The following is a 253,473-nucleotide window of genomic DNA, read 5'->3' as shown; positions in this document are numbered from 1 at the left end:
TGCCTAATAAAAAGAAGGAATGATCTTTTGTTCTTGGTCACTTTTAATTTGTTTTCTACTTACAGATGGCAGAGTTATAAGGATGGCAATACTAAGGAAAGCTGAAAAACAGGAGGTCTTGAATAAGATGAACTTATTTTTAGGTATCGTAGCAGAAAAGGGTTTCTTAACTAATTAGCCGGCCTTTCAACCAAAGGCAGAAACAAAGGAAGAGTCAAGCTGCTGTAAGATAATCATTCCATTTATCTGTGCTGTACAAACACTGCTTGTAAAGTAACGATAAGCCCTTTGCACTTAGGTAACACAACTGATCCAGGCATCTCTCTGAGATGCTGTGCAGATCTCCTGAGATTCAGAAGAGGCTTCTCCCTAGATTCAGGTGGGAAATGGTTTTCCAGACGAATATTTTAGAAACGTCAACAATTTTCTTCTCCTACAGTCTAATGAAATGTATAACTTGTGAATACTGGGGTGAGCATCCCCATTCCTCAGGAAAGGGCAAGAGGAAGGCAGATTAAAACTCCTTGTTCTTTTTGCGTCACAGCAGGAATGCCAGCCGGGGTCTTCTTGACTCTGCCTATGGTCTGTCTGCAGGGGTGCAGGTAGTTCCCTCTCCCCTCAGCCTACCTTCATCTCATGGCTCACATCAGTGAGGGGGGTATTAAGGGGCCAATGCTCCGTTTCGCTCCTGCGCTTTGAGCGAGGATGGTTTAACCTCACTCTGAATTCCCACCGTTCAGCTTCTTGCTCTCTTTGGGGTTCTTCTCTGGTTTTAAGTGTGCCACATCCGAGGAGCATTCCTGACAGAAAGTGGTGTTGAAACATACATTTTTAAATTGGCGAATAGATATTTTCTGACACAGCCCCCCTCAGTCTTTCCTGTTGATCAATATCTTTTTGGCTGCCTCAAATTATGGGAGCTGGGGTTCTGCTCCATCTCAGCTTGCCTTACACAGGCTGGCGTTGAAATCGGAGGCACTTCGGGCAAGCAAGAATAATTTCCTGTAAGCTGCAAAATGACAGAAAACAAGAACAGGGCCTTGTTACTTGGAACACATATAGAGAGGCAGGCTGGTTATAAAGAAATTTGGTTTAGACAGAGTTTTGTTTCTTAGTAGTGAGAGGGTTACGAAGATGATCTTGTTTGTCATTTGCCAGTTACGCCCTGCTGTGAAACTATTGTTTTCTGAGGGCTTTTCTTTTCATCCAAAGGCACTCTTCCTAAAACAATGTTCCCATCCCTGTTTCACACCAAACTATTGGGGAAAGTTTGGCAAAGTCACACACCTATTTATGCCTAGCACTGTGTGAATGTTTCATCTTTCACAAGCCATGCCAAAGAGACTCACCATGAAAACAAGGATCTAAATAATTTTGGGATAAATGAGGGGTGTTTTTCTCTCTTCCAGTATTAAGTGTTTATAAACTTCAAAGGAATAATAACCTTGAAAAAAATTACAAAACCAAACATCGCTTTGAAAAATCAATGTTTTATTTCAGAAATGAAACATGTGGGATGGTTTGGATTTTTTTTTTTATTCTTTGAGGGTTTTTATTGGATTCCTCCCCCCTCAGCACAAGCAATCTGTAGATACTCACAAGACCCAGTGTCCTCACGATTAGCCTGGCATCTCTTCCATGAAAAAGAATGGAGTGTAAAGAGTTCTCAGCAGATCCTCATTTTAGGTGTGGTACTATGTGCCTCCACTGACAAAGAGGGCAGGCTGCGTATCTGAGCAAGTGTTTTTTTTTAATTTCTTTTCTCACGGCCAGTATTTGCTTTCCAAGTGGGTGGAAGAGTGCTGCTATTGATCATCCCGTGGGAGATGCCTGCCCAGAGACACTACTGCTGAGGAGCGTGCCTCAGGACGGGGCTATTGTCCCTGTGAAGCCTTGGTAGGTGGCCTGCAGTTCGTTACCCCCGGGCATTCCCCTGATTCAGGGCCCCTTGGACCAGGTACAGCCTGCCGCGGGAATCGGGGGGTCGTACATCGGGACAAACAGCTCTGCCTGGCATGGTCCCAAAGAAGAGAGGCCAGGGACCCATGGTGTAAATGCGCGAGAGAGAAGCCAAAGGGATGAGGGATGCGAGGCAGTGGCCTGTTCTGCAAGTCCTGTGTTCAGTGTGTGAGACTTGAGAGAACTCGTTATCTGAGGGCTAAGACAGCGGACGGTTATCACATTGGCCTTCAGGCAACAAAAGGGACGATTTCACCTTCTCTACTCTTTCTTCAGGGGTTGGCAGTAGTTTCAGAGCCCAAGCACGCGATGATATGTTTTGTAACATGGCAGGCTAATGCAGGGCAGCATCTGGGATGTCAAGGAAATGTTTTTCACTGGGTATCATGAAAATTCCTAGAGTGTCAACAAAACCCCGTGCTTTCTGCTGAGGGAATTTATGTGTTTCCATCTTCCTAATTTCTGTAGACACATAAATCCCCCAGACCAGCATTAGTTTTCAAAGCCGTTCTGAGAAAATACCTATTTTTCTCTGGTACTGGCAAAGTCTGCCAGTACAATCGGGTACCCTTCGTATCTATCATCTGCCTTGTGCGTGCACCCTTTGTGACCTTATCTCCGCGTAACAGAGAAATCCCTCTGTGTAACAGCTACGACACAGGAAACTAGTGCGAGTGTCAGACAGCTCCGGCCAAATGATTTCTGACTAGGGTCCCCAAAGAAAACTCTACACATCTGTAATATATTTATGGCTCTGCTTACTCATGATTTCTCCTCCCTGTGGTCCCTTTTAATGACGGGTATGAAAAACGAAACTCCTTCACAGACTCCAGCAAACTAAACAGACCTAACAAATGAACGGTATGTTCCTCAAATACCATGATACCAGTTACTGGTTGACAAATTTGCATCGATACATGGCATGGGGTCTGTTACGAGTTTCCTGCAACCCGTAAGACACTCAGGGCCAAGCGGTGCCAGAAGCAGGACTCACGTGAGTCCCATGCTGTGGCTGAGGGCACTTTTATGGCCCTTAAATGGGCAGCGCTGTTTGTGCAGCAGTAAGAATGGCTAAGTGAATTTACAGTGCATAACTCCGAAATTACATTTTTTAACTATGTAGCAGCAAAATAGCCCAGAGAGGGGATGTGAACCCAGATGCCCTTTACGGTGTATAAAGCAAGGAGAGGGGGAGGTTGGAACTGTTGTTCTCTATGATGTACCTTTAGAAAAGGTAAATCTCCTGTAAGCTGGAGGGAGACCGTTCAGTCATTTGAAGGGGCATATAACTATAATGCACTGTGCCATTTACATAAGACATATCTTTGGTTAAATTCTTTGAAAAGGATACCATCAATTTAAAGATTACATTTTCCTGGGTCATTAAAGTTAGGCGCATACTAATTTATTAAAAGGTAATGTATTATATCTAGGAAGAGATAATATCTGCCAGAAATTCCAGGGAGGCTTTAGAGGTCTTGCTGTGATGAGTCAAGCTGGTAACGGCATACAGTGAGACAGCTGCCTGTTCATCAAGGAAAAGGGGTGCAGTGTGGCGGCAATAATCGTTTGGGAAGGGAGCATGGAGAGACACAGCAGTGGATCCTGCTCAGAAAAAAGGAAACTCATCCAACCTTATTTACTGGGTAGCATTGCAACACATCACAGAAGCAGCTGCTAACTTCACTTAGCATGTGCCAAATACTGTCCAGCCATGTGCAAATAAAAAGCTCCTGTACCAAAGAGCTTTCACCATCACAATGTGCAAAAAGCCAGTGTGGACCCCTGTCAAGTAACTAGCCTGTTGGGAGACGTGAAGAAGGTTTGCAATGTAATTAACCCTTTCCTAAGTTATCTCTTGGTAGATCTTTACAGTTAAAATGACCCTGTGGGAATACGAAGGTGCCCACATCACAGTGGCTGAGATGGAGGGAGCATGGCCGTGTTCCCAGCCTGCGTGACATCAGCAAAGAAAACGTGTGAGTAGCAATTTTGGAAGTCAAACCTGAAGGCTACATAAATTCAGTCAGCGAGAAGATGAGCCACTGAGGCTAATAACTTGGCTGGGGAGTGAGATGCTTCAGTGTAACAAGCACTAGAGGAGCGACACACCAGAAAGCATCAGCAGAGGTGCAAGGTGACAGACGTGAGCCTCAGCCTCCGTCAGTGCACTGGGATCATCCCTGCAGATCCATGGCTTTGACCAAGAAACTAAGTAGAAAGAGGAGGGGAAAAAAAATCCCTGTTGGAATCAATGCTGAATTGCAGAGGTTGCCACAGCAATACGGGAAGGACCTGGCTAGAGACAACCATGGTGGAAAACCTGTGGCTAAGAGTGAGGAGGAAAGAATAAAGGCTGATGACATGAGACAGCAGTGTGAGAGGACCTGGAAGTTGGTCTTGGCTTGAACTTGGCCTCTGTGTCAGCAAGATTGTGTAAGTGGGGAAATTCCTGCCAGTGTCTCGCTTGGAGGCTGGGGCTGGGAGCTGGAGGCTGGCAGGGACGATATCGCTGCGACGGCTGAGTTTCTCTTACATCCAGGTTATCTGTACAATAATTTCCCTTATATGAATGCCAAATTAAGCTAGAGGGAGAGGGCTGGTATAAGGAATATGAAGAAAACATGCTTTATGCTGAAATTATTTTAATTATTGCAATTCTAAGCCAGTCCCAAGAATTTAAAAATAACACCCTCAAAGTTCAGCACTAAGTGCCCTACCTGATGTCCACTGTTTTGAGACCGCAAATCATTTCCAGATCTTTGGCTCCTAACAGGCACCATCAGCACAAACCTTTTTCCCCAAACATACGTTCTCTGTTTTTAACCCCTGAGAGGGTCTGGGAAACTCCGATGTTATCTGCTTTTCCCTACCTCTCAGGGAGCCACCACGGAGAACTCAGAGCTGGGATGCCATGGAGCCAGAAAAGCACGTCCCAGAGGCCAGAGCAAAGATATTTTTCTGCAAGACATAGTCTAGGCTCCATCATCCCATACCGTGAGTAACACGCAGCCGCCTCCTGCCCCGGCTGGGAGCGGGAGGAGCAGGGAGGCAGGATTTGGGCGGCTGGCCAGCAGCAACCCAGTGACAGACCCTGACTCAGAGTGTGAGCAACCTTGGCCTTCTTCTGGATGTTTCCTTGAAAGGAGTGATTTGGCCTTAGGCGTAGCAGCCAAAAAGGAAAGGAACGCCAAGAAATCATTTGTGTTCGGGAATTGCTTGCTTTCCTTTTGCACAAGTTTGTTGTGGTTTCTTTTTTTTTTTTTTAAGGATGAGCCTAGTTGTTCCACATGCTCATCTTCTGGTCATTAGCAACTTTTAATGTGAAAAAGACACATCGGAAAATTAATACTCATACTTTCTGAATTGTGAGATAGTTTTCAGAGGAACTGAATGTGTTTGTTTCAGTGTTATTGTCAAGAAATCTTTGGGGCTTTGAAACTAAAATATCTTTTCCTAATTTATTTTAAAAAAATGCCTTCATTGCAAAGTTTTGATCTGAGCACAGAATTTTTTGGGCTCCAACTTGAGATGGATTTGTGGCTTAAACAAGGAACTTCAGCTTCACCTCTTCCCTAGTTTTCCCATCTGTGAATTATTGTTTTTCTTCCAGCAGAGGTTTATAAACATCCAAGCAAAAAAGCCTTGGAGAAGTATACTGTTATACAACTGCTAATCATTACTATTCTTCTATTGTATTTGGTGACGTAAGAAAGTCCTAGCCAGATGCCTTAAAATCTGAGGAAATGTCTGCAAGGCATCTTTGTGGTAACACATGGGTGCAGATTCCATTCATCATTTCCTTGACAGTTTAACTAACTACTCCCAAGCCAAAAAAGATCACTGAAATCCCTTCCAGAAATATTAGCTGAAGGACAGGAGCAAGTCACTAAAAGCTCAGGCAGCCTGTATAATTGGAAATGCCAAGGCTCACAGACTATCAGGAAGGGGTCTGCAGAAGGTAATAAAAAAATGCTAGCTTGCTATGCACAGCCTTAAATTCTATACACAGGGATTTACACCTCCACTGGAAAGAAAAGAAAAGAAAAGAAAAGAAAAGAAAAGAAAAGAAAAGAAAAGAAAAGAAAAGAAAAGAAAAGAAAAGAAGAAAAGATGAAAAGAAAAGAGAAAAAAGAAAAGACAAAAGGGAAAAGAAAAGACAAGAGAAAAGACAAGAGAAAAAAGAAAAAAGAGAAGAGAAGAAAAGAGAAGAAAGGAGAAGAAAAGAGAAGAGAAGAGAAGAGAAGAGAAGAGAAGAGAAGAGAAGAGAAAGGAAAAAAGAAAAGAGAGTTTAGAACTCTGCACATTTGTACACAGTTGGAACCACTCATCCAGAAACTCCGGTTTGAACTTTCCGAAGTACCTGTGGGATTTAGAACAAATCCCGGTTAACTTCAGTAGAACTGGGGCCCTCACATCGCTTAAAAAATTAAAAGCCCGAGTTAGAATCGCCAGAAACATGTTTTTCAACCTTTTACAATTTGCAGCACCTTAAAACTTTTTTTTCCAGTGGAAGTGTCAGTTCCTGTAGAGTGATTTAATACTGCAGAAAATAGGTTTGCTTTTCTTAGTTACCCTCTGCAGAGCCCTTAAAACCACTCTTTGAACACATAGATTGCAGGTTAAAAACTGTAACTTTGACATATCTCAAAATATTTATTATTCTCTCTAGAGCCCCTTGTCCTGGCACCATTCGAGCACTACACAAAAGGCAGCGTCTAGTCCTTGTGTTCAGAAAAAGCTGAAAAAATCAACTGTAAAAGTTTAGCATTTAGGGGTTTTTATTTGAAAGCCAATTTCATGATTTTTGAGTGCTAGCTTACAATTTTTGAATGTTTGATGTTGGTAATGATGCATTCCTGACTTTTTTCCTGATATTGCATGCTTTATGTTGGTCCTCTACAAATTATAGGCCAAATATTAAAAAATCTTTTCATATTGAAATATGGGTGGGTGAGTGTTTCCTGCTTGTTTCCGGCTAAGTAAAAAACCCCTGAAAACCTGAGTAAGCAATCTGTCCAGGACCATCAAAATATAACATTATAAAATTATACAGCGACATATGCGAACTATAGATCCAGATCCATGCTTGCTTCTGGGACAAACTCTGTTCTAGCAAATTTGAACTCATGTCTGCTCCCTATTAAAGCCTGCAAGAACTACAACCCGAGGAGACCAAGAGCGAGCCAGGAAAAGGCCATCAAACACAGCTTTAAAGGTTGTATTGCTCTTGGTACCAGAAAGAACAATGGCCATAAGCGATTTGCTTTGTGTTTATAGCTTTTACCTTGGTATGTTGTTTGTCTTATAATAAACTTCTTGACTCACTAATCATCCATTCAGAGGAGCTTTCTCAGCTGTGACTGGGGAAAAGATGAATGCGTCCAGTTTTGAAATTATTCAGTGAAATGCTACTCTGCATATTATAGCTACAGAATGATATATTATCTAATAAAACACAACACGAAAAAGGCTTTGGACGGCGCACTGAGCAGTCAACGGGCTGCTGAGAAAAATGTGAAGGAAGGATTTGGTGTGCTATGTGATGAAGGGAGGCAGCCCAGGGCAAAGGCTTGAAGGTGTCAGCCTTGGTGAGGCCTGGCAGGTAACAGGAGTCGATGGCTGAGGGGCTTTGGAGTGAAAAATACATGTTCGATGTGGTCGTAAGAGAAATAGTCTTCGTAGGACCATAAAAAGCAGCGGATGAAAGTGATGATGATCTGTTTGATGCAAAGAGACAGAACACCACAAAAATCTCTTCAAAATTGCAATATATCCCAACTGGATACAACACGAACTGAACATCACAGGTCAAGAGTTGTCAATCCACCACGGACAGCTTGACCACACTGGGGCTACTGTCACCATCCCCGCACACTGCAGTAACGCCCGATACCAGAACAGTAACAGGATTTTAGGGACTTGGGAAAGCAGCAAGGCCCTCTCTGAAACAGAGTGGCACACAGGGCCTGGGAAACAAGTGAGGGCCACTGTTTAGGTGTTTAATTTAAACTACATCCAGCCTGGAGGGAGTGCTGAAAAGAACTTGAGGTTCTTCTGTGTATTGGGACAGCTTTCTCCCTCAGCCCCAAACGCACCAAGGACTGGTCATGCCTGACCTGAAGCGCCTGACCTGGCTGTTGGTCTAATGGCTTGGGTCGGTCTGCTTCTTTTGGTTTGGTACCTCTAAGTAAAGCCTTAACTGAGGACATTATTCATTGGAGTGGCTGCAGTGTTCCTTATCTGGTTTGGTGGGCAGAAAGACAAGCCTGCATATACGTTTTGGCATTGGAAAGAAGTTGTTAATCGTTGCAGTTTGGAAAAACAGACTTCTCCAAGGCTAAATATCTGAGGATGTTAATGACACAAAGCGTAGACTTTCAATTCTGAATCACAGATTAAAACCAACTCCAAATGAGGAAGAACGCAAAGTTGCTACTTCTTGGAAAATGCTTGGTAGCCTACATGAAGGTAGCTTAGCTTCCTCAGATGAGGTCTGCCCCTTGATTTGCACCAATTTGGTCAGTTTTTAAAGTGATTGAATTAATCTAGTCATCGTGCTGAGGCATTCACAGCTGAAATGTAGCAATGTAAGCAGGACTGCTGGAACGGGTCATATGAGCATTTGTTTCATCTGTTCATTTGTTTCAGTGGTTAGTCCCAACAGCCTTTAGTTCAAACAGCCTTTCATGGCCAGTAAATTAAGGGAAATCCTGGGAACTTGCAGCCAACATGGCAGTTTTGGGGTCACATTTGCTTTTAAACCTTTGCAGATTGGTTATATGGCAGTACGGCATAACAGCGTGACTGAGCACAAACATTAAACAAACCATTAAAACATCATTTCTACTCTGAAAAGACAATTTCTTAAGTGCCAGGAAAGGCCATAGCTACACGGTCACTGAAACCTTTATCTGGTCCTTTGTTCACAGCCACTCTGAACACATCTTTACTTCCATGACCTTGTACTTTTTTTCTGTAGAAAAGCAATGGCCTCATTAAATAAACCTGACCAAACTGGTCCCTATTGCACACCCATTCTCTGTGTACTAAGGGTCACGAGGACAGAAATAAAAAGCTATTACTCTACTGAACCTTGTGATATGCATAAAGAACATGAAGTAAGATTATATATATTGAGAACTGGAGCTTTCTGAATTTCAAGTACCTATTTTTACACTGGATTAGCATTTCCCCTGCCCTTCCAAGCCTTGTTAACAGAGCATCATGTGGCTGTCCACAGTGATCAGCAGCAGGAGGGGGACTCTCCTGCTCAAGCATTTCTGCTATTTGGGCTTATGGAATGCCAAGAATGACTAGGAACTTGCCACTGGAGAGGCATGACGCACTTTGGAGCTGGGTTTTGCAGGTATTTGCTGACAGCAGAAAACCAGTGGACTCATGATTTCCTCTCCAGGCTCCAGACAGGGATGTGCTTTAATGGGCACAGTCTTCTGCCTGACTCTGAAGCATGGTCTTTCCTGCCTCTCCTTTTCATTCTTGGGATGCTACTCAGCCAAGTGCTGCCTGTACATTCACCCTCTGTCTTGGGTGGGCTTTGCAAACTGTGCGGAGTTCCCGGGGCCACAGCTACAATTAGCAGTTAGATTTAAGGTACCTACCTTAAGGTATGCCTGCAGTAACAGCAGTGGAAATAGTGTGTGCAGTACGTACATACACCTACTCCTGTCTCTTCCCTGCTGCAGTTCTCCTCACTCAGCTAGCCATCTTTCTCCTCTGCACAGTCAGTGCAGACATAGCTCCCCTGCCCAGGGCAACGACGTTCATCCCTACTCACCCTTCCTCGACTTCTCAGCTGGTCTCAACAGCTTTTTTCTCCCCAACTCTCTTTGACAGCCAGACTCCGGTCCCACGTTCTGACCCTCACGTAGTGTCCAGCTCCCCTCTTGCTACCCCAGGCACCCAGTCCTCTATAAACCGCACGTCTCCGTCCTCTGCCTCGGGTATTGTCTCACAGTCTAATCTCCTTCTCTTGTTCCCCATCTTGCTTCTCACACCACTGTGCAGTTCTGGTAGATTCCTTCTTCATGGGGTATGTTCAGGAGGAAGGGAATCCTGGGAAAGCATGAGGGAAAGAGTGCCTGCTCTTTGTTTTGGTGCCCCAATCCATGGGCTAGAGGAGCGAGAACTGCAAATAAAGCAAAAGACCTGCTTGGCCCTAGGATGCCAGGTGTGTATTACAGATGAGTTTTAGCAAATCTTTAGAAAATCAAGCTGTGAAGCTTTATTGAGGCTCAACTTTACTAGCACAGGTGTGCTCACTGCCAGCAAGTGTGAGGTCTCCCTGCCTCCTCTTCCTGAGGGCCTGCTGCCACCATTTGTCTTTCATTGGCATTTGTATCCCTCGGACCTACGTCTGATCACTGGCAGAAAACTGATCCAGCCACTTTCTGTGGGATTAGTGAGCTGAATTGGGGGAGCCCACGGAGGGGACTGATGTGCGTGAGAAGTGACACGTGGAAGGGGCTGAGACAACCTGGCCAGGAGAAGGAGCAGGGCAGGGATTTCCCCTGGTGTTAGCCCAGAACCCCTCGGAAAGCTCAGCTGGTCAGAGAGATGTAGTCTCTGGTTCTGGGCAGCTGGTGCTGCCTGCAGTTTTTCAAAGCCTCGTAATGTGGTCAAATTGGGGCAGGCTTTCACAAAGGCAAATTTCACGTTCCTTTTTCAAAGGGCAAGGGCATTAAAGCCTCTCAGAGAAAGATTACCAGAATATTTTGATAAGGCAAAATATACCCTAGCCCTTGTCTTAGAGATAAGAACAACTTCTGACTAAAAGTTTTCCTGTGTAATTCAGGTTTAGGTAAATATTCAGCGTGGAATTTTTTTCTAAAATATCTAATGTTTGGTAAATGTGCTTAAGCAATCTCAACAATAGAGCTGCCAGCCCCACCTACAAGCGATTCGCACCCTTTTGGCAGAAAGATCTAAGATTGAATGGGTATAAGGCAAAGCTGGGGAAATTATGTTGTTCACTACTTCCCAATGAGTCATCAACAGGTTTTTTAAAACTTTGTAATAACGGCATTTTTTTTTTTTTTAGAACACATGAGATGTTTTTCTTCAAAAAGTAGCATTATAATGAGGGAGGAGTGGAAACGCATGTGCTTTTCATCTGCACAGAATACAAAGAGACTATGTAATGTAAAGCAGACCTTAAAAGAGACAAATAAGCATGTTAAAGAAAAATGCTGGTAGAATAAATCTGGAAAAAAGTGTTTCAAGTGCACATTGAAATCCTTTCATATCATCTGAAGTAGATGAGCTAGACAGAGAAAACTACGCCAAGAGTCACGGAAGGGCTGATAGATAGGCTCACACGCCCAGGACTGATAAACAAGTTTTATACAAATCTCTTTCATACTGTTTTGCTTTTCTTCTGATAAATATTTAAAAAGAGATTTGTCTTACCAGGATGACTTTAGTATGAGAAAGTGAAAAGAGCAGGGGCTTAATATTCATGGATTAGAAAGCTTTACAAACTTTTGCTTTGGTTTGGTTTATTTTATACGGCGTGCAACCAGCATCGCTTACACAGTCCCACATAGTCTTTGCCACCCTATGCTAGTGTGGTTATAAGCCAGTCACAAGCAGAAGTCTTAAGGTGGGTACTTTTATGGTCTTCCAGTTTCCCTATGTTTCTCCTCCTGCCTCTCCTTGCCTGCAGAGGCCTGGAAACAGGATAGCCCAGACCCCACCCTGCTGTTGGAAAGTTCATGGAAACCATCAATCAGAACTAGTTGCCTTTAGCAACCAACAACAAATCTGCCCGAGTTAGCCACAGGGATGGAGAGTACGTGGTTATTGCTGCATTGATGTTCAGCTGAGAATTCCTGGAATCAGGAAAACTTAACCTGTAGGAGCTTCCAGAAAGAAAGTAAGTATTAAGTAATGTCTGCAGGGTGTGATAGAAGGCTCCTCCAGCTTGGCTGCACCCCAGTCACTATCACTTAGAGCAGAAAGAGAGCCTAAGCCAGTTTGGAAACTAATAACCAGGGGGTTCCTCATTTGAGGTGCCTGTCTCAGTCGTGGGAGGGAAAGGCATGCTGAAAATGCCACCGGACAGCCTGTCTTGCAGTTCTCAGCCAGGTTTCTTCTGGCTGAAAATCCACAGGAGTGGAAATGTCACAGTCAGCCTTTCTAATAGCCTGAATTGTAGTATATTTTAACGTTATTATTGCTGATTTGTTATGTAAAACCTTAAACACCTTGACAGGGCAAGAGATATATATCTATTTATAGTAGATGTATAGGTGTGTGTGCTATATATCTATATATTTGTATTGAGAAACCATATCTGACTCTCAATACCTGTACCAGGTAGTCCATGGCATGTGTGCAGTACCATGTCCAGCCTCACCTAGGACCACCTTCTGCCCCTTCATACCGCAGTAAAATGAGGCAGCGTGAGCTGCAAGACCACGAAGCACAGGAAGGCACACAGAATTGCATTCATTCGTAAGCCTTATCTGCAGAGCAGTTGATGCCTCCCACAGAGAGGGTCTAAAAAAAGTGAGGCAGTCTCTGAGGCTGAGTGTCGGCAGAGGGATTATGGATTCTGACCCTCCCAGCCCAGAATGTTTTCCTAGGTCAAGGCGGTGTGCATTTCAGCAGCTGCCCCTGTGCTAACACCTATGCCCTTGGGAACAGGAGGTGGAGAGAAAAAGAAGCGACAACACGGACATACACTTCAAAATCAGCTCAGGTTTCAAGGAGGAAAAAGCTGAAGAGGATGATTTCTCTTCATTGCTTTCCTCCCCTGAGTGCCAGATGTGGGGAAGGAGCCTGCTGCGGTGTTGGAGGGAGGCAGAGCTGTTGTTGTGCAGGTCCCAGCATCTCTGTTCAGTACAGCTCATCCTTTGGGGATGTTCAGCAATTTCAACACCATCTTCTGGATTTTTCCAGAGGGTACAGTCTACCAGTTAGTCATTCAGCCTGTTCTCCTACTGCTCTTTTGAAAGAATCATGGCATTTTCAAAGAAGTCAAAGGTCATCACTGGTTTAGCCTGACATTTACACTTGTATTTTTTATCAGGAGATAGGGGAACGGATTTGGTACTGGTAAACCTGAAAACGGTGGAATGTTTTTTTTCCCCTGCGGAGTTTTAGAGCTCACTTTCTCTCACTTACTCACAATCTAAAAATAATTCTCTCCTTTCATCAATTCATTAGCAAAAACACATTGCAGTACACTGCACCTTGTTATTGACATTCTTAGCAATATAAACACTGCTGCAGAATAACTGCCTGACCACTTCTGCCAGACAAGAAAATGCCAGAGGATATATTCATTCCAGTGATAGAGCAATTAATTTTTAACTTCCCCCTCCCCCCCCTCCCTTTTTACACCTGTCCGAAAGATACAGGAATGCCTGAAGCCAGAGGAACTGTGTAGGTGCTGCTATCTGAGCATCTGGTCTATCATTTGGTAGGTCTAGGCATCAACATCCTTCCTGAACATAGCAGGTGCTGCAGAGCTGAAAGTAGAAGAACCTAAAATAAAATACACAGTTTTGCATTCTTTGGACTTCCTCGTGATAGAATGGAGAATTTTTATTGTTATTTCGATTCACTGTGAAGTATATACAGTACATCTTCCAGCAGAAAAAGGGACATATGTTAAACAATATTATTCTTAATTAACACTTAGGTGAACGTTTTGAGGTCTCCATCCAGCTCAGAATCTCACTCTTCTGGGCTAAGTGAGAAGACATTCCTTGCCTTGAAGAGTTTAAAATGTAAAGAGACCAGAGAGTCATCGAAGTCAGGGACAGCCCTCTTTCCACAAACAGAGAAATTAGAGCTGCGGAAGCCCTGTGTCCTTCTCCACAAGATTATTCCTTTTCCAAGAGATTCTTTGAATAATAAGATGACAAACTTTCCTTATTAGCATTATTGTACACACGATCTGTTCTTTGGCAAGTGCGTTCCTTAATGTGCCAATTAAAATAATTCCGTTACCTTTGGCCCGCTAAGTTTATTTAGAGACCTCGAAGTACATCAGCATACACACAGTAATAACTGATAAGGGAATAAAGTTATAAACAATCCTAATTTGTATTATGCTGGATACATCAAAAAGCTACTTTTCCATAATCCACTTATTGCCTTTGTAATCCTCACACAAGACCTCTGAAAATCTCCCTAGAGCATGAAGATAGAAAAGAATCAAAGAGGGAGGGGAAAAGGAAAGCACATTTAATAATTGAGGAAAATCTCATTTGAGCAAAGGCTAATTTATGAGCACACGAAGCTTCATATGGTTCCATGTAAAGGCTCCAAATATGGCTGGAATGGAGAAAAAACCATTGTGTCTAGCAGATCTAGACCATACACCTAGCATCTAGACCTGGACTCATCAGTATTGTGGACCTAAGGAAAACCCAAGCCTAGGATGGAGGGACTTTGTTGCAAAAGGTATACAAGGAAGCAGGCAGAGCTAAAACAGCTTTAACCCTCCTACCCGATTCAGAAAATACCAGTTTCACATTGGGTTGCCCTAGTACTGGGAGTCATCTGTTTCCAGCACAAGTAAACATGGCTTTACCTCACATGGGGGAACTTTGTCCCTAAAATATAACCTATCCGTGGGGATAGTCCTCTGGCCATGCCATGGCAACTAGGTAAATTCAGTTATTTCAGCTCTATTTTTACCATAATTCTGAGCCAAAAGTGAAGAAGGCCCCACAAATCTCTTTGAGTTGAAGCTGCCATGTTTTGGACAGCCCAGTTTCAGTGCTGGTTTCTCCTGTATTTCTGCATGCCATGCAGCCCTTGGGACAGAGACCAGTAGGTAGGTTCTGTTAGCCCTCTGAGTGCCAATGTGCTAGGCGAATACCCAATGTACAAAAAAATGCTAGACTTAAAGGGAAGTATAGATCCATGCCTGTGGCTTACATTCAGATAGGTTTAAATATTTTTTTTATTCTCCTTTATTTTGGGGGTCCCATATTATTTTCTGGTATTTTCTGAATAAGTATGCATTAATAATAATTTGTGCTGGGCTGCACACATGTGGAGGGTCCAGCATGTTGTAGAGATGCTGAAGGCACTGCACATCCATTGCACAGAGGGTTTGTGCATGCATGGTAATTCTGATGCAATCAAGACGCGTAGTACCCGCCGGGAGTATGTTACAGAGCGTATCTGTACGTGCATAGTGACCAACTATGCAGCATAGTCAAATGTTAGACTGTCTGGACAGAAACACTGTTGTCACTCAGTTCCTGGTAAAGAGATCCTAGGAATATGCCTGAACTCCCCTTTTAACCTGTGAGATAACATTTCTGTTTAGAAAATCTGGTCACATCCAGGAAATGCGGACATATGTGTGGTAGTCCTACCCAAATCATATCCCGAGTTCCCATGGTGGGAAACTGATGCAAATAAAAGAGGATTGGGCTGACATGCATCTGTGTGCACAGACACACACAATGCAATAAAATGCTGGGCTACATTCCTTGCTCAGTACTATTGCTACTAGTAGTAAATCCACACCCAGCAGGGATGGAAGAAGGAAAACCAGCTGCAAGAGACAGACAACGGGCACAGAAGTGACTGAAGCAAATCTAGGGAGAAGCAAGTTTTGGGAAGCGTAATACTCTCCGGCAGGCTCCGGGGGCCCTACAGACCCCACTGACCTGGCAGACCCTGTAGCAGGTCCCTGGGGGAAGTGTTGGTGTTGCTTTTGCTTCCCCCTCCTTGCAAAAGTTTGCTAGTAAAGGCTGTGCAATGAAGGCAGATTCTTTTTTTTTTTTTTTTTCCTGTGGTCTCCCTGAAAGCAGAACACAATTTCTTCAGCTTTGTAATTCAAAAGTATTTTAATTCTGTAGTGGCATTTATTCTTCAGGCTGTGAATTGACCATAAATAGTTCTCTGCAAGAATTTGCTATTGGGACTGTGGTATTTAATAGAGGTGACTCAGATGATAAAGCACCTTAGGCTAAACTGCAGCCCTTTTGGCCTGTTCATAACAGAAGGGAGGCTGGGAGGACCTGAGGGGATCTCCCCACCCGAAAGCACATCATAGGCTTTCCACAGTGCTTCCTCACCCCATCGACAGCATGGGAGGGCTGGGAGAAAGCGAGGGAATGACCTGGGCACACTACAGACCAGAAACCTCTACCCCAGAAAAGCTGATAGCAGCCGGGTGACTTGCCATAAATCAGAGCAGCTTCTTGTACTTACAGATGGATCTAGAGGAGCACCTCTACTCTGAAAAGTGGAAGAAGTGTCAATACTGCCCTCACGTTCTCCAATGCTGTTCCTCCTGTAGTCCCTGTGTTGAGGAGCATGGTGTGGGTGTGGAGTATTGCCCACCCTATTGTGTGCTCTCCTTTAGACAGCATCAAAATGTCCCAGCATAAAACTGCCAGGGGCAGCGCGGGTTGGTGGTGCTGCTGTGGTGTCACTGGGGCAGGGACTGATGGTCCCAGGTTTGGCTGAAATGTGGTGCTGGGCTGTGAGCAGGGTGATGGGAGCCCTGGGAAAGGCTGGGCAGGGGCAGTCATGGCTGGCAGTGCCCTCAGGGACCTGACAAAAATTGATTTGGGCAGGCCCTCATGTTTGCATTCATTGTATTTGCATTTATCTACCAACACAAATATTCTGTGGTGGATATTAATGGCTGAACCTCAGTGACTTAGGAGCACCTGCGCCAATGGAGCTCGGCATACCGCACAAACCCTGAATAAATGCATAAAGTAATCATGGTCACTGCTTCAAGTAGTCCTATTTACAGACATCTAAAATTAGCAGTGACTAAACCAAACTGTCCTGAGTTAACACAGTGTCCAGTTGTCCTGCATACACTGTGGTTAATACAGTTCTCAGCTCTTGGAATTCAGTGGTCAGACGCCTCTTTAGAACATTTTCAAGCTAATAATGTTCTTTATCCTCAAAACAGGCCTACTTAATTGTGAGTAGATTTTGCTGTAAAGTCATTCTGACACCTACATGTACTAACTCATCTTTGTGCAGTCCTGCCAGTGAGATCCATAGAGTGGGAACGCTCTTTGGTTACAGAAATGATTGCCTGAGCTTTGATGTGGTATAAGTGTCACCACCTTTCACATCAAGAAGGCACAAATCCCAATAACAATCAAGGTGGATATGCTGTCTCTGATTTGAGTTTCCCATGTACCTAGTTTCAGCTTTTACAGTGAACATAGCCTCACAGAAGAAGCCATGACACAGAGGGAGAAAAAACAGCTTAGCTGTTTGTCTCCATGGATCAAATCCCAAGCCACTTTGCAGGCAGGTATTGGTTCAAAGACTGATGCAGCGGTCTCCCTGTATAGGATAATTCTTCTGGAGGCAAAGCAGCCCAAGAGTCAACCCATCCACCAAAGAGGGTGTCATTTTTTGTTGCTTGGAGAAAATATCTAACAATGATTACCAGTGTGAGTGTTTACTACTTATTAAAAACAAATCCCATTCTGTCTTTCTGTCCCATTCAAGAACTTTCTAAAATTCTTGTACTACAAAAGGGTGACTGATGTGGGATGCAGTGTTCCTATTTTTTGCTTTATAGCTATACTTGCCAATCTTTGAAGTGCATTGATAGGAACCAGAAACAGCTGGATCTTCAGTCAGCAAAATGGGAAAGATAGGTGGCATGTAGTCATTGAATTAAGAAGCTTCATTGCTGCCCATAATCACTGATTGGATATTATCTAATGGCAGAAGAAGAGATATTGTTAACATCTGATGGTTTCAATTTCAAGTATTTTTAGGAGATGCATCAATTGAAGCAGTGATTAGACAGAAGTGGACCAAAACTGTCAGTTGATTGCTTTTAGACATTATAATCTCATTTTAAAATTAATAAAAACAAGTCTATAAATTTATTCAGCTGTAATTTCAGTCTGCTCGTATGTTATGGTCTTGCTCTGTTTTGCAAACATCAAAGGGAACTGATTTATGTCAAATGACCAACACTCTTTTCTCCACTACATGAATAATTCCTGTAGCTGATTTCTACCGGGAAACAGAAATACCTTTTATTTCTGTTATGTGCCTAGTCACAGTTTAGAGCAATTAGCTGCATTTAGGATACTTCAGATTATTTTCTATTTGTCTGACAGGTCAAGGAAAGTAGCCTGGCAAGATCTGTTTTGAAAGAGACATTATGAACATGTCCAAAGCAGTCTATACAGCTGGGTTCAAGTACTTCATTTCCAAGGTCTTTGTTTCGGTAGGAAATGATGATTGAGACTAATGCCTGTACAGATTTATCAAAATGGGTATTTTCTTGACTGCCTATTCAAACAACGCCTCTGACACCATTTCCGGTTAGCAACCCCAAGGCTTACAGCAGATGTTTGTTTGATAGGCTCTCATCTCCACTGTTATTTGGAAAGTCCATTTGGAAATAATAGCTCTATTACAAACCACAGAAATCAGAGGCAACATTATGAGAATCATTTACCCTGGGCAATCCAAATGAAATCCCTGGAGGGAAGAACATCTAACCACCATGTCCATTAAAACTATTTTGGGAAAGTGCTACGAAATGTGTTGTGTTCTGAAGATCCCTTTATCTCTCCTTCTGAATGCTGTAGTAGGTTTTCAGTTCTGCTGGGTATCCGAACATGCGAACACTGTATGCTCTTAATGTTGTGTAGTCGTAGCCGTTGCTGTGATATTTCATTCAGTAAGGTTACTTTTCTGTGTTGGAACAGGAAAGCAGTTTAAAACATGATTATGTTTATCCATTTTTACTGGTCCGTTAAGACAGCCCCAGGTTCCTCACTCCCTTCAGAGCCTTCACTGTGCCTGAAACTGAAGCTAGTAACAACTGCGTTTAAACAAGGATTTAATAAGCAGGGGTCTGGCATGGTTTCCTTGACCATCATGACATGAAAAAGAGCTTTTAGGTACCATCAACTCTGCATTTGATTTAATGTCTGAGTCACTGGCTAAACAAAATAGTGATTTAACCTTGACATAGCTCAGTTTAATCTTGTCTGTGTAAGTGGGAGCAAAATAGTTCAGTACGGGACTTTACTGTGCTTTCAACACAACTTGACCTTGTCTCCACCTGTGTGACCAACCTGACCTGTGAAAGTCAGGATGCTGTCAGCTGAACTACGACTTGAGCATAACCATACTATCAAGAGAGAGTTCATCTGTAACAATATTTGGCTCTTATATGCTGCCTTTCAGCCAAAGTGTTTTTCTGTGATGAGTAAGATTCAATAAGGCTAGTCAAAGATTTACTTTCTTATTGTCATTGTTTTTTCACAGAACTAAAATAAGGTTTTAGGGAAGAAAAGTAGTTTTCGTTTTTCCCTTGGACTTCATTGAAAAGCTTTGGATTTTCATTGCCAAAGAATGAGAAGAAAAAAAAAAAAAAAGCTGGCTTGTGTGATTTTTTTATTACAAACAGCCAAAACATTTATACAAAAATAGGAATCTTCTTGCAAACAGCATCTATTCTACCCAAGGCTTCTTTTTGGCTTCATAAGCTTTCAGGCAGCTCTATTTCTTATCTCTGTCATATCATTAAGGTACCTGAGGCTCAGACGAATGAAGCGATTTGCCCTGGGTGCCCCAGTAGGCTGGTGGCAGAGACCAGAAGACTCCTGTTCCCTGACATCCACTCTCATGCCTGAGCCTGTTCTCCATTCCCACCCCTCTGCAGGCAGAAAGACATTCATCAGTGCTCCCGAGACAGCTCCAATATTGGGAATAGTCTTTATTCTCGGAATAGAGAACTGGCCTGATAATAGTATATCTGCTGATAAATGCTGACGTTATTTGGATTTAAGCATCCTCTGGAAAGATTCTGCTGCAGACCGAGGCATTGCGACTGTGAGGAATATTATTTAGGGTCATATGTCTCTCTTCTGCTGCTGTGTACCGAACACTTCCTTTAAGAAGGGATACAAAGGAGACAGAAATGTAAATGATGTTACTGAAGCCTGCGTATCCCCCTGCCAGATAAATGGCACTTAGCAATCAGAGTCTTTGTTATGCTAACAGTTACTGGATATTTTAAACAGCGGTTGGGCTTAATTGGAATACATCATGCTTCAGTACCTGTGTAAACATTAGACCCTATCTGTCTATTGTATAAATTTCTGCTTTGGGGGCACCAGGAAGGGTCTATTTTCACACTATCTGCTGCTTCTTTACCTACTCCAGATTTTCCAGAAATGTGTATTTTATGCTTTGAGATGATTTATTACTGTGGCTTCCTCAGCCTTGTTTGAATCAGGATTGATTTAAATAATTGGATTTCCAATCTTTTCTTCCTATTTATACTGCTGTTATATGCGAGCAGCTTTTGTAGGACATGGGGCCTGTTACAGCTAGAAGAGAACATGTTTTGAATATGATACTGTCCAATTTAGCAAATAGTGTTAATTTACTATGATTGTAGTTCTTGGATTGTCACTGGTTAGTGAAGTGAATGCATTCGAGGAAAGGTGAGTGCCTCAATAAATTGAGACAGTAGTTCTTAACGTATATGTTTATGTTTTTAGCGTTACTTACCAGCAAACTGTGTCAGCTCCTTATTATATATAATACAATATGTACAAGGTAATATGTATTTTTAATGCTTTTGTCTCAGGAATGCTGACTAACGACTTTCCTTTCTCTTTGATTGGTAATCAGTATATATATTTTCTCCAGGTTACAACGCTTGTTATTTCCATCTCTTCATGATTTATTGAATAACTAAGCTTCAAGTGTCGGTACCATGTTCAAATGTCACAGATGAATTTCACTGAAAATTGCAAGGATAAGTTTAATTTGGCATTGTCATGGTTTAACCCCAGTTGGTAACTAGGCACCATGCAGACACTCACTCACCCCTCTCCCCCAAGGGGATGGGAATGGGAAAAAACCTTGTGGGTTGAGATAAAGACAGTTTAATAGCATAACAAAGGAAACTACTACTACTACTACTACTACTACTACTGCTGCTGCTGCTGCTGCTACTGCTGCTACTACTGCTACTACTGCTACTACTGATGTGATGCACAAATGCAATTGCTCACCACATGCAGAAAAAAACAACCCAATGCCCCATCTGTTTCCAAGCAGCAATCCCAGCTCCCGGCTCGCTTTCCCAGTTCTATCCAGAGCATGCCATTCTATGGCCAGGAACATCCCTTTGGCCAGCCTGGGTCAGCTGCCCTGGCTGTGCTCTCCCAGCTTCTTCTGCACCTGGCAGGGCATGGGAAGCTGAAAAGTCCTTGACTTAGTGTAAGCACTACAACTACCCAGCAACAACTAAAACTAGCAGTGTGTTATCAATGTTATTCTCATACTAAATCCAAAACACAGCACTATACTAGCTACTAGAAAGAAAATTAACTCTATCATCTCAGCTGAAACCAGGGCAGACATTGATCAGATCAGTGGGAGACTTGGTACCATAGCAGAGAATGTATTGCAGGGATTAGTATGAGTATATGGAAGTCAGAAACAGATGTTCTTCTTTACCCAGATCTGATGTCATTATTACCTGATGAGGTGGGACCTTAGAAGAAAAGTGAGGAACTAGGTTCCACTGTGTGTTGTTAGGAACTGGGCAAGTGGGTGGCTCCCAGCAAAGGAGGCACAGGTCAGAGGTGGGTTCAGGGTGCCCTGTTTGAGCATGAGCAGATAGGAGGCAGGTAAGGCAGAACTAGCACTGCTCCTGCAAGAAAAGACAGGAATGGTCCAAGCGAAGTTTCCTGGAGCAATTGTCTGGCTGCAACAGTCGCTTCCACTAGAAAATACCAAGCTGCTTTCAGTAACTTGTGCCTAAGTCTCTTAGCTCCTTCAAAAAATTGTCGCTATCATCTTCTTTCCAAGGATGGCTTCTTTAACTAGCTCTAACTTCCTATTTGGTGTAGACTCCAAAGTTTGTGTGCGTTCCCTTTTCTCTTAGGAAATCTCTTTGAAGGTATCCACAAACTTTATCATTCTTCTGTGCTTTCTCAGCCTATTTAAAGTGATTGGAGAAAGGAAAAAGAAAAGGTAGCAACCTAGTAATCCTGGAGGTATATTGAGAGACTGTCATCTGGACTGTAGTCATCCATCCTCCCTGTGCTCCCTGGCAACATGCTATTGAATTAACACACTTATGTACCCAGTGCATATAACAAATAATGAGGTCTCATGCTGAATTCATAAACAGAGAGAAGCCTCCAGGTTGTTCCCAGTACCAATATACATTATGCAGTGTACTGTAGTGTAATTGTACATCACAGACCTTCCCTGTAGACCATATTGCCTAGCTCTACTCGGTTTTCTTTAAAAATACATACTATAGATTTATGTTCTTGTAGCATAACAGGTACTCCTCCTTGGGCCTTGTAAATGCAAGAGCTGGAAATGAACACTGGTGTAAGAGACACACAACCTTCAACGATATTTTCCCTGTCCCCTTGGGTCTCCCTGTCACAATGGCTAGATCTTAGGTTCCTTTTGGACACCTTTGCAGAACTTTTCCCTGGGGGACCCATGAGCCTGCCATAAGGGAGCACCTGGATAGCACAGAAGATCAAGGAGCTTGTGCATCCTCTCAGACCCCAGGCTCAATTTTTGCAGCTGGTCCTGCAAGAAGAGGCTGGGCAAGAGCAAGGGATGTAGTCTGTGACCCTCGAGCAATGCCAGCTGTATTCTGAAGTTAAATGTGGTGGTGAATACACTTTGGTAATTACGCTGATGCATGGACATGGCATGAAAGCGAGGTTTGAGAAAAGTAAAGATACAAATGGATTTATACTATCTTTCTAATCAGCTAGCAAGTAGTAGAGCTTAAAAAGTGCCTTTAACTTGTACAAGGCCTAGCACAGTGACCATCTCTTTCAGGAGAGCATGGTGAGAATGTGATATGCTGGACTGGGTTGGGGTTTTTTGGGAGGCGTGTGTATGTGTGTGGGGGTTTCTTTTTAATGATGATAGATTATCTAGTCAATATGATCACCTCTTTTGGAAGGCATTTATAAAGATCAGTGTCAATATTTATGACAAAGCACTCTAAAATTTATTCATAGTCACTGAGACAATTTTTCACTCAGCATTAATGCACTGAGTGCAGAATACAGTCAGATATGTTAGCCGAGAATAAGCTCAGGCCCCAGTGTAGTGCTAAGGATGTTTAATGTATCTTGACAGTCATTAAGTAGTTGGTAAAGGACTGGCAATGAATTCATTATTCTCCTTATGAATCAATTCCTATTTATAGCAAACTATCAAAAATTCCACATTATAATATGAAGACTGAGATCACACATAATGGTTCTTTCACCAGAGGCAGCCATGAAAGGACCGGTGAGACTAGAACAAATTACAATTAATGATAGACTCTTTCTCAGAGAATTAAATACTTTAATTGGTCAATCAGGTTGGGCATTTGAGAAAGGAAGACTTGCAATTATGTGAGAGCCTGCCTACTGTACTTTGGCAGCTTTATGGGCCTCTGGCAATTTTTCATTGGGATTTAGATTTGTCATCATGTTTTAATGCTCATAGCTGCACCTAGCCAAGAATGAAAGCTGCTTCTTGACCTCTTGGGTTTTGGGGTTCCTTTGGAGGAATGAAGTTGTTAGATCAAGATCTTGGTACTGAGACAGTACAGCTGTCTCGGGTACAATTCATTCGTAACATCTATGTATCATCTAAAGTGTCTTTTGAAGGCTTAAGTGAGATGTGACACCCAGACCTTTCTGCTTAAGGGTGAATTTCACCCTCTTTGCATATACATGAGGCAGTGACATCAGTTCCTTGTGAGTGGCTCATGCTTGCTGTAGCGCTGAAGACAGGGACATCAGGGTAGCAACACTCAGTAAAAGTGCTTGAAGACATAGGTTTTGTTCCATGTACTTCTTTTTCAGGTGAGAGTAGGCTTGCATCTTGCATCTAATTCACAAAAGCTGCATCAGGGTACGTTAACTAAAGACCCGGGTCCGTGAAACAAAATTCATTATGTACGTTCCTGTGGAAAACTTTTATTCACTCTACCTCAGTTGTCCTCCAGTTAAACATCAAGATAACTCCATATAATGTCTGCCTTGTGTGTTTAGTTTGTCATTTGTTCAAAGAGTTTATCACTTAATGTGTGTTTTACCAGCCTGCTCACTACACTGCCCTGGTTTTCAGTAGAAGTTTTGAGGTGCTAATGTCGTGTTGCAACTGCTTTTAACAGTCTGTGTTACAGCATCTGTAACAAAGCACCATTGTGCAGGTTTCTGGGTGTCCCACATGAGTCAATGAGTTGGAGCAGCTGTTCTACACCAGAAAAAGCTCTGCCTTCTCTCCTCTGGAGAGTCTCATATTAGAAGTGAGGTAGGATTTTTTTTCAAAGTGAAACAAGACTCTACCTTGCAGCAGAGAGCTGTTCTTGCTTGACGATTGTGAGGAACATGGTGTGCTTTAGGTACGGCTAGTTACTGCTAGAAATGATTGCGTTATGTTAATTCATATTGCAAGCTTTGCACTGTGCTTATTCCATGAGCTTAATAAATGAGCTTTTGAATTGCTGGGGAAAGCTAGCCTTTCCCCACATAGGAAGGAAGAGCAAGAGCGGATCACTTCGGGGATACCACAAAAGTCTCTGAGCTGCATTAAGCAGTCTCTCATCCAGCATCAGGGTGACAGACCAGTCTGCAGTCTTGAATCAGGGGCACAGGACTGATTTGGGCCAAGCATGCGAAGGCTGCAGTAAGGTGATGCAATGGAAGATAAAACTTTACAGTTTGGATAGTTTAGATGTCAGGAGAGAAAGGGGAGCTAGATCTTATACCCCATCGGTCAGAGAGACTTGCTGTTGCAGGGCCAGGTCTGAGGTGCTATAAAAGCAACAGTTGATGGCTTGGTAGGTTAGCTTCGCTAGGTTATCCTCTAGGATTGACAAATGGTCACATATCCTCACTTCCCCAGGCAGATGAATCCTTTGTCCAGCACTCACCATTTAGAAGATGAGATGGTTGCCGGTCCTGACAAAAAGCAGTTACCTGTGCCAAGAGGCAAGAGAAGAGCGATTAGCAGCAACAACAAAACCCCAGAGGAAATCATGTACCAAACCAGGTTTGTTCCCCACCGCATTTTACAGAGGAAAAGCCACTTTTCCTAAAGAAAGTCACTTCTTTCCTCCCCTTAAGGAGAAGTCACTTCTCTTAGCTAAGCAGAGCAATGATGAGGGCAGGCCCTCCCTGAACCGTACCAGGCCCATGGCCCCACAAGGTGAGGGGGCAACCTGGGGTGCAGTGGTCTTGGCCGGGGTCTTCCATGGGGCAGGGGCAGATCCCGATCAGCGGGTGTTGGGCCAGGCAGGTGCCAGCCTGGGATGCGGCTGCAACATGGCTCCAGTCAGGCCCCGGGGGAATAGCCCCAGGTAAACAGCAGCTCTTAGGGAGCAAGGGGGGCTTTTTTTTTGTGAGGGCTAAATGGGCTCCCTACACATGAGAAAAATCCCAGCCCATTACTAGATAAAGCTGGGTTTTGTGCATACACAGAGCGGAGGAGCTCAGTGCTGGAGCTCTGGCAAGTGATGAAGAGGTGAGGCACCTGCAACTGCTCTCAGTGCAGGAGGAGGAAAACCTGTGGAGGCCGAGGGCCCAAAGGGCACCCTCCATGCCACTGGGTCTTGCCAGAAAAGAGCTTAAGCGGCAAAACATGCGCATTGTGATGCCTCAAAGAAGGTAAGAAATGAAGCTGGGTTTTCAGAAAAAGGCACACAGGTTTCTCGTGTCTGGGGTGTTCGCAGAAAGCGGCTAACAGGCAAGGTGCCATCAAGTGTGGGATATTCAGCCTCCTCTTGTGTCTGCTCTGCACCTCCCAGGTTTGATAAGAGCCTTGGGCATAAATTACTGCTCACTGTCGTGGGGGCGGTGGGTGGTCCCTTCCCCAGCTCTGGGTGAGGGAGGATCCTATGCACCCCATGGCACACAGAGACATTTTTCTGCAGCTGGTGCTCACAGGAGGCACAGCGCCTGTGTCAGGGCCTGGCTGGGGTGCAGGCACCATCTCCTCAGCGCCAAAACAGAAGAAGAAACATTGGCTAGCTAAAGAGCCCTGTTTCTGCCCTTGCCCCAAAGCCTACATGAGCCATGCTGCCATGACATCCGCTGCCCTTAAAAACCAGCTGGCTGGCTGGCTGCCACCGGAGCCTGGGCCTAATGCACTCCTCACCGATTGTATAGGCTCAATCTCATTTGCATGGCTATGCAAACAGCACCTACGCCAGTGTGAGGGCATTTGACCTTTAAAGAGATGTCCTCCTGCTTGGCTGCTCAGGTAGCAGTGAATTCTGCTGCCTGGGGAATGAGAGGCCATGGTCTGGGAGAGGGGCCAACAAAGCCACTGTGGGGTGTGGAGATAGGGAAGGATGCAGAGATAAGTCTCTGAAAGCTGGATTTGCTTTTCCTTCTCACCCTGGGAGCATGAGAGAGTGGCTGCTCCTCCTGAAGAAGGAATCTCCCTCCTTTGCCTCTTCCCAGACAGCAGTTACAGCTGCCCCATACATGTGGAGCTCTCTTTTGCTGTGGGCAGCAGCAGGCAGCTGCCTGGCATTGCAAGCAGTGGGCAGGAGGATCATGCCATTGCCCCCAGCAGTCTGCTGCCTCAGGTAAATGTGTGCTTTGCTTGGGCCTTTAACTCGATCAGCAGCCCCTTTGGGAGCTCAGGTTTGCTTAGGTATAAAAGAGTTTGTTGAAATTCACTGCAGCTTATTCACTAAATGCATTACAAATATTATTAAATTAAATGTAAATGCTTTTGAAATGCAAATACCATCCCGGGTTTTTCTCTCTTTTGCTTTGCTTAGGCTCACAGGATACGGGAGCTGACTCACGGTAGGGTTCTCAGGAGTCTCCAAGCTTTTAGTGTTCTGGCATTTACTACCCATAACTATACTTCTCATATTCAGATGACAAATTGGCCCTGCACCAGGGGAGCCCACATTTATTCAAAATATCCCAGCCTTGCTTATGATTGTGACAAATCCATACCCAAGGCTTGCTGCCAGCTTGGAAGTCTGGATCCTGATCAGCAAACTTTGATGAGAATCAATTCAATATAACTTGCTATATTAGCAGATGAAGTGGGAATGAGCCCCAGGGAGATGAAAAGCCAGCAGAGCTTCTGTTACCAGTTAGACAAAACTGCTGCCTTCATGTGTGCATTTGCATGAGCAATAGCTTTTGCATGCACTGGGCCTTCATCTTCTGTCCTTCCTCTATAGAGAAGTGTACGTGACCTAACAACTCTGACCTTTTGGCTTTGCCTATTAGGAAGATATATTACTACTGTACCTTAGGGTATGTTTGAGAAGCCCTTATTTTTCCCTGTAAAACATGAACACTTCTGTGGGCTTTAAAAACTATTATTTGAACTGTTCTATGTCTTCAGAAAGTACAGGGACACCCACAAAATCATGCTGGTCTCAACTTCATACTAAGAAAATGATGGGGTGTGCAGGTGAGTTGTTTTCAGAGGTCTCACGTGCTTTGAACTTGTCCTCCTCACTGTACTTGTCTCTTCTCATCCCTTTTTGCTGTTTGTTCACTGTTCTTCCTGCCCAGCTGGGAGCAGTTCCCCACAGATGTCCTGTGCCATGCAATGGGCCTGGTAAAGAAAATATTTATTGTCGTCTTCTTCCCCACTGTGGCAAGCAGGAAGTTTGGCAGGTGATGTTTCCTGTCAGGAAGTCGACACAGGGCATAGGAATCTCCGCTATCTCAAAAAACTCACTAAGCAATGTAATTTAACATGAAACTACTTTGGTGTGAGTGACTACAATTGTTATTCATAGCTTAGTCTCACATTTGCATTCTTATCTAGGAATGAAATTGTCACATCTCTGTCCCATGTAAGATTTGTGATTGCCTTGCAAGCTGGAAAGTCAATTTAAATTGAAGGTCCCAGTTAATAATGTACAAGATAATCAGTTTCACATGGCTGTTCTCAAAGATATTAAGGAAAGTATCAAAGAAATACAAATACCATGTGACATGATTAGCGTCATACAGAAGCATTTAGGATCAACATAGTGTCTTTGGTAGCTACCTGGTAATTATTACTATGTTTCCCTGGTTTAATTACATTTATACCTGTAAGATTACAAGATAATTATGCTTGAATTTATTACAGGAAACTAGAAATTGCATGGTTTGTTAACAACAGACAAGCAGAGTATAATTGGCAAACATGACATGGTTATTTGTGCAACATCTGAACGCATGTATTATTATTTCAAAGATCCAAGATTTTTGTGTGAGAAGCAAGTGTGAAGCCTAGCCAGTTTAGCACCTGGTAATGGGAAAAACAAAACACCAAGGAAAACACTGCATTGTCAAGCAACCTGGCAGGTCTCCAGGGCTGGAAGCAGAATCTTAAAAATTAGGTTTTAGCAATGTAGCAATTTACTACACCCTATTTCCCCTTCTATTTGTGACTTTTTGTCTTTTTTTGTGCTGGAATGCGAAGAAGCATTTTTACCTATTGCCTATATTGTAGGACCAGCTTGACTACAAAGTATCTTCTGTGATTGCAGCAGACTGGACTTTGATGACCTTAGCAGTTTCCATGTTAAACAGAGGGAGGTAAAGCTAAGTCACCTTGTTCTTTGGTTTGAGTTCCGCAAAGATAATGCATTCTGATGGATAGGGCCTAGGGCAGAAAGTGAGAGCACTTCCATATTATTCTTTGCCCTGGTCCTAAAGGTATTGCCCTTTAACTCCTAGAGATAGATGCTATCTCCCTACTGAGACCCTGCCTAGCACATTCTCTCTCCAAACTCAGTTAAGCCTTCTAGGCACTGGCAAAACCTATAAAAGTTAATAACGATACAGTGGAAATGGTCCCCAGTCAGTGATGGGGATGGTTTTCTCAATTAATTGGCAGTAGCAGTGAACTGTATACTTCACGGCTACATCCTGCAGGCATTGATGAGGCAGGTTTTGCTCTGGAGTCAAGGGGCATTTTGCCTGAGTGACACGTGGAGAATTCAGCTTAGCTCCTGTTGAGTCAACAGCACAGGTGTAGTACAAAGTGTTACTCATCCCAGACTCTGGCCATCATCTGAGCTGAGGCAACAGCAGTCTTGGCTTGGAGTTGCCTTGTAGCTATTGTGTGTTTCTAGGTAAATATTAAATTCTCTCAGCTGGGCTTTTTGTTCCTTGCATACTTATTAAAAAAAAATAAAAGAAAAAAATTAAAAAAAAGAAAAGAGCAAAACCCTCATGAAACTCATAAGCCTTCTCCTTGCCAATAAGCCATCAAGAGTTGCCTCCAGGTATCACTGTTTGCTCAATGTCCTGGGACTTCAAGAACATTGAGCAGGGTGTTGAAGTATCCAGTGTCAGCATAACCCCAGGCATTTCTACACATCCTCAACTCTCTGTAGACATCAGATATGAAAATACCCTGCTGTTTGTGTATAACAACAGCAATTTGACTGTGTGATGGCACTGCAGCAGGTATAAATAATTATTTTCACAATGGCACTGTTTCATTTCATCTAGAAACCTTGAAAGAATGTAAAATATATTTGAGCTTTGTGACAAGCCAGCTAATAGGTAAGCAGTGTTACTCCTACCAAGAGACAGTAAGAGGTACTAGGAAAACAAAGAATTTATTTTGGTGTGAATACAGTGTTATGAATAACAGAAATCAAGAATTCTGAATCCTTTGCTGTAACCTTTCGGGATGACCAGCCCTTCTGCTAAGTATTCTGCCTTAACATCACCAGTGAAAAACCTACTGCACAACTGTGTAACATCCTGGTCATACAATAAACAAGCAACAGCATGAAAACTCCTTGGCCAAGAAAAGGGCAAAGTAGTGAGCTGAACAGCATCAGGGAGCAGCCCAAGGGGCCTGCTCCGTGCAGGGAGGGCAAGCAGAGGGTGACCCCAGAACCACGCACTACCCATGCCACAGGGCATAGACCCACTGGATCTCAGCTTTATGAGCAGAGCAGGACCAGTGATAGCAACAGGTCTTGTCCACAGCCCAGTGAACCCCAGGGAAAAGCAAGGTCACAAGTCATGTCTGAGGCCGATCCAAACAGCAATTCAAGAACAAAGCTAGAAACAAGTTCTTCTACAGCATAGCTCAGTGGAAGAAAACTTACAAAGCAGAGATATTTTTTTCCAAACATGTTTGAAGAAACCAGATGCCTTCTGAGAAAAACATTTCCTTATTTGAAAACACTTTTTCCCCTTCAGAAAAAGAAGCATAATAGGGATTTAAGCAAGCCCTACCTAGTGAACTTTATTTGTCTCTGTAGTGCCTTCAGCATCTGAATCATTCCTTTGCTTAGATACTCTATATAGCAATGGACTACATTATATGACACAGTTGTCTTTTTGCAGTGTGTATTCAACCATGCCAGTGAAATTGGGAAGGATCTTGGGCCAGATTCTGTGGTCCTGGGGCTAATGTTTTACATAGCTGCTTTTTTTTTTTTTTTAAGTTTCCACTCATTAAAATTAAAAATAAACAAGCAGCAGGTTTTAATCTTCTCCAGTGACAATGTGTGACTTGTTTACACTCTGAATGTCTCTCTACTACTCACAGAAAGAAGAGCTTGAGTTTGGTAAGGGAAAACTCTTTAAGTTCTTGCTGAATCAGGGTTCAGTGTAATTACATTTCTTATCTACACAAAGTTTACACTGGTATCTACCTGAGGCTACCACCCTGCAGCAAGTAGTTTGCTTGCCAGAAGTTGAGCTAGGAAGTCAAAAGCCTCCTCCACAATCAGTCACTTTAGCAAAATTGGCCCCCAGCACAAGTTTAAAAGAGAGGAGGAAAGCAATGGCTGTTCAGAGTGAAGAAGCAGTGACTAACAACTAACAGGGTCCTAATGCAAATAACTATTTTCTTCTCAGCCAAGTGAGTGCTTCTAACAGACTTGTTAAGAAACAAAGAAGGAAGGATCTAAGTTTGTTTGCACCCACTTGGTTTCTCTTTGTCTCTTTGCATGGTGAAATGGGTGCATTTTAAAAGAACAACAAACCCTGCTGCTTTTCTGTCACATCTATTCTATAAAACGTCAAAACTAACCTACAGGCTAGCAAGACTTGTACTTGGGTATGCTGACCCCCTAAAGGTTGGCAGAAGGCTCTTCTGGAAAGCCTTGCTGAGTGAAATCCTGATTTCACCGAGATCAGTGGCACATACTGCAAAAGGCGCTAGGAGAAGCAGTGATGCAGGAAGGTGACCAGAGAACACGTTTGTCCTGATGAGTCTGCCCCCATGAGTAGCAGCCACCATGGCTGCTACTCATCAGACACAAATTGGGGTATCTGAGAAACAAAGCAACACTGACCACAGAAAATTTCAATGCCTTCTCTACCTCACCTGCCAATGCTAGTGATCTGTGCTTTCACAACAGTACTCACTGGAACTGAGTCACTGTAAAAAAAACCCAACCAACCAACCAACCAAACCCCCCAAAAAAACCCAACACAACATCAGTTTATTTCTCCTTATCCCACCAAACATTAGGCACAAGAAAGAGTTTTTCCAGCAACTGAAATTACAGGACCAGGTACTGCAACACCAGCTGGAAGTTCAAAGACAAAATTGTTTACAGGTGAGAAGAATAACCTTGCCCTTAAAACATGCATCTTCAGTGCCTCATAATTCTGGTGTTATTCCCACAGAGTTGACTTTCCTTCAAAAGCAGATTAGCACAGATTAATGCAATTGAACCAAATGGCCTCTAATGCAACTGAGCTGCAGCAATGGTGCAAGAAAGCATTTAAAAGGCCACACTTAAATACTAGGGTACAAGAAACTCCCCACAGTGCACAATTTTGCACTAGCTCTAGGTTTTCTCACCACTTTTGTCAGCTGGATCTCTGCATTACTGGGACTCAATAAGCTATCTTTGGTGCTGATTGGCCCAAATTAAGCCCTTGTGCCTCATTGCAGTATCAGCTGCTGATGCTTCCTGGTAGAGATTTTTTTTCCCTACCTTATATTTGGCCAGACAGTGTTATATTTTAGGTAGAGTGTGAAAGCTGAGATTCTGGGTTGGGTCTGCTTGTGATGTGAAGCTGGGGTTTTTTTGAGGTTTTCTCTGTGAGTATGTTAAGCTTTAGGTAACTCTTGTGATCTAAGATGCTGAATTATTTTGCCTGAATATGAAGTTGCTCTTACTTTTTACTTTATGCAGTTACCTGCAGAGGTGTATTTGTCTAGTGAATAGATGCTAGTCATTGCCTAGTCAATATGCCAACTCTGCTCCATTTCATTTCTTAATTGTGTTCATTGGTGACTTGTCACAGGTCCTCTACAAGAGGAATAAATATCCTTTGAGTAGACATGGCTCAAGACTTCTCAGCATCATATGTAGAATTCAGGTTTGCTTGGCGTGCAGCTGGCCTTACCGCAGGAAGGAGGGACGATTGTCAGGGCTGGAGGAGGTGTTACTCTATAGATCTGGGCTCTTTCCTCCAAGGGTGTTGCTTTTGCTGGCTCTCTGGAGTTCTCAAAGTACTAAGAAAGCCATGGCTCCATTGGTTGCTAGCTGCCCTAGGCAACCAGTCTGCCTCTGTGTGAATTTAAACAAGCTTTTTTACTCTGCAAATTGCTGTGTGAAAGGAAGAAATTGAAATCTCCATTCTGATGCTTTGATTTTCCTACCCTGCTAAGATGTGAATTTAAAGAGCTTCAGCGCTCTTTTCTTACCAGGAGCAGGTTAGTTTTGGCTATATCTCTATTAATAAACTGAGTGGCCCAATAGGAACTGACTTATAGCACAAAATAGCTGTTGCTTAGGACCTGGTATCTACAGTATATGTATTTTTGGCTACTCTTAACTTCATCCAGCAGACTGAATGTCCATTAGCAAATGGAGCTGATCATTCTGTTTAGTTTCACTTGAAAGAAGTCTGCTCTGTGGGCTCTCAGCCTCTTGGTGTTAACAACCAAAGCATAGTGAGTGAGGGTGATGGGAAGCCTGCTTTTCTGGAGCATATCTTCTGTTCTAACAACATCTAATATAGATTGACCTTTACAGCCAGCATGCAGTATTACTTCCTTGGAGCCCACCTGCTGATGATGGGGAAAATAATGCTGGATTTTGCAATGACTGAGCTTGTAAGAGTTGAAAATTCCTTTTTTAACTCATTGATTCAAAGTGTCTGCATGCCTCTGCATCTATAATGGGTTCAATTGCATTGGTTGCTAAGGGAAGAGCTGTTGTTGTATCTGAGGAGAATGATGAGAAAGCAAATTGTTTGAATAACCTGAAGTACAGGCAGGAAAAGCCCATATGTTATCATGGTGATTTCAGTCATTTAGTTTGGAAGGTGATGTGATGCTTAATTCATTAATGTTTGCTATAAGTGTTTTTAAAATTCAGTGAAGTTACTTGAGAGTTGTAGAGATTACTAATGGTTTTATGCTGTAAGCTTTCAGGGCTAGATTATTATTTAACTTGCTATAAACTGAGTGCTAGAGTTGTTTCATTAAAGGGTCTGTCAGCACTTAGATTATTAAAATGTGTTTTAATATTAAATCTTGTTCCTGGTGAGCATCATGGGAACACTTCCACCTGGACGGATGGCTTCCCACCCCACCAGGAGTGAGGGGTGTTTAAGCTCTTGTTAGTTCTGGAACTGCATCTATCAGTCTTGTAAATGAGCAGAACTTCTTCCCTGCTGAGATGATGATTTTTGGTTGTGGTCAGTTAACTTAATACAGCTGAGGTACAGGAGCTGGTGGGGGAGGAACAATGGAAGGGGATGGAGAAGAGAGTTGAGATTATTTGGGATTGGTTTTGTTTCCTTTTTGAAAGAAAATGTGCCCAAGAATGAAAACCTGAGGTCAAAGGGAAGTGAAAGAGAGGTCCTTGAAATGTCAGTAAGTCAAGCTGCAAATGCTATACCAAAAATAGTGTTCTTGAAACTGTTAGATGTGATCAGTATTGCCAGGTTCAGGTTTTCCAGGTTTCCCCCTGAATCCTCAGGGTTAATTTTTCTGTTTAGTCTGCTTTTGTTTTCTGATGAAACCACTAAAATAACAATTTGGCAACAGAAATCTTTCCTGTGCTTGAATCTAAAAAGAACAAGCAAAGCATGAATTAGCACTTGTATTAGAGAGCCACTTGAGAGAATGGCGTCAAAGTCACAAGACAAAAAGCCCTTTGTGTGTTTTGGTAGTCACCTGGCTGATCCATAATGATACTGAAAAGGAATGCTTCTATGTTTAGGTTTCAGGCTTTGTACTCTAGACACCTGAGTGAGTATTTCTCTCCATCTCTTTACCCTTATGCAAGCAGGAACAGCTTTAGAGCACAGCTGGGTGGGGAAAAGCCAATTGTGAGGCCACGAGGTCTCATTAGTAGGTGAATATCGGTGGCTTCTGCAAGAAATTAAGCTCATGGAAAGCCATGTAGGTTTGAATCCTTACATAAGGCTTTCATAAGCTGTTTTTAAACACCATTGACAATCTTCAGAACAGCTATTAAACTATGGCTCTGCTTTCCCCTTGTGCCTAGATGTTTAGCACAGACTGGCTTAGGCTGGGCACAGGTAGGTTGTGAATGCTTGTGTCCTGTATTTTCTGTCTCAAAGTGAGATACTCCCTGCCTTAGATGGTTGTTGGCTAAAATGATAAGGTGCTTGAATGCTCTGATAATGGTTGTCACTTAGGTTCCTTGTGTAGATGGAGAAGAGGCTGCTGGATTTGCGCAGCCTTTTAGAAAATGGGAAGAAAATGTGAGGGTATTTCTTAGGATTGTCTTGCCCCAGGGGAGGCTTTTTATTTTTAAAATAACTTCACTTGCCTTTTAAGCTTATTCTGGCACAGTCTGAACACTATTTCCTTTTATTTATTTTCATTTTTACAGCCATTCACTTTGAGAAGAGACTCTCTATGGGAACAGTGCAACAGTCATGCCAGTAACTGCTTAGGGGTTTGTTTTGTGTGTGATCACCCTATGCACTAGAACACTTAAAACTGCACAGTGTGAGATGAGAGCCTAACTTGTTGATTAGGGAACCTGTTGCTTTCTAGCATTGGCCAGAAAGGAATTCCTGTTCTGTGTGCACATTGCAAAGGAGCTAATGCACAGTAAGATGTCTTCAACCTTCCCTCAGGGGCATAGGTTATGTGCTAGTGCCAAAAGCAGGACTATTGACTTTAACTCAATGATTTGAATAGGAACAGCAAAAGTAATGATTAGTACCTGCTGGTTTTAATAGCTTGCACAAACACCAGTTGTATTAAAGGTACATAGAATAAGAAGCCAACAGAAGGCTACTGGAGTTATCCTTCTGACAAGAAACAAGATGAGTCTCCTCTATTCCTCAGTCTTGTCTTGTACCTAACTTTGAATAGCCTTGCATACCTTCTGGGAAACCACTGCTAGTCTGAATGCAGTACGCCTTCATTGTTCTTTCATATCTTCTATGGTAAAACTCAGTGCTCCTCAGTAACTGATTTGACTCCAGGTACATTCAGGAGTAGAAATAGCAACAAGAACATGACTTCAGCCTGTATGCAGAGTAAAAAAAGAAACACACATCTGAAAGAAAGAGCTGATTCTTAACGCTCTAGTGTTGCAAGCAGGTAGATAAAATGTGACTGATCTCTTGCAATGCACTGTGTATGGCTGTCTCTTTCCAGAGGAAAGAGGAACAGAGAAAAGTGTGGGGGTTTTGCGGTGCAATGTTTTTTTGTTTGTGTTCCCCTTGCCCTTCTCTTGTGTACCTGTGTCAAAGCTGACTATGGCACAGGTAGGTTTCCTGCATCACTAGTATAGGCATGTTACCATAAGATGTTCCACCTCTCTGAACTTTTTTCATCTCCTTATCTCTTGGCATTTCTATAATAAATGTGGAAGCAAAGCTTTTGTCCACAGAGTCTCTGTGTCATTCTGTGTAGAGGCAGAGGTTTAGTTATGAGCAAAGTCTGCTGCTTATGACCTGTTCAGGTGTTTTAGCCTTTCCCAGTGGAAGTATTCAGGGTAGTGAGGCTGGGGACTGCCTGTGGGATATCTCAAAGCCTGGATGGATAGGAAATGGTTTTGGTAGTGGAGATCAGCCCAAGTGAGTTAATGGCAGTTGGGGATTTGCTTTAGCTCAGCCAGAATCAGTTCCTGGGTTTATTTGTAAAGCTATCATCAACTATGGACTACTCGCTACTAGAAGGCTGTTGAGGAAAGTGGTTGCCACCACCCTTGAATGGCTGTCAACAGGGAGATGCTATGTGGTTGCCTTGTGACAGGATCACCTAGTGTGGGGCACTCCAAAGCCAAGGTGCTTACTCTGAGTAGAAAGGAGCAATGGGAAATGAAAGGTTCTCAGTGACAGAAACAAAATCACTTTAGAGGAACATATTTAGGGCCAGGCTGAGAGCTGGCTGCCTCTTCCATGAGGCTTAGGGCAGTGCTTGGATGACACGTGTGCTCGCAGGCATGAGGGAGTTACGAGCTTCCTGTCATCTCCTGTGGCTGGGGTGGAAGGACAGCTTGCCCGCTGGCTGGCAATTACAGCCCTTCCTTTTTCACTGCCTGCCCTGCCTCCTGCTGACCCCCATCACAGGAGGAGCAGCGTCATGCACTGGGACTGTTTCCTCTGTGGCAATTGTTAGCAGTGAGCCTGGTGGACCACAAGCAAAGCAAGTAGCAGGGCATGGCATGGCTATTTTGACCATCCATGCTATTCTGCTGTCCAAGGCAACTGTCTGCTTTCCCCCTGCCTTGGGGGGAGCAAAAACCCCTGGATGGCTGCCAGTAGGAAGTTTTGGCACCTGTACTAGGTTGACACAAAGTCCTGGCTGCTTTGCAGCTGGAGGTGGGGGGTGAGTAGGGCAGGGTGGGATTTGCTTATTTTCTGTCTTTTCATTAGTTGATTTTTCTTGGCTGTTCCTATGCATATGTAAACATTTCCTCCCTGTGTTCTCGTGTCTTTGTTGTTTCCCCTAGTGAACTGATGTTGTTGTTATTGAATGATGATGGGTTTTTTCCCTCTTCTTTTTATTTTCAAACATGAGGTGAGGTGAATTAATGTGTGTGTGGAAAAATGCCAAAGGCAAGAAGCGTTTCCTCTGGCACAAAGGGGAGCATCTCTGCTGATCTTCCTGAAGTCCTCTCCTAGCTGGACTGTTCTTGTACCAAGGAGAGATGGACACAGATCAAAGCTCATTAGGTTTTGTGCATGAGGGAGATGGTCAGAGCTGAAGCTCGATTTTTATGTATTTATTGCCCCTGTTGGCCCAACATTCTGTAATGGCAGTAACTGAGGATCTGGATGCTGGGAGGAGGTGTTCTGTATCCAAACCTCACAGATTTGGCTGCAGCATTAACTGAGGTCACTCTGAGAAGCTTGCTTGCTCTTCTGCCTCCTTTCCCCCACAGCAGCTCTTGATGCATTAAGCAGACTGCTGGAACCAGAGCAATGTGTATGATGTAACTGCCCAACACGTGTTAGAGAGCTCTGTGAATCTCATCAGTCAGGGAGTTTGAGCATGCACTCTCTACAATGCTGACTGCTATTTTTCCCTTGCCCCTTCCTTGCAGAGGTGGGATTAGCTTCTGACACTCTACACAGAGCACTGGGGCCGGCTGTCTGAATCTCTGCTAGTGCTTACTATCACTCCAGAAGAATATTTCTATCTGAAGCATAAACTATTACCTGCAGTTTAGCCCCAACTAAAGCTTTGAGGCAGCTAGAAAGAGCAATGATTCACTTGACTCAGCTACTCAATGTAATTCATAGCATATGTGTGTGTGTAATAATAGTGAAAAAATTGCTCTTCAGTGGAGTAGAATTTCAGTTCTTCAGCAACAATAAGTATTGCATAGGATTTTTAATGTAAAACAAATAGCTGGAGCTTGTTATTAAAAGAGAATTCTTGGAGTATTAATAGCTGGTACTGTTGCATAAACAAAGATGCTTTTTCATGAATGAAGGGTTATCTAAGAACTCCCAATATTTTTTCCCCATTTCTTTGTTTTTGAATTCAATCCCAAATCTCCTTTTTTGGTGGTCTTTTTTTTTTTCCCCTTATGTGTTATCACAATATATTGTGGAAAGAAGACCATGAGTTTGTCCTGTAATTTGCAGCTCTGCACCAAGATGATGGTGTGATATGCGAGATCATCTTCCATTATTTTTAAAAGTATCAAGTTAAGGCTAATGTGGCCTGGCATGTGTGTGGTGACTAACCATCCTTTGCTCTGAAAAGCAAGAGATATTGCAGAGGACAGGGCTATGGGGAAGCTGGCCGTGATGATAAAAGCATTTTTAAGGCATGTTTTCATTACTTGGGGTTAAAGCCTACTGCTTACTTTTATAGGTGATTAGCTGAAAGGTACGGTCTCAACAGTTTTACATTACTTTTAATGTATCTGTTTAGCTCTTGGGAAGCAGTAGGTTGCAACCAAAACATGTTTCTTCTGTTGACTTAAAGCATAGCAAATCCTACATTTGCTGCTAGATTATTTTTTTTCTCCTGCTATCTGCCCTTTTGCCCACAGCAGTTTGTAATTCAGTCTAACAAGGAGCATAGGCATATTATCGGTTACTCCCTTAAAACCAGGCTTAGCAATCAGATAATTGGTTTCTTTCAGCAGATACATGGCTACAGAACCTGAGTGGGGGTGGGTTTTCTGGTAATAAATGCTATATGGTTATGTTTGACCAGTGTTTTACAGCCTGTCTGTAAGACTGTCTCAATTCATCTCTCATCTCTTAAAATACTAGAGATCCCAGGAGATGAGAGTGGGGCTCATGTGGTCAGAAGCTCTTTCCATCCACCTAGAAGGAAACCTTCAGAAACTGAGTGATACAAACCCAGATTTAATGGCTAAAGTTCAGAAAACTTGAGAAGTCCATGAAGCAGGGGTGAAATTAATTCAAGAGTAGGCTGCAGCAGCCTACCATCAAAATTTGAGCCTCTAATGTATAACATATGTTCCTGCTTTCATTTGTCTACTTTACAAGAGCTAATACACAGTATTTTCAGGGTTCACAAGGGGGGCTTTTCTCCCTCTAGGCTATTAGCTACAGTAACGGCTTATTAAGAAAGTTAGACTTTCTCCCAGCTGGGGGAAAAAGTGGCCCTGAAGGAGAGGGGGAGGAAGAGGAGAAAACTGAACATTTTGTTTAAACAACTTAACAATACAATGCCAAAGGAAATGAATCAGAAGAGAGTGATTTCTGCAAGCATGTATGTTTTGCTTTATGAAAACAAAGAGGTTTAAATCCTGGCCTCCCAAGAGTCAATAGAACCCATGTTTAACTTAGAATGGTAATAAGGGGTCCTGGTTCAGTTGCTACGGGGGGGATGAAGGTATTTCCAGAAGAACAAAGGATAGTTAGGCTTCTATCTAGTATAACCTCCTAGGGGTACTTCCCAGGATTATTTTGTGGTGTTTTGGTTTTTTTTCCTCTAAAAAGTAACCACCTCCTTCCTTACCCCACCCTTGAAAAAACACAGCTTTCTTTTTAATGTCATCTTCTACAGAAAATTAGGTCATCCACACCTGATACAGTGTGGTCTTGTCTTGTTGTTGGCACTTGGCACAATTCCCTGGTTCCTTCCTGCTGTGGGGTCAGCTCAGCTCTGGGGACGTTTAATGCTGCTCTAAGCTGTACCACACCAAGGAGCCCTAAAGGACCATCTGACAGGCAGGGACTTTAGAAGACTGTAAATAAACCCTTACTTTTCTTGGACTTGCCCTTTGTGATGAGGTATAAGGAAGTTTCCTGCCCCTCCATTTCCTATGTTAGTGAGATCTTCAGTTCTTCATTTGGAGAAGACAGAATAGGAGGATATGCTTCCAGCCCCACACCCAGTGTGGCTTGGAGCAGGCTGTTTGTGTATGTATAGTCTGTAGATTATTAATATCCGTTTGTGGGTAGATTGTTCATGCGGTTTTGTCTGTATGTATTTCCAAACCATCTTGGCCCTTCTTAAGGGCTCTTTCCTGGAATAAGCCCTCTGTGGGCTTTGACTGATTTGTGACTGCTATCCCTAGACTAAGACTGCTGGGTGAGAGGGGTATGTAATCTTGGCCTTTCACAAAATGACTGACAGCTGTTTCACACCTCTGGTGGTTTTTCACAGCACCTTAAGTATGTGCTAATGCTGAACTGGAAATATTGCTGTTTACCCTCTCCATTAGTGCATAGGAGTAATTGACTATCTCAAGATACTTTGAGACATCAGCTTCTCTTTTTTGACTCCACTCTAAAAACCTTGCTGTTCCCTTAGTATCAGGTACGCTGGTACTTTCCAATAGGCTTTCTGTGTATCTCAGGTTGTCCACTTCATTTATTTGTAAGTAGTGATAGCACTCAGCATGCAAAATTCTGGTCTGAACTTCCATAGCCTGTGTCCTACCTGTCTCTCTGCATGCAGGATTTCCTGTTTCCTGACTGTAAGCCTTTAAAAGCAGCAGTTAAGTGTTTTGAAGCAAGTTTTTGATCTCTTCTCTTGCATGTTTGGAATGAGCAGTGTTTGCCCTCCTACAGCACTGACTAGCTGGAGCTGGGCAGGATGGGCTGTCCATACATAGCATGCAAGTAGATCAAGGGGAGAGATGTTTCTCTTTGGATTTTCTAAGTGATGTTGTTCAGATCAGTAAACAAATTCTTGTGTTTTTGTCTCTATGTAGTGGAGCAGCCTGATAGGGGCTACCCTACATGGGGGTGATGAGCTGTGACCAAGGGTGATGCCAGCACAGGTCACGCAAGACTCTTTTCCCCAGAGCCCAGGGTTGCAGTACCTGACAATGGCAAGCTCCAGTGACAGACCTAAACAAGGTGAGATGATGAGTCAGGTCTGGGATATGTCCAGAAGAGTTTAGTTGGGAACAAACTGTTTAGTTGGGACACCAGACTGGAGATGCAGCTACCAAGAGTACTGGTACAAGAATTATCCAGCATAAAGTGTAGAAACAAGACTGGAAATAAGGCTACCTACAGCACAGGTCTGGGGCTTTTTGGGAAGCCCAGTCAGCAAGCTAGGATGGGGCTAGGCACAGGCATGTGAGCACCATGGCTCCAGCAAGGACTGAAGCCCTAGGGCTGAGCTGCAATGGAGCCCATGGCAGGGGGTGAGTGTGTGGGGTCCTGGGGGAGGCTGGCTGGGGCTATTAAGGCCACAGGCGTCCTCAGGGCTATGAGAGCCAGAACCTTGTTAATACAGTGCAGAGTTGATGGGCTTTTTTATAAAAACAAAAAGCCCATCATGCTGTCAACATGCTGTTATAAAGTGTAGTTTGTATTTCCCTTTTCCAAGAGAAAGCATAATTACAATTTTCTTCCTAATCAACAGCCTCCTTTCTGAAAAATGGCACCAAAAATGTATTAGTCAAAACCCAGTGAAAATATGTCAATGAAGTGCATGTGTATGAGAAACAAAACAGAAGGATGAGTAATTGGCTGATTTTTTTATAGAAGGACTGAAAATACACTCCTGAAATTTTTTGTACGTCTTGTGGCCCAGTGAAACAAGCCAGCCATACTAACAGAAGTTCTGAATATGTCATGTTCTTCCAAAATATGTGAATTTGGGGAAGTCTGAGAAAGTCCAAGAAGGATGTTATATTATTCTAAGCCATGTGTTCCTTGTCCTATTCCTGTCATGTTCTCATGGATTTCTCTTCAATTTTCTATGCTAGCAGTTGATTAGTAAAGCATCAATTCTGCTATCAAATAAGTAATGCCTCTGAAAGTTAATAGGTGCATCTTCATTTGAAATGTTATTTCTCTTCAAAAGAACTTTAATAGGAAATCTAAGTGAGAGTATTTGACAAATAACAATGTTAAGTCTTCTGAAATGCTGCCCAAAAGAATCTGTGTATTCTTCTGGTGGAACTCTCACTGTTTTAAGGAGCAGCTCTCATTAGGGCTGTCTGCGTATGAAGGGGTGTGCTACTGCATAGAGCTGGGCCACAGTATGAAGTCTCAAGCCCAGGCTTACCAGGCCCCTTTTGGGATAGGGAGGAGGGGAAGAGGTGGCAAAGATCTAAGCCCTGGCTGTAACCTATACCACAACAGAGTACTAGAGATGTCTGGCCAAGATATAGGAAAAGGCTTTCATTAAAAATACCTGTTAAAAAGTGGGCTGGAATCCTCTTCGAAAAATCATACTGGATGTGACTCAAAGCTAAGGTTACTTCCTGCTCTCAGTTTTATTGTTTCAGCCATGATCAGAAATGCTGAAACACTATTAAAGAGATTGCTTGGCTATATTTCTAGTTCAACAAGAGTTAGGAAATACTGCGAATCTCCTTGGGTTTTCCTGAAACTTCTAACCCCAGACTGCATATACAAGAAGTCCATATGTGATGTGTTACTTTACAACTTGTAGTACATCAGTCTTGGAGGATCCATGGACTCCTTCTGAGAGGCCATAAAAGATAATTATCAACAGGCTTAAGTGCCCTAAACAGATTTGCACTTCTACTGGGAAAAAGTATAAGGATCCACAAATACAAAAAAGTCTGAAATGAGTGCTTTAAATTTTGGGGTTGTCTGTAAGGAATTCACTATGTCTCTCCAGTTTATCCTCAGTCATAACTTACATATGGGAGACAGCAACAGAACTTAGTCTTGTTTCTTGTCACGCACCCCTGAGCTGATTCTCTGGTGACTAATAATTGCAGCCTTTCCCTCAGTTAGGTGCTAATTTTGCTTTTTCCCCCTCTGTTTGGGCACTGAGCTTAATTTCTGCTGCTCTATAAATCCTGTTTGAAATTAGCCAGTAAGTTCAAAAGCTATTGGAGGTGAGGGGGGCTCTGTGTCTGTGCGTGCATACCCATCCACACATATGCATGTGTTAATAAGCTGCTTAAGCTTAATTTCCTTAGGAAACAAAGCTAACAACCCAAGCAAATCAGACTAAAACTGAATTTTTTGGGGAACAGCTGTAGAAATAGATATTGAATGATAAATTAAGCTGCCTACGATGCCCCCCACGCAGTTGCCATATATTAGCAGCCCACATGCCACAAATGCATAATGGTATATGACCTTTTCAGAGATGAATGAATCCTTGTGATTTGAAGGATTGTTTATTAGAGGATGGATGGATGGGAGGTAATAGATCAGAACCCTCTTCCACTAATAGCACTGAACCTGTTATTTGCCATGTCAGGTTATGATTTGTGTGCCTGCTCAAATCTTTCACACAGTTGTGTTTTGGTTGTTGGGGTTTTTTTTACTATCTATTATCTTAACTTAAATGCCTTGGTGCAGTGTGTGCACAAGTCTAAGAACCGTGATGACCATAATTACCCACTCTTATTACAGGCTCTGATTTTAATGTCCAAAGTTACCATCATGTGGAGTAATGTTATTTGGAAACACCTTATGTGTGTGTTTTGCCAACACATCTATAGAACTGGGATAACTTCAACAAACTCTTTTTTTCATGTATGAATGTGTATGTAGATGAAAACCATATTTGAACTCATGTATATAATTGTTAGTTTTTTTCCAAGAGGAAGATCACTACTTCTGGTTTTTAGTAATGTGTTACTGTTGGGATGATATATTCTGTAATGTTTTTTTTTTTCTACTAAAGATGTAAACCTTTACTGCTTTTATGAAACTTTCAATGGAAAGGTTCTTGAGTCCAGAGGACGTGCTGTGGCCTGATCTGCAAAAAACAACCAATCTGTTGATAAATGGCTATTTCACATAATTTGTCTCAAGCTCTTGTCTTGTTTCCAACATGAAACCATAATGGATATCAAAACCCCAAAAACTGTGGTCAATGGGATTCTTATACTCTGGCTAGCTCTACAAGCTGTGTATATTTGAGGTTATGCATATAACATCTGTTAATTATTGCTTTAGTGCATCTACTAGCTAGTTATAGATGTATCTTTAGTATAGAACATGGCCAAGGACCGAGTTTTACTTTTGTCCATTGTAGCTATGTGAAATTCACAGTGGACTGTCTAGTGCCAAATCTAGTTTGTACAAACAAGATCTGGTCCAATTTCTTTTCCCACTATAATCTGTTACTATTTGAATGACAACTTCAAAGATGTTGCAAGGTGAAATTAATCTGATCTGCTGTTGTGTATATTCAGGTGAGATGAACTGCATGCTACAGCACTTAATTCCCTCTCTTAACCATGAAGGGGGAGTCCAGGGTGCAGAGCTCTAGCATAGGTCAAATTAATTCCACCCTGGAGAGATAGTCTGCAAGGCTTACACTCCCAAGTTGGTTAGCTTTCTCAAATAAAATCCCCTTTGCTATTTGATTCAGGGGAAGCAGACGTGGCTCTCTTTGCAGGGGCTCTGATGTTGTGCGTCAGTGAGGAAATTTGAGGAGGTAGATGACCACAGTTCATCTACAACTCTTGTTTTACATAGTGTTTCTGATCAGTGGGTGTGCTTCTCCTGATGAGCTGCAAATGTGTACTTAATATTATATTAGCTATTAACTCCCAAAGTCAACAGTTTCCCTGGTAAGATCAGAACACTTCAAACATTACTCAGTATTTAAAAAAAAAAGTAATATTTTTTCAGTGTAAAAGAACCCTTATTAAAACACTTTCAAATACCTTTATGATGTTATATTGCTTTCCTAAAACACTGATCAACTGTGATGAATACGTCTGTATGTGTGTCATCATTCTCACCCCCCTCTAACCTCCAATTCTTTTTCAAAGAGGAGGAAGTGTTTCTACTTTTCTAGGATCCAGAGAAGGTCCAGGGTTTTAAGACTGTTATAAGCATGAACGGGAGCCTGAAGACCTAAAACAAGCATGGGAAAGCTGGTGGGGCACTGTCGTCCCTTTGCAGCAGGGTGAAGGGTATCTTGCTTTTGAATGTTCCCTCCCCTGTCTGTGGCACAGCCAGAGAAGAGATCCCTCGGTGCTTCCTGGAGCTGTCAGTTTGCTCAGCTGCTCAGGAGGAGAAAATGAAAACCTCTTTTTGCATGTGTCACTCTTCTCCTTGTCCCCTCTTTGAGAGTGTAAGAGATTTGCAATAGCAACTCTGCCAGGGCTGTTGACCATTCACTTTGTAATACCTGAATTCCTGTTTCTTTGCATTTATACTTTTATGGTTATGAAGTTCAGCAGGCTAGATGCAGTTTAACTCTCGAGCCTGGTGAATGACACTGGCGTCTCTCTGGTAGTAACAAGAGCTTGCTGTGGAAATGACAGTGCCCTTAGAGTAGGGAGCAAGGGGCCTGATTCAAAGGCTGCTTTAATTGACAGAAGCTTTTCTGTTGACCTTGCTGTAGGGTGAATTAGGCTCCCAAGTAAACAGCAGTTCCCCTCCAGCAGCAGTCAGCTGGTTTAATGCTGCAGGTGGGATTAGTTATAAGCAAATGGTGTTTCACCACGTTCCAGGCTAGCAGCAAATTCTTATATCCCTACAGGAACAGAGAGTGTGTGCTTAGCAAATGTGCGTCATGAGCAACTGCAGAGATGACAAGTTGTCAAATGGATGTTTCCTGCCTAAATAGGAGGAAAATGGTGAGCGTGCGAAAAATGGATGTGTACGTATGTGTCTTGGGAATGTGCAAGCATTCAGTGAGAAGTCACGGTGGTGTTTTGAGCATCCTAGAGCACTGCTGTGCACTGTTTGGCTTGATCTTGGTGTGTAACATAAGTTGTGGGTTCAGACCCCTCAGGCAGATGTTAGGTGGTCTGCCATAAACTTGTCAGGACCTCAGGTGCTTTAAAAGGGGGGCGGCGGGGGTGGGGCAGGAAGGAAAGGAGGGTGGCCCTGACAGGGCTGTTAAACCTAAGCTAGTATGTCCCAAATAGTAGGTTTCAACCTCTGCTGGGTTCTGCAATGATTCAAAGAGGTGCCAGGGTGTTTGGACACAGATACAGCACTAGCTGCAGTGTGCCTGTAGTGTTACTGGCCCTTTGTGGCATGTCACTGACCTATTGGGTTTTTTACAGTGCAACAGTTTGATACTATTCTGTGAAAGAGAGATCTGAGGAGTCTCAGGCTTCTTTTTGACGTGGGTTATTTGTCAGTTTTGGACGCAGTAAACAGTAAGTGTAGGGGTATAAATCAGTAGCTGGAACAGTATGTGTTTGTGGGGAGGGAGAAAAAGCACAAACTTCTTCAACCAGCTTTGTGCCCATGAATTATGTGGCTGCTCTTCCAGAGGTCTGCAGCAGTTAACTTTTCTCATGGTCAAGGGATGAGAACAAGCTTTAATTACTGGCTGCAAACATTTAAACCTGCCTGAGAATTGCTAATGTGTTTAATGGATGGTAGGAGCTGAACACCTATGGGGCTGGCAGAGAGGGTCAACTTTTGCATTTGGTGGTGTTTGCAAGTGATTCTTTTCTCTCATCCCAGCCAGAGCCAGGCTGCTGCTCAGGCAGGTCATGTGAAGGCTGCTGAGCCAGAGGTGGATTGTCATGTCTAAAAAGACTGAGAAATGATGGTCAATGCTACTTGTTCCTGCCTGCAATGTCAAATGAACAGACTCTTGGTTTTTTTGGAAATGGTCCTGATGAGAAACTAATAGTCCATAGAAAGATCATTTAGCTAGATAAAGTGGGAAATTATAAACCATATCAAGTAGTGTAAGAAGATAAGAATGCTTCCCAGGACACTTTTGCATTTGAGCAAAAGGAAATAACAGAATGATTAAATCTGTCTCGAGAGAAAAGGAGAATATTTCTAAGAACTTGGTAATGTGATGCAGTAATTACATCTGTAAAGTACAGGAATGCTGTGTGTTAAGGTCTTTAAATTAAAAGATTATTATGTGATTCAGATTTTTATAAGGATGTTACTGATAGGCTAGTTTACTGATCCATTAGACTTTACAAATACTCATTAATATTTTTAGAAATCAGTTGATTTGACTAAGACACTAGAAAGTGTATGTTATTTCTAAACATAATGTAAGTTGAAAGGAAAAATTATTCTACTCCTGTCTGCAATTACTTTACATTGGAGTTACTCTTCCTGATTACAAATAAAATTATTCTTGACTTGTTTATGTGAAGGGAGTCAGGCTGTAGATTTAGGTCTGTAGTATCTCTGTGGGTAGTATATTTATAGTAAAGAGTGCAGAGTGGCAAATGCTGTTGTGTAATGGGTGGCATGAAGGTGCAGCCCATAACTAACTCCTTACCAAAGTGAGAGGGAGAGCTATCGAAGCAGTAAGTGATGCTTTCTCTCTACGATAGCATTCTTGTCTGGCATACTTGTAATGTATTTTGAAAGCTACAGGCTGGCAGACTGAGACTTGTCTGTGATTGAATGGTAAATACCATGCAGCTGCTGAAGCCTGCATTGTGAACTTCCTTCCACTTATGTATTTTAATTCACCGCTGTGAAAGTCTCCCAAAATAGGTCTAAGTAAAAGAAGCAATGGGAGAAGGTGAATCCAAACAGGAACATGCTTGCACTGTTTGTGGGTGTGATTGTTTCTGCAATTTAAAACTGTACTGAGGCTGCTCTTCCTCGTGACAAGGATTTTTCAGATCAGTGTTCAGCCCACCCTAGAAATGCTATTGGTTGGGGATTCCCCTTAGAGTCCTTATTCACCTCGCTGCATGCTCCCAATTGCTGCACTCAGCTAGCATATTTGTGGGTTTAGTGTTCATGAAAGGTGGTCTGCTGACAGCTCTGAAGACGTGTTAAATCTACAGCCAGGCATGAGTACCGGTGGCCTCTCTGCTCTGGCTCGGTGCTGACCTGCAGGGTGGCCTCCTATGGGACCAGACTGCTGCCAATTCTTGTTTAATTCTTGGCTGTGCTGGGCCCACTAGCAAAACCACTAATGGGTACCACTTGTAAAGGCTTATTCTGAAATGTATCAACAAGTCTGACTACCAGCTTCTTCACAGCAGCTCCAGTGCAGCTGCTGGTGGAAAGGACTTGCTGTTGCTACTGAGCTGCATTTGTGCTTTGGTGTGGAAGCTGGGAGTGCAAATCAACTGAACATCCAGGATCCCCAGAGGTACAGGTGAGCCACAGCAACAGAACCAAATAACTAAACCAAAAAGGCAAGAAAACACTGAATTCTCTGCAGCTCTCTAAAGATACTTGCCCAGAGAAGAAGAGAAGCTCTGCTACTGCATATCTTCTGCTGAGATACCTTTGGGGCAGCCTTCAGACCATCTCTCTCAGGTCTCAAAAGAAAGATGCTCTGTGCTGGGGACAGCAGCACCAGAAAAGGGTTCGTAGGAGAGGTGTATACAAAGTGTCTCCGCTAGGTGTCTGAAGTAAAGAAAGCATTTGAAGTAGAAGAGGGGTAAAAGTGGGAGAGTAAGAAAATGTGAAACAAATTGAGGTTAAAGAAATCCACCCTTAAAACTGTGTTTTAAACAGCCTCGTGTGTCTCTGACTCAAGGAGTATGAAGTATCTTTGAGTCCAGCAGCAATAGTCTGGGATTTTCCCCAAATAGCTTCCCAGCTGGATCGACTTTTTCTGTTCTAATAGTGTTCCTGGCAGCAAGAAATAATGCACAGGGCTGTTTCCAAAGGTGATGCAGTTCCAGAAGCCCATAGCTTTCTGCATCCTGTGCCGGTGGCTATAAGCACACCAGATCTGTTTTAAATATAAAAATGTGGGGATTTGTTTTGTGTTTGGGGTGTGTTTTTTGCACAGGATGTAGTTTCTGTTTTAAGGCCTGCACTGTGCTCTGGTATTAAGGGAGTAAACTAGGTTTCCTGCAGTCTGGAGGGGAAGGTATGTCTGTCAGAAGCCCATGGGAGACAGAGGGAAAGGACAGAAATTTGGAATAAAAATACCTAACTGGAGCTTTGAATGGAGCAAGCTTAAAGGGTACAGGGGGAAGAAAATTAAACTTGCATTTGACTTCTACTTCCATAATATTATTTTACGGAGGACTTGCGAGCAAGATGAGAAGGCTTTAACAGTCAAGCAGTTCTCTTTGCCCTGTAGCCAAGACAGAGCTGAGTAATTATTTGTTAGAACTAGGAATCAACATATAAGCACTAAGGAAAGAAATCACATGTTTTCTTTGAGTCTCCCACCTGCTATACTTCCACTATCTCTTAGACAATAGAAAAGAAAAAGTAGCAAAGTTGTGTTCTTGTATTCCACTATCTAGGCACACGGCTGAAGGCTCGATTTTTGGCAGCATCTGACAACCTTTCCCTTTTGCTTCAACTTTGTACCTGCTAGTCACAAAATCTAAAAATGGAGCTGTTGCTTGTCTTTTATTACCTCCTGATCATTGTTAGTTTGCTTCTGTTGCATTTGTGATAAGGTACCTGCCACCAGCGGTCCAGGGGTGACTGAGGTAGCATGAGCTGCAATCTTTTGCTTTCTCTGCCAGAGCAAGTCAGCACATGTTCAGCAGGTTGTCTTGTTGGAAAATACTGGTTTGCTTGAAACAAATTCTTTGGGTTTAATAGTAGTTTTGTTAGAATTTCTGATCATGGAGAGATGGGGAGAGAAGGTACATGGACTATAAGTTTCTCCAAGGATGCTATAGAAATGCTTAATGATTCAGATGAAATGTCCAAACTCTCTCCTGATGTTGCCAAGTAGCAGATCCTTAGCAAAGGCTAAAGCAAGAGGGCATGCTAACCTTTTCCTTCAATACCTTTCTTTTTTCTGGCAAGCTGTTGCTTTGGGCCTTCCTGAGGCAGAAGTTCTTTCAGGTTTACTGTGTTCAAAACCCACTGATGGACTGATTCTTTCTCACTCTTTTTTTCAAAATTGGTTGCGGGGAATATTTTGTATATATTTTCTGTTTATGATGCTATAGAAATAATAGTCCTGGTTTGGAGAGATGTTGAAGTCCAATCTTACTTAGAGCTAAGGGATAATCCCAGCTGACTTTAACAAAATTATCTGTATGCTCAATATTTGGAAGATAATTAATTCACTTGCTGAGTCAGAAGCACTGTGTTTTTATCTGCCCTACTTGAGAAGAAAGAAGGATATGTTTATAGCGTGTTACCCCAAATACTACCAACAGGCGTCTCTTTGAGAAAAGCTCTTAATGCTGTGTCTTTACAGTTCTATATTCCCAAATATAGCACAAGAAGTAGTCTAGGTAAGACTCAGGTTCTTACTTGTTCTTAATATTTAAATCCAGTACCTGTATCAATGACTTGTAGTTCTGCTATCCAGAAGACAATGTATTTCAATGTGTTTCTTTACAAGTATTATTCAGGTGAGATTATGGTCTTTCTCTTAACTTTGTCCAATTATTCCTTCAGTGATGATAATGTATAAGGGGGAGAAAAAAAAGTCATTTATTCCTGCCTCTTTACTTATCAGCTATGTGGAGCTTTTGACTTCTCAGGGTCTGGTTTGCACTCCAATGGGTTTGTTATTGCAAATTAGTAATTCCACCCACCCACCCCCGTTACCCTCCCGCATCTCATTCTGATCCTGTGTTAGGCTTGCCCAAGTGTCAAGCTCGAAGGACTTATAATAGCATTTCTCTTGGCTAACACTAGTATAGGAGAAAAGAATTTGGCTCACGCTATCTTAAGTAAGGAGACTTGAGGAAATAAATACAACACTTCCATAACCAGCATCTCTCAGTTGTAATGTATAGGGTTTTCTGTAATTGGCTGGTGCAATAGTCTGCTGACCTTGGACCATGACCTCTGCAAGTGACCCCTACCAGGGCTGGATCTATGTGAGGATTTACCCCTTCCATACTTAACAGTATGTTTATTTTGCTTTAATGTTGTCTTCATGGCTGTTCATGTATCTTAATTGTCATCTGTAATGGTGGGCTCTATAGGTTAATTGTGCAATGGATTTTAAATATACTACCTTTTTTCAGTCTCAGCTGATGGCCTCTCATTCACTACTCAATGCTGTTTCCTTCAAAAAAACCAAAAAACTCAAAACCCCAACACAAAAGCAGACAGAGCTTTCAAATCATTGCTTTAAAATGAGATTTCCATTCTCCTACCATGTCAATATCTCACTTTGTGAAGTCAAAGGCTAAGATGCAATATTGGTATTACTTTCCAAGCATCTTGTGAGTCCCTGTTGTAAAGATCTAGGTACTAAGCTAGTCTCCAAGTATTTTAAGTGCATTAATAGAAAAAGAAAATTCATTAATGGATTATTGTGGTCTGGACAGTCACCATCAACTGGATTTACATCTTCTAAGTAGTGTATGTATGAGGTGATTTCCTGAAAATAGGGAGAGCTTGTAACATATCCTGTAGGTCATTAAACATTCTCAGAATTAAAATGAGAATCTGGAGGGGCAAAAAAAAGAGTGCTTGCTCTGGCTTGCTTCTTGGAAAGTGAACAAATCTCAGGCTTTTATGTTTATTGGAGAGATCTATGTTCCTATTCCTACAGGAAAGAAGAGATTCCTTAGTTATCCCAAACCCAGAACATTAAAATCTTTGCAAGTTGAAAGTAACCACCTCTGACTAAGCACCTTACAGTAAGGCTTCAGTAGTTTTTTTCAGAGCCCAGTCATATTGCCCTTTCTTCTACTTCTCTTTTACGTCATTCTCTCAACTTTTACTGCTTTTCTGTCTGAGCTCAGTTCATCATCCTGCTACAGTTTGTACCACTCCTTGCTGTAGGCAAAAGGTACAACAAGGCAGTAGGTACAACCTGTCACAGTAAAATACAGCTATTGCAAGGCGTGTGTTTGAGTAGCTGAGGTATTCTCCAGGATCTTCCCACTTTCTGTGGTGGCTCCCTGGGCCTTAAGCAGATTGGCGCTCTAAATATGTATGGAATACTTGTATGTAGTCAGTCAGTCATTGATGCTACGTCCAAGGAGTATTCTCATAACTTTACATATTTCATGTAGGAAAAAATGCCCTCGTTACTGTTTTGATCTGCAAACAGTAACATAGACAGGAACAGAGTGCCATCTCCTCACACTGAAGAGTTCTTGCCTTGAGTCTATACTAACAAGAACAGAGCCTTTTTTCTTTTTGAAAAACTGCTCCCCTGCCTATGCGCACGATAGTGTGTGTGGTTTGTGTGTTGGTTGATTTTTTTTGATTGTTTAGAGGACTTGTTTAGAATTCCTGGTCATAGTTTAAAAAAATCCAACACCTCTCCATTGTGTGGCCTCTAAATTTAGGTGTGCCTTGTCTCATGCCCTGGAGGTTGTCTGCATTGCATGACGCAAAACTAGGCAGATGTATTCAAGCTAGGGCCAAGTGACCCAGCTTGGACGCCAGAAGCAAGCAAGCTGTGTCACTGGACATTCTGGCTGTGCTGATTAAGCGTGTGGTGTGGTTCACCCCCTGCTATAACTACTTCCAGGATTCAAGTGAGATGTTCTGCCTGGTACCACTGTGGGCAGTAAGGTGAACCAGATCTCATGGAGTGGCTCAGGGCCCTCTGCCCGCTACCGCATGATGCGGTGTATGTGTGCCTGTAGGGAATCCATTTTCATGGAGAATGTTTTCTTATCTTCTATATCCTGGCAAAGGGTCAAAAATGCTGTATAAGAAGAACTATATGTATATTTGTGGACCTCCTAGAGCTGGGAAGAAAACAGAGATGCTTGTTGTGTGTGTATGAGAAAAGGTGCTTTGTTGGTTTTAAAAACAGGTATTTTATTTCTTTAATTCTAAGGGAAACTTGCTGTATTTCTGTCCCTGCACACCTTGCCCTGACATATACCCCATATGTGACAGTTTTGTTTAATTCCCTGCCTTTACTGTTTCCCTACTAGTCCTGGACTTAAGAAAACCCAAATGTAGAGCTTTATGTGAAACAGATCTAAAGTAAAGGATATAAAATAACTGTTAAGCAATTCAAATTGCTGTACCATAACTAGCACACTTACTGTCAACATGACTGATGCCAATAACATACAGCAAGAAGACAGACACAGAGCAGAGAGATGCTGGCTGTTAAAAGCTGTGCTCCTGATGAGGAACACATGAGCGGCAAGCTGGTTAACTGCTGGTGCCTGCTCTGTCTGAAGCCTTTCTCTGTTCCTGGCCCTTCCTTCAGAGCTTGTGAGTCACTTCCCTCTTCCCTGAAGAGAAGTTCTTTAGAAAATGGCATCCCAGGGTGCCGTGTTTATTGACTTTCAGGGGCTTTCAGAACAAAATTGTTCCACGTACCTGCAGAGATGTTTTTCCCCTAACTGCTGACTCCATAGATTCTCCCTGGGTGTTGAAAGTCAAACTGTTTTTCTTCTGTCTTAGGTCTTGTTGAGGATTCAAACCCTCAGGCCAAATTTCACTTCTGGAGATGGCTTGAATGCCTCTAGAGCATGGCTCCCCTCTCCGCTGTGGCGTATGCGGACTGCACAGCAGCAACATCTCCCCCCAACATACTTGTCGACAGGGCAAAGGGGGGTTTGCAGGCACCTCTTGCAACAGGGTGGAGTTTGACTTGACTGCTTGGAGGACAGCATCAGCCATGATGATGGGCAAGCAGATAGGGAAGGCAATGTCACTGCCTCCCTGCCTTTTCAGCTTGCTTGGCCCATGCCCAGTAAAACAGGGACTTACTCAGGAGGCAGTCCGTGGAGTTGAAAGGCTATATGCCAAGTATTCCCTGGGACTGAATACTCCTGACATCAGTTCAAGGCCTCTCAAAAATGTGACAAGTTATTTGAAGGGTCAGATGTGTTTGAGTTTCTCCCCCTCCCTTTTTAAATTTTTTTTCTTTCCGGGGGAAAAGAGGGTCCCTGGGGGCATGCTTCCTTCAGTTCATAAACCCTTAATAAGGATCTCTGTAGAGTGCTTTATGCTCGCTGCATACCATCAGTTGTGAAGTTGTATTGCTTCCATAGCAACTAGTGATGTTATCAACACAAGACTGACTTCACTTTAGGAACAATCAGATGTACAAACTGTTGTGTGATCTCTTTAACCCAAGACTGGGCCAGCAGTTCTGCCATCCCTCACCTGGTTCCTGTGCTGTAATGGGACTGAATTGAACCTTAGCAGTATGGTCTTGGCTAGCATGTAGCTTATCTGCAGACCTTGCTGATAGATAAACTAGCAGTCTGTTAGTTGTCAGTGGTTTATTTCCTTTATGCTTGCTTCAAATACTGACGATGCTCAGGAGCTTTTTGTGTAATAACCACCAAGAGAGTTCCCTCCATGTGGGGGGGGAAATAGAGAATTTGAAAGTGTGTTTTCCTGCGAAAAGATAATTTATATGTGCTCTCAAGTATTCTCTGTAGTTAAATAGCTTCTTGGTCTGATTCTCCAGTATATTAAAGCTGTTCTTTAGCACTCTAAAAGTACAAAATGGCTTCATAGTAGATCAAGTAATCACTGGAGAGTATCTGCTGGTGTTGGAGGGTCTTGCACCTAGTAAGGTTGCCATGGTAGCTCCCATGCCATTCACTTTTCTAGGCTGTCAGTGTCAGGAATGCGGCCAGCATCAGCTTACCTCCTTCTGGGGTTTTTCAACACCTTCAGGTTTGTTTTGGGCCTGTCAGTTGCCCTGAATTTTAGTAGGGACAGATATGGAGTTCAGCTAGACTCTATAATCAAAAACCTTGCTGGAAAAAAAAAAATAATAAATCATTCATCTCCTCTGGATTTGTGTCTTTTATGTTAAATGTTCCTTGACTGAATTGGAGAACTGGGCTAGGTTTCCCTTTTAAATTGCAATAACTAATCATTAAAAGTGTGCTATCACCCCACCTTTAAAACCAATTTATTTGTATGTATATTTTCACTTCTCAAAGTGTGTGTATATATTTTTATATATAGAAGTATAAATTTTCATAATGACTGTATTACATCTGAATGCAATTCTGGTGAGGAGGATTAAATTTGATTTGCAGGATTGAGCTCAGTCAGTACTGTATGGAAACAGAACCCAGGTGTTCCTCTTCATTTTGCTCTGTTCTAACAATATCGCTGCTTTTAACTATAAATTTTTAAACACGTGGTCTAGTTAATGTGAGTAACATTCCTCGTACACAATGAGCCTACATCATCCAAAGCAACTAAAGGTAACGTGTTACGGATTATGGCCTGGCTGAGACCATTATAATATTGGAAGACTAAAGAGTCTTAATGCTAATGGCACTGTGCATCTTGCATATAGTAAAAGATCCTCCTGCTCTGGGGGGATTTCTTTTTCTTTTAAGCAGCAGTATAAAACATTCCCATTCCTATAACTTAGCATTTTTCTTCCAGACTACACCCCCCCCACCACCCTCCAATAAATCCAGGAGACTATCACTTAGAATATTGTTTATTAGTTTCTAGAATCAGTCAGTAACAGCATTCTTTTTCTCATAAAGTTCAGCAAATGACTCCTTTTAGACAGTAAGGATCTTAAATTCTGACCAGGATGCATGACTGGAAAAGACTTTAGTAAATTAAAATCTGTGAGAAGCAGCAATGTTTTATTGTTAATGGAGAGAATACTGTTCTGCAGATGCTTTTCTTCATGCCTTAATTTTGAGCTTTGCAATACTTTATTGGATATGACATTGAAGAATAACCATACCTTTCACTTTCCCCGTGTTTTTAAATCAAATGATGAAGGTGGTGCGTAAGCACCACAGCCATTATGGCCAGCTTCTCCGGGAGACGTAATGGTGTATGGTCCTCTTGCCCAGGTGCACAGCCTGTTGCAACCTCTGCGGTGATTGCGTGGCACTGCTGGGACATGCAGCCAGGAATGGCTTCAACTAGCAGAATCAGCACAGCTGCGCGGGCCTCCAGTCAGGATGGTCATGTGCTACTGTAACCCCCAGGCCACTTACCTTCCATCAAACACACACAGCATTTGATTTGAAGTCTCTCTTTATGTTTGATTTTTCTTTTGTGCAAGATGTCAGACAAAGCCTCAATATTTTTTTCATTTTAATATTGTGTAGTTCTTATTTTATCTTACCCTGGTTGTCAATATAGTCCCTAGACCAGTAAAACTGCCAGCGAAAATCTCTCTAACCTTTAGAAAACAACATTCAAAGAACACACAGCTTTTTCACCTTCCAGGAAGAAGCTGGCCTTCCCAAACAACACCCAATGCGACTTCTCTCCACACTCCCAAAAGTAGATCCTGAGTAAATGCTGTTCTGACTGGATGTTAAATCCCTTACTAATATTTTAACTTGCTTAAAACTTCATTTATTGTTTTAATACAAGTCTAGATCTTTACTGGGGCCAACAGTTCCTTGGTATTTGGCATTTTTTTTAGTGTGCTTGCTACTCATACAAGGACTGGCTGTTTCTTGTCCTTTTGAAGGCCCCAATCTCAACTGTTCCTTTTCCACACATGGAGTGGAAGTGATAGTTGAGGGGACAAAAGATGGTGTTAAGCAGTCTTCTGTGGTCCCTGTACCTGGGGACAGCCAGGAGCTTCCATGGTTCATAGCATATTAAAGAGTAATTTCAAAGCTGACTGTTGTTCCACTTTCTATGTGCCTATGGGTTTTTGGAAGCAGATAAGTCATAGTGTAATATACTCAACCACAGTCCTCTGCTTGTCCCCTTGGTACCCCTTTTCACCATCCTCTCTATTTCCTGGTGGGTAGAGAGGAGAAAAGCATTGTGGTGGGACTATAGGAGAGCTGAGCATAGGGCCTAATGTTATTTATAACTCCAAAAGAGCAGCAGAGAGAAGCTGGTCGTAACTTGGTCCTGGATTTGTTTTTTCTGGAGCTGCTGAACTTATGGTCCTCAGACATTTAATGGTGCTCTGCAGCTCCAGCTGTGGCTCTAGCTCTGTGATCACATGTCTATTTTTTCCTTCCTGGTGAAGCAAACCCCAAGTTGTTAAAGTTCACTATGACAGTCTTGGTTGTCTGAAACTTCAGATTTGAGCACTGTTAAATCTGAAGAATTCAACATCTGAGGATTACTGCCACCTGTTTTTGTCAGCTGATGCTCTGATTTTTGAGGTCAAGTGGTTTTGTATGTAGACAAAACCAACATTTGTAATTGTCCAGATGATGTTAAAACTTACTCTACCATGTCTTGGGACAGTATCCAATTACAGTAAATAGCACAGGGACAAAACTGGCTGATACAACCAGGCCTTAAAATGAGCTAATGAGCTAGCGTTCACCTCGTCTGCCCCTTAGTGATGAAATTATTCCAAAAGCTAACCAAACTGGGGGATGAACTGTTGTAAAAGGAACTGAGGAAGGTTAGGGCACCTAGTGGCTTATCAAAGCATCTCTGTCACAAGAAAAAGCTCTTACCATGGAAAAAGTTTGATTGTGGGTCAGCTGGAACTGTTCAGACATTCTTTGAATGTGTTCTCTGATTTTACGTCTGTTTTAAGTAAGTGCCTCTATTTTTGGATGCCAACAGGGTGCATGTCACTAAGTCAGGAGTGGTTTGCACGTCCTGCTTGCTTCCAGGTGGGGTTTCAGGACTTTTCAACGTATTGGGCCCATGTCACCTCAGACTGGTTACCCAAGAACTGAGACACTCAGTGAGATGTTTGGGAGTACTTGCAGACGTACAAGGATTTGAAACTCGTGCCAGGGCAGAGGACCAGTGTAATATCTGTGTGTTTCTCAGCTGTATCAAACTCAGGTTTTCAAGGTTTGGGTGTTTCATAGGTCTGAAAGTAGCATAAGAAGCATGCTCAGACCTAAAGATTTCTGAGGTGTTAGTCTCTAACCAATTGGGAGGGATAGTTAAAGGCTGGCCTACCGGGTTCCCTTAATACACTGTTCTTAAGTCCAAAATTGACTTCATTCATCATCATTGCACAGTTTGAATAACAAATTAAAATTTAACTAGCAGCATGATAATAAGATGATGATTTACTTGTATACCTACATAAAAACAAAAGCTAGCAGGACTGTGTTGAGCTTTTTTTAATGCATTAAATGGTACATGGATTGAATATAATGGTTTTGGTTAGTCCTATAAAAAGTAATTTTCTAGTTATTTATGTATCTCCAACTTACAGTTGGGGGGAAAAAACCTTAAAACTAAAAATTACTGTCTAAAATATGGGTAGCAGGCAAACATCATTTTCCAATTAGGTACCCACTTACCTCCCAAGGATTTGCTTGGGACTGTTCCTCTGTCACCTGCCATTTGTGTTTTCAGTCTAACTCTGTATCCTTTCCCTGGATGGCTTTTGCACCTATGGAACAAATCCTTTAGCTGATAGGAAGCATATCTTTCTTGCTTTATTCTCACCTGCCATCTTTGCCTTTATTTCCTTTGATGTTGTCCTGTAATCTAGAGTAAGTCTAGGCAGTTGTGATTGCTCTTTGTATACAGAGAAAAATGATGGAACCAAATGGTAATTAATACCCAGTGTGCTGCTTTACTAATAGTACAGCTCACTAATCTGCCCAAATCTTGTGTTGATGAGAAAAACATATTGGAAGAAGAAGAAATGAAAGTGAAATAAATGTTACATGTGTAAAAGTTTCATGTATTATAAGGGAAACTAGTAGTAATACTGTTTAATTAGAAGCTCTATTAGGAGAATTAAATTGCTGAAAGTGTTTCTGATAAAATGCACTGCAGTGTTAAGGGAAATCTAAACAAATGTGTGCACATGTGTTATTCCTTAAATGATTTCCAGGCTTGTTTTTAATGAGACTTTTGTCTCCCACAGTCACTGCTAATATAGAGGAATTTGGAGCCACTTCTTCCCTCCCATTATGCTGTGTGTTTGAAATTTGCCAGCTGAGGTGTGGCTCGTCATATAATCAATGTTGGCATTTGATTTCCACCCTGATAATTATACAGCTTGCTTTGCTTGACAAGTCTCTCATGTATGTATGTTTGTTTATTTATTGCAGTTTCACAAGCTACAAATGAGATTACACGCTGACCAAGTCACGCTGGAACAAGTACAAGAGGGGAGAACCAGTGCTTGAATCAGCAAGTTGCTAGTCTGACAGCTGTGTTTATGGCACTGCAGAAAATGGTGAGATCAATATAAGAATAATAGAGGCTGTTTGAATGTTTGAGCCTTGGAAGCAGGTTAAACCACTATTTGATTTTTTATACAGTTGAGGTTTTGTATGGGCACGTTTTCTTCTGCGTGCTTCAGAACATAATTCATTGTGTGACTAACATCATAATGCTATTTGCTTGAATATATTATGAAAAGATAACCTAGTGTTCTCAGTCATACCTATTTTTGGCAAGTTTCCAAATGCAACATTGCCGTAACTGTCTTGCACTGCTGTACCTAGAATAATCCAGAGGGGAGATGGGAAACTACTGTGGGTTTGGTTTTGTTTCTTTTAAAAGGAGTTAAAGTCTGATACAGTTTCATTCTTTAAAGGAAGATTATTGAGCAGATATTTAAAATGAGGGAGGTGCTTTACCTTTTCATGTCTGGAGGCGGGGAAAGGCTTTTGTTGTAGGCAATAAAATATCCGCTGCTCTTTATGACTACTGCTTCAATAAACTGCATTCTGGTAGATTTCACACAGTAATAGTATAATACATTTGTTTGGTACAATATAAACCCATGCAGTGTGGCTAAATTCTCAGTAATTGCTTATGGATGCTTATAGTTTTTATACCTCTTGACATAAAAGTGAGCTACAAAATGTACAAGACCTGGTTGTGTTGCATTAAGCAGTAGTAGTTGTGTGTCCCTCCCCTCCAAAAAAGGACTGTTTTCGGTCAGATTAGTGCATGGGTAGGGTGTGTTGTGTATGGATTCCTTTCTCAATAGAATGGTCAATAGGGATGAAATACCGCCAGGTTTACACATGCTTCAATTTTTTGTAGCCCTGTGCTTGGGGAACCATTGTTAAATGCATGTGACCGATGGGCCTCAGCCCCAAGTGCTGGACCTGGGGTCAGGGTGCGTGGCGAGAGGCTGCAGGGCGAGCAGCTGCCCCCTGAGCCTTCTCTTCTCTGTGGCTGGCTATTCTGCATGTGCCCACCCCTTGGCATCCTCCTTGCTGGCCTCTGCTTCTGGAGGGATTTGTCTACTTTGATATCTGACCGAAGCCACAGCGCAGCTGTGTAGAGGACTGTACGGTGGAAGAGGATGCATCTCAGTGTGACTCAGAACTGAGGATCTTGTCTCCTGTGATCAGTAACACCATCTATCTCTACAGCGGGCTGACACTTTTTAAAAAATAGACCATGGGATAATTTGCTGCAAACTGCAGTTTGGTTGTCCTCAAACTGCTTGCAACTTTGCTCAATAGTATCAGCTGGAAAAAGAAATATAGCTCCAAGGCTAGGTTCATGTAACAGGGAGAGGAAAACAAGGAAGCAATGCCATTGGCCTGTCTTATCAGAGCACTGCGTGGTTGCAGCATTCATGCAGCATGTGTGGATGAAATTCCCTCAATCTTGGTGAGGGGGATTTGAACCTTGTCTCCCACCCCTGAGAGTTTTCTAACTGCCAAGCTGGTATCAGACATTTTGGGGTGAGCTATTCTATGCTTTTTGTTTAAAATGTAGGTGCCCAGATACTGGGTGAAAATGTGTAGCAAGAGGCTGTGGATTCTGTCTTGCTATGTCTCTGGAGACAGAGTACTGTATAGGCAGTTAGTGTTAAGTGTTTTTAATATTAAGTTTTCTGTGTAAAGTGGAAGAGCCAAAGGCTGTTCTTCATCTGTTCAGCAATCTGGACTCTTGATACTCCTGCAGCTTGTTTGGCTTGTGTCAAACATCCATGTAGACTCCAGAACAAATGGCTGTATTTTCAAGACTTTTGAAAAGCAGCACTTGCACATTGCAAAGGAAGATAGACATGCCCATGGGAAATCTGACTGTGTGTGATCAAGTGCAGCCCTTGGTTACACAGTGGCTCTCTTCCAAAGCACACCCCTGAACTAGGTACTGGAGTGCTGGGTCTTGCTCCTACTTCTCCCATCTCCACACTTTCTTATCTAAGGCATAGATTAATGCATAACCCCTGAAATGTGCGTAGACCAAGCATTGGCGGCAAGAGGGTCAACTTTGGTCATGTATGTAAGTGCCTGTATTAGAAAGCCAGGGCTGGCTTAATCTCTCCTAAATTTACTTGCCAGAAAGTTAAGAACCAAGTGGTTCTTAGGTGGGTGCCTATCCTCCCTCTGTAATCAATGCAGTGGGATTAATCTCACCTAATGTAAGACCTTTAGAGCTTTCTGTCCTCTCATTAGTCATTTGAAGGGTAGATATGGTGAATAATTTCCTGGATACCTGTCATAAAATAAGAGGAATTGTTCTCTGGAGGGGCTTCCCCTCTGACTGTAGAGGGTGCTTAAATGACCAGAGGGTTCAAGTTTGGTGAGGAGATGTTAATCTCCAGTCTCCTCAGCCCAGGACAGATAGCTTCTGGAGGAGCTGGCTAAGGATGTCATCCTCCTAATCTAGGCACATACCTTAGATGCTTAAAGTTAGGTTGTGCAAAAACTGCCTTTTGTTTAAAAGTGGGTTAAACCACTTTAATGAGTATAATTTAAAGGATACTTTGTATCTTGGTCTGGACAAGATCAAAGACATCTGAAATTACATTAGTATCTGTGGAACAAATGAAGTGTTGTTTATCTCTTTGGAAGCAATAATGCAACTGAAAAACAGTTTTTTGAGCCTATTAGACTGAAGTTTTTCTACCTTTGTTACCACTAACGTAATACTCAGGGTATTGAATCCCACGTGACTATTGCTGTGCTGCATGTACTGGATTTTTTGTACAGTAAGGTAGAAACAGGCTCATCTTCAAACACGTTTATTTTAAACCAAGATATGTCTGGCAACCTAGAAAACTGTGGTCATGTAAATGGCAAAAAGACTGCAACAATTTTCTCAGTCTTGGTACAAGCTTATTGCATCTGTGTTTGTTAAAGAATAAAAATCCTCCCTCATTAAAAATATCCAAAGTACTCCTAGCACCTGAAAATATGTTGTCAGTTTTTTATGTAAAAAAGACATTTTCAATATAAATAAGATGTTAGTAAAATCAGAGGCTTTTTGAATGTATCTGCTTACGAGCACAATCTTATAGCAGTGTCAGCTGCTGTGTTTCCAGGTTGCACTTGTAGTTCATTAAAAGTTGAACCCTGGATGCCCATCAAGTCTGTCACTATGCTTGTTGCATAGCTAGGAAATGAGACCCTTGATACTGTGCTTGGATTTTTACTGATAAAATACTTAAATGTTCCAGCTAGGGTAGACAAGAGTGCAGAAGAACAAGCTGAGCTGCCTCCATCCTGGGGACATTGCTGAGGCATGCACACCTGCTTCCTGAGTTTCTAGTAGTAACTGCAACAAAAGGCAGATACCTGGGCTGCTCTGCCTGGGCAGTGTAGTAGCTTTTGAAAAGATTGATTTGCTAATCAAAGGCTGATGCAGAGGCCCTTGGAAAAACATTAAGACAAAGTACTAATTTCCACTAGTTTTCTGTGTTGGGCCTTCAACTGAAGGAATGAGTATTAAAGGAACTGTGATGCCAGTAGCCTTTGCAAATGTGCGTACTTAGCATCTTTCAAAGATAGCCTTGCTCTTCCTTTGCTAGAGAATGAGAACCTTTTCTTCTCCTTCAGGCAGAGCAATACTTACTTTGTCTCAGGAGCTGGCTAGTGCTTGATGCAGAAGTGCAATCCTATGCTCACTGCATAGCAAAGCACTCCTTGCTTCTGTGAGCTGTCGGTCACTAGCCGCTGCCGCAGAACTGGGACCTGTGCAGGCAGCTTGAAGCAGGAAGGAGGGCTGCTCCCCAGCGCTGAAGCTGTCTCTGTTGCTTGTGCAGAAGTATGTGAACTCCCCTTCCAGCTTCAGGTGGCCAAAATGCAGCAGGCTGGCTACAGAACCTTCTTCCCTTTCTTGCCAGAGCCCCTGACAGTAGGTCTGTGATCTGTAAGCAGCTCTTCTGTGATGCTTTCGCTGCTGTGAAGCAAGTCTTTTGTGCGTATGAAGAACAGATGCAGAAACAGTTTCATGTGGAAGCATACTAAAATTTCCATTTCAAAGATCTCAAACTCAGACCCTTAAAAATACTTCCCCAGCAAACACTGTACCACTATCAGAAACATCCCTCAGACTGATGGCTTATGCTAAGAGAATGGCACCCCTGTTGTCGTCATCTCATTTGGAGGAGAGATTACAGGCAACCCCATCCTCGCCATGCAAATCTGCAAATCCCTGCTCCCTGGTGGATCCAGCAGCAAGGTGAGGAGGCAGGTACTGAGAAATCCATCTCAGCCTTGACCTGGACCCTGTGGAGTTGATGAGTTTTGAGTTAGGGAAATGAGGAGCACCTCCCTGGTGTATGTTTGCTAACACTGCGAGACAGGAGACTGTTGACAAACAGCTGCGAAAAGGACTCATTGGTGTGCGTGGAGAAGGGCTTCTGGTGCACTGACTCAGGTCACGTCTGTCTAGGGCAAAACAAATGAGTCTTGCAGGAAGCTTGATAAACTGCATTGACAAGTTTTCTGTGATTAGAGGGGTTTTAGCTAAGTGGAATTGTGAAGAGTAAGCTCACAAAAAGATGAAGGTGAGATTTGCCCAGGTATTCTCAAAAGTTAACTTTGAGTCTTCTGGCCGCATCTTAATATGTGTTTCAGTGGATAATTCTAACATCGTGGTTCAGATTCTCTTAAAATAATGTTTTCAACTCTGAAAAGTAATAGAGATGACTAAATTATTTCAATCTAAAATATATTTCAATTTGTTTTAATAAATGTATAATTGAATCAGGGAAAATAATTTTATGAAGCTGTCTGTAGAGCAGAACTGCCCAAACAATGCAGTAATACTTAAAATTCAAAGGGAAGTACATTTTAAGCCAACATATAAAAAGTTAGATTGTTTGAGATATAATAAAGACTATTCTCATGGATAAAGAACTGTGCTAGGTTAGGACACTGTACAGTGAGTGGTAAAACAAAAGGTGTTACTGTGCTCTGATGTCACAGTAAATGTGATGTCACAATATGCTAGATCACTTAGGTCAGTTTTCTGCTAAAAACTTGGTGTAGACATCGCAGAAGGTCACTTCTTGCATACACCTTGATATATGGCAAGAAAACTAATCAGCTCTCCAGAATGGGTTTATTCCGTCCTCGAGGTGGTGGTTCTTCTGGAGAAGTTGATGTGGTAAAAAGCAAATTTTATGCAATCCTGGCAAAAACATAAGGCTTTCTAGAGCACTATACAGTTTCTGTGGGTTAATTTAAGTATCAAAATAATAATTTGTGTGTTTGTAGCTAGGAAAAGATTTATTTATTTACCTGAGTTTCATCTTGTGACTTGAAGGAGGAGCATGAAGTCTCAGTAAAACTCCTGATAGGATTTTGATTTGCTGAAGTCCAGGAAATATATAAGCAATCTTTCTCAAGGTATCCTGTTAATCTAATCAGCCAGAACAGGAGTGGCCATTTCATGAGTAAAAGTGGGTTTTAAGACTTAAATCCCACATTGGTTTTGGAGCTTTTTTCCTATTGTAGCTGAGCTAGTTTGCCTTTACTAAATGCTAAGCTAATGTAGGTACTTCTAACACTTCTCTGAGTGTATTTGAGACATTTTAAGGTTTATTTGCACTTAAATTTGTATTTTGGAGTTTGAAGTTGAACAGTGGTTACAACTGTCATAAACTTTCCTTTGGGTATGGACACTTGGTAGACTTTCACTGCGCTCATCTAATGGGCCTGGTGTGTGTGCAAGAGATATGTGCCTCTCTGTATTTGCCAGCTAGGACCAAATCTGGGGCAGGGGAAACATATGGAGAGTCACAAATGTTTCAGACACTGACAGCTTCATGGATGTATGGAACTGATGTTTGATATGAACCTTCAGTAACCGTTCTGTGAATTATCTGTGTGTGCTGTCCTTCTACTATTCTTTTGTGGCATACGTTTCTGGGTGCCTATCTCTGCATCCTTTTGTAAAGCATGTGTGTGCTCTGTGTGGCAGTGGAGTTGCTCTAATGAGAGCAAAGGTGCTGGCAGTCTCTGGGAGGCTCTGCCAGAAATGCATTCAGCCCCCAAGTTTCCATTTCGGGCGAAAAGTCCTGTGCCAGGACAGGGGCGCAGGAGCAAGGCTTGGTCTGTGGCAGTGCCAGGGCTCACAGCAAAAGCAGTAGCACCCTTAAAGAAGCTCTTCTTCAAGAGTGCCTAAGGCTTTCCCAAGGGAGAGACCTCAATAGCAAACAAATCCTTTTCTGCTTTGAGGGCAGTCCTGGAGACATCAGTCAGACAACCTGCTCCTAGCCAGTTACGTCAACGTGGAGTTGGTTTGTGATCAGTGGGACTCTGAAACATACAGACGAGACAGCAGGCAAGAATAGGACCACAGTTATTGCTAATGTTTTTGTGATGATAGACTGGATGTAATTAAGTTAAGAGGTGATTTGCAAATGTTTTGTTCAATTTAGTACATGGTAACTTAGCTGTCGCCACTTTGCACTCCTTGGCTTCGTGAGGTGAGCTTCTACCCCACCTTATCTGACTTTTTGTGAATGCTAAGTTGTCTCCAAAAATTAGTATTAGTATGCTATAAGTACATCTGCTTCTTAATTATTGTGATAAGCAAGACTTACCTGCCCCATCAAACACACTTTTAAGGATGCTACTGCTTTCTTCCTTCCCAAGGCTGTGGTGTTATATATGCATAATGACAAAGCAGAAGCAAGTCTCGGATGCAGATGCTCTCCTGTATCTTAACAGGACTGCATCCTGTTTCTGCCACACCAAATAGAGCATATTTAAGACTAGTCTTTAAGAACTAGACACATGCAGCAGTAAGGAAACCTGCAACGTAAAACTGTAAGTAGCTGGCAGAACAAGTGAAATGCAGAGCACACCTCCTGTGTGTCATGAGATGACAAATGCAATCATCTTTAGGACTAAACAAGAGGACATGTGTCACAGAGAAATGCAGTGACTGCATTTTTGTTGTGGATTTTTTTTCCAGCAGTAAAATATACTAAAATATTCCAGAAATGTAGCCTGATTTCTAACTGAGATAAGGTACAAATATAACAAGTGCGTACTGGTTACTAAAACTTTAATTTTGTTATTTTCTTCTAAAATGTGGTTAGAAACTGATTTCTTCAGCTGCAATTGCAATGAGTAGTAGAAACGAGACATCCTTGGTGTGAAATACTGCAGTACGTTATATGATGCAGGATAGACCTCACACTATTGTTTGGATCACAGTGAAAGACAATACATCCATCTTCTATGTATACCTAAATCCTACTGGTGAAGAACTAAATATTTTAGGAGGCAACTTTTACCCTGTAAAAATTCAACTGCCCATCCTCTCTTTGTGGCTTATATGCTCTACTAGCAGATACAAATGCTTGGGTGCAAAATTAGAGCCTCTCTGAATTAACAGAAGCCCTTTCAGGGAGAAATTAAACAGACTCAGGAATACTTTTCATTTTTGTCCCTCTTTAACAGAGGCTGTAGGTGTAGCCTTGACTTCCTTCATCTGCTACAGTGCTGAGCTGAGCTAACTTGTTGCAGGTCAAGACCAATAAGTCTCTCTCTTTCTCTGCTCCTTGCTGAAAAGAGATATGGGAGGACAGCTCAGGGGTAGGTTGGTTACACCCTGCTTCTTGATCAGGGCGTCTGGTAAAATTCCAGTCTAGCCCTTTATGAAGGGAAGTAACACTTTATCTCTTTTGGAGGTGGATGGGAGAAAGAGGAAAGACAAATCACTTTGATACTGCTAAGCCCCAAGCAAGGCAATGGGGACAAGGCAGGAGTTTTCATTTGTCTTTTTGAGCAAAGGTATGAATAAAGCAAGAAGCCAGTAGCTTCTTCCATTATGCTCAGCCCCTCCACCCCCACTTCAATGTAATATCACTTGCATTTCCCATATCTCCACTTTGAGTGATGTCTTGATGACCTCTTCATTGGAGTGCTTAATTTTCAAATGAAAGACTGCTCCATGGGTGGTGTTCTTGTCTGGCTCTGTCGACAACCAGAATATGTGACAGCTATTGTTGCAGCTGCGACTTTTTTTTTTTAAGTGGACCCATGTCACTGATTTATACTTCTGCCTGACTAAGGGTTTTGGATTTTAAAATAATCTCATCAGAGGCATCTCAGTTAGCTGCATACATTTCATTGACTGTGTTTTGGTTATCTGAGACTAGGTCTACAGTGACAAATTTGCCATAGAAGTTGCTCTTGAGTAACTGGAGATCATGAGAGAGTGCTGTATGCAGGCTCCCAGTGCTTTCTGCTCAATTTGCATATTGGAAGGCAAGTTTTAGGAAAGGTGAAAAGAGTGATGAGAGCTGCTAGGAATTTTTTAATAAAGTCTTTTTGGCAAAACATAGGGTTCTGTCAAGAAACATTTTTGTTCACAGCATGTTATTTTGATGTTGCTGACAGCATTTCCACTTCCAGAGCTGCATTACTGAAGATGGAGAGTGTTCAAATTACAGGGAAAAAAGCTTCTAATTTTACGATGAATTGGAAGTGTATGCACGCATGCACGTATACATACATGCATGTGTGCATGACAGCTGCGTTTCACAGATAGCTGTAATGAGTGCAATGCTTGTCTGTTTTGTTGTGTGGAATCCTTCTTAGCGACATTGGTACTACCCCTCCTCTATAAAGAAATTTGTAGCCCTGAGGAGGATGCATGAAGAAATAGAGGCTTAAGCTTCTAGGATACTGGTCAAAATGTTCCTTCTAATCAAATTTCTGACTTTAATGGCAAGCTATTTCTTGCAGTCTGATGTGTCATCCAGTGGCACTACTTACTGCTGAGAAAGATGCTTAAAATGAGAGGGGAGATTGACATTAGCTGAAAAGTAATATTTGAGATCCTGTTGTATTTTTTTCATACAATTTCTGCATTCAGTGGCTGCCAAACATTTTAAAGTGACTTTCGTTCATAAAGAAGCTCATGCCACTCTGAAGCACTGACAAAGTAGAATCTAGGGAACTTCCAATCAGAGACTTCTGCTTGGAAGGAAAGTATTTACCTGAAGTTGGAATGAATGTGGCTACTACAGCCCTTTCCCTAGGGCTTCGCTTTGTTAACTAGAGTGCTCTAGCCCCTCTGGAACATGCTGTTCTCACCTTTATTCACGCTGAATAAGGGGAAGGTGTCTCAATCTGAACTAGGTTTGCTACTGCAAGTCTTGCACAATAATTTTAAAATTAAACTCTAGCATGCATATACTCAAAGAAGTTATTCTGTCTCTGGGGTGAATAATTGCTCACTTTAAATGTTATATATGCATTTGCACATGTGTGTATACATATGGGGGTGGGGAGGAAGAATGGGCAGGCAAAGATGTAATTATTAACAGAAGCCCTAGTCTTGCATTATAAATATGGATCATGACTTAAGGAGCCTGAGGATATAATATATTCATCTTCTGCTTGAATATGTAGTTTTAATCATAGACTTGCCTGAAAGTCCTTATTTGAGATGAGCACTGACATTTAAAATACTTCTGACGTATACGTTGTCTATGTACAGATATAGTGGGCTCTTGCAGCAAAGGGGCTGAGGACAAGAGGATACTGAATTGAAACAAAGCCAGTCAGTCTTTTCCGAAGAGGAAAACTTATTTTCATGCATTAGAAAATGCCTATAGGTAAGGCAAGGATATGTTCAGCATAAATGTCAGATCATTCAATTGAAAGGATAAAATTTCTTGAAGCATCCGTGTGGGCACTGGGGAGCGGGCTGGCAGCAGACGTGGATTCTGCTTGCAGCCCTGGCACTGGTTTTGGGCAGACTGCTTAATCTCTTCCTGCCCAGCTCCTCTTCTGCTTGTATCTGTTCAGCCTGGTGAGCTTTCCCAAAAAGCAAGCATGCAGTTGTGTAACTGCAGAAGGGAGTCACGAGGCAGCTCTGCCCCAGCCTGCTGCCTCTGTCTCGGCAGAGAAATACATGAAGTTTAGCAGCCATGCACCTTTATCCTGTACATGGTCATTGTATTCTTAGCTCTGTTAGCCATGCCAGTGAAATATGTTCATGAAGTATGTGTAAAGAAGAGGTGTTCAAAATGACATCCCATCCCTATTGCTGGAGAGGCAGAACCACCACAACACAACATACGATTATCCAGGGTCTACCACAGTGGGGACTTGATTATGTTATTAGCCTTTAGGCTGTCGTATAATTAAAGATGAATGCTGAGTAAAATTAATCAACTATTTTGCAGGTTATGCACCTTTCTTTCCATTGAATCCTTTGTGAGAGATAGCTACAAGAGTCTTACTGTGGTAAAATACCTTAATTTTCTTCCCCTTGCAGTTTCGAATTTAATGGTCTAATTTTTGTTTCTAAACAAATCCTTTTCCCCAGTGGTGAAAGAGGTTTCTGCAATACAGTGCCTGCAAAATAGCAGATATAACTTATAGACATCGCGTTACATCTTGTAGGTGATCAAGCGATGTTTTGTAGACACTTACTCATATAGCTCACCTAAACACTTGAGTCATTTTACTATTTAACCCAACCCATGGTGTTGCACTGAAGTGCAGCACCTGAATTAGTGCTGTTTGTGGAATCAGGTGAGTGCTTGCCTCCTCATTGAGAGTACTGGGCTCTTTACTGAGATAAGGCTTTGGCACTCCACTGGCAGAGATAGGTAGTAACTCCGAATTCTCCCTCTTTAGAAAGAAAGAGGAGATTGTGTGGGGTGTGTTGGCTTGTGGTAGCTCAGTTCATGTATTGATTGATGAGAAGCTCAACATGAGCCGGCAGTGCGCGCTTGCAGCCCAGAAAGCCAACCATGTCCCAGGCTGTATCAAAAGAGGTGTGACCAGCAGGTCGAGGGAGGTGATCCTGCCCCTCTACTCCACTCTTGTGAGACCCCACCTGGAGTACTGCATCCAGCTCTGGGGGCCCCAGCACAGGAGAGACATGGAGCTGTTGGAGCGAGTCCAGAGGAGGGCCACGAAGCTGACTGGAGGGCTGGGGCACCTCTCCTGTGAGGACAGGCTGAGAGAGTTGGGATTGTTCAGCCTGGAGAAAAGGCGGCTCTGGGGACATCTAATTGTGGCTTACCAGTATCTAAAGGGGGCCTACAGGAAAGATGGTGAGGGACTGTTTATCAGGGAGTGTAGTGACAGGACAAGGGGTAATGGGTTTAAGCTGAAGGAGGGTCGATTTAGATTAGATGTGAGAAAGAAATTCTTTACTGTGAGGTTGGTGAGGCACTGGAACAGGTTGCCCAGAGAGGCTGTGGATGCCCCATCCCTGGAAGTGTTCAAGGCCAGGTTGGATGAGGCTTTGGGCGATGTGGTCTAGTAGAGGGTGTCCCTGCCCACAGCAGGGGTGTTGGAACTAGGTGATCTTTGAGGTCCCTTCCAACCCAAACCATTCTACGATTCTATGATTATTTGCCTTTGGCTGCAGAAAGCCCTGCAAGATGTTAGAGTCTGTAGAGCAGATGAATGCAGATGCTGATGTGTAAGGTAGAAGATCAACTTGTGGAGCAAGAGGCCCAATAAACAAAATTGACAGTTTTATATCCAGAGACTTTCCTCTGGAAATCATGGATTTTGTTAGCTAATGTATCACCTGTACCTTTCCCTGTGCTGTGAGAGATATATCACATGCTATAGTAGTATGTCATTGTACATATGCCGTCTTCACAGTCTGTGTCTTATGCATTTGTCACGTTTCAATGGCAAATAATGTGTTAAGAGTCTCCTCTTGTTTGAGTTACTCTTTGAATTTGTTCAGAGCAAACTAGGGACTCTTTTCTGAAGAAGATAATAAAAGCTATAGCATAACTGCTCAGTAATGTTACTGAAGCAAAAGACTGAAATTATTGAGGAACAATTAGAAATTTCCTTGAGGGAACAGGTGTACTATTAAGGGATGAAATTTGATGAGACAAATGACCTTTTCTTGTTCCCTAAAAAAGTCTAAGGTTATTATTTCCACCCCCTCCATCACTTACGGAGTCAGGAAATGCAGCTATAAATCTGTGTGTGAGACACATTCACAAAATGATTGCTTCAGCACTCCAGTGCTAGAAGAAGCCTTAATGTAAGGCCATGTTTGGATGAACAGACCTACGCAACTAGACTCCTGAAGGAACTGTCCTTCTGAGGTGCGCTGTGCTGGGATGTCCTGCTGCTGACAAACTGCTCACAAGCCTGCAGTGATGCAAAGAGCATGTTACCTGTATTCAGCATCCTGACAAGTTGTGGAGCAGGATCGGAGCGCAATGCCAGGCCAAGCCTGCTGCCTTCTAGCAGTGCCTGTAAGTTGTTCTGCCAGCCAACAGAAACTGAGGTGCCAATAGACCAATGCTTTTTTAGCTTTATTTCAGTATTGCCTTTTATGTGCTGTGCTGAGTCCTGTAAGCTAGGAGAACTGACACAGCTGCTGTGGAAACACATACATGCAGTTTTTTCCTCTCCTACAAAAAGAAATTGTGGTTGCAGCAGGAGAGATTTCAGAGGCTACTATGTGCTCTATGTGTTTTGATTTTATTTAAAGCTTCACTTTTTCTGTCTCTTTTTCTAGTTTAATATATTAAAATAAGGAGCAGTAAAACAGTTGAGCTAAAAGCCAACAAGTAAAACAAAAGCCAATGTTACAGAAGCCAATGTTACAGATTTTTGCCTCCTTGAGGGTTTTAGCACTAAACAAATTTCTCTTCCCGCCCTGTAAAGCAGATGCTGAAGCTGTAACTAAAATTCAGACAACTTCCCCCCCGCACTGTGGACAGAGCCACTTTTTTTAGTACAGAGTTTCTTCTGCAGCTTGCAAGTCTTCCTGTGTCATGTGAGGACTAGTTTGGAGGCAGTTCATCTGTTAGCTTGCCTTTACTAAGCATCTGTAGATCAGAGGTAAGAAAGAGTCATATTTAGGCAAAACAGAGAGCCAACAGGAAAGTACCTTGGTTTTTTTCCTGTGGCAGAGCCTCTATCCTTACTAATAAATACGTTTGAGCCTCCTTTCAGTACATGAGAGGTAAAGAGGACAATGACACCTAGCTGTTGGAGGAGTGCTGGGATATCTGAGGTATAATCTCAGTTCTTCCCTTGGCCCACGCCTCAGTAACCATATCTGGTATAGTTTGACATGGGAAGGAAGGGTCTCCCTTTTATGCACATTGGGATCTACAGATAAGGAATGCTTCATAACAGGAAAATGGTATTGTTAGATCTTGCTTGAAGTTTGGGCAGATGCCAGCTGAACCGCTAATACAAAGACCTCTTTCTCCAGACACACTGACAGCTGAGTGCGTGTTTGGGATTACAGGTATGCCCTTAATTGAGGGATAGGAAACTCCTAGACAGAGTTGGTATTAACTATCAATGTGGTGATTGACACCTTGGCTCAAAGGAAGATGAAAGATACTGCACTGCATAGTGTAAAAAAGGGGTAATGAGTGTTTTGGAGGGTTTCTCTTTGAGCCTGTACAGCTGATTAAGCTAGTCTGACTCGACAGCATGCACTAGGACAGGTCACAAAATGTGTTGTGTTACCAAAGCTGATTAAATGTCTGATCATGCCAGGATTTTTCCTGTTGTGGCCAGATGCTAGTCTGTGAGGAAGCAAGTCAGCATTATGCTGAAAGCGGTCATCCACTGTTTGCTTGTGAAATTAAGAGAGTGACTGTCAGAGATGTTATCCAAAATACTATCAATAGTTTGACATGAAACTGAGCTTGCTTTTATGTTAATCCCAGTAATATTTTTTATGCTGCTGCTACCAGTACTGTTTTCTGTTAGTAACTAGGCTACTTGCTGCGCAGTTGTGTGCTGTTTGTATAGCACCATGGGGATGTCTTTGATAAGGACTGAGCCCAGAGCAGTTCATGGGCTCTAATGTCATGGGAGATTTTCCATTAATGATTCTTGTGAAGATTGCTTCAAGCTCTCAATCCCTGTTTCTCTGCCAGTGCTACAGAATCTTGCCAGGAGACCATAAAAGAAAACCATACTTCACTGAAATGAGTGGCCTCAGCTGAACTGTAAAACCCTGACACTTTGCAGGTGGGCCTGTGCCCCACACATTTGTGGAGCTGTCTCCCTTGTGTAAGCCACATCCTGTGCGGTGGCTTGGCTTGATCTTTATCCAAACCAGCAGTATCTGGCACATTGGATCAGGCTTAGAAGAGACCTGGGATCAAAGGAGCCTTGTTTTTCTTCTTTTCAGCCAAGTATGTTGGCACTTTTCTGTTACCTGTACGCCCATCTTGTCACCTGGGATGCTGCACATTGAGAGAAGATGCTTTAACAGAGATCTGTTAGAAGCTAGGGAAAGAATATTTTTAGTAATTAATTCTTAATAATAAAAGTTACTTTTTAATTGAAGTAACTTAAAATAATATGTTACTTCATTTTCATCTGCCTGTATCGTATATAGATCCTAACTTAAAGCTAATCAGTCAGCCAGCTGTCCCCTCCTACTATTGCCAGGACAGAACAGTGACCCATGGAGCACAGTTGAATGCCCCCTCCTTGACTTCTCTGAAATGAAGGACTCTTACTACATCACTGCAGATATCAGTGCAACTTTTAGTTAAGACTGTTCTTTATTCATTGGATAAATATGTAGAGAGTATATGGAGATCAACTTCTACATCTTGATGGATGTGTGCTGGCTCCTGGGCAGGTGTCTGTGGGTGATTTTTTTTTTTCCTTCATTAGTTGCTCAAATAGAAGAGAGGATCAAATGAAAAAAGTGCCCCTCAAGCCAGGTGGGGAAGGGTTGAAGAGTTTAAGATTTGGACCTGGTTCTGAATTTTGCAACTGAGCCTGAAACACAAGAACAGCCAACTTGCTTGGGACTATCTGTGAGGTCTGTGCAGTGGTTCGTGTGCGGCACCAGCTGCCATTTCTCACCTTGCCTACGGTGAGTTTTGTAGAGCAATGTTAAGAGAGCTCCCTGTGTGCTAGTTGTGACCTGTCTTAGACATATATATCTGCAGCCTTGGAGTTCTGATTTTCTGATTTTTCTGCTGCTTCTCTTGAAAACAAATGTGTGTTAGGAATTGAATGACTTTGAGAGACTTCAGCTTAACTCTGTTACGCAAATCACTGGAAAAGAAAACGTCTTCAAGTTTTTACTCAGAATGAACTACTTTTATGCTTGAATCTCCTAAATTGAAAATATTTTCCCTTTATATCCGTATTCCCTTTTTCTTCCCCTTGCCAGATGTCACAAAAGTACAAGCTCAGAGTGACAGGTATTTTGTGGGACAGCAAACATGTTTTCTAATTGGATGTGGCCCTGAGCTCAAACATCAAATACAAGCACTCTCAGTGGTGGTAGAATGGAGGGTTTAGGTTTGGATCTAACTTTGAAATAATTCTAATTCTTTCAAGCTTGCAGCTTAATTTTCATCTCAAGTCTTGCTCAAAGGAGGAATTTTCACATTGCCAAAGGCTGCTAGGTACTTCTGCCAACTTCTGCGACATGGACAGTAGACTGCTTCCTGGCATGTGGGCAACTTGCATAGAAATGCGCAAGTGTGGGAGTGAGGCATCTCTGAAGATACTCGTGGTCTCTCTTATCTTCTTGCAATGTGCTGCTGTTTGCAACTTCTGGTATTTTGTACCCAAGGTCTTAGGTTTTCTGAAGTGGTTATCAAGGATTTTGTAGTCTGGCGAAGTACCGGGATGGGTATTATATGGGCTTTCTGGACTTCCTAATTTCCATTGTGTTGACTAGAAGGTTAAATATATACAGCTAAAGAGATTACAAGCTCTTTGATATAAATTGCTGAGAGATCTGTTGTCCTTTTTGTCTGTCGGTTACTGATGAGATCCCATAAGCACATTCCAGGTTTCTAGCCTAGTTCTCAGGAGGTTCATGCTGATACTGCATCACAGGGTTGCTGTCTTCACCTCAGTCTCTCTGGGCCTCAGTATTTATAAAAACACCTGAGTAAGCCCTCCTTTACATCAAAAGCTGTTGCGGGAAGGGATGCCCACAAAAGCATATGATATACTATGATAATACAGCGACGGGCAGAGATGTCTGCATACCTAGGGCTGATGATCAGATGTACAGGGCCTCATTCCTTTCTCTGTTAAGACTTGATCCACAGGCTTTTGAAATCCTTCTGGATTTGCCTTAATGCGACTCCGTCATAGCAGAGTGCTTGGGATGAGGGAAAAAACAGCCTGTAGCAATTGGGGATGGGCAAGAGAGGATGATGACAAAACATCACCCCTCTAATCTTCCTATAACTCCTGCTACCATAGTTGTCATCAGTTGAACCACTTGTTCCACTGCAATGAACAACTGCAGCTACCAGCTAGGTGACCCTGCTCCCAGCCAGACAATGTTGCCAATGCTAGTGGAGAAGTCTCCACTGTAATTCTTGCAACTTTTCTGATGTTTTGAGATGCTGTAGGTCTTGTCATTTTTGAGTACTTTATGTATCATTCTTTGGCTCTGAGAGGAACTAAAAATGAAGTGATGATATTCTGTTTGTATGTGTGCACTTATTACATGTGTGTGCGTTATAATAGTGTGGTTTCCTTGAGAATATATGGCTTGTAAAACTGCACATCTGTTTTCTTCCCTGGCACGTTCATGAGTCTCAGTAAAATATAAGAAAGCTAGACATTTCAAAGATAGCTGTGTCACTTTCCCCTTCCCACTTATTGCAGCTTATTCCATATCCTTTATTTTTATTGCTTCTATATTTAGCTTACAGATCTCTCCTGGATCATGCTGATGAAACTGATGTAGGAATTCAGCCACTTAGGTGACAGTTATACCTATATTTAGAAAATTCTTCTAATTACTCTGATGCCCCATTGAATACCATTTTCCTTAGTGATGCTTATTTAAAGAGTAGAATATTAATGAGCATCAAGAATTGACATCCATACTGCAATTAAAATAATTGCTTAATTAAGAGAAGGATAATTTAATGCTTACTAACAACATTTGTAACCATGCAATGCAAAATAAGATTTGTTTGCATCTCATTGGTATAGGCCTGGACCCAAACTCTGGACCTGAATATAAGTTAAGTATCAATTTTTTTTTCTAAAAATATAATCAAACTAAAGGTCAAAAAGTTTGTGAACCATATACCAAGTTTTAAGAGTACTTGATGTGGCCATGGTTTTGTATAGCAACTAAGCAAAACTTTCCAGCCTCTGCTATCTTTATATTTTCATTCAAAATGAAAGCAAAAATCATGATGAATGAACTGAGCATTCATCTTCACTAAGACCTTGGAACTGGATCTGTTGCATGTTGCTCTAGAAGAAATTAGCAGTGATGCATTTTTTCTTTTTAATGTCAGAAAAGCAAGCAGCAAATCATAAGAATTGACATCACGTGAAGTCTCTAACTTGCCAGTACTGAAGACCAACCATCCTTTCTCTTTCACTGAGGGTGTGATGACCTCACTGTGTCTGTCCCAGTCATTATCTTGAAGGTGACCCTTCCTTTCGTGTCTGCCACTCCTTTCTCATTTAGCCACTTTCAGCTAGATATCTTCAGGGAACTATGTAAATATATTAGTGCTTCCTTTTTATGTAAAGGAGGCATGAAGAGAGGGTGCTGTAATTTTTTTGCAAGATTATGTAATTTTAGGCTAAAATTATGAGTCCACCTCAGATGAAAGGTTTTACTAGTGATTTTTGATAACATATTGGTTCAAAAAGAGCCTAGAAAAACGAAGCTCTCATCTATTAAAAATAAGGATACAAGTGATTATGTAGGTTGGGTGTACTGTAATCTTTGGGATTTTTTTTTTTAAGTTCTATTCTGGGCATTCCCTTGAAGACTAAAGGTGAGAGTGATTAAGGAGACATGGTGAAAATACCAGAATTGGTTTTGATCATTCAGTAGGTGGCAGCTTTGCCTGAAGCTGGAACTGAAGCAGTGCCACCACATGATATAATATTTCAAAAAGCTACACCTTGGCCAAAATTACCTCTGATTGCTTGGATTGACTTTATAGAGATTAAAATGGGCACAGTATTCTTTTACATGGGCCATTTTTAGCTGACCTTCAAGGAACCCCTTCATCAAGTCTGTCCTTATCACACACCTGATTAGCCACACCTAACTGTGAAACTACGCAAGCGAACAATCCCATTTAAAAAAAAATGGAAAAGGAAAAAGAAGAGGGAAGGGAAGACAGACAGGAAGGGAATAAAAGGCAAGGAGAAGAAAGGCAGAACCGCAGAAGTCCCCAAATCTAGCATTTTCCCCACAGTGCGCTCTGGTCCTTGAAGGAAAAATGAGGGTTCAGACCCAAGCAGGACTCAACTTTGCAGTGGCCGAAGCACAGTAGGATTTGGTGTGAGCATCCTTCTCAGCTAGGCGCTGTGACTCAAGCAGCAGCTGGAAAGGAGCAGTCTGGTTAGTGCCCAGAGAGCCCACTGAGGGGGCAGCGGGGATGGATATCTGAGGAAAGCTTCCTGGTTTCAGCTTGCCTGAGGAAGTATCAAAATACCAGCTTAGCCCTTTGCCTCTACCTCATTCCTGCCATGGCTCCTATGTGTCTATGCCTGTCCTTGCTTACTGCCTTCTCAGTGATCCCTTAGCTTTCTTTGTAATTAAAACGTCATGCCTTGGCCACTCTTCTTCTGGTTCTAAAAAGGCTGAGCAACGTGGGCTGTTTTGGTATGGTATCCCCTTTCTGTTTTGTAACTCCATGGCTTCCAGCTTCAAAACCAGTTTCCCCTCACTGCCTTGAGCTAATATAATAAATGCAAGTAGTTGGGTCATCCTGAAAGTGCATTGCTGGGGTTGTTTTGGATGAATCATTTTAATTGTTTTCTTTGAAAATTGCAATTTTTGAGCACTAAAAAATAAAGGGAGAGGAGGGAAACACCCCTATGCAGTGTGCCTCTATGAGATTATCTGATGTTTGAGAAGTAGAATTAAAAATCATATGGAGCCATGCAAAATGATGTTTTCTCCATAAAAATGTTCTCAAGTGGAGAGTATATAGAAAATACAGCAGAAACTTCCATAAATCAAAGGACTTGTAATATGGCACAAAGGCTTCCTAAGTGTCTTCTGGGGTAGAGAAACACGAAGAGCCTGAATCCCGACTGGTGTAAATCAGCCCATGTCTACTGAAGGCAAGAAGCTGTTTTCTGGGGGTGAGGAAGGGGAAGACGATCTGTGACGCATAGTCTATATCCCCATTTAGTGCTTCTGAGTTTTTTCCAAAGATGTGACAGTAAACACATAAACCAACCAACTCTAAGAGCTGAACAGAGTGGATGACCTTCGTCTTCAAATACCCACAGTGGCTAGAAGCTCCTTCAGTCAAAGGCTTGCTTTAAATTTCATACTTTGACTTTACAATGTTTTCATTGCCTGCGTATTTACAAGAAGTGGATTAAACTGAAACCCTTCCCAAGCATTTGTTGTTGTTATTTGACAGTCTGCTGAGTAATGCTCTTTGCATGTGTTTTTACTTTGTGGGACAGCTTTTCCCCACAGATTTATACACTTTTTTGGACAGAGATTTAATTGTGAGACAGCTGGTCTGATTATAGATCAATTCTTTTAGTTAATCTGAAAGAGAAGTAAGTTGTACTTTGAGTTATAGAATTACATATGGTTTAGTTCAGTGGGGGGAAAAAATGTGAAGTTTCATGTAACCCTGGCTGGGTAATATTTAACAATACTTATTGAGTGCCTGGAGGCATAGCTGTTTCTGTATTATGTGACTTAGAGTTGTTGTTCCCTTTGGTGGGAGCTATGTTCTGTAGCAGGTTACATCTAAAAGATTAATTATGGTTCAAGTTCGCAAATGGTGAGATTAAGACACTGATATTTGTCAGAAGGGAAACAGACTGATTTAGTCCAGATAATAGGGGGACAGCTTTTGTCTTTTAGGATCAAATGGAGAGGGGGGGATGTGTGTGACACATCCCCCCCCCCCCCGATGTTTATGGGTTTTTTAAATACTTTTTTCATTAGAAGCCAGCTGGACCACTCAAAAATCAAGTTTCTTTTTCTCTCCACTCCTCTTATTTGGCGTTTTAATCATGTTTTTCTCTCCTTTTTCTGCCACTAACTTTTTTTTTTGAAGTGGAGGAAAAAAGACAGCCTGTAGGTACAGGTAAAAGAACAAACCCAGGGTTTATTTCCTGTTTTAAGATGGTAGTAGTTCAAAATTTTATATTAAATTTTATCAAAAAAACTCACACACAGCACTTTGCTTTGCATTGGTTTTAAATATTATCTATGAATACGAATTGTTCTTTGAAGGGTTGTAACAGAAATCTTGTGGTGGCTCTTGTGAAGCAAGTCTGAGAGTTCCTTGCCTCTGGGAAACAGATATCAAGTGGTGAACATCTTTGCCTAGTTTTTTGAGCTCCACATCTTTCTCTTTTCCACCACCTGTTTATCTTTCTGTCCTGTGACCAAAAAAAGACTAATTTCAATATAGGTTAAAATATCACATTTGTCACTGTCAATGAACTTGGTAGAAAAAATGAGAGGAAGGGAAATGGAATGCAGTTTTTAAAGCATCCTTTTATTTTCCTGGTTCTTTCTGGTTACCCAGGGCTGACTTGCTCCTTGTCGGAAACTGGAGCAGTTCCCCTTAGAAGCCTCTTAATACATGATGCACTGGTACACAGGAATCGACACCGTTCTCTGCTTAGGACATCTAACTTGCCCTGCAGGTGGAAGATGGACAACTGTCCTAAATGTAAAAAAAAAAAAAAAAAAATAAAAAATCTTACACTACTGCAACTCAAGCAAGGAAGGTTCTTTTTTTTTTTTAGCTTAAGTGAAAGACGCCTGTCCTTTTGGAAAGCATCCATTCTCACCAGCAGCCACAAAATGCAGCATGGTCTTGGGTCTGTCTGACAAAACGCCTGCTGCTGTGAAATGCTGGAAGTGCTGACTTGTTCTCATGTTCCTTGTAGCCAGGGCTGGCTTGTTGGCCTTCATGGTGGCAGAGCCACTGCTGCTGGTTGCAGAGGCAGGAACTTGTTAGCCAGTGAGGCTTCCTTTTAGAACTGCAAAAGTTCTGACTTTTGAAGAAGCAACTCAAGAAAGGAGCTCTCCAGGATTGAAGATATAGTGTTAGAATTGCCTGGTTGGAGAGGAAAACTTCTAATTTGCAATAACTTTTTTTTATTTTATTGGCATAGCAGAGCAGAATCTGATTTTTTTATAGCATTCACTTAGATATAAATTATGCATTGTTATTAAACAGTAATCAAATGATTCAAATGCAATTTAATTTTTAAATTAAATCACTTAAAAACATGCTTTTTTTAAGTGCACTGCTTTATTAAAGTGCTATTTTCTGCTGCTCTTTTATCAATAACTTTATTCACAATGTTGAATATTTTATGGTGCCAGGGGCATCATATTATCTCCTCTGATATTGCCAACCTGATAAAATAAAAAAAGTCTCTACTGTAATTTCTTCACCCAGTAAGATGTGAAACTATCTGGCAATTTGTTAAATAGGAATATATTGCTTTGCAAATGAATAAAATAACATTAGCATTAGAAAATACAGTAACATTATATCAAATAACAGTCAAGGAATTATCTGACGTATTACATAGACTATTTGCATTTAATTCAATTACTTATGAATCTTCTTTCCTTACTGGTAGATTCTGATACTGATCTCTGCTCTGGTGTTTGGATGAGTGCTGTGCTGCTAGAGTCCAGTGTAGCTGATATCCCTCTAATTTGCCCTGTAATAGCAGTGGGTCTTAGCTGAGCTGCTGAACCAGTTGAGTTGTGTGTGCTCATGAGTAGCGCCTGTATTGTTAAATCCTGTAGTGTTCTTTACACACACACAGATCAGTCATATATTTGAACAGTGTATGAATATGGATAGTGGAGGACGATGTGAGGTTTGCCCATATGGACTATACCAGTAGTGGCCACCTCATTAAACCACGCAGAGATGTCGTGGCGCTGGTTGAGCAGCACTGCCTGCTGACCTAAGGTACACATTTTCTTGAATTCAGAGGAATCAGCAGAGGTAGGTTTTCCTCCGCCTTCTGGGGCACTCCTGGGCGAGGTAGCTGTGAATGCCTGCCTCAGGATGGGGGTACCGGCAGTGTGACAGATTCCCATGGAGCGCGAGTCATTTTGAGCCAGGCATCACTCTGCAGACCGTTGCACGTTGGTGGCCAGTGCTCAAGCAAGGCTGCTGCGTGCAGCTTGGTCATTCTCATGGCTCCTCTTGATTTCTTTGTCCGCTACAGCCATGAGGTAATAAAACAGCACTTCACTTGTACCAGGTAAGCAGCTTGAATATAAAGCTGTGAATAGGGTTTAAATAGCCAGAAAATTCTGCTTAGATTGCAGCAGAAGCTTCATTTCTGCAGTACTTCTGAGGTACCCTTGGGGAACGTGGGAAGATGTTTGCTTTCTGGCTTTGCTGGCCCCAGTGCTTTTCTTTCAGGGGACAAGTCTTTTAAAAAATGCAAACATATAGCATGGTCTGTGATCTAGTCCTTTTAAAAATCAAGTCCATGGTTGACACCTTTTATGTGGAGATTGCTATGAAAGGGTTAAATGTTTGCAATGAGCTGCTGCATTGTAACTCCATAAATACTACGATTACATCCTATTTTAAGTGTTAGGAAATAAGGCTGCTATCTCAGATGCTGTGGTTGCCAATTTCCTGATGCTTGCTGTTCCCAGCCGCTCATGTCTTCATCTTCTCATCTGCTTTTGATTACTTGGACCTTCTCCGTATAAAATATTACAAAACAAATTGCTGCTGTTGCTGCTGGTAGCGCTGGGAGATTTTTTGGTATTGGTCCTGCCTTAAAAATTTAAGATGACATAAAAATTTTCCTTACTGTACTATGATGGTGTGTCCTGAATCACACTGAGCACAAAGGCTGTTAATAGTCTAATGAAAAATTTTGAGTAACTTAGTAGTTTATTTCATCCCTACCAGCTCAGTAGTTCTTCTGTGGCAATATTTTTCTGTATTTCAGATTTATCCCAGGACACCTCTTCTAATGTCTGTCTTCCTTGGTGAACAAGCTATACTTTCTAGTGAATCTAGGCTATGCATTTCATAATTGTTAAAAATATTTATTTATATGGGTCTAACTCAACAATGAGTTTTTTAGGCTGGTATGGAAGAACTGTTTAGAAAGCAAAAATGTATCATTTAGAAGGATTTTTTTAAAAGAAACTTCTGTGTGAAAAGCATATTTTTTTTATTGACATTGGGAAAAAGTTTTGAAGAATGTGAAAATTAAATGCAATTTTCAGTTTTGGACTGAACTATTTCAATCAACAATGAAGGCTTCCCCCCCACACCTTTTGATTCTGCTATTGAGCCACTCTCTTTTCTCCTCCATCTTTTCCTTTGCATATCTCTACTCAAACTGAATTTTGCTTCTCCCTTATCACAAAGTGGCCATAAACCTGACTTAGAGTATTTCTTGAGTTCAGTGTAACTCATTCATGTGCTTCCATCTGTCTTATACTATTTAGACAATGTGAAACAGCCAGTGCGTTGCAGTGAATCTGGTCCATGCAACTGTATTGAATAACAAATGAGACCTTAGTGGAGGACTCCATCTAGGCTATTTGTCTTACAAAATACCATAATGGTCACAAAAGAACATCATTTTCCAAGGATGTGGTAGAGAGAAAGCCAAATCCCAAATGGAAATGTTTTGGGGTTGGGGTTTTTTTTGTCTGCTTGTTTTTTGAGAGGGACAAGAAGAATTCTCCTTGCTGCTACCAAAAGGCAGTGTTTCAGGGGACGGTGATAGATGAAGCCTCTCTGAGATAAATCTTCCATTTCTACCTGACTGGTGTCTGCTGCCCAGGGGTTAACTGAATGGGATGTGGGAACAGCAGCTGGGCAAAAGGTGCTAGAGACCAGTAAAAGCTTCCTTCCATGTTGGAGGGTGCTAAAAGGGAGGTATCTCCCAGCAAACAGAAAGCGAAGCAGAAAAGGAATGATGTACCCCTCTAGTTGCTGCTTTCTTTTGTTTTGTTTTTCTTTCCCCTGATAGGCTCTTCTCCTTCCAGTCTTACTGAGGGTTTTCCATTGATTTTTTTCCCATTCCTCAACATATATGTCAGAAGCCTAGGGCACTTGGATTGGAAAATGGACTTTGATATGATCAAATACTTTAATCTTTTTAGCATCAATTCTCTTTGGAGTTCATCTGATTTACAAGGAAGGGAATGCCCATGAAATTTACTCTGAGTAGTAGCATCTCTGACTTTAATTCATCTCCTGGCAGTTCAACTTCAGCCAGTCTTTCATTTTTACTACTCTCATGTAGAATAACTTGTCTCTTTTCTGATTCCTGAGCTGACTGATATGTTAAGGATGACAGTAAAATTATGTTTTAAAGGAAGAGATGAGGAAAATATGGCTGCAAATTGCAGAGAGTGTTTAAAGAAATGAGAGCATCACTCCACTGTTAGAAATGAAAGAACTTAAAGCTGATGAGTGTAATAATAATAAGCATGACCTTCATTAAACAAGTTATTGTGACAGCAACTGGACTTACTTGATGTTAAGTGTAATTTACTATAAAGAAGTAGCATTAGGCACTATTTCTGCTGTTGCTTTATTAGCAGGAGGGAAACCTACAGCTTCAAACAGTTAATTTGGGGTAAAGATCCAATAAATGTGAAACCATTCCACATGTCTCTTTGGTCTAGAAACAAGGCTGGATCAGGTGTTGATAGCCAGGAATGCAACCTGGAGGAGAGGACATAGGAACAGAAGCCAAGTGGTTTTGATCACTGACCTGAGCCCTGGCATGGACTTGGTTGAGCTTCTGAATAGATTTCACAATAGATACTGAGCCATTTGTTTTAAAGATAATATCCTTTTGGACTAACATGTGTCTCTTTACTTCCCCTTCCTCATACGATGGTTGTGTTTTGGTTTTTTTTTGGGGGGGAAATTCAGAGATAAAATTACAGTGATAAACTCTCTTATGCTCTGGATAATAATGTGTATTTTGTTGCTAGTAAAGCTTGAGTGGTAACAACCATAGCAAAATTCAGTATTATGACTCAGTAAGCTCATGCATAATGAAAGTGTGCCTGAGTTTGGTTAGTTGTCCCTTTGCCTGCCTTGGCGCTTTGCTACCTGAAGGCATCTCTGCAGAGGACCCCAGCTAACCAGAAGATGAAGTCTTGAATTCAGTGTTGCTCAGCACAGACCTGGCCTTATGGTTGCCCTTGCACCACTGTTGCCTTTATGACTAATTTCCAAAAGCTGTTCAGGTGTATAATGTTGTCTCCAAAGAAACTCTTCATTTTTCCTGGGATGATGCAGTCACAGAAAAGTTTAGAGTCAGTTTCAAGCTCCTTGCTTTCAGGCCTTATGCAGAAGCGCCAGAGGAGATAGGGGGATTACAGCTGATGCCGCATGTGTGTATTGAAAGATCCTCTTCCCCATACACTGAGCCTCCTTTGGACTCCTACTTAAAACATTTCTTTCCACGATGATCCCTTCCTTGAGTTGTAAAAAGTGTGACACTGAGAAACAGAAAGGCTGATGGACTGCTAGATGTATGTTTGGCACAGTCTCATGAATTTCAGCTAAGTCTTTATTTCCTTAAATGACACCTAGTTTAAATAGCAGCAACATTGCCATTGCCAGACTGTTTTATATGTGCTCTTTATACAGTGGGTCTCTGCATCTATGAACTAGGTTGTTCATAAAGAGCATCTGTCCTTTGTAGGTAGTCCCATGGCCCCAGTTACCAAATTATCTGAGCCCTGAACCGCCTTGAAAGAACATAACCTCACGGTACCCCTCTGGGGTAGGAAGTACAGTTACTGCTATTTTATAGCTGAGACTGAGACCTGGCTACACTGCAGAATAAAGATGTGATGTCCTATGGTGTTAATTGTACCACACTTGTGCGGGTAAGAATAGCTCAAGCTGGCAAGCGCTGTGCAGACCCTCTGCAGGCCCCGGTAGATGGTGTGTATTAAAGGCCACGCCAGCTGTGTGTGACAGTCTGTGCCAGCTGCTGTTGCTACTACAGTTATGCAGGGGAGTTTGAATAAGCAGGCACTGACCTATGCTGTTGTTCTGCTGTTCAGATATAGCCAAAGTGACGTGCCCAAGGTCACAAAGAGCCAACGTGAGGGAATTGAATTGGGAATGATGCCATTACCTCTGAACCGCTCTCAGAAAAGCATAGCTTTATCTCTGATGGGAAAATTATTAAATGTTGTGTTAGCATCAGAAACTGAATGTGTAGGAAGCCCTCGTAGGGGGACTAAGCTGCTGAAGCCTGGTGCCACAGAGTTGTGGTGTAGTTGAGTATGAATTTGTATTGATGGTTGGATTTTGTTCCTGTTAATGCTGTGTCAAAGCAGTACTGTATTGGTAAAATCACAGTGGTTAAACTGAGCGGAGAGTTTAATCCCGTGTACGGTTCATGTGCAGCCAAACTGTCAGGGGTGGCACTGCTCAGGAGCACTGTTACTGCCAGGGGAGGAGCGCTCGCTTGTTGGACTGCAACGGAAGATGTGCGTGGATGGCTGCTGGATGGGGTCCTCGGGTACTCTAAGGGAGGGAAGTGATGACTGCAGAAACCAATGTGCAACACTTTCCAGAACGGTGGTGAGGTAATTTGGAGTGAATGAGCCCTTTAAAATTAAGCACAGACAGTAAAAGATGTTTTATAAAATGCTGTTCTGTTTCTGTCTAAGTGCATGGGCATTAGACCTCCCAGAAATACAGATGAATTTAGCCATTGGGCTAATTTTCAAGGCTTTCACTGTGATAGTTGGAGTAAGTGATTATCCCGTCTCCTTTACTGCAGAGCTTTTTTATCTGGAGTGCAGGACATGTGATTTTCCTGTTCACAGAGCACAAAGCAGACACCTTGCTTGGAGAAAAGTGTTTAGTCTGGGTGAGAACTGCTCTTTGTGTGCACGCATGTGATTTATTTATAATAGATAATTCCTGCTATCCAGATGATTTCTCCCAGCTTCCTTTCAGCCAGAGCCAGGGCGGTCTTTGTCAGTTATGTAAGGTCTAGTAAGTGTGGCATATAAGCAGCAGCCTTTAATTTTCATCCCCACTGGAAAATGAGATGAGCTATTCCACTTACCCCATGAAATAATAGGGTTGTGTTTGGAAAGGCTGCTGCCCAGCTGGGACGACAAAGCACTGCGCACCCTGTGAAGGTGGCAGCTTGAAGGAAATCGTGGCGCTTGAGCAGAGCCATTTACAAAAGGCACATGGCCGGGGCAGGTCCCAGAAAAGAGGGAACTGCACTTTCAAATTAGCTTTTCTCCCTTCTGTGTTGTTCTGGCTTTATCCTCATTTTCAAAAGGGAAATGGGCAGGAATTTCAGAAAGTCCCCCAGGAAAGGGGCAGTTCCTAGCCTACAAAAGGTAGTTGTGCAGGGGTATAGTCCTGCGTGGGTGTTTGCTGAGTGGGTTTGGTTTATAGCAAATCTATTATTTTAATCATATGTTTAGTAAAATTGTGGATTTCTACAAACAGTAGAACTATAAGCCTGACTTTAAAGGCCTTCTGAAAATTAAGACTGAAAATGAGATTCTAAATTGAGATTCTGATACCACTTCTGCATTCCCGTAGGGATAACATAACTGCATAATATTAGGGTTTTTAAAAAAACCAGGCATGCCAAGTTTATATTTAAATTTTAGTTGAGGACTTTTTCCTTACCATCCTGGAGTTTGTATAGACATTTGTACTTCTGTCAAAGCAAATGGAAATGGTAGCACATTACCCTCTAACTATTCTTTCTGTCCATAGCAATATAAGTCAATAGACCAAACCTGAGAAACAGTTTGGAGTGGGTCAAATTGGAGGGGAGGGTGTCAGGGTGGAGAAATTGGCTAGTATATTCTTTGTCCTGATGGTCCCAAAGTGCTGTGCCAATTGCCCGTGTTGGGCTTCCCCTCAGGCAGGCAATTAGAGCTGAGAGTAAATGTCTACATAACACTAAATCTGCTTTGTCTTTGCACAGGCATTGTGATTTACTTCTACGTGGTCATATCTCCTTTCTCAAGTAACTACAGGACTTGTGCATTATACAACCATAGATATATAGCCCTATTCTGGACAGTAACAAGGAAACAAAATAGTAATAATGATTCTTATTTTTTATAGCACTTATGTATAGTTTGCAAAGGGCTGTAAAAGGAGGGCCTGCATCACTTTACTAAGAGGAGGTCAGAGGTGAGAAGAAGTTGAAGTGATTTGGAGTAAGGCTGTTAGTGGGGCCTTCAACTGGCAACCATGGTTACCCTGTCTTTAAACAGAATTTATCATCCTTGCCCAGAAAATGCATACAGAAAGGAATTGTACTGTAACAAATATGACATTACATTCCCCTCAAATTTCAATAGACTATTTGTATATGTGCAGAACCAGGAAGAAGGCAGATTTTAGGAGACTGTAAAAAGTCTAGGATGCGGAGCACATCTCATATCCCTGTACTGTTATGACAAATGGCTCTGAGGCACGGCCCTTTCTCTGCTCTCCCGAGCTGCATCAAGTTGTTGTTTAGACTTTACCAGAGAGGAGAATGAGTATGGATGTTACAGCTCCACTTTTTAATAAGTCTGTTCCATGTAAAATCTTGAACTCCACATTATGGTTGCTCAGGTTGAGAGGTCGGTCTCTCTCTCTTCTCCCCCTCCCAAGTCAAGGGGGAAGGTTTTATGCAAGAAGAGGGGAGGAAGAAAAGAATATTTAACTATAATCTGCCTCTGGCAAGTCATGTTCTATTTAAAACTTCAGTGCGCCCAAACAGCCAAGCCTGGCAGGCCCTGCAATCTGAAAGCAGAACTGGTTCAGCACATACATAAGCATCCCAGGCTGCTCTTTGCAGCTTCAATTGCAGCACCTCTCCCCCACATCAGATTCTCTAGTTTCCATCACCTCTGCAGAGGCATACCCCCTGACATGCATATGAAGCATTTTAATACAATGTGCTGGTGCTAGGCTCTGTTGCTTCAGTTTAATCATGGATTTGCTGTAACTTTCTCTTACTGCTGTTTCCTGCTGCTATCTTCACTCCTTTTCCATTCCATTTTTTTCTACTTGTTTCTTGCCAAAGGTGATTGCATGTTTGTCCTCTGTCTCCTATAACACCTTCCTTTATGCTTTGTCTCCCAAAGAAGTCATGAGAAAAAGACCTTGACTGATAAGTATGTGGCTTTTTTCACTTGATTTCCCCCACGTTTCAGTGAGGAATTAGGCATGGAATATCTCTTCTTCTGTTACACTAAAGCTGGTATTGAGAGGTACTGTCCTTTTTTTCCTTTACTGATGGGAAGATGGAGATGATAGCAAGGAGCAGGGTCTGTGCATTACCATTTTCTATTGCGTGCCATTGCAGTAAATCTTAATGAAGATTGGGAGATTGGTCTAACTACAGTTTTCCAGCCCTGCTCTAGGGTCTTTCCCCACATTGCTAGCCAGAAGCATCCCTGCTTGGCAGGTTGGTGGGAGGCAGCAGTTTTCCATGGAGTCCAGTGCTGTCCAGCCCAAGGAGAGAAAGCCGTATTCCCCTTCCCTTCAGTCCCAAAACTGATCTTTTTCTGCGCTGAAAAACAGCGCCAGTAATGGACTTTCCCCAGGGATGTTTGTTTTATTTGCAATTATAATTAGAAACACTAATATGTTTATTCTGTCTGATAATGTATGGAAAAACCCTTTGATTTTGTTTTTTTCTTCGTAAGTCTCTACATTGTCAGGACTGTAAAACTCTCATGCTCTGTGCTGTCTCTTCTTATACCAGCTACCCTTTAAAATGCAGCTTAATGCATTTCTGTTGTTAATGAATACCATTACCTCTTTTTGTCCAAAGCCTGTTGTCCTGTTAGTCTAAGTCTTTTTTTGGTTTTTTCCATTATGAAGAGAAGTTAATGGTCAGGATCTCCTTTGTAAATAAACAAAGGTGGATAGAAAGCATAACCTGTCTTTCACTGAAGCAAACGAGACTGTTTCTGCAAGGATAGACGTGGATTTCCAAAGAAAGTACTGGATAACATCAGAACTGCTGACAAGCAATACGTCTTGGTTTGCAGTTTGTGCCAGACTACCACTGCCCAGCTGAGCCTCAGAGGGGCCGTGCTGTCAGGCACCCTGTGCCCAGCAGCCCTGCGTTGCCCCTGCAGCCCTGTGAGTGAAGGAATGATTTTCCAGCGAGCCCACCCCTGCTGGCAGCCACCGCCAACCTGCTAGTGTGATGGCATGCTCAGGTAGCTTTCTACCAGTCCATGCCCGCTACCTGATGTCTGCTTGAGGCTCAGCTGGGCTGGTCCCTGTGCAGGAGGGGGCAGAGCGTGGATCACCAAGCAGAGCGACACCCAGCCCCGTTGAGGGGTCTCGGGGTAGCCCTTGAGGAAGTGTAGCTGGCTGCCTTCTACCCCACCAGCAGCCTGGCAAGAGTGGGTGCTCAGTAACACATTTGAGTTTTTGTGCTGCAGGGAGAGTAAAAGGGTGCAGTCTTTGTCCTTCAGTAGAAAACTTGCTGGTGGGTGATGTTCTTGTGCCCTCCTACTGCTGTCTTTGCAAGACTACGCTTTCCTGGCCCTGAGCATCACAAAGCTTGGGCTTCTTTTCAGTACAAACTGACCGTAATGTGCATAAGGTGTTAGGCTAACGGCAGCCTCCTTTGGTATTGAATTCTTCCCCTGAGTCCAATCACAGGCCTTGAGCCTGCCAGAGCATGTGGCTGCATGTTCAGCTATGGTCTGTTATTACCTGGCTCACAGTGAGAGGCTATAGGAACTCTCCTCTTGCGGAGATCTGGTAGATGTCCTGCAGTTCAGAGGCATACTGATGGTGCTTTTTGTTTTTTAAACAGTTATAAATGTGTTCTACTAAGTGCATTTGCTTGGAATATGAAGTTTCCCATGGTCTAATTTTCTTTCATTCTGCATCTTATGAAAAATAAACAAAGCTTTGTGAAATAGATACTATGGCGTGACATAGAATTCAACGTTTTTCTGCAACTAAGGTTTCCCCTGTAAATGAGTCCATGAGAATATCCCAATTAGCTATTGATATGTATCATCCAGGCTTCACCATCTCTCCTTGGAGAATTTTGATTTGGCAAGAACACGAAATACCATGTGCCAGAAATGTCTACAACAGTTGCTTTTAACAACCTCCCTGAGCTTTTGGCACCCCTACTACGTTCTGTTTGCCTCTTTAATATGTGTAGATATATGCTCATGTACCAGAGGTATGACTAGGCATGCAGAGCATCCATTATAAGCAGTTTCTGATTTTCTCTATTCATGTTAGTCCCTCTGACTATGCCTTATGCTAGTTAAGCTATCATGGTTCCTACTGCCAGGAAATTTTTCCTTTTTATCCTCTTTGCATAAACACAGCAATTGCCCATATCTATTTTTCTATGCTTACATTAAAATAAGCTCTCTTTTTTTTTTTTTTTGAGTAATATCAGTTCTACTGGGCCTGATTCTGGGATATGTCAGAGTCTCTAATCTTACATGTGTTTTACTGAAAATTTGAGTGCAATTAACCTCCTGAAAAAGCTATTTAGAATATCAGGGGGAATTGAGCCGTTAAAAGACCTATCTATAGTCCTATTTTAGATCCTTGACACTAGCCTTGCACTAAGTGTCATGCTAAATGAATTCAGCATTGTTTCTTGATTTGGCTTTTCTAAACAGAGGTTTAACAGTTAGGTGGCACTGGTATTTCTTTCCCAAAATACATGCTCAAATGAGACTTCCCATTTGTTCAAGAAAGGTAGCCCTCCTGAATTGTATGCAACCTCACCTCTATTATTTAGGAACCAAAATGCTGTATGCTACATCTAGACTCTGCTAAAAGAATGTCCAAGTTAAGCATTAAAAATGTAGGAAATGGCAGATTTATGGTTAATTCAGCTGTTTTTATACCTTTGTTGACATGACCTCTCTAATTACCAGATTATGCAATGATTCTTTAAAGCCTTTTCACTACATATAATTATTTTATCATTTGTCTCCTCTCATATGAGACACTGCATTTACTTGCTGTGAAGTGATGCAGTAGGCAGGTGAAGTGTAGGAAAAGATCTTTGTTAAGCATGACGGTTGGCTGTGTGCTGAGGCGCACACGCATGTCCAGGCATTGCAGAATGAGCATTCCCTACCAAACTATGCCCTACCCTCAATGAACATTTCTTTGCCTAATTTTGGTCATCAAAGTACGTGGTGTACACTAAATCAGTAGTCAGTAAGTATTAATACTATTGTCATACTGCTATAGGCTTTGAAAGAATTTCAAGCAAGATGACCTCACTTAGTTCTGTATTCTTAATTTCTATTGGCAATTGTTAGAAATACTTACTATAGCTCAAGGAACTATGCTAACTTGGACGTTAAAGGTTCCCACATCAAATGTTACAAATGTAGGAAATGGCAGAATGAGGGCTGCCTGTGCATCCTGGCCTTTCCAGGCTGCATCTCTCTTTCCAGAGAGTTCAAACCATATCTAGCAGTCTGCTCGTAATCAGTAATCTATGACTTGAGTACAGTTTAAAAACTCCTTTTCCTCCCCTTTACCACTTGTTCATCCCCTCCCCCTTTCTGCAGTAAGTAAAAAAAAAAAAAAAAAAAAAAATTTCTCGGGCCTCAGAGCAATGAATAAAGTTAATCCAATAATTGTGGTAATTTATGAGTTGATGATTGATAGCAGAAGACATAATTATTCTTTTTCAATCTTAGCTAGCTCACTGTGATCAAATACGATTATATGTTGAGTTATTGTTAAATGAATCGTATGCTGAGCACAATGCGCCAACCTGATGGCACCATGGTCCTTGGTGGCATTGCATAAAGAATTAGATCAGCTCCTTATCTTGTTTATCAAAGGCCCTAATCCTACAAACACTTGTGAACATTTTAAAATTTACTGGCAGAATAAATCCATGTCTGAGGATTGCGGCAATACGAGATGAGAGGATTTGAGTAGTCTTCAATCCCTACACATATCTGTCTTTGCTGGTTTCATCCTGGGTTATGTTTATATTTGTCATATTTATACTTCTATTCAGTTTTAGCCCAACCTTTTTCAACCTAAACTGCCATCAGACAAAGCCTATGAATGATATGACCTTTGCTTGCAAACACAGAAGAGGTTGTAAGTTAATTCGTAGGCTAATTTTTTTTTACAGTAGGCCTGGTCTAGGTACTTTTATAGTGTGTCCTTAACATCAATAGATAACGGAGTCCAGGTTGTAGGAATCCTGTGTGTCCTTGCACAACGCCTGTACGATCCAGCCAACACACCACTACTACTTATCCACAATCACCTTCTTGACATCAGACCTACTTACTGATTTATATACAGTGTATATTGGGGTGTGTGTGCATATTTATATGCCAATATGTTTTTGTTTCAGATGGCTGTCCCCTCTAATCAATATTTGATTCACACCATCAAAATGAGCCTGGAAAATGCAGTGCCACAGGGAAATAGTTAGCCAGGGAATTTCACCAGGAATCTAGTTATTTTTTGATGTAAATGCAATAACAACCACAATAGCAGAAGTGGCTCTAATTTGCCTTTAGTAAGATCTGTCTTAAGAAAGCTGGTGGGAGGAAACAAAACTAAAAGCTGTCTGGGGCATAGGGCTTAAAACACCTGAAGATCATCCCTCAGCCCCGTAAAAAGTGGCAAATGCACAAATCTGCACAAATCCTCCCCACTGGCCTGAGAACAGAAACCGTGGTCCTGTAAGGCAGGCTGCCAAGCAGAGGTTGTCTAGTTTTTGAGGTAGAAGAGCAAGAAGAGTGCTGTGGGGAACCCCAGCCACAGGAGTCACCCATAGAAAGGGGGTGTGGCCCTGAGTGGGAAGAGAGCTGTGTGAAATGCCTATGGATGGCCTGCACAGGTGAGACCCTGAGACAAGGGAAAATGTGGTGGGTGGTACCTCAAGGACAACCTGGGAGACCAGGATAGAGGCAAGGTGATGACCTACTTCTCCTCTGGTCAGCCAGCCTGCAGTTTCTGCTGTCATCCTCAAAGCTAATGCCAGCACCCACAGACCCCTCTGAAATACCTGGTAGTGGTGGTGTGTCCTGTGCAGCTCAGGCACCTCTGATCCAGTGGCTGGCTGGACTGCAAAACACCTCCTGGAGCGGAATAGATAAGTTCATGCTGCCTCTACTCAACTATACATGTTTCCTTGTAGAAAAAAAACCAGCTCTGTGGGTGGGCTGATTTGCCTGCTTTCCCTTTACCCAATGGAGAGGTTTTGTGTGTTTGTGTTTAATAAAAACACATTGTTTACTGTCAACTGGAGTCCCTACTGAGCTTCTAAAGTGCGATTCTAGATGCTATTTTATTTGCTAATGAATTGTTTTGGTTGTGATAAGTGTTAGTGTCCAGTTCACTCAGAAAGAAGGGTCAAGCTGTTGTATTCGGAAGACGTTAATATAGTGTCAAATGTTCTCATAATCCCATTACAAACCAATTGCCCAAAGACTTGTATGTAGATTACTGCAGTGTGCAATTCATCAGGGCAGCCCAGCAATGATGGAACTATGAGTCCTCTTTTCAGCCTTGGGCTTTTCTGCTCCCAGCCATGTTACGGTGCATACACTTCCAGGTGCTGTTAAACCAGGAGTGTCTCAATCCTGCTCCTGATTCAAAAAGTAATAGTAAATCCTCCCCCTTTTCCTTTCAGATACCGTGCAAAGCAAACCCCAGCATGATAATATGGATGCTGTTGCCACAGTGGCACATGAACACATTGTATGGTGCGCCATCTGGTCTCCAGCCTTCCTGCTGCGCATCCTACCACCACCCTGCCACAGGTTGAGGTGCGACTAATCTCCTCTCGCCACATGGTGCTTTTTGGCAGAGGTCAACGAGAAGCTGGAGCTGGAAAAATATCCTTAGGATGAGTGTGGATACAAGGGCGGGTGGGTTTACTGGGGTCTGAGGAATGAGTTTGTGAAGTTTGCTTGTGACTTGGGCCACTAGCTCTTCCTCAAATAACAGCAGTCTGAACTAAGGTGTTCCAGAAAATGCATCATTCCAGCTTGAGCTTTTTAAAGACCTGGTTATGAGTGCAGAGTGAATGTTGGGAGATAGTTATGCTAACCTTTGCGGTAGAGGGTAAGCTGCACTCCCCAGGATGATACTGGGCATCAGCACCCTTCGGTAACTGAGTCCCTTAAGAAGGAAGTAAAGTCTTTTCTTGTCCAGGCATGACCATGTTGTGTCTGAGTAGCATGAACGCATGAAAGATATGCTGGTGTTTGCTCTTAGGAACATACTTCAAAGAGTACAAATGCTTGCAGAGCCAGGCCAAAGTCTTGAAAGTGTAAACAGGAGTTGTAGTAGCATAGCCAGTGCATCTCCCAACACCTCAGCCCCTTCCATAGACAGCTCTCCATATCTGGTCTTCCTGAAAGCTTCCTAAATGGTATTAAAACAGCAAAGGGCAGAACCTGGAATGAGTAGTTTTGTTTTGCTTTCTGCACACATGGGGTGCAGCTAAAGCATGTGTGCTTATATATGTGTATTAGGAGTAAGATACAGTATTTGCCAATGTGCTTCTCTAAATCCTCTTGTTCCCTTTGTCTCATGCTCTGGGAACAGAAGGTGAGCTTGGGGCTTCAGGGCTGATTTTTACATACTCTGTAGAGCAGCTGTAGATCTGGTGCTGTGAAGCAAACTTATTCCACTCTCTGATGCAAATGGGTCTCATTTTTGGTTTGGAAAGAATATTCCCAAGAGTTTCTCAGTTTATGTAAATACTTTACCCTCTGTGCTGGCAGGGGGACCTAGTTCAGCTATTTGTGGAGCTGAAGAAGCTTTTGATGTTGGCATCTGTACTATAAAAATGGGTCACCAAACTACCTTTTGCTGTGGCTTTTGAGCTGACTCCAGATCGCTTTAACTGATGATGTCTAGGTAAAGAACTTGATGTCCTGTAACAGCATACTTTTATTAAGATAGCATTTTTTCTCTTCCTATTCTTAGCACTTGATCTGTGATAAAAATTTAGGGATCCTATCTACTATATTCTATGTGAGGTAGTACAAAAAATAACACACTCTTATAATGGAAAACTAAAAAGAGATTTTCGTCTGAGAATTGTGCTCTACTGCATTTTCCTTTACGCAACAGAGTATGCTACTGTTGCATATGAACTATCTAAAGTAGAACCACCATGTTGATTGTATTGTCATCTATTAACACAACAGATGCTTCCCAATGCATCTCCTTCCAATGCAAATTGCAGCATTAGGAATTCTTGATTTTGGGACAGTGTTTCTTCAGCTTCTACTGTTCCAGTTATCTTCTTGAACGCATAATTGGGTTTAACTGGCTTTTATTTAACACAGACTTGCGTCAGCCAGCCCTTCCATAAGGAGGAAGGGACAATCTGCTGATACAGATAAGCAAAACTAGCTCAGCCTTTACCACATTATGTAAATAGCAAATTTGTGGAGTTGCCCGAAGGAAGATTATTTGTATTTAATTGGCTAATCTCTAACGTCTGTATTCCAGAAAGATCTGACCTCAAATGTACTGAAGTCAATGGAGGGACTTCCATGCATTTTTAAAAGTCTGATCCAGACTCCAGCGATGCTGAACTTAAGATTCCCAGCAGCAAACACTGCTGATAGTTTTATGCTTTCATCGTTCTCTGACCCTTTAATGTTTGGTTCAGAAATCAAATTTAACCAGTGTGGGGGATCACATAAAGGAAACTTAAAAGCAGGATTTGTGCATTTTCCACATGTGCTGGCAAAACTGAATTCTAAATTTGCTTACATGTTTCTAACCACCATTCTTCCCACTTTCCAAATGTTTTGACGTTCCCTAGTCAAGGATCAAACCTCACCTAGTGACAGCTTAAGCAATCACAACACAAATGGAATCATCCTAGTTCTGCAAATCAAATTTTCATAGTATACAGTTCACAAGTATCCATATTCCAAGATGTGTCTGAGTTGGGAACAATTGGATAAATAAATTCAGATACATTAAAATTTGTCATTATGGTCATTATGTGATTAAAAAGAAGAAATATATTTACTGATAAATTCATTCTTATTGTTCAGGCACTGTTTACAGTGTGTGTCATAATTTTCTGTTTGTTCTGTTTGTTTTACTGTGCATAGAAGACAACAGCAGTTTGCATTCATTTACTGTCCTCTAAAGTGAGATGCAATGATTAGAAATATGTTAACAACAAAAGGAGGGCTAAGGAGAATTTCCATCCTTCATTGGATGTGGGGGAAACACAGTGACAAAGGACAGGGAAACAGCTGAGGTACTTAATGCTGTCTTTGCCTCAGTCTTCAGTAGTAAGACCAGTTGTTCTCTGGGTACCCTGCACCCTGAGCTGGAGTACAGGGACGGGAAGCAGAATGAAGCCCCCATAATCCAAGGGGAAAGGGTTAGCGTCCTGCTATACCACTTAGACACATATTGGTCTATGGGGTGGGATGGGATCCACCGTAGGGTACTGAGGGAGCTGGCAGAAGTGCTCACCAAGTCACTTTCCATCATTTATCAGCAGCCCTGGCTGACTGGGGAGGTCCCAGTTGACTGGAGGTTAGCAAACGTGACACTGTTCTACAAGAAGGGCTGGAAGGAGGATCTGGGGATCTACAGGCCTGTCAGTCTGACCTTGGTTCTGGGCAAGGTTGTGGAGCAGATCATCTTGAGTGCCATCATGCAGCACGTACAGGACAACCAGGCAATCAGGCCCAGTCAGCACAGGTTTATGAAAGGCAGGTCCTGCTTGACTAACCTGATCTCCTTCTATGATTAGGTGACCTGCTTAGTGGATGAGGGAGAGGCTGTGGATGTTGTCTACCTGGACTTTAGTAAAGCCTTTGACACTGTTTCCCACAGCATTCTCCTGGAGAAACTGCCTGCTCATGGCTTAGATGGGTGTATGCTTCACCAGGTAAAAAACTGGCCAACTGTATGAGGCTCAATAAGACTCAGTGCGGGGTCCTGCACCTGGGTCACAACAACCCCAGGCAACGCTACAGGCTTGGGAAAGAGTGGCTGGAAAGCTGCCCGCAGAAAAGGACCTGGGGGTGTTGGTCAACAGCCAGCTGCATATGAACCAGCAGTGTGCCCAGGTGGCCAAGGCGGCCAACAGCATCCTGGCTTGCATCAGGAATAGTGTGGCCAGCAGGACTAGGGAAGTGGTTGTGCCCCTGTACTCGGCACTGGTGAGGCCGCACGTGGAGTACTGTGCTCAGTTTTGGGTCCCTCACTACAAGAAAGACATTGAGGTGCTGGAGCGTGTCCAAAAAAGAACAGTGAAGCTGGTGAAGGGTCTAGAGCACAAGTCTGATAAGGGGCGGCCGAAGGAACTGGGGTTGTTTAGCCTGAAGAAGAGGAGGCTGAGGGGAGACCTTATCGCTCTCTACTACTACCTGAAAGGAGGTTGTAGCCAGGTGGGGGTTGGTCTCTTCTCCCAAGTAACAAGTGATAGGACAAAAGGAAGGGCCTCAAGTTGCACCAGGGGAGGTTTAGATTGGGTATTAGGAAAAATTTCTTCACTGAAACGGTTGTCAAGCATTGAAACAGGCTGCCCAGGGAAGTGGTGGAGTCACCATCCCTGGAGGTATTTAAATGAGGTGTAGATGTGGTGCTTAGCGACATGGTTTAATGGTGGGCTTGGCGGTACTAGGTTAACGGTTGGACTTGATGATCTTAAAGGTCTTTTCCAACCAAAATGATTCTATGTTTCTATGAAATAGTGTGTGTGAGTGTCTATATATGGGGTTTTTATATGTATAAATACGTACACACATACAATTCTTTGTGTTTTCCTATAAGCTTTGAGAGGAGATACTTTCTGCTGCTGCTGTTTTCACCCTAAGGACAGTAGCACTAATATTTTCACATGCTACTGTGCATTGTACTTCTCTGTCTTTCTATTTTGTGTGGATAGCTCAAAGTTTTAAAACCTTGCACAGATCCTATTCATATATGAAAATAATAATGATAAAGAGGCTATTTAAAAAAAAATCTAAAAAATTACTGAGATTAAATCAATAGAGGCTAACAACTCATCATGCGCTGCTTGTTGCACATAGCATTTTATCACAGCCATCAATCAGGCCAGATGAGTCAAGCTCCTGGAAAAAAATCCCCAATTTTATGTTATTCTTTCAACTGGATTGACATTATCAGTTACCAGGAAAAAAAAAAAGATACTTCTTTAGACAGAGGATGGAAAAAAGTGCATAATTAACAAAAAGAGCTGAATATAAGAGGACTAGCATGGGTTGATGGATGCCCTAAATTAGTGGATTTAACAATTGATTTTATTTTGTTAGACTTTTTCCATGGTGTGTGCTTGGTTATTAATAGTTAATGGCACACATAGGCCTAAGACAAATAGGTGTGCATGGACCAGTTGGTCTGATTTTGAAATGTTGGCTTCCTCATGCAATATTCATGTTTAACTTACAGATACTCACATCAGCAAATGCGTTAATAAAAGGGACATGTAGGAATACGTTGTGGTTACTGTTCTTGCCGATGCTTGCTGAGATATCCTTTCCCAGTTTGTCAGCTGTTTTCCTGTTGTGAGTGGCAGGAAAGTGGCTGAGGTATCCAGGATACTACAGGAGGAAAAAGAAAGCTACCTATAGTAAGGACTGCTAAGTAGCAATTTCAGCAACAAAATATGGGTTTGTCAGGCTCCCGGGCCAGGTATTTATACTTGAATGTTAGGTTTTGAATTGGTTGTGTGGATTCGTGTATTGATGTTTTTTTAAAACATTCATCCCAGGCTGACGGATAACACAGGCACACTGGTAAACATGCATCCAGATAGTAACGTTGTATGTGACTGTTATTTACGTATGCATTGTGGTAGTGAATACAGGTTGACCGGGGGATGCTAGCACAGGTAGACCAAAGCTGACAGTCCAGGTACTTATTACAGATTATTTCTGTAAAACAGTCTGATCAGAGGGACAAAGCTTGGGTAGCGTGTGGCATCAGGTTTAGTGTAGCATATGTCAGTGTCCTTTACACGCCTCTTTAACCCTTCTTTGGTTACACAAAAAACCCCAAATCATTAAACTAGCCCCTGTTCTTCCTCTGATATAATCACTCAGATAACAAGTGTGAATGGCTGTTTGTTAATAATTGTTTTCTGGAAAGGCTCCTTGCCAGTGTCATGCTGTTTCACTGATCTGTTATGAGTTGTTAGTCAGTTGTGACTCACAGTTTTCTAAGCCTGCTCATGCTGATACACTGTGAAGCACTTCTGGAAATAAAAGTGACTCATACTCAGTTGAGTAGGTCCCACTGAGGCTATGAAAAAAGGATGAATTTATCTGCAATATTTTTACACTGCTGTGAATTTCTTTAGGCCTAAGGAAAGGACCTGTACCCTGTAACACATCCCGTGTTTTCCTAGAAGTTTCTTCAGGCTTTCATGCAGTTGCTCCTAGGGAGGTAGGAATGACACATCCTAACCTCTGTATCACTAGACCTCTGCCTTATCTCAGGACATTGTAGGGAGGCATTTATGAAGAAATCTTGTATTTTGTAAGATTTACTTGAGCTGGGCATACAAGCTGCTGGAAGAGATTTCATTGAATTAGTAATTTTAAGTATTGAAGGAACTATGGTAGAAAAAATTCAACATGAGCAGTGATAAACACCATAATACTTCTAGGGTTTCATCCAAGGTCCACAGAGTTCAATGGCAATTGCATTGGTCGCAGTGTGTTTTGGCTCGGACCCATTTTTCATACTTGGGTTAGAGGTTTGCTTCATAGTCCCATTGCCAAGAGGCATAGCCTTGCCACTGGCTGCATGGAGAATTAGCTCTGTCCCTGCAGGAGCACCCTGGACGTTCCTGCTTATTCAGAGAAGCAAAAGGCCTGTAGCAATTGTCAACTTCTGCATTATACCCAACAGGTGACTGCCTTTCATCTGTAAGGTTTATTTTAATATTTTTTAATATTTTTATATATTTATATACTTTTTTCATATATCTGAATCCACAAATATAAAATGTGTGTGAAATGCCTGCATATCCCTTAAGAAAAGAATGCTTGCATTCACATCATCAGTGAGAACTGGCTGAGCACTAAGCCCACCATAACTAAACTGCTTGTTCTTTGGACCACCAGTTGTCCTTCCTTCTGTGTTTATGTGTACTCAGTTTAGTGGAAGAATGATTTTGGCTGACTGCAAAAAGGAAGAAAAAAGGGGAAAATCATTTATGTGCTTGTATTGTGAGAGTATCTTGGAGCTTGGCTCATTAGCCAAAATCTCAAGCTGGACAATACCAAAATAATGTCTGATCTGTGCCTCAAGGAACTCCTCATTTTAGCAAGAAGTTCAAATAATAGTATGGCTTGATAAATTTAAATACAGTGGAAAATAACTTAGTTTGGTGATATGAAAGGAGAGCAACACTGTAAAAACCCCCTTTGGTTCCCTAAATTCAACTTGAATAAATCCCGTAGCTCTCAGAACTACTGATGTTATCTCTGAATTTAGTCCGGCTGCAGCCAGCAAATAATGAGGCGCGTGCCTGTAGCTGGAGTCATTTCAGAAAAATCTTTTGTGTGGGGGAAAATTTCCAGTCTGGGTCCCCATTTGCTCTGCTCTTGGGTCAGCCTCTGTTGGAGATGTCATACACAAAACCATTCCCCCCGCAGCCTGAGTTCGGAAAGCAGCACTCCCACAGCTTTCCAGGGAGCATGGGATAAATGAGAGATAATCGCTGAAGCGCTAAGCGCTAACACTGGTAACAGCAGGCATAGCTGATTAAACAGAACTCTGTGGCATTTACTGTTAGCGCCTGAAAAGTAGCAAACCCAAGTGTGCATTCAGCAGGGTGTGAAACCGCCCTTAATTCAGACATCTGAACGTGCAAACTGTGTCTTGGTAATGTTATGGACACACCAGCCTTTGTCCCTGATGCGTGTGTTGTTTATAAGATGAAGATGTTGGAAAGTGGAATAATAGATGCTGAGCTCTTCGGTTGGCATAATAAAAGCAATGTATTTGCTAAGAACCTAGATTATTTTTATTACTATATTCAGTAAAGTAAGAAAAGAATATTGGGGAAGAAAAAAGAAGAAAGGAAGGAAAAAAAAAGTTGGCCAATACTTAAAACAGAGTTGTGACTACATGCTCCTAAAGAGAATGACTTCTGTTATTTCTGGATATCGTACTGATTTGCTGTCAGTCAGGAAAGGTTGTATGTAAGCAACAGAGTAACATAACAGGTTTATTCATAAAGATGAGGACCGTAGATGACAGTACAAATGTGGCTGCACAGGAAACCTGGTGGAACTGAAACAGAACGTGATCCTCCAGCGTCTCTTTCCAAAGCCTCATCTGACCCCCTCTGCCCCACAGACCTCACTGCCCAAACTGTAGCTGCATAGAGCAAAACCTCAGGTCCATTCCTGCGATTCTACCAAGCGCAACGGTTTCATGTGTTTAGATTCACAGAAAGCATCTGGAAGAGTATCAACAATGGAAAATGCTGTTAGCAGAGAGTATTTTGTAAAGGATACTTAAATTCTGTTTTGTCTTTAGGATCCGCAAGTGCGTACCATGGGAATATCCTTGGGCAAAAAATAATCTCTAAGAAATCCCCTCCTAAATACTTCTGAGTGTCGGACTCCCCCCTGCATGTACAACTGTCATCTATATGGTGCTATAGGTCCCATGCTAGGAGAGAAGAGGAGGAGACCAGAATGGATTTTGCCTGGGAATCTTATGAAAGCATAAACTGGAAGGACCTCAACCCACTCTGCTGCCTCCCTGATTTAAGAATTGAACACCTGCATTTCAAAGAATAGCATGGAATTTATGTTTGTGAAGGCCAGGGCTATAGGAAATGAAACTTTCATGTTACATACCAGAGCTTAAATATCTCATTTGTAAAATACTCAAAATGTTGAGCACTGAGCAGGCCCTATGTGCCAGATCAGATTATAACGTTATCCTGTAACTTGTACTGAAGAGAGGGGAAGACACAGTTGAAGTATGAGCGCAGCCTTAACTTTAGCACTTTCTGATATTGCTCTGCTTAGTCATGCAATGTTCTGAGCAAGCCTTTGTGGTTTTATTATTATTTTATAAATTCACTGTATATACAGAGATATTAAACATATTAATCCCATATTAAAAAAAAAAGGAAATAAGAAGCTGAAGGTAATTATCAAACAATGAATATAGAAGATTATTTTGATTTTAGCAACCTGTGGATTAAAAAAATTGAAAACAAAGCCTTGGGTTTGGATTGTTTTGTTTTTTTTTTCTTTGAAGGCAAAGTTGATTTCTGTTTACATATAATGTTTTTTATAATGAAAAGCTGGTACTGAAGGAAGAAGCCAATAATTTCTTCTTTTCTTTGATTACACCTGGAAAATGCTGCAGATGAATATATTTGCAGCTATGAATTTCACAGGTAAAGCTATTTAAGATATAATCAGCTTGAGGGGAACTATTTTCTGAAGTGCAAGGTACGTAATTGATGCAGTTTTATCCAGATAAACAAACAGCTTTTTAATTACACTTTTATAATTTCAAACTTTCCTTAGAAATTAATATTTAATTTAGGATTTAGTTAAGCTTATTCGTGTTTGGTGTTTTTAAAGAAAAATAACAAACAACCCATAAACAAAAGCAGAGCCCCCAAGCCCCCAAGCAGTTATAGTTCCTCTCATACTTGGCATCTCTGGATCAGGGTAGTTTTCAATGGCATCCCTTTGCTTTCCTCCTCTTATGTTTTGATTATTCTCAAAAGATGAATAGCTATGAGATTGGTTTTGCTTTGATATAAGGCATACAATATCCTCCTTGCATCCTGAAGGTTAGCTTTGAGACAGAATATAAATCTGAGGATTTCCTTTCATGATGGTGGTAATGATCTTTACAGTAAACATAACTAACTGAAATAATCTTAAAAGGCTGGTAGTAGCACTTAGCCAAGACAATATTCCCTGACGCTGTACTTTAGCTTAATGCCTATCTCTCCACTTCCTCTGGTAAAAGGAGACTTTTCTTTGGGCCACAGGAGGTCTTGCCATCCACACGCACTGTGGAGAACCTGGCAGCTCATTTTTGTTCTTTGTGTGTCCGCTGGTTTAAGCACATCAGGTTGCTGGGTGTTACAGCAGCATTCCTGCTGGCACACACCCTTGGAAGTTTGGATTTGCAGCAAAATGGATTTGTGAAGACTGCTTTAAAACATCAGCAACAGGGAAACTGGGGCTGGCAGAAGAGAGGGTCGGTTTGGTTTGGGTTTTTTTCCCCTCCTGTGTCCAGACCACCAGGATTCTGGGGTATTTTTAAGCATTGCGAACATTTCCATCTGTTTCCAGATCCTCCTAGCTGAGCACAAAGCAGCACAGCTTAAGTCCAGGTGTGCTGCCCTATTCAGTACTTTTCTTCTTTGTGGGAGCCAAGTGAAGTTGTAGGAGGCAGTACAAAGCTCATCAGCTACATAGGTAGGTAGGGCTGTGGGAAAGCTGTTTTAGGAACACTTTTGGTTGGAAAAAGGAATATAGATGAACTTGAAATGTTTTGTGAAATTATGTCAGGGGTGCAGAAGTTCAGTTATAGAGGAAAAATCCTATACGCATCCTGTGTTGATGTATTCTAGTCATGCATTTTGAGGATGAAATATTCCTATTTTGAGAAACAGACTTTGAAAGGACTTCTTTCTGTAATCTGCAAGTGTCAGTCCACAAAGTCAAGAAAGAATAACATGTTTTCCCCTTTTAAAGTGAAACAAATTCTGTTATTAAATATCTCGAAAACTTTTCCTTGGTGGAATTCCTAGCCCTTTTGACATCTCTAATCTCAAACCCCAAGGCCATCATCTTGGGTGTGAACTCTGGGTACTACAACCCAAATATAGATGACAATGGTGGAGTCTCATCACCAAGAACACTTGAGAAATTACACAAGCCCCAGCACTAACAAAATTTAATTACGTTTGAGCTTTTACATCTTAGTGCAATAGAGCGTGAGAAGGTAAAACTTCTGTGAATGTTTCTTCTAGGCTGGCAGGGACTGACCAGCCTGTCTTCTATGCGTACACTCCAGTATTTACTAAGGAACAGGCTAGTGAAGCTGCAGTTTTTCATGGATGAGAATATAAGATCTCTGTCTTTTACCTGGCCACTTATTTTTGGGAAAATTGTGGGAACTTAGTTCACTTTGAGACTCATACTCCTCTGTCAGATTTCACGGATTCTGAGCCAAAGTCCGTAGAAGTTAATAGGCAAGGGATACAAGCAGAAATGCAAGCAGATAGACGGACTAACAATACAAACCTTGTTTCTGTAGGACTTCAAGTTGACAGGAAAACCACAACAAATAAAATGCACTCATGATCTACCCATGGTCAGGGAGATACGGTGCAGCAATTTGTGCTTTTGTGTCACTGGAGCTGTGACTCTAATGCACAGCCCAGACACATGGCAGCAGAAGAGGGAGAGGCATTTTGCAGGTTGAGGGCAGCCACCTGGATTTCTGAAACCTCCAAGAACAAAATCCACTTCAGGATGACACTCTGGCAGTACTGGACTATTCTCAGTTTTAAAGGAAGCAACTTTGGAGCCAATTCAGATTAGACTGTTGTCCTAGGCCAGCTAAATCACATCAGTGGGACTTAAACCAGGAACAGTTTTAGTCCTACACTAGGTAAAAGCCACGGCATTTTTTTTGTTTTGCCATCCATTATTTAGATTAGGTTTTGCATAAATGAATGCCATGCTGAACAGCTTTTATAGCTATTTTGTATCAAGGCTGAAGGGGTAAAATATATCTATTCAAAAAAGAAAAGGAAATAAAAAGAAAAAATATCTTGAGTGCTTTTGTTATTAGCCAGTCTCCAGGCAACTCGGGGCTGAGGGCACAGCTAAATTAAATTTTCTAGTAGCAGACATATATATACACACACACCTTAGGAGCTATTTTTAACATACGTACATCTACCATACCTCACGTTTGACAGCTTTATTTGAATCCAGGCTATTCATTGGGAATAACCAGCTAATTAATTTATCTCATGAATATCAAATACGCAATTAGTCACAGAGCACTCAGTATTCCAGCCATTACCCACCAATGTAGTCTCCACACTGCCAACAATGACTCCGGGAAATGAATCCCATTCAGTACCTGACCTGCCATAGAAAGACAGACATAAATGGATTTACCATATGCTGCTTAATATTATGCTTATAATTCTTTCTTTCTTCCTGTGTGCATGTGTGTGTGCAGTCGGCTAATGGGTTCTCTTCAATCATAACAATGTGAAGGAAGTAAATTAGTGTTTTGGAGATTAAATAATACTGTAGTCTCAAAATCCTGAGATTAATGTTTCTGCTCAAAGACAACTCCAAAGGAAACACACATGCGTGTATTTCTTCGTGTACGCTGTTGGTAATAGACTAAAATTGCGGACAGGAAGATGAAAGTTAGATGTTGGATGAAAAGCTTTGAAACAGTAATGATAGTTATACATTGTTAAGCAGATGTGCAAGGGGACATCCTTAGCATCGCTGGTGCTTGCTAAGGAGTGATGTGACAGGCACCTGGAGAACAGCTCAGGCACAGCTGATTGCATCCTGGAAAGGAATGGCACAGGTTGTAACTCTCAGGCTCCTGTCTACCATTATGGCTGCATGTCTCTCTCTCCAAAAATCTCACCATCTTTGGCAGCTGTATTGCCTTTCTCAATAGCAAGCTCAAGGATTGAACAAGCTCATAAACTGAACTGTCAGATGAAGTTGAAGCACATTTATTTACTGTAAAGCAAGCGTCATTACTGTTGCCTTGAGATATTTTGTGATTAAGTACAATTTCCCACGCTGGCAAATCTAGAGCCATTTATAGAAATGCTAACTTCCATTATTCTGTGGCTAGCTCCTAAGGCTTAACCTTGGAGAAGATTCTGGGTGTTGAACAATTTTAAAGATCAGTAAATGTTATTGTAATTGTAGGAAAGCCTTGCAAGACAAGGTCCAGCTCAATTCGTTGTAGCACTTTGGCAGTACATACAGCTTAGCAATTAGAAATTGTTTCTGCAAGAGTGGAGTGTTAGAAGATACGTACTGTTATACGGCACTGGAGCACTTGGTCATAAATCTTGTATTTTGTGGTAGAATCTACGCTAATAAAGCATTAAAAAGAGGGCAAAGAAATTTCAGTACTTTCTCAAACTCTTCATCTTTGAGGACATGGTTTTACAGGGGTGATGCTGAGGCTTAATGATGAGTGGGAATCTATGAGTGCTTTTGTTTATATTAAGTTGTACTTCATATCTTAATGTTGTTTAACCTCTGTGGCTTTTGATGGATATTTTCAGAAGTTGCTAAACCAATAGCTCATAAATAAAGCACAGCAACCATTCTTGGAGTTGCAAAATGTAAGCCATTGTGTTCTCGGCATCAAGCTGCTAGTTTAAATGTTAGTACAGAAATCAGTTCTTCAGACTAATCACCAAATACAGCAGAGGATGAAATACTGGGTTTAGGTGGCTGAATCAAAGTCTTTGATGGTGGGGAAAGAGTTCATTAATAGTCAACATGAAATTCCTGAGCACTCCAGTTTAAAAAAAAAGCCACTCTGCGTATGTGGACACATTGTAGTGTTCTGAAAATCCATCGAGATTTAACATGCTTCAGATTACAGAATCACAGAATGGTAGGGGCTGGAAGGGACTTCTGGAGGTCATCTAGTCCTACCCCCCGACAGAGCAGGATCACCTAGAGCATGTTGCACAGGATCATGTCCAGGTGGGTTTTGAGTATCTCCAGAGGAGGAAACTCCACCACCTCTTGGTAGTTTTGTTGGTAGTATTGTTAATATTAGCTTTTTTCTTTCTGTGATTTGGGGTAACCTTGAGAAATGAGTTTTAATACCCCTGCATTTCTCCCAGCTCTGGAGGGCAAGTATGGGAAATGCTTCCTCTGTGCCAGCCTCTGGTATGGATACCATGGAATAAGGGTTAAAGGGGCAGCTCTTGCTCATGTGAAGGATCACCATCCACCCCACAAATACATTCCTCTGGGTATCCCCTGCCTCCTCCAAGGCCTGCATTTTGTAGTGAAGGCTTTGCTCGCACTGGTTTTCCATCCATCAATAACTACCAGAATAGGCACCGTGGTTCCCACTTGCTAGTCTGAACAGGCAGGCTGTAACCCACACTCGCATGACCGTGCCACCTCCCACGTCTGAGCGGTGCTGGGCTGCCAAGGTGAGGGTTATGTGCTCTCTCTGCACAAATGCAGAAGTGGGAAACTCCAGTGTGAGCCCCAGCCTCTGTTCTGCAACCGCTCTTGGACCAGCAAATTACAGTGTGTTTTGCATTCGCACATTGTGGACCTATCAGTCAGTCTCAATGATACTATTCAGGGAGTTTAACAGCAACTTTTCTGTAGCTGTAATAACTGCTCTGAAAGTCAACTCTAATCTCTTAAGGTGTTAAATGTAAACAAATGCCACTCTGCATAGAAATGCCTTTCCTGTAATTTTTTTTTTTTTTGCTAAATATAAAGATTGAAAGAAATGCTTTATAAAAACAATTATCTTTAAACCCTTAAGGGACACTAATTACTTTTAATTTCAGTGTGTGATGGTCCTTATCCAGGGGAAGTATGCTGCATGGGCTATAAACCATTTTTATATCATATAGCATTTAACAAAGCATGCCTGGAGTTAGTTGAGCTGTCTCCCTGGTTCTCTGATCTCTATTATCCTTCACCATGATTAAACATGCAGTGTTTCACTGCCTAATCGTGAAGGGCATTCAGGAAAGTTAACTGAGCTCTGTTCTCCTACCTGCCTGAGCAATTGTGTTTCTGTTTTGCTATACCATCTGTGTAACAGAGCATTGCTCTGCCTGGGGGAGGTCAGAGGTTAGTCACAGCCATGCAGACACAGTTCATGTCCTGTTGCTGTTCTCACAGCAGAAAGATCAGCTCCGGTGACAGCATCGTCCTCAGCAGCCAGGAGCTGTGGCTCTGGAGCTTGCTTTCCGAGTCAATTACAAAGCAGATGTACCTCACTCTCCCCTCCTCAGAAGCAGCAGAGACTAACATCCTCTCTATAAAGAGGTGACAATAATGGTTTTCCCACTTTCTCTTCTCTCCTCTTTACTTGTGTGAAGTGCTGGATGGATAATGCTGCACGTTGACATCCACCTTCCACAGAGCAGCAACTGCAGAGCAAAGCTTGGGAATATGCTGGCTCTGTTCAGATCTGGCTCTCATTTAATTCGAGGTCAACCCAATCATCTCGGCTGTTTCTAGGAGGCCAGCCCATTTGCCGTGTTTTCATGTGTTCACGTTCCTGCTCCCTTCGTGCCCGATCCTGCCACCACCTCATTGAAATCCTGAAGATGCACCTTTGCAGGGTCATCTCTGTAGGAAATGAGCAGAGAGATACTCATGGTTATGTGAATATCTGGGAACAGGTTTATTCAAGCTTAAAATAAAATCAATGCTATAACCATTTTCTGTGTTGACATTAAAGTAGCCACTCGCCATGTCTCCATTACTAGAAAGCTGCTGCTGGCAGCTCTTAAACACTCAAGCATCACATCCTTTAAATCTTCAATCTGTTTGTTGTTTAGGCCACAATCTGTTCCTCCTTTTTTGTTTAGAAATCTCTTAAGATATTACCAGAAATAAATAACCACTTTCTTAAGCTGTTTACTACACACCTTAGCGAGTGTCGGAGTGCATGCTCCTGTAGATGTTGTCACTCTACTTACAGGAAGTTTTGGAAATCAGCACAGGGTTTAGTTGTGAAACTCGGGCACAGCATGTGGAACACCAATGGCCTGTCATACCTATCCATGAAAGTGGCCTGGGCATCCTCCCGTTCTCGGGCATTCCTGCTTTTGGTGAAGCACCTCTCTGAAGCATCTGATTCTCTCTGTGGAAGGGATGGACCTGATGCACATCCATCCTTTATAAAACCAGGTGGATAATTTTAAACCTTCAAATGCTAGTTCTGATCCTGACTAGAAATCAGTAGACAGAAATATGTCTCCAAATATTGCAATTTTATGTTTGTCGATGTCTTTTTAAAAATAGATGAAGACTGTAAAGTGATTGTGCATTTATATTAAACTGCCCGAGGTTCTTAATACCATTGAACCATGACTCCATCCTGAAAACATAATTTCTTTTTTCTTCCAATCTAAGTGGCTTAAATGTCTTTTACCTTCTCTTGTTACAGAACCAAGTTGATATGTGTGATTACTTTCATGAAAATACATCAGCAGCACTGATAACACCAGCAAAAAATGTATATAGGTCTGAGAAAGGGTAACTAGTTATAGTTATGGCTAAGGACATGCGCTGTTTTGTTTCACAATGTCTGTGATTAAATGATTGCTATTTAAAAACAAAGATAGATTTATGTTTCATCAGTAGAATGACTTTAAAAAACTCCCCAAAATATGTACTAAAACTGAGCCTTCACTATTCTTCTCAGTGAACTCCAACCTTGCTCATAACCTCAGCACAGATTATTATGTTAAAATTTGCAGAGACCCAAACTAACTTTCTCACAGTAATGGTTTCCAGTTGCTCTTCAGCCTAAGTAGGATCTGAAGCAGTGACCAGGAGATGAAAGTCTCTCTATGCCATCTTCAATCCCCTGAGCCATCTAGCCACTTTCTGCATTTATTTTTCAGAAATTAATTTTTAAAAAAAGCAATTGTTTTTGCAAACAGCCCTTTGAATTCCATCCCAGTGGCATTTTAGAGCATTACTGCAAATTATTCAATTTATATGCATAGTCAAGCCTACATCGTTATTCCTATATTATACTAAGGCAGGAAAAGACAAAAAAACACTCAGAAAAGACAAGAAAAACAAAGGCAGAAACCAGATCACTATTCTAGAAAAATATTTTTCACCAGGTTGAAAATAAACCTAAACCCTCTTCATCACGGTAATCTTTTTTAGAAAGTCATTGTAAGGAAAGATTCAAATGACTGCAGTAAAACTCAAAAGATATACTCTATTATGAACACTAATTAATGTGAGTATTAATGTTTTTGGCTTCAGATGAGATGATCCAGCATTCTTAAAAATTAATAAAAACTGATTACAGAGACGCACATACCTGAACATGTTCCAACTTAGCAGCTCATCATTATTCACAGAATAATTGGGTGCTCATTTACATCCTGTGAATTTCAAGGCCTTTTAACTACATACGTATTACTTTCTCATATACATTGCTTTGCAGTCCGTGCTTCTGATGGGAAAGATGAAATAACGCAGGCATGGTTAGCCCCAGGAAAACCCTAAGGTATGGCACTATTCCTCCAGCATATACCAACTGTTTGAGTTCAGTGTTCTTCCTACCCAATCCTCTGGAAATGTCCAGGTGTGAAAAGGTGATTCCCCATCCTCTTTATTTTGATTTGCATGTACAATGGACCCAAGCCCAGCCAATGGACTGCCCCATTGCTGTCAGAAATGTTGTGGGAATTCAAATTCAGAAATATACTGCTGAAAAAAGAAGCGAGAAAGTATGCGGTGGTGGAGCTGAGTTCCCAACCTGTAAGATGTTATGATACATGTTCAAAATGTAGGCTACATTCATCAGTGTCAACAAATATGCAAGTATGAATGGTGTCTTTTTTCAAATGCAATCAATTAGAGAAATGAATGTGTTTTCTGCAGTGCTGCACCAAATTAACTGTATGGACAGACCCCCTTCACTTCAGCTAAGAAGAAAGGAAAGTTTGATGATTTTGGCTTGAAGTATTTGTGCTTGCTGAGACCTGTGAAGAGACATAGAATAAAACCACAACAGGAGGAGTTTGAGGGGGAGTAAGATCTTCAGCCGTGCCCAGAGAGGAGCAATTTCAGCAAGGTGCTCCGCATCAGCTTTCCTGTTTGCTGTGTGCTGAGAAACACAGGAATGGTTCTGTTCCTCTGAGCTGCAAAGGAAAGGCAGAATCAGTGGTGTCGAGGTATCTGCATTTCTGTTTGTGCCATCTCTGCTCACGGCTAGTGGATAAGGAAGGCCGTGCAACATGGACTTCTGGAGATGGAAGAGCTGCTAACCATTTGCATCTCCTCAGAAAAGCTTAGGCCATTTCTGTTTGCCCCTGCAGGTTTTGTGAATGCCCCGTGGTCTGGTAAAAGTGGAAGGAGCATAGCTAGATGCCTGATGCTTACCTACAGTCAAAGGGAGTCAGCTATGAATTGCTTTCTCTACACCATGCCCTGGCTTAGAGCTTAAGAAGGCTCTTTGCTGGGAGGCAGTTTTTACTTTTTGCTGGCTTTCTGATTTAGTTTACTTAGAGAAGCTATTAATTACAAGTTGGTAAGGTCTCAAATGAGGTCTAGACCAGCTGCTCCAAAGACACAGATAAGCTGCTGGGTGGTAATGGCTCTTGGCTGCTCCTGACCTAGGCTGAATTTGGGCAGTTGCTTTGTTCTGTAATGAGCAATCCCACAAGCCATCCAGTCTCCAAAACCAGGCTTTTTAAAAATTAAAGTGTACTTCTAAGACTTAGCTCCCACTGTTTATAGAGTTGATTGCCCTCAAGTTCACCTTGGGCCTAATTGGCTTACTGGCTTAATTAACAAAGTGCTTATTAATGTCTAGTGGCAATTAATTTTCAAGGGATTATTTTCTATTAAGATCATGAGTACAGTATTAACATTGTGCAACTGTGATTCAGGAGAACCAACCAGTACAGGGTGTGGGGTTTTTTCTTTGATGTATCCAGCAAAATTTATTTCTTTGGTCATGTTGTGCTGATTTGCCCTGCAGTTCTAATAATTAGCATCTGTATAAAACCAAGAAATGCATACTGAGATTAGGGCCATTTTGGAAACAATGGCATGATAGTTTTTACTGGGTTTGCATAAATCCTGATGGGCTATTGAGCAAATAAAGGACCTTTGTCAGGTAACATAGCATCATACTAACAAAAGGTACATTTCTGAATCGTAATAAGCCTACATTTTACAAATTTAAGTGCATTGTTTTGGTATTTTAATATTTATATGTGCATGTGTCCTGGTTTTCAGCTGGGATAGAGTTAAGTTTCATAAGAGGCTGGGAGGGGACACAGCCAGGACAGCTGACACAAACTAGACAAAGGGATATTCCATACCATATGATGTCATGCTCAGTTTATGGCGGGGGAAGCGGCTGGCCAGGGAGGGGAGGGGTCGCTGCTCAAGGATGGGCTGGGCGTCAGGTTCTGGATGGTGAGCAAATTGCATTGTGTATCACCCACTTTGTATATTCTGTTATAAGTACTGTTGTTGTTTTCCTCTTCCTTTGCTGTCCCAGTAAACTGTCCTTATCCCAACCCACGAGTTTTACCATTTTCTTCTGATTCTCCTCCCCATCCCACCAGGGCGGGGGGGGTGAGCAAGTGGCGGTGTGGTGCTCACTGCCGGCTGGGGCTAAACCACAACAGTGTGAAAGCTGGAGTAAGGAAAATAGAGCCTGTGACCTAGCTATAATGCACAAGCTCATTTCATAATGCCACAGCTCTGTGATATTTCATTTACGTGTGTTTTAATGGGACAGTCTTACTCTGAGGTACATCTGGGGTTGCTGGGCAAGGTCCAGGCTCCCTCCAGCCCAGTGTCAGTAGCAGCTGCTTAGAGAAACAATGTAAACCCAGGGTATATAAAGACATACCTCCCTGGACACAAATTCCTTGCTTTCAGCTATCTCTGGCTCTCGGGACTTTCTGAAGAAATGGAGCCTTTGATAACCAGTAGTCATTGACAGGCTTTTCTTTTCGAAGTTTGTCTTTTTTGAACACGTTTATACTTTGTATATCTGCGTATCCTGTGGCAGTGAGTTCCTCAATGTGCACATGGCTTGAAAAAATACTGCTTTTCCTTGCTTCTAAAACATGTACGTGCAATTTCTTTTTAACACTCCCTACTTCTTGCATATTAAGAAAGAGTGACTAATCATCCCTTGTTCACCTCCATCCTGCTTGAGACTGTACAGGTATCTCTGCCAGCAGCCCACAGGCCAATTTTTTCCCAGCTACTTAATCCTCACGCTTTTCATACTTTTCCTCATCCTTGGTGCTTTCAGTCTGAAAAAAAAGGTGACTGGGATATATGACAAAGGTGTATAAAAACTGGGGAGATGCAGATGCAAGCTTTGCTTTAGAGTCTCTAACCAGCAGATTGCTAGATGAGAGGAAATATACTGGTCCTTCTCTTAACCTGTTTTTCACATTACCAGATGCTCATCACTACCAGAGACAGGACCCTCAGTTGCAAGTTTGCTTGTAGTGTACCAGTATAGATTGCCTCTCACATTCCTTGTTCCTCGTGTGTTTGGAAATGTTTATATCAGGTTTTATGCCTTTATTAAGTTGTTCTTTAAGACTCTTTTTTTCCCTAACCTTATTATCATTGTACATGCCTATCTTCAGCTTTCTTGTTTGCACAAGATTGCTGTGTTTTCATTTATAATGTTTTACTTCTGATGCTTCTTTACTCTGCAGTTCACTGTGACAACTTTTCTCCGGAGGAGGCGGGAGGGAGTTGCTTTAATGTTGTGTTGTTATTTTTTCCCCAAGTGATGTCTATTTTGGGGTGTGTTAATATGTGACTTGCCAAAAGGCTTTGAAAGATCTGTTTGACCCTTAGCAAAGAACAGGTTCTTCGCTCCTGTTTTGCAAGTGAAAAAACCCCAATTTTTGTTTTCTCATTCACTGTCTGTATGTCATTTTGGTAGCTGGGTCAGCTGTATCTGGAATTGTATCTCAGAGTCCGTGAAATTTGGGAATAGAAGTAAGAAGGTGGGAATTCACCTCTTCTGAGAGCCACCACCATGACTGCGTCATGTAAGACCCACTCATGTTTTCCCATAAAGCTGATGAGAGGTTGAGATGCTGCTCAGGGCCCTGCGTTGGCCTTCTGTCAACAGGAGAGTTTCACCCACAGTATCTCCCTTAACAAATTCTGTGGGCAAGTCAGGGGAGATACTCATGGCTGGCTGCCTCATCATAGCATGTGTACCTCCAGCAAAATTAAATTGTGGAACCATATTTTGTTCTATGTTTTGGTACTAAAACCCCAAAATAACAACAACAACTATAATATCATCAGTGGTTACGTGTCAGTGATAAAAAGGGCCACCTGCAAGTTAACATGAAGTATGTTAATCACCCTTCCACAGCAGGCAAACATTCACATTTAATTTTGTTTTACAGTTTTGTAATAAAAGCTTAATTTTTCTCCCTCCCCTATACAAAGCATGTGCTATAAAATAACCAAAAGCAATCATGCAAGTGTGAATGCAATAGAAAGCTCCATTCAGATTTATTATGCAAACGTGAAAGAGAAAGCTTAACATACAGTATATTGCAAAATATATTTGACTAGCATGCAATTGTGTTTAAATTTTATAACTTGACTAGTTTTGTGAGGTACATCCTGACAATGAGTCACTGAATTTTACATATTGTCCCGTTGTTGTTAACCTCTATTTCTGTGTCTTATCTCCTAATTTGTCTCAGGCATGCACATGTTGTATATATGGGGAACAGTTCATCTCTGTAAGGGTACGATGCAGCAGTTGTTTCTTGTTGCATGGGAACTCTTCAGGACAGGCAGCAGAGACTAATGTTTTAGTGGTTTAAACTGCAGGAGTACATGAGGCAATTCATTATCATTTGGCCCAATATCTTGGCAAAATGCTGCTTCAAACAATGTCCTTAATTATCAAGCGGTATTTGCATGTAACACAGGTGGAAGCTGCTGCGATAACACATCGGCAGCAGCAAGTTTGTTGTAGTGGATGCCCAAGGGGACAAAGCTCTAAGATGTATTTTGCCTTCAGAGAAGCCTGCCTCATCCGCATTGCCTGGCTTGGGAATGGCACAGGTCTGTCCGAGCTGTGTGAGTGGGCAGCTGATGCTATCGTAGCTAACCATCAGCTTTCCCTCTCCCTGACACGACTGGGTCTAGCAGGGCAGGACCAGCCCTGATGACCTAGACGTGAGCCCTGTCCCTTGGCTCTGGTCACAGCGCTGCTTCTCCCATGCGATTCCTGCTTGCCGTTAAATGAAGTCAGGCTTGGGGATCTAGTCAGGGTTTGGAGAGGGGAGCGTGGGTTTGTCATTCCCCTCATGTGGATTATGATCCAAAGCATGGCATGTTAGTTTTATGCTAATTTGCCCTTGCTGCCTCTGCACATAGTTGAAAACCATAGCTCTCGTGAGTGTGTGTGAGAAATACAGACATGCACATGGACAGAATAGAAACCTAATGTTCCAGCAGTCCTGTGGGAAAAATGTCTTGCTGCTGGGTGAATCCTTTTAAATGTTTTTCCTGAGCAGTATAAACACAAAAATGGACAGTCTGTTCCTGTAACACGCTTTCATTTTAAGGTTGCATAAGCAACACTCACCGCTTAGTTTCTAGGAAATGAAACGCGTGAGGTATAATATAAGCTACTTTCGGTTCCTTTTATTCAAGTGCCTGCATCCAGAAATGATGGAAAAGAGCAAGGACAAAATGTCATCTTTATCACTGAATTAAGCTCTCCAGGACACAGACTGCCCCTTATTTTTACTATGGCAGGGCTTGGCATGAAGAAACACTGGCTTCTGTTTTAACAGAAATAAATCAGGCTAACCATATGCTGACTGCCAGCAGTACTCCAACAAGCATTTTGTATCTGTATGCCTGTTAAGTGCTAAGGCTGGTTTTCCCTTGGCCTGCAAATAGAGCAGCACATGCGTGCAAGTCCCTGAAAGGCGCCAGGAGATAGCCGCACTTGTTGGCCAGAACCGTGTACCATGTTACAGCTGCAAAAGGCTTTTGTCTGCCTGTCGTGCAACCACAAGAAGGTTTGGCAGCGTGCTGAAGATTGCATAGGAAGAAGCTAATTACTCCACTTCATCCTCTTTTGTTGGGTGTTTTCCCTGTCTCTCTCAGATTCGTCTTTTTCCTTGCTCAGCTCCTCTCAACAGAGGTCAGGGACCGTGTGTGCTCTGCAAGGCAGCAGTTGGAGCTGGCACGCCACAGCCTCACCAGCCAGGTGAGAGGTTAGTCACCCCATGTAGGCACTCTCCCCAGCCTCTGCACAGCCAGCTCCCGGACACAGATGGACACCTCCACTGATTTTTTTTTTTTTTTTCTTCCCCCAGGGGTGTGAAATAAATAAATAAATATTCAGTTGCCTTAGGTGTAAATGCAGTTGTGTGGCGCAGTCACCAATGTTGAAGGGCTTTGTGAAATCCTCTGAATATCCCTATTTGTGTGATGTACGTTAAGGGCAAGTCAGGCACAGGGACACAGCGCTCCCAGCTGACACAGCTGTTGCCCGCTATGAAATGCAGGCATCTCCTTGGTTGGAGACCATGAGGTGATCTTGGTTGTTCCCTGATGGGGTTATTCTGAAACAGAATAACCAAACTCTGCTTTTGTGTGTATCATTGCCACAGTAGTCGGTACAGAAGAAGATGGTGCCTAACATGGTGATCCTTGCACACGCTGCGCTGAGTCCAAATCTGGGGCAAGAAGTCAGGCAGTCCTAGACAGTTCTCCGGTGTGACCATGTCTACCAGAAACTGCAGAAGGTGTTGTTATGTAAATAGCTGTGTCCTTTGGACTTGGTCCCAGCTACTACAGAAACCAGGTGTACTGTGCAGAACAGACACAGCTGTGCTCGGATCATGCCTGCAATTCATGCTATTGCCCTTGGCCTAAAAAGCAAGTGGTACGTGAGGCAGTACTTTCCAGAAGCAAAGCCATAAAACATTTAGCTTTCCTTTACTTTGCAGAATAAAGTTCTGCTGAGTCAATGTCAGGGAGAACCACATTGTAACTGGTTCCCTGGACATGGTTGGGTTTTCTGCATGGGAGAGAGGTCCTGAAGTATAAACCCAAAGTCTGCGTTTGGTATGCCAGGTTCTATGGACTTTGTGGGATTTACAAAAATGAATTCCGTAGCTAAAACCATCTCTGGATTCAGTTCTAGTTTCCATGTGGTGGTGAATGTGATTATAAGAACTTGGATGGTCGTCTTGATAAAAACTTCTTTGAATGTCATCTTGGTATGGAGAATATATGAAAATGAGCTGTTTTGTGGTTTGACCCCTAGTCCCTTTGTCTTGTCCAGTCAATAACACTAGAAGCATAGCTGTTTTGCCAAGTATTTCTGTAAATCTACTTGCTGCCACCAGGGAATGCAGGGGAACATTACAGTGTGAAGAGGATTTTTTGTTGTTTGCTGCTGCTTTTTTTTTTTTTTTTACAAAAATGGTTTTGATCTTTTTCACAAAGTTATATTTGTTGTCCCATTTGAAATAAGTCTCTAGTTTGGTTTTTCATTTTAATTTCTGTGATTGCTTTCACTTACTTCAGAGAAATTTAACCACCCTGGCAGAAAGAGCCAGTTGTTTTGACTGGTTGAATAACATAGTACCCAAAGCACCACTTCTTGCTGCATCAGAACCACAAAGTACTTCACAAATGTTAAACACTGTACTTCACCATATCCAGGAGGGAAAGCAATTGTTCACCACATTTAACAAAGAACAGGAGCTGAAATTAATGTTTATATGGATATGTCCCCTTAAGACTAACGCATTTTTATCTGAGCATCACTGAATTTCAGCAAGTAGCTACAGTATGAGGGTCTTCAGACTCTACTTTTAGGTTTCAGTCTTTACTGGAGCCAAGCATCTGGGTTTTAAGTATAACAGAGCTTTAATCTTGTAGGTATGTGTTCTTCTGGCTTTACTTGCACAGAGCATTACAAATATGTATCTGAAGCTGTGCACTTGGTGAGCAGAAGATCTTGATAACAAAACGCAGGTCTTTTGTCTGAACCTTCATTTGTACACAATTCATTTTGTCCTTGCTACGAGCTTACCAGAGTATTGATTTAGACAGGCCTCGTGCCCCCTAAGTATTGCACTGATCTGTCAGGTCAGACTGGAAGAGGTGGTTTTTACAAGGCTGATGGATATCTTTGGTCTGTTTCCACTGTCTTGTTTGTTTGAATGGGGCATGCCCCTCAATGTCCCTCCCTTCCCAAACGTTAAGAGGTGAGAAATATGTGTGAGAAAATGCGAATATGCTCTGAAATTCTCTTCTCCTCACCACCACACCCTACCGCATCCCATTTCCTTCTTCTGGGCAAATCTACCTGGCAGGTTTTCAACTGTTATTGCCAGCTTTGTTAAAGAAGCCATAAAATGCCAAGAATATCATTCTAAAAACACCTTTGTTGGCCAGGGCTGGCACTGCTGCCAGTGCTGGGGTTCCTATCTCCTTCTGATAAAAGCTACTGGCTTATGAAATGTTGACTTAAGACCTGTCACAATATCAGCAGTTCTATGGGTGTAAAGGGATGGGCTGGCTGTGACCAACAGGGTAGGAGAGGATGGATCAGATAGTGGCTTGTACAACATATGAAGTAAGCCCTAGGCAGTGGATAGCAATAGATCAAAAAGAAGTACAAGGGTGAAGAGAGGTAGCAGTGAAATACCCTGCAGCACCCTGGATCATTTTGCATGCCTCCAGAGGATCGTATACTCTAAAACAAATAAAACTGGATGTGGTGTCAAACTGAGCTGCCTACATTTCCAGAATCTTAGGAAAAGTGCTTCCTCAGTGCGCACTAAGGGCTGTGCTCAGACTTGCAGTATTCTGTGCTCAGCCTCCAAATGTTGAATATTTTATTTGAGATTTGATTTACTTCTTGAGGAAGTAGACTAGAAAAGCTCCCGGTGTGTTGCCTCTAGTTACTAATTTAAATTGAGATTAGAGCAGGAGAGTATCCAACACCATTAGTTTGCCTTAAAACTTTCTGCATCTGGCAGTGTCTCCTGGCTGGTGCTAGCACTCTCTTTAAATTGCGAAGAAAGCCTGAGAGACTTTCTACATCTGGCACAGTAGCAAGCTGGCAGTTGGGTGTTCCTGCATGAACACTGAAGCTACAATAGCGGTAACATCTCTAAGGTTATGGGAAGGCATTTGCTGCTGCCTTTTTGTTATGACGCAGTTTCTTGAAGTCTTTCCTCTCCCTAGAAGTTACATATCCACGCATACAGGAGGGGCTCTGAAGGGCTCCAGGAAGCTGTATCTGTGACTGGGAGATGCAGCCTGGACTCATTTCTGTTGCTCACCTCCTTGGGGTATTGTGGGCTCGGATGTATGTTCCCATTGAAAGCCAGGGCACCCTGGAAGAAGTCAGAAAGGAAGCCAAACAACCTGGACAGCGATGGTGGGTTGCTGATGCTGCCATGAGGATCTGCCCAGCAGTTAGGACTCTCAAGACTTGTCCTGTGGAAAAGGCCACCAGGAGCAGAGCACAGGCTGGGCAACTAAGGGCTGTCTCTTTATGGCCCAAGGCCCACAGGGCGAGCTCCACTTCTGAGTGCCATTTGAGCACAGAGTATCTGTGTGCATCAAAAGGTGATTCTTCAGTCAAGTCACCCTGAGCAGAAAAGTTTTGCTGAATTAAAATCTGTGTGGGGTAAGGCTTACAGAGAAGCACGTAAAAGCATCATACTGCAGTCTGAAAGACAAACTGCAGTACAATGTCACTCTCCTTAATTGCACAAAGAGCTATATTATTAAAAAATGATGATGCATTTTTATTAGAGAAATAACACTGAGCAGAGCAAGGCCATAAGGTAGTGAGGCAAAACAGAGCTAAAAAATACTTCTTATTGTAAGAAAGAATCAGAAATCAGAAAGAAAAAAAGTTGATTCTTGGAAATTACAAATTGCCACTGTGCAAAAGACCAGGGGCTTTTAAAAGTTCAGAGAAACAGCAAGAATACCTGGCCCAAAAGTACAGGCATCTGGCACACGAGTCAAAACCATCGTGGCTTAGGAATCTCAGCCAAGCTGTTCTGATTCTATCTAGAGGAATGTGCTGGTTCATTAACTCATGAGCCAGTCCATTAAAGTATATTTCATAGTTTTTAAGTGTTTATCAGTTAAATAAACCCTGTGGGTTAGCTTGTCAATAGATGAGGGATTTTAGCTTCCTTATTTCTGCTTTGCTACTTGGATGACCTTGAATTTGTTTTCTCTTAGGGTTCCCTGTTCTCATATTGGCATTTATGGCTTTCCGCTGCAGATATGAACATCACCTCAGGCTCATCAACAGTTTCTTCATTTATAGGATCAACATAATTTCCTTTCCAAGAACAAATTTTTCTGCCACTGGATTCACATCCTCTATGACACAAACCCCATTTCGTAGCTGATTTGCAATTCTAATAATGGGAATGAAAAAGTCTAAAAGTTGTCCTTCTCTGGACACCTGACTATTTTACTCCATCGTGTTCTTTTTGTCTTCCCTTGCACCTATTGAAAGGCTGGGGTTATATCCAAGAACTTGCAGAGGAATAAAAGATTCTGGTAAAGGCTTCTAACAATTCTTTTCCCGCTTACTGCATTTATCTCATAGAGTGGTTGGTGTCTTTTTTTTTTTTTATTGTACATGTCACTGGGTTTTACTCTCCCAATAGCATCTTAATTTTCACAGTCCCTCTCTACTATACAAGTACTATGTAATTTGATGAAAGGACAACATCATACATTTTCTGCTACTTTTAAGTAGCAGAACTTTTCTCTGAACATTTTGATGCCAGTGCATGAACTGCTTTTCCCTGCTGTTTCTGTTTTCCAATTTAATTTTTGTTTTCCTCAGTACATCCAACAGGATTAATTTAATCTTTTCTGCTCACAGTTTACAAGGGGCTGGTGAATGTGTGATTCTAAATAAATTCTGCAATCATTTTAACACATGTTTTCAAGCTTCATGTTGTGCTCTTGATGGGAAATCAAATAGTAAAACAAAGGAACTGAAAGCATACAGTGGTTCAAGAGTGGTTGGTGGTAAAATATTTCTCACCTAATCTGGACCAACTACATTTTAGTTATTCATCCTCTTTTCCTTTACACTTGATGGGACAATTTAGTGATTGATTAATCTGAACTTTTTTTTTTTTTTAATAAAGAGAAGAATTAGGATTAGGATCAGGCAAAATTTTTTGTGATTGCGCATGAAGGGGAATCTGAACAGCTTCTTTTAGGATTGCTAGCCAAAGTTAGGTGGGATGAATGCTATGTGTTATGACTATAACATAGTTACACACATCATTTGTCTTCCAGATATATTAGGTTTACTGGCAGGAGCTGGATGGTTCTGCTGGAATTCTCCTAGTGGGAGGTAGGTGTATGTTGAATTTGCTTAGAGCACTCAATGTCTATCTTCATCCGTGATTACTCCTTTCTCAATAACAAAAAAAAAAAAAAGGTGATGCAGCTTTCCCTAAATGTATTCAACACCCTCTTTGCATCAAAATAGGGATCCTACCATGCATTCTTCAACTTTTCACCTATTTTTTTTTCTAGATTCTTGAAAGCATTAGCAGGTGAAAAATCTGTGTGTGTTACTGCATTACCTTCCTTATCAGCAGGGCTGAATCTTTGGATCCACATTACAGACTCTGCTGCTTGAGTAAAAAACGGCAGTAGCAGACTGTCATCTAATATGTGAGGAGGTGCTGGAGGAGGCACAGCATAGCAGTGAGTTTCACAGATAGGTGCCAATAGCTCATACATTTGGCAGCTCTGGGGACCTGGTTTCTATCCAGAGGAAGAAGCCTTCAGGAGAGGCTGTCTCCTCAACTCCAGCAGTGTCTGCTTGTACCAGTGCAGTTCCTCGTCCCAGTTACAGTTTTTGCTCATCTGAATCTTCACATCTTCGACCACTTGTTCCCAGCCTCTCTTAGGATCTTGAGAGCTCTGGTCTTTGGAAGTGGGAATATGTGGAATAGATGCACCTTTTCAGACTAAACAACCATGGGGAAGCGGACAAGGCTATAAGAGCCTGTCCTGTGTTCCCATCTTGATTCCTACCTTTTTACTACACATCAGCCACTGTTTGTATTGTCTGGTCTTCTACTATCTGATCCCATTTCCAGCCTCCTTGCCCAAAGATCTCTCATCCCCGTCTGAAGAATTCATAGCTTTCCTCAGCTCTGTCCTAAATTACTTCCTCTATTGCTACTCCTTCCATTCAAGATTTTGTCCTTTGTCCATCCCGGGAAGCCCCCTTGTTCCAGCCTCTGTGTGGCACAGCAGTACAAGAGGGATGATCTTGCAGCAGTTCTAGTGCCCCGGGAGGCAGCGGGCACAGGAGGGAGAGCTCTGCTCAGCCGCTGCATCTGGGAGCTGGGGATGCTAAGGGTAGAGGGAGTCCAGGGAAAATGTAGCTGCTGGCCTAAAAGTACCAAGCCTTTCTTGAGTGAGGCTCGAATTCAGTCAGAACTAGGTAGTATTTTTACAGGGGTAGCAAAGGACACATCTTGCACTCTTGAACCCAGCCTCTTAAATTTCATTTTCTTACTGCAGAGCATAAAGGCACTCGAATTTTGTGAAGAACATTTATGAGAGTTCTTTTAAAATAGACAGTGTATGTCTTCATAAACCTGTATTAAAAAACTTGTTACTGCTCATGCCTTCAAAAACAGTGTCCTGAAGCATTTATGGTGCTTCAGCACTTTTAGGTGACTGGCAAGGGCAGTGAAACAAGGCACTGGAGACACACAGCCTTATCTAGGTGCTTTTTACCAGCTCAGTCAGCTTTGAGTTCACATTGTCCTAAAATCCTGTGCTTCTGGCTGGGCACGTTCAGCTTTCATTGCCTCCTGCATTGTGTAACGCCCTGCTGAGGAGACCGATGAAAACAGCAGCACTTGTGAGAGAGGCAGCTGCAGGTGACCTTTTGAAAGCAGTGAACTCTTGGCCCAGAGTCCTTTTGGGAATCAAGGGCCTTCAGGAAAAGCAGGACTTGATCACAACTTTTAGTACTTCAGAAATGATTCCTTAATGCTTGCAGAAGAAAAGCTGTTAATTAAAGTGAAAGATGTTGATAAATTGGCCGGCGTTCAGTGGATGGCCACAAAGGTGGTTGGGAGCTGGAGCCCGCCCGCTTGTGGCTGGTGCCCCCTAACTCCTCACCCCTGGTGCGCCATCTTGTGGGGCAAGCGGCCATTAGCCGTGGGTGAGCTGGTCACGTTTAAGCGGGTCCCAGGCGCCCAAGTCAACCGGGGCACCTCCACCAGCACCTGCTTCTTCTGCAGATTGTGCAAGCTCTGTATGCGTTAAATGTTAATGTGCTAAAGTGACCTCGTCCAGGTTAAAATACAGGTTTGATCGTATCACCACCACTGTTGTGTCATCATTCTAGCAAGGATCCCTGAAGAATCTGCCCGTCCCTGTAGAGTTGTGTGACCCTGCTCTCTGACGAGAGGGGGGGCTCTGCCTGGTGGCTGCCTGCCCGGCCCTGCAGGGAGGTTACAGTGAGGCTGGAGTCAGGTGCTTTATGGAAGCAGGAGGACAGGACGCAATGGTCGTGCCATAAATTGGGAGAGAGAAGGTTCTGGCTTGAGATAAGGAAGTCTTGTCACTGTGAAGACAAGAACAGGTTTTCCAGAGAGGCTGTGGATCCCTGACATTGGAGATCTCCCAGACTTGACTGGAAGACTTGGAGCAACTTGGTCTCAATTCACTGTTGACCCTTGGGCAGGAGGCTGGTCTCCTGAGGTGTCTTCTAGTCTGACTGATTCTGTGTTTCTGTGAAAATGTAAAAATATCTAGAATTCAAGGCCAGCAAAACTGGAGGTGGGTGTCCCACTCCAAGGGTACAAAAAAATCTCCTGACATACCAGGTTTAGATTTTTTACTGATTTTCACAGAAAGCATATGAATTTTTCTCATTTTCCAGTCATAAGTCAGACTGAGCTTTTGCTGCCCTGAGCCTTTGCTGTGGGGTTGGTCATATCCAAAACAGTTCTGTTGATTATTAAGTGCTGGGCTGTTGGAATGCTAACAGCATTACCAGACTTGTGTGTGCCCTAGCAGAGGATGCTACATTTTAATATAGTATTAAGAAATCCTCATAACAAGCATGAAAGGGTTAAAATGCAAAGTCACCATCAGCACTTTAAATAACTTTCCAGACTTCCCATTTTTCCATTTTTCCCTCCTAAAAATTTGAGAAGCCCAAATCAACAGCTGATTTCTTAGATGCTGTGGAGATCCTTACTACAGTGATAGCTGCACTTGAATTATACCTTAAAAATAAAAAATGACTGCCTTATCAGCTTGTTTGATGCGGCATTTGAACTGAAGCTACAGCTTCCAATTCAAATGTTGATAACAAACTGTTGGAGGAGGAGAAATTTCTGCACTAATAGGAGAAACTCATGTCAGTTATGCCAGAGTGTTAGGAAACATTATGAGATCTGGATGAAATCTGCCAAAAACTGTACACCATCATTTTCTAAATACTTAGCTCGTCTTTAGTGGTGCGCTCTGGAGACTTTCAAATGCTGACTTCATTAGAAAACAAAGACATGTAAATAGATGGTTTCAGTGTGGTCACATTTTTAGCAGAAAGGGTTATTTTAGTTGTCGTGAAAAATTAATTCTCCTTTTGTGCATTTTTATATTAAAACACTAATGAATTTGTATGCCAAAACAGACCCTTCTTAATTATGTATGATATATATTCATTAGGCCCCAGAGGGAAGGAGGAAGGTCATGTGACCAGCATGTGTCTCATTACCGTGTGTGAAATGATAATGAAATTAGCAATGGCTGGACAACAAATTGGAAGCAAGTTTATTGTAACTCGAGGGAAAGAGTTGCTGGAATTTTTTTGTGCCTAATGTTTTCTACTGAACTTCATGGGCAGAATGACTGCAGCGAGTGTGACAGCCTCCACGCCATCCCCAAACAGGGTTGCTGTAATAGGAACAGATCACATCTGTGTGTGTACTGTTCTGCAGCTGAGGAAATGGCTTTGGAGCAGGTGGATTGTTTTAATTATGCAGTGGCTAGGAATGACCCATGGGGGCTGCGGGAGCTGCTTTTGGTCAATGGGGACTGCCCTGGTACAAATCTCAGAACATCCAGATCGTTTCAAAAACATTCAAGCTTAGAATACACCAGATTTCTGCTTGTCTTGCAGCAAAGTGCTAGAGTGCTGAGAGAACCAGAAGCTATAGGATGCTTCTGAAATCAACTGAGGCATTTTTGCGGATGTGCCATTACTGGTGCTTATTTAATCCTTCAGCAGCTGGAGATGCACTGAAATGTTTAGACAGAATATACAGCACAAGACTCTGCAGCTGGAGCTACGTTAGGTTTTAGATTATCTTGTGTGTTGTTCAAGTTATTATCTGATAATAATGTGGCCAAGCTCTTTTTACATTCTCATTGCACTAACGTTTTCATCCTAAAACACAGCAGCAAATCTTGACTTGCAAGCATGCACTGGGGCCAGTAAGCATAAATGCTGAATAAGTTTAGGAAGCTTCCTCCTGTGTTCTTACAGAAAAAAAAAAACAACCAAACCAAAACCAAGCAAACCCCTACAAAACTCAGACTGAGATACTTCATATTTTAGTCCTGTTACTACTGTGCAAAAGCAGAGGAAGTGTTTGTATTGGTTAGATGAGACGTATACTATCTTTAAGGTGAATCCAAAGCAGCAAAAGCAGTTACCCAGTTTTGCAGCACTGAAATTAAGACTTACTGCTTTTCTGTCCATCATTTTAGCAGCTGTCAATCTAGAGTGTGGTGAAAGCTTGTTGGGAATTTTCAATTGGGTCAGTTAAGATCATAACAAGGTCTTGCGATTGTCAATCTCCTTTGGAACAAAACACTATCTGTGAATGCCATCTTGCTTTTCTTGCACGGTTTTGAGTTCAGGGAATATGGATGTAACTGTTCTGGGGCATATATGTATGCTATGGGAGCAGCGCATTCTGCTTCCCTGCCTGGCGTTGGCTAACCTCGCTTAACAAACTGCTTTCTGGAGGAGTGTAGTTTAAATTATGATTATGAACAAGCTTTCTTAATGCACAAAAGGCAAATTGTGTATGTTTTTATTACAGATAATTTTTCAGTTATGATAAAAGGAGTATTAATCACAGTTATAAAGGGAATATCATTATTACATCTGTGTAATCCTCCCTTTATAATAGCAGAGAAAATATCTCTCATGAAAATACAGTTAACATTTTCCCAGTATTTAAAATTTTTTATATATTCATGTTATTGCAAGTATTCTTCTCTGACTTTAAAATTATGTGGAGACATATTAGTCTAACTGGGTTCTGCCAAAATATTCCATTGTCCTACATATCTTGGACTCTTTTTCTGAAGAGGAGTGATTTTTCACATCACTTGTGAAGCTAGGAAATAGAATAAAGAAATGGTTTTCAACCATTTTTTCTGCCTAGTGTTATCATGTGTGGGGAAAATGTATTTTATACTAATGCTTTTTCTCTTTTGTTCTATATACATACCCATTTTTTGAATAGTTATTGTTCTTCCTGATACAATTTATTTTTCTAGTTCTCCCTGATGAGATGTAGCTATCTGTCACTTACAGGCCATGCTGAAAAGTGCTGGCTAATGGCTGAAGAGCTCAGGTCATGAACAAGATTCTTTGATCTTTCTTCTAGGCAGGCATAAGGCAGGCACTTTTTTGGAAGGCAGGACGTGACTCCACAGTCATATAAAGGGGTTATGATAAGCTGGATGGTATCAATGGAGTAATATCAACAGTAATGTCATTAGGAGAGAGGGATGTTTATCTTTTAATGAAACCAATTATCTAGTCATCAGCTTTTTATGCATTTATTATCCATTCTTTAGGTTTTCTATCTATTTCACATTAGGAACTCTTGCATTTTCCTTTGAACCTTCTAAATGCATATCCTTGACATGTTGCATCCTGTGTGTGACCGGGACTTGCCTTTGGGAGCTGGGTGTGCGGAGGGCCAGAAAGATTGCTGGAAAGGCTGATAATACCAGCATAGTGGCCTAAGAAGATTGCTTTCTCTGAGAGCCTGAACTGTCTTAAAATTGTAACTTGGTACATTTTGCTTTGCATTGAAAAATAAGTGTTAAGACACAATGCTTTTTAAAGAGCTCTTTTTTTTTTTTTTTTTTTTTTTTTAATCCCAAATGTGTTCCAGAGGTACCAGGTCAGCCTGTAATGGGTACAAGGTTTCACTGATTGTTCCAGCATGGTTCAGCGACACCAAGACATTCAAGTGCTTTAGAGATCTTGAGAGCATTTATCACGCTCAATACCTGCCTCTAGAAGACATGATTTATTACCTTGCAAGATGCAGTAAGCTACTGCTTCCTAGAAACTCTGTGTAAACCAGAAGTTTTTACTTCTTATAACTCTCCAGCCTAGTTCATTTCCTGAGGTCAAACTGTCTTTCAACTGACTGATACCCATCCAAGGTAACTCCCTTTCTCAGGAGAAGTGTCCCACTGCTCTGTTAAGTGTACAGTTATGTCTTTTTCCACATGTGAAAGCTTTTGTGATGTGTTGATTTTGCAGTCCTTGTAAAAAACTGTGCTGCATCAAGCTGTGTTTGTAGTCACAGCTTTCTCTCCATTTGGACGAATGGTTTTTGAGGAGAACACGGAGCTGGTTTTTAGTGTGTGTGGGTGTGTATGCATGTGTGAAGCTGTCCATGATCTTTTCTCAGGGTCTTGTGGCAAAACACCATAGACACGTTGGCCCCATTTTATTTCATATTACTTGGTATATTACCCCATTATTTAGATTGCGTTTGCTGCAAAATTGAGAGAGATCCTCTTACAGCCAGTGAGCGCCCTTTGCTTATTACATAAACAGCTTTACATTCTCTGTAGAGGACTAGAAATCCCTTCCTGGCCTCTACATGTTAGCATCAAGTACTAGGAAATTGGAGCTAATTAAGCCTTTGTCAATATTTTAATTTACTATGGGCAATTTACTAGAGACCAGGCCAGTCTATCAATCAGTAACTCTCTGTAAAGATGGATCTAACAGCTCTGCATAAAATCTACATCATGTCGGAACTTGAGATCCACTAGTCATACAGAAATGCGTCATCTTCCTCATTTGGGTTTGCTATTTACAGAAAACACTATTAGGTAGCACAGCATTAGTTAGATGTGCTCTTTCTACAGACTGGATAGCTACAGATAGGTTAAACTAGCAACCAAATTGCAGACGTGAATCAAAAGTACTGGGGAGACAATTCACTGCACACTAAAGTGAGAGCCCTGACATTGTGAAGCAGATTTTTGTGGTGAGGCCTGCGATTGGGATTGTGTTTGGATATTACAGAATTAAACCCTACTGCTTCATACGGAGTTCTAGATACGCTTCCAACAACGCTTTTGAGCCATCAGTTTAAAACATGGTCTCTCATCTGAATTCAGCTACTTTTCCAGTAAGTCTTTTCTGTGTTTCCAGGGATGATAACAGAAATTCATCTTAGTTCTGTCTTCCTTGTGTCATTCCCCCACCACTCAGATGGCACTTCTGAAGATGTAATTGTTTTCCTTCTAGGGGGTAGTAAATTCTAGGGGGGGAAAAACCAACCAAGCAAACAAAAAACCCCAAACAAAACTAAGTAATAAACTCAGTTAAAAATACACTGTCCTGATCTACTACTTTCCTTTGTTGCAATTGTACTTGCACCATCTCCAGCTTTTTGGCGGCGTTCAGCATGGCCCTCATCAGCCCTGCCTCCAGTGCTGTCCCTGCCCTTTTTATGGCAGTGTTTTTGGAGATGGGACACAACTTTCCCACCTGGCTGGCACTGGAAGTCACCCTCTCCTGGCTCTGCCTCCAGGCAGGCTGGAGATCAGTTTCTTGTGCTGGTGGTTCCCATACTGCCTGTTCAAACTTTACTCCTATCAATAATGAGTTTGACTATCTGAAACAGATTAGCTAAAGCCAGATAAACATCGAGCTTCCCAATAATTCTTTGTCCGGCTGGTTAAATCCTCCACCTGTAAAGCTGCAGGTGAAAATTTTTGAAGCTGTTATAAATAAACACCTGAGTTATGTTTTGCCAGCTATGTTGTCTATTTTTGAGATGTCTCTGTGGGCAAGGATTTCATCACACTGAGCTAAAATTAAATTTGGTGAAAAATTCAAGAGTACAGCTATAAGTCACAGCTTCTTTTCAGGACAGGGACTGCTGTCTTTGCACAAGTATGCAGGTGCTTCAACAAAGGATATAATTTTACCTGCAGTATTTGTGGACCTGCTGCTGCCTCGGAGGGGAAGGCTGGGAATGAAGGTGTGAGACCAGGGGCTCCTGTGAACATCCTCATCCTTGGGGCAGCAAATTGCATTGCGTCCTATCCTTCCATAAATCCTCGAGCTAGTTTTGCTCCTCCAGTCGTGGCTCCCCTTTCCTAATCTTTCTCCTTTTCCTTTCTTGCAGGGAGCTCCTGTGCAAAATGGCCATATCAACCCCACACACTGGTATAGGGCAGGTGCTGAATGGAGGTGGGAGAAGGGCAAATGGGCTGCCGTGGCAGGGAATGGGCTGTGTGCAGAGACCCAGCTGGTGATGAGCTGCAGCAGAGGGAAAGGGAGGTGCATTAAGAGGTCATTAAGCGAGAGGAGAAACCGAAATGAAAAGCGTACACTTCTGGCGTATCGTCACCTGCCTAGAGGTTTCTGTAAGAGGGAGGCAATTGCAATTACCATGCACGAGGGGGAAGACAGATAAAACATTTGGAAATAATTGCAGAGTGTTTCATTAGCTGTTATTCAAATTATGTTATCTTAGCCTTCGCGCTCAATTATCTGATGGCTGCCAAACAATACCCGGAGAGCTAGGGAAAAAACGCAGGCCCAGCTATGGGAGTAATTTAACATCTTACATTTAATGGGGGTGCTTTGTGAGCTTGTCCCTGGGAGGATGGGAGGATTGCCCCTTCCCCAGCGATCACCAGGAGCTGTGGATGACCCACATCTGGGCCAGACCCGTACGGCTTCCTGCGCCATCGGTGCTGTTGCACAGACGTGCTTTGGGTGTGAGCTGTGGGACTTCCTGCTCAAGAGGTGCTTTGAGGTGCAGAATGGAAAGAGAAACAGTGGCAAGGCCTCATGCTCCCTCTTGACTGCAAGGGATGGGGAGGTCTGCCATGGTCGAAAGACTATCCCTGGCCTCCTTGCTTCCCTGAGTAAGCTCCCACAGCCTAGCAGGTCTGCGTGGTGGGAAGTCTCAACTTGCCATGGCTCTCCTGAAGGCACAGCTCATGCCTGACTCCACCTCTGGCACTGCAGTAGCTGATCTGGCTTTCAGACGGAGTAGGGACAGAGGCAGCACCTGAATCTAGGTGCTGGGTGTCCTTTTTGGTCAGTGCTGTCAGGTGTTTCTACAGAGCGAGTTACAGCTCAGCACAGCATAGGCCTTACCAGAGCTCTGTCAGTAGGGATTTGTTTTCATGGCTGTAAGTCTTCTAGACCCTTCCCAGCAGTAGAACTGCTGTCGGTGAGTTTGTCTCTCTTTCTTGCCATTAATATAATTGCTTTGAGAGTGTTGCTTTTATTTATTGACCTGGATTGAAGGGTAGCACCATGTCAATATGTAGGAAGAAGAAAAAAAAAAAAAAATCAAGACCTTAATTAAAAAAAAACACCTTGTGGTGAAATCCTCACCCTGCTGTAAACAACAGGCAGTTGAACCATTGACTTCAAAGCAGCCGGGGTTATACCTGTTGTCCAAAACATCAGCTCACCTCTGTTCTTCCTTTGTACAGACATCTTCAGTCTAAATTCACTCCTCAGCTGACCATGGTGACTATACTAACTTAAACCTCGACCAACTGATTTTTCAGCATACAAACTGTGGGCAGTTTATGGCCAAACTGTGACTCAGCCTATGTTTCTGTGCAAGAGAGCAAGGCTACAAAGAACATGCCTGATGCAGTAATCTGACTCTTGGTGCTCAGTCATGTGGAAATACAGGTATTAACTTCCCTTGCATCATGGGAGTCCCAGAGAAGCAGAGACTGGAGAAGCTTTCACTCCCCTGCCCCTGCAAAGCAGCTCACTCCTTGCAGTGTGGGCAGTAATTTCCCAGTGACAAAAGCACAGACTGAAACAAAATTCCTGCCCCCAGCCCTTTGCTCTAGAGAAAAGGAAGCGGCAAGGGAGGCATGGTGAGTCAGTTATGCGCCTGAGTCACAGCACTTCCCAGCCTCCTGCTACCTGAAGACTACCCTCTGCTTAGCATTGTGCCTTCAGGCACTTTCTAGCCCCGAGTACACGCCTTGCTTTTTAATGAGTGATCCGCTTAGTTTCCCCTTTATTTGGTGTTGTGGGTTTCTTCAATAAATGAGATGAAAATATTTTGGAAGATTGGAATAAATTCAAAGCACAGAACAAAGGAAAGCCAAATGCAATGTAACTACAAGAGTTGTGTGTGAGAAAGTAGTATGAAACTACGCGATTGCTGTGCAAACGGCTTCTGTCTTTTGTTAATACTCTTGAACTCTTATGCTCTTCAGTATTTTTTCTTCTTCTACCTAAGCTTTTCTTCAGTGTTTGCTTTTAGTTCCCTTTCTTTTAACACTCTATTTTGCATTTGTTTCTAATATTTTGATGGAAGACCACATGCTTTCCACTTGAGAATCAGATGTCAGGGAAACAAAGCGCCTCTGGTGTTGCAACTGCAATGTGTCTTAGCAGCACTCTCCCCTTTCACTCCTGTGCTGACAGCCACTACATCACCTCAGACCCTCCTCTGACTTGTGCACTGGATCCTTCTGTCATGCATGAATGTCAGTTCCTTTTCTAGCATGTTACCATGGCATCCTACCTCAAGTAATTTAATAAGGCAGAAGAAGAGGATATAAAAGAGACATGTTCATAGTCTATTAACCCCTTCAAAGAATAAGAGAAACTACTACGGAGGATGTCACTGTGTTGGATTCTTGGTTGCTCCATTGCTACTTATTGGAGATTGCACATGAAGCAACCTGTGTTCCTTCCTAGGTATCATCATATTACCATCACCACAAGTAAATGTGTTAGTAGCCTGGCCCTCTGCCCCATGAAAGATGAAAAGTCAAGCCCTGAGAAGAGATCAGGAAATGCAGGGCAACTGGGCTATATATAATGCTAATGCCTTCATCCTGTAGATCACCTGGGGTATTTTATTTTTAAAAAGTTCTGTCTTTGCATTATTCTCCCCAGAATGATACCACCCGTCTTCCTGGAGAATCTGCTTTTGCCTGTGATTGCTAAAGGCAGTCTAATTTCTAGTACAGCCTGGTTTACAGGCATTTTTAGTTTGAACTGCTTGCTGGTCTTACGTAAGGGACAATTGAATCTTCATAGTTGAGGCTGCACTAGGAAAGTACTTAAAATAGCAGTAAAATCTCTCAGTGTGCACTTTAATTATTAAATTTTGTCCCGCTGCAGAGCAGAGTAATTTCTTTTTGGGATAATTGCCTTTTCAAAGCAATTTTTGCATTAAAGATTCACTGGCTTTGCAGAAGAAACTAGGTGCTTCTAAATGCTCCTTATTAAAAATTTAGCCTGAGTCTTGTCTTGTTTTTCCTCTTTTTGCTTTTTACTTTCTCTTACCCACAAACCTTCATTCACTTCTAGCCTCATCTCTTCTCTTGCACATATTTGCTTTGAGAGTTGCACATTAAAGCAGAAAAATAATGCACATCTGTTCTTCAGCATTCAGTTCCTGTAAATCAAGGATGGCTGAGGGATAGCTTAGTTTGTGTGCCCTGTTGCCTCACAGTCCAAACTCCTTCACTGAAAGGCTTCCCTTCTTAATCAAGTAAGCTCCTTTTTATTTGTCATGCTTCATAGAAAAAAAAAAACAACGTTATGAAAGGATACCAATTAAATTTCCCAGTTTATGATTGAAAATGCAACAGCAACTCAAGCTTTTCTGAATCTAGCAAGATGGATGTACTATTTCTTGAAGTAAGTCCATGGTCTGTCTTGGCCACCATTCATCATATTGCTGCTGATCTCACCAATGAATTTTTGCATGTCCCAAAGGAAGGAGGAGTTACATGAAAGAAGTTACAGAGATCACTACCGCACTGGAAACAAAGCTACCCTCCATATTCAGTGGGAAACCTCTTTAAAATAATCTTGGTGATTCCAGTGGGAAGAAGCAGGTACTTGCAAAGCAAGGGCTTTCTGATTGCCAGTGTCCCAGCCAGATGTTTCAGCAGGGAGAGTTCAATCAGAAAAGCATTTTAGACTAGCTCATATCTGCTAAAAGAAATCAGAATCACTATTTCTGTGTGCATCACTATGCTACATTAGGACAGCTCAAGGTTTCTTCCTATCCCTGTATCTAAGTAATTTAGAAATTGATGGAATTTTAATAGCCGGAGTTTGTCTTAAAAGAAAAAGTAAAGATGATGTTGCATTAAGGGCACTTGAATTTAACTTCCATCTGATAACTCTCTTTTTGCTGCTTGTCCTGATACTCTTCTATTGATTTAAATGGAGTTACTCCAGATTTTCAGTAGTATAAACCAGAACAAAATCAACTCATTGACAAACCTCACATGATTAGATTTTTTTCCGCATTTCCCCCCAGTTAAGTGGATAGCTGTAGCCTTCAGAAAAAAGCAAAGCTTTCAAGGGTAGCCTCTTGAATAGGGAGTTTAGACTGGGAGATAATGTTAAAAATTCAGCTGCAACATGCAGCGAGGATTAAGATGTGGATTCAGTTTTGATATTGCTGAACCTTCATATTTTTGTACTCATGTGGTCAGCTAAAAATGAAAAAATACTGAGACAAACTGATCTCATGACATTTTACCTGCCCTTTCCACACTGAAATAAGATTAAAAAAAAAAGAGTCTCCATCTAACTGAACCTGATCTGGAGTCCAGGTGCAGATCTGGGTTTTCACTGAATATCTCCCACCCGGAAGAAGGGAAGAAGAAAATAGTGTCTTTGAAGCCCTCATTCAGGTGCGTGTCTCCCTGCAGTGGGCTGTGTTATGTGTCTGTACAGTATGTCTTGCCCAGAACAGCTGTGGCTGTCATCCACTAGTGTAGTGTTAAAATTAAGACTGATTGCATTTCCATCCGTACAGTTAGCTGCTGTCAGTCTCAAATGTGGCAAGCAATTGGTGCAGAGTTTTGGCCTGGAATTAGCTTGTTTAACCTTGAATAAAGTGAGTAAATATATAGAACAGCAACTGGAGTTTGGTAACAACTAAATGACGTTATCTGCAAAACTCTGTTTCAGCTTCCAGCTGGCACCTCTCGAGGGGCAGCAACACAATTGAGATTGGCAATAAGCTGATTTCATGGGCTGAATTCTGGCAAAGTACCCAACTACCTGCTTGGTGTGTGAGTTAATGACTGTTGCCTTTATCAGAAGTGAGAGAAAGTGCTTTCTCTTCTTCATTTCTTTTCAGACTTATCTCTGGTACTTGTCAGCTTTTGAGCTAATTACAGCCTCTTTCTGGAAGGGTACGGCCTTTTGTAGTCACAACACATGTCCTCTATCAAACAAGGCAGAAACCCTGTCCTGTGTCTGGCTTGGATTGCTCTGACATCTTTCCCTTCTTTGCATCCTGCTGAGTTTTGCCCCGAGCCTTCACGATCAGCTTTCCAGTGTGTTTTGTTTGCAGCTCATAGCAAAAGAATGGGAAGATGCAGAAGGAAGCTGCTGTTGTGACATTTAAATAGATACAGGAGACAGCAAACACTAGGTTCAGGGGCTCTCAGACTCGGGAGACATCTGGCTTTCACCTTTTGGCTTTCAGCTCTGTGGTTTGTGATCACCTCCGCAAACAGCTTGGCGTCAGAAAGCCTCTTATTTAGTGCTTCTCCACGATGAAAGCTTCAGGCCTGTTGTCAACTCAAGGCATTTCTTCCCCTCAGGGAAAGAAAGGGAGTAGTTTTTAGAAGCAGTTTTCTGTCCGTGTTATTTCTTTTCTTGCCCGTGTCCCAGAACAATTTTGTGAGCCTGGGGCTGCACTGCGTGCACTCAGACACCGTGCGAGCCCCCCAACCTTGCCTGAGACTGTGCTGCTCTCTCAAAGATCCATTGTCCACCAGCACAACAGAGGCCATAGAAGCAACAGGAAGATCTGAGAAGCTGCCTGATGGGGAGTGTGGGAAAGCAAGAGGAACCAAAGGTTATTCCAGTGCCCGGCCAAGCTGTTCATTTAAGAAAAAAAGGCAACAGACGGAGCCCATGAAGTAGGTCTTGGCCTACTGGGGAAAAAATGTGGTCTTTGGTATTGTTGTCTCTTAATTATTTGTGTTACGGTACCACCAGGAGGCCCTGTCCTCCTCTGGGACAAGTCCATAGCTGGCAGTTTGCACTCTGTCACATTCAGTGAATGCGTTAAGGTGACAAGGATCCAACTGTACTTTCAGCGTCGCTGCTGCTTCTTGCTGTCAGCACACACTGTACCCCTGCAAGTGATTTCCTTTGTGAAGGGTCCATAGGCTGATTTAATTGCTAGTGAAGTAGATCTGATAACACAGAGTACACAGCTATGTTTGTTGGCATGTTCTTAAGATGTGGGTAAAAGGAGCTAAAAGCAAAGTAAAAATAGACTCTCTTTTCTTAAGAGGTTTCATGATCTAATGCATCTGGACAGTGTAAGTTATAGTGTCTGGACTAAAGATTTATCCATCTTTGTTTTTTGTAATGTTCTCCTTGGTATTTTTAGTGGCTCGTACTCTTCTGTTCCTGTCATCATGACATGTGGTTGGACTTTTGGAGCAGTTTGCTGTGCCTCATTTACTGTCTTGCATTTAAGTTAATTTGCATTCTGAAGATTTCAAGGTACTTTAAAAATGGTCATTAAGAATATCTTGGTATGTCTTTGAAAAGTATTATTAATTGCACACTTCAGATTTTAGATGTCCCCGTGGAATATCTTCGCCACGCTGGGGATGGATCCTTTTCTTTCTTTCCCTTTTCCTCCTTCAGATGTACAGATCTAGACCCCGATGCCTATTCTGTTCTAAGCTTAAACTGTTCTCTTTATCCTTAGGATGTTTTAAAGAGGTTGACAGGTGATTTATAAGTTAAAATTTAAGTCTGGCTTTAAAAAGATTTACTAAACCCACCAAACAGAGTAGTAGTATTCTGTATGACCACTTCAAGAGCTCTTTTGATTGCCAGAATGAGTAAGCCCTTTCTGGTCTCTGTACAGTGGGATCAGAGGCAGTTGAAATAATAAACATTTGTCACTGATAAAAATAAAGGAAGGTGTGAACCATTGTGTTGGTAGACCAGGAGTTGGTAAGTGAAACACTCTTTTGAACTGCTGAGAAATCTGTATGCTGCAATTTTGTTCTTGAGGTAGAAAGTGAAGAACAAAAATCATTACGTTAGTATTTTTCTCAAGGTACCGTGAAATAAAATGTAGACAAAATAGAGGGGAAAAAATTAAATGGAATTAACAGAAGTTACATTATAATGATTCAAGGAAGCAACTACATAATGAAGGGAAAATATTCTAGCTGTGTGGTAATATTTGTTCACTTTGTATTTATTTGATGACTTTATGTTGAAGAGACAAAAATAATTTTTTCCCAAAATTACTCATAATAAATGTTTGAACAAAAGATGCAAATTAGTTGAAATCAGCTACTGAATCATAGACGCGGACATGGTGGCGCATCTTAGATGGCAAGGAAAAACATCAACATGCATGGCCATTTGGCTTTGTAGCAGCTCAGAGATGCTGAGTCGCGCTGAGCCTAAATAAGAAGCTACAAACAGGAGGCTCATAGCTTACCTAAGGACTGAAGAGAAACAACCTACTGTTCTTGTGAAGGGGCCCAAGTTGAAGGACATTTCTTCCATTTATTTTCCCCCAGCTAATACCCCGTTTCCTGTCAGTTCTGCACCAGAGAGCTCATTTAGCTGACTTCAGCAAGATGGTCAAGATTCAGATTTCCATTTTCCAAGTGCAGCCTGCTTTGCAGGAAAACACAGACATAATACATCGTTAGTCCTGAGATTCAGCTGGTCCTAATAGCCCCATATACATGCACTATGGGAGAGCTGGATGTTACTTTCCAGCCCTGGGGGAGTCTCCAAAGTCTATCCTTCAAATATTTGTTTTTATACATTTATTTCAATTTGAGGTAGAAGAACAGGACATGAACAGGTTGGCAAGCTACCATGCTACCTCCTGCACCGGTTGTGGTTCGTGAGCCATATACCAGGGTTCAGTAAAACCTGGACAGGATTTGGCTTTGGAAAAGCACAAGGAAGGGGACCAAGAAGGGTTCCTAATTCTCCAGCCTAACTTTTCTTTCATCTCTCAAGAGAGTAGGGTTTCTAAGCCACAGTAAAAGGATGGAGCACACCTTTATCACAGATCTTGGTGATGAGCAGGGTTTGGGATGTGCAGTGGGGCCTTCGCTGCCATAACTTATTATTTCCTTACTGGTTTTCAAGGCTGCAGCCCCTGGGCTGTTCCCCATGCTGGGTCTGTTCCCTGGGCTGCTGGGTGACAGAGCAGACTCTCTCGGGTCTCAGCTCACCTGAGGACAGATTCAGCTGCATTTTGTATCTAACTTACTTATGCCTTCAGTGTTTGAAAAAGCAAACTATAAGAATGTAAGTGGGATTTCATGAGCTGTGCTGCAGTGTTTAACACCCTTCTCTTGTACCTGGCTTGGGGACCATGAATCTATCCCCCAAACTGGTCCTGCTGTGGCTGCAGTTAGCGAGCCTACCCCATGATTCACAGGAAAGCTTCTCTAAAGTTGCCTGTGAGGAAGGGAGTTGACTCTAAAAAGAGGTTTGCATGTGTTGAATGGTCAGAGGGTAAAACTCACTGTTAGGTCTCCCTTGAGCTGGGGCAGCCCTTCATCTCTGTAGGTGAGGAATACTGGCACAAGCTGCTGTATAGCCAGGGAGCCTTTTGGCAGGCCAAGTTTTTCACAATAAGGATGCTAGAACGTGCTTTGCTCTCTGCCATGCTGACGTTAATAGTGTTATTTTGGTCTTTACAAGTGGAACTGGTATCGGATGAAAGCCTGCCGTCTTTTGTTTATCTTTAGACCTTACGCTTTCCCCCCAGCCCAGGGAGCTATGAATATACTACGTGTGATAATGATAATATAATTATACTTAAGAACAATGTAATTGCTTTTGTTTAGTGCAAAGCTATTTTTTGACTTTGGAGTTTTTCTAAAGAAGTTTTAAATGTTTTACATGTTAAATATTATAAAAATTCTTCAATAATGAAAAAACCCTGCCCGGAGCAAGATTACTTCTACCTGGTGCTCAGCAGAACTGCAGTCAGTGGAGCTCTGCCACTGAGATCATTGGAGATGTGCCATTTGAAAAAGGTGAAGTAATTGTATGTTCCTGAAAAGTGTCTTTGGAGTTGGGGAGCAATAGGTTTCCTATTACCTTATCATTGATTTAGTCTTGCATATGAACACTGCAATTAGTTTGTCTGGAATGAAATCTATTTTAATTTAATTTGTCAAAATATTTTCATTCATCCTATTTTCATTCATCAAAATAGACATTTAGCCTATTATGGATGAGGACAGTGCTGCAGTTTTAGGGAGGATATCACAGCCAGGAAGCAAAGCAGAGAAAGGGTTAATACTAATTCTCTGGGCATTCCCTCCTGCAGTCGGTTGTCTGTGCTGGATTTCCCACTGTAGTGTCCTGCTCTTAATTCCTCTACTTGCTGCTTTTGTCAGAGCAATGCCTGGGGAGGAGGGATGTGTCCTGCAGTTCATCAGCAGCACCCAGGCACTTTTGGCAGCCCACTGCCTCCCTGCTGTAGTGCGGGCTGGGACTGCACATGAGGGGGGACTCTGCGTTACTGTGCAGGAGGCTCAGGAAGACTGAATTTTTCCTAGCTCTTTGCCATAGCTCTGAATCTTCCAGTGTGCAAGATGCAGATAATTGTCCTGTGACTGAATCCCACAGAGGTATCCTAAAGCTGGCAGCTAGCTCATGGCATCAGGGAAAAGAAATGAACACCTTGCTTCAGGTGTCCAGGGAAGAATGTAAAGAAGGGCCAGCTACCCAGTGGCTGCTGATCCCTCTGCCATGCTGGGGGAGGGGGACTGCAGAGCCAGTGACCCCTGGATGCTGGGGGCTAGCACCAAAAGAAAGAGACCAAGCTCACCGTATTTCTGCTGTACCTGTTACAGCGTGCTAGACTGCAGATTGGGGCAAGCCTTTGCTTAAAAGCCTCTTTTGCAGAAACCATAGACTGTTTCATCCCTCACGCTCAGAAAACTATTCAAATGACTGTTTCCCCCAAGCCATCCCCATTCAGTTTGTTATCATTTTCATTATTAAACATTTATATAAGCACTGTAACATTTTATAGTGTTTGACAGAGATTTCTAAGTCTGCCTAATTAGCACAGTCCCTGCCACATGGAATATACTTTTATTATTACCCATTCACGGCCTTGTTATTCAGAAGAGGTTCTCTTGTGAATGGAAACGTGCATTACTGCACTTCAGGCTAATAAGTGTGACATAAAATATGACACACAAAATTAACTACTGCACTACAGGATCCAGCAATTGGGGGTGATGTGCATATGGTCACACTGAGACTCTGTTTGTTTGCATCATTGCTTTTCTGCCTTACTGCCTTATTAAAAGTCTGAGAGAGGAAAATATTGGGAGAAGAAGGAGGGGGAGAAGAAATGAACAAATCTATCTTGGCATAAATAGGTTTGGCTCAACAATACAACAGTTGTTAGCAGCCTTTTCCACAAGCCTGTTCCCTCAATGAGGAGAGCACAAAACAAGTGATTGAAAAGTCAGTTCATGTACTTACAGCATTCTTGGAAAGAATCTGGTGGGGGGGCTGGGAGGGGAAAGAAGTAGTTATGTTTGTAAAATGAAGTGTGCTTTATGCTTCTGCATGTCCAGTGCCAAAGCAGAGCTTGCCAAGCGGAGGTGCAGTCCTGTGTTCGCCCTGATTGTCTGGTCCAAAGATTAGATTAAAAAAAAAAGGTGTCTCTCTTGTCCTCTCCCTCTGCCCATTCCTGCTCCGATTTGTTTTTCTGAAATCATACCTAACACAAAGCTATTAAGAGCATTGGCAACTTTTGGAGCTCTCAAAGAGTAAACTGTGAAGAAGGACCATAAAACAAGTCGCTACTTGTCTGTTAAATATGCATGCGCAAATCTCTCCAGCTATCTGCTCTGTGCGTGTATCTGTGTTGACTGATAAGCAGGCTGGTGCACCTGGCATTCCTCAGCTCTGTGTCCCGGGGAGATCAGAAGGAGCCTATAGCAGGGGTGCTGCTCTTCCTCCATGCTCTGCACTGCAGGGCAGGTCTTCCTGGCTCCGGGCTCATCCCCAGGCCTGAGGTGGAGGTGCCCAAGACCTGGAGGAGAACAGAGAAGGCAGCCAAGTGATGCCTTTCCCCAGCAGCACAAATGGTTCGCCTCTTTGACGAGCCATGTATGGACTGGAAAATGCTTGACTGACAAATATTGAGGTGTGAGCAAGCCAAAGTGGGAGTAAAGACAAAGGGGTAGGAGAGGGATTTCTGAGATGGAGGGGAGAAACTGTGGCAGCTGACGGCTGGCTTTTGATACAATTTGGAAGGCCTAAATAACGTGCTGCAGTGATTTCACTTGTCTATACTCAAAATTACAATATGGTAATTAAAATTGAAAACGCTGAATATTTTGGATTTCCTTTCTTTGCCTCACTTTACAAGCCCTGCTGATTTCTGTGGCCTGACAGCCTGCAGTTCCTGCACTGGGCCTTGGATTTATCCAAATTGCTTTCTCTCCCACTGCAAATAACGTGGATATTTGTTCTTTAAAAAGAGGCTCAAAACTCAAAATCTCAACCTTGGTCTTTAAACGTCTGGACTTTCTAGTAACGTTGAAAAACTGTTGCTCTCCTTGTGTCGGAGGCATGCCTGGGAAACCAGCACCTGAGAATAAATGAGCAACCAGCCATGAACTGGGGGTGCTCAGCTTCACCTGCTGCCTTTGGACCCCTTTCCCTGGTGCCTCGTGTCTAAGGCAACCGAAGGAGGAAGGAGAGTTACTCTGTACTCCTGCAGTCCTCAGGCCAGTTGGGGGTTCGATATTAATGGCAAAAACCTGATACCTCAGCTGCTAGAGGGCTGTTAGATCTGCACTGCACCTATCAGAGCGGAGATGACGGCTCTCATGGGAGACATGCACCCGGACCCCTAAACCGGGAGGCTGATCTTGTGTCTGGTTAGTGTGCGCTGCTGGACACTACTCTTAGTGGTATAACTCAATCCTGTAACTTCGTACTTAATAACACATTATGGCTTTGGAAAGAGAAAGAAAAGAAAGAAAGAAAAAATCTTGTCCTTCAGCGCATGTATTTATCCACAGCCCAAATGGCGCGGTTCATTGTGAAACCTTTTTTCACTCATTCCTGTGATAGGAAACAAAGTTGTCATTCCTAAGGCAGAGCAGCTGGCTTTGGCTGAAGCTGAGCACTGCAAAGCCTGAAACGCCGGTGCTTGCTGGTACTAAGGTAGCTGGGACAGCTGCTACAGGCCTCGACAGTGATTTGTGAGGACGCTGAGCATTTGCTCTGCAAAAATCTGGCCTGCGGTGTACAGGGCGCAGTGCTCTGCTGACGTGAAGAAATGCTGTGCGTGCCTTCACACATGGAAGATATTATCTGTACTCTTGCATCTTCTCTAATGAAAGAAGGGGGGGTTTGAAGTAAACCTTCCTCTTCAAAACGTCCCAAACTGAAATATTTGATGAGAGAATACATGGAAATCTCTCAGGGTGCGTAAGACATGTTGAGTCTGAACAACAGCGTATTAAAAAAAATTGTAACAGTCAGTGGAAAACAACTTGAAAATGATGCAGGTTGGCTGTTGCTGGATTCGAATGTCATCATTTATAGTCAGGTCCATTTTTTATAGAAATTGACGGGCTGCAGGGAAGATACATGATTTTTTGCACCAAGTTAATTCAGTCCATGTACATGCATATATTAGGCATAATGCAGTTGTGGTGTCTGGATGTATAGATGGCAGCATACATATACATAAATTTAGATGATTTATGGATCACAATTGTGAGGTTTTTTTGTGAGCACAAATGACAGAAAATGTCCCCTGGCAAGGAAATAACCTTGCTAATTTAACTGCATCAGCTAGCGTATGGATCAGCCTTTCCCTCATGGGGCGGTGGCTTTGTGTTGTTAGCAAACATGCATTCCTCAGCAGTCAGAGAGACACAGCTCTTTTTTTGTTCATGTCTTCCACATGTTCTTGAAGGATATTTAATGACATCTGAATGTTCCTGATACTGCTTAAAATGAACCACAATTACTGCAATTTCCCGGGCTTTAAGGAGCGAGCGGGGAGGAGGATGTAGAGAGGCACAAGCAGAGTCAGAGCAGTCGCTTGTGACGGAACGGTGTAGCTCTGTAAAGTTTTTCAAACGCATTGTTTAAACAGAAAGAAATAAAACAACTGCCCTCGCCCAGGGTGCCTCTTGCAGATACATTATCAGTGAACAAGAACTTAAACAAGACCTCATGATCCGTCCATCAGTGGTGGCAGCTGCCTGATGCTGACAGGGGCCACCTTTTGAAAAAGACAGATAGTGTCGCAAAATGGATTTGATCTGATAGAGATGTCATCCAGCAAGGATGACCCAGTCAGGCCTGAGCCTGAAAGGGGTGCCAAGCGGCTCATCCCACTCTGTGCTGGGGACTGCGGAGGGGCTGCTGCAACCCATTGGGTTTCAGTGTCGTGTTGTGGGCCTCTCTTCCTATATAGAGCTATAGATAGCAAACACAGCTGGTGCGCTGAGGGCCGATTTGCATGTGAGGGAGCAGGCCATCGCACACAAGTTGTGCAGGGATCAAAGCCAGCTGGAGGTGAGCTGGCTCTGCTCCACCACTTGAGTGATGCGATCAGCACAGGACCAACCTGGACAAGTTGGTGCCACTGGAGGGGACCTCTGGTTCCCAGAAACCAGCTCACAGCAGTGGAGCAGGCAGGCTGCTGGCTGCCACCGTCCCTCCCCTGAAACTCCAGCAGTCCCAGCAGAACCAGTTAGAAGAATTTGTCTGTCTCCATGCTGCTAAAATAAATATTGCTACCTGGCTGTCAAAGTGGCTTCCCCAACCCACCAAACTGTGCTCATGAGTTCCTCCAAGAGAACCATGCTCACCACCCTGGTCTGTCCCCAGGATGGATGGGATGTGTTGGTGATGCAGAAACCATATTGGAGATTTGCCTTGCCTGGACCCTTAGCAAGGGAGGAGACTCCAGCCTCTGCAAGTTTCAGACTGGTTCAGCACATGAGCTGTTCAACACCGGAGCGTCTGAACACATATACCCCTCTTGTGCTTCTCTCTTGGTACTTTTTTCACCCTTGAATAGCAAGTCCCCATCCGTGAGTCTTACAAGACCTTGGCTGTGGCCCAGACTACTGAGGGTTCTCAGTGTCTGCTGTGTCTCAGAAGGACATGGAAATCCTAGCCTGAGGAGCCTATTTTTATTTGGAGAGAGCGCTTTCCTGGTAGCTAATCTCAGACAACGAAGTTGCTCCCACGAGATGTTAGCACTGTGGTCTCACTACCTTTGGATAAGAACTCGGACTGTTTCTTACAGCCATCTTCCTTCTCTGGCTGGGGACATGGTCTATGTCTGTAGGCAAACATCACAGTGTTACTTTTAGACTTTACTTATAGGCGCAGTCAGACATGTACTTGTACAATTGAGGCTATTTCAGAGGTTTCTACTCTTCCAGTTTAGATGGAGTAATTGATTCTTTGAACAGTTCCGGCCCATTTCAATGAGGAAAAAAAAGGATTTGCCTTTAGCCGTTACCATCTTCACAGACATCCGTGAGGACTTCGCAAACCAGTTGAGTGGATGTACTTGAAATGGTTTCTGTTGCAATGATCCTAGAAAAAGGAGAATCTTGATGAAGGGAAAAGGTTAAACAGAACAACTACGGTCTGGCAAAGGGAGTTGCCTGGCTGGCCAAGTCCATCTCTTTTGTTTCTCTGTTTCTTTACGCCTTGCAAAGTGTCCCTGTAGAGAAATATTAAGAAAAAAAATTCCTAAACTTTCTGAGAAACTGTTGGTGAAATTAATTCCTAGATTTAAGTAAGGGTTTACTTGCGTGTAACTGTACGTATTCAGAGGGCAACAGAAGAGGGAAATTTGTATGCGTGGGTGTGTATACATTCATATATATGTGTGTGTGTATGTAATATATGTGTCAATGACTATGGGAAACGGTTAAGAACATTTGATGCTTTTTGCTGTTACTGTGTGGCTGGTAATTTAATAAAATATTATTTACTTCATGTTTATTCTGATAAAGACTCAAAGTGAGCATCCAATGAGCGTGGGTGTGTTTGTGGTTTTGGATATGTAGTTTGAAATGCCTGAAAAGCTTCATTAGATGTACTTATTTTAAAAATGAGGGAAGGACCACTTCCATTTAAATGCAGTGTCCCATAGTTTTTCAGGGTCTCCCACACCAATGCGGCTAGCCACAAGCCTGCCTCAGGCCGTAAAACCATTGAAAGTAATTAAATACTTACAGTTCTGGACTCCAGTGCTCTCCTGAGAGCAGCAAGCCAATTTACAGCCCATGTATATTCCTGTGGAAAATAGCCTGTAGTTGCAGAGAACCTGCTGGCAATAGGCTCCCCCAAATGCTAATTAATGTTGCAAGTCTGCATTATGGCTGCTGAAACATCCAGTTTTGAACCCCAGCTTGGGATCTGGCCTGAGCACATCAACTTCTAGAAAGGCATCATGTGCCACGTGGCACTATTTTATTTTTGACTCAATGACCTGCTACATAAGCGCTCGTGGAAAACATACCACCTCGCCTGCCCGCGACAGCCGCTGCCGACTTCTCCTCTCCCTGGCCTCAGGACCCCGTTCCCAGCTGGCAGTGTAGCTGTTAATCTTCACTTCTAAGGTGACAAGGCAGGCTGTGCTCACAGGGTGGGAAGCCTGGGCTCTCGTCATGCAGGGGCTGCTGCCAAGCAGGCATTTCCACTCTGTCGGAGCCCCACTGATGCTGCTCGAGCAGCTCCATGCAGGCAGGACCCGGGGGGACAGATGCCTAAAGGAGTGGCAGAAGGGATGGATGCCTGTTCATTTCTGCTGCATGTGTGTGGCGATATTGTCACTGGTGCACTGCAGCAGTAGGGGACCAGCAGTATGTGCTGCAGTTTGCTCGGGGCTTGGTTTGCAGAGCCTGTGGTGAAACTATGCTCTGCAGCCCCTTAGGAAGGGTGTTCCCAGAACTGCTTTTTAAAGCAGATATAGTGAAAAATATTGGACAAAAATTTGTGTCCAGCACTTGTTAGAAGCACTTCAAGTAGTAATTTTCCCTCATCGTATGTTGGATGTTTCCAAATGTCTGAGGGTGATCTCTGCTCCCAAATGTGTGATTCCAGGAAATGAAAGTAGATGGAAGTTTGGGGGCTGTAATAGATTTGTGACTGCTTCCAGCATGTCGATTCAAGGTCACATCATGCACAAGACATTAAGCATACAAACACATCATCTTTGCAGTGTTTGTTGTTCATAGGAAAAGGATAAGAAAGAAAGAAAGAATACCCTAAATGCAGTACAGAAATGAGAAAATATACTTCCTCTTCCTGACAATATTCCAGTCCATCGATTTGTTTTCACACCAGTCAGGTATTGCTGGTAAACTAATCTGTCTGCTCCACAGTAAATCTGTGATACAGAAAATCCAGATCTGCAGAAAAGGAATACCTAGTACAAAGATTTAAAATAGGTCGAGTGAATTTTATCTAGCAAAATTTAGAAACATTTTTTGGAAAGGTTTAGGTAGTTTTCAGCTCAGACGGATACTGTCTGAGCACATCTTCTGCTTATTGAGAAATACAATCTAAACAGACATAAAAAAAGATGCCTGTATAGTTTGGAAGAAGGAAGGAGATGCTTTGGAGCATTCAGTGCCTTGCACGTCATAAGCATATTTTTATATACCACATTGTGGAGATGAAGTGAAATAAAACATCTGCATATAATAAGGATTTGGGTCTATTTTGGATCTTCAGGAACTACAATTTGACTATAGCTCCTAGGAATTCCCACTCCTTTTCCAATAATAGCTCCTTCAGATAATTTTCCCACTGCAAAAATTTTATTTTATTAAGTTCTGTGAAAGTGGAGGCCTGGCTCTCTGAAAGTATCAATATAAAACCTTATTATGGAAGGCCATAGCCAGCAGCAACTCTACAGAAGGTATTAGAGGACCAGTTTCAGTCTGCTTGTTTTTCACGTGTTCCCTGTTGGTAGAGGGGTAGAAGAACATTACATTCTTCTGTGGAAAGAACATTTATGGAAAGATTTCTGAGCCTGATTGCATTTGTCATAGGCTTGGTTCTGTTCTTGCTGTACTTGACACTGAGCACCTTACAGCTACTTGCAGAAGCAGTCCCCCAAGGCAGTCGTAGATCTGGCAGGGCCTGCGTCCCACCCACCTTCTGCCACTGCCTCCCAGAGTACCTGTGCAAGCATGCCTCGTGGCATGCTTATCCCTCAGGCGTCTTGGGTGATGCTCCAGTTGGAACCGACGGTGCATATGTTGCTGCACGGTCTGGGAGATGGGTGAGGTGCCTAGGAGAATGGCTCTCGTGTTGTCCTTCCTACGTTGCACAGACATTGCCACTGCCTTCAGCCTGCAAACTGCCCCCTCCACTAGGGTAAGCCCATTAGCACTATTCTTAGTGTGAAACACGTGCTTAGGGCCTGTCCACAGCAGCTGGACCTTACACTCATCTCTCCATGTGTTAGGTGCAGGTAGTCCGTCAGCCCAGGGAGTAGGTGGCTTGAGCTGTTCATCGCAGTCTTGAACCAGATCCATAGCAGCATAAATGTGGCCTAAGGTCTGTTCTGATCCTGCAGTCGATGAGGTGGCTCTAAGGTTTTATATGTGATGTAACCGTATCGAACCAAAGGTATATTTTATGGAGAAGAAGCTGAAGTAGCTGTTACTGAAACAGAGCCGAGAAGCAGCAAGCGTGCTTTGGATAGCAGGGATATATAGGGGAGGGGACTAAGCTGGACGCTCCCAGCTGAGACTATTGCAGTGTGTGCCACTGTTAGGGAAGAGAAGGGTCCAGGAACAGACTACCAGCACATGCTGCTGTCCTGGAAGGGATCATTAGTGAATTGGGCATCAGCTAAAAAACATTTGATGAAACAAGGTCAGAATCTGTGTAATATCTGAAAAACAAGATGGTCATACACACAAAAACAGGCTAAGTAGTCTTGAAGTCATGAAAACTGTCAGTGTGTTTTTATCAGAGATGTATGAGAGATGAGGCTTTGGGCAACGTGGTCTAGTGGAGGGTGTCCCTGCCCGCAGCAGGGGGGTTGGAACTGGATGACCTTTAAGGTCCCTTCCAACCCAAACCATTCTATGAGTCTATGAGTCTATGAGTCTGTGAGTCTGTGAGTCTATGAATTGAATTGACATGATTGCCGTGGGCTAAATTAGAAAGCTGGTGGGTAAAAGCAGCCAATTGGGGAAGGACATGGTGGTTCAGACTGAAAATAGAGTTCTACCTAATCCTTTTCCAGAAATGGAAACTGAAACTAAAGGTCTGAGCTCTTTCTTGAGGACTGGTGTGTATATCTGTGCGTGCCTATGCCTTTTGCAGTTTTTAAGAGAGTGGGCAGTAAAAACATTTATTATTATGTTAGGTGGGTAGATGGCATTCTTGTTTGCATTGCAGACTAAATTGTTGTCAAAGCATGTACACTCAACTATGGGTAGGTTGCATTTGGTTTGAGTTGTGAGAAGGATGCTCTGCAGGCTTGTTTTGTATAGTCAATTGAAATTATTGAATATGAGCTGCACAGCTAAGCCTTTTTCCATTGTTTGGGGTTTTTCACATCACTATACTTATTTGAGGTGTGTACAAAGTTTGAAGATGCTGAGCTACTATGAGAAGGCCTCTTTTTGAAGTGACTATGCAAATTTTAAGACCAGAAGAAGAGACTGGTTTATAACTGTGGTTCTGAGCCCTGTAACTTCCCCTGATCTGCCATGGACATAGGCTGAATTTGAATCTTTTCTCATTCTTCATGCTAGGCCCTGCTTCACATCTGAGTGCTCAGAACCTTGCTTAGAAGAGGACAAAATTTTACCCTGGTAACAAACCCAGGATTAGTCGAATGTGTCTCAGACCTGGAATTTCCAACTTTTAGATCATTACTTTAACCCCCCCTGGAAAATCCATTTAACTTTAAAAACAGTTATGATGATGTTACCTTAAATTACATATATTATCAAGCCAATGCCAGGAAGTGAAGGCAAATTTTATGATTTTGGCACTGTAGCGCTGAAGAAGTAGACACTTCTGTAGCAGAACAGCACCCACAAAGGTCTGATCTGCTCTTTGTGCCTGGTAAAATTGCTGGGTAAGAGGCTCTTTTGGAAAACTTTAGGTTTCTGGAAAGCCTAAGGCAGCCGGTGAATGTTTTGTGGCTCAGCACTGAAATACTTTTGTGGAGTCCCAGAGGTAGTCCTTAACTTGCCAATACAAATCTCCATGTGTGTCACTGGTACATTATTCTTAAAGTTAAAAAATAATGCTGATGGTTTAGTAGGTGTAACTAGTTACTTCAAATGTAACTGGTTACTCAAAAATAAGAGCAAGAAATGACCTGGAAAGTGTTCAAAGTGCTTTTAAAATATCCTTAGAAATGAAATGAAGTATGAAGAGTAAATGTGGTCTAAAACCCTATGACATCAAGAATCATGGGAACAAGCAAAAAGTCTCCTTTTATTGTTTTGCTTTGAGGCATAGATGTGTTTCTTACATATTAGCATGCCTCAGGCAGTGGTAAACATTTCGTGTAATGTGATGACCCTGGAAAACATACTACAATTTGGAGATAATTCCTGATGAGGGCTTATGAATTCATAAGTGTCTTGTAGAAGTAAATGAACCAGTTCTCCAAGCCACAAAATCCTGCACTGCTCTATATTACTGCAAGAACCACTTAGTGCAAAGACTGTTTTACTCCAGTCTAATGAATAGGATCTCTGTTATTCAAAGGTAATAGGAAGGCTGAAGAAACCATTATATGAGAGGAACTAACTTTCTTGTTTTGCTTGTTTCACAGGTTTTTTTGCTGGTTTGGAAGTTCTATGCTGCCATCTATTAACTTTCTGTTACTGTCCCTTGGAGCCCGGAGCAGGTCACCTCCCTCCCCTGCCTCTCTGTGAACAAGAGGAGTATTATAGTCCCTGTAATAGTGCCCCAGCAGCTCAGAGCATCTTATCGCATCAAAAAAAGATGTGTTTGGAGTTATTGTTTCATATAATGCAATGCTTTTGAACGGGGAGGGGGCGGGGGAGGAGAGTTTAGGTGAATGATTGTGTTTGAGTAGCTGCAACTCTGATGGAGATGAACAACTGGAAAAACTGCAGGACAGAGAAGGAGGGCTTTCTAACCTCTGGGGAAAAGGGGAGATGGCAAACGCCCCGTCATTGTTGCTGTTCCTTAATACCTATGTGTTTCTGTAGCGGATCAAGGCTTCACTTAGCAAAAGTGTGTTTTCAGGCAAAATGAATATTGTCATTCAACCGTTTCCAGATGCTTATAACTTTGGCCTGGGGGTGAAACATCAGATCTTTTCCTTAAGAGGTGACAAAGAAAATCTGGCTGGGATCAAACACCAAAATGAGGTTCTTAGTGGGAAGGCATAGCAAATGATAACCTGGCATGGAAATTGCGCATGAACCTTTACAAGACTGATTTAGGCTGACATGTTAGAGTGTGTTGGCATCATTTGGCAACTAACTCATGGATGCAATGTCCTTTATGTCTTTCTGCCCTAAGCATGTATTGCACAACCGCTGAGACTACAACAACAGTCGTTTCAGTGATGTGGCTATAGTCCCTTGCTAGCCTGTGTTGCACATTTTAAAGCAAAATGATCACTTTCTCATAGAATCTAAATAGTTTTCTAAGAAGTTTTAATTCCAGTCAGTTCTTCTAGCTGGCTTTTATTCTTATTCAGATTTTTATATATTTTTTCATAGCAAAAGCATCCTGCATGTATTTAAAGCAAGTATCTGCTTGATGCAGTGGTGCTGCGTCAGAGCGATGTGATTGAAATATCACTATAGACCTCTGCGAAGAGTGTTAAAGGGTAATGTCTGATTTCCATAGGCTCTGCTTGCCTGAAGTCCTTTCTTTTGTCTCATAACAGAGCTGTATCCTGATCGCAGAACGTCAATTATCCGTACCTCCCTGTTTCCCCTACTCCTTATGTGTCAATGCACCTAGAAGCTTTCTATTAATTTATCTAATTGTCATTTAGCTCACTTTGTTACTTTGCAACAGTTAGTCTGTCCATTTGCTTAATTGATCCATTTCCCATTTGTTACTTATTCAGTCTGTGAATCATCATTTGAATAATTTTTGGCTATTATTTGAATACCATTTATAATGTGATTGTATTGCCTACACTGTCATTTTTGCATGATCAGTAAGAGAAAGGCGTTTTTATTATGATGCATATCAGAGTCTCTGGTTAATTGGTGGTTGGAAGATGGGAAGAAAGTGGTGGCTCTGTCCAGTAATTACAGAATTGAGGACTCCAAGATTATTTTAACCAGTTAAACACGAGGAGTCAGTTCAGGTTTCTGCTTCTGTGTTTAGCTGAAGAAGGCCACAGGAACAAAGGGGTGGCTAAGGTGTGTGATCTTACCAAGCTGGTTAGGCTTTGATGGACCAGAAACTGTTTTAAGCCTGCCACTGTGCCCGTTAGGACAGTAACATGATTCATGTTACAAATGCTGCGCCTGGGCCCCACTATTGTAATCCTACTTTGTGCCTTCAGAAATGCAACCTGTATGTTGGTTCAGGTTCAGCAAGGACTTGGAACTGTTGGGTGCATGGAGCCTTTTTCAGCCAGATACTTGTCTCTCTCTAGGGCCACAATCCAACACTCGCTGCAGTCAGCAGGCACCCTCCAACTGTGATGGATGGGCTTTTTACTAGACCTCTTTGCACCACTGCAGGGGTGCATCAGGCTCTTGAAGTTGTGGCAAAATTGTGGTAAACGATAGCCATGCAAGCAGCCTTTATCCTGGGCTGCTTGCGTGGCTGTTGGTTAGGCAGCAGCGTGCAAGAGTGTCAAGGTCTCCTAAGCTTTCACAGTTGGCGCAAGTTCCCCACCTGCCTTGTCCTCACATCTGGTGGAGGACAAAGGTTGGGGTAGAGGCTGATCACCCACCACTACGTTCAATTTTGGGTAGGAGGGCAGTACCCTGTAGCTGGCATCCCAGCTGCTGCTTCTCCTGGCCCATTTTAGATGTGGTGAGCTCAGCATCCAGGGAATGAAGAAGACACAGTTAAGGAGAACAACCTGTTCTTGCTATTCATTCATATCCAACATCCTTCATGTGTTAAAGTGGAGCCTATATGAGAAGTTGATCCATAAGAGCTGGCTGAACTTCACTGACTCTTTTGTGCCAATCCAACAGTTCAAGGTTTATACAGCGGCCGCCTTTGTAACAGCTTGTGATTTATAAGGAACTTGGTAGCAAATACAAGTATACTGTTAGAAATGTTATGATGGAATGGGGAAAGTACAATGAACTTTGTGGGAGAAAACTAAAGCTACAGAGGGCTCCAGGGCTACACAGTGAGGCAGAGACGCTCCTCCAAGTTTGCTCAATAGCATCTGAGATTACACTGAGTTTAACTTTGCGAGGGCAGGGCTTGCACTCACAGAGGATTGGTATGAATGTCGAACCTAACTTGAAGCCCTGGCTTTCTTCTCAGCTGTGCCTGGGATTGGGAAGATCTGGCCTATTGATTCAGATGGATTTTGGGGTTTGTAGTCACCAGACCCAGATTTTGAAGGAGCATTTAAGTTCTCAGTCAGGGCATCATTCCCAGAAACCAGAAACTGTCGCCTCCCCTGTTGGGTAAGCAGCCAGAGTTTGGATGCTGGACATAAAGGGTGCTAGGCTCCTCCTCAGGCTAGCGGGGAGCTTCTGAAGAGCTCGCCTGAAGTATCGTCTTTGACTACAGCAGAAAAAGACTGCTCTAAAATGAGAGAGACAGGAATAAAGATTCCTTAGTGCTAAAGTCGGGCAGAGTGGGAGTCTGTCCATCACCCGGGTACTTTTGTGTGCCCAGCTTAGTTCTGGTGACTGTAAACATTCACAGAAAGACCCATCTGTGCCTGTGGTACTGACACAATAGCAGCATCTAGGCTTAGTTTTTGGCTAAATTATTTAAAAAGAAAACTTACAGGTTTAGCCAAATGTAGAATTACTATTTTGGCAAGCAATAAAACTATGGGGCTGCGAACCATCTAAATATAATCCCCCAGCTGGCCACGGAAATATCATAACCACAAACAAAAGCAACTCTCAAGTTAGAGTAACCTACGGACTTATAGCCATTCGAGAACAGTTGCTAATCACAGATGTATGTTAGTCTTCTCTGAAAAATACATCGGGAAGCAACAGATTTCAAAGTTTCAGTAGTGCAGAGACAATTTCATCTACACTTTCTCTGTGTCAGGTGCCAAGTGGCTCATTCTCCACTATTAAATTTAAACAGGATGATATTGCACCCCTGGCAAAAAGGGAAGGGAGGCAGTTAAACATTGACTGGGAGGAGATGCATGTCCCTGCTGAGCTGAACACCACCCAGATTGAATTTTGGGAGGTTCCTTAACCTTTGCTCTCCAGGTCATAGTGCTGCCAGTATTTAAACTCTTTTACCTAAACAATGCCGGTAGGTTGTGGAGCATACCATTACGCTTGGTTACCTCCAGCTCTGGGAGGGCCCCTTGCTTCAAGTGCTTCCCTCCGCCGTCGTCTCCCATTAAATGGAGTGGGCCAGGTCAGTCCAGCATGCAAACAATGATGTCAGTATTGTAAAAGAAATGAAAAGCTCAGTGGGAATCCAGGAGAAAGACCCCCAAATTAAGGATCTTTTGGCTAAACACAAGCATTAAGAGAGACTTATAATGATCAAAATGGAGTTGCGTGCCAGTGTGGCATTTGATGTCAAAGATAAAAGGGGAACTTATTTCAGAAGCGAGAATGTTTTAGCAAGAGAAAGAAATGTTAGTATCTGTGTTGGAATGCATAAAAGCACATGTTTCCGATATTGTTTTCTCATATGCCAAATGAACAGGACATCTGGTTATGTTTTTAAAAATTAAATTAAGTGACACTAAATCAGTGCTTTACAAAGCAAAAGGTAGTAAACCAAGAACATCTAATAAGGTAACAATGAAATATTTGGCAGGACTTCAGAGTATTAGGAACTTGCACAACCAAAAGGAGCTGAAATATCTTATTGTGATATATAGGAGGCCTTAACTTCTCATTTATCTGTGCTATTTCTTACTACACTTCACAGTAATATGTTGTGTTCCCATTGGTATAGATTTCTGTATGTTAGAGCCAAAACTCCAGATGTTTTCTAGGTAAATCTCTGGAGACTATTTTATTGTGTTCCATTTCTCCTTATTTACAATTCACTCATCTTGAGCTCCAGCCGCCGGTAATAAAAATCCATGGAGTCTGCAGCTGAGCCAAGTGGACACTATTGTCCTGTTTTTTCAAGTCAGGGATGGGTTGATTCAAGCGTTGAACAGAATCCAAACCACTGGAGTTTTCAAAAAGTTCATCTCTCTTCTTTTTATTTAACCCTTCATGCACTGGCAAAGAAAGAGACAATTGCTTTGTCTTTCCTTTTTTTCCCCCACTCTCTTGTAAAAGGTCCAACCGCTCTTCACCATGGCAGCTTTTCCACTACTGCTGCCCACAGGATTGTCTTTTAACCAAGCACTTCTGCAAAGACTGGCTCCTACCTTTCGCTTTCCACTCCATCCCCATTCAGTCATTTCATAAATCACATTGGAAGAGATTCACTCATCTCACAAAAGAGCAACATTTGGGCAAAACCTCTTTTTTTTGCTCACTTCAGCACGCCCGCAGAGATCAGAGACCTGACATTGCAGCAGCGTTAGTCAGAGATGGCTGCCCTAGCCCCAGTGGGCCCAGCGGCCCCAGGGCTGTCTGTATCCTGCTGCCAGGCTACCTGCACCACCGATTTGCCATGTCTCTCTGCTTTCCTCTGTAGTAAAAGAAAAAGCAATGCAGATGTCCAGTCTTCCCTTATCCCTGAGGCACTTTGTGTTTCTTAACCTATTAAGAATACCTCCTTTTCCACCTTGCAGGTACTGCACGGTGCTCCAACTGGACACTTACAAACCCAAACTCCACTTCCCCTTCCAGGGAGTTGTTGAAGTCCTTTATTAAGGAATTAAAATATAATAAAGTCCTACATCTCCTCCCTTTCTTATTTTGCTGCCTATTTAGATTGTAAAGACCTTGAGGTTCTCTGGTATATCAGAGAGATTCTGGTGCCTGACTTGCACTGAAATCAGTCTTTGATTACAGGGGAATTCAGGTCTCTACATGCTGACAAAACCCCTGCTTAATGACGTAGAAATAATTAGCCAGCCACTTTGCTGCAGTGGGACTTCAGTTAATTTTAAAGAGCTGAGAAGTTTCATTTCAGAGTTGCTGCAATCACTGGTATATTTTATATTCCATCACGGGCATGTTTGATTAATGGACATCAAACAGATTTTTATATGAATACATCCACCCACCATATGTATATAAACATAAGTCATTCCACAGCATAATCTGATCATGTTTTCTTAGTGGTTCTGGGCTCAACAGAGCCTTCAGGGGAAAGCAGTGCTGTTTGGAGAATGCCAAACGGCACGCAAGACCTGCTCAGATCCTCGTAAGCGCTGCTCTGCTACCTTTTCGCTTCAGGTAGAAGGGCGAATGGAAGGAAGTTGTTGCAGCTCTGAAAAGGTGATTTATTTCTCTCTGCATGCCCAGGTAAAGTTGACTGGCTCTGAGTCCAGCCTCTTCCCTGACCTGTGCTGGCATTCAGGGACTGTGCAGTGCTTGAGACCTACAGCTGCAATGCAGCTAACTGGTAACTCCAGCTCTCTGCAAGGCTTCAGGGAATTCTTTCTTGCTCTAGTAAGCAGCTGGAGTGGTAAGTGCCAGCCTACTAGATTTTTGAACAGTTATTTTCTCTTTCTTTGATTTCATGTTACTTGGGCAGCTGAAATGCACATAACATCCTTTTTGCTTTGTGTTATTGCTTGTGAATTATTTACTTATTTGTGAAGTAATACAAGTTAGCTATATAGTGTGAAGTTTATAATTTTTGCTTCATGTGTAAGTAGATCTGACTGTGTTGGTTGGCACTCTGTTACCTGAAGAGCTGAATATTTATTGTGAGTAAATTTCAAAATGGAACAAGTTCAAATGGACCAAATCCAAAATGCCAGACAGGAGCGCTCTCACAGTGGATCTAAGAACAACACTTAACAATTTCCAGGTTCCAAACTCAAGTTACACAAATTGCATTACAAAATTAAGGTACTGTTATCACTGGGTTTAGTTTCAAACAGAGAAACAGAGGTACAAAAAGATAAAAATATTTTCTTAAGGCACTGCAGTTCAATGGCAGTGCTAGCAATTGATCTTCAGTCCTGTGTCTTAGCTAGTAGCATTAAAACCTTGGATGCAATGTCTCCTGAACTTCAGAGAAAACCACCTCCAAATGCCATGCCTCAAGCTCATCTCTAGAAATAGTTAATGAGCAAAGTTTTAATTCAAGTTACATTAAAATAATTAACAAAGAGAGCATCAAAGCACAGTATCTTCCCAAGCTAGCAGTATTATACAAAACCTAAATCTCCAGCAAACCAGAGAAAGTATTGCGCTGATCAACAATTTTCAGCAGGGAGAAATTAATACAAGGCAGGCATTAAGAACCAGGAATGATCGCTGCTATTTAGTTTTATTTTCTTCTCATTTGGAAGCAAGTGCTGTGTCCGTAGCCTACGGCTTTATTTGCTAACAGTGAGGCTTCAGCCTGGACTGAAGTCACAGCCACATGGGTCACAGATTCCTTATCTGAAAGCCTGTGGATCTTCTGTCATGGTGTCCTTTGGGTGCATTACGTAAAGGTCACCGTTCTGGGTACTTTCCCTCTCTCCCTCTGTTTTTCAACTCATTTGGGTTCTACTTGTTCACTGCTAAGGACTGGCTAAAGAAAGAAAAACATTTTTAATTCTGCAATGTGAAGCTGGGTGTACGTATAGTACTCAACATTTTTATAGTATCTGTCCTTAAAATGTCAATGTTTGCCAAGCAATTCTATGTATTGGCATTTCAGATGACATAAATAGCCCTCTGAAGTCAACTGACTCAAAGGCTTTTAGTGATTTCAGCGTATTTTTGATTGTGCCATTATTTTCCTGCTGTGAGAAAGGAGAAAACCAAACCTGTGGTATCTAAAATGCTGTGTGTATCTTTTTGCAAATGCAGTAATCTCACGGTAGCCTGTTTTTTCCAATGTGATGCTGTCTCAGCCAATCCTTTACGTCAGGGAGGAAAATCTGTGATACATTCCCAAATTCCAATAGCCAATGATCTGCTCCCTCTGCCCTCCTTGCTGTCTGTCCCTGAAAAATGCAGAGTTTGACAGGATTTTTTTAAACATTCCTTCAAATGAAAAGAATGACTGTCAGTGAGGGAACGGAAAAAAAAATACATTTCACTCATCATCATTCTCAGCAGTACTTGAGTTTTAGTGTGAAACAGTTATAATAAATTGTGCAAGATCAGTCTTGTGAAATAATAACATTTCAAGAGAGGGAAAGATTTTAAGTAATTTCAAAGACAGATTTGAAGATTCTTGCCTGGACACAAAAAGAGGATAACTCTTGAGAAGTCATTCCAGAAAAAGGCAAAAAGGCTAAATTGATTGATTAAGTCATTAGTGTTAAATTATTAATGCAGATTGGAGTCAGCTTTGAACTACTTATTAGCAATTAATTGATACAGATATTTTGTAAATTGTGCAAGTAATTTTAATAAATACTTCTGCACACTTTTTTTTACTGGATGCTAAATGATGGACATGTGGGAATGTATGCTTAGTCTTAATCTGCGTTATTGTAATGTACTAGTTAGATTAACAGTGCTTAGAGAAGGGAGACAGGCACTGGTATGCTGGGTAAGGAGCAAAGCCTGAGAAGCACTTCCTATGCTGGTCACTGGAGAGGACTATTAACCTCTTTCAGCACAAAATAAATTGTGTCATCTTGTGTGGTTTTGGTTGCGGCCATCTACCAAAGAAAGTCCCTGCCCGGGGGTTCTGGCCGTTCAGGCGTGTGGGGTCCATACTATGAATAAAGCAGAAAGAGATTGCTATAAATATTAAACAGAAAGAGATTGCTATAACAGGAGGAGTAATTTTCCCCATGCGGTATGGGGAGAAACAGAACCTGACAAAGCAGAGGAGGACACTGTCTCTCTACAGCATACCTGTCCCATCCTTTGTGGCTTCAAAAAGCAGGGAGGGCCCATGGAGCTGATGCAAGGAGACACGTCCATGAAGGGAAAGAGTTGAGGATCAGTGAGATTTGCAGCCTGATCTTCTAGGCTGGAAATCTTCTGCACCAACCCTCACATCGTTCTCTGTGGCAGCCACTCCTCAGCACAAAAGCCTGCTGTGGGATTTTCCGGTGTTCTGCGTTGGACTCCATCTGGTCTCACTCAGGTCAGTGCTCAGTGGAAGAGGTGTTGGGCCACCCATGAAATCTTCTGGAAATCCCATTCTTTCTGTAATACACATTTGAGCTTGTTCCCATTTCAGGAGAGTAGGAACTTCACTTATTACTTTGGAGGCTCTTTGAAGATGAAGAATGTACTTATTCTGATCTTTTCCACATGCTCCTTTTACTTTCATCACCTAATGTAATGTCTGATTAATCACTGAGGAAAAATATTTTCCTGTTCTGTCAACTTCTCTAACTTATCTTTCCGCTCAGCTGAGCAGTTTCTACAGGGTTAATAATAATACTTGCACACCAAGTGAAGAATATATCCTTAAGCCAAGCAAAAACACCTTGTAAATGACATTTTTCAGTAAGAGGCCAGTCGAAATTATACTTTGCCACCCATAGAAATGCACCAAGATGGTTGCTGAAACATGCATGCCCTTGTGCACACGCACACGCACTTACTAGAGACATAGAAACATCTGTTCGAAAACTGCCTCTGATTTTCTGCATCGAGCTTGCCTTTAGATAATACTTTCATATGTTGTTAGGTGCTTTACAGCAATGTGGAAAGACATTGCTGTCCTTTTACAGATGAGGATATGTGGGCACAGGGACATGAGAGTTCCTCAGGAACTAATGTTCTTGTGACGCAGGAACCTGTATCCCACTGACCTCCAGTAGAGGTTAGGTTCCTGTGAACCTAAATCACTCCTGAAATCGGGTTCTTGCTTTGGTGAGTATTACATTGTTAATATTACCAAAGTGGCTTCATTCAAGTCGTCATCAAGTCTATTGGTGGGCGTGGGAACATTAAAATTTGCCTACCTCATTTTGGGTTATACTGAGAACTTGATTTGCACCTGGGAAGAGGAATGAACCAGGTAGTACTGAAACACACAGATTTGCAAATACCCACAAGATTTTTCCTCACGCAGATTTATTTCATGCACACTATTTCTCTTCATCTCCCCTCCAGTGACTGAAGTGTCTTCGAAAATTTTTGCAACCTTTGATGACTAAATAAGCATGATGTTCTGATGGTACAGATCTGTACCCTGCATGTTATTTGATTTAACCTGAAGGGACTGATAAACATTTTCTTAGTAAAAGTTATCAAAAGTAATACAACATATAGAGCAGAAGCAGAGATGATTCACAGTTTAGTGAATGAGGACTGTACCCGAGTCAGGACATGTGTTTTTATACCTTCAGGTACCACCCTTGGGGAAGCTACGTTTGTTTCTGTGCCTAAGTTGCCTCTCTGCCTTTGTTCGGTTTGTGTGTTAGGACGGGAAAAATGTCTGTCACTAGTCTCATACTATGAATTTCAAAACTGCCTAGTACAATCTCAGCATGGCTTCTAGGAATAAATGTAACACAAATAATAATAATGGCTATCTTCAGAGCAATAACGCACTAAAAGTTTCTCATCTTTTAAAACATGTTTGCCGCAGTGTAACCAAACACAGCGCAAAGACATTAACACTCTAATACATGCAATATTATAATGTGAATTTTTATTCCATTAGAGAAATAACTAATAAAATATAAACAGCAACATCAGATAGAAGAATACATTTTAGGAGAAGGCAGTCCATTGAAACTATTACACAATCAAGGAAACTGTAGTGGGAATCAGGCGGGGAAGGGAGGTGGGGATGTACTTCAGTAATGTCAGGCATCTTATTCTGTTCTGAAAAGTATGAATTCTTGTCAAGTGTTTATATCTACAAGGGACTGGAGAAGTTCCCATTGATCTCAGGAGAAAGTTGTCTTTGTGAATGCTAGTTTGGGATTTCCAGTCAACAGTTTTGGTCAGGATAATGCTTTTTTCACTTAGTGGTTTTCAAAGAAAAAACAACAACAAAAAATTTTCTCAGCACTTTAGTCATTTCTTGACTGGTATGAGTAACAGGAACACAGAGTCATGGCACAATCTATAGCTTTCCCATTTATTTATTTTTGTGTATATATATATTTCAATGACTTCTTTATGTAATGGCTTTATCTGCATATCACCTTTTAATAATATTTTTTAAAATTGGGTTTTGTTCTGAAAAATAGCTTTTCCGTCCTTCCTGAGATGTGAGCTTAACCATAAGGTAATTTGTGCTGATGTTGCAACAGGAAACTCAAGTGATATCAGCTGTCTTGTTTTCAGTCCCGGCTCTTAGTCAGTCTGCAAGCTGTGGGTCCTGAGGTCATTCTTGCCTCTCCAAGGTCATAATACACTCAAAACTATGTAGCAACATGAAGTTCTTTCCTCACGACAAAATGATGCATAAAAGATGGTTTGGATCATGAAGCAAGCATCACTCCAAATGCCCAGCCAATTTTTACTCCTTGCTTCTGAGAAGTAGCGCTGAAGTGAAGGAACCTGCTTGAGGGAGGCAGAAATAGTCTACAGAAGAGGTTTTAAAGTTTGGACTTAAATAGTACATTTTGCTGTTGTGATGAAAAACCCCTTTTTGCCCTCTGAGTTTTAAGTATTACCTTTGTGCTCTGGAATACTTAAAAACAGAAAACCAAAATGTCTTGGAGTTTCACTCTTGCTTCTACTCAGATATCTGCATGTGACCACATTTGTGCTGCCAACCTGAGTACTGAAGTAGTGTTTTCACAATCTGAAAATAGTGTTTTCACTCCGACTTCAAGCTTTATAGGTTTCAGATCTAAAACTATTGTTTTAATTTTTGAATGCCTAGGGAGAACTGAAAACAAAACAGGTCAGGCAGTGCATGGTCATAGTAAGCCAACTCTAAAACACAGAAGTTAAAAAAAAAGTGTGAATAGCAGAAAACGCACATGCAACCACATGTGCACCTGAGCAGCGTTGTTAATGATCCTCCTGGTACATTATTGTTGTCTCCCCCAGCATGGCATGCTGCATTCAACCCGGAGCTGGATATTTGTACTGCCTGAAATCGAACTGGAAGACAAGCAAACCAAATCTTGCAGCATTTTTCTCTCAGGAGGTGCTTACAGGACTGCAAATCCCAGACCATAACCCTCCCAAGGAGTGTTTTCAGTTGCCATTTGATCATGACTCAGAGCAGGTCTGCCTTGCATTAACTGCACTGACTGTGGTTCACGTAGACATCTCCTGGGCTGTCTTTTGCGTACAGCGGGCTCAGGTAATGCTACGGGAGTAGCCATAGCAACACGGTGCTCAACAGGACCTGCACATCCACCCAGAGCGCTGGATAAATACAGACACTGCATGATAAACATGCTCTCAAAGCTGCCACTACTTCCACTTGTACACTGGATCCTGAAGATAATCCTACAGCACTTTCCTGATGAGAAAACCCATTGGAATTAGAAAGAAAAGAAAAAATAATATGTTAAGATATTATTTCAGTTCCAAATACTTTTCCCCACTCAAGCCTGGCTGGTCCCTTTCCCTTGTGCTTAAGTTCTCAGCTTAGCAAAGCATCTGAGTCTAAAGCATTTCACAGGTCTAAATGATGGCAGTCTGGAAATGGGACAAGGCATGCCCGAAATACTGGGGTGCTACAGCCTCTCTCTGAAGATACCTGCACCAGTGGCAAGCTTTAAAGATATGTGTTTCTTGACCCAAGTTCTGCTCTCGGAGCCTAAGACTTCATCAGCCATAAATGTGGCTGTTCTCAGTGGGTGTTGAGGCTCTCATCCATCTCCTTCAGCTGAATACCCTGCATCCTGGGGCAAAGCCCCTGCCTGAGCACAGGACCTCGTGTTAGATGAGATGAGGTGTCACTGAGGGTTGTTAGCTGGCTTTTAAATTGTCTCATGATGACGAGGCTTCAAATTAATATATTGCTTTTGATCTCCTTTTGACAAATGGTTTCATAAAGCTGGTTTGTCTGTTCAGTTTCTAATAGCACCTTTAAAGGCAGCCCCAACATTATTGCCAAGTTATAATTATGCAGACAAGAATAGCTCTTTTCTCCCAATGCTTAATATCACAGAAGAAGATGCCAAAGTTTATACTTCTGAAAACTTGCTCTATCAAATAAGTATTTCTTGGTAGTAAGACCACATATGCCCTCTGCTGTCCCTTCAAACTCTGTGGAGTGAAGGTATATTGTCAGAATATTACTGTTATTATTATTACTGATATTAATGTAATGATTATATGAAAACTAAGAAAAGAAGAAATATACCGAACCAAAATATCATTCTTTGTTAGAAATCGGTTTTGTATCTAAACCTTGATTGCTGGGTATTAGGGAATGTCACTGAAAGCTCACTGCTGTAAAATTTAATAGCTCAGTCAGAATGAAGGTATCAGATGCTGCTTTTCCTTGCAAATGTTTCCCAAAAGGGCACGCACAGAATGACACACGCTGGTACAGTATTGCTGTCGCATCTCCCTTCAAACTGGCAGCCCCACCAAGCTTTGCCTCTGCCCTAATATAAGAATCAACAAAAGCGTCATTTTTTAAATGTAACTCAAGCCCCTGCAGAATTACCATTGCGTTTCATGCAAGAGCTATAGAAACAAAGGATCCTTGCTGAGGATTTGAAGTCCCATTTGTCAGGGAGTACAGAGCCCCGTTTATAGCTGATGAAGGGACCCCGCAGACAAGTTGAAGTTTATATCAATCTTATCTAGCGAACCCAAGGGCCCAAACCTTTGCATTTGCAGAAGTATGCACAGCACAGATCCTTTTCAGCCCTCTGTTGTGTTTCCTTGAATTCGCAGAGAGACGTTGACTCTTCTTGCGCAGGGCTGCCTGCCCCAGGGAAGGCATTGCAGTGCAGGGTAGCTCCATCTTTGAGTATGCAGGTGGAGTCTCTGGGCTTACACTAGGTGCAGAATAGTACAAGGCGATCTCTTGGGAAAGCTCCGCAGAAATCATACTTTTCAGAGTTTGAGTTTTCATACTTCCTAAACACATAGACTGATGTGCTTCACAGATCTGGAGAGTCATCTGGAATAAGATCGTATATGCAGAACCATATGCCTTTAAAAATAGATCTATAACAAAAACCTAGATAAATCTCTAAATGTAGATGACATTACATTTTTTTCAGTAAGTAAACTGCTTGCTGGTTTTACATGCTGAATTTTTCAGAGATGGCTAGTCTTAAGAAACTAATTTTGTGGTAGCAAGCAAGCCTTTAACAATCTCAAGTAAACTTGATATGGTGCTTAATTTACTCCAGCAGCACATAATGGCAACAAAGTGTTGACTAGAATGCACTTTTCCAAATTAATTCCTGTCTTCTGACAACACATACTTTTCTTGACAAAGATAAGTTTCCAAGCACTATTCAAATTGCTCTCTGCTGTTTGTGCTAATTGTACACACAATATTATTTTAATGTTTAATGAGAACCGAGCGACTACTTGACACCCTACTTTTAAATTATAGGCTAATCCAGATCTCACTGGCTCCTAATAGCTCTCATTTTAGATGGCATTTCTGAAGAGCATGTGTCCCTGTGTGAACGTCACGCAGCAGTGGTCAGCTGAGGTGCTGGAGTTAACTTCTCTCCACCAGCCATGGGCAACATGGTGGAGTTCTTCTAACAGATCCTAATTTTGGTAACTGGGAGAGCTGACTTGAGAGGTCAACAATTTTCTGTGAATGGATGCTAGTTTGGCACAGGACAGGACAGAACTGGGTTGATAAGGTGCTATTTGAGCTACTGAGATTACTTACATGGACCGAATTGCACCCCCTGCCCAAACTCTTGGATAGACCCATAAGTTAATTGCTGTGCCTGTCTGGCCAGCTAGTGTGTGATCAGGTGACCACATGCGGTGCCTTCATACAGATTACTTCCACTAATACTCTAATTAAAATGCCTCCTAAGACACTGTTCTCAGTGCCTATATTGGAAATACACATTGAATGCTCAGCCAAAATTATCTGTTAGGGTGCAATTAGCTGTGAGCAGAGCACTGAAACCTGGAATATTTTTGACTAAGAGGTCAATTAGTGTGCTTGGGAGGCAAAGGAAGCAGCCAGCCATAGGATGGTCAGAGGGAGCAATCAAGTGAATTGAACAGTCAACTGATTAGGAAACAACTAGTGAGAGCGAGATGAATTTTTGCCCTGGCAGTGATGAATGTAGACCAGTCTGGAGTGTTCAGCCAAACTGAACACTCAATCAGCATTTGATTAACCTGAGCTGCCCCCTAGGTGAAGGCATATACATGGGATTTAAATATATTTACAATAGTCTGGTCATGTATGATGCTCCCAAGAGCTGTCCTATATGTAATAAAGTATTAGCAGAATTAGTAAATAATAATAACAACTCAAAAATACTCAGTAAAATGAGATAACTGTGTATTCAAGCAAAATATTTTTGTGTAAAATAGATGACTCCTTTACCTGTAGCTCATCTGTCCTTAGATTACATTTGTGTTTCAAATCTAAATATCTGAAATTTTTCTGTTGTCTAGTAATAAGTCTTAAAGTAAAATAAAACTAGGCTTTGAGGTTAATTAAAGTTCACTAGAAATGAACTTTTTACTATCAGACCTACATCTTTGTAATTAACATTTAGGGTGCAGGGTTAATTACTATTGTCCCCTTTGTTAGTTTGCAATGTAGAATGAAGAAATCAAAAGCTTTGAGTTTGATTTTGAGGGCACCTTTTATTAACAGGGAAACTGCCCTGACCCGTGAATATTGCTGTGGAGTCCCCAGTCCAGGTCCGGAGGAGGAAGGGAAAGATAGGCAGGCTTAAGGATTTCTTTATTCCCCAGCGCTGCTGTCAGTGGCACATTCCCCTGGAGCCTGGGGACAGTCCTTGCAGGGTGGTGGCACTGGGGTGGTGCAGCAGCCAAAGGTCACTTTCCCATCTGTGCAGGAGTGGTTGGTAAGGCATCTTCGCTGGCTTCCCGACTGTCGTGTGTGAGTGGTGTGGCTCAAGGGGGGTGCAGCTTTGCTCACCCTTCGGCTAAGAAGCGGTGGAGGCATGGGCTGAACTGGAAGTCGCTGAGCAGCGGCACCAGTCTGGTATCATCTCTCTGTTCTGGTATTCAGCTGCAGCCAGGTGACAGGGACAGCAGTTTTCCCGAAACTGGGAGTTTCCTCCAACCACTCAAGGCTCGGTGGCACCCATGTTTCCAGTTCTGCCATTGTTCCCACAAAATGTGCAGCGGCCACACAGATGGAGTAGGGCATGCTCTTCTAAACAAATTCCTTCATTTCCTCTGTGCAGCACTTTTAAACCCAAACGGAAACGTGTCTCGCTGGTCAAGCAAATGAGTAAGCACGTGCAAGGAGAAGTCTGGCAGGCAGTGGAGCAGGCAGGCTGGAAACTCCTCCAGGTCCCTGCAGCAGAGACGGCTGTCAAGAGGGCTTGCTTGTCTGAACGAGAGCAGCGAGCCAGCTCTGGCCCCGAACCGCTCCTCCCGCAGGGAGAGGGGGTTGGCCCAGCAGCAGCAGCAGCGTTTCAGCTGGGCCTTTGCAGACATGCAAAAAAACCCCACTTCCGTTTTTCAGGAGCATCAGGAAGATCTCTGGGGAAGGAAAAGCTGGAGACGTGCTTGGGTTTGGCTCTTCTAAAGGCTACCCCAGTTAACTTCATTTGGTTTATCTCCATGACTCAGAAACGTATGAACAATAGTCTATATTTTTAAATTTTTTTTTAAAATGAGGTCATAAATGGCATCGTGCCAATCAGAGCAAAGGCAACGCTTTCTTTACATTAGCTAGCTAGATCATTTTTCCTTGAAGTGGAAATCGTGACTCCCTACATTTATTTCTTGTCCCTGTTTATATGTGAAGAAGTATTTGTTTAGCATTTGGGATAAGTCTTTTAACCCAGACTAGTTCTGTTTATAAGTGTATTGTGGCACTATTGGACTTTATGTTGCAAAATTTCCTTTATTAGTCTCTCAACCCAGACCAAAGTTATATTATTTTAGCATTGAGATGGTTGTTCTTTTTTTCAAAATATTTATATTGCAGAGCTCGTGCTCCCAAATTTAGATCAGACGTACTGATCTGGCAGCGATCAAACCAAATAGATGTCATTAGACCTACTCATTTATTCTGGAGAAGGATGAGATCTCCTGGGGCTATACAAACAAGTCTGATTTAAGATTTGTTTTCCAGAAATGTTTCAACCACCATGTACTATGTGTACATAATTAATATGGAGTCTCTTAATGTTTGAAACTATAGTTCATGTTACTGATTGCACAAATCATCTGGGATGTCACTGTAATAACATTTTGGAAGTTTTTCTCATGGAAAAGAAAAATGATGACACTGGAAGTGTGATGCTCAGCAATGGGGCGCTGACCTGTCTGCCCTACTCGAGCTAAGAAGTAGCTCAATTTACTTGCAGATTATGAGACTATTGCCTTCTATACAGACACTAAAGAAAGTCAAAACACTTGGTGAGCAAATTATTCCTGCACGTCAGATGATAATTTGGGGTAATGGTTGTTGTGGCTTCCAGAGTCCTGTCCATGGCAAAGCTCCGTGGTGTATTTTTTGGATAGACGCTCATTGCCCATCGTCCCAGCTGACCCTGGGATTTATTGGCCCTGCCTGAGGAGAGGTAAATGGCTTCCTGACCTGCACTGTGTCAGGAGGGTTATATGCTTATGGTTGGGCTTGATGGTCTTAAGGGTCTTTTCCAACCTAAATGACTCTATGATTCTATGTGCTGTGCAGAGACTGCCTCATGCTGCTCTCCCTGCTCGGTAATGCAGAGCAGTAATTTCCCAGGAGCCCAAGGAACTTTTTTTCCCAATGCAATTGCATGTGCCTGGCTTTACGTTGTTACCCACTAAGAGCAGCAGCATTAACCTTCTTCAGAAGTGGTCAGCGTGTAACTTGTTGAGTGATGTCTATACATTCTATAGCACATTCTGTCCAGTTGTTTAGTGCAACACACAGTGCGTGTTTGGGTGTGTTTGAGATGGCGTTCCTGACTCCCACTGTCCTGTGGGGAGCAACTTCCAGAAGAATGGCGTAACTGTTGTATGCGTGGAGATGTCTGTTGTTCCAGCTATTTCCTGTCTGACAGCCGAGAGGTCAGTTTGTGTTGGTAGGATTTGGGGTTGCTGTTTTTCTGTTTTGTATTTAAAGTGCGCACTGCTATATGGTTATTTTTAGGAAATTCTTTCCTGTGTGTATGTATATATGAGAGACCTTCCTACCCAGTACAATCAACTTAGATCCAAAACATTGGCTCTATTTATCTTCCTTGTGTTTAACTACAGTAACTATTCATTGTAAATGATCTTACCATTACTTAAATGACAAGTACAGACACACACTTACCTGAGAAACTAATGTCAAACAGCTGGACTTTAAGATTTAATGAATGTAGAACCACTTTTGAAAGACTGCAATTCACAGGGACACCATCCTGTTTGGCTCATACAATCAATATTATAGGTAGCCACACTTATAAAACATTTGAAGATCCTTTGGCACAATGATCAAAACATGAATGAAGTTTTTGTTTTTCAGATCCAAAGTCCATGTTAAGGTAGCTGGTGTGACGATCACAAGTTTCAAAAGCATTTTCCCTCTGATTTCGTATGATTGTTTTCTTAGGATGTGCAAGATCTTGCTAAGAAGGAAGCACTGATGGAGGTTCATGAGAATAATGTCTTCCTGGAAAGTGAAATCAAGTCACCCAGATATGTGCCTGGAGGAGGAAACAGGTGGGAGAGTTAACTGAAAAAAAATCACTGCTTACCCTATTTCCTGTTTTGTTGTACATCTCTCTTAAAACTATATTTGAATAGTGACACCCCAGATTTTTTGAGCTTTAGAGTAGAATGAGAAAGGCCTGTGCCACCACCCCTCACAACTAATTAGTCCTTTACCTCAGGAAAAAGAATATCAGGTTTGTAAAGGCATCACTGAAAGAATATAGCAGTGTTTCCTTGTCATGTTGTTCAAAAAGCCACTGAAAACCCACAAGTGCTAGATACAGTTTTGCCTCCCAAGTTCCTACTAGTTCTTCCTTTCTGGAGAGCCCCGTTATTACCCTGTCTGAACTCCCTGAGCAGAGCATGGTGTACACATGCTATTGGCTATTTTGTTTGTGTTTATTTCAGAAGTACCCATGAGCCTACGTGGTAGAGCTTGCATTGGATCCCATTTTCGCAGGCTTCCAACTTGCCCAAGTCCAGCACTATGTGTACTCTCACTCTTAATCTTTGCCATGCTCTGTTTCCCTTCCCCACTCAGTTAAGCAGGCTCCGCTTTGCGGGACCTTTGTTAATACCTGTTCCCTTTGGGGGAAGTAGTTTTGTAAAGCCCAGAAGGCCCCAGCCAGCCCTCTTAGCTTCTTCCTTCTATTCTTCCTTCCTTCCTTCTATTCTTCCAAGCCAAATTCCAGTCCACTGCATGCTGAATTACCAGAAATCCTTTCTTTGGGAGGCGTGGAGACTCACCCAAGGCAAAGCAGCCTATGTAGACTTGCCAACCCAACCTCACCCCATCTCTGTTTGAGCTACTCCTGACTGAACTCAAGGAGCCCTTTACCTCTCCAAGTAGACTCTGAGAGTGGGAACCGTCACCTGGCACTGCTCAAGCTCATACCCAACCTCCTAACCCAGGTCCTTATCACTTTATTTTGTTCCCTGCACATATAACACTAAAGACAACTGCTTCCTTCTCTTAGAGCAAAGCAAGGCAGCCACAAGCACCTGATGGAAGGGCTGTGTCTGAAAAAGGCAGAACAGTTGTGAGAGAAATTACTGAAATGACCATGCCAATTTTCATTCTGCTTTCTCTATCCTCTTAACAAGAACTGTTTACTTAGGTTCCACCCAGCAGTCAGTAGCTGAACTGTGGTGCGGGTTCCTGGAGTAGACTTAAGTTTCACTTGTGCAGTTCTCTTGCTACTCCCTGCAGTTCGAAACTGTGTGTTCTTGAGATCTGCAAACTATAGATCTTGAGATCTGCAGACTCTTGGGAAAGGGATTCACCAACCAGCTGTGGTGTCAAACCCACAAAATTAAAGGTCCTGTTGAAGGAACAGATAACTTGAAGGAAAATGTAAGGGCTGCATATCCATCAGTAAACATAGGCCCATCTGAGCTCTTTTGATTAGAAAGTCTAAAGAAGCAAGGAGCAAATTCTCAAATAGAAACCTGCTTCTGTGATCTGATTTCCCTGTCACAAATGGTGTTTTACACTGACGTAACTCGTTGATTTCATGCAGCAGTGTGTGGCCTGCTGAATCTTGCTGACCATTTATTTGTTCACAGGCATATATCTATATAAGTATCTGTATGTGTACACACATAAAATCATAAAATAAAAAAGACTATAACATAATGTAATATAGCATGACAATATAATATAATGTAATATAGCATAACAATATAATTAACATAACATAAATATAATTTATGTATTATATAAAGCAAGCCATAAAGCTTATGCTTTTCTGTCTGCTGGAGCCATTTGCTAGTTGATAAACTAAAGAGCTCCCCAGCCTCTTTAATCAGCGCAGGCTCATCTTTGCCTTTCTGACTGGAACCTGCAGAGATTTATGTAGAAAACAAATTTGAGTGGTTTTGGTTGTGATGTGTCATCCCCAGTACTACTGCTGTCATTAGCTGCCGCCTCTAACACAGGGAGACTTTGGTCCACTCCTGTGTTTAATCACAACACGTAGTGCAGGCATTGAGCTTTGTACTCTAAGCAATGGGGTGGGTGGAGATTTTAACATCCTCTTGTTCTGTCCAGTATGAAGACTGCAACAAATTTGTCTGTATTTTAGAATTCGCAATATAGCTTAATGCACAATGCTTGTGGATGACAGCCCTTACACAAGCAGGGTTTTTGTTCGGTATTAGAATCAGGTTGCCAGTCTCTGTGGATGTTTTCTACGAGCTGATGCTTAGAAGAGCTTTGCTCTGGGCTCAGCGGTGTTCTCACTGACACCTGTATAAATCCACAGTAATTTCACTGAAGTTATTGAAATTGCTCTGGACTTGTACCACCGTAGCTGGAAGCAGGAGGTAATTAATTTTTAAATTCTTCAACACACAGCAGAAACTCAGCCCTACCCACCTGTGCTGGTTTTGGCTGGGATAGAGTTAATTTTCTTCACAGTAGTTAGTATGGGGCTATGGTTTGGATTTGTGCTGGAAACAGTGTTGGTAATTCAGAGATGTTTTTGTTCCTGCTGAGCAGTGCTTACACAGAGTTGAGGCCTTTTCTGCTCCTCACCCCACCCCACCAGCGAGGAGGCTGGGGGTGCACAAAGAGTTGGGAGGGGACACAGCCAGGACAGCTGACCCCAACTGACCAAAGGGATGTCCCATACCATATGACATCATGCTCAGCATATAAAGCTGGGGGAAGAAGAAGGAAGGGGGGGACGTTTGGAGTTATGGCATTTGTCTTCCCCAGTAACTGTTACCCATGATGGAGCCCTGCTTTCCTGGGGATGGCTGAACACCTGCCTGCCCATGGGAAGTGGTGAATGAATTCCTTGTTTTGCTTTGCTTGCATGTGCAACTTTTGCTTTACCTATTAAACTGTCTTTATCTCAACCCACAAGTTTTCTCACTTTTACCCTTCTGATTCTCTGCCCCATCCCACCATGGGGGAGTGAGTAAGCAGCTGTGTTGTGCTTAGTTGCTGGCTGGGGTTAAACCATGACACTGCCCACACAGGCAGAGAAGCATAGGTACATACATGCAGATGGAGTTCATAAAATAAATAGCCTGACCAAGTGTATCCACCCAGATGAAAGTCAGATGCTTGGGAAGGAAACTCTTTTCCTGCCAATGTGGCCTAAAAGTTGCAGCTTGTATACAGTCAGCCTCAGCTGTGTTGCCATGACCAAAAATAGTGTTCTTGGGAACATTTACAAGGGTGAATACACACACACTTTTTCTTTCTGTGAGGTTTTCAAGAGATGCTGCTAACCTTTGAGTTTGCTAATTAAAAAAGTCCTATACATGTCAGTATCATATGAACTGTGATGCTTTTTCTGCTATCCTGTTTCATAGTGTAGATCCAAGGGAAGACCTGCGAGTGTCGGTTGCTGTTTGTGTGCAGGGGGTGCCTCTGCATTTACAGGCACATGGTCTTTAATCACATACATTCCTTAAAAAAGTGCTTAAGTTAACTTACTTGTGTCTGATAGTTAAATGCCTTCAGGTTTTCAATGGACACATAGGACTCATGGAGTTGCAATGCCCATCAGAGAGGTGATGCAAAGGACTGATGCCTTGAGTGGAACAGAGAAATTATGCTCCAGAGAACAGTAACTCTTGCTTGGGCAGCATACTATCCTCACAAGACATGCAGCTCACACCCTTATTAGGCTATTGGAAGAGCCCCCACATCCTGTCCCATGAGGCAAGGCTGGATGAGGGACACCACCATGCTTCATCTCCTCCCTTCCCTGAACCTCTCTTGCTGTCCTGACTCTGCAGCAGCAACTCTCAGTGCCGCAGTAAGGAATTATGCAAGGTCCTCTGAATGACATAAAATGAAACGTGATTATTTAACTTCAAGAGAAGGACAAAGACTTTTTTCTGAAGGACTTAATATGAGGAACTCAGCAATTCTTGTAAGACCATGGTGGAAGATCTTTGCAAACCCTATGGTCCTGTGGGCTAGCTGCACTGGCAAATTATCAGAGGCCTCTTGAACCACTGTCTGCTCATCCTTCTAAGGGAGCAGTCCACACATTTGGCACCTAGAAGCATGTCTAGGTTAAAAAGAAGTGCAGAGAAATCCAAAGCCCTCTGTCTGTGCTCCCAGCAGGATGGATATAAGCCAGCTCTGGTCCAAAACCTGCATAGCTGTGTTATGATGAGTATTTTAGTTAGGACATAGTACTGTGCTGACTTGGCAAGATGGCTTCCAGATGGGAACTGGCTTAGGTTCAAAATGCTCAAAACTTGTCTGCTCCTGCCCATGGTAGCATGAAGAAGAGAATCAGAGTTACAGATTTCAGTCAAAAGCCAGCACAACCTGGCAGCTTACATAGCCTACAAGAACGCAAAGGTCTTGTCAAAGATATGGACCTGCCCAGATGGTAGGATGTGACAAATAATCAGCCCAGGATGGAGACACATTAGATGGTACAAGCATATTGCTCAGGGCTGAAGATAGATTTCTTGGCTGTATTGTGATGCAGTATTGCTCAATTAGGACTGTGTCCACTTTAAAACGAGGAAGAGGTTGGGATATCGTTCTCCAGGTTAACATGAATATGACTTGTCCCCATATAAGATCCTGCTGTCATGTATTTAGCAGGCAAAGAGACCAGTGTATGCTTTGATCTGGTTTTAAAGATTGTTTTCTTGACAAATTACTAAAGGGTCATTTTTTCATCCAGTACAGAGACAACATCCTCCCAGCTGTCTTCTGAGCTATTGGTCACAGGCTCCATCACTCCAAGCTCTACAGCAGATAGGTCAACATATTCTTCAGACGTGTCCTCTATGGGTTTATCTCATCCTGCCTCTGTCACAGGGACCACAGAGACACCCAGTCTGGCACAATCCTCTGGCCTAACTCAGGCTTTGCAAAGGAGAGCCATAGGTAAGCCTCTGGAGACTCAACTGCTTTGTATTTAGGACAGAAAAACACAGCCCTTTATTTGTCCATATGCATACAGTATGAAAATATAACTCTGTAGCTTGAGAGGAGGCTTTGGTTATATTTCAACTAATGGAATGAAGCAGCCGACATCCCATTTCACATCCCACACTCTGGCTGGGACTGATCATGTCTCCAAACATGAGAGTGGCAGGTGAGGCTCAGGTGGTAGAGGATATGCCTGTGTTCCCTGGACTAAGTTTGCTATCTGTGTTTCACGATTGGTATAGCTGCAATAAGGACTCCATATGTAAAAAGAACCATTTATTTTCATGCCTTATGTTATAGTAGGCTTAGTTTTCCCATGCAGAAAAATCTCCAGTTGTGCTCCAAGCAGTGCGTAGATGCCTGGAGGAGGTTTCTGGAAAGTTGTGTTTATGTGTTCTGGGAGCCATGACTGGCCCAGAATAAGCTGCTGAACAGTGAGCATCCAGCTCTTCCCTGTTGCAGGGGTTGTGATTGTTTCTAAATCACAGCCAGGGCTGAGAACAGCCCCAATGCCAGCAGAGGTTCTGCACCCTCTGCCTCCCTCCCCATGTCATTTTCTCCAGCATTGTGTTGTGAGACAGAGGGCAGTGACACCAGCGATCTCGCAGCAGGGTGCTGCCAGTGGGGCAAAGGCCCAGGCTTTGCACTTGGCCACCAGATCTTTTTGGTTCCCAGAGAAAAATATGGCAAATCCAAGAAGAAACTGGTGCTCAGTGGGGATTTGTGTGAGTGCTGCTCTGTGCAAGGGAGGCTTATGAGAGAAGGAGGACAAATCTCTGTTACATGCCTCTGCAGTGAAGCAGAGCACATTTGTCCCCAAAGATCTTTAAATGCTCTTTAGTTTTTTCAACACAGACTAGAGCAACGATGCCAATCATATTAGGGGGTTTGCTCAACATCCTGCGAAAAAGGAGATGCAACACAGCTCTTGAAACACAGTTATGACTAGAGTTTCTGGTCAGTGGGGAATTCTGATATTTTGGCATTTGGTTTAGACCTGCACAACGATAAAAATGAAAACACTGACATTTTGGGGTAAACAAAAAAAAACCTGGATTTTTTTATTGTTGTGGTGCCTAGCTATGGTCTGTGTGCACATGCACCCATTTTTTCTAACCTTAATAACTTTTGAATACAGGGACCAGTTTCTCCCTCCCAGGTTGGCATGTAGATAGTGTCCTCAGGGATAAGGTCATACAGGTTTTCTAAAAATTGACAGTCAGGCATGAGAGATACTGTTAGTGCTCCTATTGAAGAAAAGGTTGATATGCCCTTCCCATTTATTAGCCATCAGAGAACCCAAATGATGCCAGGGCAGGGGGATGGGGAAGCAGAATGAAGGGAAAAAGTCATTAGAAACCAGGCTTCATTAATTCAGCTGCTTGGGGAACAGCGTGTTTGGAAAGGTCGAGATGTTTCATTTGACCTAAACAAAATGCTTGGACATTCTTCAGTTGAAATGTTTCATTGCTGCCTATTGAACCAAATCAAAACACTTGGCTTTGGTGAAATGCTGTAATGAAAATCTTGGGAGGGAGCAGCTGCAGCTTATTCTAGCAGCACTTGTCTGCCCCAGGGTTGGGAGAGGGTGACATTCTCTTTCCAAACGTGCAATGCTGATCATCTCCAACGTATTGATGAATTAAGATGGATTTCACCCCAGGTATTAGAAAACAATGAAAGACCCCAATGTGTCTGCTGTCCGAAAGGAGTGCATGTCCTCCTGCCATTAACAGCTGTCTGAAAGGAAAAAGAAGTTGTGAAAATGTTTTAATGGCCTGGTCTTCTAGGGAAAAGGGGCTGATGTGACCTCCCTCTCTGTGTGTGTGTGCTTCCATTTGTCTGTCTGTCCTCCCAGTTGTGTCTTTAGTTCATGATCCACTTCAAACTACTTTGGGCATGTTTATACATACGATATGGGGTAGATATGTGGAAAGCAGTGGGCCTCTGCTGTTCTACCCTTTGGAGTGTGAGCTAGCCACCAACCTTCAAGTCCTTCTTTCCTGTTCCTGTATGTGTATGGGTGAACAGTGAAGCACGTTAGACAGCAGGATTTGCTGACAGACCCCTTCTCCCCTCCACACCATTGCCTGGAAGTTAATCCAGCCCCCTAAGTGGAAAACTGTGATTAAAAACATTGCCCTGATTTGGATATGGTGAGTTTGAACTCAGAACCTCCCCTCTCTTTGGAGAGCTTTCTAAGCTCTCCACTATGAATTCTGGGGTATAAGTGTCCCTTGTTGTGGCATGACACAGCAACATGGCACACATACACACACACACAAAAAAAAAAAGGGGAGAGCCTATAGGGCAGAGCTGGTACCCTAAGGTGAACTAGTTAAGGCAGCTTAATGATTGATGGAGATGGGGTTTCCCAGAGTTCAGGGAGCCACAGGAGAGGAGACTTATCTGCCTAAGAGGTGCTCTCCTGGAGGCTTCCCCTACAGCATTTTTCCCTGTTGAGTGTTTGTGGAGTGCTACCACAGGTTTAGACAGTAGTTTCCAAAGGAGCACAAAGGAATTAGTCATTCGATCCCACTGAATTTCAATAGTGTCAGGGCCCCTCCTAGAGGCTCCCCAAAAGTCCCTTTTAAGGATGCCAGATCCTAGCAACAGCAAAAGCAACCATAGGTCTGATCTCAGGAACAGAACAGACTGGCTTGTTGACACATCAGTGAAAAGCAGCTTCAACACAGTCTGTTCACCCTGCGGCTGCCAGTTTGGCTGTCACTCTCAGTGTTTGATCTAGCAACGGCTCCAGCCCAGAAAAACAAAGCCCAGCGTTTCTAGTTCTCAGTTTACGGAGCTCGTTGCCCCTTGTACTGTTTCTCTGCTACCAAAACCCCAAATGCCGTTTAACGTTTCTTAGTCTGGTTCATCCTTGACCAAAGTCACGCTCTGTTAAACTGTACACCAGCTGTGGCTTCCTCTTTAGACTGCTTGCACTGTAGCGTTTCACCTCCTTATTACCCCTGTGCTATTAGGCTTGCCTGCCACTAACTGCTGGTTTAACACAGACGGGTGAACCAGCACCACTGTCCCAGCGCTGGAACGGTGCTTCCCTGGGTACCCCAAGGGAAGGGATTACAAATGACGCTGGAAGACTGTCTGGTGCTGTGCCATTGCCATGCCATGATTAAGTACGTAGGGAGAAGGAACTACAGAATTTCTACCACCTTGTTTTTTGTAAAAAAACACAACAAAAACCCAACACCCCTCCCCCAAAACCAAACCTCATATGGAAAAATGTAACACTGTAGACAACACTCCCAGGGAGCTGGTGAAGCTAATCTGCATTGCAGTGGTGCTGTCTGACCCAGACACTCATCCAGGCGAAGCTGATTTGTGCTCCAGTCATTCCAGAGCTAAGATGAGCCGAGGGAATGCGTCTTCGCCCCAAAATTTAGGCTGCTCCACAAGATGTGGTTAGAGATAGATCACCTGGTGGAGTGAGTCTTGTACAATACTCAACATAAAATATTGAAGAAAATCTCAAATGTATAGTTTGAGAAACAGGCACTAACAAGAATTTAGTTTGTTGGGGAGACTTTGATGTGAGAGATAAGAGAAGTTTTCCTGGGGAAAGATGGGTTCACTGGGCATGTTCTCTCTCTTCAGTTCTCCCTACCTTTGCCAGGACCGGGAGTCCTGCATTGTCCTTCTTGAACACTTATATTTGAAAAGGGGAACAAAAAGGGGATTAGGAGATGTTATCACTTTCATTTTGTAATTGGAAGGGAGCCTTTATATATTCATTATCCATTCACAGCTGATGCTGTGCTGTCTAACAGCACTGAAATTGCAGGATGACAATTATACCACTGATGGCATAATTTATTGTTTTTTCATTACCCAAGGTAATTCCAATGAGGTAATAAATCTACACGTCAGTAAGAAAATACTCAGTTTACCAGCTGTGCTCTATTTTATAGCCATAGTTTTAACACTTTGAGAGGAGCGTTTGCTAAGCATTGCTTTGCAATTAGAGACAGAGAGGAAATTAAATGTTCCATTTTTGTTACCAAAAAAAGAGATTTGTTTCTCATAATTTGTCTTTCTGTTAATATTGCATAACTCAGTGTCTTTGTCTTTTGCTTGCTCATCAGCTCAGCCCAAAGATGGTATTGAAATATCAAACTGGAACTCTGCTCCATCAGGAAACCTTGGCCTGTCAATGATGGTGTCAGGACAATGCCAGAACCGCTTCGGCCCTTTGTTTACTGACTCAAGGAAGATTGCCCAGAGCCTTGGTATGGAGAATCATGGAAGGACACATTCTACTTATGAGGACTACCAAAAGGCTGCATCCAGGTACAGGCACAGTTGGGACTTTCCTTCAGGTTATTTTTGTAGGGAGGAGATGGCGTTTGCTGCAGGATCTCCTTTAGAGGAGCTATGAAACACAAGCAAACCCTTGATAAGACACTGAGTCATTATCCAGGAGGATATTGGAGAACATAAAGACTTTGATATGTGAGGATCTCACTTATTGCTTTAGGGACAACTGCCCCCAGATTGGACTTCACCCTTAGAAAGGATAAATCACCCTTCATTCACCATGCCCCTTTCAATGTTTGTTAATACAAATTCAAAGATACGTCCCCTGTGAAGGGAATCCATAAAAGGAGCAGAACCACGGTGCCTCGTGGCTGGTTTGGCCTTACCTTTAACTAATTTTGAATCCAAGAATAGAACTGATATTGCAGGGGATTTCAGAGGGTCCCACCATGTGGGCTACACAAAGCCATTTGAGGCATTGACAGGCAGCCAAAGGGCTGAACTGGGCTGTATGTGGTTTGCACCCACCTAGAAATCCCATTAAAAAATGAAGTATTGTCTCCTGGAAAAGCTAGTTGTCCTAAAAAGACATTTGCCATCTTTAATTTAGCTTCATATATACTAAGGGTGGGAACAGATCCTCAGCTGGTTTCACTTATCTTGAATCTGTCACCTTCAGAGAAATGACAGCAGTTGACAACTCCAATTTTAAGGCGAGCCCCTATGTGGCCAGTGTTTGCTACAGACTATTTCCTACTGCATTGTTCAGTGGAGAGGCCTACACGTACTTATTGCTAAGGTTGCTTTCACAGCCCTCAACCTACATTTCTCCTTTTACAGTGATATTTCATTGGTGATAGTTCAGCTGCACAAAGCCTTTGCTTTTTTGGGATTTTCCACCCACGTGCTATACCCATTCTGGTATCACATGTGCCTGTGATTATCTGTTGAAGACAAGTATTTTAGCTCTTTTACTTTTTTTTCCCCCACAAATTAGCCCCTGAATCCCTCACCATTTTTGTACCCTTCTATAATTCCTTGTTAATTGTCAATATTTTTCTGGTGATGAGATGTCCTAAAATGAACCCAGTACATTTTATTCTGGTCTCATGCCAGCCTAAATCCAGAGTTTCTAGCAGAGTAGTACTTAAAACAAAACAAAGCATCATGGATGAGGTTGCATGTTTGGTGCCTCAGGCATGTCAGGAGTGGATGAACTCTGCGTTGCCTGTATTAGAAGTGGGAGAACTCTATTTACCTGCATTTACTCCTCAGAGGAATTTTCTTGTAGTCAGTGAAGCCTGGTCAAGCCAAGCACAGGTGCAAGTGAACATCAGGATCAGTAGTTCCAGCTTCCCCTGTCCACAGCTGCACAAAGGGAATCTTCCACTCTGTGCTCCCTACTCCACGAGGGCAGTGCCATAAAATTGTAACAGCCTTTTTTGTTCTGTCAAATTGCAAATGCATCATTGGCTTCCTGCTAGCCTTCTTTCAGCATTATTGCTCTCCATACTTTTCCCTCCAGTGAATGCTATTTCCCCCCGATAAATTAGTGTACCATTTCCCAAGAGCTGCATCTCACTTATTTCCTGCCTATATTTCTAATCTCTCTAGGGCTCTTTGTATTATTTCCCTTGCTCTCATTTGTGTTCCCCTACCCCTCCTCTCAACTTAATGTTATCTACATATTTTATTAACCAGCTGTTTTATTCCCCCTCACACATCACAAGTGGAGATGCTCTGTGAAATGAGAGCTACCCATTGTACCTATAGGGAACACATGAGACACAACCCCCTTGTCTATTATTATTCCTTTTTTCCAGTCCTTCAGACGGTTCCTGTGACAGTATTTATGTCTAAGCCAATGGGAGATAATATTTTGAGGGGCACTTTGTCAAATGCTTTCCTGACTCCCAGATCTTTGATGCCTGCTGGTCTCCCTGCTCTCATTCATTTTGTAATTCTGTCGACTTTATGTGCATTTTTCTCATGGACTTAGTCTTTGTAAACCCATGGCGCTCCTTGCATATGTTTCCATAAAGAGATCTGTGTAGTTCTCGGGACATTATAGGGAGATCCATGAAAAGATACCTTTGAAAGCCAGCATGAAAGCTCCAGTTGTGTTCAGAGCTCTAAAGCTGTTTCCAAATAATGAGATACGCCATACTGTTTGACTGGGCTTGAGAAGAATAACTCTAGATAAACATTAGGAGATAAAAGGGATCACCTTCCCCTTTATGCATTTCCTTGTATTGTGTGAACTGTTTTCCAGTGGGGATTGAATCATATCTTGTCTCATACAGAAAGCAAAAGAAGTCATTAGCTCTGCTAATTGTTGAAGATAAAGAGTAAAAGGCAATGACAGTTTGCTTTGTGTGTGGTTAAATGTGTTAAATGCATAAATTAAGCAATTCTTTTAATTCTCATTTGATTCATTACTGTTATGGTATTCCACCATGCCAGCACACTAGCACTTTTTTTTCTTTACTCCACTCAATTTGAACTTAAACTATACCTTTTCTTGTTATACACATTAAATAAACAAAATTACATTGTAGTACACAATACCCAATGTTTTAATTTGGTATTGCATTGTACAACATCCTCTGAGCGTACACCTTAGGTGTGAACACCTAATTTAGTAATATTTCTATAGAGAATTGATGAGTAGTATGGCTGGATCTGATTTGTCATGAAGCCACAAGACAAGTATACACAAACTTAGTAGAAATATGTGAGTTTGTCCAACTAGGATATTTTTAGTTTATTGTTTATAATAGAGTTTAATTTACATCCATTTGCTTTCAAGAATATGTGAACATGCTTAAAGCACCTTGAAGGTTATATGTTTAATTAGATTGCTAATATATGATTGATGTCATACTGAGAAATGGATGGGAGTTGAGCTATCAGGATTTTCAGCAGCATTGGGATTTTCAGCAGCATCAGGATTCACTGCATAAGGATTTTTAGCTATATCAGCTGTGTGCAAGGAGGGTGATAGTATTGTCACACATGCCCTGGCACTGATGTTCAGACAGCCATAGCGTCTGTTCAATGTGAATGTCGCCCTAAACCTTTCCCTGACTTTCACACCTGAGCAGTGTTAAGTCTGCTGTATTTTTGGTGTGTCTGTTTTGCAGAAAACAAGCAAAACAGACACTGATACTTGAAATTTTGTGCAACGCTATTGAAAATCATCAGTATCTGTTTTGTACTAAGTGCATGTGCTATGCACTAAGGATGGAGTTAAGTTAAAGCCCTGATGCGTAAAGCACTCGGGATCTCAGCTGAACCATGGCATTTCAGGCCTAGAGTAGCATACAGCTACTACGTATGCAACACTTCTCAGCCGTTCGCAGAGTGAGCTGAACCTTCTCCCAAGACTTTTCCTATCCTATCCCTCTAGTATAGTTAAATCTGTTGGCATACAAATAGATTTGTACTTCTGGAGGTAAGCCTTTCCCAGCGTAATAATGGTATCAGTCTGTGCCTTTCTTAAAGACTTAGGAGCTTGGAAAGACTTGAATTCTTGGTGTGTTTTATAGTTAAAATGCCTTGTTGCTATCTCCATTAGCTCAGAGAGGCGCAGTTCAAATGGCATCCTAATGGCAGGTCATAGGTCCTTGGCTGATTCACCCCATGCTACCAAGAGCACTGACAGTTTTTCTCCCCTCTGCAGTGTGCAGTGCTATGTACCTTATAGAAAATTTTGGATTCTGTTCCACCAGAAAATTTTAGCATGTAGCAGAAGAAACTACAGCATCAGCGCACACCAACCTCTCCCCCACCCACTTTAGCTCCTGTCTCACAGGAGCTGGTCCACTATTTTGAAAGGTAAACTAACTTGCTAAAAAAAGCTTTGAAGCCTTCAGTGAACATCTCCTTAGAGATATTATTCCCTCATTTAAACTCACAAAAGTCTGTTGCCATCCAGCAGCTAGCTGGCTATGCAAGTTCTTAGAGAAATCCTGCAGGTCTCACTTTCCCCACCGGGTCCCTCCCTCCTGTTACGTGTAGGGCTTTGGCATGGGACTAAGACCTGCATGTACGCTTAGAGAGAGTGCAAAAACCAAATGGGTTTGGGGAAATTAGTTCAAATGGTGCCTATACATTTGGGATTTTTAAGGTCAAGGGTAGGAAGTGTGCAGGCTAAGGTCCAAATTCCTGATGAGACATACACGTAGATCATGATATCCATAAATTGAGAGTCTTGTTTGGCAGAAAATAATACACTGGAACACAAAGGTGTCACCGAAACCCGGGAATAAACCTCGTAACACCAATGTAGTGTTAAAAGGCAGGCATTCTTTACTGCAGCGCTGGATGCACGGGGGATAGCTCCACCCAACATGCATGCCAGGTGATCACCAACACACAGGTTATATAGAATCAAAATATACATATTCATCGTTTTTCTCAGAAAAGGCAGTTCTATGATAATAATTTCTTAGAATTCATTTACATATTCTCCCCCCCATCATGCATGCTCAGTGATTTGAGTTGGTGGTCCTCAAGGGGTCTCTGGTGGTCGTCAGTGGTCGCGCACCCGTGTCCGCTGGATGACCCTCTTCTTGCGGGCATGCGCAGTATCTTTGCTGTGGATGCACCTGTCCATACCAACTTACTTCATAAGATTAATATCTCCGAACCTATTGTCCGGTTGGGTAGGGACTGTACATGGAACATACCAGCATTGTACATTGCCATGGTCAGTTAGCTTCATTACCTATTACCTTGGTTACAAACTAATTATCTCAAACTGATTCTATAGTTTCTGTCTCACGGCCCCTATCCCACAGTTACAAAGGTATAAGCATACATGTTTTATTATAGGGTTCCTTAATAATAGTTGCTGGTAAAACAGGATTTCCAGTTCAAACAAAGAATCTTATCTTTAGTCAGTCCTTTGTTAATTTAGCCGCTCTGAATTTCATCAAATAGGGGCTATATACCTAGGAATTCCTCTGACAACGGGGTCCCCCAAAATCTGGATGATTATCCAATTAGAATTTAAAGCAACATACAGCAAAGACGACTGACTAAAGATAGAAGTCTCTGAGGAAAACAGCAGGAAAGAGTGTGAGAGAGTGTGTGTGAGATAGCTTCACTCTCTCTGTTAAGTAAAGTGAGGAGGATTATACCTGCTCTTAAGTTTTGTAGTGAGAGGAGTCAAGGTCCCTGGTATCGAGTGTCGATCTGCCTGCTCTTCCTCCTTTGTTCTTTTCTTCCACTTCTCTATCTTTTGCTATGTGCAGAAAAAATGAAAACCTGACATTGATTCTTAAGGCGGGTTTTTTTTTTTTAGATTTACATGTGTTAACAAAAAAGGCCCTCTTCACTTAAAGACTCTGGGATTTACAGCAGAGAATAAAGATTGCTGTTAATCCCGGGCTTAGTCAGGGGGGTGGTGAATGACTTCTCCCAGAAACCAAAGGGAGATGCCAGAGAGCCGTTACCTTGGAAATCCCACCCAGAGCAGGATCATCAAGAGCTAACGGCTCCTCCTAGGCTCTTCTAGGTACTGGGAGTTGTTGACAGAAGGAGGGTCTATTTTCATACCTGGAAGGAGAATTGCATGGTGATGCATTCCCATCCCACATCCATCAAAAGTACTGTGCTCTCTGAGCTGGCCCAGGAGAGTGCCCAATTGATTCAGAAACATTTGAAATTGAAGGATGATCAAGCCCACTTACTCTTGTTTATCACTAACAGCTCTTGCCCTTAGGCAAGACTTCTTCACCCTTAGGCATGGTTGAGCTAACATTGCTGTTTAACCCTTGCAGCTTGGGATATGACCTTTTCCTTCAGCTAGCATGACTGTGAGGCAGTGGATTGCCTTGGACACAAGCTGGCAGCTGTGCATCTCATGCTAGAGCAGCTTCCAACACCAGATTCCTGTGTCCTATCATTTGCTCCTTTACCAGTCCTGTGTGTTGTATCAAAAACTCCTGTCAGCTCCATTTTATATTCCCAAGTCTCCCCAGCTTCACTAGGTTCAACCTGAGGTCTTGTTGAGGGAAAGTCACACTATCCTAGACCATCATTACTCCATTATCAACCAGGATTCTGCTGTTTACAAATTTACATCATGAAAATGACCTTTTAAGACTGTTTTAGGAGTTTTCTTTCCCCATCTGCTTTTTCCTGTCCTCCTCCTAGATACATTTTGGCACCCAAAACTTTTTCTTCATTTTCCTTGTACAGATAGAGAGAAATGGGAGATAAGGAAGATATTTGCATTCTGTATGGTTTAAAAGTCTTCTCCCATTGACTTAACTGGCTCTACACCTTCTAGAGGGTAAAAATATCAGGGTGTCATTCTGTCTTTAGAGCCCAGTAGAGTTCTAGGCCACTGCTGGAGCTCTGGGACTGTAGCAATGTAGAAAGAAACTGTGGATTTGAGTCACAGCATTTTACATCTGCATGTGTAAATGATGACTTACAAACCAAGGGATCACAAAGGATCATTCTCTGTATCAGCAGTTTGCAAAGTTTTTAAGCACAGCTATCCATCCCTTCAGCTGCACGGATACCGCAGCTTGCAGAGACTGACAAAAAAGCTCGGGGTAAAATAATGTCCCCCAAAAACCTTTTACACTGTGTTATTTCAGCAATCCAGCTTAGACTGTGGTCCAATGAGCAGGGAGGAAGGAGAAACATGCCAGACTGTGGCAGCCAGATGAAAACAAGCAGCCAGAAGACAGGGAGAGTCTGAAGGTGAGGAGCTCCTTAGCCTGGCTGTGGTGCCAAAGCCCCTCCAAGGCTCTGCATCTCCAGTAAGCTGTCTGCGGGTCTCTCCTTGCTGATGTGAACGCAAATAGACCAGGACTTAGTGGGAGGAGGAATGCTCTGGAGTTCCCAAAGTTTTCAGGAAGGCAGAGGAGAGGCAGCCAAGTATTACATTCGCTATGCATGTCTTCTCTGGCCAGGGAGGGGGCAGTTCCCCACGGCTCTGCTTCCAAATCTATCAATGCCAGCGGCAGCCTGGAGGCAGCCTGGCTGTCTTGAGCAAGCGTGACTCACTGCTACACCACACAGCTGAATTATTTGGGGTGGGTGGGCAGTATTTGTCACACTGTCGTGAGGATTTGGCTATGTTAAGCAAGCACATAGGCTGTCTGGGCTGTTGGGTCAACCTTTACTATACACACAGAGGTCTCTGACTTAAGCTTGCTGGAACAAGATGAATGTGGCAAGGGCAAAAGCATGACACACACAGAAGACAGACAAGACACTGCACCAGTGCTAAATAAATTTATCGCAGTAGATGCTGCATCAAAAGCTGAATGATTCTTAGACTTCATTCACAACCTGTCTAATAAGACCTATGATGAGTATTACAGTCTGAGACTGAGTGTTTAAAAGTGTTCCCTTGACATGTGCGCTACTTAAAGGAACACTCAAATGATAAATTTGTTTTCCAGTGCTTAAGGGAGATTGAGTGTTCCCCTGCTCACACAAGAAGTCCCCTATCTTACTGCAGATGCAAAACAGACCCCATTTTGCTGTGATTCTGAAACAAGGAAGGGATGAAATCTCAGTCTTGTAGCATGGAGTCTCTCTGAGTTACTAATAAAGTGTTAATAATGAAGATTTGTCTTTCTCCAGGAAGGAAAAAACAATGAGAGGCAGGAGGAGGAAGGTATGCTGATGGACAGGGGGAATTTTCTAAACTTAGGAAGAGAGTCAGTTACACAGCTCTCACTAATCATACTAGGCTAAATACCCAAGGCGGCCTTAGAGGTTGTAGCCTATATAGATTTAGAAAAAACCAAATTCAAACAGTATACTGATGACTTTTTGCCCCACAAAGAATCTTTTAATTCTGATGGTAATGGATGCTACCTGAGTGTGGAAGTGAAATATAGTATACTAATTTTAATGCACACGGATTTTTTCAGATGGAAGTCACTGCATAAAAAGTAGAATGGCAGTGCTGTAAATATTCTGCCTGTACCTTTACTTACCATTAATTACTGGCATATAGGATAGTTGTTATAAATAAATACATGTATTTTTTCAATTAAACAATACTTTTATACTTTCAAATTATCTTCTGTTCCTTCAGTGCTATTGGAAACTTGAAAATTGCTGAAGTTGATCCAGGTGGTCATTTTGTAAGGATCCTGAACTGTGCCCCTGAAAAAAAGGAAAGTATTGGGAATTATCTCTTGAAGCAGGATGTCCAAGGTCAACCAGCGGCTGTATTTCAGTTTCCCCCCGAGACCAGGATGGGGCCCAACTCCACTGTGACAGTGAGTATGGGGAGTTTGAGTGCCTTTTCTCAGCTGGAAGACTAGGGTACACTCTTAGCCTGACGGTGTAGAGTCAAAGTTAAGTCTGTATTTTCAGAGAGGCTAATACTCACAAATAACAATGAATTCAGAAGAATCTGCTAATGTCCATCATCAGCACAAGCCCGGCATTTGTATGACATGTTCAGCATTTCATGTTGCCCAGCAATGGGAAGCTGTCCCGGAGAGTCCTTGTTTGATACATTCCTTTTTCCAGCTATTGCTCCCATAAAAAGCTCCCCATACTGTCAGAATATTGAGTTGTGCCAGTGTTTGCCAACGGAAGGTGTGAAGTAACAAATAATAGAACTGGAGAGGAAACTAGTTTTATGTGTTGCTACTGAAGCAATTAATATGGTTTTGTGTATAGTCTGAGGTATTATTTTAGTAGGGTCTCAACTGAAGATAAAAAGAAAAGTGATGTTGCTTTCCAGACTGTGCCTACTATCTGAGGACAGCTGTTATCCCGCAGAAAAAGCCATAAACCATTATTCGGGCAATGGGGCTCTGTTCCTGGCTTTGCCTTGGATGACTGCAGGCAAAATGATAACACTCCGTGCCTTAGTTTCCTATTCTGTAAAAGGAAGATAATGATGTGCTCTCCTTTGATGTGGTGCCAGAACTATATGTTAAAAATTCAGTACATGGGCTGCTGCTCTTCAAAAATTACTTCCCCTCCAGCTAGTTCAGATGTATCTTTTTGCCAGTTTGAATAAGAGTTACAGAGGTAGGTAGGATCTAAGATGCAAAGAGTCAGATGCCTTCATCACACCCCAGAAAAGCTTCAAATAGAAATCAACAAATATATGCATCTGATATCTGTGGTAATGAAAAAGGCTTGAATGTGTGAACTAAATGTGACCAACGATCAGTAGTAGCTGTAGCTGAGGAACGTCTGCTGGTATCTGCATGTGGCCTCCAGCAACCGCTGGGATGTAACCACACTCAGAGTGGGCCCAGCCTCTGCTGTACTAGGTAAAGATGCTGGCTGCTTGGCTAGGTGCAAGACACCTTGCAGATCTCCCCAGAAATGGTTTCCTCTTAGTTGGCTTTGACACACCAACCATTCCCACCCACCCCAAAAGCAGTCCTTTCTGAAGCGCTCTGATCTGTGCTGAAGTCATTGACAAGGTTGCTGTTCCCATTATCATTAAAGGGCTCTTGGGTGGACAACTGACTGAGGTAGAAGGTCCACCACAGCTTCTGTTTCAACATATGCAAGCAGAAAATTTCTGCTGGTTTATTAATTTCAAAGGGTTGTATTCAGGCTGCCAACTGTTGCATCTAAAATTCAAGTACAATAGTGTCTGTGTCAGCCAGCCAGCTGGGGAGGACTTTCAGGCCCCAGCTCCCTGTGAGAGTGACAGATGAACCAAGGCAAAATGCTTGAGTTAGATGCCAGTGTAGAGACTTGGAATATGGCCTGAAGCCTCTTTTGCCACCAGTGCTTGTTCTTTTTTCTGAGATGAAAACTGAGGCCTCGCAGAATAAAAGGAGACAAAGTCTGTGTTCATCACCAAGCTCAATGCAGGTCAATACAGCCTTGCGTGAGCCCCCTTACAAGAAAGCTGGAAATGCAAGCTGGTAGGGGCCCAGAAGAGCCACAGTCACTGCTGTCTTCTGGTGTATATGTGAAAAAGCCACAAATACACCTTGGCAGGGTGTCATACGGTGAGCACTTTTGGAAGAGAGCATTTTTTTTTTTTTCCAAGATACTTCTCCTTTAAAATGGAATGAGAATTGTTTCGGCTCCCAGGAAATGGTTGAAGCCGTTTTCTCGCAGATGGCAAATGCCAAATCCTTTAGGAACACCATTTGCAAAAGTATGTTGTAGTTGTATTATGTAAGAGAAATGTTTTCATAACGGGTCCTTTTGCTACTGCATTAGTGATCAAGGTTGCAGATAATTGTGTTCACTTTATAAAGCACAATGTTGTTAAATCTTTTGTATAAGGATAAAAGTACAAAAAATTTCTAGTCTTCAGTAGAGACAGCTTCTCCCTGAACAGAGGGAATCCAGAATCAAGCAGAGACTGGAATTTTAAAGGTGATATCACAGATCTCTTCCAATGCCCCTGGTAATTCAGAAAATAAAAGAAACTGCCTATTTTTAATCTTACTCTCAGCAAGCTAGACCAAAAAGCCCAGGATTTACTGTCACACCTTGAAAAATATGCCTTTGCTAATCTCTGTTAATCCACAGGAGAGGTACTTGAAAATAATCACTATAACTAAGCTGCGAGTCTTGAAATATAGTTCTTTCAGCTTTGATTTCACAGATCAAATAGTGAGCGGTGTTATAAAAATCAAAAAGGAAAAGGAAAACCTGATGTTTTTAGTGAGTTCTTATATTGTATAAATATCCAGGAGCCATTTTGTCTTTAATCTAATGGCTGCTTGATCTTTGCAGGTTTGGGCAGCAGATGCTACAGTGCTTTATAAACCTCCCTCAGATTTTCTTTGGAAGGACCTGGAGAGATTTAGGACAAGCCTTGACTGTGCTACCATTCTCTGTGAGCCTAGCGGTCAAGTGAGTGCCCTGAGCAAAATCACCGCGTTTCCTTACCCAGACAGCTCTATTGCTGGACTTCCTTCAGAGATTTAGGATCATATTGTTAAAATCCTCGTAGAATCAAGCACAAGCAATCCAAACATAGCAAAGCTGTGATCTTTCTCTGTTAACCTTGCTTCAGTGTGGATGTTAATTATTAGGATCTGAAGGACTGAAGAGAAACGGTAGATTGATGACACCACTTGTTGAATGAAAGGCTAACATCCTCACAGCAACTGAAGTGGGGGCTCCACAAGTGTGAATTGCCAGCCCACTGTCCTCTTCCACTGTGTTTCAGCCATGAGGGCTATTCAGCCCGTGGCTGCCCATTAGTAACTGCCATCAACTTGGCAACTGTGTCGAATATTTTTAGGCAAACTTCTGTTGACTTGGGGATGAGAAGGAGCCCAAGGTAATTTCATACCCTATAGTTGTCCGGTGGCAGCTATAGGTTTGGTCATTGTTAGCTAGACAAACTTGAATGAGTGACAATGTGGAAAAGACCTGTGATTTTCATGAACAGTGTTAGTTATACAACTTCCGCAAGGTACTAGAATTTACAGCTTACAAACCGTTAAGTGAATGTTGACTTTTGGTCTCACCTTTTCACATTTACTCCTCTTCTAGCTCAGTTTTGCCATACTTGCTATTACATCAGTGCCAGGGAATCAGAGGCTGAAAGGGAACTTGAGATGTGATTACCTCTGCCAGGATTACTCCTAGCTGTGACTTACCTAGGTAGTTCTGGAAGACCTTCAGTAAGGGAGACAGACTCCCCGATGTCCCCAGCAATCTGCTTTAGTGCCTCACTCTCTGTATGCTTAGAAAAGCTCTTCCTGTGCCTAAACTGAACTTTTTCTGTGTCAGTTTTAGTCCTTTCCTTCTTGTCCTATCCACTGTGGACATGGAGAACAGATTGCTTTTTCTTCCTTCAGCAGCCTTTGATATACTTGCAGAATTGTCATGTCCTCTTTTCTCTCCTTCTTCTGGTTTACTTAATCCGAGCAGTGGAATTTCAAGACCCTTAGATGATGAGTCTACCCTAAATATATTTAAAGACTGGAAATGGATTTTAAAGACCAAAGAGAAAAAGCTAGAATTTGGTGGTTGCGATTAGTATTTATCATTCAAATGATAAATAACTCAGAAATACATTGGAGCACCTACCTTTTCAGCCCTTCCTGGTTTGTCTACAACAAAAATTTATCTTGATGAAAAACATAGAATATAAATAAGCAGTGATACGTTGTTTGTTTGGGTTTTTTTCAGGCTGTGGCTTGGTACACTCCTCTCTACTGGAACAGAAGGCAAGGATGGGTGGCAAAAGAGGAAAGTGAAAAATTTGAGAACATTGTTATGCCAACTTTCTCAACAAGAAAGCAAAAAGAGGGATGGGAAAATGAACAGGAATTTGCAATAACTGATACAGAGTGGAAGAGGGCTGATTCATGGCAAACAAGAAAAAAAAGACAAAGCTTCCTTAAAAGGTATCTGATGTTCATTGTGTGTACTCTGTAATTGCAGCTTTGTGCCAGACTGGCTCTGTAAGTGAATGCTTTTGAATGAGCTTTGTAATTTCGAAAATAAGAATTAACCTTAACCTTCAAGCAGGTATCGAGCCCTAAAGTCCTGATAGGAGTGTGTTCATTGTCAGTCAAGACAAAGTGGAAAGTAAAATCCAAGTAAAATTCTTCTTAAAATGTGACTTTATTATTACATACTATCCTTTGAGCCCCAAGTGTTTGGATGGCACCATTTGGAGACCACAACTTGGAAAGCCTTCAGCCAAAAATATTACTGTTTGCAGAACTGTTTACGTTCATCTTGAGAACGGTGGGCCTGAACTTGGTCTTGTCTCAGCCCAGTGTGCTTTGAAGTGGACTAGGGACTGATAACCATTGCTTTCTAAATTGCTTCAGAACTGTCTTCTAGCCTTTGTATCAAACTTAAAATTGGCAGCACTATGAAAAAGTGTGGTTCATTGGCCTAGCTGCGGACAGTTTAGTTTGAGCTCAGGTCTCAGTCAGGAACCCCTGAGCTGTTTTGAATAAGAAATGCAAAACTGGTGGTTTTTTTCTAAGTCTCCTCCAGAATATTGGTTCCAGGGGCTTTTGAGCCAGGTTTGCAACAGAAAAACATGTATTTCAGAAATAAAGGATTGGCCAATCTGGATATATTTTCACAAAAAAGTAGGCGACATTTCTCATGTTTGGGGTAATTGCTCTTCTCTAAATTTCTTCTCCAGGCTGTGGCTGGAGATAGTGCAAAGATGAACAGTTTTCAGCATAGGTTAAACTGACTGTTCTTTGCAAGCTTTGTTCTTTAAAATGGCTAAATCACTTTTGCTCAAACTCTCCAAAGAAATGAAGTCAGAAGCAGGGAGAAATTAGGTAAAAAAATCAGTGCAAAGAGTTCGAGTCTGGCAGAATTATAACCAAAGCCCTTCCTAGTCCTTTGGTTATATTTTCTACTGTATTTACCAAAGGTAAATTATAATGTGATACGTCAAACAATATAGAAGTTGCAGTTCTTCCATCTACAACTAAATGCAGAATGTGTCAAATATATGTGTGCTGTTTGTTAGGTGTATCGCATAAATTTAATGTATGTGTGCAGTAAACACCGTAAATCTATGCAAAATACAATAATAAAGATGTTAATGCAATACAATAAATAATGAAGTAATAGATAAAATCTACATATTTTTTATATCCTGTGCACATACATGCATGTGCAAAATGTGTGAAATACACAGAGTAAACTTAATTCAATTTCTCTTTACAGGGAGAAAAAGACCTCTGCGTCCCTTTTCCCTAATCAGAGTGCCTGGTGCCAAAGTCCAAACTCTCCCACGCACCCTCACTTCTCTCTGATTAGACCATTAACCATGGGGAATGATGGCAGCAGTTTGTGCAGGCAGTCCCGGTGTCAGTCAGCAAGGCCTGACCCCGTGCCAGGTGAGTTCAACAGCAGATGTGGTATATGCCGTAGCATGCACAGTGGCAATGGGGTGGATTTTCTGACACAAATAGCTCAAGACTTGAAATACATGTATGTTACTACTGCTTACTTCTGTAGCAGTGGTCTCCAAACCTTTTTAATTGTGCACCTGTATCAGTAAAAAATTTTTGAATGTGCACTACCAATATACATACATTTATTTATTTTTTTGTAAATTATATACGTTTACTACTGCAATAATATATCACATCTATGATAAAGCATACACACAAATAGAAATTTAAAAGGATGAGATAAAGATTAAAAAATACAATTTTAAAATTTAATTTTATTTATTAATATTACAAAAATATTTTCTTCCCGCACCCCAATGGATTGTCTTGCACTCCCCCTGGAAGACCACTGCTCTGTAGAGCTGCATATGTCAGTAAGATGTGAGGAGGCTATTGTTAGTAATCCTGATGCATTTAGGAAATGAAACAAAATATTAAGAATCAATAAGAGAAAGAGACTCTTATATTGGCTGTTAATTGCTAATTAGGCAGTGGTGAGAAAGGCAGTGTGTAATTCAGGTGTGTAACACCCAGAAAGCTGTTGACACGCTGGAAAGAGTTCAAGGGAGGATGATAGAGTGAAAAAGTGTCTGAAGAGATTGATTCATGAAGATTAAAAAGAGCTATATGTGTGTGTTGGACAAACAAGGTGATCATCATGCGAGGGGGTTCAAGCATCACAGCAAGAAACAGTCTGCGATCCAGGAAACAGAGCTAGAAGGAATAGGACCAGGAAGGTTTAGGTCAAATATGTAAATAAAAAGGATTTTTAATTATCTAGACTATAGTCTTCCAGTTGTGCTCACTGCACCACTTTAGTATTTTAAACCACTGGCAAGTTTTAAGTGCTCAGCTGCCATTTATTTTAAAGGAACTAGGTATCCAGCTCCTGAAGAGAGCTTTGTAACACTTGTTCTTTCTTAAGTGAACATTTAAAGCCAGACTGGTCAAATTATTTGAATATACTACAGAGGTCAGCCTGTGACTGGCGTGGATAGGTGACTGTGCGGTTGTCAGGAGTTTTTCCCCGTTTCTAGGAGTGCCAGCCTAGGAAGAGCCTTTCAGCTTGAGCCAGGAAAGCCTTTATGCACCTGCTTAGCTTTACACACCCAAATAGTAATCCTGCAGCCAGGGAGGATTGTCAGAAAGATCATTCTCGACTGTTAAATCCAGGCAAAGCAGATTAAAACTTGATGAAGTCAGTTGTAATAGACCTAATTTCATGGTTTGTTTCCTGCTCTGTCTTAATCACTGGTAGCATCAGCTACCGGGTGTTTATTTTGTGTAATCCTGGTTTGTCTTATTTGCTGAAATTTAGTTTGTCTCATTCTGTGTCACTCTGGTCTTCTGCAGAGCTGGGTTCCCCATATCTGTTCTGCTAGTTTCCCAGACAGGGAAAAGCTGGGGACAGAGAGGGAGTCGGCATCTCCCAACTGGGGGTGCTGGTGGCATCAGAGCTTGTATTCTGAGCAAATTCATGAGCAAATGCTGTGGACAAATAGGAGCAGGTCTGTAGAGCAAACCCCTTGATGCTGCAGACCTGGCATCCACCCTGTACACATTTCAAGGGTGATTTACTCTGTTCCAGCTCTAGGCACCTACCTCTGCATGACGTAGGTCCTTTTTGGGTATGAAACTTCCCAGGCTGCTGTGCAGCCCACTCATGCTCACCACTGGACTGCACAAAGTGGTTTCTGTCCGAATATCCTCTTGCAGCCAGAGTGGCTGAGGTTTGACTCCGGAGGACATCTTTTGGCTTCGAGAGGAAGCCCGCTTGTGCACTTCATAGTGCCCCACGATGTGAACCTGAGCACAGCGAGTGGGGGGAGTGGCAACTCCACTCCCCGAGTGCGCTCCTTTTCGGACACAAAGCATTACATGCACACACAGGACATCCTCCAGTACTTCTCCCAAGCCAAAGGGAGTTTGCTGCACACAGTCCTCTTTCCTACATTCCCATCTTTTGTCACATCTCCACAGATGGAGGTCAGTGCTGTTGACATGAGCTACATTTGGTTTCAGCTTTCAAGATTTCTTCCTTGCAAGTGCTAGGACTAAAAACTTTTTCAATAAAGCAAGCAATATGAAACCAAAACAAAACACCTCTGAGACTGTAATGCAATCACATTGTTCCAGCACCCAGGAATGCAGGCACAGAGATAGGGCCTGCCTGCAAATTTATTTTCTGAGTGTGGGAACTCTGAAGGCAGAATTCAAAGCAAGGTGGTCTGTCACGCATTAAATATATCTGATTTTCTGTAGGTTTTTACATGCAACCTGCATATCCTCAGTCTCTCTTTCTCAGATCTTTGCAAAAGATAATTCAGCTCTATTTACTTATGGTTCATTTGCAGTTCTTTTCACTACTGAATTACCAAATTATTCCTTTTAATACTGCCAGGAAAGTTAATAATATCCAAGATCTCAGATTAAAAATTAAATATCGGTATAACCATTATTTTCCTCTGATAAATATTCATGTGTAGTACATATTACTGCCGGATTTTTCCAGAAATGAATAGAGAAAGAGATGTAAGCATCATTCTTATTTTATTACAACGCAAAAATTACAAGTGCTTTAGGCAGATTTATACAAGCATGCCGCTAGACATTGTTACTGACAGTGGTGAAATGATGATTTTCAAATATATGACGGAATGATGATTTTGAAATGTATGACTGCTTTCTTTTTTTCTTTTTTCTTTTTCTTTCCTTGCTTAAAAATTTTTAACTAGCAGGCTTATAACTGACATGAACAACTGGGGTCCATAGTAACATGCATAAATGCTTGCTTAGGTCCTGGTCCAAGAAAGCTTCCGTTTTCAGTAAAGACTTTTTCAACTTGTTCATAAATGCTTCATAATATCAGACACTTACAGAAATCAGTATTGTTAACTTACTTGTTTTCCTCTGCAAATACACTTTTAATCACTATTATCTTTAAATAGGGGTAGTTATTTTCGTAATGCCATAATACAGCAAAGTTAGGTCAGTGCCTTTGAATCAAATTAGTGATTCAAAGTATTTTTGTATTTTCCTCTTAGATACTTAGTTTTGCTTTTGTAAATCAGTTTAGTATATGCTCATGTTTCAGAAGTACAGTACTCAAAACTGCAAAGAGTTGGGCCTCACAGATTATATTGTTTGATGGTATTTGCTTATTAGCTTCAAATATTTAGTTTCTCATTCATCTGTTGTACCCTTTCTAGCTCCTAGCTCTCCTCTATGATAATCAAACATTATCTTTTCAGTGTCTTTTTGAGGGATGTTAATAGCAGCAGTCCACAACATTCCAGTACAGAACAAAGTGTGTTTAGGGGCATGATGGTGTCTCAAGAACTGTTTGCCTCTCCTCACGCAGCTCAGCATTTTACCTTTCTAGGTGCTACAGAACAGGATTTTCCACCACCCAGTTCCAGTGACTCCTCTGGCTTTATTTTGGAGTCGTTGCAGTTGATAAGATGATGGTATGGTGTGTGGCAGCTCTTCCTTTCAGCACATACCTATCCATATGGAATTTTAACTAGCACCTTACTCTTTGTCCACTTTGCCTTCTGAGTCCCTCCTGAAGCTCTTCAGAACAGTTTTCTTTGGCGCTGACAGCAAAAGACCTCGCAAGTTATCTACAGATGGTTTCACTTCATTTCTCGCTATCCTTACTTTATAGTCTATTAATTGTTGAACTGTCTGTTTGCTTTCCTTTTCGCCCAAGTATCCTCATTTTCTTCTCAGACTGAGAGATAGGAGGGGAAAAGCTGCTATACCATAGGTCACAAAGTTTGAGCTGAGCTCCTGCTTCCCATTTTCCTGAGAAATGCATCACTCTGTTGATGGCATTCTGGTGTTGTTGTTGATGAATTTCACTCTGAATCAAAATGCTCAGCTGTGAATTTTGCAAGGAGTTTAAAAATAACCATGGAGCGTATTGTGAAGCGAGCACTTTGAAGCCTCAGCCAAAACCAGCGAGTTTTGTCAATCAGAATGTTTCCCCGTTGCTGAGGAACACTAATTAAGCTTTCAGTGGCAAATTGAAACTGCAGACAAGGAACATATTTAGCACACATTTTCAGTGAAAACGAGCCAATTCCTGCCACCGTCTTCTCTAGCAAGTGGATCAAGCCTGTTAGCTTTCTATTCTTCCCACTGCTTCTCCTGGGTTTTGTCCCAGAAATTGAGAGTTGAATGAGATGAGATGCACTCATATCATGATGCATTTGCTCTCTTGACTTGTCCCAAGGCCTTCCATAGTCTACAGGACTGCCCATGTAATTTCCAGTTAGCAGTGAGAAATGTTTACAGATTCATCTCTTTTCTCATAGGCTGCTGACATATTGTAGACAAGATCAAGCAATTATATTGGCTGTTATAAATTATATTATACAAACACACAGATGCACTTTTTGAGTAGAAAGAGGTCAAACAAGATATTACAGTGATATTCCATTGTAAGAAACTAAGTCAGCTGCTTTGTCCAGTTGATCAGTTGACCAGTGCGGATCAATGAACTGTTCCTATCATTACTAAGACACAAAACGAAGCATCTCAGCTTGCTCAACACAGTGCCGTTCACCCTGGCTGGCAGCCAGGTGCTCCAGTAGTCTGCACCTTTGAGTGTGTTTATGTGCCCTCTGCCAGTTTAAGTTCTTCTGTGGCCTTCAAAACCTTAAAATAACTTTTCAGTTTCTCGCTGATGCAGATTATCTGGAATTCCAAGGTTCTGCAGCGCTGAGAAAGAGGATGGTCCAGTCAAGGAGACCACTCTGGTGCAGAAAGCTATCAAAATATCCTGAACCATCATTTTATGAGAAACAGAGTAATTCTGGTTTCTTTATTCTCAGCCGTGATATTTTATGACCTGACACTGTGTTTCCCTACCTGCCAGTCAGGATGCCAGTCTGTCAAAATTATTTCCTTATCTATTTGTTGTTTACTACTTAAAAACCACTGAGGTAGTGTGCATTTGCGTATTTTCAGTGCTTCAGGAAAAAAAAAAGCAACTTGTTATTCTGACCTAGAAGTTTGGAGGAGGGAAAAACTTGGGAAAATCAAGGGGATAAATAATAATTCTCTGTGGCCAAATATAGAAATTGTGAAAGGAATTAAAGATTATTGCCCACGTCTTCAAATAATATCAACAAGCACAGCTCTTTCAACTCACCTCCTTCTATCATGGTCAAATAAATTACATTATGAATACTTCAGCACCACTGAAAACAAATCCAAGATTTATCCATGGTTCTGTTGAGAGAAAAAGAAGGTGGCATTCGATAAGAGGCTTTCTTAAGACTGTAGGAAACCCACATACCTCTGCCACTTTTGATGTGGGTGACCAGAGGTGATGGTAGGATGTGTGTAGCAGGCTCTCCTGTGAACTGCCTCAGAAAGTCAGTAGCGTCAACCTGCTTGGTGTTCATTAGTGTCACTTACCAGACAAAACATCATCACCAAGCTGAGATGTGCTAACACATTTGGCACTTGCAAACTCCACTTGCCACTGAGAGGAAAATCTGGAGAGCCATAGTGCCCTTGAGATGTTAGTGCTTCTAAGCACACAAATCCCCTGGAAATATCAGCAGAGCTGTCTGAGTGAAAAGTACATTTCTTGTGCTTTGCTTTTCTTGCAAGGTGGTCACAATGGGGAAACTGTGGTTGCAAGTGTCAGGTTGGCCTGTGAAAAAGCAATTCTCTCCTGGATAATTTTGGCAGAACAGCCTGACCTTCAAGAAACCATGACTAAGGATGGTCCTTTATCTTCTTGTCACCCATTACAGCATACAGTCTGTGACCGAGTCATGTAACAGAGTGATAAAATGAAGTCCAGAGAAAATTGCTCTTATGTAATAACAATACCCAGCACTTATGAAATCTCCAAGTGAACTTGCTTAAAGGTGGTGTTCGTGTCAGTAGAAATGTGGAGTCATTTAAAAGCTGATTCTATGGTCAAAGTATGTCCAGGGCTGAGATTAGGTTTGAACGCAGCTCAAGGAACTGACAGAAATCCAGGGCCAAGGAGTGAAAAAGCTTGTTCCCTCCCTGCCAGGAATTTATGGACAACTGCAGGCAGTGAAAACAGGGAGCCAAAGACATGATGATTTTTGTAGTGAGACTTGTGGAGATAGTATAAGGCAGATTGTCTGAGAGCATCAACTGGAAAGAAAGTGACAGTGAGGAGGAAAATGATGTGATTTCCCATCAGAGGCTGCTAAGGCTTTAGAGAAGTACATGTTGTTCAAGGACAGCCAGTGCAACTGTGATTTTGGCCAACCAATGCTTGCTGAAATCCAACTCAACCAAAAGTCTGCAAGACAGAGTTTGATCCTTTGAAGTAAAGGTATCTTAGTGACAGCTAGTGACCTTGCATGTGATTGTATATTTATTCCAATGTGGCTTTTATTTAAAATGTTCTTCCATAAGGTCAGAGGAAACAGAGTTTTTGTTGTTAGCATGCTTGTTTCCTAAATTTACTTTCTTTTTGAAGTAGGTACGTGGAAATAATGACTGTTGTCATCAACAGGCACTCTGTATGCAGGAGCTAGCCGGAAGAAAAATCCTTCAGCTCCCAACTATGTGAGTGAGGAAGGCAGAAGGCGGCCTACCCGGTCAGCAGGAGTGAGTAGAGTTGCTACAATTCAGTTTTCAAAATAAACAAACAAAAAAACAAAACAAAGAAAAGAACAGTAGAGTTTTTAAAAACCCCACAATTCAGAATACAAGAAGTTCTTTATTTTGTTGGATTCTTTTAGTCTTCTTTCTGTCAGAAAGACCTACACCAGAACCACAAATGCAAAGCATCTGGATTCAGGCATTGCAACTAGATCACAGCTACATGCTTCTAATTCTAGTGCACTTTATGGTTGCATCTTGGATTTGCTTTAAGTTGCAACCTATTTACACTGTTCCTTCTAGGAAAAAGAAGGTTTAAGTGCACACCCTGACATATTTTTTTATCTATTCGAACACTCTTTTGCTTGCACTACCCTACCTAAAGACCTAGAATCTGGGGTCAGTAATGAAGCCCTCGTATGTAAATATGTAGACCCTCAAACTTTGAGTTGTTGCAAGTTCCTCTTTCAAACTTCTTGATTTCTAGACTCATCCCTGGGAGTTGGTTGTTTGATTTTACTTAATATCAGTTGCATGATTCATTGCAATGCAGAATATTTTATCTATATTTTTATTTGCACTACAAATTATCATTAGATATGCAGATGTTGGAAGTATCTTGCGACATGTTAAATATCATTCCTATTTCCTATCTCTACCTCATAGGTTGTGTTACAAAAGCCATAGGAATTGATGGATTTTGTTCATCAAACAACTTATAAATACAACTCATTGCCATAATTATTTAAATTGTGCAATACATATTGATGTTACTTACAAAGGTTAATGTTCTCCAAAGTGCTGTATACATTTACTTATATATATATGTATAAGTAATAATAAGAAAAAGAATAGTCAGCCTATCTACATCAGGTAGAAACAAAGAAGACAAGAAACTGGAGGATTATTGCTTGTGGCTGTCTGCTCACTGTATACATGAAGTGGGGCTCTTTGCCCAGGTAAGACTTACATAAACAAATACATCAGTGCTACAGTTTTGCCTTATGTAAAATGATAATACGAACACCTGTCTCCTAGGGGTGGTGTGAGTCAGCAGTCTTTGTAAAAAGGTTTTTCTATCTTTAGATGAGAGGCACTTTAGAAGTGCAACGAATTAGTGTTTTTCTCAGTGACACTAGATTAAATGCTTTCTGATTAAGAATCTAGAGTTCCTGAGAAACTTGCTGAATTAAAATGACCTGAACACTCAAGAAAGCCATGACCAAGTAATTTGCTTTCTAGTCTCTAGGTTTGCTACATGATGGTCAAGGTTTAGTGGAACTATTGCAATAGCCAAAGACAACTATAGGACATTTTACACTCAGCACTATGGGCTTGATGCCTGTTCACACTGTGAAAATTTCACGGCTCAGAAAACAGCTCATCCTGTGACCTGTAATGTTAGCAGCAGTAACTAACTCTGCGCACACAGTTCTCTCAGAGCAAATGAAAACAAAGATGTTTACTTTATTTTCAGCAAAAGAGATTTAGAAGAATACTTCAGAATACAGTATGTTAAAAGTTTGGCTTGACACTAACGTAGATGACCTGTAGCAACTCATTAAACTCTGGTGTCACAGCTGTGCTGCAGAGCCCTAAAAATTTATCTGCTTCCCAGCCGAGTCAAGCTTTCATTCAGATAGTCCTTACAAAATCCTTTTACCTGATAGAGTTATGCTTTCAGTCAAGCCAGACTGTCAAGAGCACTAGCTTAAATCCTAAGAGAAGCTCTCATTTGGGCCGGCCACTTGCCCATTTTGCCATGAAGAGGTGTCCAAACCAGCTGAGACAAAGAGATGCAGAACTCTAAGTTCTTGCACAGGGTAAGAAACAACAGAGCAGCTCAGTTTACTGCAGCTTAAAGGACTGTGGGACGTGCTTCTGAAAGTGAGGTGCATCCAGCACCCATGGAGACACAGTAACTCAAGTGTAGCTTTGCAGTGTGGCCTCTCATGCACAAGCAAATCCACATGCTAATTGCCTCATAGAATAAAGATAATTTTATATATTTTACTGCTAGTAGTAAACTGTTATAGACAGTTAATGATTTTTGTAGTGCTGTAAAAATGATGATTATTAAGACATTCGGGTGTCAGGTCTTTTGACTCACTATGGTCTTATGTTCTTATAGAAACAATCATAATGCTCATGTAGTCCTAACTTCTCAGTGATGAAAACACATAGTAAACAGGAGATTCTCAGAGACACCAGAGACTGATGACTCAAAAGTTTTGGTCCCATATAAAGGTAGTTTCGATGTGGGAAACCGGTATAGGTAAAATTAAATCCCTGAATGCATACTATATGGATAGTCTTATTCAAAACTAGAACGCCCTTTTCCTGGCTTAATCTGTTTCACTTTCAAAATGACATAAAGTTAAGCAAGAAAAAGTATCCCTTTTATTTTGAATGAAATATCTATAGAGGCAGTTAAATCCCTGTGACCTCAGTGGTATAACTATACTAGTAAGTTTTCCCATACAGACCACCTTAATAAACACCTTCACAAAGTATCCTATAAACAACATGTTTCTGCTATATATTAATTATAGAGGAATATCTGTGAGTATGAAGTGAGCTCAGATAACATTAAGCTCCTGGTTTCTCAGTGAAATGTGAGATGCCACCAGACCTGGCCCTTTCTCCACCATAGTGGTCCCCACAATTCTTTCTCATGAGGAGTCCTAGTGAACTGGTGCATATACATTTAAAATCCAGATTTCAAATCAGCAACGTCCTATGGTTGATAAGCAATCCTTTTGCCTTTGGGTTTGGTTCTTCTGCTGTAGCTATTGTTATGTTCCAAAGTATTTTTTTAAACAATGAGATAGAAGCAGTCCAAACAAGCTGGATGCAGGCACACAGTCAATTGTCAGAATACTAGTGCAGAATTAATGTTGATATCCTCCTCACTGCATTTCAGGTCATCTGGAATAGCTCAGGAACAAGTGACACTCTAGATTACTGTTAAAGAGAAGACGGAGCAGGCAGTCTCTCCTGCTACCCTTTTGTTTTTCTTCCACTGCACTCCAAGTACCTTTGCAGTCATGCTCAGTGCTGAGACTAAACGTCTCCAGCAGTGGGGATGCTAATGACTGGGATTTAATTGCAAAGGCTTTCTCTCTCACCTGTGTGTCAGCAGTGTGGATTGTTAAGACCCAGTTGTTGTCACAAGCAGATTGCAACCTGTGTGGGACATGTTTGTAGGTCTCAGTTTAGTGTCTAGCAGAGAAGGCATCGCTGTATGTGCTGCTAGTAGCGATCCCAATAGCAAAGCCAGAGACTGCATGGGCATAGAAAAGAAGCCAACCTGCAGGACAGTTTTAAGACCAATTAGATGGGTAGCATAAGAGCACTGTTTCTGCTACTTACCCTGTGTTGTGGATTTATGAATTTATGAAGTTTAGTGTCCAAGGCTAGCAATATCGCTTCTTTAACAAGCTAAGTGAGTGTCAAGCACCCCAAAATAGACCCAGACATTTCTAAAGATCTGTGAAGACAGGCTTGGGGTAATGTTATCCCATTCAATTCTTCACACCCACCTGAGGCTTCTTTTGACACTGTAGGATAAACCAGGGTATTTTAAAACAAAGAAATTAAATCTGGACCTTATCTCTGATCCCCACATTCCCTACAGTTTAAGTTTTCATGGCGTGGAAATCATCTTTCCAGATTTATCCCATTTAAGTAATGTAGGGCAAGGCCACTCCATATTCTGTCTTACCCTTTAATGAAGGGTAGGAGTATTAAGCAGCATTTGAGAAAAAAAGTAGCTTTCTGAAAAACAAGCTGATAGCATAGGCAGAGCTTGATTTCATTCTTAATCCTATGTATATATGTTATAGCTACAGGCAGCACATCTGACCTGGTTACGATACAGCTGCCTGGCAGCCTCCTTACCTGGTGGTTAGAAATAGCAGCACAGAACTGACGGTGTCCCGGGCGATGTTTGTGCCCTAACTGCACTCTGACTTCAGGAGAGATCAGACAAGTTGTAAACAGGTCCCCCAGCTTGGATACGGGACTTGAGAGAAATAAGGAAAAGGTGAACCTAGTGGCTATTTAGTGGGTTGTAAGTCTTACTAAGAGAATACTGTTACTCCCTTTGGAAGTGAATTTCAGGCTCTGTCTAAAGTGTTTTGATGGTAGGCAGAAGAAAGCTGGATTTGTTCATTACAATATTTTAATAGCTTGGAAAGTGAGTGTATTAAAAAGTTACTAGCAAATATGCTTGTTGGGTGATGTTGTATTCTTGCATGGAAGGGTGTGTGTGCACAGTAAGAGAGGCGCAGGGGCGTCCCCAGCACCTGGGCAGCAGTTCTTACATCCAGTAGCGTATCACATGCCCCAGCCACGTGCACTCACAGGTTTGGGCCCTGAGCACTTCATTGTGCAGGAGTATAAGGTGCAAGCGCCAAACAACAGAAGCATAGACGCGACTCCGTCATGGAATAACTGCACAGGCAACAAATGGTGGATGGAGAATGCCCTGTTTTCTTTCAGTCTGCCTCTTCTTCTGTTAAACAAAATACTTGGTGAATCACAATTTTGCTGCATGCTCCATCCAGGAGACACTGTAACACACAGTGAACTCCCCCATGGACCTGATATGAGTTTTAAAAATTTATTGCCCAATCTGTAGGTTGATATTACTGTGCGTAATCCCAGAGAGTCGGTACATGTCCATGTGTCACTGCACATTTTCTTTAGGTACAGCTCTGAAAGCAAAGTAGAATCACATGCTATTTATATCACAGTTATTAGAAAGACAGCAGATGTAATAAAGCTTAGAAAGACGACAGGGGTTCCTGTGAATCTCGGGTCACTGTAGAAGCCTACTTTGTAACCTTGCTGAAAGAAAGTGCATTCCCAAAACCTTACGAAAGGGCTGTATTTTTGACAAATCCCCTTTTCTTCCCCACAGTGCTGAAAGAACAAAACTTAAAGCTAAAAAAAATTTTGTCATTGGGTACTTCTTTACAGTTTCAAAGCTCAAGCCATAAACACTGAAAGGATGACTACATAGTAGTCCATACATGTATTTTGTGACCAAGTACGTGCACACAGTGCAGTACCAACTTCATCTGTTCAGCTCAGGGCCCATTTTTAAGTTGCAGTGGCAGTTTTAAGTGGGATGTGACTTAAGGGGGAAAATAAGGATTCAGTTGTGATTATATTGCCAAAATGTTCTGATGCACTCCACCAGGCAAGCCCAGGGCTTCCCAGAATTGTGATGGAACGTGGACAGTGAGGCACAAGTGCATAAAACTGCTTGAAAAAGAACTTCAAGTGAAAATATACCCTTAGGGTTCAGTAGGGAGAAATTACATCTTTTTCATGACTTTACTGAAAAATTACATTACACAGAAAAAGTTATGTTAAGAGACTTTTCATATTGCAAAACTGTGTAAATAAATACTTAGAAATGCCAGAACTAGGATGTCCTGTGCCACCTTAGTTTAGGTCCCTGAGGAATTACAGCTTCACCCTGTCTTGTTTTACTCTCGATGCATTGAGTGGTTTATGCCTGGCCCAAGCTTTTGCTAGCAAGGCTCAGTATCATCCAGGTATGTTTTCCAGTATTTTTGACCAGACATTTCCTATCTCTGCCAACTGGCTCCTGTCCTAGATTCTCCTTGTTTCTTACCACCTCTTTATCCAACTACTCCATCCTTCCACCCTCTCGTGGACATTTACTGGCTCCTTCCCAAATGCGTGGATCTCAGTCTCTTCCAACTCTTTGTCATAGTCTCTGCCTTCAAAATATTTTTATTTACATCACATTTCTTACCAGCATTGGCTTTGAGAACAGATTTTCCAGAGCTGTACAAGGCCACTACCTGTGTGCATGTTGGAAATCCTGTGTGGTCCCAGAAAAGTGATGATACAAGTTGCATTACATCATCACTGGCAACCACTGAGAGGTCACTGTGCTTGCTGATGGTAAAGACATGGGAATCTTCTGAAATCATCAATCCACTCTATCCTTATGGTGATTTGGTAAATGCTGAAAGCTTTGTTAGTTTATTTTCCATAGTCCCTTGAAGACGATCAATATGATTCAAGCAAAAGGAAGTGTATTTCCTCAGGGGTCGGTACTGGGACCGGCACTGTTTAACATCTTTGTCAGCGACATGGACAGTGGGACTGAGTGCACCCTCAGCAAGTTTGCCGACGACACCAAGCTGTGTGGTGGGGTCGACACGCTGGAGGGAAGGGATGCCATCCAGAGGGACCTTGACAGGACTGACAGGTGGGCCCATGCGAACCACATGAAGTTCAACAAGGCCAAGTGCAAGGTCCTGCACATGGGTCGGCGCAATCCCAAGCACAACTATAGGCTGGGTGAGGAATGGACTGAGAGCAGCCCCGAGGAGAAGGACTTGGGGGTATTGATTGATGAGAAGCTCAACATGACCCGGCAGTGTGCGCTTGCAGCCCAGAAAGCCAACCGTGTCCTGGGCTGCATCAAAAGAGGCGTGACCAGCAGGTCGAGGGAGGTGATCCTGCCCCTCTACTCCGCTCTCGTGAGACCCCACCTGGAATACTGTGTCCAGCCCTGGGGGCCCCAGTACAGGAGAGACATGGAGCTGTTGGAGCGAGTCCAGAGGAGGGCCACGAAGCTGATCAGAGGGCTGGGGCACCTCTCCTATGAGGGCAGGCTGAGGGAGTTGGGATTGTTCAGCCTGGAGAAAAGAAGGCTCCGGGGAGATCTAATTGTGGCTTACTGGTATCTAAAGGGGGCCTACAGGAAAGATGGTGAGGGACTGTTTATCAGGGAGTGTAGTGACAGGACAAGGGGTAATGGGTTTAAGCTGAAGGAGGGTCAATTTAGATTAGATGTTAGAAATTCTTTACTGTTAGAGTGGTGAGGCACTGGAACAGGTTGCCCAGAGAGGTTGTGGATGCCCCATCCCTGGAAGTGTTCAAGGCCAGGTTGGATGAGGCTTTGGGCAATGTGGTCTAGTGGAGGGTGTCCCTGCCCGCAGCAGGGGGGTTGGAACTCAATGATCTTTGAGGTCCCTTCCAACCCAAACCATTCTATCATTCTATGATTCATTCTATGATTCTATTATTTTTCATGCTTCTTTTGACTTTCAAAACATGGGATTGATGTTTGTCTGTTCTTTGCACCCTTTTCTATCCAAGTCAAGCAGACATTTACAATAGGATGACATTGGTGTCTTTTTCCATCATCACACAACTTGTTTTGTTTTGTTTCTGTTTATCTGAAAGTAACCTAAACTGCAGTCTGTGAAAAAGTTGGCAGGTAAATAACATTATGTAAATAGCTTTATTTCATTAACTGACATTAGTTCTAAGGATGCTCTGTTGTCATTCTCCTTCCTTGCAGCTGTTGTAGCGTGTGCTGGACCATTTCACAGTGTATGCAGAATATAAGTGTGACAAATGGCTGCCAGCTAGAAACTAGACAGAGGGTAGTTTCTTCCTTTTCTTTAATTATGAATTACATTTTGGAAAGATAGGTCCCATCTATCTCAGCTTTCGAAACAGTTGTTGCAGACTTGTATAAGATCAGTACAGGTGTTTGTGTTTGAAATGACACGTGTGGCAGAAGGTGCCTGCAACATTGCATCACTGGCCTAGTGACCGTGGGAAGGTGATTGTGCTGGATAATGATGATTAAATAAATTGTGAGCAACTGTTTCTTTAGTCTGTGGAATTGCAAAAACAAGAGAGGTGCAGGCAGCAAACCAGAGTGAACCTGTGTCCTGGCTGGGGTAGAGTTAAATTTTCTTCCCAGCAGCTGGTACAGTGCTGTATTTTGGACTTAGGATGAGAATAATGTTGATAACACACTGTTGTTTTAGTTGTTGCCAAGCAGTCAAGGACTTTTCAGCTTCTCATACTGCCCTGCCAATGAGAAGGTGGGGTCACCAAGAAGCTGGGAGGGGACACAGCCAGGACAGCTGACCACAACTGGCCAAACGGATATTCCATACCATATGATGTCATGCTGTGTATATAACTGGAGGAGCTGGCTGGGAGTGGTGCAGCTCAAGAACTAGCTGAGCGTCGATTCCTGGTGGTGAGCGATTGTGCTGTGCATCACTTGTTTTGTATATTCTGTTATCATCATAATCATTATTATGATTATGATTCTCTTCCTTTTCTGTCCTATTAAACTGCCTTTATCTCAGCCCATGAATTTCACCTTTTTCTTTTTGATTGTCTCCCCCATCCCACTGGGGGGGGAGCGAGCGACTGGCTGTGTGGTTGTTTTAGCTGCCTGATGGGTTAAACCTCGACAGCCTGTCATGACACAAGACATAAAGGACTTGCAGTATGCTCTCTGTACATGCACTGGAACACAGCCTGAGAGCTGGTTTTGAAGAGAATTTATTTTCTTTTTATTGACAGCATTTAATTTTGTATTTTTTAATTTTTCTTACTTATGGGGTTTTTTGTTTGTTTGTTTTATTCACACATAATGAGTCTTTTTATTCACACACAATGAGTCTTACAATCTAAACAGAGTTCATCTAGCCACAGGAAAAGCTTGATCATTCTCAGCTCTTCTGCAAACCCAGTAACTTCCATCCAGAAAGGCAGTCAGTAATTAATTAAGTGCTGTGATCAGAACTCCTGTCATTTCATTGCTTTCACAACATACTGCTACAGAATATTTAATAGCCTTCAATGAAGTGTTATTACAGATACATAAACCTAAACTTAGAATTCAAAATAAAAGAACTAAATTCTTTTGATAGTGCAATGCCATAAACTGTTTCGATCATGGGGTTTTGCCTTTCTAGTTTGCAAAATTTGTTAAACTTCAGTACGTGCAAAACCCAGCACTCCTTGGCGTTTCTGAGCTGATCCTCCTTGAGACTTAACTTTATCCACAAAACAGGGAGCCTGAGAAATGGCGGGACAGTTCCCTCTCATTGTCTTGCCAGTGTGCTGAAAACTGCTCAGCTACTTTAGTCTCTGCGTCCTTTCATTTGTAAATGCCTCTGCTGAGAGTGTCAAAGGAGATCACAAATAATGCCAGCTGTGTAGTAATTTTATTGAGGGTAAACAATGTCTCAGTAAGAGTGGAGTTAAGGGCAACTAATCATTCCCAGGGTCACCAAATAAGCACGTTACATCACATTTTCACAGCCCTGGGTGATTTACTTGTTCTGAGTGAATTATCCAATAAACTTTGGCCTTGGCTCATTTCAGAACAGGCTTTGATTTTCACAAATATGTCAGTCGCGCAAAGAAGTTTGCAATGTTTGTTATCAAGAGAATATTACAAATGCAGTCGGTACAAATGGACGGGTGCATTACCACGTACAATTTATAGGTAGTCTGTGAGCTTGCCCCTTTTATTCTTTATCCTCTCGGGAGCCAGATTGTTCATATGAGTTTCAAGCTGTGATTGAACCTTTAATAAAAAGTGGTGAGTGCCGATGAAGCTTCGGGGAGCCCAGGCAATACTGCAGTCTATAGGGCAGCCATTCAAAATCAGGGTAATTTAGACAGGCTCACTGACCCTGCCGTGTCCCAGTCCCCCATAAATCATGGCTGGGGCCTCTCCAGTCTCCTGAGCAGTGGTGAATCAAGGTGTTACGGGGGACCAGAACTGGCAACGTAAAGTGCGGGGGACTGGACAGGAATAGAGGTGGAAAGTTGGGTACGAGCTGAGCTCTGATCTGGAGGGCGGTGGGAAGCTTGAGGCGGTACCTGCAGCTCATCTCCTCCCACTCCTCACTTCTGAGGGCATTAACGTGTAGAAAATCCTACTCTGCATCTGGCAGTGTGAAGGTGGAGTTGCCAAAATGGGATAAAGAAAAACCCAGAGCAAAGCAACAAACAGTGCATCGGAAATAGTATAACTTCAGTTTCATTCAGTCTAGGTCGGATTTCTCATATTTGAAGTTGGCTGCAGCAGGCCAGCTGATCAGCCGGCAGCAGATACATCACATTGTATGCAAACACCTCAGTTTACTGTACATTCACAATTGCATCACGTGTTTCATGAGGTGAGCGATGCACTGTCAGGCACAGCAGAAGTAACCCACATGGTGTGCGCCATCACCTTAACTAGACCTCAGGTGTCTTGATGTCCATTTTTTGCTATTCCTGTAAAGTCCAGGAAAAGAGTAGAATTGTTTTCTGGGAAAGCATGGCCCTCCGTGTCTCCCCATGTAAGTACTTGTGCTCAACAGATAGTAAGTTACACTAATAATTCATATAAAGTCATGCAGCCTACAGATAAATTACATTTGTTCTCAACAGCTAATACTTTGTAGTGGTAAAACCAAAACATAGTTCCTCTTCCCTCTTCGTTCGCGAAGGAAGCAAAAACGCGAGGCTGTATTTCTCGGCTGAAAAGGGACTGACTTCAATGCACGTTGTGTGCCAGCTGGGGCTTCGAATTCGGGAGCTCCAGCCCATCACTGAAAAAAAGCTGCTGCTTCTGTCACGTACAAATTCTGCCTTATGTTCAATATATATATATATAAAACCACCCATAAACTAACCAAACAGTGACCTTGATCGTAGCATCGGTTAAAGGAGAAGCAAAGAACTCCCAACGGTATGCAGCATCATTTATCAAGGCATGGTTCTATCAAGCACATTCCCTCTAAGGAAAATATCTTGATCTCTGGCTTTATTACTGAAACTTTTGGAAAAGTTTAGGTAAGTCTTGGCAGTGGAGGCTTAAAAGTTTGAAAGCTGTTAAGAAAATCTGCTACTTTACAATCTTTCTCCTCTATAGTCCCAAGCAATTGCAACGATGGCCACACAGATACACAACACGGTGACATCCCTTGCTGTGTGATGCTTTCCAGTTGCTGCAGTCCCTCCGGTGGGTAGTGTATTTCAGACAGTGGCCCACCGACTCTGTGCTGTAAAGCACCTCTGAATCCTACAAAGTGGCAGTCATGGCACACGCAGTATAAATTCAAACCCAACGCAAGGAGATCTCGCCCCCTTGTAAATCTGTGACGTTCTGCTGGCTTCAGAGGGCAGGTGCTGTTTTACCTCAGTTGAGGAGTAGGTGTAGAGACCAGTAGAGTGTATTTTGAAGATTTTTATTAAAGAGCCTCAGAAATTCAAATAGTAATTGCATGGGAGCTGTCAAACTCTTTTTTAAGCCTCCTAATAGCATAAAAATACATGTATTTATTATTATATAAAGATATACTTAGAAATTGGCAAGAGAGGGAGGGAGAGAGAGTAATTCTTAATGAATATTCTATTAGATTTTTCTTCTTTCATGGAAACTGCCTTTTCAAATCTGGAGTGCACCTCATTTCCCAGTTACTGCTTTCTCCTTCCTCTCTGACAGTTTGCATCTGGCGATGTGCAGGGGAAAGTGACAACTGAATGATCTTCCGCCATTTCCTTGCTCTCTTGTTACAGATACCATTTCCCTTTGCTGCCCCTATTCTTTCATTTAAGCTGTGCACAGAATGATCTGTCACTTCTTACACTTGAGGAATACCTGATAATATAAAGATTAGGTCCTGATCCAAACTTTATTTAAGCCAGTGTGAAATTTCAGTAGACTTTGGATCAGGTCCTAAACATTCCTTACACAAAGATTCTCTCCAGTTGGAAAACTACTTATTTAAAGTTATGCCTCTGTGCTCTTAAAATCTTGGTTTTTTCCTTTCCTCAGAGCAACTTCATAAAACTGAATTCTCTGGTCAATGTGTCTGCGTCAAGAACATACTGTATTTTCTTACAGCGTATTTTGATGATGGCATTGATTTTTTACTCCAGAAAAATGGGTGTTGCTTAAGGATCAACAATGTGCTAGGTAACACATTGGAGTTGTATATTCAGCTCAGCCTCTCAAGGAAATTGCTTAATTGCCCATTTGCCTCAGTTTACTCATTTGAATCCAGGACATAATGCCTTTGTGAAGTTTAGATGATGCTTGTTTTTAAAGTACCTGAAACAAAGGGGATTAAGTAATGTGGAAAAAAAAGTTCCTTGTTTAGAGAAAAACAAAATTTCTACAGCATTATCGTAGGTCTGAGGAGCAACAAAAAAGGATTTGCTAAATACGGGCTTAAAGCCAACCTTGAAAACGTCCTTTTACTCTTGGATCTCATAACAAACACGCCAGGTTCATCATTTCAAAGAAATTATGTAATGAATGAGAATCTTACCCATACTCTAATCATGCTTCATGGCACATAAATCAAGCAGATTGCCTATTAGACTCATGTCTCTCCAGAAGAGCAGATGCAGTCTCGCTCTAAATGTATTGTGAAGACACGTCCTTTTGGGCCAGAACACTGTGTCCTCAGTCAAAGCCTGGGCCTATTAAAAAAACATTGCAAATGGGAAAGTAACGCGCAGCCCTGAGAAACACCTCGTTGTGTTCATCCTGTAAAGTGGGGTTTTACTGCAGTAACCTGCAGACGCAGAGTTAATTGATTCAACAGCAGGGCACCGCGCTGCAGAGAAGCCTGAGCACGCAGAAAGACTTACGATCGTTTCAACCATTTCTATTGCACGACAAATATATTTGCCTTATAACTGCGCCACAGTTCACTAAATTACATACTCTGTGGTTTGCTCTGATTGTATGATGGCATCACTTGCTACTACCACAAACCACAGGGAATTGACATTGTCTCCATGATTTCACTGGTTTTGTCATAACCATTCCCTTTGGCATTGCTGCCAGTTTCACCAAAAGGAAATGCTAAACTGGATACACCATAGAATATTTCTACAAACTCTTATTGCCAAACTCTTTTAAAGGCACATGTCTATAGGCAGTGCTTCTGTCTAGTGTAAACCTCTTTGCGCATGCAACTTAGGCAGCTTCCTCCTGCCCTCCCAAGTGGTGGCACTGGACTCCCGGTCACCCAGAACTGAAACACCACATGCTTTGGTGGAGGTCACGGGCCAGCTAGCCCTTCCAGCTACCAGATTTAAATGTGCTTGTGGTTGATAATGAATGAAGCCTAGTAGTTGCTCAGCCTGTTACTTCACCTTGATTACTACAGTTGAAGCACGTGATAAGGTATCACCCTGTGAGACGAGTTGGCAGGTGGAGGTGGAGGGCAGGAAATAGCCTCGCAGTTGGCACCATTTAGATGGCATAAGACTGAGAAGATCTGGGGATCAAAATACCCTGTGCTAATTATGGGCTCCTCTGGAAGGAAGAAGAATGCCACTGGCTGACAGTGAGAGTGGCTGATCCTTCATTCCTCCACTGCCTTCCTCCGCCCAGAGGTAATGGCCTTCACTTGTCCAGTTTTTCAGTTTTGATGTCCCTTTAGGACAGTGCATGTGCTCAGGCAGCTGGAAGAGGAGCTTTCAAATCATAATTTCAGTGGGTATGGCCAGAATCTCCTAGCACTTGAAAGCCCTTATAAAATAATACCGACAATCTTTAGGGCTGCAGTACTTTTTAAAGACAGCTGGTTCTTCATTATCTGTGATTGTGAAGGTCTAGGAAGATCCAACTAATAGACTAATTGAGGTTATACATGTGCAATAGGTGCTGGGGGGAGCATATTGAAAAGATACCCGAGTGGTGCAGCAGGGAGCCAGCTCAGGTTGTCCAGAGGGATGCTGCACGTTAGCACATGAGCTCTGCTGGTCTCAGATGGGCTTTCCCGGTGTCATTCCAGTACCTGCACCCTGTCCTCCTCAGCCGAGTACATATGGCAGAGCCACCCACACTAGCACCAAGTGACGCCAGCTCAGGTTTGTAGGGACAGAACTGCTCAGTCTCAGCTCTTGTCACAGCTGTGTTTCTTCTAGAGTGTAGCAGCATAGCTCCATGCAGTGTAGCTTCATTCATGAAAACTTGTGCTCTGCAATGAACCAGAAACCGCTTGGATTTCACCAGTTCAATGGTATGACCTGTCTGTGCCAGATAGGCTGCCTGCAGAAAAAGGAGAGTTGACTGTAACGCTGTTTCTGTTGGCAGGAATAACACAAAGTCTCATTGCAAGGATGAGAATACATTGCCATTTCTTAGTTAGATCTGTTCCGTGGAAGAACAGAGAACTTCAGTTTCAAGTACTATTTATCTGGCACGTTTTAATAGCGCTGAGATTACTTCTAAATGATGGAGGAATGGGCTGATAGAGGTATAGTGAAATATGGGGGTGATTTGTTCCAGGCAGTCATGGTATCACTAGCTTGATTAGTTTTTGTGTCATCCAACTGCACTGTTTCAATAAATTAGAGCATTTTTATGGCTGAATTGAGCACTGTGTTGCATAGTCCACTTGTGTCGTATAGATAGTTCCATATATAGTTCCTGCCAAGTAGGTAGTAAACAAAGGCTATGAATATCTACACCCGGCTGGAGTAGCTCTGTGTCCCCATTGTAATTTGTGACCAAAATAACAAGATACGTTGTATGCTAATGCTATGGCATATATTTGGCGACTCTGAAAGGGCATCCTCTGAGATTTTGCATCCATACACACACATACACACACTCTCCCACACAGATGCTCTACCTCTCTGTGGGGTTGTACAAAGAAATGTGAAGCACATAAATCTTCCCATTCCAAGAATCTCCTGCTATAAAGAAATCCTTGGCTAGAAACAAGCTTGTATATAGCATTTTTTTCAAAGCAGCAGACTTCATGTTTCAACTAGATAAATAACACAGAGGCTAGATTCTTATTTGACACTCCTCTGTCTGCAAATTTAATTAAAAAGAAGCAGGAAAATCACTGTATAGTCTTTTCCTCCTAGAATTTAGTAGACTACTTGAGAATCTGGAAGAAATAGGTGGGCATTGTCTCTAATCTGGTCCAAATTTCAGAGTTGCTTTAATTTCAAAGGAAGATCATCTATCTATCATCTGCTGATTCTCATGATAAGCATTATTAAATACTGAGTTGTTACCATTGGCACCTATCCTCCATGAATATTATCAGTCCCTATTTTGCTGAATGAACAAGATCTGCCTATTTTTTGCTCTAAATCTAATGATTCCCCAGTTATGAAGAAGCTAACGAGTGTAGAAGGCTCCCCAAGGAACCCCATCTCTGTACCACCAGTGGGACAGGACTGTTTGGAAGGGAGGAAAGTGGGATTGACATCCCTTCTGCTTCTCTATCAGGAGCGGAAGGCTGTGGCTGCGTGAGCTGTTAACCTCATTATTTTTTGGAAGTTCAGCATTCATTTGGTAAACAAAGGTAGGATGAAACCTTCAGCTGGTATAAACCAGCATACCTCTGTTGTCAGAAATGAACCTTGCCAGATTACTCCATCAAAGGAATTGACCCGAAGTCATGGGAATTTGTTACTGGAATATAAGTCGAACATTTTTGGACTGTATTCCTTCTCTTGAAAACTCACTTTAAGTTTGGTGATCCTCCAGAGAGAATTTGCAAAGGTTGTTTTTTAATTAGTTTGAGATCAGGTAGACAGGAAAAAATCACTGGAGTTGGCTGGAACTCCAGCAAGAAAAGACCTTATTTGGAGGAAAGGAAAACACTGCTGCATTGAAGTTGCCTTTACTTGGCAGAAAGAGGGGGAAGGAGGCTGTGAAATGAATGATTGGAGCCAAGGTGTTTTGTTTCATTTCTGGGGTTTTTTTTAATCATTGGCACTTCTATTATTGTGAAGCAATACAAAGTTTTAAGGCAGCTCATGCAGCCACTTTGGCGGGGAGGTGGAGAGAGTCGGCAGACGCTGCAGAGAACCAGCCTCCGCTCACAAGGCAAGCGCTGTGTAGTGGCTACGTGCAGATGGGCTCCTGCCAAGAAGTGTGTGGCAGCCTTGGAAAGCTTCTAAAAGCTGGCTCAAGGCGCATGATCTGTGTGTGTTGATACCTACACATTCCTTAACTAAGCAGGGATTAGTTTCTTCGACCGTTTCTTTTTCCGTACCCTCTGTGCCCATATGCACTGATGATCTCTGTTCTGGATACAATATCCATGAAGCAGAGAGCCTTCTGCCTGCTGATGTGGTCAGCTACAAAAGCTGTGTGTGCTGACTTCACTGTGTCCACCTGTGTGGGATGCTCTCAAACTCAATGTTGACTTTTTTTGCAGAAGGCGGCAATTCAGAGGGGAGCCAAAAGCTCACAGGACTGATTTCTTTATTCAACGTACTGAAGGGGCACCAAGATGTTATATAAATGCAGCATGTTAAAAACTTTAAATCTTGTACTTAAAGATTATTTTTGTTTACTATACTAAGTACCAAGCAAGAGGACTAGCAAGGAAATGCATGAAGTATACCCAGAGCTTTTACTGTATTTGCAAGGAGAGAGTGAAAGCACAGCTCTAGCATCTGACTTGCTTTACTGAGGTTTAAGATTGCCACCTAGTTTTCCTGAGATTGCCCTAAGCTTGATCAGTCCTATTTTTAAACTGGCATTTCTAGAATAAATGGCGCTTCACATTTTATTTTCAGGATCATTATCATTATCTCTGTTTGATTGTCTTTGTGTGACAAATTGTTGGGTTTACACCATGAAGATACAACAACAAATTGTTTGGCTTGAAACATAACGATACTGTGATTTAGAGTGAGACTTCCTTCATTTAACCTAAGGCATAAAAAAATTAGATGTCTAGTCTCAGTCTAGGCTCTATATCAGTAGCTAGTGAAGAGAGAGGTGTTTCTAGAAGATGATTCATCCTATCCAAAAATAGGTGTCTAGGACTGTCTGGATGATTTTCCCGCTGGAGATATCTTTCTCTCTCAATACAGTGAGGGAACCTGTATAACTAACTTGGACAGGATTCCTGCCTTTTAGATGGTTAGGTTTTTGTGAGAAAGGTGTGCTGACAGGTAGTTGGTTACAGTCCTTCTTTATGGCTTCTGTATTACAGTCAAGGCTTTGGACACAGCTAGAGCTCTAATAACATTGTAGCATAATTGACAGCAGTAGATAGTAAAGATAATTTCATTCCCAAGGAAAAAAAAATAAGGAATGTGATATCTGTATGCACTGTGGTATAATTTCACTCTCCATTGAGAAATGTAGGTGTGTTTGACAAAAACGGAACTGAGCTATATGATTTCTGTCAACTGTCAAAAAACCCCCACATATTATAAATTGCAGAACTGAGACTCCTCGGGGCCAAACACATCATGAGTGGTCACATTAAGCAAGTTATAAAGATAAGGAGAAAATCTAGTCATCCAGAATTCACAGCCCTGTTCCCCAGTCAGTACAAGTAGATGCAATTTGTGTAATGGACCTATGCCTGTTCATTTCTTTCTACAATTTGGCATCCAGTCGTGTGCCCCAACCTTCTCTTATAAAAAGCGCTGTATAAAAGAGCTGGCCTTGCAATGAAGCATGCACTGAGTGATGCACGTGTGGATGAAAGGGAGCAGGAGTGCCTTAATGCAGATGACATCTCTCTCCTACCCAGAGATTGTTTTGTGAGATCTGAGCTATCACGCAGCATGCTTTTGGGATCTTGTGAGAGCCTCTGAAAGATGTGGTTTCCCACTGGGTCTTCTGAGATGACAAACTATAACTGTAAAGTGTTACCTTCCACATTCAATTTATTGCATTGACTTCTTAATATTTGGAGTTTTATTAAAATATTTTAATTTCTCCCTTTTAATCAGTAATCAAAACTAAAGTAGAACAACCCACCTTCTAAATGTGCTACTTTTAGCTGTAAAAACCCCTTTGTTGTCATTAATAGGTAATGTCCTTTCCTAGGCCAGCAGAATAATTAAGCTGATCCATATATTAGGCTGTTGTTTATGTTTTCTTTCTGATTCATCCCAGACATAGGAGAATAGGCCGAGTGGCTATTGCTGTCATTTTAATGTGGGCGTAAGCCAGGCCGCCAGGTCCACGCTGTTTCCCTCAGACGATCACCTAATCCCTCTGATAGTACCAGGTGCAAGAATGGGGTAAACGACAGAGAAATTGATAATGAGGAAATAAATCATGCAAGTCAGAATCCCTTAACATTAAACGTTTACGTTACCATCCTTCATGAATGAAGACGCATTTCTGGCTCAGAGAAAGACGCTTTATGAAGTTTAACTGCACCTCCTCAGCAGCTCTGTGAGCTCGTCTGCCCAGGGACAATTAGCTGCAGTCACTGCTGCTGGAGCGAATCACTGCACAGCAGATATTCCCACAGTCAGTAGGTCACATTGGCAGAGCTCAGAGTATCGACTGCCTCTGCTGCATTTTCCAGAGGCGGGATGCAACATTGCGTCAGAATTTGTACATTTTCATTTTAATCACTAGCCACATCAGACTTCCTCCCCAGGAAAATACGATTCTAGGAGAATAGTGACCTTATCCCAGATTAATCACTCTGGATTTAGAAATGCACTCACTATTCCAGAGCAAAAGCATCTCTTGTCCGGCATGCAGCGTCAGCACAGAGAGTTATTTTGGTCAGTATCCCATACAGAAAAGCTTTGCGTCATATGGGTCTATACTGATTACAGATAACCCTGAGCTGAAATTAACTTGGGCCTGTGAATGAGAATGAGGTATCCTTTTGCTGCCCTCTTTCTTCTACTTGCAAACATATCTCCTGCATGTATTAGTATAGTTACTTCCACTTTCATCCAAGGAAGTCAAACTTTGAAATGAGGGGATACACTTAAAATCAGATTATTTCAGAAAGATTCGGTGTAGTCAAAGCCTCTTGAATCTACTAAATCTCAGCACATAGCAGATCTAATTTTTTTTGCAGACCGTTTTAAACATGCTTTCATGTATGTACAGAAATGATCTGCTCAGAATATCGGTCCCAGCAGATTTATTGCTAGAATAGACCTCCTGGGTTAGCAGGTAAAGATAATCATGTTTTCCCTCACTGTACGTAATGGAATTTATTTTCCAGCAAAACCCACTTATTCTTCCCCAATCTATATATGACTGCTATTTCATTAAAGAAAAAATATCTGAACGGTTTTGATGACCAGATTGCATTACAATGTAGAGATCAAAACCAGCAGCAGGCTGTCTTTCTATTCCCCCTTGATATTGTCATTTTAACGACTGATGCAATTTGACATTAGGGGCATAAGGAGAATAGACAATATCAATGTAAGATGAGAATCATCAGAGAGGACTTTTCATGCAGTAGTTCTCATCCAAAGCACTTTTTATTTAATCTCACAGTGCCAATATCTGAGAGTTTTTTTGTTTGTTGTAAACATCTTAAGCAACAGTTAAATTGCTACTCAGTATGAGAAATTAGATAAAACAGAGAAAATAACAGCTGAAAGAAATTATACATTTTCACATTGGCAAAGGATTAGCAGCAGGCGTCCTAATGATCCGTACTGTCAGATGTATTCTTTGCTGGTTTTGTTAATGGTCTGGAAAACTGAGTGAGCAGTGAGGTAAGAAATTTTGCAGATGACACAAAATGGTTGAAGGCCGCTGAGGGCTAAGGATGGCTATGAAAACTTTTAGAAGACTCTAGGAAAGCAAGGTGAGGTGGAAATATGAGAGCAAGCAGAATCTTCTGTTTTGAATAAATACAAACTAATTAGATTTGGGGGAAAAAAGAAACAAACCCAAATGTCAGCTACTCTTAAAAGCTGAAAATTACTCAGAAAAAAAAGTGGGTCATCATTGGTGACAGTGAAAATCCCTACTTAAAATGCAGAGTCATCGAAAAACCAAATTGTGTGAGTACTGCACAGCCCAGGATGGAAAACAGGCTCTGTAAATATTACCACGCTGCTTTATAAACCAAGCATATTGGCATATCTGAAATACTGTATTCATTCTTGGTTATTTTTTTCTTGAAAATATTTTGTGGCAATAGAAGGGTCTACAAATGGGGCACTGAAATGACTAGATGAAAGTGTTGATAGGAAGAGAAAATGAAAAGATTGGAGCTGTCATTTAGAGATGAATAAAAGAAAAAACACAGAGAGAGGGTAACTTTTTTACTTCAGCTTATTCTTTCTTCTCAAGAAGAATAAAAGGAATTTAATTAAACTGAGCATTTAAAACAGATCAAAGAGGACCGTCCTCCACAACGTACAGTTAATGATGAGATCTCGCTACAAGGTATAATTGAGCCCAGGAGTCATCCTGTGGGGAGGCTGCTCCGTAAACTGCCACTTCTGCCTTGGTTTTCTCTTCTCTGGGAACTTTTGGTCCTGTCCACTCACGGAAGCTGGATATTCAACTAAGTGACTCATTGCCCAGCAACTAACACTGCGCTATTCCTAAATTCAACATCAGCCCCCTATACCTTACACTGGGAAATATTTGCGCTCCTTTGATTTATACTGTAGGTTCATTTACAGCTAAAAATACTGCCTCTCCGCAGGGAATTGTAACAGACGAACTGCAGGGGCGGCACCTGCCAACACATTTTTCTTAAATTAGGTAGCGGATCCTGAACGTAACCAGCTAGAGGGCCCAAATTATTATAATACTGTTTTTCACTTCCCTTCTGTGGATTTGAGACTTCAAGACCACAATTAATTAAGCCTCTCAACTACCCTTGTGTCCTAGGTATTATTAGACTGATGCCTAATGTAACCTTTTCAAGGTCACAGTGAAAATAGCTAGTTCTGCCAGTGATAAATCTCTGAGTTTCCCTTGAAAACGGCACTGCTGCTTTAGGCACTAGCCTAAATCCTTCCACAGTAATGTCTCTTTCTTACTCCTATATGAATTTCCAGTCACGGCACTGCAATCGTTACAAGCATCAAAAATCATCTTGCAATCTCGCATCATACTTGGCATACCAGTGACTCTTGGCCAAGATTTTTTGACAAATGTGGCAACTCACCTGCGTCTTACACCCCATCTTCTAAGTAAATGGACAATTCCAGCTGCGTTGAACATAGTATAGGAGAGAGATCTGGGACTCGCAGTGACAACATCATCTTCAACCTTACAACTGCCTTATGGGAACCCCACTGAACACAGAATTTTCATTTTTAAGAAGGAGAACTGTATAGTTTGGCAAAGTACTGCTAAGGTGTAAAAGCCCATATAAGCCGGTGGAAGATCCTATTGGCCTTGATGAACTTTACATTTTGGTTCTTCACTTTGTGAGTGCTTTGGCAGTAATAGCATCATTTCAGTGGTTCAAGAATTACATTTTTTCTTTCCATGGTGCTTCTTTACGCAACCATCTAAAAATGCCTCTTGTTCTCCTTGGCTGCTTACATACTGACCAGACCTTTGGAACACAATTAAAGATTGCAAGGCGAAGAAATTATCAATTTGTTGGCGCGAGTTCTTGGGTGGGGTAGCTAAAAAATTGGGACATGTTTTTTTCCCAGCTGCAGAGTGGAAAAATGTAAGCTTTTCACCTTCGGAATGTTGTCTGAATGTCATTATTTTCAACAGTTCAGGTCCTTTCTGTTTGGAAAGGGACTGGTGATGTGCAATGCCTTGGTATTTAGGTGATCGCCTTGAGTAACCATTGATTTTTCCAAAAGTGAATATTCAACGCTCACTGAAAACCAGGCCCTGTTAGAATAATACTGTCTGCATTCTCCATGGTCAGTAGTACCCTTGGAAAAATCTCAGTTTATCTTTTTGCTTGCTATTTTTTGCTCTGATGCAATTCCAGAAAGGAGCTAGGCAGAGCAAATATGGGTCAGAGAACTGGGAAAGGCAGGGATGTTTATACTACCAGGGTCCCAACCTGACTTTTTTTCCAATGTGATTTACTAGTACTCTTTAATTTACAGCTGGGAGCGGGAAGTGTGAAATATTAAAATCATGTGCAGTCCAATTCATAGTGGACAAATGCAAATGGAAATAACACCGTGATCTTCTCTGATACCAATTACTCTCCCCAGTGGAGTCTCAGGAAAAGGACCCAGACACAGACTGGACATCTGCTGGACCCTCGGTGTCAGGGCCGAGACAGCAGGAGTGGCACAAGAGATATTTCTGTTGTCACTTGACCTGCTAAATACTGAATAAACAATCAATCAGAAGCACTCATGAGCATTTAGATTACTAAGAGGAAAGAAAAACTAAACTAAATCAGCAGGGATATCATTAAAAATTATTGACTGAATGCTGTATGCACTGCCAGTACTTACAAAACATCTTGGTTTTTTTTCTTGCAGCCTAATTTTGGTGGAGTGATGTATGTAGGGTCTCTCCCCCTGGCTGGCACTCCTCTCCAGAAGTACTTTGTCACTCCATCTTACAGTACCGTGCTACGAATGCATCGCTTGCTCCAGCTTCCAGCACCGCTTCCATGAACAGGAAGAGATTATCTGGGCCTTTAAAAAAATAATCCTTAGCAAACAGTTGTGTAGGTTGTTGCTTCAAGAAATAAGGAGATTTGGCTTTACGGTGACACCAGAGACTGTCAACCTTATCAGTACAGATTGGCATGTCCCATAAAGTTTACTTTAATGGTTCTTATTGCTAGCATTTCACAGCAGTTCCATATTTGTACTGATGCACGCTGAGGTGTGTATAGTTTATAAACTTTATATGGATACTTGCATGTAGGTAATGTTTAGGAGAAAAAAAACGCTATGTAGGTCAGTGATTTTACCTCTAGAGCTCTTTAGAAGCGACATCCCTTTTGCCTGCCGAAGCAAGAGATATTGAAAAGATTTTGCAGTGTGCTCTTTCTCCTGCAGTCACTCTTTGCTTTCTGCTTTAGCCTTATGAGCCACTGGCAAACCATCCACTGGAGCGGAAGCTGCTCATATATTCAAATGGGTAAGCAGAGCTGGTCAAATAGGGTATCCTCGAGGCCAGAAGGAGGTAATGATCAGATTAGCTGAGTCATAACGGCCAACCAAAGCTATATAGTTATCATGGCTTCCCTTCAAAGGAACTCTCCTAATCAGATCTGTCCTCAGGAATATGTTTATCCCATCTAGAGCTTGGATTTCAAAGCAATTTTTTTTAGATCCCAGCTCCCTGTAAACCTGGGACTGCTGAGATCCCAAAGACCCTTTTGACTTTACTCATGATGAGAACATTATGAAATTTGAGTCCCGACTCTAAATGCCTGGTCGTCCTCCAGACATGGAGCTGTGGTTCAGCCTCCATCCTGCTGTCAGCAAGAAAAACTTGCTCCAGTTCTTTCCGCAGATTGTTACAGAAGTTTTTTTCAACAGACTTTATTAAAGTCTAGTCCCTGAGCTTTGAGCATCTTCTCTGGATTATGAAATCACTCCCTGAGATGAAGGACAAAGAACAGTTGCCCCACAGGAGGCTGCGGAGGTGCGGGGTTCCTGCCACAGGGAGAAATGCCTGTGCTTCTCCTCAGTGGTGAAGGATGAAGGTAGTTTTCGTGGGCTTGCAGTCTGCATCCCCAGAGGTGTGGTGCTGACCTCACTGATTTTTACATTCCAGTGAATGACCCGTATAGCAGCAACAAAGCCAAAGAAGCTCAAAGCTTTCAACTGATGACCCCGAAATGTGAGGAGAAAGTCAGCTGAAGTCATATAAGAGGAGGCAAAACAATTCCCATTTCCTGTCTCTGAAGTCCAGCTTTCTCCTTGGCCTCTTGCATTTGAATCTTTCCCCAACATTAACCCGTGCAACACTGTTCAGGTGACCTGCTCTGATCCTTGAAGGCCTAATGTGGAGAAATGTGTATGAATAGCTGATTCTGGAGTTTTTCCTCCAAAATCTGTGTGTGTGGATTGCACCAGTGCATCAGGTGAGCTTTCTCCTCCTTCCCAGGCAGCCTATCCATCCCAGTTCTGCAGAAGTGATGCATCTTATAGCTAATGTGACAGTGCAGCAGTGCTGAGCCAACGAGCTCAACTTCTCATTGCTATTTACTTGCAAAAACAAAGTCAACCTGTCTGGATTTTGAGAAGTGCCTTTAAATCCTGGGTCTAACACATGTGTGCAGCTGAGAAAGGGAAAAGACCTGGGAACAGTGAGGTTTGCCCCAAAACCCACAGAGATGTTTAAAGTGCAATTTTGGAAGCAGCTTTAACTGATAAACCAAAAAATCTCTGCTACAGTTCAATAGCACAGAGGGAGCTGTACAATTCCCTATAAGCCAGGAAGAAAAAGTGCATCTCTCATCACTAAAGCCATGCCCGTTTGCTCTGTGCTTTGCTTTGCACTGCATTTGTAGCCTCCCTTTTGTCAGCTTTTCTTCCCTTTTGTTTTGCCAGGCTGTTACTGCTGCATAGAAGTCAATAAACACAAGTTTCAAGTACTTTTTGGTTTGTGATTATGATATAATGTTGCCACTAAATTCTTTTTTCTGTATGCTGGTTCATCCAGAGGGATCTTTTATCTTCCATTAAACTCACTATTTTTACAGTAAGCCATGTGCTCACTAAGAAGAGCAAGGAACACAAGGCTCCAGTTACCACTAAGTATTTGATACCTGAAGGGAACAGGGAACAGAAGCAGGCGGTGGAAAATGATCCTGTTAACTCCTTCAAGACAGTGACCCCTGATGCCATTTTACACCCCTGTGCTCATTCTTTACCGAAGGATGACGGCCAACACAGTAACCTGTCTTCTGCAGCTGCTGAGTTCCCTTACCTCTAACGCTGGCTGCCTTCCCGCGTGCAGAATGGCAAACGTGAGCTTTGAGCTGCAGCACCTTCGCTGAGCGTAGCGTTTGGTGAAAGGGAGCTGCACCTCTTTGTAAGGTCCAGCTGTCTAACAGACACCCGTGAAGTTCCCGAGGTCCCTTAACCCCATTAATCTGAGTCGGCATCGCACTGGGTTTAGGCACAGCCAGTGCAGCAGCACGCACCCTCCTCTTTCTCCTCACTCTCCCAGCTGCAGCATCATGCCAAGGTCGCTAGTGCAAATTATTCTGCAGGCTAGACTAAAAACACGCTTCTGTGTTATTTCTGCGTCAGTCACCCCCTCCTTTTCTGATACGCACAGGGACAGTATCAACACAAGGAGAGAGAAGCAGTTGTTTAGGGTGGGACGAAGCGTAACTAGGGGCAATGGGAGGAAACAGAGCGGAGAAACGTCTAGGCTGACTATCAAGAAAAACATCCTAACATTGAAGCCCGAAAAGGCTGTTTAATGATCTCCCAAAGGAAGTAGTGGGAACCTTTATCAATGAGTCATTTCAAACTGTGAAGGACAAAGCTCTGAGTGTGGGGAATAGTCATGTGTTGGCAGGGCACGAAGGGTCTTTCCCATTCCTCCTTGCTGACTCCGCGCCCTCACCCTCCTGAAAGAAACAGAGCCGGAAAAACACAATGCGAGCAGTGGTTTCCTAACATGCACACACAAAGAAAAACAACATCCTTAAATGCTCCTGTGCGATTGGGAGCCTGGGAAATGCTTTTTAAATTAGCTTCAATAACATGACAGATGATAACAAGTTTTAGAGTAATTTTCTTTATTTTTTTTTTCTTAGCCGCATTGCCAGAGCGTGTGTCTATCCTGGCAGGAGCTTTCTTGCAAATTAATGAAACATCAAGGCTGCACTACCAGCCAGATTGGAGTAGTGTATTTCCAGGAGGGAGCCTGAACTGGCAGATTGTCAGCTGCTACAAATCAATTAAGTTCCCTTGATTCCAGTGCAGAGGGCCACCAACTTACAGCTGCAGAGGATCTGGCCCATTTCATGTTGGAACAGAAATATTGCTTCCATTTTACTGAGAGCTGGACTATTTAAAATTTAAATGCTGGTAAAATTTAAAATCCCTATTTAATTTAAAATTCCCTTTGCAGTTTCTTTTAGTCACGGTGTTCCTCACTCCTTCTCCAAAGAGTTGAGAGCTTACATTTCCCTGAGACCACCACATCAGTGTTTGCAGGGCTTCAGTGTCCTCTGGCCAGCACCCATGATATGCCTTGCCCTCAGATTTTTTGCTGATCCCAGTTTCTCGCTCCTGTTTGTTAAATAACTGTAATAAGAATAAATAACACAAAATGTTAGCCATCGCTTACTGCATTGCCTGAATCCCTGAAAAGCGGCAGCATGCCACAGTGCTGGGAGGGGAGTGGAAACAGGATGGAAAAGGGTCCCCTTGCCTATGGAAAAGCATTTGTGGTGGCTTTGAGGCTCAGATGAACGGCTGTGAAGACAAAGCTTACTTCTCAACAGCGTGCCCCAGCCCTGTGTGCCCTGTGCCCGTGCTGGAGGCTTCAGTTTTGGGAAAGGGGGATTCCCCCAGCTCCCTGGACAGACTTTGGGCCCTCAGGACATGTTGCAGGGCTGTTGCAACGCTTACGTTTGTAGGGAGTTTGGCCACAGCCATGAAGGGAAGCACGACGTCTGACTGCACAGACCCTGGCAAGCCCTGGAGCATCTCAGATTGACAGGTGGGTGGTTTTCCTTATTAGAAATTATTTAACATCATCTGGTCCCCAGTTAGTTGAGTACTGGGGCTGGCATCAGTGAAGATGAAAATCCTCATCTCCCTCAGCCCGCAGCTGTGCGGGGCTGTCCTGGTGAGCTGCAGAAAAAAAGCAGTAGAGAACTGGCAAAAGGGAACGGGGGAAGGAGATCTGGTGTTAAAGCAACCAAGAGAAATGAGGGTTAAAGGAAGCTTGAAGGGGCTGGGGAGGTGTCGGGAGACCGGGGAGGCCTCCAGCATTGCTCTAGCACCTGTGCATGGCCCCGCCAGGTGTGCCTGTGCCTGTGCCTGTGCCCGTGCCCGTGCCCGTGCCCATGCCCGCAGGGAGAGCTGCACCCTGGCAGGCAGCACTGCCCTCCAGGGTGAGCAACATCTGACCAGTTCACCACTTGCCTTCTTGTAAAGATGGGAAATTTCACGCTTCCAACTTGCAACTGGGTTTATAATTTGGCAAAGAAACTAAAAAAAAAAAAAACCAAAACCAAACCCCAACCCAAAGCATGTCATTACAAAGCGTTACAGCACATGCATTAGCGCCTTGCTACAAAGCCCAGCTGAGAGCCAACTTTCCAGCGTAATTTTCCTGCGCATCTGCCAAGCGGTGCGTGGAAAGAACCATCTGCGATGTCTTACAGGGGCATTTCCCGGTCACAGCTTCCAAAGGGTAACTAAAAACTGAGTTCTGTAAAACATAAGCTGTTGCCCAAAAGGGCTTGAGTTTTAACAAGAATATAAGTTAAAGTTGAGAGAACAAGTGATGACTCCCACTGTCTGGTCTGCTCTGTCTGTATCTGGAGCTCATCAGCCCACTCGGCAAAATTAACATCTTGTAAGTAAGTAATTCATAATCCAATTTATATTTTAAGAATTTTTCTTTAAAGAATTAATAGCACATCTGTCAGGCACTGTTCATTAAACATTTTTGGATCAGGCAGTATCCTGGATCACCAAAATCTTGATAATGCTTACATTTTAATCTCTAAATGACTGATTACCCATGGGAACAAGCGATCAAGGGAAATGGTGCATCGCCTATCGCTAGGAACCACCGGTCCAGACTGAGTGCCTGTCTGGGATGCAGGCTTTCACTAGCCACATCTTGTGCATCTCAGAGGAAGAATGTCCGGATGAAAGTCCATACACAAGAGGCCAGACTATATGATCTAATGGTCCCTTCTGGCTTTAAAATCTTGAATCAGTGAATTGAAATCTATGAAAAAGCATCCCCAGCTGTAGGAATGAACTGGCACGATTGCAAATAGGTCAATTTTAAACTCAAACAGACAACCTCCTGGGTCATCTTTAAAGTTATAAATTGGATTGAAAGGAATGTAAGTAGAATTAAACTTCTCCTGTAGTTTCAAGCTAATACAAAATTTCTCACTTCCTATCTGACACCCCTGTGTAATGTTCCTGTGCTTCCCTTAAAAAGCTGACACATTATTTTCCATATCTCTCTACAAAGGTAGTCTCTAGTTCGGCCATGACGCAGTGAGCAGAAGGCTGGACTGACCTGCTCCGGGCATGCAGCAGACACAGATGTCCCTTCCAGGCACTGAGCCAGGTAATTCTTGGGGTGAGCAAAGGAGGGAGGCAGGAGGGACCCCCCGGCCCAGATTGTGCCACTCTGGCTCAGGCCGAGCTGTGGGCAAAGGTCAGGTTCACCCCTTGACATGGCGGTGGCCATTTGCAGGACTGGACATTGCAGGTAAACCTCTCCACTTCATGTGAATGACCGACGGAGCAGATCGGTGGCCAGGCACCTCCTCCGTGCCCTGTCCCTGCTTCTTCATGAGGCTACACCCAGATCCCGATGGAGCAGCTCAGCCAGATTGTGCTAACGACCATCACACCACAGCAACGCAAAACCTCCATTGTCTGCACGATGCTCCTGGTTAGTAAAGCACCACTGGGCTTAGTGTAGAGGGATTGCAGGGCCTGGGAGGAGGAGGCAATTTTTTTATTTTCCATGAATGTTTGTACTTGGGCCATTAACTCTTATTTACGGACTGTGAACAGAAATTTCTCTCATTTCTTCAGTGCTACAAATTAATTGCATGTTGAGCACAAGAGTAGAGTAGGGGGAGAAATGTGAGCAAGGCCAGTTTAAGATCTCCCACCCCAGCTTCTTCGCCTTCTTCCTGGGACCTTGAATGTCTTTGCTCTTTGCCTGCATGCTGACTCTTTGCTTCCCTCTCCTCTCCCACTGCTGCTGCGTGTCCTACCCCAGCGCTCTCCTCCACTCCTTTTCTTCTCACAGCTTTTCATCCCTCTTCCCCTCAACCCTCTCCTGTTTCTCCTGGTACCTCATCTCACTTTAAAACACACAGCTGTTCCAAAATATTAGGAATTATATTTTAGACGAATCAAATACTGCCTTTTGTGTCCAGTTCTGGGCTCCCCAGTTCAAGAAAGACAGGGAACTACTGGAGAGAGTTCAGCGAAGGGCTACAAAGATGATGAGGGGACTGGAGCATCTCTCGTATGAGGAAAGGCTGAGAGAGCTGGGTCTGTTTAGCCTGGAGAAGACTGAGAGGGGATCTCATCCACGCTTATAAATATCTAAAGGGTGAGTGTCAAGAGGATGGGGCCAGACTTTTCAGTGGTGCCCAGCAACAGGACAAGGGGCAAGGGGCACAAACTGGAACACAGGAAGTTCCATCTCAATATGAGGGAAAACTTTACTGTGAGGGTGACCGAGCACTGGAACAGGCTGCCCAGAGAGGTTGTGGAGTCTCCTTCTCTGGAGATATTCAAAACCCACCTGGACATGACCCTATGCAACCTGCTCTAGGTGATCCTTCTTTAGCAGGGGGGTTGGACTAGATGATCTCCTGAGGTCCCTTCCAATCCCTACCAATCTGTGAATCTGTGATTCTGAACAGAGTCAGTCTCTGAGCTACTCTTTTGCCTTGGAGAATGACAACCAGGTACAGATAACGCTGCTAAAAGGCCTGCTGCCACAGCACGGTGGGCTGTGAAATCAGCCCTCGGGAATAAAGCAGGGCTGCATTTGGAGGATGCTCAAGGGCAAGACCCCCGGAGAAGTGCAGCTGCTGCAGGCAGGGCTGGCCGGCCTGCGTTGGTGCCCCTTCCCACACCAGTGCCGCAGCAGGAGCCAAGCGCAGCGGCAATGTTAACAGTGCCATCTTTTGGATAAGGTGGAAAACTGTACTAACTTCCTGGTGGCAGCGAAAAACTGTCCAGGCAACCCTCCCAGAGAAAAAGGTGCTTTTTCTTCTTGCTCTCACCAAGATCGCTGCCTCAATTCCCCTTCAAGTTTTTATCAGGAAAAGTTATTTTCCCCTTCAAATTCAGAATTGCTCTGCGGTGTGTTTGCACGGCATCCAGCAGTGCTGTCTCGCTTCAGTCAACTGCATGTCAGTGGTATAGCACTGAGAAAAGCACTTTGAATGAGGTTTTTTTGAAGGAACTCGGGTGCCTGAGGAAAGCCGCTGCGGCTTGTGTATGTACCTCCTGATGTCTGACAGTCTGACTGCGTGCAGAAGCAGCACAGATGCAAAGGACACAGCCGTTCCAGGATTTCTCTGTGCTGCAATGCGCTTCGGGGCTGAATAAAGGGAAAAGGCTAAAAACCAAAAATGCCCTGTGTGTAATCTTATACTGCTCCACGTAATACACAAGTGACGCTATCGTAGAAATGAATACTGCATCTCCACTGGAACTGGGCTTTTAAAACTCAGTGAAACATCCCGATTCCTGGAGGGCCCTTAACTGAGAATATGCTCATCCTCAGTAGTCATGCTGATGCTTTTTGTGTCTGAGCCAAGATTTTGTAAATCTCAGTCAGCTCTGTCTCATGTGCCTAATAATATGAAGCAATAAATAGCCCAGCCTTATAAAAACTGTGGGTTTTGGCCTCAGCCCATATTGATTATCTAGCTCATAAATGAAGACCAAACTTCTGGTTCTTGTCCAAACAACAATCATGTTGGAGCTCCATGCCTACAAATCAGACTGGCAGATACTAGCTGTTCTGAGTTTGTTCAGACTCGCACTTCTCAGTTTAAGCTGGGTTTCCTTTTGTTTATGCACATTTTTCTTGAGTAAAGTCTTTTTTCCAGTTGCGTGCTCTTCACAGAATCAAAATACTCACTGACTTGTATAGACGTTCTCTGGTGAAATCCTACTGCCATGAAATTGATGGCAAAATGCTGTTGATTTTATTGTAATCAAGATTTCCCCACTGGAAGCTCTAGTCTTCGAGGTAGCTGCTAGAAAGCAGTGCTATAGGAAACCAGAACTAACTAAGCAATGGGATTAAGCAGAAGATGTTCTGCTACCCATCCAAGCAACCCCATAAATGGGAGCTGAACGGAGACATCTGAGCTACTTCTATCAGCTCTGCTAGGAAAAAGCGTAACTCTGACCAGCCCTGGTCGCCCCTACGTGCCAGCCTCTGTCACAGACGTGCAGCAAGTTTCAGCCCATGACTCATCTCATTGAAATCAGCATAAATAGAGGTGGCAGAACTTAGCCCTGAGTGCTGTCACCCTGGGTAGAAGCCTAGGACAGCTTCCCCATGTTTGCATTGTTGAAAATTACTGTCACTGATTGTCGGCAATGACTGCACCCAGCTGAGGGTTTCCCTCTCCCTACTTGCCAAATGCTGTCACACCTGGAACCCATTTATGCCACTAAAATACCATTTGTAGGTTTAAATGCTGTATATAAAGGCTATATTGAAATGCTGCTTCTAATTATGCCAAATTAAGCATGTGCTTTTGAAGAGGTGAAACAGACCCATAGCAAGCTTTAATTTGCTGGGTATTGATGGGAGGATTTCGGCCGCATAGGTAAGTGTGCCCTTGTGAAGTCTGCTTGATACTGGGGCCTCTCTCAGCACACTTGTGGCAGAAGGACAGCCCCATTTTGAGGGCTGGTTCACCTTCTCATCCCTCTTTCCCTGCCACATCAAGCTGGAGCTCTCCAGAGATGAGGGGTGAAAATGCCTTCTCTTGCCATGGATGGAAAGCTCTTGAGCGTGGATGACTTTGCAGGCAGCTGGAGAGCCCTTGGACAAGGAGATGGCTGCTGCCCAGGCTGAATTCGTTTTCTCGGCACTGAATGCTGGTGAAGGGGTGAAACGATCACCAAGTGGGGAATGTGGATCAGTGGGTGGAGGGCACTAATGCTTTTGAAAGGAAGAGTCTTTACTGCAGGGCAAGTTTGGCCAGCTGGGCAGAGTACTTGTCCCAGGGCATCGAGGGCTTCTGCCCTATCTGAGCAACTGCAACCCCAAGGAAAACCTTGTGAGTGACAGGGTACACTAAGCTCTTTAGTAGACTTTGAGGGAAGCCCTCAAAATGGTGGGGAACTGGCTGTGCTCTTATATATGTGCTATTATTCTCTCTGTTTTCTTCGTGTGCTAGCTGAAGTACTTTTTGATGCCTTAGAAAAATGTACGCGTCTCTTCAGCTTCACGGGTCCCTGCAGATGTGGGTTGTATGCTGGGATGCCCTCAGAGATGATGGTTTGAAACCGTATCATGTGAGTAGGTAGAGGAGGAAAACCCTCCCGGGGTTCACAAGGACAGTTTTGCTGGGAAGTGCCAGGACCTGCCTGTGGATGCTGTTTGTGTGCAGTAATTGTGGCAGGGGAAGCCAGGAAGAGCAACCCTGGAGACCTGCTTGGATGAAGGGAAGCCTTAGAGAGAACCAGTCCAGCAAAAGGAGCTTTACTAGGTCTCTGTGACAGATGGATTGAATTATTCAAGCTTAAACTCATAAAAACTTTCCATGTCAGACACTATGCCTTTCACTTCATGAGGACTAAAGTGTTTTGGGCAGTGTCTCTTTAATGTGCTGCTGAAGTTTGCACATGCAGATACGTATTTTTGGGCTGCTAAAATAATTCTGTGTAAGAGGGAAACTATGAGCAACTGAGGGAGGAAATAACACTTCTGAAAAATAAAATCTGCTTCAGAAACTGATGCGTGCTTTGAAAAACAAAACGTTTTATCACTGAGGATTTCTGGCTTTTGACCACGTACCAATCTGAATCCAGTTTTGAAATTTCCACTCGGCCATATCAACTCTTACTCTCAGTGGAATTTTTGTCTGAGTGGAAACAGGAGCATTGGGCCCTCTGACAGCAGAGTTCTTCCTCCCCCAGAGAGCACCTGAACAGTAGGGTATGCAGCAATTTTTCCTAAGAACGTGACATTGTGAATATCCACATCTATCTAGCAAGTCGGCTCACCCTGGCAATGCACCCCATGCATTGTTGGCCCTGTTTCTTCAAGAGTCCCGCTTGACTTTACGCTTACAAGCAGTCTCCTTGAAACAAAGCTTAGCGTGTGCTTCAGTATTTTGCAGGACAAGGGTCAAAATTTTCATAGCCCAGAGCCCAAATAACAGGTTCTTGCTCTGTGAGCCACCACGCTCTCGAGCTAAATGCTATCAAGTCAGCTGATGGAGTTAACAGCAAAAATGTAGAAGGAAACAGAACTGGCAAAATAGCTTGTGATTATTATCTGAGGGCTGGGTGGAGTATCTATTGGAGAGGCAGCAGCTGGGAGCCGGCGTATCCAGAATAGAGAAGCTGACATTACAGAACTTCTTTCCCTGTTAAATGCTTTGGTTTTCTCTGAACTTCCTAACTTCCCCGGGGGGGTGGCAGCTATGTGACCTGCAAACCCCAGGGAGACCGGTCCCAGCTTTTAGATCAAGGAACTCAAAGTGACAATGGGAACAGAGAGAAAAACAAATGCTCTTTTTAAGGAATACACTTTGAATTATTCATCTGTGTGTTACTGAAATCTGTTTTGTTCCTCACTGTACTAGCTATGAGGCACTCTAATTACAAGTATTTAAGACACACATAAATTACCTTGCCAGCCATGACGAACGCTGCTTGTAAAGCCTAGAAGTATTATTTCTGCAACCGCAGCCAAAAACCCTTAATAGACCACCTGTTAGGCGAGATGCAAAATGATCGCTGGCATGTTACGAATAATCGGAATTCAATGAAAATAGGTGAGACTTCTGTAGCGTCCTGGAAATCTCTAGACATCCTCTGTCCGTTTGCTACACACCTAATACCAGTTACTTAGGGGTATAGCTGGGCTCATTTTTAACTAGGTGCTTGAAGAACCAGCAAGGTACTGGGAGGACAATGACCTGGCTTTGGGTGGTTGTCCAAAGCTTTGTTGTTCAAGTGCCACGGGAGTGCCGTACCTGGCTTTCCCTGGCTCCCCACCCCTTTTCGCTTTCTTGCCAGCCTTGAGAAGGCATTTCATGACATCCTCACCGATACACAGTGGTTGTGCTGGGGAGAAAATGACAACATAGAACATGAGCATTGACATGCAGTGACTCCACAGGTGGTGGTGAAGTTGATAGAGGCAGACTTCTGAAAATACATGACAGACTTCAAATGTCAGGTTGCTTCCTGAGCCCTAAATAAGCCTGCTTAGACTGCTGCTTTTGTTTTTTATGGCTGCAAATTTAACTCCCTGCAAAAACATCCTGTGATCTTTCACTTAGTTCAAAGCTGTGGTAGTTGTGCGTTTGCATCTCAGACATGCTGTCTTCCAAAAGCCTTAAAATGGCCTGAAGCAAAGGTCCACGGTGGCTGGGGAAAAAGCACACTTGCAATGGGATGCAAAAAAACCCAAAAAAACCACCAACTCACTCGAGTTGCAATTGGATGCAAAATCATACGCCCGGGTTGCACTTCAGTCGGGTGCTCTCTGGCGATGAGCAGTTGGGGGCAGTAAACACCTCTCAGATGCAACCAGGGCCACAGGTCCCACTTCTAAAAGTGGCTGCCTGGGGGAGGAATATTTTTAGCCCTCAGAAACTCATATCTGGGTCATACAAGGTCTGTGTACTTCCCTAGGCCTCATACTAGACTTAGATAGGACAAGAGTGAAGCCTAGACTTTGTGTGAGTTACAGGAAAGGATTAGACCTGCTCAGCCTATGTACGGTGCCAAGGAAAGGCTACCCGCTAGCTAGCCTGAGACCTCAGTCCCTTGATATATGGCCTCGAACCTGGCCTGAACACAGAGCCCGCGGCGGGGTGAGGTGTTTTATTTGACCTCTTTGGACTGGGACCGCTGGGACATGGGCAGAGGCGTCCCTCCACCGGCAATGTCGTCCAGCTGGAATTTGCAATGTAAAGCATCAAGCTAAACGTCAGAAAAGTTTCCGAGGACTTTTTCTGGGGCAGACTGTGCTTCCTCAGCAGTTTTGGGAAAACGCCATCGGGACACAGGAGAGCTGACAGTGCTGAGCAGCCAGGGGCACTGCTTGAAAGCCCTTTTCTGATCTGCATTAGCACTTCAGTAGGGAAGGGCTGCAGGAGAGGTTTACCCGCTGCAGCTCCTTGGGCCCAGCACAAGCTCGGTTTCTCTCATCTGCGTTATCTGCAGCTCTGTAACTTGCCTTCAGAAGTGACTTCACGCACCAGGTCAGTGCAACGAGGACTTTCGAAGGATGCTGTTACATTCTGTGGAAGCATCTGCACCAAGCATTTGCCAAAGCAGAGGTCAGGGTTGCTCCGCTCTCTGCAGAAAGCCTGCAAATTGAGTGACAGCCCCTGAGATCACCTCAGCAGTCAAAAAGAGGGCATCAGACAACTAAATCTTGCGGTATGTGGTACTGTTATGCCTTCCCTAGCAAAATAGTCCAAGAAATCATTCATGTTGGCAGCATCTGTAGTAGCGAGTGCATTGGCCAGGGCCTGTTCTCTGGCCCTGAGGTCAAGCAAGCATTCGCAGAGCCTAGCTCATGTCCTCGAGCTGATCTTGTCTTCTCCCCAGGACAGGGTGAGCTTACCCATTCTGTGGTCAGGACCAGCCCCGGGGCTGCCAACTGGGAGAGCCCAGGGTGTCACAGGCCAAAACCGTGGCAGGGAACGTGCCAGCAGTTAAAAAACCTGGAGGGCTGCGTATGTCCTGACCCTCTTTGGTTTACTGGTGTAGATATCATCACTGGAAATAAACAGAGCTGACGGAAGTGATGGTCTGCTTGTTTGTAAATGAGGCAAAAGCTTAAATTGTTGTCCCTTCCCCCAGCAAAGTGCCCGCCTGTGCAGGCTGGTTGAGGAGAACTTTCCTGTGCTACGTGGCTGCGTGGTCTCTCCTCTGCCTCGGCCCCTCTCTGCCTCTCCTCCCTGCCCGCTCACCAATAGATGGGAAACGTGGCAGGGGCGTTGGGCACAGCAAGGCTCGTCTCTCAAAGCCCGGAAAAGACGGCAATTTTACAATTCCGTGCTATTTACAGACGAGCTTGCGATGGCCTCCCCGCTGCACCAGGGTTTGTGTTGCATGGTGTGGCTGAATCCAATCCCTCCAGCTGAGCGGCATCTCCGTGTAATCCTGCCGGCTGTGCGGGCAGCCAGAGTTCAGAGCCTGGCCGAGCTCTTCCCTTGGATGACAAAGGTGTGAGTCAGTTGCAAGCTTGGTGTAACCTACTTATTTATAAAGACTGTATACAAAGATGATCTTTTTTTCCCTCCTTGGCTACTGCAGACACTTCCAGCAGGGAGAAGCCTCTTTGCTCTGAACTCACGAGTCCCCCCAGCTCTGACGAGGCCTTGCTTCTCTTTTCTTTACAGGATCCAGTCGGACGATTTGCAATCCATGGAATTAGCAGTGAGCCACGCACGCTCGTTTGCACTATCCAATTTGCAGCGTGTGCCTGAGGCAGAGCAATGGCTGCGGGAGTCAGGCTGTGGGCAAGATCACATCGTGCGCGTAGCTACCTACAGCATAACCAAGAGGGAACCAAAACTCTCAAGTCCAAAGTTGTGACCCCTCCAAAAAGCCACACCCTTTCAGTTTCCACCTAACCCTAGAGACAGTAACATTCGTTTTTGATCTTAGTTTTTTTCTAAGCGCTGTATCTGTGTAGTCCAGTAGACCTACTCTCCCTCCTGCTGCGTGCTAGGTATTGAAATGACATAACAGGGCAGGGTTTCAGACATGCCAAGGCCACATTCATTTGCCTAAATGTAGTCACGTAGCACTATTTTAAGCACATTTATTTACCCTGCCCAGCCTCTAACTGGCCGCTTTATACATCCTACAATGCTCAAAACACCCGTACAGGCCTGGCATGTCTGACACGCAACCCATGAGAGCCCCACACCCTTCTGGACTGGCAGGGAAGGCCTGAGCGGGATACACACATACGCCTAAAATAGCACTAGACACCTCTGCTTTGGCAGCTAAGTCCTTCCCACCACCAGCTTCAGCGTTTCCCTGGCTGGTCTGCACAGTCCCGCTGGTCCAGCTGCTACAGTCTCACTAGCAGGGGCTAATTTTCCATGTCAGTGCAATTGTAATTTGCCAGAGTTGCACCTGGTTAGGATCGGTTATTTATTGTTTCAGCAAGAGCAGGACTTCATGAAATGTTCAAAGCCATATATAATAAAGTTCAGGATAACCTGGCACGTACAAGAGCATTGAACAGTACAGAATTGCCAAAAGCAATATAGGATTTGATAGGAGTTGGCTGCCTGCACGGTGTGACTACTTACAGATCACGGGCCTGAATCTTATGGCGCTGCATCTTGTGTGGTCATTTATTATAGCATAAAATGGGAGTAAGTGTTAGCAGTCAGCCTTAGAAGTACCTCATAGCAATTTTGCACTGGAATAAATGACTGTAAAGCATTTGGTACTTTAAATCTACTAATGGAACAAGATCTTCCTACCTTAATGTTTGTGTTTTCTCACCGTCAGGTTCCAGTTATATTCGCGTTTTGGATGAAAACTGGCCATCTCTGGATATGCCTGTACACACAGGTAAAGCGATAAACTTGCCTCGCCGATTGCATCACATAAGTAGGTTTTGATGACAACGCACCCCTTGTGCAAAAACCTTGTCATTACACAAGCCAACTGCTATTGTGGTAGAAGGAGCAAACAGACCCATGGTCTAAGCAGGTTTGAGCTGGTGAGACAGCGCAGCTCCACGGGCACCACGGTGCTCACCCTCTGGGAGAGCTGCTCCAAAAGGCTTCGACTTTTGAAACTTTGACATCAGCAGGAAGCAAAGGGGGAAAAGGATGTGTATGCAAGAGCAGCTCTCCCTTTTTAGCCCACTCTGTTAAGCCAGACTGACTTTTGCTGCTGGGATGGAGGGTCTGCATTCAACTCATGAAAACGCGGTGGCACCTCGTGGTTACGTACAGTGAGTTTGAGCACCCGGGTGCAGGGGTTTAAATCTGCCTCCAGCCACAGCACTGCCACTGTTGAGCATGTCGAACATCTCGGAAGTCAAGACGACTCGAGGGCCAGCTCAAGTGGCGGGCCCTTGCGGGGCAGCAGGCTGGGAAGGTTCATGCGTGGAGAGGGCTTTGCCGCCCGCCCGCGTCTCGGAGCCGTGCCTCCAGCAGCTTTTCGGGTACCTACCTATCTTTAGCTCCGTAAGGATCTCCCGCCGGTGTCGGTGTTTCAGGAGCGGCCCCATGGGCTGGGTTATGGAGGGAAGGTTGCAGCAGGGAGCCAGGCAGAGGCCGGTGAGCCCGCGGCAGGGAAGGCGCTGGCGAGCAGAGGGCGCTCCGCCACCGCCATCCCCGGCCTGCCCGCCCTGGGCAGCGCAGCCCGCCGGGTACGGGGCCGAGCCTCGCTCGGGGTGTTCAGTACTGCCCAAACAGGGCAAGGGCTGGCCTGCGGCCCGTGACAAAGTCCAGTCTACGGGTATGTCTCGCTGAGCCTCTAACGAATCGATGCCATTTCTTGGGGGTGCAAAGACAGAAGTGGCTCGTTCTTGCAGGGAAAAAAGGAAATACTGAGTATTAAAGGTCTGGACTCGTCTCCCTGCCAGCCGAAATGGTGAAACCAGGACAGGGGATGAAGTACGAACTGCAGATTTGAACTCTTATCTTCTGATACAAGAACCTGGTCGTACACTGGGTGGTGAACACGTTTTCTGCTTTTTTATGGCATGCAAATGCAACGGAGACGTGAAACATCAGTTAACATGACAACTGAAACCTGCGGCCTGTGGTTCTCAGCATTTTTGTTTCCTTTTTCTTTTTACTCTGCATTTCCTCCTCTCACCCTCATCGCACAAGCCCTCTGACAGCCTGTCAGGCTCAGACAAGTCACTGGGGCTGCAGCGAAAGCAGTACTTCCAGGTTATGACAGTGGCAACCATTTAGCTGTTGTACAATATCGCAGCAAGCGACGTGCTGAAACCCTGCTCGCCCACCCCCCCCCCCCTTCATACTGTGTGTCCCCATTTTAGCCCAGCGGTGCCTGCACGGGATCTGTGGGGCAGCACCTTTGCTTGATGCGGGTGGAGGCACCCTCCTGTCCCATTGGGAGGTGGCTCACGTGGCAGCTTTTTGTCAACCTGCCAGAGCCCAGCGATGCCTTATCTCTGAACGTGTCCCCGGAGAAGGGTCACAGGAAAGCTGGTAGGCTAAATAGACAAAATACTGAACACGGGAAGTTTTTAAGCTCTTGGCACTTTTTGTGATCTAAAAAATGAAATTTACTATTATTATTGTTGCTTTCAATGATAATAAAAGTAGGTCCTGAGGCAGCATCCCCTGTGCAGATCAAACCCATGTTTGTCGCAGAAGCAGGACTCCTTTGCCCTGACAGATGCGGGATGTGCGATCAGATCTTCTTCCAGCTTGAAACTTGTTTTCTGAGAGCCACTCCCCCCAAAAAAGAGTGAAGAACAGCAAGAGAGAGGATGGAGGAGCAGCAGCCGCTCTTCCCTGGTTCATTTATGGCACAGCTCTTCTTGTGACTGTCAAAGAATCTTCACACTGAAGACCAAATAGCAAGGGAGCTCTGGATGTGTTTAAATAAACCTAGGTTTAATTAGAGCTGTTCAAAAATTAAATGCAGAAACAGAGTGTATTTATGTTTGCACTCAGAAATATATTAGATCCTCAGGCAGATCTAGGTCAGCGCAGCTCAAGTAAAATTACTGGGAAACGCAGCGTGTGGGAAAGTATTCAGGTTTGCCTGTGCAACGGGAACAGGTTAACTCCTGCCAGTGCTGCAATGCCCACACCCACAGCACTGGCCTTCAGTATCGCGATGCGGCACAGCCAATGCCAAGAGTTCAGAAATCTCAAATTACTATTCATATGACAACTTCTGGCTGCTTTTCATTTTGGTTTGGTTTCTTTCTCTCGCTCTAGTTGTGTTTCCTTTATGGCTACCACAATGCATCTTCCTGCATAGTCATGGGATCCAGAAACATTTTCCTTTTCTTTAATTAAAGCTGAGATTCTGCTATAATCATATGACTCAGAGTGCCATAGGTCTAAGAAAAACGCCTGATATCTGAGCCTTGAGATAAATCCCCATATACTGGCAACTCCAAGTTGCATTGCTAAGGTGTTACATACCAAAAAGAAACAAAACAAAAAGAAAATTAAAAAGGTATTTTGTTTCCTAAGAGATACTCAGGCTTTTGATTATGCCTCCTGTCCTCCAAGTGCCAGTCTACAGGTCTAGACTCTGCCTAAGGAAACCAAGCTGCTTACCCCTGAATCACTGTGGATGCGCATCGCCTTGTTTTGGTGAGGTCGGGACCAACTGTGGCAGGCATTGCACAAGGCTGGCGGCACAGCGGGAATTCGGAGGCGCCACAGATCAAAGGGCTGGGGAAGGTCAAGTATTTTGCGTGGACAGGCTTTGGGATCAGCTGGGCTTGAGGTGAGGGCCTGTGACTGCTGCAGGGCACGGGAAAGCTCTCTCCGGCAGGCCCAAGAGATCCCTCCTTCTGCTGGCAAAGGAGAGGGAGGTCCGTGCTTTGCTGAGGAATCAGGGCAATGGTGTAAATTCCAGGAGTTGTCGAAATTCCAAATTTTCGTGCCAAGAAATCTCAACATTTTCTAATATTATTTCAGAGTGAATCAGCAAAAAGTCAACAGCAGTCCTCATTCTTCATTTGGCCTCATTTGAAATAAAACACTTAACTTACAGAAATTGTAGCAGACCTAAAGGAGCTATTTGAATAGACTCTCGGGATATAAAAAAGCAAAATTTTGCTCCCGCAAAGCACCTTGGGTGGCAACTATTTCGAAGGGGCACAGCGTTCTCTGAAAATTTTTGGACAATTTCAGTAACTACGTTAACACTTGATTTTGCAAAGAGCAGTGCTGCAGGAAGCAGGTGCTCAAGGCATCCTGCATTTATACTCTGGGCTTCCCTCTCTCCTCCAGCTGCTGGTCCAGCTTCAAGCACGCAACGGCTTCCAGCTCCCCGTGCCCCCCCCCCCCGCCGCTTAGCGCCCGGCTGTGGTTTGCATTGTCATCTGTTGACCCTGGTATGACACACTATTGACGTCGGCAGTTTCAAGGGCCTTATTTGTCTTTCCCACCCCACCTAATTCCAGAAATACATCAGTGGGAGTGTGAAACGTGCTGCCCTCGGCCGGGATCTGAACCCTCTCCAAAGCAGGGGGATGGCTTCTGGCCTCCTCTTGCAGCCAACCGCAGATCCCTTATTCGAGCCAGTGCCTTGAGTGGCCTCAGGGCACACGGACACCACCCGTGGGCGGACACCACCCGTGGGTCTGCCGGCAGCGTGGAAGAGCAGAGCAGAGCAGGGCAGGGCAGGGCAGGGCAGTGAGGGGCACGGCAGTGCATCGCATCGCATCGCACCGCACCGCACCGCATCGCATCGCATCGCATCGCATCGCGTTGCGGGGCAGGGCAGTGCCGGCGGAGGCCCCCCCTGAGGGCGGGAGGAGGGCAGTCCCGTGCCGGGCGCTGCCACCCCGCCGAGAAATGGGTCACCGCGCGCTTGCACAACCCGCCCCACCCCCACGTGACCCCCAGGGCCCCGCCCCTGCATGCAAATCAGCCGGGCGGCGGCGGCCAATGGGGAGGCGGCCTCCGCCGTTGTATTTATAGACGCTATTTAAAGAGCCCCTGGGAGTCTCCGCGCGGCGCTGGGCGGTGGCGGCAGCGGTGGGGCGCGAGCGAGCTGCAGCGAGGGCACGTGCGCCTGGAGGGGCGCGGGGGGAGGGGGCAAGGCGTGCCGGGGCGGGGGGTGCGCGCGGCTCGGCCGGCCGTTGGAGCGTGAGCCCAACCGCCGCCTCGGCCTGTGGGGGCCGGCTCCCCTGCGGGAGGGTCTGCTCGCCGCCGCTCTCCGCTGCAGCCTCCTCCGCCTGCCCGCCCGCTCGTATGGCCGCTGTCCGCCAGGGAAGGTCCCCCGTTCACAGCCCGGCCTTGAGAGTTTGGTGAATTTTGGGATGTGTCCTCCCGATGTGTACGGACCTTAAAGTTAAAATCCAGGGCTCGTCAAAAGCAGTTTCAGTCAAAAGCTGTCGATTTTTGAAGCGGTGGTGTTTTTGCTTTCAGGTCATCCTCTTTGGCCAAGAACTTGGAGATGTGAAAGTCCTTTTTTGCTGTTTCCCCCTCTACCCCCCTTAAAAAAAAAGTCTCTTTACTGCAGCTTTTTGTGCTGTGAGAGTTGGAAGGCAGACATAATGGTTTAGGGCTTATTGAGGTTTCCTGGCATCTGGATCTGTTGTGGGCTGTAAGGCGTTAACAGAACAGCAGCATTTTGTAATCGTTCTGCACGGATACAAATGGCTAAGGTAAGCGAGCTGCAATGGTGATTTGCACCCGATCTTGCAAGCTTGCTCTTACACAAGTCATCCCTGAGGAATTGGGACCCAAGGAATTTTCTGTCAGAACTCAGACATGAGAAGCACAGCAGCTTTGTGACTTGTATTTCCATAAGTAATGCTTCCCCCCCCCCCCTTTTATGCAGCATTTGATATATAGCTTGCAGACCTACTGAAATCAATAGCGTTTTCTCCTTCACTTGGAGACTAAGCCATCTCTTTCTAGGTGTATGTGTAACTCATACAAATCCTCTCATCTGGTTGATATCTACACTCTTGTCTCCTTCCCACAGTACTGTTGAGCACTGACTCTAATAAGAATTGCAAATATCTTTGCTCCTGTTTTAAGGAAAACCTCCACAACATGTTGGCAAGACAGCTTGGTTACTCTGCTTGTGTAATTGAGAGAAGGATGGAGACAAGAACTGCTCCAGCTCTTACTATTTGGCCCACCAGAGGCAGATGGATAGGCATCCCTCTGGCTTTTATTAGGATTTGCCTCAAACCGGGAAAAGAAAAAAAAATGAACCCAAAAGCTTAAAAAAAAAAAACCCCACAATAACCCCAAAGCCTACCCCTGTGTTGGGAGTTGACTGACTGCACAGCTTTGAATAGCCTCAAATACCTGCCCCTAGCTTTTAGCAAGCAGTTTACTTAGGTGGTCCTGTAAGTGCACAGATTTACTTGACCCTTGTTTTATTAGAACGTGGCAGTAGTTTCCAGGATAAAACCTAAATGGATCTGGGAAAGGGAGAGATGTTGTAAGTCAGTCAGTAAAAAGGACAACAGATTTCTCATTCTTGTGCATTCAAAACTATAACCAGTGCCCATTCAATCAGTGCAGAGTCTTACTAATTGTAGTAGGATTTGGGTCAGGCCCTTGTAGAACCTGTGTGCTAAAATACTGTGATGGGTGCACAAAATGGGATGCATTTTACAAGGGCTTTTTGAAATGCTTAAGCTCCCCAATTTTCTTTCTTGTTAAGGATCTCATCACTGCCACAGTGGGAGAGAGGAAGAAACGTATTTCATAGATGGAATGTGCTTCAAGTGAACTGTTTTTATTTGAGGGTTTTTTTTTTATCTTGGGGTTTTTTTTTGTAACTGCACTTTTGTTGGCATCTACTTGAATAATGACTGTAATGTTTATATTCAGTTTTAAAGCTGTAGGTTTTAATACCCTCTGCAGTTTAATTAAGTGAATATGGGGAAATTTAGGTAGTGAACTGCTTGACCGCTTTAGTGTATGACATTGACTAGGCCAGTAATTCTGCACCTTCTTCGTGCTTTGAAGTATATTTCATAGTAAATGAAAGCACAAAACAACCAGATCCAAAAAGAGTGGAGTTAAGCTGGTTGCGAAGCATCACTGGCAAATACCATCTGCATAGTTGTATTGGTCAGTAATATAAAAGATTCCCAATTCCCCACCCCTCCACTCCGTATGTACAAAGAAATTAATTGCTTTCAAATTTAAAATGACCAGATATCAGCGGGGAGGAAGGAAGGAAGGAGGCTTTTGCACGTCCTGGTTTAAATGTGATGGAGCTGGGCAGCAAGGAACAGACATGCATACCAGTCCCCCGTGGCTGCTGAGCAGAAGGCTTTTGTTCTGCAGGGCAAGATCAGGTGGAGAGGCAGGGCTTGTGCTGGCAGAGAGGAAAGCGAGCTCCATCTGTAACAGTGCAGCCTGTGAGGGTAGGCAGCTTTCTGAAAGGCTTGTGCTGAAATTTAACAGCCCCTGGTGTGTTCTGGCAGGGACTCGTACTTCTTGGTGAGCCGCCTGAATTGGAGAGTGACACTGAAATCCCTCTGTCCTTCTCCCAGGTACTCACCTGTGTCTGGCTGCCTGTTGTTCTACCAAAGACTCAGTCTACTTACAAGCTCTGATACGGTTGTGGGGTTTTTTTAATCACCAGCCCTGAAAACTGAATAGTGTAGTGGATGCCTCAGGCTGTCGGTGTCTTGTCAGCAGGCATGCAGCTCCACTGGTGTAAAGTCCCCGATGGCTTTGGGAACAGTAAGACTTACTTACCATAATTGTGTCCACATGGAGACTTGTGCCAGTAAAGGTCTTTAGTAAAAGATACTGAATACTAATCAATGTAGTTATACCTATAGAGAGGCGTGTGTATCTGTAAATATATAGGTATATATATCTATAAAGGGAAAAATCTGATTTTTCTTCTTTGCAAATGTTTCACAGAGGTGTAAGTTTGGGATTTTTCTAAATGTGGGAGTTGTCTGGTTTGAACTGCATTGGTAGAATTAAAGCACTATAGGGCCTGTGACAAGGATACTGTTACACTAGCGTTTCCTATTAATATTTATTCTCCTAGATCAAAACAAAATAAATGCAACTCTTTGGAATTTGTAGCTACGTGGCGGGGACTGTGCAGATCTAATGGCCTGTTGGCACCAGAAGGGAGGTGATCTGCTCCCACCCTTCCCTACAAGGCTCCAGGGTGGGCGATACTGGACTGTCCCATACATTGACTGTCCCTGTTGCTTGTCAACCCCCAGGTAAAGCTGGCTGAATTCACTCATACAGCAGAAGACTACTAGTATTAAGGCTAATCACAGAAAAAAGTCACTAGTTCTTTGCTAGATTAATGAGCTGAATTATTTCCCATGTGTTCTGATGAGCAATGGAGGCAGTTCAAGGGGCCAGACAGGGCAGCCTGGGAAGAGAGAGGGAAAAGGGGATGTACTACCTGTTTTGGAGGCCACAAGCCACTAGCTAGGTGCAGGACGAAGCTGGCAGCACAACTAAGACATTTTTGTACCAGAATTGCCAAATTTGCTTTCCCAGTGTGGTTATTTCAGTGAGGCTGTTGGAAGATGTCATTTTTCATGTACAGCTTTTTGGCTGTTTGTAATTGTCTCCTGGCTGAAGACTGCTGTCCCCATTGAGCTGCCAGTCTGTGGGAGCACATCCTAATTTTTTCAGGCAAAAATCAGGCAGGCTGGTTTGAATAGTTGCAATAGTCGGTCTGAGCTCATCTCAAGTGAAAGGAGGAGTGCTCGCTGGAACTGCTCCACAGGCAGTTGGATGAGGCCAACATCCAGCAGAGGGGCTTGGGGTGGTAACAGATTTTACTGGCACAGCCAGATTCAGAAGATGACATAAATTCTCAGTCAAAAAAAATCACCTCTAGATCCAAAATACATCATAGCCTTTCAAAAAGCAGTATTCAAGCCTTTTTTAGAGTAGTATTCAGACTAATGTACTTTTTGTTGAATTTTTCCGCCTATAAGTTGCATTACTCTTCAGATCCTTATACCAACTTGAGTCATGTCTCTCAGTAGTCAATCTGAGGGCATTTGAGCATGTGAAAAGAAGTCAGAGTACAAAAACTGGACTTTGAGTTGTGGAATTCGGCTTGCCATCTGCCTGACAGCATCAAGGAAATGCAGGAGTAAGGGCATGCTGAGTAGGATCCCACAGGAAACATAAACCCAGTGGAGTTTTTGAGGAAGGTGGTTGCATTTTTCACTTATGCTAGAAACCCAAACAGGTTTATACTCCAAAGGAACATTGTGAGAATGGATTTTGGCCATCTGGAGATAGGCCTAAATGTGGCTTTCAATGCAGTCTTTCTTTTCTCTTCTTTTTTCTGCCCTTCTGTCTTGTTAATTATTAGCCCAATGTGTTGAGAGCTACATTCTTCTGAGCACCTCCTCCCATGTTTCTAACCTGGGCAACTTGTCTTGCCTTATTAGTCTGTGGACTAAAATTGCTCCTTCATAAAATATTGTACTCTGGAAAGAAACCCAGGTGGCAGAGTGTACAGAAGGTGTGTCAGCCAGGTCTTGCGGCGTGTTATGAGAACTGCCTTGCTTATCCATTATGCTGCTTTCTTAAATGACCTCTGCAGCATTCGGTAAAATGGCCTCAGGTTGTTGTGGACTTTGCGGTCTTTTCAGCACATGCAATTAATCAGGAGGGAAAAATAAATCTAGCATCAGAATGAGTATTTTACTGGAACTGAATTGCAATTTCTGTGCATAATTTAACACTTTGGGGAGTGAACGTTCTCTGCTTGCTTGAAATAATTTAGAGGCAGTTTTGAAATAGAACACATTTGTGTAAATACATCTTGGGATTAAAGATCTCATATTTAGTGTTCTCCAATATTACGTCTCTGTCTAGGATGTGCCATGCAATAATCTCTAAACTCTGTTCTGCAAACTGTTTCTCTTATGAATAGACTTAAAGTAGTCCTCCTGGCATGGTTTTTTTTTTTCCCTAAATAAGCAGCTGTAGGGTAAAACCCAATGCAGGGTAATTCTGTGCCTGTTTTATAGATGGGAAAACTGAGGAGAAGTTTGGCTGAAAGTGGCCTCAAGCTAGTGGTTCACATTTTTCAGTATTTAGCAAGGAAAGCAGCTGTTTTAACACATGGGTTTCCCCAAAATTGCAACCCTCAGAGTTACAGATCCCTTTCTCAAGTTGTCCCAAAGTTATCTGATTAATCTGTGGCAAACCTGAGTGTATAGTTCAAAGGCTAAGTATGTAGTTCATTCTGTGTCCTCTCCTGCATTAGTATTACAGCCCAATTTATGTGTCCTTAGTGAAAGATCCCATGTTGACAAAGTTGATACTACTTTTTTGTATGAAATTTGTGTGAAATCTAGTGTGAAATTTGCAGGTACATTCAGGCCCATTGACATGTGCTATTTACAAACACCTTTGTATTGCCCTTCTTCCTTGTTTCTTCTGAGACTAGGTAGCTTATCTGGGATCAGATGTTGTTAACCTGACCCTTTGAAAAGCTCACCGATTCTCTTCAAGGGCTAAAGGATTTCTCAGCATGCACCACCACAGCAGGATCCAAATCTCAGGCAACAAGCATTAGTGATGGCATTTAGAGATCGCTTTCTGCTGTGATGATGATGATGTGATGTTTACTCAGCTAAAAATAGGCAGTTGTAATAAGTTTTTAGTTTGTGCATTTTTAAAACTAGGGCTCATTTATTTTACAGTTAAATAAACCTACAGTAATTTACACTCCTTTGCCAATGGTCTCAGCATTTACCTTCATGCTTGTTATCTGTAAGACAGCAGAAGTTTTGAATTTCTCCAGGACAAGAAACCACCTTGGTTAGTACAAAAATGCATTTTCAGATTTCTGGGTCAAGCATATTTTCTGCAGTGTCAAGTGGTACCCTGGTTGTACCCACTGCACAAAGGGATCAGTGCTGTGTTATCCTGGTGGGCATGTTGTGTTGGTGACTTGGAGCTATGCAAAGCACAAAAAGGAGGAACCAGCGAGTTCATTCACTGTGTGAGACAGGATTGCAGCCAAGACATGGTTTAGGAGCTAAATCAGCGTTCGAGTGGAACTGAAGGGGCGCCAGTCTAAGTCTGTCCCCTAAAAGTCCCTTGTTCAGCTGCCACTGAACTCCAGAGGTGTTCTCACTCACATTGCACTGCCCTGTTCACCTGCGCAGTTTCGGGCACCTGAGGTTCTGCCTCGGGCACTTGCACGGCTGTCCCTGTCTGCGCCATCCTGCACCTGCCCCCGGCAGGGTGTCCACGTGAAGAGGCAGTCCTTCGCCTGGCTTGCTCTGGGGCTGCTCGGGAGGCAGCCTCAACTCATGGCCAGCACTTGTTGAGAGGGTCAGGGTGTTCTAGTCACCTCCATCAACTCTGCAGAGGGGATGAAATACCCAGTGGTTAGAGCATCTGCACAGAGATGAGATGTAAGGAGGTGTTATGCCCCCTCAGCCAAAGGAGGTTCAAAACCGTTTCTCCCCTTCCCAGGAACATGCTTTTACCACTGTAATAGCAGGTATTCTAAATAAGGGCCCTCTTTTCCTCCTCTTCTGAAGGCCCCGTGAGTTTGATATTTTTTTTACTCCAAGTTTCCTAATGTTCCTTTTGCAGACAGGTAAGCAGCTTAGCTGTCAGGCTTGGCATTTCTTATCCCATTCCAGGGAGCAGGCCCCTGAAGATGAGGCATGTGAGACTCACTGGACCCAGCTCTGTGCATTTTCATTTGATGCCTTGAAGCTGAATCACTGTTGTTCATTGGAAACCTGCCGCTCTGAAGCTTGAACCCAATAGCTTGCTTGTGGGGTTAACGCAGTCAGGCTCCTGGTTCATCAGATAAGGTTAACCTTATTTTCCTATTGATCAGCTAAGCAAGAACTTTCAGTCTGCTGTGTTCTGGGTACAGGATATTCAGCACTGCAGCAAGGCATGCTCCTGTCTCAGCACTCCTCTGCTTGCCCCCCTGCTCCATGGAGGTTCCCTGTGGGGTCTCCTACTGATCTCCAAATTCACGAGGAGCTACTGTGTGGTGTTCTTTTCCACCTTTGTTGGAGGAACATCCAGAGCTGGCTTGCTTGGCACCCTTGGTACAGCCTTGAATATACTAGTGGCCCGTGCTTCCTGGAGAGCCACAGAATGGAACCACAGGATTGATTTTGGTTGTAAGTGATCAAAACTGGGATTTTTTTTTTTTTAAATCAGTATCACAACTGCTACTAGTGATAGGTATTTTAGCAGGGGTGATTGCTTGGTTGTAAAACAAGTTAATTAATTTGGAATTAATTTGGCCAAGTAAGTGTTCTCGCTAAACACCAGTACAAACTCTAGTTCAGTCTGAGCTGTTGTTAGTAGTTGGGGGGAAGGTACTTCTGCAAAGCAGACAAAAGCTGCATTAAGCCACCTGCATGAGAAAGAAGAGCACGTTTTACAGAGTAGGGAAGTGTTACATCTAAAACAGTGGCTACCTTGTGAGATTGACTGAATACCTTGAGCGTTTTTCTCTTGCCTAACTGGTTTGTGTGCATGCACTTGGAGCATGAATTCTTGCACAGTCAAATATGAAATTAATTTTCTGCAAATGCTTACATGTACAACTGAGGAAATGCACTGACTGAACATTTTTGCCCAGGCATCTCAAGTGCTTGCAGAAACCTTCCACAAAAAAGCTGTGAAAACTGACAAAAAGATTAACTGAACAAACTAAACATATTACAATATTTGTATTTTCCCCTCAACACCCACTATAACAATACCCTGTAGCTGGCATTTGCATCAAAAATGCACAGGCAAGCAATACAGAAACAAAGCCACAGCAGTTACTGACTGCTTCAGTAAACAGTTCACACATACAAAAAGTTAAGGCTAACAAATTCACATGGACAGCTGCTGTTCTGTAATGTGTTATCCCTCATCAAACTGTGAAGTAATGAGAAAATGATATGCTGACAGTTCCTATCATTATCTCATAACTCTTGGGCTTTGTTACTGGGCTGTTGCAGGTTTACTGTGTCATCTTGGGCAAGTGATTTGAGCCTGTGGTGCCTTGGTTTCCCTTGCTGCAAAATGGAGGCAACGCCTACTGCACAGGGGTGATTTGGCCTTGGGAAGCAGCTTGCAAAAGCAACTTGAGAATCTTTGTTGAAACAGCCCATCTCTAAGATTGCAAAATGTTATTCTGCAGATTGTTTCTAAAAAGTTTGTAATGAAAAATCAGCCTCGTTTCTTAGAGTCTAGTCATGAGCCCGAGGTCCTGGCCAATACCTATTGTCTCTGTAAAATGTACTGTGTGAGGTGGTGCTGCAAACGTGCCTGCTGCCACACTGTCTGTACAGCCATGTCCATTAACAGGTAGTTCATTGGCACAAGGGCTCTCACATCTGTAGTATAAGACACAGTGTACTTCTACTGCTTTTTCTACTTGGTTCACTTTGTATCACAGGATAAGTGGAGCTGACTTTTCCTTCCTTCCTTCCTTCCTTCCTTCCTTCCTTCCTTCCTTCCTTCCTTCCTTCCTTCCTTCCTTCCTTCCTCCCTCCCTCCCTCCCTCCCTCCCTCCCTCCCTCCCTCCCTCCCTCCCTTCCTTCCTTCCTTCCTTCCTTCCTTCCTTCCTTCCTTCCTTCCTTCCTTCCTTCCATCGAATATAGTTTTGGTGGGGGCAGGGACCTGTTTCCAATTTCATGGGATCCTTTCATTCAACACATGTAAAAAGTGCTGGAAAAGTTAAATGTTTCAGTTAGTTAATTTTGAAATATTGTTTTTTGTTTTGGGAATTACCAAAATAAAATAATAGCCAGGTTTAGGACTCTGGAAGCAAAAACCTGTCTTTTTGAGATTTTTTTTTTGTTTTTAAGTTTTCTTTGATCTAAATTGAAAATGTTGGGGGTTTTTTCCGTATCCATACAGAAGACAAATGAAAAAAATCAAAAAGGCACGCTAATCATTGTGAGGCATTATAAAGTAAAAATGTATTTATGCCGATGGTAAGGGAAAACAGAGCTGAACATAAGAACTAATTCAAACCAGAACCTGAGATCCAAACACTGCATGCTTTTGAGGACTTCTGAAATCCAAACATTGGTATTGCAGACTTCTAAAAAATAAGGCAGAACCATATGAAATGTCAAAAATTGAGATTGTTTTTTAACATTTGGCACTCTGTTCTTCAACTTTTTGTCCTTTGTTGTCTAATTTTTTTCAGTAGCTATAGTGGCTGCTTAGGCAGTCTCTTCCTTCCAAAGAAATTCTACGGAAGGCAAAAAAAAAATGGGGGGGCCTGCTTTGTCAGTAGAAAATTTCCCCTGAACCTCTATCACATGGTGACAGTGCTACTTCACTCAGCGATACTGTCTTCTGCTACGTCGTGGATGGTCGGTCTGCTTGGAGTGGGTATATCAGAGGGCAATACGATAAGCTTTGATGTGGCCTGCACCAGGATTTATTACCACTGGGCTTTGAGAAATATCAATAGAAGGAGCTTTTGATTATTTGCTGTTATTTATGCAGTTATTATTTCAGAGTATCTACTAGAATGCTGAAAAAACCCACTGCTTTGACCAAGTTGTGAAAAACCTGCTGTATTACTGAGGTTTTGGAGAATTGCAGGGATGATTTCTCTTTTATTAAATGCTCTTTTACTTATGATATTATCTTGTGATTTTATAGATAGCCTAGTCTCTACTTTTATTTATGCCAGACCTTATCTACGGCTTTTCATGTGTTTCAGTTTTAAATGGAGACAGTAGCAAATGGAGGGTATGGCCTATCTTTTGTTGTTGTCTTTTTAAAAGCATAATGTAGCCATGATAAGGGAGAGAACATCATGGAAAAGTTCTCTCACGGGGACTTCAAAGTCTTTCTAGCACCCTGTGGCATTCTCTCGTGTGGTTTATTTGGGGGTGAACATTGGGAAAATGCCTTTGGAGACTTTGTTATAATTTTGATTGCTAAAAAGAGAATGGATGTTTGACTCCAGGGTGGAAATGAGAAACAAAGAGACTACTTCACCCCTCCCCAACGCTGTGACCCCTTAATGCCTGTGAAGCTGTTCAAAGGGGCCATCAGACGGTAGAACTGGCTTTCTGGGAGTCCCATGCTGCAAGAGAAAGCAAAGCAGTCACTGGCTGCCTGTGGTCCTTCTGCCTTGCTCCCAACGTGGGTACATGCCAAGCACGGAGAGGGTGAACAGGGCAGAGGTTACACTGAGAGTGTTTCCCTACTCCTTTAGATATAATCCTCCAGCTGTTTTAATTTATGCTGAACACAGGGCTGGTCCTGCGAAGAGCCAAACATTAGAGGCCACTGTGGTGGTCTAGAATAAGGGAGGTGCCTTGATGTAGAGTCTGATACAAGCCTGGAACAAATCATATGAAATCCTTTTGGCTCTTTGAGCTTAACGTGAAGGTATTAAGGGTGAAACTGATGGCATTAAAACCCTTTCTGCTTTCTTAGTTGCAGAGCAGGCTGTTTACAGCGAAGATTATAGACCATGGAAAATTGATTCAGGGAGCATTGACCTTGAATCACACTGCATTACTCCATTGAAATCATCGTAGGACCATTAGAACTGAGTACTAAGTGCACGTGTTTTGAGTGCTACACAGGACATAAAGAGACTTTGCCTACCCAAAGAGAATTGTCTGGTTAGATGCATAATAGAGTTAAATTTCCCAGTTAATGCAGAACGGGTTTGTAGTCACACATGTATTTTTGACAGCTTATATTATGTAACTTGGAAGCACCAAGATATACCAGCTGATGGGCTCTCCTTTGGTGGTGTAGCAGAATGTGTTTTTTCCAGGGAGAGCTGTGCTGGAAAGAAGTAATTTTTCCCACATATCCACACAGAAACACCTTCTCTCCTGTAACTAGACTGGCTTCATTTTTAATTGCAGACCAGGACAGAGACTTAGTACTTTCACAATTAGCAGTTGTAAATAGACATGATGTAAGGACTAACTTTTACTCACACAAAGTTCTATTTTATGCCTAATTTACATGTGTAATTGCCTGTGTAACTGCATATACAGGCTGAGAAAGTAAATGAGCATATGCTTCTTAAAACCCATTCCATAAGGTAAATTTTCTTCCCCCTCTTTCTTTGGAATGAGAGTCCAAGCCTCTTCACTGGGCCTTGAAGAGGATGTGCCTGAGCCCACAGAGTTTAGCACCAAAGCTGCTAATGTTTCTCAGATAGCCTGATGCAGTTGGAGTGGATGGTTATAAAGTTCAGGGATGCTCTGATCTGTGTTGACCCTCCTGTCCTACAAAGGAGTTGCTAAAAGTGCAGAGGTTATGCCAACACGCTGATGATGAGCTAGGTCAGCTCCATAACCTTGACTTTGAGGCGAACTCACGTCAGTTCTTTGGATGTCAGCAATATTGGATATGTCTGTTACATCTAATTGTTTTTCAGTTCTTGCTGCTGCTTTTATTGTTGCTTTATAGAGATGATCTCAGCTGCAATTCTAGATTTCAACTTTCCCTTTTTTTTTTAGTTCAAAGTGCATTGTTCAGCCCATCACCACAATGGGTGGAAGAGTAGAGAACAAAATGGGACAATATATTTGAACATAGGAGATGAAATACTGGATTCTTTCTTTGTGTGATATTCCATGATGGGAGAAATACTGTTGTTTGGTATGAAAGATGGTACTAATGAAGGTGAGGGTGATGCTGTAGGGCAGAAGACTATGTGGTCTTCAGATAGTCTCCAAATATTTAGCAGTACTGTGGAAACAGAAGAGATGCAGGAGGGGACTGTATGAAAGCTAGCAATGAGGGGGTTCCGTGAGACAGTTAGATGAATGTACAAAACTTTGGAAAGTAAAGGGAAGAATCATTCTTGAGGAAGCTCTCATTAGGAGATACAAGAAAGCTGCTTTCTGTTCTGCCAAGAGCAAACACAATTTAGGTGGGGCTGCACGACAGCCGGAATACAAGTACATGGTGTGAATGCTGCCCCTGTAGCCTGTTTTCTTGTGAATCTGCCCCTGGTAGGAGGTGCAGTCTTTGGCTCTAGTGTGATAACTGGGAACACATGAGCAAGAACTGTAGTCAGTACAAATGCAATGACAAATTTCACTTAAGTCACTGATGGCTTGTAGGTGTAGGAGCTTGCTCGCCTACTTTTGATTGCAGGATCTGGGCCTTAGCTGGCAAAAATTCTTCTGAATTGCTACTCCTGGAATCTTGTTATTTCTCAATCTTTCAAACATGCCAGAACTTGGCTGACAATATACTATTCTTGCTGGACAGGAGCATATAAAACTTTAACAGAAACCTCTTTGATCAAACTGATCACTTGATTAGATTGTCTCCTAGGGAACTGATTTGGTGTAATAATCATAGTGAATGGAAGTGGCTGTTGCTTCACTGAAACAGGATTGTTCTGCTGCAGATCTGCTCCTTGGCAGGACTCTTTGATCAGTGTTCAAGGGTTATGCTAATGGAAGTTAGCTGGTGTGTAACCAGGTGTTGAGTAGATATTATACTCTCAAGTACATTTTTGATGAGGGAATGAAGAAATGAAGATGAAATGGGAGTCTATTTTTGCTCTTGTCTTTTGAGTATTCATGGTGTTCTGCAACTTTTAGAAAATCTAACCTCTGAAATGGTTTGCCTTGGAAATATCTGAAGTAATACACCCAGCAGAGGTAAAGAGGGAGTACAGGAAGCAGTAGGAGCTTAGAGCTGTTGACCTGGGTTCTGTTTGCAGCTCAGATACTGATTTTTATGTCCATTTAAGAAGTTTACATACAACTTCCTGTGCCTTATGTTTCTACACAATAGGGATAATAGTATTTCCTTTATTTAAAAATAGTGATCTTTAATCCTTGGACAATGTGCTGTTGCAGTTAAAAGTAGTGTGCATGCACATTAACCTGTATAGCTTCCTTATAATAAGACATAGTCTTCACTGTATTTTGTATGGACAAAATCATCTGGTATTCCTTCACCAAGGTACAGTCAGGCCTCCCCAATCCAGGTTCCTCTTGGTCTGAAGGGTAGGAAACCAATCCAATGTAGTGATGACCTTTGCAGCTGAACTCCAGCTGCTGGTCCCAGCTGCCAGCTGCAAAGAAAGGAAGGGGGTGGAGAATAGTGCCGGTAGTCCAAAGGTAGGAAAGGCTCTGCGTTGCAGAAATTAAAGGTTTCTCTGGTCATTTGCCTCCTGAGAAGCCCATTGTATTTCATTTTCCTCCTTGATCTCTAGGGAAGGAAGAGCCCTTTCTAAACTCAAAGGTAGCTTGGAAAAGATAGAGACCATTCTCTGTAATGAGAGCAAACAAAACACAGACTGTACAGATGAAGTGCCTGAATATGAACTAACTTTCTCATATTAAAGACTTATCTGTGCCTGACACAGCCTTGAATCAGCTCTGACTTCAGTCTAAGCTAAAATGGGTGGTCTTTGTCCCAATTTAACTTCCATTCACTTAAATGGAAACTTTTTTCCTGGGGATAACTGAGAGACTTCCTCCATAAATCTGTTTGGATTTTTTTTTTCAGATATATTTCTGTAGGGGGGGGTGCAGAGAGAAGCTTAATTAATTTGTGTAAAGTCTAGGAGTCATAAACTCTAAAAAATGTTCCAGAAATAATATCATTACCCATTTTTACTGTCAAACCTTGTTTCCTTAGAGACCTAGAGAGCTGACAGCCTCTCTTTAATGTGACATTCGGTTTTTACATCTCTGCCCAAAGATCTGAAAACAGACTATACGTTCACTGTAATTATGAGTCAGCCTTTACTGATGGTGACTCAAATATGCAACACTGGCACCTGTTTCATGTCTGTCTGGGTTTCGGATAGCGCTGATGGTGGCACATAGAGCAAAGGTAAACATGAGTTCCTTCCCAGAAGCTATTTGCTCAATGCGTTGGATGATAAAGAACAAAAGCTGCTATAAAAAGGTGTTTACAAAATTGCAGCTGTAATAGTGGGGCTTTGTAGGAGATGTCTTATATCACTTGCTTCATAGAGGGAGTGGCCTTAGGACTGGATGCCAGTAATTCTAACACTTCCTTTGGCGTCTTATTTTGCCTGTTCTGTGCACATTCAGGGGGAAGGAGGAGGGAGAATTAAGTTAGCTAATTGTATGAACACTAGTGAGGCACCTTGCGGATGAAAAGTGCTATTTAAATGCTCAATATTATTATCAAGGGAAAAAATTTACTCAAGAGAGGAAACTGTTCTGCATCTTGCCCAGTCATGCAACTGCAGACATGTGAAGGGGGGGAAAATCAAGGCACCACTTTCTGCTTGTAAACAAGGACATACCAAGTGTTAAATTTAGGTACGTAGTGTTGGTTTTAAATTTACTATGGCAAATTTATGATGTACACCTGCAAATAACACCCCTAAATCCAGAACTGGTTGCTCACCTTTCCCATGTATATTATTGCCTAAAGTAATGAATTACTGCTGCGTGAAATTTTGGTCAGGAGCCAGCACTGCATGAAATAGGCCTGCATAGGTATCTGTCTTAAGAGTGGTTGCTGATGTGCATATTCATGTGAAAAATAAATTCAAGTATAGGGAAATGCTCCTCACTGAGTATTGCATTTGGTCCCGTCAGGTGAGAAAAGGCATTTTACACCTCCTCAGGGACTGTTGTGACACATCAGGCCTGGCAAAGGGATTAGTGTTTCCAAAAAAAGGTACAGTTTCTGGAGATGAGGTTTGAAACCAGTTGTTTAAGAGATCCATAATGTTTGGAAGCAGGGCCAAGATGGGAGAAGTGTGAGATGTGAATCTGAGCAAGTTCCCAGACAAACCCCAAACAAAGGCAGAACTACAGATCTGGTGTGGTTCTACCACCTGCAAATATCTTGTACGCACTCCTGAGGGCAGGAGTGTGCATGAGGATGAGTCCTGATCATGTGGGTTAAGAGTGGATCTACAGCTTATCAGCTTATGGGGGAAGGGAGAGAGGAGGATGATTTAAGGATTTGATCATGGATTAATGGTTTTCTTTCTGTTGTCTTTGCCACCTCTGCCTTTATAAATCTTTACAACATGTTATGGATTTTGGATTTTGTACATAAATGCTCTTATTTGTTTTTACCTTACTATGGCTTATGTTAAAGACAATTGCAAGGTAAAGGTCTACCATCAAGATACACCCTACCTTCATGAGTGTCAGTCTTAAAACCAGGATACTAGAATACTGTCACTGTGCTCAACAGCTCAAAACCTTTCTGCAGGATATCCAAAAGCTCTCCAGTATATCTCCAATGGGCCTGTTTATGTCTCATAATTCAGGAGTCCATGTACAAGTGTTTTCTGGTGGCTGGCATTAATCATGATAGTCAGAACAATGCCAGAAGCCCAGAGCTATGGAAGGGATTTTATCATTATGGTAGAATTGCGCAGGACCTGTGTTTCTTTGCCAGTTAGAATGAATCACAATCTACTCCTAATAAGTTCAGTGATAGCTGTAGTGTTTCAGTGACAGAAAGGCAAAATTACAGTAGTTTTGCTTTTCCTGTTTATTTTGGGTGTACATCTTTGCTAGCAGAAAATACAGTTTCAAGAAGCAGCATTTTTCCAGGGAGGTGAGGCACAGTCACAGAGGAAACCTTTGGCAGAGAAAGGTTTGCTTCTGCTTACCCTAAGAGGCACTCATTTTGGTTTCTCAGGGAATAGAAGATACCATCTTGCACCTCCCATGTGTCACAAAGAGTATTGCAACTGGGGAGGAATAACCCCATGCACCAGTTACAGGTTGGGGGCCAACCAGCTGGAAAGTGGCTTTGCAAAAAAGGACTTGGGGCTGGTGGACAAGTTGGCTATCAGCCAGTAATATGTCCTAGGGACAAAGAAGGCAAGAGCCTCCCTGGGTGCATTAGGAAGAGCATTACCAGCACGTTGTAGGACGTGATCCTTCCTCTCTGTGTAGCACTGGTGAGACATATCGGGAATGCTGGGTCCAGTTCTGGGATCCGCAGCATAAGACAGACATGAAAATATTAGAGTGAGTCCAGCAGAGGGCCACTAAGATGATTAAGGGATTGGAGTATCTGTT

The 253,473-nt window shown here is 42.7% G+C and overlaps 1 protein-coding gene across 4 annotated transcripts; it reads left to right on the top strand.

Moving 5' to 3' along the window:
• Window positions 1–11,768: 11,768 nt before the first annotated feature.
• LMNTD1 (lamin tail domain containing 1) lies at window positions 11,769–220,418 on the top strand. 4 transcript variants are annotated; one of them, XM_054843525.1, is made up of 11 exons: window positions 11,769–11,854; window positions 58,568–58,695; window positions 166,633–166,742; window positions 171,398–171,603; window positions 175,755–175,959; window positions 183,998–184,184; window positions 186,634–186,753; window positions 188,044–188,261; window positions 189,559–189,731; window positions 196,303–196,397; window positions 218,397–220,418. In XM_054843525.1, the coding sequence occupies exons 2-11, from the start codon at window positions 58,678–58,680 to the stop codon at window positions 218,532–218,534; spliced, it is 1,470 nt and encodes a 489-aa protein (XP_054699500.1). In that variant the 5' UTR covers window positions 11,769–11,854; window positions 58,568–58,677; the 3' UTR covers window positions 218,535–220,418. The 4 variants fall into 4 exon arrangements, with proteins under 4 accessions (XP_054699500.1, XP_054699527.1, XP_054699509.1 ...); XM_054843534.1 differs by lacking the exon at window positions 11,769–11,854 and adding an exon at window positions 32,511–32,625; XM_054843552.1 differs by lacking the exon at window positions 196,303–196,397 and having other exon boundaries at window positions 218,397–218,529.
• Window positions 220,419–253,473: the final 33,055 nt, after the last annotated feature.

Source organism: Grus americana, chromosome 1 (genome assembly GCF_028858705.1).
Source record: "Grus americana isolate bGruAme1 chromosome 1, bGruAme1.mat, whole genome shotgun sequence".
Taxonomy (NCBI): domain Eukaryota; kingdom Metazoa; phylum Chordata; class Aves; order Gruiformes; family Gruidae; genus Grus; species Grus americana.
Note: the sequence above shows the minus strand (reverse complement) of the source record. Positions and strands in the feature narration are given on the sequence as shown.

Bases quoted from the DNA above. Each gene is read 5' to 3' on its own strand.
- LMNTD1 (XM_054843525.1), top strand. The intron at 166,743-171,397 runs GTGGGAGAGTTA...TTTTTCATCCAG, and splicing joins GTGCCTGGAGGAGGAAACAG to TACAGAGACAACATCCTCCC. The intron at 196,398-218,396 runs GTGAGTAGAGTT...TTTTTCTTGCAG, and splicing joins GGCCTACCCGGTCAGCAGGA to CCTAATTTTGGTGGAGTGAT.